At 40.8% G+C, this 288358-nt stretch overlaps 12 protein-coding genes, 2 long non-coding RNA genes and 10 other non-coding genes across 52 annotated transcripts in view; 10 read left to right on the top strand and 14 right to left on the bottom strand.

The window, feature by feature from the left end:
* Window positions 1-4630, bottom strand: part of svilc (supervillin c) — a 27201-nt gene extending 22571 nt beyond the window's left edge. For all 6 annotated transcript variants that reach the window (XM_037791737.1, XM_037791739.1, XM_037791740.1 and 3 more), the window contains exons 1-2: window positions 4474-4630; window positions 1352-1845 (exon numbers count right to left, since the gene is read on the bottom strand). In XM_037791737.1, the coding sequence (XP_037647665.1) occupies window positions 1352-1623 (272 nt within the window). In that variant the 5' untranslated portion in view covers window positions 1624-1845; window positions 4474-4630. The remainder of the gene's footprint in view (window positions 1-1351; window positions 1846-4473) is intronic.
* Window positions 4631-5831: 1201 nt separating this feature from the next.
* cdk21 (cyclin-dependent kinase 21) lies at window positions 5832-11287 on the bottom strand. 2 transcript variants are annotated; one of them, XM_037791744.1, is made up of 8 exons: window positions 11137-11287; window positions 10659-10920; window positions 9531-9663; window positions 8728-8895; window positions 8441-8550; window positions 8238-8288; window positions 7909-8041; window positions 5832-6461 (listed from the first exon to the last, which is right to left on the bottom strand). In XM_037791744.1, the coding sequence occupies exons 2-8, from the start codon at window positions 10898-10900 to the stop codon at window positions 6384-6386; spliced, it is 915 nt and encodes a 304-aa protein (XP_037647672.1). In that variant the 5' UTR covers window positions 10901-10920; window positions 11137-11287; the 3' UTR covers window positions 5832-6383. The 2 variants fall into 2 exon arrangements, with proteins under 2 accessions (XP_037647672.1, XP_037647673.1); XM_037791745.1 differs by having other exon boundaries at window positions 6427-6560.
* Window positions 11288-12967: 1680 nt separating this feature from the next.
* On the bottom strand, window positions 12968-21666 carry retsat (retinol saturase (all-trans-retinol 13,14-reductase)). Its single transcript, XM_037793039.1, has 12 exons — window positions 21532-21666; window positions 21266-21488; window positions 19763-19945; window positions 19319-19560; window positions 17216-17417; window positions 16931-17128; window positions 16718-16837; window positions 16295-16433; window positions 15823-15932; window positions 15008-15177; window positions 14342-14501; window positions 12968-13565 (listed from the first exon to the last, which is right to left on the bottom strand). Exons 2-12 carry the CDS (start codon window positions 21423-21425, stop codon window positions 13417-13419), a joined length of 1833 nt encoding a protein of 610 aa, XP_037648967.1. The 5' UTR covers window positions 21426-21488; window positions 21532-21666; the 3' UTR covers window positions 12968-13416.
* Window positions 21667-24429: 2763 nt separating this feature from the next.
* nmt1a (N-myristoyltransferase 1a) lies at window positions 24430-34246 on the bottom strand. The gene is made up of 12 exons (XM_037792291.1): window positions 34088-34246; window positions 30940-31045; window positions 29836-29980; window positions 29594-29712; window positions 28414-28505; window positions 28144-28260; window positions 27409-27579; window positions 27196-27304; window positions 26929-27099; window positions 26678-26842; window positions 26456-26593; window positions 24430-26090 (listed from the first exon to the last, which is right to left on the bottom strand). Exons 1-12 carry the CDS (start codon window positions 34189-34191, stop codon window positions 26070-26072), a joined length of 1458 nt encoding a protein of 485 aa, XP_037648219.1. The 5' UTR covers window positions 34192-34246; the 3' UTR covers window positions 24430-26069.
* Window positions 34247-36638: 2392 nt separating this feature from the next.
* On the bottom strand, window positions 36639-59776 carry plcd3a (phospholipase C, delta 3a). Its single transcript, XM_037792209.1, has 15 exons — window positions 59215-59776; window positions 48102-48269; window positions 44176-44404; window positions 42595-42724; window positions 41826-42051; window positions 41267-41468; window positions 41025-41169; window positions 40592-40744; window positions 40356-40493; window positions 40126-40276; window positions 39859-39975; window positions 39415-39593; window positions 38477-38612; window positions 38039-38188; window positions 36639-37956 (listed from the first exon to the last, which is right to left on the bottom strand). The coding sequence occupies exons 1-15, from the start codon at window positions 59303-59305 to the stop codon at window positions 37814-37816; spliced, it is 2358 nt and encodes a 785-aa protein (XP_037648137.1). The 5' UTR covers window positions 59306-59776; the 3' UTR covers window positions 36639-37813.
* A 4336-nt stretch (window positions 59777-64112) lies between these two features.
* On the top strand, window positions 64113-65977 carry hexim1 (HEXIM P-TEFb complex subunit 1). The gene has a single exon (XM_037793338.1). The coding sequence runs from the start codon at window positions 64392-64394 to the stop codon at window positions 65478-65480; it is 1089 nt and encodes a 362-aa protein (XP_037649266.1). The 5' UTR covers window positions 64113-64391; the 3' UTR covers window positions 65481-65977.
* A 1530-nt stretch (window positions 65978-67507) lies between these two features.
* Window positions 67508-150595, bottom strand: arhgap23a (Rho GTPase activating protein 23a). 11 transcript variants are annotated; one of them, XM_037793334.1, is made up of 24 exons: window positions 149998-150595; window positions 98644-98847; window positions 94423-94447; window positions 93919-94011; window positions 91962-92040; window positions 90790-90850; window positions 87716-89360; window positions 81866-82021; window positions 80610-80721; window positions 80471-80510; window positions 78337-78474; window positions 77947-78255; window positions 77796-77857; window positions 77592-77710; window positions 77107-77225; window positions 76857-77009; window positions 76615-76693; window positions 76404-76477; window positions 76172-76261; window positions 75953-76078; window positions 75808-75849; window positions 74330-74423; window positions 71571-71602; window positions 67508-71351 (listed from the first exon to the last, which is right to left on the bottom strand). In XM_037793334.1, exons 1-24 carry the CDS (start codon window positions 150004-150006, stop codon window positions 69897-69899), a joined length of 5316 nt encoding a protein of 1771 aa, XP_037649262.1. In that variant the 5' UTR covers window positions 150007-150595; the 3' UTR covers window positions 67508-69896. The 11 variants fall into 11 exon arrangements, with proteins under 11 accessions (XP_037649262.1, XP_037649259.1, XP_037649260.1 ...); XM_037793331.1 differs by lacking the exon at window positions 149998-150595 and adding an exon at window positions 130268-130547; XM_037793332.1 differs by lacking the exon at window positions 149998-150595 and adding an exon at window positions 108602-108687.
* LOC119502382 lies at window positions 93456-116119 on the top strand. The gene is made up of 3 exons (XR_005210055.1): window positions 93456-93466; window positions 109504-109509; window positions 115978-116119. It is a non-coding gene; the product is annotated as an uncharacterized LOC119502382 (long non-coding RNA).
* Window positions 150596-155182: 4587 nt separating the features above from the next.
* On the bottom strand, window positions 155183-157463 carry LOC119501076. Its single transcript, XR_005209753.1, has 2 exons — window positions 156876-157463; window positions 155183-156027 (listed from the first exon to the last, which is right to left on the bottom strand). It is a non-coding gene; the product is annotated as an uncharacterized LOC119501076 (long non-coding RNA).
* A 2962-nt stretch (window positions 157464-160425) lies between these two features.
* Window positions 160426-195913, bottom strand: lasp1 (LIM and SH3 protein 1). 3 transcript variants are annotated; one of them, XM_037791734.1, is made up of 7 exons: window positions 195498-195913; window positions 183228-183322; window positions 176617-176701; window positions 169866-169973; window positions 165560-165689; window positions 164475-164569; window positions 160426-164074 (listed from the first exon to the last, which is right to left on the bottom strand). In XM_037791734.1, exons 1-7 carry the CDS (start codon window positions 195564-195566, stop codon window positions 163895-163897), a joined length of 762 nt encoding a protein of 253 aa, XP_037647662.1. In that variant the 5' UTR covers window positions 195567-195913; the 3' UTR covers window positions 160426-163894. The 3 variants fall into 3 exon arrangements, with proteins under 3 accessions (XP_037647662.1, XP_037647663.1, XP_037647664.1); XM_037791735.1 differs by having other exon boundaries at window positions 165578-165689; window positions 195498-195900; XM_037791736.1 differs by having other exon boundaries at window positions 165596-165689; window positions 195498-195898.
* Window positions 195914-197604: 1691 nt separating this feature from the next.
* Window positions 197605-219821, bottom strand: LOC119502459 (plexin domain-containing protein 1-like). Of its 6 annotated transcripts, none has more exons than XM_037793464.1 (16): window positions 219761-219821; window positions 217435-217500; window positions 216393-216425; window positions 207140-207303; window positions 206731-206874; window positions 200779-200848; window positions 200538-200660; window positions 200338-200456; window positions 200146-200245; window positions 199122-199217; window positions 198943-199024; window positions 198807-198867; window positions 198609-198723; window positions 198424-198459; window positions 198188-198345; window positions 197605-198091 (listed from the first exon to the last, which is right to left on the bottom strand). In XM_037793464.1, the coding sequence occupies exons 2-16, from the start codon at window positions 217439-217441 to the stop codon at window positions 197978-197980; spliced, it is 1422 nt and encodes a 473-aa protein (XP_037649392.1). In that variant the 5' UTR covers window positions 217442-217500; window positions 219761-219821; the 3' UTR covers window positions 197605-197977. The 6 variants fall into 6 exon arrangements, with proteins under 6 accessions (XP_037649392.1, XP_037649389.1, XP_037649391.1 ...); XM_037793461.1 differs by having other exon boundaries at window positions 216393-216460; window positions 219687-219771; XM_037793463.1 differs by having other exon boundaries at window positions 219687-219771.
* trnac-gca lies at window positions 201911-201982 on the bottom strand. The gene has a single exon. It is a non-coding gene; the product is annotated as a tRNA-Cys (tRNA).
* On the top strand, window positions 203357-203428 carry trnac-gca. Its single transcript has one exon. It is a non-coding gene; the product is annotated as a tRNA-Cys (tRNA).
* On the top strand, window positions 203822-203893 carry trnac-gca. The gene has a single exon. It is a non-coding gene; the product is annotated as a tRNA-Cys (tRNA).
* trnac-gca lies at window positions 204570-204641 on the top strand. The gene has a single exon. It is a non-coding gene; the product is annotated as a tRNA-Cys (tRNA).
* trnac-gca lies at window positions 205276-205347 on the top strand. Its single transcript has one exon. It is a non-coding gene; the product is annotated as a tRNA-Cys (tRNA).
* trnac-gca lies at window positions 205854-205925 on the top strand. The gene has a single exon. It is a non-coding gene; the product is annotated as a tRNA-Cys (tRNA).
* Window positions 206194-206265, bottom strand: trnac-gca. Its single transcript has one exon. It is a non-coding gene; the product is annotated as a tRNA-Cys (tRNA).
* trnac-gca lies at window positions 206495-206566 on the bottom strand. Its single transcript has one exon. It is a non-coding gene; the product is annotated as a tRNA-Cys (tRNA).
* An 852-nt stretch (window positions 219822-220673) lies between the features above and the next one.
* On the top strand, window positions 220674-220745 carry trnac-gca. The gene has a single exon. It is a non-coding gene; the product is annotated as a tRNA-Cys (tRNA).
* Window positions 220746-221116: 371 nt separating this feature from the next.
* On the bottom strand, window positions 221117-225593 carry arl5c (ADP-ribosylation factor-like 5C). Its single transcript, XM_037793378.1, has 6 exons — window positions 225384-225593; window positions 224331-224391; window positions 224090-224237; window positions 223573-223656; window positions 222338-222489; window positions 221117-222208 (listed from the first exon to the last, which is right to left on the bottom strand). Exons 1-6 carry the CDS (start codon window positions 225427-225429, stop codon window positions 222160-222162), a joined length of 540 nt encoding a protein of 179 aa, XP_037649306.1. The 5' UTR covers window positions 225430-225593; the 3' UTR covers window positions 221117-222159.
* Window positions 225594-228318: 2725 nt separating this feature from the next.
* Window positions 228319-275947, bottom strand: cacnb1 (calcium channel, voltage-dependent, beta 1 subunit). Of its 6 annotated transcripts, XM_037791498.1 has the most exons (16): window positions 275689-275947; window positions 269375-269461; window positions 252613-252732; window positions 251647-251769; window positions 250276-250412; window positions 249356-249423; window positions 246392-246552; window positions 240973-241059; window positions 237534-237614; window positions 237392-237450; window positions 237180-237289; window positions 235233-235241; window positions 233767-233918; window positions 233480-233575; window positions 231666-231851; window positions 228319-230374 (listed from the first exon to the last, which is right to left on the bottom strand). In XM_037791498.1, exons 1-16 carry the CDS (start codon window positions 275776-275778, stop codon window positions 229835-229837), a joined length of 2106 nt encoding a protein of 701 aa, XP_037647426.1. In that variant the 5' UTR covers window positions 275779-275947; the 3' UTR covers window positions 228319-229834. The 6 variants fall into 6 exon arrangements, with proteins under 6 accessions (XP_037647426.1, XP_037647428.1, XP_037647427.1 ...); XM_037791500.1 differs by lacking the exons at window positions 240973-241059; window positions 246392-246552 and adding an exon at window positions 245960-245988 and having other exon boundaries at window positions 275689-275946; XM_037791499.1 differs by lacking the exon at window positions 240973-241059 and having other exon boundaries at window positions 275689-275945.
* On the top strand, window positions 270091-270162 carry trnac-gca. The gene has a single exon. It is a non-coding gene; the product is annotated as a tRNA-Cys (tRNA).
* An 8746-nt stretch (window positions 275948-284693) lies between the features above and the next one.
* The window catches only part of rpl19 (ribosomal protein L19), a 5091-nt gene continuing 1426 nt past the window's right edge, over window positions 284694-288358 (top strand). The window contains exons 1-4 of the mRNA XM_037793200.1: window positions 284694-284838; window positions 285206-285303; window positions 287539-287661; window positions 287925-288045. Coding sequence (XP_037649128.1) covers window positions 284834-284838; window positions 285206-285303; window positions 287539-287661; window positions 287925-288045 — 347 coding nt within the window. The 5' untranslated portion in view covers window positions 284694-284833. The remainder of the gene's footprint in view (window positions 284839-285205; window positions 285304-287538; window positions 287662-287924; window positions 288046-288358) is intronic.

The following is a 288358-nucleotide window of genomic DNA, read 5'->3' as shown; positions in this document are numbered from 1 at the left end:
AAACCTATTCCCTTCACTAACCTCTTGTACTTACATTCAAGACCTATTTGAGCTCTAAGCTGACCCAGGTCTGTGTGAAGCTGTTCAGCAGCAGTGAACTTAAACAAAGGGAAGTGGCATTGTGTGTCAAACACTTCATTTCCTGCATTCTGGTGAATTTTCTGCATCAAGTTATGGTGGAAATGTATTTATGTCTTGAGGTCAGAGGTCAAGGGAGGGACCCCTTTGAAAATCGCCACGCCAGTTTTCCCTCGCCTCCAGACAAGCTACGCTAGCTAGCTAATGACATGGTTGATACCGATGGATTCCTCAATATCTTCACTGGCTTTAAAACCGAGCCCATTACAGCCTCTTAAAGACAGTAATGTCGGCCGGGGTCACCCGTGATCCTGTGGGTCTCAGAGGGTTTGAAAATTATTTTTTAGGGGTGCAGAGATGAAATTTAGGAGTGCTTGAGCACTGCTAAAAAGTCTATTTGTCAGATTGTTTTAATGCTTCTGAAGAAGAAAGGACACACTCGTGTGCATATTCTGCATAATTTACATAAAATCAATCATGTAGTTTTGTCCCATATACATTTTGTACAACTACATGACTCTGTGGTTACGTTAACCTTCTGCTCAGTGATGATATTAATATAATGCCACCAAAATACTAACCAACTATCTGTTGTGCTATTTCAGGAGAACACCGACAGTTTGTATTGATGTCAAGGTGGAAAAGGTTGAAGCAGGTGACAGGTGTCATCAGGGGTTAGGAAGCGAACACGTTTTATTAGTGTTTGGACAAATTAAGCCCAAAACACCTGCTGCTCTCCTCCACAGACAGACACCTACACTGTGCTGCATCCACACAACACAAAACCTCTTTGGATATTTAGAGATTTTTACAGTTGTGTCCTAAAGTTACAGTTTAAAAAGATGTTCGCACTAGAGCTGCCCCCTCTTAGTCGACTAATCGCTCATTTTGGTCTTAGTCGACTACGATTTTTTATGCCTTTTTCATGCTGAATGACTTACTTCAAAGAAACTCATGAGCACATCTCTGGTAAACACAAGATGTAAAGTGGTGCTTTTTTGTGGAGAAACTGTGGAAAATCTGTCAATCAATTAATCGATTAGTCGACAAAATCAAATGAGTTTCTTTGGTCGAGGACAGCCCTAGGTCACACACAGATTTGTATGTCTCCAGCTTGATGAAGACACTGATCACCGTCAGTAAACAGAGATGAATTCACATACATGACTTTTAATAAAAAACATTATTGGATTTTATGAAAAAACATTAACCCTATAAGTGAAGACTGTGTGATTTCCACATTACTCACTCCTTCACTACAGACATGACTCACCTTCTCAAGTGGTTGGACTCTGCAAGAGGGTCCTCTAATCCATTCGTAACCCCTCTTGTCCTGCCGTTAACTCTTTCACTGAGGCCATCTGAGTTCAAAGTCCCTCCACTGTGGGCTTGGGTCGCTGGGTCTGTCTCATCCCTCCTCACCCACTTGGAAGGTAGCTCCTCCATGTTGCCAAAGCGTTCGGCGAGTTCTCGCCTCCTCTCGGCTTTATAGCGAGCGATCCGCTCCGATCTGGGCTCCAGGACCGGGTTCTCCACTGCATCCATGTTCCCTCAAGAGGATTCGAGTCGATTCTCTGCTCCTCGAATGATTGCAAAGCATTTAGGGAGAGAAAGCAGACGGGTTGTTCTTTTTCCACTTTTCACACAGGAGCCAAACTTTCCTCCGGTAAAATTCAGATTCCATCGGACCTAAAGACTTTCTTAGCTGAGAGTCCACCGATCAGAGGTTGCAGAACAAGCTGGTCCTTGGTGGGTGAGACATTGCTCCTGAAATAAGCAAACAACAAACAGGTCAGAAGCTAACTCAACACATATGCATCACCCATGTGGCCTTCAGTGGTCTGCACACGTCTTCCTAGAAAGGTTCATGACAACATGGATGAGCCTTCATTATACATTAACTCATTTTGCATCCTCTTCTCTCCTCTTGTAAGATGACCTGCACCGGCCTGCAGAGCCAGGCAGGAATCTCCCCTTGCACTGAAACTCAACACCTCAGCAGCTCAGCTCCACTCGGAGTCTGCAGGCTTGTTGGTCTTCTGGATGTAACTTCAGCTGAACAAGTTTTGTTCAAAAGTTATCTAACCAGCCACATAGCCAGTTGTGTGTCAATACAGAGCAGGTTATCTACCAAAAATTTGTTTAAATACCCAAATAATGACTTATCCGAACTATGACATGTTCCCAGGCAACGTGCACACATAGATGAGCCAAAAAAAGTCCCGGTTGGCGACATCATGGTTGCCAGGAGGTGAATAAACAACACTAACAACGCCTAAGGCGGTAAGCCACATATAAATAGTACAGATGATATGACACAATTTGCATTTAAAAACAGCAGCTACTGTAACCATCAGATCAGGTTCACAAATGAGTGACTGTGTGCGCTCACAGATATGTACGAAACCATAAATGTGTGTTTGCATATGTGTCTGTGTGCACTCCAAAACTGTGGATGTCAGCATTCCTGATGTAGGAAGCACAATGGAGCCAGAACAAAGAGACGCGAGCCGCGGACTTAGTGCACCACATATATCTGACTGCAGCGGGGCCAAACGCTTCTGGTGGAGTTTATTTTATCAGGTTTGCAGTTAGACTGTTGGAAAGAAATACAGAGTGATTAAAAATAAATATATTGGAAATATTGTACAAATATAAGTACATGTATCTGACAGCTTTAGTTACTGTCTTCTACCACTGTGCTCAACTACTTGTCAGATGGTCTGCCTCCAATCTGTCAGAAACACCCAAAATAAACAGCTATAATGTCATATTGAATAAACTTAAGGTCACATTTGCAGACAGTGTCAGCAGGAGATTGTAGATCCAAAACAGATCTGACTTCCCAAGATTCAGTGATCCCTACATGAGACAACAAGCTCGAAGATTTGTGTATCTGTGTTGGCACTTCAAAACACGTGTACATGTGTATACTTTGAACAAAAACAGTCAGCCAACCCTGTCCAGACTCAGAGAGGGCAAAACCAGGAGCATCCCCAGCCTCTTTGACGCCACACTCCTTTATGTCTTTGCTGGTAGAACAGGAGCAAGTGGCTCCACGCTGGTTTAAAGAGCAAAAGTCATGTGACAAGTTGGAGGATTGTCGATTGGAGAGGAGAATGCCATGGAGGCTCAACAGGGATCATGGGCTTCTAATCCAGCGACACTAGTTGACACTAAGCCGGTGGATGAGTACAGCTACTCAAACAGGGAAACTTTAACAGTGGTATAATATTCTTTAAACAAAAGCCCATTAGTGCCAAGCTAAGGGTATGAATCCAAATCTTCCACACAGTTTTGGTATCTTTCTATAGGTTGTACTCACAGTGCAGACATGTCAGATGTTACATAACCAGAGGACCTCAGTGTCCAGCAGCAGCAGAGTAAACCTGATTAGCAGGCTAGCCAAGAATAAGCCTCCAGTCAATTACACCTGTCTTGACAAAGGCTAACTGCAGGAAAGCATGGAGCACCATAACTCAAGGGCAGATCCTCAAGAGGGCTTTCCTTCACACTTCCACTGACTGTGTGAGTACCAAATGGCACGCGTAGCAGTATAAATCATACATCTCACATACATTAAAGGCATGTATGCTGTAGGGCAGAGAGTAAGAACAGCTTTTCTCCTCATGTAACCACCATAATCCACTTGGGGCGTAGCACATTAACAGCTGCTTTGATGACAGTTTTTACATTATACACATATACTGTAAAGTTGTTCAACAAAAGTCCCACTCAGAATGTAAAACTCCTAATATTTAAAATGGATAAAAATATATCTTATACTGTATATACTGTATATGTTCTTAATATATATGTTCTTAATATGCCCTTGCACAAAGTATTTCTTCTTTATAATTGTAATGTAAATGTAATATAACTTATTATTTTAATGGAGCTTCCCAGCAATAAGTATTGACAATAAACATCTTGAATATCTTGAATATCTTGGATAAGGAATAGATGGTGAGAACATTTTAATCACAATTGAATGTCCAGACACATAGACATACATACTCAATGTTATTTTAGGCTACCAAAGTACGTTTAAATTTAACTTATTTACAGTAATTCATAGTGAACAGAAGTAAAGTTTTCCACCCAAAGGCAGTTTCATTCGTGCGTAATTCGTGCGTAAATTGCGCGTAAAGCATGTTCTGGCTCCACCGACACATTAATTTAGACCATTTTAGAGATAAAGCTGTCAACACACGAGGCTCACAAAGTGGGTGGACTTCATATAACCTCCATGAAACAACGACCGACCGAACTTCAGCAGGTCAGACAGAACAAAGAGCAACAGTTCCTAAATAAGTGATGAAATATTCAGAAGTTACATTTTTCGACTGTAAATTGGTTATTAGAGAGAGAATGAATGCAGAATGAAATACTTACATGCTGAGCTCCGTGTGAAGTGAGACCGGCGGTCCCTCCCCACCGGACTGTCGCTCCAAATGTAGTCACACCCGCAGCTGTGGAGGCGCTCAGTATTAATAGATGGACGAACCCTGGACGCCCCCTGCCTCCGTCCAGGAAGCAGCGATATGGCAACGAAGAGACGCAGTTCGAGTCCAGCTCGAGCTGTGGTCTCGTGTGTTGTTGTGGCGTTTAAAGAAGCTCCGAAAGTCCCACGTTCACTTCAAGTCATTTTTTTTTTTTTTTTTTTTTTTGGTAATTTGCTTAATTGCAAATTTGTTGGTTAATTTGCACAACTGAAGCACAATATCAACCAATTTTTTTTTTTTTTTTATTCAATTCAATACAACTTTATTAAACCACGAAGGCAATTTGATTTGGGGCAAGTAAATACAGACAAACATGAACAAGCAAAGGAGCTATTTTGACTATGTTGGGCTGGTGGTGCCATTGTTTGTTTTTTTTTATTAAAGGGACTGTTTGTAACTTTCAGAAATGCTTGTTAACAGCGACACCTGTGGCCGTTAAGTCAACAAAAGTCAGCGTGGGGCTCGCGCTTGTGCTCGCTCTGCATAGACATGAACGAGCATCGCTCAAAACAGTGAGGCGACACACGTCAGCTAAAACCACAATATCACTCTGTATTTCACCTGCTGGATCCCGACCCGGTAGATTTATACGTGTACAAAGTTGCAAACAGTCCCTTTAATTGCAAATGTGTTGGTTAATTTGCACAACTGAAGCACCATATCAACCAAAACCTTTTACCTAAAGGTGTGGCCTCATGTCAAAATCTAGTTTGAACGTTTTTTTTTTTTATTCAATTCAATACAACTTTATTAATCCACAAAGGCAATATGATTTGGGGCAAGTAAATATATATATATACATATATATTTAGGATGTAAAGGATGAACGTTTGTGTCTGAAAAAAGTGTCTGCACAGCCAGATACCACCAGAGATGAAAAATGTTTTGTAATTTAGTTGATATGACCGTTTAAGAGGGGAGCAACTGAAGTTGTGGGGCAAAGTGAGGACCCATTATGCTGCTGGTTCTTCCCTTACTGGTTCAGCATCGCCCCCTTCTGTTCATACCATGCAGTTGCATAGAAGAGATATATTCAGTTTATCCATCCATCATCTATACCTGCTAATGGGGCTCTTAAATTAACTGTTCACACAAGCACACAGGACCAGACTACATTACAAAGGGTAGATACAGTAGATGTCTTTGTCTCGCAATCAGTCACAGAGCCAAAGTCTGCAGATCACCTGATCTACCTGAATGCATCAGTTATCATGTTGCATTCAAATGCAGAGACGAGTTTGAGAGACATTTATGGAAATGAGAGTCATTTATGGAAATGCTTCTTAAATGAACAGTGCAACTCATATAGAAAAAATATCTGGTACAATCTGTCAATACAAACATAAATACAATAACAAAAATAAAAGACTTCATCTACAAGTCTAGAACAAAAAAGCTTTGGTGAAACAACATGAACCAGCTCATCAACTTAAAGGTGCTCATAATATTCTCTATTCTTAATAATAACACTCAACAAAAAAGTCGCACTACGTTTTGTGGAAATACATAGCGTGCTATCAAATCAAAAAACCTTTTATCAAGGAACATACTTCTACTCCATTCATATGATGGCTGGTCAAATTATAAGTAAATAAAACTCCTTCAAAAATGTCTCCGTTTTTGTCAGGCATATTGTGTTTTCTATACACTGACGTTCAAAAGGTGTTAAGTTGTTTCCTCATTCCTGACCTCAGTTTCTCATGATGCTGGTGAACTCATGTTTAAAGCTGTCAAAGACTAGTTAGTAATAAGTGACAGTAGAGAAGTAGAGGGAGCTGATGTTTTTCTTCTTCCAAAGCTTCAGTGCTTCATGAAGAAAGGATGAACCAGGGCTTTGGCAGCTGAGATGCGACTGCTCTGTCTGAATGCCAAACATTGCTGCGGGTAAGGAGAGGTCACACCTTACAAACCACTCGGCGAAAAGCACCGTTTAAAGTCTCAGTGCTGCTTCTCACGTCTTACACCTCCCTATTTAGTCTGACCAAGCAGCCAAAAACACAACAAAAACATCTATTTATAAAGCCATGAAACACAGATAAGCATGCAACTCTTTACATTTGTGAAGCTGTAACTAGCAAATGTTTGCTATCTTTAGCATCACGTCTCTAGGGATAGCGACGCTGGTCAGTCCACACTTTGATGCAGACTGAAATATCTCAGCAACTGTTGGACGGATTGCTTTGACATTTTGTACAGACATTCATGGTTCCCAGAGGATGATTCTATAGGGTCAAAAATCTTTTTTTTATCGTGCAACAGATAGAATATGTTTCATCCAGATGGTTAGAAGAGTCTTTGAGGATTCAGGAAATATCTTTAGAACAGCGGTAAGGAGAGCTTGAAGTGGGCCGTTCTCACCGGTAAGCGGTATCAGAACTTCTACATTTTACTTTTTGGCGTACCGTGACTTTTTATTGCGCAGCGGCATTTCTCACAAGTTGCCCGTACTCTTTTCTGTCCTCTCCATATCAGGTTCTCTGGGAGATTCAAAATAAATCAATTTGAATTAATAATACGGCGCAACGCCAGCGTTTTTGATCCGCGCCTCAAAATCCTTATGAACATAAAAACAACGTGGAGAATCTGGACGAGACGACGCACAGGGGATGAGAACGAGGGTGCTATAATTACAATGTTCACGTCCTCTTTGTAAAATAATTGGTGAACTGTTCGTCATAACTTTTCTTTATTTGTGAATAAATATAATTAATTAAATATTATTTAAAAAGGTTCTGAATCTGCTCTTTTGATTTATAGAATATGATCTTACAGAGCAAACATTTCCAGAAGAATGAAATGTTCAAACGAAAGCTGTGATATGTGTAAATAATAAAATAATTATTTAGTTTTGTCTTTAAGCTTTTTCAGTGTTATCGATAGTAATACTAATGGTCAAAAATTAAAAAAAAAATTAAAATTTCTTGTGGGATGAGCCATAAACCCATTAACTCCTAGTATTTTTATTAACTGTGGAAATTCAAAATGTGTGTGTAATGATTGCTGATACCAGCAGATACACATCATGTGAATAAGAGGAGTACCGGCACTTATTTTTCTCCACTTCAAAACACTAGCGGTAAGTGTTTTTAAACGACCTTCTGGGTTCTTCAGATATCACCGGTTAATATCTTTTAGAGAAACCGATGGTTACACCTGTGACACGATAATACATGAGAGGCACAAACTGGGACTACACTGTGCCAGAGTACAGCCTCACAGAGCTGCTGGTTGGAGACTCTTAGTCTTGTTACTTGTTAAAAAGTCTCTACGAGTGTATAACTCCAAGTGTGAAATGTCATGAAAACAGAAAAACAGATGTGCTCACAGATAGTAGGTCGTCGTCGTCTGGGTCCAGGTTGTGCAGCAGCTTGGTGCAGGAGCCTGTTGGTCCCCAGCTGACTGAGTATGAGATGGGGCTGTCGGTGGGCCAGTCCTCCTCGCTGGGCAAACCAATCACCCTGAAAAACATACAGGAAAGCAAAGAACGAATAAGCTGCAAATAACTGAAGTATTTGCAACTTTCAAGCATTAAAGTAAGGCTTGGGTGCAGTATAATCCCTATTTGATTTTAAGGTTTGGGCAATATGGAGCAAACAGGCAAATCCCCATCATTCTAATGTTATTATATATATATAGCGAGAGAAAGAAACTCACTCAAAGATTTTTTGCAGCTGCTGTACCTCTGTGTATCCCTGAAACAGTGGTCTGTGGGAGACAAGTGTTCAATGAACAAGACACAACAAATTTCATACAGCAACTTTATCTCTATCTTGACAGCTGTGGAGAATGTTTTACCTCTTAAATTACACTCTCTAATGCCACATCATATCTCCTCCGGCCAGACACAGGCTCCTTACCTCAAGAGGAAGAGCTCAGCAAAGATGCAGCCAGCGCTCCACATGTCCACTGAGGACATGTAAACAGAGTTCAGCAGCACCTCGGGAGCTCTGTACCACAGCGTCACCACCTGAACGGAGAGAGGAAGAGAGGACGTAAGGAATAAAGACACACAGCCAGGGGTAGGAAGAAGTGACAAAAGAACAGGTTTCACCTCAAGCTAAGGAACAGACAGAATACAGTGCTGCTATATATAGGAAAAACAGGCTTAGGAGAGGATCTTTCCTCTGTGTGTTGCTTCACTTACACCTGGAGTGAGAGCGATATTGAAGGTGTAGATGCGTGCCAGTCCAAAATCAGCGATCTTGACCTCTCCTCGGCTGCTGACCAGGATGTTCTCCGGTTTCAGGTCACGGTGCAGCACCATGTTTGAGTGTAGAAAGTCCAGTCCCTGCAGCAGCTGCTGCATCACATCCTGTACAGACAGACAGGAGCTTAAGAGATGTCTCCAAATCTGTTTCTCCAAACTGGGGGCATGCCGTCCGTCATCTACTGTAGGTAATACACTGACTATGGATAAGTACAACTTATACAACCCCACTTCAAAACACCCACACTATGCCTTTGGTTGTCATCAGTTATTAGTAACACGTCACATGAACTGAAACTATTTAACAATTTGTCAGGTGTTTTAGGACATTATGCTGCAAAACAGGGAATTCCAGCTTTGCAAGTTCACAAGAAACACCCGAACACACCACCAGCTTTGGTCCCTGAGGCAAAAGTTGTGAACTTACAGTTATACTATGGTAGACCATTTCAATGTGAAAAGAGACACAAGTTCAATCCACAGTACACTGGAGAATTTGAGATCGCATGATGGAAGTAACCTTGTGATAAGAGATGTCTGACCAGAGAGATGAGGAGCATGTAAAACCTGCCTCAAATGCTACTAAGCCACTCAAAAGACGAATTAAATGAATCTGTACAGGCTGCCCAAATGTCACATGAGGTAGGAAAATGTAAATCCTGTATTTCTAAGGATACATACATTTAATAAAAAGGTAGAGTATGCAATTGTTGGAGCTATACTATGATAAGTCTGGTAACCTTAATACAGTCACGGCTCAGTCCAGCAGCAGGAGCCTTGGAGAGGTAGGTGGACAGGTCCTGGTCAATGTATTCCAGCACCAGAGTGAGATCCAAGCTCCTGCCCACTGGTACAGCAGACGCATCCAACAGCCTGGATGTTTAAATCAGCATGAGATTAAAAAAACACAACAAGAAAGACAATATGAGCAGCTCTGCTTCGTATCAAATATTACGACATTTTTTCACGTAAAGTTATGACTTTTTTCACGTAGTTATGACTTTATTCTCCTAATATTACGACTTTTTTTCTCATTAAGTTATGACTGTATTCTCGTAATATTACGATTTTTTTTTCTCGTTAAGTTATGACTGTATTCTCGTAATATTCCGACTTTTTTTTCTCGTTAAGTTATGACTTTATTCTCGTAATATTACGACTTTTTTTCCCGTAAAGTTATGAATTTATTCTCGTCATATTACGACTTTTTTCACGTAATATTACGACTTTTTTTCTCGTAATATTACGACTTTTTCCACGTAAAGTTATGACTTTATTCTCGTAATATTACGACTTTTTTTTCTCGCTAAGTTATGACTTTATTCTCGTAATATTACAGCTTTTTTCCCGTAAAGTTATGAATTTATTCTCGTCATATTACGACTTTTTTCACGTAATATTACGACTTTTTTTCTCGTAATATTACGACTTTTTCCACGTAAAGTTATGACTTTATTCTCGTAATATTACGACTTTTTCCACGTAAAGTTATGACTTTATTCTCGTAATATTACGACTTTTTTTTCTCGTTAAGTTAAGAATTTATTCTCGTCATATTACGACTTTTTTCACGTAATATTACGACTTTTTTTCTCGTAACATTACGACTTTTTTTATCGTAAAGTTATGACTTTATTCTGGAAATCTCAGATTTGTATTTCCCTCGATGTGGCCCTAATACTCCGTCGTACATTTGCACTTTGACCCTCACTGCATTATACTTATATACTATACATTTAGACTATAAACTTCATCACAATGCTCAAATGTTTTGCGGCTCCAGACAGATTATAATTCATTTATTTATTGCCTAAAATGTCTCTTTTGATAGTAGAGGTTGCTGACCCCTGATCTAGACATGAACTCACTGGACTATGTTGGGATGGTTGAAGTACTTCATCTTCCTCAGCAGCGCCACCTCTCGGATCATGAAGGGAGGGATGCCGGTCTCTGACGCGTCGCCGCGGATGTTGAACTTCTTGACCGCCAGGAGTCGCTGTCTGCCCTCCACCTCTCTGGCCTTGAACACCTTACCGTAGGAGCCCTCTCCTACTGCCGCCAGCAGCTCGTAGCTCAGCGGCTTAGCGCACACGTCCATGGCCTCCCACATTTACAGCTTAAATTAACTTTCTGCATAAAAACGTGTATTTTAGGATGACAACAATTAAAAAAAGTCATATTTTACCTGCTTTTAACGCGTTTAACCAGACGTAGCTTGCTAACTGAGTGGTTTGCAGGTTAGCTAGCAGGTAATTACTCTCCACACAGCTGCTAACCATGCTGTAATCATGTTTTAATGTTATTAACTAAATGTTGTTAGTACAGTATGTGTTGTTTTTACTTTACCTCACACTGCTGAGCACACTTCCCCCTCCATGCCGCCTGCAGAAGAATGTCGCTGCATATCTGCAAAATTATAAGAAAATCACACCCCTTTTTATCCTTCAACTAATCAGAAAGCTCTAAATCTACATGTTGCTCTCTGTCCACGTGTTGCCCTGCTGCTGTCAGACCTGTCAACACATGCTGCGTTCAGGTGCAGGCAGATCACTGATACACAACATTTATAAACATGCAAGACATGAAAGTGGTGTTTTGGGAAGAGGGTGGTTTCCACACTATTACCTGGATTATCAACAACAGCTTTGAAGTTAATGGGCCACAAAAAGTCTGTTTACAAAAGTTTTTGTTAATATCTTAGTAATTAGCAACAAAGTGAGTGTTTATTTATATTGAGACAGGATATTTTTTTTTATCAGAATAATAAATATTTTATTGATTCAGTTACAGTTGCTCTTATATAAACATAAAGAATTGTAAGAAAATAGAAAATAAAGGTAACATGTAAATTATGTACATAATGCTACAATATATGTAGAGAAATATAAATAATAATAAAAATAAGAAATGAGAAGAAATATGTACCAATATTTGTATTAAAGGGGACATATTATAAAAAAGTGAGATTTTCATTTTGTTTTTTTATTATAAAGCAGGCTTAAGTCCTATATAAATACTGTGAAAGTATCGAAACGCTCAATCCACAGGGAAATACACACAGCCCGTATTCAGAAACTCTGCATTTGAAACAAGCTGTCAGGATTTCTGTCCATTTGTGATGTCACGAATATACAATATTTAGACACTTTACGCCGTTTTAAACAATATGAAATATCTTATTTATATTAATATCTTAGTAATTAGCAACAAAGTGAATGTTTAATTATATTGAGATAGGATTTTTTTTTATCAGAATCATAAATATTTTATTGATCCCATAGACTTAAAGAAATGTAAGAAAATAGAAAAAGCAGTATGTAACATGTAAATGATTTACATAATGCTACAATATATAACAAAATATATGTAGAGAAATATAAATAATAATAAATAATAACAAATGAGAAGAAATATGTACCAATATTTATATTAAAGGTCCCATATTATACTCATTTTCAGGTTCATACTTGTGTTTTGTAGTTTCTACTAGAACATGTTAACATGCTGTAATGTTGAAATTTTTTTTTTATTTTCCTCACACTGTCTGCCTGAATATACCTGTATTTATCCTCTGTTTGAAACGCTCCGTTTTAGTGCATTTCAACGGAATTGCAACGGAATTGCGTTGCTAAGCAACAGTTTGGGTCCATGTTTACTTCCTGTCAGCTGATGTTATTCACATACACTGTAACAGGAAATAAACTGGGACACATTTAGAATGTTTATGTTTAAAACCGTGTAATGATCCAAATATTGTATATTTGTGACATCACAAATAGACAGAAATTCTGACGGCTTGTTTCAAACGCACATTTTCTAAAAACGAGTTGTGCGTATTTCTCCGTATATTGAGCGTTTCCATACTTTAACAGTATTTATAGAGCACACAAACCTGCTTTATAGTATAAAAGATATGAAAATCTGACTTTTTTGGGATGTCCTTAAAGACGGAGCGCTGAGATGGTTTTCCGGGTCACAAGCCGGAGGATCGAGGAGACGAGGAGACGAGGAGAAGAGGAGGCGCAAAAAAAATCGTGAAATGAGAAGCAGCTCAGGTGGTGCGATAAAAAGTAGATAATAAAATAAAATATCAAGTGATTGCAGTTAGAAATTAACCTGTTGACCAAATATTGTGCAAAATGTATACGTGGAACACCAAAGACCAAACCACAACCAATTCAGTGTTTGTACCTTTTAATATTAAAAAGGGAGTAAAGCATGTTACAAACTGCAAACTTCGGTCACAGAGTGAGGTGGTAACTACAAAGGCATCTTAGAATAAAACAGTTCACAACAAGCTGCATATGAATTTCAACATTTGGTTTTAAAAAGGCTTTAGCGTCAACAGTTGAAGTCATTTTAGCTTTTATAAGTGCAAGTAGACTGTTGAAACAAAAATGAGGTATTCCAACATTAATTAATGTAGGTATGCATAGAGTATAGTCACAGCTAAGTGGTAAGAGTTAGTGTGGAAAACTCACTTTTCCACTTTATTCTAACAACTCATTTTTAAATGAAATCTCTCTGTGCTAAGGCGTTTTTAGTCTCCTTACAAAAGTATTTTTTGTGAGTGAGATGTAAGTGCTGATTAATTACAGTATATGACAGCTGAATGTTGTCAGGCAGTTACTCCCCTTTCAATTTGGCATTCACAAATTTAGTTTTCTTTGCCAAGATGATGGCATCCAGGTGGAGGTTGCGGTTGAGAATGGCCGAGCCACAGGAGAGCCCTCCAGCGAGAGCGCCGGCAAAGCCGCACAAAAACACATCCTGACCTGCAACAGAAAATACACGAAATGTAGTGAATTTAGATGAATTCCTGTCAGGAAATAAAGGGATAGTTTGGGTGTTTTGAAGTGGAGTTGTATGAGGTACTTATCCATAATCAGTGTATTACCTACAGTACATGACGGTCGGCATGACCCCAGTTTGGAGAAGCAGACAGGAGTTACCGCACGGAAGCAAAGTGTACTGTACCATGTACTGCTGTGGACAGGGCTGGCAGCAAAACATATTTTACCACCTAAAAGAAAGGCTCACCTAAAAAAAAATCAATATCAGTTTAAGTGTACGCTATCTTTGGTGAATCCGAACTAACCAAAGTCACAAAATAACACAAACAAACTAACCGATCGTGGCAGCGGTAGACCAGCAACCCCTGTGTTGTGTGAGGTAAAATTACTGTTTTTTTTTCCGATGGAGTCTGGTGGCTTTGGTGAGAACATAGATAACGGCTTCAGTTCCTCAGTTCAGTTCCCCGTGAAGGTAAAGCGGTGAAAATATTCTAAATAGAGTGTACACTTAAACTTATATTGATTTTTTTAGGTGAGCCTTTCTTTTAGGTGTCTAAAATACGATTTACTGCCGGCCCCGTCCACAGAAGTACATTACTTTGCTCCTGTGCGGTAACTCCTGTCTGCTTCTCCAAGCTGGGGTCGTGCCGACCGTCATCTACTGTAGATAATACACTGACTATGGATAAGTACCTCATACAACCCCATTACAAAACACCTTTAAAAGCGACCACTGGAAGATATCATGCTGCACAGACCTGTCAGATAGAGGTTCTTCAGTGGAGACTGAGGTCTCACTGTAGCGTTGACTTCAGGGCTGAATCGGGCGATGCCATGATCCGCTCCGTAGATTTCACCCTTGGGGGCTCCGATGTAGTGTGTGTTTGTGATGGGGGTGCCAGCATCAATGAACTCAATCTACACAAAAAAAAAAAGAACAGGCATATATGAATATAAATATTTGTATTAAGCCAGGAAAGCTAGCCTGGTTTCAGACTTCTGTATCACCGCCCACCTTTATTCAGCGATAAGCGTCTTTTTTTCCTGGCTAAGATCAGCAACAATAATAAGTTATAAGCAACATAAAACCATCCAAACCAAATCCCATTCCAAGAATAAGATTTAATTTGTTTCCTTCATTTTAGTCTACATATATGTATTTCATCTTTGATAATTTTACTTGACTTTATTAATTAATTCATTATTTCCTTTATTTTGAAGATTTTTTTCTTTCCCTTCTGTTTACTTATTTTTGATTCTGTTTTCACAATGCAATCCTGTATCTTTTATATTATCCGTTTCATATTTGTGAATGCAAAGGAATGTGGTTCTGTGACTCTTATGTGTAAATGGAAATGAGTATTGATAAAGTGGTGTGCTGAACCTGATGTGCCTAAACCGGCAGACAGATTCAGAAACGTTACCTTGTCTCTGGTTATCTTGGGGAACACATCCATAACCACCTCCAGAATGGAGTCAATGAATATCTGCTTCAGGTCTTTGTAGTCAGGCGCTCTGTTTGTCACTTTGTCGTCCTTCCACTCCTCAAACCACTCGTATTTGGCAAAACTGACCAGACTCAAGGTGGACTTCCCTAATGAAAGAGAATATTTAAGATAGACAAACAAAAAAAGAGGGAAGCACATTGTTCTGGAGTCAGCAGGGTTGTCTTTCCTGACAGTTGTTCTGACTCGTGTATTAACCAACGTTTACATGCACAAAATATTCTGGTTATTGCCCTTATTCCAAAAACGACAATATTCCTACTAAGCTGTTTACATGACTAATGAACATAAATATTCCACTAATATTCCTGTTTACATGCAGCTGTGCATACTCTGATTAACATAACTAGCGGTGGACTTGTTTGACCGTGTGAAAACAGCCTCCCTCTTTCATTCCTTCAACCACCTTCTTGAAAAAGTCAGCGTTACAATATTTGAGCATATCCAAAAAATCTGTTGATATTCAAACTGCTGTAAAAACCCCAAAGACGCATATTCCATATACGCTGCATACAAAGAATGCTCCAAAAACCTGAATAATATCTGCATATCCCACATGTCTTAATAGGAAAATGCTCCATTTGGCATAAGGCCTGATTCAGAATATCCAAACAGAATATGCTGTTTTAATAACCCATATTAAATTCATAATATTGTCATATTCGTAATAATAATAGTGGAATATTAGTGTGCATGTAAACGTAAAAACTGACATCACATCTCAGTTTGTGTACCTGGTGATCTTTCCTCCCAGGTCGGATCTTTAGCCGATGGAGACGCCACAAACAGCAGAGGTACACTTTTAGCAGACTCTTCCCTCTTTCCACGCAAATATGTCTCCACCCTGTAAAAGGAAACAAATAATTCTGGTGAATTAACACAGACACAAAATAGGTGAAGCAGATACATCATGTTCTGAGTAAATGAAGATATCTTCTATTAAAATACTGGACCGAAAGCTCCTCACAACTGCTGTTGTTTAGTGTGTTTTTACAGTGAATATAATGTCCACATCTTCATGTTTTATTCTGACACATTGGGTTATATTAGAGTGAATTTAAGTCCATATAATGTTTAGAACTGAAGAACGCAGGCATTTTGAGATTTACAGGTTGAATAAAAGCTGTTTAGGAGCCAGGTCTGTGTAATTCAAATGTGAATTGTCACAAGCAACAGATAGAAGATAGAAGATGAAAGACAACGTACAGTTCATCAAAATTGTTCTCTGTAAAGATCCAGGAGTTGTCTGCTTTCAGGCCCAGCTCCTCCTTGGTTCCAGTCAGACCCAGAAAAATGCTCAGGCCACCTTCACCGTTCTTCATCATACTCAGCTGCTTCTGGATAGCTGTATGATATGAGTGTCACATCACACAGTACAGCTTTAACAACAGCACACAGATAAAAGTCCCATGAAAACTTAATCTATAAGCGTGAGTTAATGAAAACAAAGAAACAAGTATCGATTTCTTAACCCATCTGTGAAGGAAAAATGCTTAACAATCTCTAGTCGCTCGTGAGCTACTTGTTGGAGACCCTTGTTCTAGACTAAGGGGTTAGCTCATTAATTAAAAATAAATAAATGTTAATCAAAACTGACTATACTGATTAGTCGCAGCACTTCTTCCCTACCTGGCATGGCCTGGAGCTCTTTGGGCAGCAGCTTCTGGTATGTGTTGAAGATGCCAGCGTTAGAGATGACCATAGGGGCACGGATATGTACTTCCTCTTGGCCTTTCATGACGCTCACACCTGAAACCAGAAAACACAAACACAGTGAATCTCCTTTCAGAGGGAGCTGAATGATACGGTTGTGTATAGAAACACTGAGGAGATCACACCCACCATAAGCTTCCTTGGCATCGTTGAAGAGGATGCGGTTGACCGGGGCTCGGACTAGAACAGCACCACCTGCCTTCTCAATGATGGGGATCATGTGGTAGGCGATTTCAGTGGCTCCACCTTTCGGGTACCAGGCACCGTTCAGGTAGTGAGTGACCAGCAAGCTGTGCATAGAAAAACTGGAGTCTTTAGGCATGTTACCTGCAGATCAGAGAAGGAAACAGAAATGATGAGCAGAATACTGAGGAAATAAATTGATTAGACCAACAGGAATGTGGCTCGGCCTACCGTAGGTGCCAAAGATGTAGGTGAAAACAGCCCTGAGGTCCTTGTTCTCCGTCAGCTCATTAACTACTTCTGTCAGGCTGCGGGGCGCCATTTTGAAGAAGAAGGACAGACGGTTGGCCAGACCGGTCCAGATGAGGAACTTGGCCACGGGGACGGGGCAGGTCTTCAGCAGAGCGAGGAGCCAAATGCCCCGGCCGACTTTCTGAAGACAGAACACACAAGACACAGAGACGATTTTGATTTGATCAATTTGACATATCAAAAACATATAAATTAGGGCGGATTAAATAACGCTCCAGACGTACGCTCAATTTTGGTGAGGAAAAACTGGCATGGCCATTTCCAAAGGGGTCCCTTGACCTCTGACCTCAAGATATGTGAATGAAAATGGGTTCTATGGGTACCCACGAGTCTCCCCTTTACAGACATGCCCACTTTATGAGCAGCAGTACAGCATTACAACAAACAAAGCGGCCTCTCCTGTGGCACACCCAACACAGTGTACAGAGAGCACACATACCTACGTGCATAAATGTAGGTACGTGTACCGTCCATTCATAGCATACAAAAACCCACACATATTTCTAAGTCACTCTCATTTTGGTCAGATAAGCATTTCCTACATGCATGATTAAACCTAAGACAGGACTGACTTGACTTGACTTGACGATGACTTGATGGCTATAATAGACTGACGGACACTTGAACGTGAGTGCAATCAAAGTTATTTTGTTTCTGTAATGACCCCAATTAGTGTATATTCCCTAAAGTAGAAATGTGTAAGATTTGATTAGAACACTTGTGACTGGGATCTCCTTATGCAACAACCTGCCCACGCATATTAAACAATTTTTAAAACAAACGTTAAGGCGGAATGTGGGGAATGTTGATGGTTCACTTTTAAGGGAGGGAGTTTGAAGCATGGGCGTGGAGTTGCAAGGGGGACTAGTAGGATCTCTTTGGGAACTTTGGAAAGTGTTTTTAGTGATGCTTTTTAAGTGCTAATGTCTGGGATTTTTGTGTCATAATACTCTTTTGAGTTGTTGTGCTTTTAAATTGCTAATCAAAATCAAATCAAGTACAGTAGATTAACTATTCTTACTTATTAAATATTATTTTGGTAACATTGGCTGTGTGAGGAAAAAGAACAAACATATAAAAGGGAGTATAGAAGAATATTTTAGATTGAAACATTTGACAGAAAATGGCACATTTATTAGAAATAATGTCTTAGGCCCGTGAAACAGAAAAGTGAATGTTAATGTATCATAAAGCATCTCAACTTTAAATGAATTTCTCCTTTTCTGTTTGGTATAATAATAAACAATAAGTTGAAAATAGAATTAGTGCCAATTTACATCAACGGCTGTCCAAAATATCCCCACTTCATCATGTTATCCTGTTAGACATGTGTGGAAAATATTCATAATTAACATATGAACTCTTGAGTTATGGCCAAAAACGTGTTTTATGAGGTCACAGTGATCTTTGACCACCAAAATCTAATCAGTTCATCTTTTGAGTCCAGGTTGGACGTTTGTGCTAGATGTAATACAATTCCCTCCAGGTGTTCCTGAGATATGGTGTTCACTGTTCACTATGGTGTTGACTTTGACCTTTGACACCAAACTCGAATCGGTTCATCCTCGAAGTTAGATTCTGAGTCCAAGTGGACGTTTGTGCCGGCCATGGAGGCATAAAAATGAATAGATGCCCTGAATAGACTCCACAAAGATAAAGAAAGTGATATTCCTTTATCTGTGTGTCAAACGATGTTGCAACTCAGTCTGGTTACAATTATGCAATATTGCAGCTAACAGGAGACATGCTGGTTACTCTAACCTTTGATTTACCAACCCTTGAGCCCTGGAGTGACAACACCAACAGAAATCTGGATAATTATGCCTCTTTGTGTTACAGTACAGTTTACAAACACATAGTTCACTGGGGAAAGGCATTCTGACCATTTAAATATGTAGAGAGAGAAAATAAGTAGCTAGATTATCACTGGAAATAAATTTAACTCCAAACATTGAACGCCAAAACAAGTTTTTGTATTGAATCTGCAGATAGTCAGTATTTAGTAATGTAAAAAGATCTTACCTTGACCAGCCTCAAGTACTCATCGATGGCCTTCTCCTCTCCAGGGAAGCACTTCTTCAGCTCGTTGGGGAAGCGCGTCCTGCCGCTGTAGATGGGATAGCGGCGGCGGTTTTCAGGAGGTCCTATCACTACTTGGTCGAACGGATTGTCCAGAGGCTCCCACTGCAGTTGTCCGTTAGTCATTTGGTCCAGCATGCAGAAGAACGGCTTGTGGTCCTGCAGGTCACCGATGTAGTGGATTCCTAAAGGGAGGAAGGCAGGAAACATGTGGACAAAGCAGGGTGTTATGTGGCCATGTCTTGTATGTTTCTGTCTTGAAATATTCAAAACAGAAAATCATCCCCTCATCAGAACTGAGACAAAGTTGCACTTTTATGCGCCCAAATTAAATGAAACTTTCAATGTGACCTAGTCAGGAAAAGAAACAAGAGCCATCCTTCTCACCAACATCAAACTCAAAGCCCTTCTCAGTGAACGTGTGGCAGCATCCTCCAGCCCGATCATGCTGCTCCAGAACCAGGACTTTCTTCCCAACTTTAGCCAGCAGCACCGCGAGCCCAAGGCCACCGATCCCACTGCCGATGATGATGGCGTCCAGGTCGTCAGGAACTTTACTGGCCAGGAAACCTAAAAGAAAGGGCAACAAAAACATTCAAACAACAGCCTGGCACAATAACAATACATCTGAGGATTCCAGGAGGAGAACGAACGTTAACTGTTGTAATGAAACAGTTAAAACCACAATGTCCCTGGTCCCCACTAAGCATGTTGCAAGACAAGTTGAAGTCGCCTACAGTTACATTCTTCTTCTACAGTTTGCCTTCCAGCGTTGACTATGAAAACAGAGGAGCCATTGTACTTTAAAACTATTACAATTTAAAGTAACTTTGGAGAAATTCACTTTAGGTTGAGATAACTCACCATATCATTATTCCCATGAATTTCACTTAACTTTCACTACCAACCTAAAACCTTTAACAACATAAGAGATTTGATTTAATTTAGTTTTAAAGATATATTTGGATGAAGAAGTGCGTACAATGGGTTTGGGGAGCCACTTACAATTATTTTTACTATATGTTTTTGACTCAATCAGTTTATTTAAATCAATAAAATGTCAGAAAATAGTGAAAGATGCACATTAGAATTGTCCAATAGTCCAAAATCTCAATTATATTCAATTTACAACAATATAGGCTTACAGAAAAGAAAGTGCTAATGAAAAGATAATACAATAAAAAAAGAGATGCAATATAAATATAAAAGATAATACAATATAAAATATAAAAATACAATATGTATATTGATGAGATGACAGTTTTGCCAGATTATTGCACAAAGTGTCGTCAGATAATTATATCATTATTGCACAGAGTGATTAGCATGTTGTGGCACATATCCGTAGACATGTAGATTTACAGTATTTACATTGCAAAAGTGACCAACGTGTTATTGCACAATTACATTGCACGTGTTCAACTCAGACAGAGGAGACGTTTGCTTGCAAAAAGTTTATTTTGAAGTGAAACCTCTGAGGGAAGTAGTAATGCATTAATGATACTTTTTAATGGAAAGCGAAACAAACAATTTGCATCAAGTAAACACTGAATTTCAATGTCTCAAATACTGAAAGACAACTTAGTTTGTCAAGTCAAGTGTACATGATGTCCATGGCCTACAGTAAGCATGTTGCAAGACATTGCTCTTCCACAGTTTGCATTGCAGCAGCGTTGATTATGAAAACACAGCAGCCATTGTACTTTAAAGCTTTACAATTTAAAGTAACATAGCAGTTTCCTTTGGGGAAGTTCACTTTAGGTTGAGATAACTCAACATATCATTATTCCCATGCATTGCACTTAACTTTCACTGCTGTAACAGACTCTCCTACCAACCTGAAACCTTTAATAACATACAGTATATAGCGACCTTGGTATTGTTACTCACCCTGCTTCAGCACTTTATTCTTCTCTTTCCTGTTGTGAACCATCTTCTTCAGCGGTTCACGAGTGTCCCTCTCAAAGGGATTTGGCCCGGAGCTGCCGAAGACATATTTATATATAAATATGCCCAAAGCGACACAAATTAATGCGACACTGAACCACATCGTGCTGGTTTCTCTACGCTTCCCCAGTTCAGTGCGTCGTCTCTGTGGCGCTGCACCCTGCACTGCTTACATAACGGACAGGTGCTGCCGGCCAATCAGAGCCGACCTTTCAGACACGTCAGATGTTTCAACCAATCAACGTCAAGTTCAATCTGACAGTGACCCTCATAGAAATAGAGTTAGGAGTAGAAGCTCAGGCTGGGATAAGATAGAGTGGTGGACAGTTCTATGTGTATTGTTGTCATAGCGACCTTTGTAAACTAAAAGTTATGGACTCACTGGAAAATCTGAGATCTCGAGAATAAAGTCATAATATTACAAGAAAAAAAAGACGTAATATTACGAGAAAAAAGTCATAAATTTAGGAGAAAAAAGTCGTAATATTACGAGAATAAAGTCGCAATATTACGAGAATAAAGTCATAACTTTACGAGAAAAAAGTCGTAATATAACGAGAATAAAGTCACAAATTTAGGAGAAAAAAGTCGTAATATTACGAGAATAAAGTCATAAATTTACGGGGAAAAAAAGTTATAATATTTCGAGAATAAAGTCGCAATATTACGAGAATAAAGTCATAACTTTACGAGAAAAAAAGTTGTAATATAACGAGAATAAAGTCACAAATTTAGGAGAAAAAAAGGCGTTATTTTAAGAGAATAAAGTCATAACTTTACAGGAATTTTTTTTTAATATTACGATAATAAACTTGTAGTATTACGAGAATAAAGTCGTAATTTTACGGGAAAAAAAGTCATAATATTACGAGAATAAAGTCATGATATTTCGAGAATAAAGTCGCAATATTACGAGAATAAAGTCATAACTTTACGAGAAAAAAGTCGTAATATAACAAGAATAAAGTCACAAATTTAGGAGAAAAAAAGTCGTTATATTACGAGAATAAAGTCATAATATTACAAGAAAAAAAAGACGTAATATTACGAGAAAAAAGTCATAAATTTACGGGGAAAAAAAGTTATAATATTTCGAGAATAAAGTCGCAATATTACGAGAATAAAGTCATAACTTTACGAGAAAAAAAGTTGTAATATAACGAGAATAAAGTCACAAATTTAGGAGAAAAAAAGGCGTTATTTTAAGAGAATAAAGTCATAACTTTACAGGAATTTTTTTTTTAATATTACGATAATAAACTTGTAGTATTACGAGAATAAAGTCGTAATTTTACGGGAAAAAAAGTCATAATATTACGAGAATAAAGTCATGATATTTCGAGAATAAAGTCGCAATATTACGAGAATAAAGTCATAACTTTACGAGAAAAAAGTCGTAATATAACGAGAATAAAGTCACAAATTTAGGAGAAAAAAAGTCGTTATATTACGAGAATAAAGTCATAACTTTACGAGAAAAAAGTCGTAATATTACGAGAATAAAGTCATAACTTTACGGGGAAAAAAAGTTATAATATTACGAGAATAAAGTCATAATATTTCGAGAATAAAGTCGCAATATTACGAGAATAAAGTCATAACTTTACGAGAAAAAAGTCGTAATATAACGAGAATAAAGTCACAAATTTAGGAGAAAAAAAGTCGTTATATTACGAGAATAAAGTCATAACTTTACGAGAAAAAAGTCGTAATATAATGAGAATAAAGTCATAAATTTAGGAGAAAAAAAGGCGTTATTTTAAGAGAATAAAGTCATAACTTTACAGGAATTTTTTTTTAATATTACGATAATAAACTTGTAGTATTACGAGAATAAAGTAGAAATTTTACGAGAAAAAAAGTCGTAATATAACGAGAATAAAGTCATAAATTTAGGAGAGAAAAAGGCGTAATTTTATTAAAATAAAGTCATAACTTTACGGGAAAAAAAGTTATAATATTACGAGAATAAAGTCATAATATTTCGAGAATAAAGTCATAATATTTCGAGAATAAAGTCATAACTTTACGAGAAAAAAGTCGTAATATAACGAGAATAAAGTCACAAATTTAGGAGAAAAAAAGGCGTTATTTTAAGAGAATAAAGTCATAACTTTACAGGAATTTTTTTTTAATATTACGATAATAAACTTGTAGTATTACGAGAATAAAGTCGTAATTTTACGAGAAAAAAAGTCGTAATATAACGAGAATAAAGTCATAAATTTAGGAGAGAAAAAGGCGTAATTTTATTAAAATAAAGTCATAACTTTACGGGAAAAAAAGTTGTAATATTACGAGAATAAAGTCGCAATATTACGAGAATAAAGTCGTATCGTCTGTCTGTGGCGTTACACCCATGGAGCACCGCTTACATAACTGACAGGTGCTGCTGGCCAATCAGAGCCGTCCTTTCAGACACGTCAGATGTTTCAACTAAAAAATACGAGAATAAAGTCGGAATTTTATGAGAAAAAAGTCGTAATATTAGGAAAACATATGATATATACTGCATATGTATATACATATATATTTATTTATATAAATATATATGTATATTTATATATGTATATATATATATATTTATATATATAAAATCATTATTACTGCTATTATTATCTATAATGATATATTTTAAAAACAAAGCCTTAAGTTTATCTTTACAAATCGTATATGTTTGAATGAATTAATATGAATGAATTAATAATAATTAAAAATACTTGTTTGATGTGCACTTATTAAATATTGGTTTTAAATCATTAAACCATGCAGCTGATTTAACAATTCCCCACGTTGCACATCTGTTAAACACCTTGTTGAATCCGTAATCTATATTGTCAACAAATATTACAAGTTAAAAATGACAGTTGTCAGTGGAACCAAGAGCACAAGGTGCATGAAAAATTATTTCATGTTTGACAAAAAAGAAAGTCTTAAAACTTAACGTCCACTTTCTAGCTTCTTCCATAGCTTTCCTCAGTAGTAACACCACCCACTGAGGAAAACCCATGAGATCTGGTTTTAATCTCCACAAAAAGCTGGCAAGTGGAAGTTGGTTTTATTTAATAGTCTGGATATTCTGTGTAAACATGAACTTGTCAAAAACCTCACAGCAACTTCTAGATTTTATTTCTTTTTTTTTTGCTCAAAAAAAAAAAAAGAAATCACCTGCATCTTCACATTCTTTTCCTGCATCATAACACCATGAGACCTATTATTCTTGTACATCTGTTTGCAAATAGAACCAACATTTTACATAAGAAACACTTTAAGTGGGGGCAGTTCCCCAGTCATCGTCATCATCATCATCATCATCATCATCACCATCCACTCTGCACAATGTCCTGGAAGTCCAGACTACTCTTCACAGGCCCAGTTCCAACATCCACTCTGACTCCTCACCGACTTTAAACTGACGTCGCCTGCATGACCAGTGTAGAGCTCCAAATGTTGTCTGCAGTGCTCGTACTTCATATTGTTTTTGTTTCACTTTCAAAATAAAGCTCATTAAAGCATAATATTAGTGATGTTATGTCATCAAATGACACAAAAACAAACCATGATCATTCCCCATATACAGCTAAGAACTAAAACACAGTTAGTGCATTCAAACTTGTTGCCAGATCTTTCAGTTTTTCTTGTGGGTGCATTTTATTATATTAATCTTTATGACTATTATTAAGACTTACTGTGTGATTCCCTCAAACAAAGTCTGCCTAATGACTCGAGCACTTTCGATTTCGACCTCTTGCAGACTTTTCGCATGTCAAAAGCCTGAGAGCCGGTATGTGTGGACATTGAAACTGGAGCACAGTTAAATAAAGAGGTGTCATTACAAATCTGATCCCTGCTGATAAATGTGTTGTGTAAACGCCATCAGAATGCCTTCAACCTCTGTGTGGCAGTCCAACCTCAGCCAAAGCAACTCTGATTTATTTCCCTCCCCTCCAACTGAGCTGGTCCACTGTTATCAGTCTGTGTTTCAGGGCTTCTTCTGTTAGTGCAGTAAGCTAGGGAGGAGGGTCATGAAAGTTAATACGGATGAGAAAACCTCCAGAAGGCATAAGCATCTCCATAATGACAGAGGTTTTGATGAGAAAAATTAAAAAAAGACACAGCATGACAAGAGAAATCTTAACAGAAGCCCTTATCTGGTGTCCACTTTTGGTATTTATTACCTCACCTTTTTGAACCTTTTCCTCTTTAAAATATTTTTTGATCATTTTGATTTTTTTTTTTTATCTCTAAAACTTAAAGATGACAGATTTATTTTAATTGCAAAAAGCACTTCCAACATTTAGGAATCAAACAAAACAGTCAGTTCTAGTCTGTATGTGTTAGGGCATAATCCGCAGTAATGTTTGATATTATTTACATGTATTGTTTTTTGTAGGTATGCCAACAGTGAGTGTTTGATATACAGTAATCTGTGCAAACTGTTCTTGTGTGTGTATGCGTGTTTGGTACAATCAAGACAGCTCTCAGATGAAATACAGTTGTTTGGGATGGTAACAATGGCTTAAGGTCCATGTGATTGAGGGAGGAAGAGGAGCAGCGAGGCTCTCCCCGCCTCCCTGCCTGGCAGCGGTAGTGCAGGTCAAAGTTCAAAAGGTCAAAAAAAGTAAAAATGGGCGGTGGGTTTTCCTTTCCTGAAGCAGGAAGTCATCAGTCCATCTGTCAGGTGGTCAGTGCGATGGTGCAGTCTCCTGGCCTGTTGGTGACACTTTGATTATGGCGTAAAGGGATGTCACTGCAGTACCAACCCGACCTGAGAGACAAACAGTGGAGCTGTTAGGAAAGCAGTTACAAACGTATTTTTGGGAAACTTTAAATCACAAAGTATCTGCAGGGTCCCCAGAGTTAAATGTAAGATGTTTTAAGACCTTTTTAACACCACATAGAAAGTACCTGAATACTTCTTTCATGGTCAAACCGGCCAAAGGATGCAAGTATAATGGAAAACTAGTGGGGACGGGCATAGGGCCTAGAATTAAAGGTGCTCAATGCGAGATTGGGAGCAGTTCTATTGCCTCCGCACGGCCCTCAACATGGCGACAGCTGAGTCGGTGGTTTATTTGAGGAAACTAAATTCAGTGAATCTACAGACTTTTCAAATCCCGACAGAAAATGTACCTTTTCTGAACCCATGCTGGGACACTTCCAATTGTACAGATAATACTGTAGATTTCCATCACCGATGCCGAACTTAAGCTTCTCCAAGAAAGTCTTGTTTTCCATTAGATCCAGTGCATTGAAGACATCAAACCCTTTCTGTGATAAAGACAAAGAAAAACAAATCTTTTTAGTTTCCTGAGAGTTAACATTTCAGAGATACAGACTGAAGAGGACACGCACCGATTTGGCCAGGATGAGGGCGTCACACATCAGGTCGAGCAGGGGGGTGGTGGTGTGCACGTTGTAGAAGGAGTACGCTGCTTTTAGACTGCGGTGCACAGGGTGGTTCATAATGGTGGAGGGCAGTGTGTAGAAGCTCAGGAAATCCGTTACCTTGCCATCGTTCTGTCGAGAGAACAACATATTTTATCAGTGTAAAACACACTAGAAGGATGATTATTTAAAGATGTCTCTGGCATATTGTTACTTACATCCACCAGGTAAGTGTCGATAATATTCTCTCGGGGCAGCAGCCAGTGTTCTACCTCTTCCGGGCTCATGGCGGGCACCAGGTTGAACTGGCTCAAGTACTCACGAAGGAGGCGATGCACAAGTGGCACATCTTTCTTGGTCATCGGCCGCAGACCTGAAGTCTTAGGAGCCTGAAGGAGAGAAACCAAGGGAGGAGAAGAATAAAAGGTGTGGCGGGGCAATGTAGTCTGTTTGTGTTTGTTAAATACGTGTGTGTTTTCACTAACATCGGGCAGACGGTACAACTTCATGGTGCGCTGCATCGTCATGTTCCTGCTCAGGTGGGAGAACTTCACCTCGATTAGTTTGCGTGGGTTCAAAGAGCGATGCCAGTACCTGTGCAAACACACATTGGATTTGTTAGTACTCAGTGAAGCAGTAAAAGAAGGAGAAAAGGATGTGTACATACAGTATGTGGAGAGCTGTTTCTTCAGACCCACCTGCATGTGCCCACAGGTTTGGGCAGTACCACTCCAGCAGTGTAAACGGCCTGAAAGATCCCCTGCAGGTTGACCCGTCTGGTGATTTCTCTGATCAGAACCGGAGCGACTCGTTTAGAGCGAAGCTTCTTGTGGACGCAGAGGAAATTGATCTCAACCATTTTCTTTTCTCTAAACATCAAAGAAAAATAATTAATTACATGAGCAACAAAAGCAAACCAGAATAATGAGTGTTTGCATACTGTAATATTTCACCGGAAATAGTATGCATTCACGTACTATTGGTTTTATACTAAGGTTTCGGACATACTAAAATATCTCACATACTGTTTTAGTGTACTAAATAGCATGTTAGTTTGGAATTTCGGACGCAACTAAAGTTTATAATGTGTAATGTCATAGTTAAAGGTGGTGTTGTTCCGGGCTACATGATATTGAGAGGTGTTACATAGACGAGGGGGACAGAACATTACAAACGCTTCTGGATATAATCTAGTACAACACCTTCACTAACGACTAACCTCAATGCTGAGAATATGATTTAAATAACACCTCTATGACAGTTTAAAAAAACGGAAGATAATAGGCATCATAAAAAAAGACCTTGGATTTAGATTAGAGACCTAATAAAGTGATCCCTTTGATATGGAAGTGAGTGAAATAATTTAACAGAACAGTAGATTTCACGTAGCAGGTGATGTAATTGATTCAATCCATTATATTTTTATCACTTACATGTCGTAGATAAAGATAGAAGCAGGAATGGCACTGATGAAGCCAACCAGCTTCTGGTTGGAGTTAACCCTCACCCCACAATGCCATTGGGGCAACCAGCCAGGGGGCCGCAGAGCCCTGAGAAAGACACAAGTCAATCATTAAACGCAACAGATTACCGTCACCTATATTTATATTTTAATGTTTATCCAAGTTCCTTATAAAAAGAAAGTTTTTAACATCCTTGCCAGGTGTTAATTGGAAGACTATATCAAATGTGAAAATAAATACCAGAGCAGAAACTCGGGGGAGTAGTCAAATCGGAACATGTTGTCGTCATCTTCAACATAATTCTCGTTGAGGAGGGTGTAAAGCTCCTTGAGCTGGTTTTACAGAAAATGAAAGAATTAGACATTAAGTCAGGACCTTTACAAACACAGGAGTAATAATGTAAAACAAAAAACATGACTAGAAAACAGACTGAGTTAGAATTGTTAAATTATTTATAATGATACCAAAGGCATACAACTATGGAGTGAAATTGTTCTCAAAATGGTCACAAATGTGAATTACTATACAAACCGTATAGTTACATTTAAAGGCCACTGTGTTGAGTATATACTATATAGCAGGTAAATGTACTGATGTGTTCTAATAGAGAGGCGATGAGCTATTCTGTCCATTCAGAAAACCATCTTTCCCACTTTGACATTACACACAATTTCACCGAAAACCCAGATGTCCCAGTTCTGCACTAGTACTTAAACGCAGTATTTGATTGGAACTTGCATTTGTGAGTACCCCAAATAAAGCACAAATAGTTGTACACATTTGTAAATCTTATTTTTCATTTGTGCATCATGTACAGTAATACACATTTTTGACCATTTTGAGACTAATTTTAATCCATAAACAACATTTCAGTACATACAGTATATAATTTTCTATATGCTTATGTGTCTATTACAAATTCATGAAACATACATGCCAACACTCTGCAAACCTGTTCTGCATCAATTCTGGGGAATTATGTTTTCTGACAATATGCATTATAGATCATACACATACTGTGTATGCACACTTAAAATTCAAAATTGCAAATGAAAAGTATAATTGCAAATTCTGGTATCTTAACCTCTTGCTGACATCTGAGAAAATTAGGCGATACGCTTGTTTTTGTGTACTTAAGTTACACCTTTGTTTACTTTTGCGACTATCGTTTTCATTGTAAAGCAAGTTTGTAGATCTCAGAGTTCAGCTGCACTCTGACAAAACAGATGCACTTTATTACTGTAATCATTCATCAGCTATCACACGACTGAAGAGATGACGACAACAGCTTGGCACTGAAATAAAAGCTGTCTAGCTTTTTATCAAAATAAAGCACTGAGAGTCCAGGAAATTGTTACTAAAAGGTGAATTTCTCATATGCATTCCTGCTATGAGTGTTTGTGCTTATAGGCTCTCTTACCACACCAGGGTTCCCCAAGTCGAGGGTGTCCCAGCTGAAGCCCTGCGGGAGGCTGTAGGGCTCCTCACGGATGTTGTCTTTGTCAGGTTCAATGGAGCCATGTGATGTCACCGTCTCTCCTGAAGGAAAACAAAACAGTTTCTGACATGAAGCACAGAAAACCCACAACACATGACATCCACCTGCTCGTGGGTTTTAAGGTCTTAGAGCAGAACTGACAGCTTTGACAAAATGTCATGTACCTAGCTTGGGCACAGGCTGTGTGTCCCAGAACTGGTAACTCCTGCGAGTTGCCTCCTCCATGGTTTTGGCAGGGCCTTGGCCTACAGAGAACAGTTCAATGGCCTTTTGGATCTCCTGTAGCTTATCAGCTGGCAACGAATTCACCTGTTTGGAAAGCACAGACAGAACTCAGAGTTAAAGGGCCAATCCACCCAAGTAAATCATTCTGTTCTATTTCGTTTGGTCTAAGTTGTGAGGGCCAAGGTAGATGAGACGTTTAATAATGGGAATGGAAGCATGCAGCGTCTAATCACCTGACTGTGAGCTAGTGTATCATGATTTCTAGGTGGTGTAACCATACTTGATCACCACCTTGTAGAACTGTAACTCCAAATGTTGGTAAATCAAACCTGAACTATACTACCTTTGTTTTCCTTTTAAATTTGAGGTGATCTGACCCTTTAAGGCTACATCCACACAAATACATTTTCGTTTTAAAACGCATAACTTTTGCTACGTTTATGCCTAGCGTCCACACTACTCCGGCATTTTCGAGTCCCTAAAACAGAGACGTTCGAAAACGCTGCTGACCACGTTTTAGTTTTAAAACTCAAGGGTTATGTTTTAGTCTGGACGGACAGAAACGGAGATCTTTGAAAACGATGACGCAGACACCCACGTTCGCGTCTTGATTGGGTCTTATCGGTCATGACTGATGTCCTTCCCTGATTCGTCACGCCCAATCACGTGAACTTTTTCCGGAAGAAAACAAACGACATCAGCCTCGACCACAAGTGGCTAATTTCAACATGGGTAACGAGTTACAAGCGTTACTGACCTCGTTGTCTTTGTTAGCAGCTGTTGTACAGTTAAATTCTGCATTTTATAATGCTACTACTGCTTACATGCACAAGAGGCAAGCTATTATTTGAGCGCTTTGCATTAATTCCCGTGTCCAGCGCTAAGTCATGTGATATGCATTTTCAGGCATTGTAGTATGGATGGAAATTAATTCTGAAATGGCCCGAAAACACTCATCTGGACGGAGATCGTATTCGTAACGTATTAGTGTGGATGTAGCCTAAATTTAAACGTTTAACTGCATAAAACTAAGGAATTCATGCCTTGGCAAGGGGGTCCTGAGCAGCTTCTGTGGCACCAGATTTCTTCTTCTTTTTCTGCTTCTTTTTCTTCTTCTTGGCGCCGGTGTCGTCACCCAGACCCCTGTCACTGAAAGGACAGAAAAAGAAAGCATCCGAATTAGTCTACTATCCCCGAGGAAAGCCATGCGCTGGTCAAAATATAGTATTTTAGTAGTATTGTAGTATACAGTATTTTCTATGCCTGGAAAATGCTTACAACACCATAGGACGATTACAGCTGCATTATACACACGTTTGTGTTAAATACTATACATCAGGGATGCAAAACCGAACCATAAAAAAACAAACCATTCAATGACTGAAAAACCGAACCGTGGGCTTGTTGAACCGTTGCAAATTAAATTATTGATTTCTTAAATAAGTAGCCGTGTAATAAGCAGGATAATGTATAGCTAGCGGGTCATTGCTGTGAAATAAACCCCTTCGCGTCGGGGTCCATCGCCCTGTCGGGGTATATAGTATTTCACAATGACTGGGTCGCTGTACATTATTCTTTACACATTACATTATCCCAGAAGAAGACATTTCTCTGGAAAAAAAGTTAAATACAGCGTTTCTAAACCACCCAGGTAAAAACAGAGACCCAACCATACATGTTGGGCTGCATCAACTAATCGTTTCAGCTCTACATACATGAATCCTGGATAATAAAGTTAAATAAAGTTATTGTTATGAAAGTTATTCTCAATGTATCTTATTTCCAACCCGTATCAGCTGTTTGTGCTGATACAGGAGATTCAAATGCAGGACCGTATAAAAATCACTATACACTGGTAGTCCCCTGCATTTCAAACCTGAGGAGCCAAACACCCCCACCCAGCATCTTCTGGCTTGACAAGAGACCGCATACTTACAGAGGATAATCTCATTAGTGTCCAAGAGAGGAGAGAGGCCAAGCGAGCACTGGCCTGTATTTGTAACACCAGCACAGATGGTAAATCACATGACCTCTGGAAGAAGACTGTATGGTATCTGCGCGTGTGTGTACATATGTATGTGGACAATGGACAACAAAACATTCAATAGTTTGTTCGACAGGCTTCCATTTCAACAGAGTAGAGCAGATAACACCCAGAACCAGTCTTTGTTTCTCTGTATGTGTGTGTTGGGTGGAGGGGAGTTGCATGAGTTACTAAGCTCACATTTGCTTCACTTCAGTTAGTCACTTTCCCCTTACAGCAGCAGTGAGTCAGGTTAGTTACACAAAATTATGCTTATTATTTCTCTTTTTTTTTTCTTGTGAAATACTGGATGCTTTCACCTCCTTTAGGCCCCCCAAAAATCCTTCAATTAAAACACTGGCAGCTATAGCCTACACTCCTCTGACCTGTACTTATTATCTGTACCCAAGGTCAGCACAGAACTAGGTAAGATGGCCTTTAGCTATTCCGCTCCCTTTTCCTGGAATACACAGCAAGTTAAGTTGAAACTGGGAAATCTGATTACTTTTGATGAATTTAAAACATTAATGAAAGACCTAGAAGCAGAGTCAATCGGGAGCTGTCTGTGTTTCTGAATATTTTCACTTTAACGTTGGCTTCAAACACTTGATTTTGATTTGATGTGTTTTGTATGATTTTATGCTATGTATTTATTTTGCATTTGTTTTATGTTGTGGCGTCTGAAACTTTAATGTATGTTTAAACGCTGCTGTCTTGGCCAGGTCTCTCTTGCAAAAGAGAGTCTTAATTTCAATGAGTACTACCTGGTTAAATAAAGGTTAAATAATATATATAGATAGATAGATAGATAGATAGATAGATAGATAGATAGATAAAATCATTATTACTGCTATTATTATTATTATCTATAATGATATATTTTAAAAACAAAGCCTTAAGTTTATGTTTACAAATCATATTATATGTTTGAATGAATTAGTGGTACTGTATGTACAGGAAACCAGCAATACTTGTTTGATGTGCACTTATGAAATATTGGTTTTAAATCGTTAAACCATGCAGCTGATTTAAGAATCCACCATGTTGCACACCTGTTAAACACCTTGTTGAATCCATAATCTGCATATTGTCAACAAATATTACAAGTTAAAAATGACAGTTGTCAGTTGTCTTGGCCAGGTCTCTCTTGCAAAAGAGATTCTTAATCTCAATGAGTACTACCTGGTTAAATAAAGGTTAAATAAATAAAAACAATAAAAAAAAACAATCCCAGAAGGAAAATGCATTCAGCTCATTGCCACACTAAAAAGCAGTAACTTGTGATGATGTGTCACAAGCAATTATAGACTGATTTCTCTGCCTTTAGAGCAACACTTTCTTTCTCTCTCTCTCCATAAGCAAGAAAACGCATGAGCAGGACACGCCTTAATATTTGCAAGCTCCTTTTATGTGTGCAACCGCTTGGTAAACATTAACAGAAGCCAAAGAAGCCAGAGCAAAGTAGGATTTCCATCAAAAGCCTGTTTTCAGTAAGAAAGCCAGTCTAGATTTAGGAGATCTTTTATATTTATGTGATTAAAAGAAGGGATTTAAAAGCCTTGTTGACTCTCCAGCTAACAAAGCCAGATGATATGATCAAGTTGCATGCGTAAAAACATGCAGGTTTCTCCTTGTTTCACTTTTAATTCGGCTCCTGTCTGCACCCAGATCCACTTAGCAGACAATAGGGGGTTTGACAGCTATGTTAGCATGCTAAGGCTAACTAGCTAAATGTCAAACTGGGGTTGCCATGAATTGCATCAGTTACAAGCAACAGTATATAAAGCCGAATGATACATCACACTGTCAACTTCATAAAAAACACTGGACTTTTTCTGTAAGTTGCACAAATGACAGTAAATGGTGTTTTTTTCTTTAAATGAGTAGTTTTTCAAGCGTAGTTTGGTTTAGCTAATACTACGCCTTGCTAAGCGACGCTAAAGCCCGCCCACTTCAGGGGACAGAACGCGCTCTCAGCCAATCACATGACAGAACGGGTGAGTGACAGGTGTTTCTAGCCAATAGGGTGAAGGCAAGTGGAACCGGACAACCCCCATCGATGGCTGTCTATCTCCACCAGCTCGTTTAAGGCTTTTTGCTCTCGCTTTGATGAACGCAGCGACGTGACTTATTTTTACACCGCTTTGCCGATAAGCTTGTCTTCTTACCCATCGTCGGAGTGGTGCTCTTCGTTTTCACAGTCGCTGCAGTGTCCGTGGTCCTCTACATCTTCTTTCTCCGGCATCGGTGCTGTCTCATTCTCATCCGCCATCTTCAACCAGGAAGTGAGGAGAACCCACCGCGTGCCTCTCAACGGCTTTAAAGCTCCTCTGCTCCTATTGGCTGAGAGCTGCTGATCGATCTCCACTGCTGTCTTCTCTGTGTGGCTGTTTATTATAAGAACTTATAATAAACACATAGTAATTATAATAAACACATTATAAGAGCTTATAATAAACACATAATAATTATAATAAACACATAATAATTACAATAAACACATAATAATTATAATAAACACATTATAGGATCTTATAATAAACACATAGTAATTATAATAAACACATTATAAGAGCTTATAATAAACACATTATAAGATCTTATAATAAACACATAGTAATTATAATAAACACATTATAAGAGCTTATAATAAACACACTCAAGTACTCACATATTTCACTTAAAAGTTAAAGTAGTAATACCACAGTGTAGAAATACTCTATTACAAGTAACCTGCAATTAAAATGTTACTGAAGTAAAAGCACAAAAGTATCAGCATTAAAAAACATACTTAAAGGTTCCATATTATAAAAAAGTGAGATTTTCATGTTTTTTTTATTATAAAGCAGGCTTAAAGGGACAGTTTGTAACTTCTTACTATCAATACTGTATATACTGCTCCTATTTTTATATTTCCTTCTATTTAAATGGTTCATATTGTTTTATACTTTGTTTAGCTCTTTTTTTTACTGTGTTAGCTGATGCATCTTGTTTTTTGCATTATCCCCTTTGTTGTGGTACACTGCAAAATTTCCCCACTGCAGGACTTATAAAGGAATATCTTATCTCTTATCTTATAAAAGCAGTTTGGTACTACGTTTAAATAAGGCATCCTTTATAAAGTGGTTGTAAGTTGGAACTAAAGGCTGTATTTATGGTTAGGCTAATACTTGTTTTACAAATGCTTTATATATGTTGTACACATTCAAGGGTAAAGCTGGCAATATTCTTTATTTTCCTCGTCAACAGAACCCATGAAAAGACAAACAAATTGTGTTAGTACCTGTCCTTTCCTGTCTGTGGCACCCAGCCCCATATGGTTCCTGCTAAAGACAAAACTGCTTACGAATATATGGTTTCATTTTTTTTAAAAAAGGCTCTAACTTTCTGAAAACAGCTGGGCACAGCTGTTTTAGCAAACGTTTCTCAAACAGGAGTAAATGTGTGTAGACAGTATTTGGTGTATGGTGTGCTAATACGCATTTACAGCTGTAGGACAGTGTATTTCGGATTGACTCAAAACAAACTACAATGAAGTGACATGTCACCCAGTGCAATGGTGTGGCTTAAAGATGAGTAGTTTAGTTTTTGGACAACAATGGAGAGGAATATGATATATCACAGACAGTACTCGTTAGTAGGATCAATTCATTGTGGGTTATGGTGTTTTCATGGGATTTGTTGACAATAAGAGATACTGAATATTTCCTTAAATAAGAACAACTGTTGGGTTGCCACGTTGTGAAAAATCCCTTTGAGTGGTTGGACATTTTGATCACATATATTTTGAAAACGGGCTGCTGGCAATCTGGACCAAAACTATTATATTACTTATTTTTATACATTTTATTTATGGCTGTCAATCTTTAAAATCTTTAATCATGATTAATCGCATGATTGTCCATAGTTAATCACGATTTATTGCAAATTAATCCCACATTTTGTATCTGTTCAAAATGTACCTTAAAGGGAGATTTGTGAATTACTTAATACTCTTATCAACATGGGAGAGCGCAAATACTGTATGCTGCTTTATTCAAATGTATGTATATATTTATTGTTGGAAATCAATTAACAACACAAAACAATAACAAATATTGTCCAGAAACCCTCACAGGTGCTGCATTTAGCATAAAAAATATGCTCAAATCATAACATGGCAAACTGCAGCCCAACAGGCAACAACAGCTGTCAGAGTGTCAGTGTGCTGACTTGACTATGACTTGCCACAAACTGCATGTGATTATCATAAAGTGGGCATGTCTGTAAAGGGGAGACTCGTGGGTACCCATAGAACCCATTTACATTCACATATCTTGAGGTCAGAGGTCAAGGGACCCCTTTAAAATGGCCATGCCAGTTTTTCCTCGCCAAAATTTTGCATAAGTTTGGAGTGTTATTTAACCTCCTTGGCAACAAGTTACTATGACATGGTTGGTACCAATGGATTTCTTGTTTTCTAGTTTCATATGATGCCAGTATCTTCACTCCAGCTTGAAAACTGAGCCCGCTACAACCGCTAAAGACGCAAGTTGCGTTAATGCATTAAATTTAAACAAATTTGTGTTAACACGTTATAATCGCGTAAACTTTCACAGCCCTAATTTTTAGTTTAGCTGTTCAGAAACAAGAGTTAAATGCAAACCAAACCCACCCTTCTATACACACACACATACTGTCTCTCTCTTGATATGCAAAAACAACAACAAAACACAGCAGTGTTATTAGTGCTTTTATGAAAACAGTATTTTCTCTTGCATACATAATACCAACTGACATTCACACAACATAAACTTTAACACTGCAAAGGCACCATTTGTTACATGCTATTGAAATCCACCATGATCATATATGCTGTAATTACAGTAATCTACGTGCAGCACCTTTCATTACTGCACCATTTTATTATCAGTGAAGCTCCTTATAAGAGTATTAAACGATTCACTGTGGCCTTAAGTAATTGGTGGTTGTGTTGCAATTAGTGTTTAACCACAATTTTCAAGATCTGAAATGGCAACAAAAATAATTATGCAGGCAGGCATTGTTAATAGAAACGAGGCAGAGGAGCCTACAAGCAAATATCGCCAACACATAAACACTTATTTTAACAGAACAACTGACATTTTTTAAGAAAGTTAAGTTAAAGTTAATACTGTTTATATTTCAAGTTCATTTGTAAATATATTGTCATACAATTAAAAGTGCCAAGTATCTGGAGTATCAAGTTAGACTAACTGAATAAACGCCTTCATCGTTTGTTCAACCTTTGTGGACAAAACAACCTGTGACAATCACTAAAACATTATTACATCTGTATTAAATCACAGTTAATTCATAAAACAATACTATTTATAATGTTTTAAATCATATGCTTGGATTCCCACCTGGACAGCCTCAGTTAAGTAAGTGTTGTTTCTTGTTAAACTAGCGTAATTCTTTAAGTTTAAGTCAAATACTTAAGTGTAAAAATGTTAAAATATTTCTAAAATACAAAAGGGTTAAATAACACATCTTCACTCAGTCCAACAATTAATGGGATAACCCCCTACACATGAGAGTTAACATCACTAAAATTAATGTTGTAACGAGTCTGATATCGGTGTATTTCATGAACCTTTGTGTCCTGTTTCCAGAGCACTCAGCACTGACAAGACCAGATACTCCCACAGTGTATCATGGATTCATTATCCAGCCTGAGGCAATTCATTTGCTAAGAGCCAGCGCTCTTCTTCATCTCTGATAAACGACATCTTTCCTCCTGCAGTGTAAATTGGACCACTTGAGGTCTGGACTGGGAGACCGGCTGGCAGCACTCTCTCTCTGCTCACATTCAGAGCTCCATCAAAGCCCTTTGTTGTCAGAAAATGCAGCTCTCCATCTAGTTCAGATGCACGTCATGCCTTGCCTTTGGCAATGACAATACGCTCGGACACATTTTTGATGGGAACTCCTCTGCGGGCCACTTTGACATGGATGAAGAGAGTGCCGGGGGACAGACTGGAACCATCTGCCTTCAATAAGTGAACATGTCGATAACCTGAGAAGAAAGACACACATTATAAACCTGTCATAATGGTGGTGAGTGTTTTATAATATGCTCAGGGGATCTTTATGAGCACCTGTTCGTAGGCTTATGAAAGGCAAAGTGAACTGCCCCACAAAGTCATTTTTGGCCGTGTGATCATGGTCCTCCACTACAAACCGCACCAGGGCCAGTTCAGGGACCTGCAGCTGGAAGCTCAGAGTGCAGTCCCATCGTGGGTTGAAGCCTGTAGAGGGCGCACAAGAGCTGTAAATACATCATCCAGCATTGCACCTTTCAAACAAACTAATCATGGACAGGAAAGCCTCCCAAAAAAATATGTCATAGATCTGTGCTGCCTAATGCTGACATCTATTGCCTCCTGCATTTACATCAGTACAACATAAGACAATAATGAAAAACATTATTTCACAGCAATAATAGGTTTGCATAAAACTACAATAGTAGCTCTCTCCTTAAAACATTCATACAGGTAACAATGTAATGTTTTTGATTCATGACGTCTCAGGATTACCATTGTTGTCGATGCGGTGGGTTTTGTTTCTTGCATTATCGATAGACACCCCGTGAATTTCCACCCACACTTGCGGGTCCACGATGCTGCTAGCCTTCTCTGTGTTGATTTTTGGCAGCTGCTGCGCAGATATTATCTGAAAAGCAAAATGTAATTGGTCTGTTTTCACATTGAATTCTGATGGGGTGATTATATTCAAGTCAAGTCAAATTTATTTTATTTACATAGCTAAAAAAAAAATCTGAAATATGCCTCAAAGGGCCTCACAATCTGTGCAGCATACGACACCCTCTATCTTTAGAACCTAATTTCAGACAAAACTTAAAAAAAAGAAAACCCTTTAATGGGGAAAAAGGAAGAGCAACAGAGGAGGCATCCCTCTTGCAGGACGAACAAACATGCAATAGATTTTGTATATACAGAGTAGACAGAAACAAAAAGACAATACTAGGTAAATATAGTGCAAACATATATGAAGAGTACTGGTCTAAATAAACAAAGTATGTCATTTAAAGGTGCAGTGTGTAGGATCTGGCGGCATCTAGTGGTGAGGTTGTAGATTGCAACCAACTGAAACTTCTCCCGTGTGTCAAGCGTGTAGGAGCACTAGGGTGGCCGACGCAAAAACGTGAAAATGCGAATGGTTCTATGTAGAGTGTTTGGTTTGTCCGTTCTGGGCTACTCTAGAAACATGGCGGCCGGCTCCGTGAAGAAGACCCGCTCCGTATGTAGACATAAACGGCTCATTCTAAGGTGATGAAAACACGATTCTTGATCTCAGGTGATGATACACTAAAGAAAACATATTTATTACTATTATTATATTCCATTTCTGCCAATAGATCCACCCTAAATGCTAAACACTGTTCCTTTAAGATGGATTTGATCAAACAATCATAATTAGCTGTAACACTGTTACTCAATAGGTTTCCACTCACTCGTATGGTCAGCTGGGTGGGGGTGTGACCGGGGCCTCCTCCCGTGTTCTCTGGGTTAAAGTCGGAGGTAGGGCTGCACAGGAAGCCCGGTTTAAGAACGTATCCACAGCGACCATTGGGGAGGAAGCGACCTTGGTTCAGGTCCATCTGCTCACCGGGGGTCTGGTAGTTCAGAGCCACTGCAGAGAGAGAAACAGAGAGTTGAGTCAGTAACACGGCAAGCGTGATCGCACACACGTACGTACCAACGGAAAACATTAAAGCATCGGTGAGTACCGTCAGTCAGTTAAAGCCGGTGACATCAATGTGTTGTGGTGTCGCAGCAATTTGCAGAGACGAGAGTCATTCCTTTGGCACTTACTGACCACATAATGTTTTCCAAATGAATTGCCTTAATTTGCTGCCATCAGAACAGCATCCAAGCTTCTAGTCTGGAGTACTAACCCATCTGGCAGCCGCCGTTCCACATTTCCTGAGGATCATAGTTGGATGATTGGAGGCGCTGGCCGGAGGGGTAGATCCGGCTCAGCTGCCTGCTGTTGTGTCTCACAAAAAGCTTTCCTGCAAATGAAAAGAAGAAATCCACATGCCGTGATACACTGGAGGCTGATTATATTTTGTGTAGAATCAGCTGCAGTAGAGCAATGTCAGAAAATCTTTTTGACTTTCTCTCTGTAATGTCAAGACGCAATTATCTCCACTGTGCTGTACCCGAGTCTTTGATGAGCCGGAGGGCATCGCTTTCAGAGAAGGAGGACATTTCATTTGGAGGTTTTTCAGATGCATTTTCAAAGCAACGGAATGGGACACTTCTGCAGTACACCACCAGCTCTGATAGCTCTGGGCTCAGTTTAGAACAGACCTGGGGAAGGGCAAATGTAAACATAAACTGGGAGATTATCGAAAAAGTTCACTTTAACAGCTTCTCAGGCTTAACTGACCTTTGCAGGATCCTTCTTGCTGCCTGCTTGTTCGTCTTCGGAGCTTGAGGAGAAGCTGGCACAGCTGCCATTCTTTCCCAGCTGGCCCAAGTGAGGAATCTGCTTCTTCCCTTTTACCAGAATACGCCCCTTCAGCTCCTGCAACGAAGGTCATTGGAACAAATTACTTCATTAGGAAACCAGACAGCCAGAGGACTTTGAAAAAGGATCCAGCTGTGTGTGTGTGTGTACGGTACATCAGGAGAAGGCAGATCCTTCGGCGGCTGGGAACTGAGGGGCTTGGTGAGCAGTTTGCTGCCCAGGATGGTGCGGAGGTGTTTGGCCATGACGACTTGCTGCTCCACAGAGCAGTGGTTCTCCAAGGACAGGATTAGAGGATACGGGGACGCCTGCAGGGAGAAACACAGGAAAACCACGTATGCTATGCCATTAAAATGCAATTGAATCACATGATAGCGATGTAGGACCTAACACTGTAATGCTATAGTATGTCAAAACCAAAATACCGCACGGTTTCCTCAGAGCCAAGTATGCAACCATAAGAAGCGCAGTGGGCTGTGAAAGCAAGAACTCTGATTAACTACTCACTTATTTCATTAGCAGTAGTGTGAAGCATTAAGCACATTGCCACAGCTGAGGATTTACACCATCAAAACAGGTTCCTCTTACCTTGAAGGCGTACTGGGCGATGGTTTCTATGACCTCCTTGAAAGGCACTTTAGAGGTGAGAGTGTGGCCGTGGTAGATGACAGGCTCACCTTTATCTCCATCCCAGCAGTCCAGCTCCACACAGCGACAGCCCTGATTCAGAGCCCTGTCAGTGAAAGACACTTAATCTCACACCTCAGCAGGATCATACAAATTAAGAGCATTTAAATAGGTTTTGATCATGCTGTTCTCTCTCTGAGTACCTGATGTATGGCTCAGTGCTGCTGGCGCCGGTGACCTGGTCCTTGGTCAGGTAAGTGTTGTGCGACGAGGAGATGAAGTAGTGGGCCAAAGGGCGGCTCATGTCCTGGTAGACTCTGGCGTGGTCAGGGTTAACCACATCATTTTCCCGGGACAGCATGTACATGGTGAAACCGTTCTGGGTCATGAAGAGATTCTTCTGAGCTGCAATAAATAGCAAAGTGTTTAAAGTAAAGTTTTCCTTGGATATTCTGTTAATACAGTTTGAGTTTTTGTGGGTGGCATGTTGTTATTTTTCATTTTGACCATGGCAGCTATTACTATACGTGCTTATGACTGAGTTCTTCCTTAAAACAAACCACTCTCACTGGAAACATAAAGTGCATCCCATTATTGTGCAACAGAGGATTTTGCTTCAGTGTTTAGAAAAGCAAACGCTCTCACAGGTATAATCTAAAATCACTATTTTGTCATTATATCAAACGGGACATTCACAGTGTTTATATGAAAACATTGTGTGCTCTTTCTTTAAAGCCTTTAATGAATGCTTTTAGGACCTACCCCAGTCATTGAGCTCATAGGTGAGTATGAGGCTCTGAGCGTGATTCAGTGAGGCGTCTTCTCCTTGGTCTCCCAGGAAGTCGCGCAGCTCAGCGGTGGCGAGCACGCAACCATTACTTGAATAGTGTCTGAACACGGCGTCCAGCTCGGGCCGCCGCAGCAGCTCCCTGCAGAACTCCTCAATCTCTATATGATCCAGACGATTGTCGCCGGATCGGTCACACCTCTGGGATACAGGGGATAGGGATGAGTTAAAAAAAGATGGAACACACACAGAGACACATATCAAACACATTGTGCTTTTATTGTGGGAGTGCTTCAGATTCCCTGTAGGGAAAGCATCTCCATAATAATTCAACCCAGCTGCGTGTACTTACATTAAAAACACGGCTCTCTGAGGAGGGTCAGTATTGGAAAATTTATCGGGAGGGAGCATGAAAACCAACAATTCAGCTATAATACAGAGCTGAGGGACATAGCAGGCAGTAATGCCACACAATAAAGAAATAACTGGCTCTTGATTTGTTGTGGGAAGACAAGAGGGAGGGGATAAAGATGTGGAGGCGGTTGGTGGTTGGATTACCGCTGGCTTGGTAATTGAACACAGATTCTAGACTCCAGGGTGTCCCAGTAAACCGACACTAGCAAAAATATCACCATCTCTACATGTCTGTGCAGTTAATCCCTCTCTTCTTACATAAAAATCACAATCTACTGAGGATATTTTACAGATGCTAAAAACTCGCAAAATGCACACAACGACCCTGACCTTGAATAAAGCGCGGGCATACTGCTCACTGAGGTCGATGTTGATCATCTGAAGCAGCCGTTTGACCTCGTCGTAGCTCATCTTGCCGTCCTGGTTCTGATCCGCTCGCCTCAGGTAGCGTCGGATCCAAGTGTAGAGGGTTAAGGAATAAAACCAGGCTATAACCTAAAGACTATAGTTCATCAATTAGGGCAGTTTTTGGATTCATAATGTGCAGAGATACACTTAAATCTTACACTTATTTTGCATTATACAGTTTCTGTTATTTAGCCCTCATTACAACTCAACACAAACTGCAGCCCTCAAAATGATCATAAAGTTGAATCAACACAATTAAAGGGATAGTTTGGGTGTTTTGAAGTGGGTTTGTATGAGCTACTTATCCATAGTCAGTGTATTACCTACAGTAGATGACGGTCGGCACGCCCCCAGTTTGGAGAAACAGACAGGAGTTACCGAACGGAAGCAAAGCAACGTACTGCTGTGGACGGGGCCAGCAGCAAAACATATTTTAACAAACTAAAAGACCCACCTAAAAAATCCGTATCAGTTTAAGCGTACGCTATATTTAGAATATTTTCGCTGTTATCTATGCAACAAGACTCCATTGAAAAAAACAGTAATTTTACCTCCCAGAACAAGTGAGGTGCTGGTCTACGGCTGCCTCGATCGGTTAGTTTGTTTGTGTGACTTTGGTGAATCCAGTGGGCAACCTCCAGGTCAGAGAAGTAAAGCCAATGCGGAAGTGCCTTAAACTTGCATTCTTCCTAACAGCCAGCAGGGGGCGACTCCTCTGGTTGCAAAAAAGAAGTCTGATGTATAGAAGTCTATGAGAAAATGAGCCTACTTCTCAATTGATTTATTACCTCAGTAAACATTGTAAACATGAGTTTATGGTCTCAATCGCTAGTTTCAAGACTTCCTCAATAAAGCATGATGTTCATTTAGTCAATTATGGCCCCGTTTAGAGTCAAATAGACAATAAAGCAGGGTACAAATTTTGATGACCTCTAACTTCTACCTGAAAATACATTTTTCAGGTAGAAGCCAATTATTGTAAATCCCATTGGGAAAAATTGTCTGCCAAATGAATGCAATCTAAAGTATAAAAGAGTCGATAGCAACCAGAGACTAATTATAGTGTCTCGTCACCTGAGCGTGCAGTAGTGCAAACTTTAACACAGAAAGCCCACACATATTCATTACACCGTATAAGATAAACATCACCCTGAAAGCTGCTTAATGTCCACAGTATGAAACGTGATAGATAATAGATAACAAGATGGCATAAACAAGATAATTGCCCAGAGGATTTATATGTTCACAAAACTAAAAATATGATCTTAATGTTATACACTACCTGACATCTACAGTCATCTTATCCTCTGGCTATGAGCGATTGTAACTAACAGTGATGGTCGGACTATATTTAGACAAGGCTTTTTTATCTCGTCCTTACTGCTCACCTTAGCTATGCTGTGGACGTGGGGCGGCACATGTGACAGCAAAGTCAGTCGCCATAGCAATGCTGTCTTGGCTAAACTATTTATTCTAGCGTATCGGAAAAATTGGGCAGGATATTGGTCTAGTTTTTGCTTCTGACTCATGTTGGCCGAGTGCTCCTTTAAAGTGCGGAGCCCTCGCACCCAGCGCTGAGCTTCATCCTCGCCGGGGCACAGCAGGTCCAGGCTCTTCCTGGCTCCTCTGAAGACCACTGTGAAGCACTGGCTCTCCGGCACCGACCCGGACAGCCGCCTCAGCGCCTCAGACTGGCAGCCTTCACGCACACACTCCACTTCTGTCACTGCAACTGGGAGAGGAGAGGGACAGAAAAAAAAAAGTTCTTGTGTTGATGAGTAAACACAGCTCTGCCACGAGGAGCGAAGCAGCTAAAGGTCAAACGTCATGTGCTTTCAGGGGTTCGTAAATCCCACTAAGCAGAGCGCCATGGCAACAGGATTGTAAAATATAACATGCTCTTTACATACTTCTCCACAGGATAAATTTAACCTGCAGCTTTATGACTCTTATAGCACACAAACTGACACGCAAGTGAAAGCTGCCCCTTCAGTTTGTGTCTCTCTGCTGACAGTCAAGGAGCAGGCTCTTCTAATGGGGCTATAGTAGTTATTATCTCAACATGGCGGCTGCACAGGATGATTGGGAAGGTGAATTTTAAGGGATATAAACAAAAGTGAGACGACTAAAGAAAGACTAAAGAGACTACAGTCATGTTGTGGGGCTGTGCTAGCTAACATGTAGATCCCTTTAATGACCTCACTAAGAAAAAAGCAATGGAAAAATTATCTTAGCATTTTTATGTAAAATTTTTTATGGGAAATAATAACAGCAATCAAAGTTGTTTTTTGACCACAGTTTTTTAAATGTAGGCCTCTGTACTATTACTACGCTAGTGATGGGTTAATATACCAACATGTCAGTTTGTTACCATGGAACTAGCAGTATTACCAGTACTAGTATTATTTTTATTTTATGTATTCATTCTAAATATTTACATTTTCAGTAGGCTACTTTGAAAACATCTCAGAAATGGTGAAAAATCATATTTATATATATATATATATATATATATATATATATACTGACCCACATCTATGGGGCTCAGGACCACTGATAACACACATTTAATGGCCTGATAACAGTCTAACCGGCTGGTCTGTCTGTCAGTATATATATATATATAGCCGGTTAGACTGTTATCAGGCCATTAAATGTGTGTTATCAGTGGTCCTGAGCCCCATAAATGTGGGTCAGTAGGGCCATGCTACATCCAATAGTAGGTTTTTTCATCTATTCATATGGTCGATCACCAAAAGAAGGAATAAAAGAAGACAACAGCGACCTCTAGCGACCGTAGAAATTATGACAGGAGTAGAAGCGGAAGTCGGGCGCTGTAGTATAGACAACATGAAACCAGTGTGGAGTGTGAAACCAACAAAGTGTAGTTGTCTTCACAAGCGTCAAATTTCACTTTACCTTTTGAAACTGAGTCATTTTACGCCAAAACAAGGTGTGAAAAAAGAAGCTGTTTTGTTTGTGTTCAAGACATAACGTTTCATGCAATTTTACAACGTATTGGTTTTAAGTTTTGCTTTAACTTTTACAACATAGTTTGCTCCTACTGACCCACATCTATGCTGGTTATAGTGAGCGATAACGCACATTTAATGGCCTGGTGCAGCACAGACAGATGTGCCATCCCTACAGACATGCTGCTAGCAGAGCTAAAAACATTCTACTTTTTTTTATCTGGGCATGGTATGTCAGAGGAGTCACGGGCCAAAAAGGTTGAGAGTCACAACCTTATGTGATTTGTTTATCTTGTATTTGCAGAGCTGTGGTGAGTCTGGGCAACACTTTCTGCATAGAGAAGACAGCCAAACACAGACACACACATACTGGCTACTAGCTGATCCTAACACAACAACTTTATTCAGCAGAGGAGCTCGTCTATTTCTGCACTATGTGTGGCAATCACTCAGTTGGGCAATAAGCAGTGTCTGCCATGACAATAGCCTCATTCTCTTGCTGGAGGTCATAAAGCCTCTGCCATCCACCTCTTCAAAATTACTCCACATTCCTCCTTTGTGGTTATCCCAGAGACATGCTAAAAGTGACGTGAATGTGTGTGAGCATGTTTAGAAAGGAACGGCAGAAGTGTTAAGCGTTGTATTCTATGCCAAGTACTTTTAAACATCAGACGCAGCACTGAACTGCAGGCGCCAGATCACACTGGACCCGGAGAACCGCCTGGAGCTCGGAAAAGCGGAACCGAGCCAATCTTTCATCCTGGATTTACACAAACACACTTAAACACACACAGATATGGTCCCCAGCGGCCTGCCAGGGTGGCATTATCAAGTGCCCTCCCACCCCCCTGTTCTCACACAGCTTGTTGTCATCATTGTAAGGAGTGTTACATGCTGCAACACGCTGTGTCTATTTCTGGAGCTGCCAAGGCACAATCAAGACGGCCTTCACCAAACCTGTCCTGTAAAGCTAGTGGGTGGTTAACATTAAACTGCATTCAACATCAGGACGGAGGGCACACACAGAGGAGAGGTGGGAGAGCTAAACAAGAGAGAGACTCATCCCCCACACCCTTATTGCAGTACATTTTCATTCCAAGAGACGATTTAGCTCCAAAAAAGTGAAATGTAAAGGAAATTTAAAATGAAATAAACACCCTGCACTTTGGCGTTCTCTACAGAGTCTAATCTCTTTTGTTTGAATACCTTTTCTGTGTCAATATGAGGCAGGTGAAATGCCTCTGCTGAGGTTAAAAGAGCTATGAGCCACTTGGACACAGTGTGACGTTACAGCTAATACATGACTGGTAGTTTAAAACAGTGGGTGTATTTAAAAATAATGTGTGACCCCTGAGATTATGTTTCATGTGCATCAAGTTCTTCTTTCACTATTTATAGTTTCATTATTAGAGTTTTGTATCGTTTCCCCTTTTTCTTCCCATTTGCAAAGTTCAAAGGGGACTTCACTACCAACGTCAAATCCTTTTGCACAGAAGCAGAGTTCTTTGTAGTAAAGACAGAAATAAAACATTATTTATGTCGTTTAAATGTTCATTGTTCATCAAAGACGTTTCAGGTCTCTATCGAGGAAGTTATAGATTATTGGGTTAGTGCAGTAATTTATGTGTTTTTTGGTAAACTAACATTATTATGGAAAATATGACAGCCAATTTAGTCATAATTTATTATTTGCTAGATGATATCAAGTTATATAAATGAAGAAAATGGCATTTATATAAATTGCATATACTTCTAAAACCGAACCTACTAAAATACCTTCCCACAATTAGAGTAGCCCAATCAAACAGGATAACCACTTCCTGTGCATCGTGGGAACTGGTGACATCAGTGAGCTCACGGCAGCTTCAGGTAACTTCACACGACAGCTAATAGGGAGCCAGTATACTGTACCTGACTATTCACGAGTCCAGGCGTATGAATCTGTACATAAATTGCACATGATTATTGTTTAGCCAGATTGCAGAGCTCATGATTAGTCTCCTCACTCTCCATGGAAACAAACAGCCCCTTTAATAGGGCTAAGTAGAAGAGAGGGCATGAGATAGAGCCAAGATAAAACAGCTCAACAACTCTGAACAATAAGCTGGCTGAAGCCCAGTCTGTACTGGGCTGGTGGAAGGCCTGTCTCTGCATTACTCCCTTGTAGATAAGTTTCCTTCCAGGCAAAGCCCTTTTCCTCTAATCTGATATCGCTCAAGTTTCCTTTCTTAAAAAACAATTTTTATTCATGAGGACTCTGGCTTTCAGAGCTCCTTTTCCTCCTTAACCCTCCTCACTTGTTATAACTTGCTCTTGGTGCTTTGCCTCTTTTCCACCTTAAATCCTCCCTCCTAGCTCAAGCCAGCCCACACACACACACACACACACACACACACACACACACACTGTGCTCTTCTGCTCTCCCTGATCGTAAAACCAAGTTTCAGCAGCACTCACATGTCTGCTGGGCTTTGGCTTTGCGAGAGCTCTTGGTGGATTCACACCACACTGTGAGTCCGTCATCCAGCAGCCGCAGGTTTCGGCTCTTCTGCCACCTCGAGGAGCGAACTTTCACCATGTCGCAGCCCTGCATCATCACACGTACGTCCTCATTGTCCAGCAGCCCTGGAGTGCACACAAACACAAAACACAAAACAAAACAGGAAGTTTTGTTTTAAAAATAAACTGTGACTCAGTTTGATATTGTGTATCCAACAAGTACAGTTTGTCTTGGTTTTGTGCCGTTTAATGTGATGACATACAAGGACTTAATGTTTCTAAAAACTAACATCATTTTTCTTAGGAAGTTTTTAAATCAGGATTTGTGTTGCTGTCTGTATGGTTAACAAGACTAAGAGTCCACAGCCATGGTAGCTGCTCTATGAGGCTGGGATTAGCCACAGTGGTGCTTTGAACTAAATGCTGATACTAAATCAGTATGCTAACATGCTCGCAATGCAAGAATGCACCATGTTCACACGCTAAACTAAGATGTTCACCATCGTATTACCATAGTGTGTTAGCATGCTAACATTTGCTAATTTGCACTAAATATAAATGTCATTGGTGTTGCAGGTATTTTGTCATAAACCAAAGTATATCCTGTCTGTCAGGTTAACAACATCAGGGGTCAGCGAGTGACTTATCTGTCCTCTCTAAGTGCCACTTCACCCAACTTGATGATTATTATTTTTTTTTTTTAAGAGCTTGGAAGTGGATGTTACTTTTAAAAATGACTAACTCTCATACAACAGCAATATTTCCCTGAAAAAAAGAAAAGACTTTGTATTGTATTTGTCAAGCCGACAGTCAACACTTTTCTGCTTATACCCTAAACCAAAGGCTGTGTTTCATATACAAACCTTGGAGAAAATGACCTGTGCTGAAGGTTTCAGTGTGCTGAGTGAAGCTGTCATGAAAAGTGACTTAATGTTTTAACAAAGTCAAAAGAGAAAGATGTTTCTCTGTGTGTTTTCTTCCAGTCTAAACTTTATGAAAATGAACAACGCACTTTAAGAAGAGAAATTGAATGCCGAGATGTGAATCAACCATGATAATTTGTAGATTTATGTCTATCTTGGGGCAGTAGCAAGCCAACAGACAGTATTTTGCCTGGCTGGACCGTTCACAGTAGTTTTCCCTAGCTACTGCCATCATATGGAAATTTAATCAAGATGCTAAAAGAAATGCAGAGCCTCAGAGGCATGTATTATTATTTGTTGTCAGCACTGAAAGGATCGGGGCATGTTATAGGACAAAATAAAAGATGAAAGCATGGTGGACATTCAATACAGGATTAAGTTGAGAGTTGACAGTAAGTTAAAGTCCAGACATGTGGTTTCACTGAAACACAGAGAGGAAAACAAGTAGCTGCTGCAGTTTGGTGCATGTGCTATATATTGTGAAAAATAACAAGAACAGTTTAGTGATCACTCACAAAGCCACAAGATACAATTATTAAGTACAAGGCCATTTTTTATATGAGCTGGTTTTGATTGCATTTTAATTAAATATGGATTAAAGTAGAGCTGACACAATTAGTCAATTAATCTATTAGTCAATCGGCAGAGAATGAATCAGCAACAATTGATAATTGATTAATCATCATGCTTCTCAATTGTGAGTTGTTTTTTTCCTTTTCATTTTTGCTTTTTTTTTATATATTTACATTAGGGCTGTCAATCAATTCAAATATTTAATTGTGATTAATCACATGATTGTCCATGATTAATACCAATTAATCGCACATTTTTTATCTGTTCTAAATGTACCTTAAATGAAGATTTGTCAATTATTTAATACTCTTATCAACATGGGAGTGGGCAAATATACTGCTTTATGCAAATGTAAGTATATATTTGTTCTTGGAAATCAATTAACAACACAAAACAATGACAAATATTGTCCAGAAACCCTCACAGGTACTGCATTTAGCATAAAAGAATATGCTCAAATCATAACATGGTAAACTGAAGCCCAACAGGCAACAACAGCTGTCAGTGTGTCAGTGTGCTGACTTGACTATGACTTGCCCCAAACTGCATGTGATTATCATAAAGTGGGCATGTCTGTAAAGAGGAGACTCGTGGGTACCCATAGAACCCATTTTCATTCACATATCTTGAGGTCAGAGGTCAAGGGACCTCTGACAGTTTTTCCTCACCAACATTTTGTCTAAATTTGGAGCTTTATTTAACCTCCTTCCTGACAAGCTAGTATGACATGGTTGGTACCAATGGATTCCTTAGGTTTCTTGTAGTTTCATAAAATTCCAGTATCTTCACTCTAGCTTTAAAACTGAACCCGCTACAACCTCCGAAAGGTCGAGTGCGTTAATGCGTTAAATAAATTAGTGGCATTAAAACAAATTTTATATTTATTGGGTTTTGACTGTTGGTGGGACAAAACAAGCAGTTTGAAGCTGTCCCAGTGGAGCAATTGTGACAGGCATTTTTTACTTTTATAAACAAAACTGGCAAAATAATTGAGACTTTATAAAATTGTTATCTGCAGCTCGAGGCTAAAGCTTAGGTTGGACTGGCTAAGCTATTTTGGACTGCAGGGTTGAAGTTGAAAGGTCATTCAAGGAGTGTTTACACACTAGTAGTTCAAACATGGCAGATCCAAAGACGACTCAGGGTGCAATCCAATACTGTGGAGTGGACATTTTTGCTTGAGTGAAATGGAAAATTATTAACTTATTATCAATTTCAGTGAATATTTTGACAATTATTAATCTTGTAGTGGTATGGAGTGTTTTTTCCCCTCCAAATTATGTATGACATGAAGTAGCTGTTTAGTATTTAGTTCAATATTTGAATACATTTTAGGTTCTTTAGGACAAATTTACTGATTCATCTTGGTCAAGTTTTTTGGGGGGCATTTTTGCCATTATTTGATACTATCTTAGAGGGAGGAGATGACATGTGTTAAAGGCCCCAAGCCAAATTTCACCCAGGAACAGAGACGAATATTTACAAATACATGAAAGTGTTCAGACATTCAGGCTCAAAACTGGTCCGACGGTTTTCCATAATGCAAATGTACATTTTGCAAAACAGGTGTAAAATTTGACACAAACTTTTACAGCTAAAATCAAATGACAATTTGTTTTTTAAAGTTTTAGTTAAGTACCTGGTCATACCAAACTGTTTTCTAACTTGTCAAGACAAAATCACGCAACTACAGCTTTACTGTACAAGCGTTAATAAAGCACATTCAGCTATGCCTCATTACTTCTTTTGCAGGGATGAATGGGGCCCCTCAAAGAGCATTTTTCTCCTGCAGGGCTTTTCAAAGGACAAGCCTAAGCAAACTCTCACTCTGGTCAAATTATTCCTCAGGATTCAGTCTCTCCTGCTCACCACTAAAGTCCGGACACAGTTGGCACACTTTCTTTAACTTTCTCTTAAATCACAGTCGTCATACTGTCTTTAACAAATGGCTGAAGTTCCTCAGGGGGCCCCCCGAAGCTTCAGCACAACAGAAACTGCTCTCGGCTCCCTCCCCCCGACTAGAAACAAACGCGGTGCATTCGAGGATCTCTCCCCATCAGGGTCGAACACAAAGAAATCCCCCTACCAGCCCTCCATCCATAACAACCCTGTTTTTTCAAGCTGTTACCACATACAAGGCATTCCCACAAGCAGAGTACATGGACCAGATTAACTGCAGGTCATTGACCACGCTAAGCTGCCAAAACAGCCTTAACTGCCTCTGTCTCAACCCACCACGGCCTCACCTTTTATTATTGCCTCTCCAGCCAAATCCACATTCTTGCTTTCCTACCTGCATCGTTTTAATATCTAACAGAACAAGTGAGCACAAGCCTGAAAGGGTTGGCCAACCCACAGTTTGTTTAAACAAAAGCACATTTTGATACACTATACGCTCCTAAAAGCCTCGTTTATAAGGGTTCAAGGGGAGGGATTCTTCAGGCCAGAGAGCTGAATCCTGTTTTCTTTTCATCGTCTGCTGCAGAAAATCTGGTTGACATCCACTTCATCAGATGGTCAAAGCCCTGCATGCCGACTGGCTAGCAACCATGTTAATGTATTTTAATGCAAGCATTTCAACGAAATCAGAAAAGCAACAGAATTAACAGGGTTGGAGAGGAAAGAAAGATAAAAGAGTCTACAACCAAGCACAGCACTGCTTTGAGCTAAATGCATGCTAACTTGCTCTAAATGACAACGCTAACATGCTTGTGTTAAGTTATATTTATCATGTTTACCATCTTAGTTTAGTACAACAATAGCATGGTAACATTTGCAAAGTAGCACTAAACACAAAATACAGTGGAGTCTGATGGGAATGTAATTAGCTTTGAAGGTATTTGGTGGTAAACACATTTTAAAAAGTGACCTGATGAAGTGCTAGATGAAATGTTAGCCAGACTAGCAGCTCTTTGACTTTGCATTGCTGTGCTTTGAGCAAAATGCTAACATCAACATGCTCACAGTGACAATTGTAACATGCTGATGTTTCCCAGTATACCATCTTTACCATCTTAGTTAAGCTTATGTTATCACGCTAGCATTTGCTTATTTGCCATAAACACAAAGTGCAGCTGAGGCTGAGGTGTTTGGTATTTGGTTACAAACAAATTGACCTGATGTTGGTGCTAGATGAAATGTTAACCACACTAGCAGCTCTGTGACTTTGCACAGCCGTGTTTTGAGCAAAATGCTCACAGTGATAAAGTGAACATGCCAATGTTTTCCAGGTCTATGTTTACCATCTTAGTTTAGCATATGTTATCATGCTGATGTTTGCGAATTTGCTATGAACACAAAGTACAGCTGAGGCTGATTAGTTTTGAAGGTATTTGGTCATAAACAAATAAAATATTTGACCTGATGATTGCGCTAGATAACGAATAAAAAGTTTGACCTGATGATGTGCTAGGTGAAATGCTATCTGTTTGACTTTGCACAACCGTGTTTTGAGCAAAATGCCGACATCAACATGCTCACATGCTCACAGTGACAACGTTAACATGCCGATGTTTCCCAGGTCTTATGTGTACCATCTTCACTATCTTAGTTTAGCATATGTTGTCATGCTAACGTTTGCTAATTTGTCATAAACACAAAGTACAGGTTTTGCAGGTATTTGGTCATAAACCAAAGTAGGCCTCTTGGACATATTAAAATGTCCACTCTTATGATGACGCTATATGGAAAGCTAAGGTATACCCAAAGTGATTACAATTCATCCTGTTGAAGACATGAATGTGTGCATCAAATTTCATGACATCGAACTTCTGTCGAACAGTTGTTGAGACATTTTACCTAAAAACACAAATGTGAATCTCATAGTGGTGCTGGAGGAAAGGTCACAGGGATTCATCGTCTGGGAACCTCGAATGTCTGTACAAATGAATTGGTGCCAATCCGTTCTGGTAGATGTTAAGATAATTCACAGGATAAGTGAAAAACTTTGACCTGCTGGCGGAGATCGAGGAAAAGTCACGAGGATTTATACTCTGAGGGGCATGAATGTCTAAATTTCATGGCAAGATCTAGATATTTCTGGACCAAAGTGGTGGACCAGCCGACAGACAGACCAAAAGAGAGCGAAAAACAGTTGAATCACTCAGCAGCTCCATGTGAGAACAATTGGCTATAAGAAACAAGAAACACTGTTGTCTCAGCTGTGAGAAAACAATACACATTCAAATCAATCCCATAAGGAATATTTCTCTGAGGGTGTGTCTGCTGTGAGCAGCAGGAGCTCCTTCAGACTGAGAGGAGGATCAGAAAGAAAATAAGCGTATCAGCTGGTCAGTAATAGATTGTGTCTGCATGAGTCCTCTTCACTCCGGCTCACATACCAGCTCCTCCTGGGACACGGTTCACGTTTCTCTCAGCATCACAACTGTCACGAGAGCCAGCTAGCAAGGATTCTACACTTGCATAAAGATAGACAAGTTAGGGTGTTGCCGACATGATACGGGTGACGAGTCAATTAAATTTTCTTAATTCGGCCCCACAGCTGTCCCCACGAGAGAGCTCGGGCTGCAAGTAGGGCATCTCTTAACGCAAGGTCCAGCCTTTAATGAAAATGATGATATCCAGAAAAAGGCTTGACAAAAAAATGAGTGGAGTTGTGACTCTCAGCGGCTGATCTGAGAACATATTCCCCAGTAAAAGGATTAGAAACGAACTGAGTGTTATTTAGAAATGCAGAATTACTGCCAATGTTTTTTTTGGACGGCTCACAGTTGAACATGAAAGCGATGCCGCCTCTTTGTATACAGCTGAAAATAAGCAGCACTCAGTTTTATCTTTCGTAATGAATTCATTCATTTACTGATTAACAAGCAGGATATGACCACAGGGAAGAGTCCATAAACACAGCGAGGAAGGAATTGTTGCGTGCAGCTAACAGATTGATTCTAATCACAACTTTAATATCTGGATTGTGACTTTAAGCTTCTTTACTCACATTTGAAGAAAAAAAGGTTAATTAACTTGTGAAAACATAAAGTGAGAACATATATTAAACAAAGATATGGTCCTGATTATCACGGCCTGCGTCTCGCTTATCTGGAAGCCAAAGATCTTTGATTGGCGGGATTTCCCCTCCGGCTGCTGAGGTTTGGCAGATTAATAAATATTCAACAGGAAACCAGATTGAGTGAGAAGCGGAGAGTGAGTCCCATTTCTTTTGGATTGCTCGTATCATGATGATTTAAATGTTCTGGTGTAAAGATTATCCCAAAAATTGGAATGGATGTTAAATTTGAATGTGTTTAAAGGAACAGTGTGTCGCATTTAAGGGGATCTATTGGCAGAAATGGAATATAACATTAATAAGTTCTTTCATGTATAGTCACGTGAAAATAAGAATCATTGAGTTTTCATTACCTTAGAATGAGTTGTTTATATCTACATACGGAGCAGGTCCTCTTCATGGAGCCGGCCGCCATGTTTCTAGAGTAGCCCAGAACAGACAAACCAAACACTGGCTCCAGATAGGGCCAACGCAAATTGGTTTTAACCCCACTAATCGATCTTTCTGAGGTTGTAGCGGGCTCCGTTTTAAAGCTTGCCATACTAGCTTGTCAGGAAGGAGGCTACATAGCGCTCCAAACTTACACAAAGTTTTGGCAAGGAAAAACTGGCATGGCCATTATCAAAGGGGTCCCTTGACCTCTGACCTCAAGATATGCGAATGACAATGGGTTCTATGGGTACCCACGAGTCTCCCCTTTACAGACACGCCCACTTTATGATAATCACATGCAGTTTGGGGCAAGTCATAGTCAAGTCAGCACACTGACACACTGACAGCTGTTGTTGCCTGTTGGGCTGCAGTTTGTCATGTTATGATTTGAGCATATTATGTTATGTTAAATGCAGTACCTGTGAGGGTTTCTGGACAATATTTGTCAGTGTTTTCTGTTGTTAATTGATTTCCAATAATAAACATATACATACATTTGCGTAAAGCAAGATAAGAGTATGAAATACTTGAAAATCTTCCTTTAAGGTACATTGCAACAGATCAAAAATGTGTGATTAATTTGCGATTAAATATTTTAATCGATATATACATATACACACGTATCCTTTTCACATAGCCTACTTATGTACATAACAGTCCTTTCTATTCTTTACATTTATCTATCCAGCTTTGTTGTCCTTGTTCTTACTGGTTATGTCTATTTCTGTGTACACTGAGAGCAATGCCAAAAACAGAGTCAAATTCCTTGTTTTTACACATACTTGGCCAATAAAGCTGATTCTGATGTTTTGTTAATGATTTATGAATGTAGCTGTAGTCATGAAGGTCTATAAATCTGTTATTCTACATAGTATATGTTTGGAGTCAATTAGACCCCAGAGAGGTCTAAATCCCTGTCAGACCTCTTATGAACAAACTGTTAGAAAAGTCCAATAACAGTCATCCAGATAGACTTAATCTATGTCCTAGATCCTTTAACTATGTGGTCTCTGACATCCCAGACAGAAGTTATGTAGAATCAAACAATACATCAGTTCAAAATTATGTTTATAAACAGTTTTAATAAAATTGGGAAATGCCACTAATACAGCCAATTGGTTCTCTCAGTCTTTTTGAGTCTTTGTCGTATTGTTTGAAAATGTAGTTATGGATTTTTGTGTAAATCCTATTTGTTCTCACAATAAACTAATTGGAGTGTATCACTATCAGAGCGCCACCGAGCTCCAGACTTAACAACACCGCCAACAACCTCGGACTCTGAAACCAAATCCACAACCCTCCCCCCCATGTAGACGTCTGTGGCAGTGAATATATTTATCCATGTGTGCACTTGTCCGATTTAAACATAGATATCTTAAAACTAACAAACCTCAGGTTCACAGGAAACTTTATCTGTAAGAAAAGGCTTACAGTAAGTGAGAAATCTAGTCTTGTGACACCACATGACTCAAAACCTCTGAACTCACTTCATTCCACTCTTGTATGTCCATCTGAACTAAGTAAGGATTAAAATGCAGCTAAGATGGAGGGTCAGAGGCCAGCTGACTGATTTATGACGACACATGGCGGTAAGGGGTCAGGGGTGGGTGGATGGGTGACCTCACAGGCTTCATTATTCAGTATTAGCAGGACGCTCAAATATAGAGTTGACAGTTGCGTATTACACTTTCAGGCACTGAGATACAGTTTCATAACTCAAACTTCAGTAATACTTTAACATGTGTCTGCATAGTGTCAGAGTTTCCACATAGTCTGATGTGTCAATGCCACCGTCTGGATCTCCGCACACACAACGCTGTGAAAACATGAAGAACCAGGCCCTCAATGTTCAGGGAATAAACAGGATTTGAGTTATCTGACTCTGAAATTAACAAAATAATATGTTACAAGAACATAAATCAGCTATCGTTAAATTATTTTTGATTTTAAAAAGTGATTACTTTTTTGTTTTTTTTTAGAAATTTTGTTGGGTTAAAATCTTGTGTACTGTATTTTATTGTGAAATTATGGATAATCATCGTATTGCATGTATTTAAAATGCCCCAAATACAGTTATATTTTATAAACAAAGGGCTGGACGATAATTCAACATGATAATTTATCATCTTTCAATGAAATCATATAACGAGACATCATGGCTGCACGATTTTGAAAAAAATATCTAATTGCGATTATTTTGACTGATATTACAAGTGCGATATGAATTGAGATATTAGAGGGAATGACAATTTTTACATCATTATTCTCATTTTCATTGAAAAACACATTAAGATGATTATGGTTTGATGTTTTCTTAAGTCTGTAGAATATGATGTGTCGACCAGGACATCTCTACAGCGCCAAAATATTTCATTTAAAATGGTATTTTGACGCATTTAACAAATATTGTGATTTGAAAATAGCAGTAGGCCGTGCAGAACTAATCATGACCTAAATTGATAATAAGCACATACTAACTCAAATTTCTCAGAAAATCTTAAGTGACAAGAATCCTGCCTATGGGAATACCCCAGTGTAGTTAAATCAAACTATTGTCTTAATCTGACTACTCTGTATTTGTGTGCATGCATGTAAACATAGTCAGCATATACCTGGAAATATTTATTCATTTTTTTTAATCTATAACTCCACTTGAAACTGTAAAGTTAATTTTGCACTAAAGTTTTTAATAAGATGAGAAAATACTCAGTACCTTTCATTTGCCAAGTATTTAATTCGCACAAAATAGGCTTTACATTGTGATTATTTCATATAGACTATTTATTAAATTACCAGAAAATGTGCAAAATTGTGATATATATCGTTATCGAGATATGAAATGACCTGTATTGGATAGAAGATTTTGGCCATATTGTCCTGCTGTTAACTTGATGTTGTAAATCTGACATGGAAAAAATACATGTATTTTACACTATTACTGGCTGCAAACACAGTTTACATTTGTATAAATAGGTCAAAACAGTGGTCCAGACATCCAGTGTCTTTTCAGAGAATCTGACAGGTGCTCTGTTGCTGCTCAGCAGGTGTCTATTTTAGGGGTGGCTGTGAGCTGAGGGTTTGAGTGACGGGTACAGCAGCGTATCAGGGGTAGGCTGGGGTGGGAAATATGGGCTGCAACTAACGGTTATTTTCATTGTTGATTATTTTCTTGATTAATCGATTAGTTGTTTGGTCTGTAAAATGTCAGAAAATGGTGAAAAAATGTTTATCAGTGTTTCCTAAATCCCAAGATGACGTCCTCAAATGTCTTGTTTTGTCCAAAACTCATACATTCAGTTTACTGTCAAAGAGAGGTAAAGAAATAAGAAGCTGGAAACAGAAAGTTTAGACTTCTTCAATTTTTTAAAATCAAAATAGTTGGCGATTACTTTAATAGTTGACAACTAATCAATTAATCGTTGCAGCTCTAATGGGAGTGTTGAGGAGCCTGAATCACATCAGTGGGCTATAGTGGGTGAGTTCAGCTCTTCATAAACACATGATCACTTCAACTACTGTACACCCACACTGTCCATTTCAGCTCTGGTTGATGTGTCATTATCTGCTGATTACCAGCAAAAATGTATTACATGTATTACACTGTTTTCTCTAATAAAACCCACTTTATTGCTTGTTTTTAACTTAGGAGTACAACCACACAACTAGGTCACAACCACATGGACAAAAGTAAATACAATGAATGAGCAAACAAAGGTTTAAATTAAGCCAAATAATCCCCAGAAGTAGTCAGTATAGCTACCAAGGAAAGTACCTATCATCCATTTTAAAAGGGTGCAACATACTTAAATAAGTATTATAGCAATTTATATAGAAAATACCATGATTAAAAGTCTCTTTATCACCACTAAAATAAAACAGATATTACTCTAACTCCCCACTGAAATGTTAAAATAAATACAGAAGTATGATTAAAATCACTGCACACTCAGATAAGTTAAGATATGTCAAGAGTTGAAAGAGTTGATGCCACAAGATATCCACATATTTGAGTCTTTATAGTAATATTATGGTGTTTTTGTTTTTCTTACCTCAGGCTGCAGCAGACAGTTAGAACTTTATGGCAACAGAAAGGATCTTAAATGATTGGATGTTTCCTTACCGAGCCTCCTGATGGGGTCCATGGGCTTCTCGGCCCCTTTCCTCCTCTGCTCTCTGGGACTGCTGGCCGCTGATTTACCGCTGCCTAACATTATTACAACTCCGGCGAAAGATAACCGCAGGCTACAGCTTTAATACTCGAGTCTCGGCCAGTTAACTCTGGGAAATAGTATAAGTGAGAGGGTGCAGGTGTCTTCCTGGAAGCGCAGATTTGTGTTTGTCCCAGAAAGACCCCCGAGCACACAGAGAGACCGCTAAGCGCAACAGTTATTCGTTTCCCACATGTGTAAAGTCCCTCCCCGGCGCTGCTCTCCATGCCTGTGCGTAATATGACTCCAAACAAGGCGCGCACTTTACGCACTCCCACCACCTCCACCTCCTGCTCCAACTAACACCGAAGAAAGGAACGAACCAGGGATGGTCAAGTCCCTGCACACGAGAACATCAAGTACTGTACTAAAGCACAATGTTGATGTACTTGTCGCCTACTTTACTTAAAGGTCCAATATTATAAAAAAAGTGAGATTTTCATGTTTTTTTTTATTATAAAGCAGGCTTAAGTCCTATAAATACTGTAAAAATATAGAAACACTCAATCCACAGGGAAATACACACAGCCCGTATTCAGAAACTCTGCATTTGAAACAAGCTGTCAGGATTTCTGCCCATTCGTGATGTCAAAACTATACAATATTTAGACCCTTTACACAATTTTTACCGTAAACATTCTAAATGTGTCCCAATTTATTTCCTGTTGCAGTGTATGTGAATGTCATCAGCTGACATAACATAAACATGGACCCAAGCTGTTGCCTAGCAACGCAATTCTGTTGCAATTCGGTTGCAATTCTGTCAAAATGCGCTAAAACGGAGCGTTTCAGACAGAGGGTAAATACAGGTATATTCAGGCTGAAAGTATGAAGAAAATAAAGGTTTTTTTTAACATTACAGCATGTAAACATGTTCTAGTAGAAACACAAAATACAAGAACCTGAAAATGAGCATAATATGGGACCTTTAAGTATTTTTATTTTCTGCCACTTTCAACTTCTACTTCTACTTCTATTGTATTTTTTTTTTTACCCCACTACATTTATTTTAATACTTTTGTTTAACCTAATAGTTATTCTGCAGATTCAGATTAATAATTCAAAACATAGGTTAAAATAACACTCCCAGCTGCACATAAAGTCATTAAAATTAGCCTCACCTTTACCAGTTGCAGCATTCAACGCACACATTTATGCATCAATAATATATATATACATTATTCTGAAATGGGCCATTCTGCATAATGAGTATACTTTTGCTACTTTAAGTTTGTTTGGATTCTAATACCTTCATAGTTTTACTTAATGCAGGACTTTCACTTGTAACAGAGTATTTCCACACTGTGGTATTGCTAAATACTCCTTCCTCTACTGCATAAGAGGGTTCTACAAGTTAGCACAACAAAATAATACAAACGGGCTGCTTCATGTTTAATTTTCCTCGTTGTAAAGCCATATAAACTTTGTGTGCTAACATTTAATGGGCAGAGAAGTGTTTACTTAACTATTCATACTGAAATATTCCCACCATTTGGGCTTTACATACACTCCTTTGAGGGGAAAGACTAATGAAAACTTGTTAAAATATGATAAATGTGTTGTTACCTGTGTATGGATGGTTGTCTTGAGTATTGATGACCATTGCCTGAAGGCTTTTTTTTGTATGCCACAGCATATCTGGTCGTCTAACAACCTTCATATTTTCCAGGTGAGGTTCATTAGGACAACACATGTCTTTGGGCTGCTGACTGTTTTAAAGTTCTGGGTAATTTGAGAGGAAAAAGACAAATTAGAATATCATGATACATGTTTTCTCACAGTGAGGGAGTAAACAGGCACATAAAGCATAGAAATATTCCCTTTGCAGTGTTTTATACCAATCAGTTAGAGTGCAGTGCCCCCTGCTGGCCAACACAAGAAATTGCAAACATCTCAACAACAACAATCAATTCTGTTTAAAAAAAATTCTCTACGGCCAGATGTATCTATACATGGATTTAAATGGTGATGTGCTGTATAAAGAAAAGAGTCTTTTTAGTGGGTGGGATGGAGACGTGCCCACAGTACCAGAGTAGTGGCTGGAAACTTAATTAAGTCTTTGTAATGGAGTTATAACAGAGAGCAGAAAGGGACAGGAGCTCAGCTGGAAGGTCTGAAACTGGTCCTGTGAGGAAGAGCATAAAATGTGATTTTCCCTGATCCGCAGCCATCCACGAGCTCACACACACACATACATAAACAAGCAGGTTTGGTGAGACGGGTGGGAGGCACTTAAAGTGACATGTTTCTTTCACTCAGTCACTTAATGCAGCTGATGTATCCAGTGTTTGCCTCTCTTTGTCACTCCTGCAAAAAAAAACACAAAAAAACACCAATCTGGATGCTGCCTTCATGAAAATCCAAAAAAAAAACAAAGCCCTGCTGTGATCACATGGATATCAGCCATTGTTTAAATGTTACACTTCAAGGCCTAGTGTGTAGGCCTAAAACAATTTTTATCTCCTCTCAATTGCAGCAACAACCATGTTAGACAGGGTGAGAGATTAAGTCATGCCTGCTAATCCTCACAAGCTGTGATCTATGCAGGAGCAGCTCTGGCTCTGGTAGCTGCACCGCTCCTTAATTCAAGAATATGGGAACCCTTGGTATGATTTCTCAATCTCCATGGTCGTTAGGTTTCATATTAACTGGAACGTCTTCCTCAAAGGATCCCCAGCTCAGCTTGCTTATTTGCCAGAGCTGAAACTCTGCCTGATTCTATTAGTAGAAACAGTAGGCCTGTGTTGTTTGTAGCCACTGGATTCTCAGCCTTTTACCAGCAGTGTTATAGAGACCCACCATAAGAGGTCACACACACTGAATAACCCATTTTCAAAGTAAATTGTTTTGTGGAAACTGTGTGTGTTCATAGTATAGTGACACATGCACAGTTGTAAAATGAAGCCAGTGTATTGACTAGCAATGTTTTTACAGTTAACAGTGAGTCATTGAGTGTGCAAACCTCCTAGTATGTAAAGAATGTGCAATACAAAACCAATATTAAGATATTTATACTCCATAACAAGGTTGTCATATTGTTCTTTAACAAACAATAATTCATTCCAGCAATTTATTTGTACACTAGTTATAAAGAAAAGTTATGGACGTAAATGTATGATTAAACTTATAGTTAAGCATGTAAAAAACACAACTAAAGCTTGCTAACCATCTGCAAACTAGAGAGCTTCCAGTTCTGCCTTGCAAGATCAGGGGCCCGTCTACTTCCTGAAAAATAGTTCCTCGTGACATCAAGATGACGGATTAATACTATAGACTTTAACAAGCGGATGTTTATATATATTTTACAGATTGTGTGGTCTTTATTGATTCGATAGAATATCATAATGCAAATCAATCATAGCATTATGTCTGTTAGTGGGGAGACATGTTCCAGCAATTACTCTGTACCCAGAACAAACACTGGCCTAGTTAGCAGATGGCTAACAATTTCAATAGCTATCTTATTTACTTTGTTAGGTGTTCCCTGTTAGATCCATCGACAAACATGGATAATGAGACATTTTAGTTTGAAACTAGTCCACCACTCATGGTTTAATAGTTAGCATTAGCTAGCTTTATAGCAACAATATGGCAGTTAAGCTAACGTTATTGGTCTACCCGCTTCATTTATGTCGTCGACTACTCGTTTATTATATTATATTACGTTAGTGTGTATGGCTTTACACACTTTATATGAATAGTGTTTAGTTTTTGGGAAGCGACACAACGCAGTTCTGCTAACCAACGTGAAGCTAACGCTAGCTAGCTAGCTTATCCTTAGCGGTTAACACGACACAAACCGTGTGAAATCTAAACATTGCGATATCAGAACATGGAGTTGTTGCGCAGAAATAGTTGAATAAAAAACTGCTCTACACCACTCCGTTAACTGGTATTACTGAGCTAGTGTGAGATCCTAGCCTGACCCACCCTTCAACAACGAGGGGCTCGGAGAGCTGTGCTGGAGCTGCTGCTCGTGGCGGCAGCTTCACAATAAATGTCCGTTTGTTTACGCTGCTTCCAGACTTACCCTCTAGCCTCACACAACGTATCACTCCGCGCAACACACAGAAGATAATCATAGTGAAATATTTAATGCACCAACTGGCAACAAAACGACGCGTTATTATCCCATATAATATTATAAATAATTACATTTTGAAAAAAGGCTGTTTTTGCTTTATTTCCCGTGTGAACATTCAACGCGGACTACTTTCTGTAAGAGGGTTACTTCATTTTGTCTCAAATACGGGAGGGTTCACATTGTGTTACTAATTCGGCTTTAAACCGTGTGGTGTAAGAAATACAAATAAACCCTATGATTTTACATATAAAATATGTTTATTTGTTCAACTTGTAATATAATGTAATCAAAAAGTGTTTTAATGAATTTGTATTTCGTAACTTGTATCCGTGCCCCCTTTATTTGTAGATGGTAGCGTCCACCAAAATGCCCCGGACTGCTTTCTTGGTGTAGATTACGTACTTTTGTTTGACAGTTGAACTGTCCAATCGGAAAATACTTTAAGCTTAGCAACAGCAAAATTATCCTCTCGTCCAATCAGCGAAGAGAAGGCTGGACTTTACCGTGCTCAAGATTCTCCTATTTGATTGGTCGAAACGCTCGTCTGTTATGGTGGAGTTATGGACTATGTAGTTCGGGTGTATACGCTTCAGACAGTGCTTCAATGGAAATTAAAACAACATATCCCACAATGCAACGCGCGTTACAAACAGCTGCATGCGCACGGCTTAGAGGCGGAGCTGCTATATAAACACGGGCTCCCTCTTCTTGAGTAGCACACTGGACACTGTTGTGACGGCGGGACGTCGTCTCCGGGTGAACGGTTACCCTGACAGTAGCGAAACAGTTAACGGTAGTTTAACAGTAACAAGTGTTTTTACTTGTTCACAAAGTTTACTTTTAAATCGCGATAGTTTTGTTTTGAAAACTCTCTTTTAAGAAGCTCATTGTAGTTTTGGTTTAAATTTGAGTTTTTTAACGAACTTTTGAAGCTCAGTTTTTGGTGAGAAAATGATTTAAAATATGTGCTAAAAAAAAAAAGTAGGAGCACAATCGGACATCAGGATGACAGAGCCAGCAGCGGGTCAACACACCCACCATCACCTGAAAACTTCAGGCATCATCAGCCCGTCAGGTGGGAGCAGCAGCGGAGAGGTGTTGGAGCATCTCCCGGCCAGGAGGAGCCGCGGTGGTAGTGGAGGTGGCGGGCCGGAGAACGGCAACAGGGGGCGCCAGAGAGACCAGAAGCCGCAGCAGCAGCAGCACTGTGTGGATGTCAACACAGACAAGTTGTGGCAAATGAAAGGCGGACGTCGGGAGGTGTGCCCAGCCGGAAACGAGCTCTCAAAGTGCCCTCAAAGTGCCCAGAAACCTCACGTCCATAGCGGTGATGATCCCCACAACCCTCAGGGGAAAAACGGTGAAGACAGAAGACCGCTGGAGGTGCACGACGACAGCCACATCGACTCCGACACCGGCTTGGATGCGCGTCTGGGTAAGAAGAGGCACCGGCGCAGGACCTCCAGGAAGAAGCGCAACTGGAAGCCGTACTGCAAGCTGAACTGGGACGAGAGGAAAGCTCTGGAGGAGAAAGAGACAGCCAGAGCGTCCAGGTTGAGAGAGGAGATGTTCGCTAAAGGGCTTCCAGTGGCGCCTTATAACACCACCCAGTTCCTGATGGACGAGCACGACAGAGAGGAGCCGGATCTCAACACCGAGAGCGGCGTCAGGCGCGACAACGACACCGGCAGCGAGGAGGACTACTTCGTGGTGGACAACAACAACGAGGAGGAGGATGATGATGACGGCAGCGATGGGATCGGGAGACCCGGGAACGCAGGCGGGGAGTTTCTCCAGAGAGACTTTTCCGAGACCTACGAGATGTACCACGTCGAGAGCCTGCAGAATATGACCAAGCAGGAGCTGGTGCGGGAGTACCTGGAGCTGGAGAAGTGCATGTCCCGGCTGGAGGAGGAGAACAACCGGCTGAGGCGCGCCGTGGAGCCCGGTGACCGTGGGGGTGTGACCGTGGACGGCTCTCTGGTCCGGCTCCAAGAGCTGGAGAGGGAGCTGGAGAGACTTAAGGCTGAAAACACGGAGCTCCTTCTGCAGAAGCAGCCGAGCAACGACAGGGGACAAGTCGAGACCAATTAAAAGGACAATTCACACCCCTCTTTCTAAAAAAAAAAAAAGGTAAAACATGGGACTCCTGCTTTTTTTTTTTTTTTTTTTTTTAATGTAATTTTCTGTAATCAGTTTGTCATTTTTGGACCATGAGTCCACGCATTGCAATGCAATTTCTTTTTCTATCTGGACTGTAAAGGGTGTCCTGTTTGTTTGTTTTCAAGAAGAAAATGTAAATATTTCAAAAGATTCTTTTTATAAAGAGAATGTATTTGACAAAACGAGGATATTTTTGTTTTTTGGTATATCCATTGACATTATAATGTTCCATTCATTGTTCAATTTAAAAAAAAAAATAAACAGTTACATTTTTTTCCTCCAAAAATGAATCTTAATTGGGTTATAAGCTTATACAAAAGATTGTTTTTCTTTTCTTTTTTTTTCTTTTGCAGAAGTCAATTCCAGAGTGAATATTTTAAAAGTTGTGTGTTAATAAGTTCAAATAAAATTTTGAAATTCTGCTGTCATGTGTTGTAAAAGTCTGCTCTCTCTCTAAAAAAAAAAAACACAGGAAGTGGTTCATAAAAGCTGCAGAGTGAAACTGCGTGGGTTTCTGTCAGCTGCAATACAAATAATCACAAAGCATGAGGATCCTGAAACGGGCCGGCCAGACAGACAGAGGAGACAGAGGAGACAGACAGACAACAGTGGGCTCTCAATAGGAAGACTAGCTGTAGAAGGGGGGATGGGATATGATGGAGGTTCTTTATGAAGGTTAACCCACTCTGACTTTAATCTAGTGAGGATATTCTGCAAGAAGAAATGGGTTTAATGCTGTCTTTTGTGTTCACAAGAGGAGTGCTAAACCAAATAATCTGCTACAGATGGTGTTTATTAAATCTATATTTATAGAATGATAATATTTCAGTAGATTACCAGAATTGCTGCTAATTTTCAGATTGCATAAATATTTAACTATTCATATAAATTAAAATAAAAAGCCTCACTGTCATGTAGGTTCATTTTTAACAGTTCATTAGGACTACTGTTAAACAGTTCATTCAACAGCAGTCCTACTGTAATAAACTTTACAGTATGTTACTGTAATAATACAGCATACAATGTACTCAATTATGATTTTAAAGTAGACACAGACGCACATTACCGTTTATCTAGTTTATTTACTGTAAACTGATTTTACAGTTTTGATTGTTATAATACAATGTACACGTATAGTGCTGTATTTTATTGTATTTTGGGTTAGTGGAGTGGTCAGTACAATGTTTTTTTTTTTTACATCAACAATGAAATTTTGCCATAATCCCAAATACCATGTAGTAATTTTTGTTAATAGAGTACTGGCAGTCAATTACTATGAATTAAGCACTGCCTTTACTTGATTAGTTATTTTAACATGATATTCTAACATACAAATAATTTAGTTTACTAAAATGCTGCAATAAAACATTCTATGGAAAAGAAGACACTTAGAAAATGTAAGATTAATGTTGTAACCCAACATCTATTTAAAAAAAAAAACTTAATTTGATGATACAAGCTGGTTTCTTTTCATTACAGCTGTAAATTTCAGGTTTAGATCAGTGGTTCCCAAACTTTTTCATGTCAAGGATCCCTAAGCTGACACAAATTAATTAATTACAATTAAAATAGATTTTTCCTAGGGTCCCCCATCTGATAGGATTTTTGCTTTTAGATGTTTTATTACAGAAAATTTATGACCAAAGTAGTCATACATTTTCTCATTGTGTTAGTTATGGATGGAATTAGTGAAAGTAAATGATTCCCCTTTTGGCTGGGGACCCCTGGCACCCTCTCAAGGACCCCTGAGGGTCCCCGGACCCCACTTTGAGAACCACTGGTTTGATGAAGTTTCCTTCATGTGCAAAGGAAATCTGTGCCATCTGGCCAGGAGAGACCTTACTCATCTGCAGCCACTAGATGCCGACATTCAGCTCCTATTTTAAGTTTTCTGCTGCTAAACATCCTCCCTGTTCAACTTCTGCAAAAATCTCCAAAAACAAACACACGTGTGAGCATTTTTTTTAAACATAGTTCTGTTTATTTACATCATATAACGTTGCTTTAAAGCACACAGCCATGAGGGAAATGGTTTCAGGCGGACAACCTTTTTTTAAGTCCAGTCATTTTCATATTAGTTATACTCAAAAAGCAATTCCAAATGTACACAATACAATATGTTACATATTAAGATAGTATGTACAAAAAGATTTTTTTAAAATACAACAATGAGACATTAGGTAAAAATCACATTTCAGACGTTGTTTTTCCTTTTTGATGGGCTGTTTTGTTCCTCTGTAAGAAATTGTCTGACATGACCTAATGGCGGTTTGTGGGTAGGGCTTTGTTAGGTGTACCATATTCACACACTGTGGATCACTAGGCAGAGAGAGATGACCTCAGTTTGTTCAGAGAGAGTACTACGCCTCTTCCCTCTTAGCAGCGTCGCTAGTAGCTGTTAATGCCTGTGTTAAAGGCAAAGAGAGTGCATAGACGTGTCCTTGGCTTGAAGTGTGCTTTTTTTCCTTTCTTTAAACAGCCTCTCGCTTGTATTTAATGTACACATCTTTGGGTCAGTGCCTTAGTTATACCATCAACCACAGGAGAGGAGGGCGGAGACCCAGAAACAACAAAAGGAAACGGAAAGATAAGAACCGACCATGGCACCGCAGAACAAAAACACATTCCAGAAATCAGGCACTTTGTAGAAACAAATCTTGAGGTAAGACAAAAACTATAAACTTATCATTTATTATTATTATTATTATTATTTTCCACTGGGTTTATTTGGTCAGATGAAAACAACTCATCACTTTCCTGTTTTGTGATGGAGATGAAAACAATAGTCTGTATTTCCTCTAATGTACCATTTCCCCAGTCAGCGAGGATTAATTAGAGCCTGACCTTATGGAAAACTCCTCCTCATGTAACCCCCGAGGCAATAAACCTGCAGACAGATGAACCCTCAGAGGGGATGTGATGAAAACACAAAGAATCGCCGCCGACTTGAGGTGTAGACGTCTGTATGCGCCACACAATATCTTCAATATCGTCTCTTTTTTACAAGAAGGAAACGTACTTTGTGTTGAGCTCAGTAAATATGAGCAGATCTGTGGAGGCATTCCCAGACACGAGTAACAAAACAAATGAGGTCAGCCATCACAGTGTGGCGCTGAGCTGCCTGCAAACTGCCCAATATCATGTAATAATTACCAGATTTCTTTCTCCTGCTACATGTAGCTGCTAGATGCAACATCGTTGGAAGTAAAGTCACCAGAGAAACTTTATTTATATCTCTAAAGGTTTTCTGCACAGTGCTGAGAATCAGAGAAAGGCCATCTATGAGGAGATAAGGAGCAGGTTTAGTCATCTTGTCTCATGTGAACAGGTACACCCAAGAGGTGAAATCACAATAAAAGTTTTTTTTTTACTTTAATACAAAATATATATAATATATATATTGAATATAAAACAAACAAAAAAAAAAAAAGAATATATTAAGGGAAACATTTCAAGTAACATCTTGAAAGAAAATGACTGTGCACTTGTACGCACTTTTGTAAACCATAAAAAAAAAAAGTAAAAAACAAATAATATTTATATTTACAAAGGTTAACTTAACAAGGCTTTGTACAAATGTTACAAAAATTGTTCAACACAAACACCTGCACGCTCAGACATGATCACAAATGTTGTTGCGCAAAAACACACATGAACATTATTAACAAGAAGAGAGAGAGACGAGTGTATTTTGTGTGTTTGTAACCGACTCTGTTTGGAGAGTGTGAGTGTTACAGTGTGTGTGTGTGTGTGTGGTCTGAGCAGGAACACGTTAGGAAGACTCAGATCCTCTTGAAATGGTTTAAAACTGACCAATAATGTTTGTAATTAGAAGTATGTGTGTGTGAGGCCGACTGTCTCTTATGGCTCACCAGATTTTGTAACCTCACTTTGATAAGAAGCACCATCTCTCAAGAACCAGAGGGACGTTCAGCATCCAGCTCTGGTCACTTAAAGGGATTTTAATTTATGTTGTGTGTGTGAGCAGGAGGGGGTAGAGAAGACGCTCTGTTATTCCTCTAATTCTTGGCTGTAACATTGATTGTGATGAGGTCTGTCTGTGTCTCTATTATTTCTATAAAAAGCACACATATAGAAAAAAAAAAAAAAAAGCTTTGGCAACACTGGAGCGCCCCTTGCCATGCAAATGGAGCTTATTGATAAAGAAAAAGGGTGCTCTTAAAAAGACCTGGTCATTGGTACGCTGTGTTGCACCTGGCAACTGACCACGACCCTGTTTACGCTGCTGCCGGTCTACTGACCTGCAGGGAGTCAGCGGCTCAGCCTGGACCCCCCTACAGGAGCCTCTTTTCCTTGTGAAGTGAAGTGTGGGTCAGCTGGCGGGGCTCACAGGTACTGGTGGAATCTGGAGGTGGGTGCTTGACGTGCAGCTGGTCCTTGGTCGAGCCCGTCCGCGTCCCGAGGCAGCCCTGGTGTTTTGACCTGGTTTTGAGCGATGGGGGACAGGGGGAACTCAGCGAGAGTCAGAGGGGGTCTCTTGTCAAGGACCTCCGTTGGGGAGGCCACCACGGTGTGTCTGCGCCAGGCCCGTCTCTTCCTCCGCGTCTCCGGCGACAGCGGTTTCCGCAGCCCGACGCTGCGCAGGTCGTCGGCCGAGCCCAGCAGACGAGCGCGGACCTGCTCCGCCAGAGACCTGCCGCCGGGGCCGGTCGGGGCGAAGGAGGCGGCCTCGCTGGGGGGCACGGAGGGCTTGGGCCGGGTCAGGCGCAGGCTCTCCTGGCTGCTGCCTGAGGAGGGGTTGGTTCTGGAGGTGTCCCTCCTCACTCTGGGTGCGCCATCGGACCCAGAACCGGCCCTGTCGCCCTCTGCCGCTGCTGCCGCCGCGGACAGCTCCATCAGGTCCAGGGAGCGAGCCTTGCCCTTCTCCGACTTCAGCTTCTTCCTGGCCAGCGTGTCGCACTGGATCAGCTTGTGGGAGTTGAAGGAAGGCCGCGAGTGCAGTCTGTGAGTGGTGGAGGAGGAGGAGAAGGAGGAGGACGAGGGCGTGGTGGACCGCGCCCCTCCCTCGCTCCTGTCCGCAGAGTCCGGTGTGTGTGTGAGCTCCGTGGGCGGGGCCAGCAGGTTTGTGGGCGAGAGAACGGGGGGTTTGTAGTGTGTGTAGAGGAAGCTGCGCTGGGCCGCTGGCGGCTGCGGGCTCACAGGTGTCGTCGGGTGTTTATCGGGTCTCTCCTGGGTGAGGGAGCGCGAGGCGAAACCGCTCTCATTGTCCGTCTCGCTCACCAGCTCGCTGTTCTCGTCATCGGCGTCGTCGCCCCTCCCCACTGACCCCAGGCTGCGCCCTAACGTGGAGAGGGTGGAGTAACCAGAGACAATAGAGCGAGCATCCTCTGGGGCTCTCCACGGCGGCCCCTTCACCTCCGCCCGCGCCTCCTCCCCGTGCAACAACACCACCGCCTGCCTTCCTCCCGCCTCCTCTTCCTCTTTACAGCACGGCCGACTGGGAATAACCACCGCCGCCGCCTCCTCTTCTACCTCTGCCTTTACTCCGCTTTCAACAACTTCCTCGTCTTCCTCTTCCTCTTCTTCCTCCTCTTCTTCTTCATCGTCGTCCTCCTCTCCCTCTGCTCGAGGAGCAGTGTCTCCGACAGGCGACTCTGGCTCCTCTTCCTCCTCCGTCCCTAAATGTCCGGCTTTGATTGGCTCGTGCTCCGAGTCGTCGTCGGTGCTGCTGCCCACGCGGCGGTTATGGCGCTTCCTGCGTTTGCGGCCCGTAACAGCTGACATGATGGACAGAGTCAGGAAGTCCTTGGGTGTGAGGTCTTTCTTTGACCCCCATGACCCCTGAAAAAGGAACAAAAACGTTACTGTGACACTGTCATACATTACACTACTAGTAGATTACCCATCTACTGTAGGTAATACACTGACTATGGATAAGTATCTCATACAATCCCACTTCAAAACACCCAAACTATCCCTTTAACTGCTCTTGTCTGATCATATCTGTGTGTGTGTGTGAGTGCTACAAGAAAAACCTTGTACCATGTAAAGAGATGTTACCTTTGATTTAGCTGAGTCACTGTTGGTTGAGTCTGGGGAAAAGAGCAAAAAAACATCAGCGGGTCAGAACCGTTGAAGGTAACAAAAGGCCAGAACAGTCATGGTGGAGGACACAGAGGCAGCTGGTGTGATCATCACTTTTGTAAAATCACAGAGAAACTGCTACTGCATGTTGCACTTTAAACCCTGATGTCACAGCGGGGGATTTCCATCATCTGTAAAGGAGAAAACACCCGCTGTGACATCACTGATTGGGTTCGTGACTAGAGCACAACAAGCTTGAAAGTTTTTTGTCCTCTTCCTGATTTGAAAGAATATCGATTACAAGACAAATTCCTCGACTAATTTGAAGGAACTCGTCTTCCTCTGTGACCTCTGACCTCTGACCTTGACCTGCACAAAGACACCAATTAACACGTGTGGAGGAGAAACAATGGTTTGGGGGAAGCAGGGTTTGGTGTTGGAGGCATTAGGAAACCACGGCACACACCGATGACATCACGGAAAACACTGATGACATCAACCAGTGAAAGAAGCGTTGGGAGGCGTGAAGGCAGAAATCATTTAGAGTCCAGCGTGAGAAAAGAAACACATTCCCTCACAAACACAAACACACACCGATGACGGATAAAAGCTGCTTTTGTATGAATCCGAATCTGTGGAGAAACCCAGGGGGGCGTAGTCGCGGTGGCGACCGCTTAAGAAGCTCTAGATGTTTCTCATGTACCAACAACAATTATAGTAAATATCAATCCAGGTTATTTTGTGTGCTGCTTCCAGACGGTGGGCCAAACATTCACCCTTCATCTGTGGTCTTCATATCCAACATGCACCACCAGTAGAAGCTGTTAGTTTCCCCCAAAACACAGATTAGCTCAGTTAATTCACTGGTGATGTTGAGGTTACGCTTCCACTCGGCAAATCTGAGTAAATCAATGTACCAATCTGATTTTGGTGCGCTACATCGTCAGCTAGGGGAAAACAAGACTTATTGGTTGATCAAATATTAACAAGGGAGGTGTTTAGACACTATTGACGGACTATACATCTGTCAATTATTAAATAATGTTTATAATAAAGTAATTATTGATAAATATTGAGTTAAATATTGGGGTAATTTGGCAGTAATTCCCAAGAAATTTCAAATAGGTTACTTGCTATTCATCACCAAATTACCATGAAATTTGCAGACCTGTAAAAGGAAGTGTGGCTTTTATTTTCATTCTGAATTAGAAAATGACCGGCGGGCCCTAAATTCAGTATCCCTGAGCTATGGGATCAATTGCAAAACTTTAGTAGTGGAAATATGCCTAAAATGTCTACCCAGATGAAAGAATCTGATCAATAAATTAGTAAATGACAAAATATCATACCTGTTCTTCTTTTGTTTTGCTACATTTTACTTTGAAAGGCCACTTCTGGAGTATTTCCTTATCCGAATGGAGTCTGTAAAACCTTTTGAAGCAAATCTGTGTTTTGGATTTTGGGCTTCTTTGTGTGCAGACATCACCAGTGAGCTCGCTGTAATGTCAGCTTGGACCTCAGCTAAGAGACATTTTGGGAAACGTTTTATTTGGAAGTTCACCAGTGAGGGAAAAACCGTGGAGGGAGTGGGAAAGTTTGGGCCACTACTGATCCTCACACAAATAAATCAGATTAAAAGAAATGTATCTGTGATGTGATCAAGTGGCAGGTCAGAAACGGCACCACCTAGAGTCCCCTTGGAGCTAAGAGAGGGGGTTAGGAGCCTGATGGAACTGCCCGTAGGATGAGTGGAGCGCAGCGTTTGACAACAAGACCACTAGTTAGGGAGCTGTCTCTCAGCGACAGACCACAATTTACACTCCAGTGTCAGATCCAGCAGCTTTAACATCCAGTCAGCCGTTAATTCATTAGTGAAGTGACACGTTCTTACAGAGACCTCCGTGTGACACTGAGAGGGAGACGCCGACTTTAAGGAGGGTAATGGAGACCATGGAGAAACAAACCATCACCAACACGAACAGTCTTCTCTCTCACCCACACAAACACACTTTATTTCACTTTCACAATATGATGCACAGACTCGGTTACACACACACACACACACACACACACACACACACACACGTATTGCCAGGGGAGTTCCCATCCTACCGCAGTGGCTGCTCCACAGGCTCAGCTAAGAGAAGGAGATGCAGAAACGTACAGAGAAAGTGAAAGATGAGCAACGTTGGAGGGAAAAAAGAGGTCAGCAGAAAGGAGAGAAGTGTAGGCACGCTATCAAACACAGAAACACTCCCGAGTGCTAACGGATGTTCATTTCTTATGCTGCGCTCCAGTTCTGCTGGAAAGGAGGGAATTCTGGCCTTAAACTGGGACAAACTTCCGAGATAGGAATCTGACGTCATGCCAACATGTCAACACTTGAGATAATCATGTTTAACAACAAGCTTGTTTAGTTTGATGGATTCTTAGGAATCTATTTTCATCGGGACAGGATTCATTTGTTGACTACTACACTACTACTATAACTTGTTGATCAAGTGTCTTTTTCTTGAGAATTAAGACTCAATTCTGCAAAACACTTTCATTACGTCTGAAAGCTGTTTATTTTTACACTGTAATCATGACACACTAGAGAGGAACTCCCTACTTCCAGCTTTAAATGGAAAGCAGCATTAACTTTGGGTTGCCGATTACAGCTTCCTGAATGCTATTGGTCGGCTTGTTCAGAGCTAGCAGGCGATTGGCTGAGAGCAGTAAAGCGGCGTGCTCACCTGAGGCCTCCCCGAGCAGAGCGGTCCTGCCGATGTTGGAGAGCAGGTGGTCGATGTTGGGGGCGGGCTGTGGGTCCTCCGTGTCCACCGGCGTCTGGATGGACGAGACACAAAAGCAACGACATTCAAAGGCTGTGATTTACTCTGACTTTAGATGTGTTAAAGGGGATTCTATGTTAAGTTTTTACACGTATAATTTTTTTTAAAATTGTTTAGCAGGTTGTAACCTGAAAAATGAGACCAACAGCAACTTTCTGGGTTTCCTGTATCATTATTTTTTTTTTTTTAACCAGGCAATATTGTTTCTTTTTAGATTTAATTTTTCTTATAGAATTAAGTTTTTTATTTAGATTCAGTTTGATAAAAAAATATATATATATATATTTTAAATAATTAATATATTTCATTTAATTTAAGGGGAGAAATGTCTGCTTGTGGACTGAGGTCTGTTACACACGTTTGTTTTGTTTGATAAGAAGTTGTCTGTGTTTCCAGTTTAAAAAAAAAAGAGAGGACAGTGAACGTGTCTTTTGAATGTTATGATATGAGTTATGATAACATCTGTTTTGTTCTGTCGTCCTGTGGTCTCAATCACAAAGATGAAACTACAAGATCACATTTAAAACAAACAACATAGGGACTCATTGGTTTCATGAAACAGCACAGTTGTTCAATAAATCTTTAACTTTAACTGTGAATAGCTGACTTATATAGTCATGATGACTGAGTGCAGGACAGCCAGTCATGATTACTCAGCAACATTGCTGTTTAAAAAAACTTGTGACATCAGATTCAAGATTTATTTCCTTATTTTTGTTTGTTTTGTTTCACTGCTTTTTTGGCTAGAGTTAGGGTAACGCTCTGCTAAGAATTAAGGGTAAGCACAATAAGCTCCAGCTTCACCTTTTTTTCTGTCAGAATATTAAGTTTGATTTTGTATTATTTAATATATAACGATTTAGTACTATTTAACTGCTCTAATAACTGTATGGTCAAATTGTTGCATCGTGAATAAATGACCGAAAAAAAAATCTTTAAATATGAAAAAATAATAATAATTGTGGGTGTTTCAAGAGGATTTTTTTCTTGTTTCAGGGACTTTCTAAGACTTCCTGTTACCATTTTAAAACAAGACAAAATAAAGCAGTTTGCTGCACGAGAATCCACAAAATGACACTTGTGTTCGTGGTTTGTTAATATTACTTCCTGAGGCAAGTTTTTCTTGCATTTGAAAAAGGTGAAGCAACGGCAGAAAATAATATTTTCTAACTTGTCACAGCGTGTTCAAACAGAGCTTTTACTCACGGAGTTATTTCACACCAACTTGTGTTGATTCTCAAATAATGAAGTCACACCCAACATGCTGCACATTACTTGCATGTTTTCAGAGCTACTGTAACGTTAACATTACATATCATTACATAACAACATTCACGTTTTCAATGTGTGAGTCTACATAAACAATAAGGGGAACATACCTTTTCATCCTTGTCTTGCTCTTCAGTGAAAAACCAGTTGCACTACGAGAACGACGTAGAGAAAGAAATATTTAGCATGGAGATTATTATGAGTAACGTGTGTGTGTGTGTGTGTGTGTGTGTGTGTGTGTGTGACATCTCTCACATGTTGGATGAGCGTCTCTACTATCTTGTAGCGGTCAGGCATGTGTGTGACCATATCTTTCATGTTGTCCTCAGACGTTCGGACCAGAGTCGGCCCGAACACCAGAGCCAGGTTACGGGGCTCCATCTACACAGAGACAGAAGGACATTCATATTCAATATCACAGAGATGCATGATTATATATCTTTATTACATTTAGAAAACTCTTCTTTCACACACCTTGTTTTTATCTGAGCTGTCGGCTACAGTCTTCAGGTGAACAACCAGGAACTTGAGAGTGTGGTAATAATAATCTGGGAGGTCTCGGATCTGCGGGAGAGAAACGAGAGGAATGACAATATTGATAAACCTGTTGAACCTGACGGACTTGTTCTACACACACAAACGCAGCACTGTACAGTAGGTAAATTATCCTGTTCAAATTCATTCATGAATACAAACAAATACGTGCCAGTTTCTTCATGGTCTTTAGTCTGTTTGACGCACTGTCGCTCCGGTTGGCGTCGATGAAGTCGTTGTATTTGTCTGTAAAGAGATTAAAAATATTTAAATACATGTAATGGTTTGATATGAATGCACGGCGTGTGAGGTATGTGTGTGTGTGTGTGTGTGTGTGTGTGTGTGTGTGTGATGGTGGCTTGTTGTGACATGTCTGGACTCACCGTTGGTGAAGAGCGGCTCTGGAAGTTTCCTGAAAAAGGATTTGAGTAAACTGCTGACAACATTGAGGTCTTGCCACTTCTGTTGACGGAGAAAAGAGACAGAGAGGAGTCATCGTATTTTACCTTCTGCATCTAATGACACAATTCTGTTGAGTCAGTTAAACGGTTTATTCCCCATCAATCTTGATATATCTCTCTCTCTTTCTGACAGTAAATGCACAGGTGTATTTGCGTTTCCTCACCTCCTCTGCAATGTTGATTTCGCAACCCTTGTTGAGCTGATCCTGAAGCGCCGACACCATGGCGTTGTTCCCGGGGACGCGGTAGATTCCCGTGTACTCCAGACCCATGTCCTCCACTAAACCGCAGCAGATCTCCACGATCAACGGGATGAACTGAGACGGACGCAGACATAGTTTAATAATCACAAATAAAACCTTCTAGTAGTAGTTTTATTGCTTTCAGGTATGACAAGATGATATTGAGGCTGACCTTGTTAATTACACCCGGCTGACAATCCTCCAACCTCACACCGAAACATTTAGGCCCGGACTTCTTTGCCTTCTTCATGATGTTGATTCCCCACGGAGACTTCGGAGGGCCGCTCTCATCTGAAGACAGGTTGGACAAAAACGTAAGACTTAACTGCTTGACACAGAGCATCAGCATTTGCTTCTTGGTTTACCCAGTCTTTACATTAAGGGTGCTTTCACACCTAACCTGTTCGGTTCTTTTAAAACAAACTCAGGTCCGTTTGCCCGGTTAGTACGGTTCATTCATCTGTTCAAGATGCGATCTGTATTCAAGGCCTGTCAGTTCTTTGTTTTTGTAATTGACTCGATGTCATTGTAAATCAAGGCTCTCTCAAGTATAAATAAACGTTGAGAGAATTTAATAAAAAACAATAATATAGTTTTATTTTTGCATAATAAGTCTACACTGCCGGTGTGTTGGACTCGTCTTTCCCTGACACTGACCTTTGCCCTCTGGTTTGGGGGAGCGTGGCGCCCCCGAAGCGTTTTCCGTCTTGTTGAGCAGGAAGGGAGGTTTCATGCGGTGCATCCTGGGAGAGGAGTCGGGCTTGTTGCCTGTTGGACTGCAGGGGGAGACAGAGAGACGTCAGTCATGACAGCAGACGAGTGCAGCTTCATTATCTTCTATTTTACAATCATGTGACTCACCTCTGTTTCCTGTAGTCATTCAGCTTCTTATTGATGAGCGCCTGTCTGGAGAAGCCGAGCTCCTGCAACAAACAAAAACACCTGCGTTAAAACTAAACACTACAGGCTCAGTCACAGCAGAGGATAAAGGTTAAAGGTCATGTCCACTGACCTCGCTGTCCGTCTTGCTGTTCTCCCTGATGACCTTGATCCAGTCCAGCATGTCTTCCCGGTCCTCCGCCTGCAGCAGGTACTCGCAGAAGTCCTGCGTGGTCAACCGCAGGGCGTGCTTCCGTTTGGTCTCGCTGTACGCGATGTCCACCAGGCAGCCCCGGATGCTGAACGGCTCCTCGTCCTCGGCCGAGCCTCCGATCGTGGCCCCGCGCAGCACCGCCTCCCTCTTGTCCTTGTAGAGGAACAGCGAATGGGAGCGAAGCACAGAATAGACTCGCTTCCAGGGACGCATGCCGCTGCCCACCTTCTGCGGAGGAAAGATGAGATGTGAGTCTTTGAATGCTTTTTCTGCCTTCAGTTATTTTCTAATCCAGTCTGGCGTTCCCACCTTGCCCTTCTCTGTTTGGATCTGTTTGAAGTGCAGCCATCCTTCTCGCCGTACGTCGCTGTAAGTGATGTTTCCCAGCTCTGAGGTGGAGTGGCGTTTAGATCGAACCTCCTCTGCTGTCCCGAGGTTGTCCAGAGACTGAAACACAAACAGGGAAACATTCGTTGATGTGTCAGCCTCAAATCAAATGTTCTACTCTTTGCTGTCTTGAGACCTTTTTTCTCTTTTATTTCAATAAGGTAAAGTAATAATAGATAAAAAAAACTCTGTATGCTCATGCCGAAATAATAATATAAATAATATCCATTCTTTTAATGCTCAAATGTTTTTGCTGAGGTGTTGACTTAAGTTTATGTTCATTCAGTCAGTGCTAGTGAGGGTTTAGTTGTGACTATGTGTGTCACGATATACCGGTATTGACGATAACTGTGATATTTAAAAAATTAAATATAGATATCGTGTTAATAATACATATAAGATGATATTGTGTAAAGAAATCCAGCGCCTCTTAAAGCATTTTAATTATACAGTTATGGTTACAGACTCTCTCTCCACCTCCATACACTCGTATGATGAGTGTAATTCATTTGCCAAAAAAAGAGACAAAATACACAATAATCAAACATAAAGATGAATTTGACTGAAGGCCACAGTAATCATGTAGTGAAAATCTGTTATCGTGACAGCCTTCGTTGTTCCCCGCCCTTGTTCCTCAGCGTTTGGCATATTTTGAATTTGAGACTTCTCCTCTACATCACGTTGAAACTGATGCATCAGTAGCTGAGGCAGCAACTATTTTGCCTCTTCGTGCTGCTGTGCTGTAAGTTGCCAAATGCCATCTTTAAAACTCACATAAAAATGATTCCTGACACAGCTTTATTAAAGCTGACACAGACTGAATATGACTCACTTGAACAGCTACATTGTTTTGATTCAAGTTTGAAGCACCTTAACTGCAACAATTAAAATATCTATTACACTTTCTGATGTGCAGAAATGAGACCAAAAGATGAACACAAATGACCAGAGGAGGCAGCTGTTTCACAAATAAAAAGTTGAATTAATAAGCAATAAAACACACCCTGGTTTAATTTAATATACTCAGGAGTTTTGCTGCTACAGCCTCACTTGGTCTGATACGACCGCTAGCTCATGGTGGCTAATGTAAGCAGACTTAAGTCAAACGTACCAGTTTAACTGACATTACTGAGAGTCAGTTGAGTGACTTTAGGACTCTCCAGTGCTGTTGTTACACTAGATTTTAGCATCGCACAGGTAAACATTTCAATGGTTTTATTATGACTAAAGTAAAAGTACTCTCAATATTGAAGATGAGGAGGAAATGAAGGGAAATGCAATGTGCCATCATCTTATAACTGTGGCAACAAGTGGCACAGGCTCACCTTAACGTCACCTGAAACCTCAGGCAGCATTTACATGGATCACTTGTTTCAGGTGCTTTTACAATTGTGATTTAACATGGCTAACGTTTACGTTTGTTAAGCAAACACCAGTTAACTATATCTATAAGTCAATATAAGTTTGTTAAATGTGCCTGGAGGAGCCATTTCTGGAGTTCAGTGTATGTGAGACACAAATGGTCCAGTAGGTGGCACCCTTGTGTTGAGTTTTTCTATAAAGGTAGGAACCTTCATCCAGGTGACAGGTGTTGCTCAACGGAGGAGGAGCACAAATAGTTTTTTTGACCGTCATGCCAGGTGAACGCTGTGGTTGTATTTGGGAAAATGTTGACTGTATGGAGATTTTGGACATCTCCAGTTATGATTGCTTTACGTGTAACTCATTGAAGACACATAACGGTGATAAATAAATATTCCAGCAGAAGCAAGAATGGAAGTTGGACTCTGTTATTTCACAAAAGACAACCAGACACGTCAGTTATAAGCCCGACTATGCAGCCCCTCAGTGGCTTTAAGTTAAGGCTTAGCTGCTACAGTGACTGTTAAGCTGCAAGGCATCAATTTTTGTTTGTAGTTTGTTTCTTTGGTTGGATTTTCTGATAAAATAACATGTGAATGCTAAAGCAGTCACCTTCACCTGCACAACTGAAGTAGTTATAGAAAGAAGGATCTATAAAAATAAGGCTTGGATGATGAAAAGGTGAAGAACTCACCCCATCTGTGAAGAAGCTCTTCACTCTCTTTGGTAGCCTCCTGTGAAGTAAAACAACGTAACAGAGAGTTAACTGCCTGCCTGTGTAATTTAATGGATGCTGTTTTTAATCCCAGCTGTCCCAGTCTGACGGTACTCACGAGAACACTCGGCCTTCCTCTCTGAACGAGTTGAGTCCTTCGTCACACGACTTGGAGCGCTCGGTGGTGATGGCTAGAAGATAGGAGGAACGGCGACCGGATTTAATACTGCCTGCTCGATGAGAGGATGAGTGAGCAGAGAGAGAGAGAAAGGAAGAGACAGAGACAGAGAGAAAGACAGAATGTTGATGTAATGCCAATCACCAGAGTGGACGGTGTTGGATTAGGAGAGGGGATAGCGAGGGAGGAAGCAGGAGGTGGAGGAGGGTTTGAGTGGCGTGGTTAGGATGGGTGGTGGGGAGATGAGCTGGAACGATTTGTTAAATTAAATCAACTCTGGACACTTTTCTCACCACTGGCATGCAGGTGAAGCCTCTGTAAACACACACTGACATGCATTTGTTTTTCATGCAAGACTAAATTTCACTGAACTGGGATTTAAATGAACCTGAAGCTTTTTTGGGCTTCGTGCACAGCTACTAAAACAACCAAACACATTCTGAACAAACATGTTTGTGTGATTATCTTTGTGTCAAACATGCAAATCTACAAATACAGCATGCATTAATGTTACAGCACTGCTAACAAATCTCATCTTTGCTAGGATCTTTCTCTGTTATTGAGCCTCAAAAGTCTTGTTTTGAAGTGCACATAGATTATTTCAACCTGTTTCCAATAAAAATCATCCTAAGAATTAAGAATTTGGTGGAAATTAGTGTCAGTATTATGAAAAAAAAGCAGTATTGGGCAAACTGCTGTACTAGGATCATTAAAAACCGTAGTTCTCCGACATACTTGTGAAACTGCGATAACGTGAGCCGCAGAGTGCAAAACCGCGATACTGGATACTCTGAGAATGGCGTTTGGTTTTGCACTCCTCAAGGAAAGAGTGAGCAGAGGGCTACTCAGTTGGTTGCAATCTGCAAGATGTCACCAAATCTCACACACTGTACCTTTGATTTTGATTTGAATTAAAAATTGGTTCAAATTCTCACATTTTTGCACTTTATTTGAGGAAACAAGACTTTAAATGCTCAATAATAAGTCAAAAATACTCGATAAGATGGAAATTATAGAAGTGAGGAAATCAAACATTCCCTGACACCCACTTGAAATGTATAACTTAATACAACAACCAACCAGGAGGGTTTTAAAAACTCATGCACGATCAATCCCTCTCTGAAGTAATAAGGTACTTCTCAGCTGCATGCAGTGGGGAGGGAGGGAGGGAGGAAAGGGGAGGAGGGCGCACTCACTGCAGTCGTGTGAGAAGAGCCTAGTGAGGGGGAAGGTGAAGGTAGGGGAGGCGGAACTGGCGACCACGGCGGGTGCCGAGTTCATGCCGCTGGACACCACGGAGGACGCCGGCACGTGGCGGGCGTGCAAATCAGCGCCGGGGCTGGTCGGTTCATCTGTTGGAGGTTGGAGGGAAGGAGGGGAGGCAGGAGGAGAGGAGAAAGGAAGATAATATAAGGATAGGGTTAGGTGTTAGAGAAAAAAGGTCAGAAGGGAAGAAGGAAAGTAAAAAGGGGTTAAGATGAGGAGACGAGTGGAAGAGGAGAGGAACGACGAGGAACCGCAGGGTTACCATCAGAGATACTAAACAAGATCATTCATTTCACAGTTTCCGTTTCTTTCACCTTTAACTGCAAAATCAACACAACAATCATATTTCTAGTAGGGCTGCACGATTATGGCCAAAATGATAACAATGATTTGACCATTTATCATGATTATTCATTGATTTTAGAGACTAAATATTCTTATTGCACTTCCACATTTAATGCTTTCACTTTCACATCCTGCTACATTCCCGCTTATGTACAAATCTTTGCATCAAAATAAGACTAGTACTTATTTAATCACAGTGCATCTCCTAGAAGCAAAATCAAACTGTACCAAAACTAAATCAACAGAGCACTACTTTCACTTTGTGTTACATTCCTGCTAATTAACAAATATTTGCATCAAAATAAGACTAAAATGACGGAACTAAATTAATTTTTGCTTTGCCCGACATATATATATCATCGCCCGATCATGTTCATTTCATTGCGGAGGCCAAAATGTGATCGCAGTTGGTATTTGATTAATTGTGCAGCCCTAATTTCTAGATTCCAGTGAGAAGAACACAAAAGACAAACCACAAACCACAAGAATCGACACTCATTTACAAATCCACCAAAGAAGCTAAAGCATCTAAAACCTGTGCAACTGTCTAAAGAAGGAGAAAAATAAGATAACAACCAAAACAAGCAAATAGTTTAAAGATAATGCAGTACCTGCGTCTCCTGTAGCCATAGGAAGAGCTACTCGGTTGCTAACAGAGGTGAGTTTGTGACAGAGATTTACTGGATCCAGGTTTCAGTTCTTTATGAAATCTACAGTTCTGTGTCATCTGATACATGTGAGGTAACATTAAAGAGAAAATGTCACAATCCAACAAGGACAAAACAAGAATAATGTGGATAATTGAATGTAGATATTTAGTGGTTGTTTTAACGCTTCAGTGTTCAGGAAGACAAAAGGCATAAAGTAGTTTTATAGGTCACACAGGCGACAAGTCTTACACAGTTTTGGTTGATGCAAAGGGATATGAAACCACAACACACACACACACACTTCCTGGCTGAGGCCGGCCCAATATTTGCATCAAGTGAGGAGAAGCTGGATCTGCCGGTGACATTTTAAACTGTCAGTGTGTTCTCTGTGGAAACTACAGAGGGCAGCACAGCCTCTGCAGACTGAGATCCACCCCCACAGACCACCACAAAGCCTTTTTTGTAAATTCTTGCTACAGTTTCATCTCTGATTTCCTTTTTTCTTACCTCCCTGTCCCTGCAGCCTCCTCTAATCATCCCCTCACCTTCTCCTCCTTTCTTTCTGAATCTCTTTCCCTCCCTTGCTGCTCTAGTCTTCACTCCGGTGCATACTGGAGTCCGGCATCAGGCGGAAAACATTTCCAATCTGGGATGAGGAATCTGCCTGTTTACAGCTCTGCCCAGAAATAGCCGGGCTGTGGGTTTAACAAAGGCCGTCATTAACAGGCAGCCAGAGAGAGTGAGCTCAGAGCCACGAGACGGAGACGCTACCAGCAGAGGGGAGCAACATACTGCAGCAGGATGTCCTACTGCATGTATGGAGCTCAGCATTCATTCACATGAGGAAGAGAGGTGAAGAATGAAGAGAGAGGAAGAGTGGAAGTAGGAAAATAGTTTAAGAGAAAAAGAATAAAGAAAGAGACAGACGAGGAGCTCAAAATAACCTTAAAAACACACCTACATACAAGTCGTTACTGTGAAAGTGAACCATATCTTCAAGTTTTCAGACAAATTAAACAAAATTAAAGTATTACATGTTACATTAAGGGTTGAATAAATATTCTCCTCATTACCAAACATGTCTGTCTTTACTTACTAGAGTTGGAGTTGTTTTATCAGCACCAAAATCATACTTTTTCCTATACCTTAATATGAGAAATATAAACATTAGGGCTGCCAATCGATTAAAATATTTAATCATGATTAATCACATGATTGTCCACAATAAATCGCGATTAATTGCAAATTAATCACACATTTTTTATCTGTTCAAAATATACCTTAAAGGGAGATGTTTCAAGTATTTAGTACTCTTATCAACATGGGAGTGGGCAAATATGCTGCTTTATGTAAATGGATGTATATATTTATTATTGTAAATCAATTAATAACACAAAACAATGACAAATATTGTCCAGAAACCCTCACAGGTACTGCATTTAGCAAAGAAAATATGCTCAAATCATAACAAATACAAGCCCAACAGGCAACAACAGCTGTCAGTGTGTCAGTGTGCTGACTTGACTATGACTTGCCCCAAACTGCATGTGATTATCATAAAGTGGGCATGTCTGTAAAGGGGAGACTCGTGGGTATCCAGAGGAACCCATTTTCATTCACATAGCGCAAGCTTAGAGCGTTATTTAACCTCCTTCGCGAAAAGCTAGTATGACATGGTTGGTACCAATAGATTCATTAGGTTTTTTAGTTTCATGATGCCAGTATCTTCACTTTAGCTTTAAAACTGAGCCCGCTACAACCTAAAAATCGCAAGTTGCATTAATGCGTTAAAGAAATTAGAGGTTTGTGTTAACATGTTATTATCGCGTTAACTTTGACCGCCCTAATAAACACACAAAAAAGCTTTTGCAGAAAGCAAAAGCTTTTTTTTATTTGCCAAAATAAGCCAAACTACTCAAACGTTAAATGCAGCTGTACAACAACTTTGCCTTAATGAAATAATAAATCTGACCCAGCATTAGATGGGAACGTTTTCTATACTCTGTGCTTCGGTCGCGTTGTGGTCGGTACGAGTTAAACAGAGAGAAGAAAAGCAGGAATGTAGAAAAAGAGACAGAGAGAGAGAGAGGGGACGACAGGCCTGGTGGAAGCAGGACAGAAGCCAGCACAGAAGGTCTTGGTCCTGGTCTGTTGTGTCCAGGGTCCAGCTAGTAAAGACAGTCATAGACTGAACCCCCTCACACCCACACAGACACACAAACCCCTTCATCTCCCAGAGCTGCACAATAGCAGCATTGAGGGCGGGAGCTGGGAGTATATGGGCCCCTACTGTTCCCCACAAGGACCGCCACAAAAACCTCCTGGTAATTTACAGCTTAGATTCATGTTGAAAGACTCCAGAGTAAAATACTGCATCTGTGGACATGCCTCTTCCTGTTTTATTCACACTGTATGAGCTACAAAAATAAAACACAATACTAAATTCTCTATATCTCTGTAGCAGCCGTCATAAAAACAGATTGGGCGTCAGACACAGCCTGTCTTTGTGCTCTCTACCTCACAGACATCCACAACAGCCTATTAAATCACATGTTCCCAAAGAAGGCCTAGATCATATCAGAGAGATAAAGAGATGGAGAAAGACGGAGAGGAGAAAAGCGAAGTTCTTATCTATGGGGAAAAGCTAGCCTAGTTTCAGTTCATGGCCATTAGACTTGTCCCGGCCTGCAGCTCCGACTGCCTGGTTTCGTTTAATTCAGGTGAAGCTACGAGGCAAGAATGTACTCTGACAGACGGACCGAGAGGCAGAGGGATGCCTCCTGGTTTCGCAGATTCCTCTGGATTTTTCTCTCTTTAAATGACCTTTTCTGGCCGAGCGTCGCTCGGCTCAAATATCGATGTTGGGTCAAAGTCAGCTGATTTGAATCTCCTGGGCATTAGGGTAAGCAGCGGTTGTTTTCCTCGGGCTGTGACAGGGCGATGGAGGCACGGCTCGCCTTAGCGACCGACCTCGTTTGCGTATGGTTTGACTTAATGGCATGTCAAGTGATACAAGCCGACATGAAGCCTGCAGACCCTCTTCTCTTTTGAGTCTTTTCTGAGTGGAACAAGCTGGGACACGACCACAACCACCTCCCACTGACACCAACATGTGTAGGCCATAACTGTACAGTTCATGTTCATGAACAACATACTGTATCCTGCATGCACAGAAGCTACTACAGATTATTATTATTATCGCTTTACAGAAAAAATCATTCAGAAGACTCAAATAAGAGTTTTCCTACACATACAATTTCATTTCATTGGATTAATTTAATCCAACTTTCATATCAAAATGATTGTAAAATAGGTGCATTTCTTTCCGCTTGATCCATAAAAAGTAGGAGTGTCAGAAAATATTTTTAAAAAATCAAATATTGCGATGTTATGTTTTGTGATACTGTATCGATGCTCAAAAACACACTATCGATTTTTGATTAATAGTTTACATGCAAAGATTAACTCAGTAAATGCTTTATTTCATTTGCAAAGATATGCACCATCTCAAAGTATTACTATGATGTTACTTTTTAAAACGTTTTTAAACTCAGATATTATGCATATGATGGTGTGTTCTTTATACTATGACAGTTTCCCTAAAATTAGATTTTAAAAAATCGCAATATATCATCTATGTGACCAGTTTCACACATCGCAATATATTGAATCGTAACAGATTCTTGCCAATACACAGCCCTAACAAAAAGCAGATTAAGTATTTTAAGAAAGTATAAGAAGGCAACTTTTCTTTCCTTAGATATATTCTAAAGGCAAATGATCCTAGATTCATAAATCCAAATTTTCAATAGTTGAAGATGAAACACGGCTACGAGTCTACAGCCATGCTGGCCACTCTGTGAGGCTGCACTTTGACACGGTGGTGCTTTAAGCTAAATACTAACGCTAGCATGGCAATAAGCTCCCAGTGACAATGCTAACAGGCTGAAGTTTTGTCTCCAAGAAAGAGGCACTGTTGAATTTTTTATTTTGTGCATTATGTCTTATGTCTTTTACGATTCTCTCTCTCAGGGCATGTGCAAGATTTAACATGTTTTTCTACTGCGTCTTTGGTGTACCACTGTTCTGTTTTAAACCGATTGCAACTGTTTGCAGCACTATTGCCCAAGCAACATTTCCCTTTGGAGGCAATAAAGTATATCTTATCTTATCTGAGATATGTCCACTGTGTTCCATCTTCTTTTAGCGTGCCAGCATGCTAACATTTTCTATAAAACCAAATACGGTAACTGACTAAAAGACCAGAAAAAGAAAAAGATGACAGGCCGACAGGTATTATAGTAGATCTGGAGCGCTGCCCTGCTCACACACAAACAACAACACACACACATTCAGGAAGTCAAGACTCCACCTCATTTCCTCAGCATGGCGAGGTGACCTTAGAGACCAGCGGGATTAGGGAACTCCCATCAGATATGATTCAATCAATCTACTAATACTGTCTGTAAGACTGTGGGAAGTGCCGGTATTACCCAACGCAAACATTCACAGACAAACACACTCTATGAGACAATGGAAACTCCATCTGAGAAGAGCCTGGAGCCTCAATAGACAGACAAGAAGGAAATTAAGGAGACACACGCATCCCCCCCAAACTCATAATTCTGTCTGAATGATAGCTTCTGCGTTTCCTCTCAGTTAAGCTTTCACTAACATCCAATAAACACTCAGTGTGGGTTACAGTTTATAATGGAAGCGATGAGATCTGAAGGTCAGTTGGAGGTTTTTGTGAGGGGATTAAGGTGTCAAACATTCCTTGCTTACCTATGAAGGGGATGGAAGCCAGGGAGTCGTCCTCTATGGGGAGGGGGGCGAGGTTGCCGTTTGGTTTGCGTGGGGCTACGTCTCCCGTGGAACCGGGGGCAGGAGCCGAGTCCTGGGGATCAGGAGAAAACAAAGAGGGTTCTAGCCCGTCCATGGGCAGCGCGTAGTGGGGGTGACGCATGCCGTGGGCGTTCCTCCGCCCGGTGGGAGGTTTCTGCCTCAGCACCACTTCCTGGGTCTGTGCCGCCAGCAACTCCGCCTGCGCCTCCACTGACCCTCGTTCCCTCTCGTGGTTTGTCGGCCTGTACGCTCTGTCCTGGGATTCGGGAGTGGCGGAGGCGAGGGGGGACGAGGCGGAGGCAGTGAGCGGTGCCGTTGTGCCCTCTGGCGGGCTGGTTTTAGGCGTTGGGTTCCAGTTCATGTGAGGGCCAGAGTACGAAGGGTCCCTGAAAGAGTGGGCTTGCTGCATGATGCGGCCAGTTTTGCGGTAAAAAGACGGGCTGTAGCTGCGGTAGCCCACCGGCTGGTCGTCAATGCTCTGCCCGGGGGGAAGCCGCCTGCTCTGGGGGGCTGCTTGCTGGGGCGGAGGCTGGGTGTGGGCCTGGGTGTGAGTCTGGGGGTGGTGTTTAGAATGTGACGGTGTGTGTCGGGACATCTGAGGAGCTTGTGCAGCACCGTAATGGCTCCCCTGTGGCCGTGGGTAGGCGTCAGGCCTGGGGGGCGGCTTGGGAGCCTGCTGGTGCCATGAAGGCCTCTCAAACCGAGGCGAGACCACTCCAGCTGCTGCCCGGTCCAGCATCTCCAACGAGCGCCCGTGGCGATCGTACTGGGCCAGCAGGTTTTCAGAGCGCGTTCGGGTATAGTTAGTGGTAGGGTGGCCCCTATCTGGGCCCCCCTCCCAGTCTCCGTAGGACCAGTAGGGCTCTCCGTGGGGTCCTGGTCCTGACTGCTGTAGTAACATCAGAGTGTCCTGGGAGGCGCTGTGCGGCCAGCCACCTGACCGCTGCTGCTGCCTCCTTGAATCAATGAGCCGGTCCTGAGAGTAGCTGCGGTGGCGGGTCTGCATGCTGCGTCCTGGGCGCTCAGGCTGCTGGTTGTGGAACCAGTCAGAGAGGGCCTGCTGGCAGCGCTCAGTGCGGCCATGGCTGAGCTGGGGCGGGGGAGGGCTGGTCCAGGCTGAGCTGGACTTGCGTGGCTGAGCCTGAGAGGAGCTGGCGGCGTGGTGGTTCGGGTAGTGGACTTGCAGCGGGCTGGACAAAGGGCCTCCTGATGAGGAAGAGGAAGAGTAGGAGCGCCCCCTGGTCTGTCCCTGAGGCTGCTGGCTGGTCATACCGTACTGGATCTCCTCTGTGCGGTGGGCCGGGCTGCTGTGACCCACACCGCCTGGCTCTCCTGCTCGCCCTTCCTGCCAGCTGGCGGGGCTGCCCACACCGGAGCGGTTGTCCAGGGGAGAAGAGGGGCTGGAAGAGCCTGGCCAGCGACTCCAGTTATCCAGCTGGTTCTGGCCCATAGAGCCAGACAGAGGGGCTCCAGCAGGGGGCGTGGCCTTGGTGTGAGGGTAACAGAGGGGAGGCGGCGGCGGGAGGTACTCAGCTCCCCCTGAGTAGGGCTCGTTGCCTGTCAGGTAGGCATCCTGGGAGTAAGCCTGGGAGAGAAAAAGGAGAAGTGAGATAAGACGTGACAGGACGAACGCTCGAGGAAAAGGTGAGTGTGGCTGTGACGACTTTGAATCATGTGCTCTTACGGTAAACAAACACCGAACATAACCGTGACTCTCTAAGACAACTCGATGCCGCTATACATTACACAACGAAGCCTTTAAGTGGAACAGCCTCTCAGCTCAACTCCTTAGCCTCAGGGCCTCAGCTCTCAACACAAACACATGCTATATGGCAAACTTCATGAACCGCCTTCAGCAACGCTCACTGAAACAGCAGCCAGCTGCAAATGTCCCCAGCAATGTTGTGTTTACACACATACACTTCAGGACTAGCCACTGCAAACAACAAGTGTATGACTGACAACTTTATCAATTAGTCACACTGTCGCATTTAAAGCATCACTTACAACTTCATAACACCAGAAGGGAAGAAAAACATACTTGCTTACAATCCCATTTCCACTCTTGCGATTACATTTTTTTAAGGTTTACCTACAGCGGCCAACAGAATCCAGTATCTGTCCTCAGGTTGCGTGTTAGGCTTGTAGTCAAACAGACACAGAGGAGGAAGAGCAGATGACGAAGAAGAAGACTGATTCTCACCAACAGTCCCGCTGCTAAAACCTGCCGCTCTTCTCCCAGACAAGTTCAATCTATTGCTTATTTTTCTCGTAAGTTTTCTATCTGTTGTTCCTTGTTTTCTCCTCTGTCGGATCCCTCCAAACTCCCTCTCTCCTCCCTCTCATTCTCTGCCTTACTCCACCCTGTGGGAGTGTGGAAGGAGGCGCAGCATTGCTGATGTCATGCTAGGAATGCGGCAGATACAGGCGTAGCAGCGAGGGGAGGAGTGTGAAGGACAGAGAAGTGGGTTTATAATATTTAGACATGGCAGTTATACGTAAAGGTTTGGGGGTTCTTTTGGCAGGAACGCCGATGTTTCTGCATGTGTGTGTGAGGAGGAGGACCACTTAAATGTGGTGATATCTGGTTTTGTGCGTTGACATGTTGCTCCGGGTTAGTGGGAGGGGCGAGGGTTGATGCATGTCTGATCATGTGAGCGACCTGTGGAGCGACAAAAATGTGTTGTACAGTACAAGGGTGTGTGAACGAGCACGGAGCTGTTTTTTTTTTTTTTTTACGTATACGCTTCGACAGTCAGGATGGCTTTAATGAATGCGTGTTGTAATCTAAACACAGAGCAGCGAGCCTCTGAGTCACTCTGCAGCCATCTAACTAAATCTCTCACATTCTTCCACAATGATGAATAAATCCAGGTTGAACTCTGCACACAGAATATCCTGCAGTATCCTGAAATAATCAAAATCAAACCTGCCTGTCTCTACGTGTGTGTGATGCTTGATACGTGTGGGGGTTAGTTTGTTTAGAGAAGGTGCGAGAAAAATCCCATACTCACACTTACCAACTGAAGCACGTCTTCATCTTTTGGCATAATGGAGAGCTCCAACACACTTTCACTGTAAGACAGGGCAGGAAGAAGAGGACGGGAGGACAGGACGAATGAAGACAAACAAGACATAGAGGTGAAAAACAGGTTCATGTATGACTAATTTATAGAAAGGCTTAACTGAGCTAAAACATCAACAGCTTCAGTCCTGTCCAAGTGGACACCAGCTGGGGAAGCACAGATTCGATCCGCCGACTCTGTATCAGGCTTCATTGACTTCATTAAGTGGATCATGTGTCGGCCAGATTCAACCGATCCACAAATCAAATACATACAGTCATGGTAAAATTCTGTGTTTCTGCTATCATTTACATTTAATAGTAGTAGTACAAGTAATGGTATTATTTGTATTATTATTGCTGTCGTCATTGTTATTACTGTTTTTTAATTGTTAAATGTATTATTCGAAATATTATTTTCTTCATTATTTATTTATTTTTAATATAAATATATACAATTTTTTCATTTATTTATTATTTATTTATTATTATATTTATTTGTTTATTTTTTGAAGTGTTCTTCTTGTGTTTTTTTGACATTCTTATTATTGTTATCATCATTATTATTACTGTTTTTTCTAATTTATTATTATAATAATTATTGCTTTCATTATTTTTTTTTATTTGTAATATATTATTTTATTTATATTTATTATTTATTTTCTTTATTATTATTATTATCATTATTTATTTATTTTTTGAAAAGTTCTTGTTATGTCTATATATTTATTTTATTTTTATTTATTGGTTATCTATTTTCGTTATTATTATAATTATAATAATTATTATTATTAATAATAATAATAATAATAATAATAATAATAATAATGATGATGGTCAAATGGTCATAAAGATGAATAGTTTCACCACCTTACTGGTGTTAAAACAGAGTCCGGTATCACTTTTTCAAGCCTATAATTACGTCTTTGAGACCTCGTAAAGCACCGTGAGTGTGGAGAGTACGCTGCTTCAGGCTACCAATTTTTTACAAGACAGCGAAAACTAATACCAATGACTACGTGCATGTCATCTCGGTGGTAGGCTCTCATAGAAAAAACAAACAGATGGTTCACTAAATCAACACACCAAAGGCTCAAAGAGCCGACAGGCAGGAGGTCTTACCTGTTCTGAATGAGGGCTATCACCTGCGAGTACGTCTTTCCTAGCACGCTCTCTCCGTTCACTTTCACCAGCCGATCCCCTGCAACACAGACATATTATCAGATTATTATCCAGCACGTTTTACAGGTTATACAGGTCTGTATGGTGACCTCTGACCTCTCAGGCAGGTGCTCCTGGCTAAAGAGACACTAAGCAGGGAGGGACCAAGATGAAAAAAGTTGCATTTTTAATTTTACTACAAAGTCCTTTTATAATATTCTCTTCATTTACGTTCTAATGGTCAAGGTGTGTCTAATTTCAACGAAACATGCAGGCAAAACATTAAGCATATTATCTATATTAAGTGAGGCATACAAAGTACCTCAGCCTAAACCAATTCAAATTCAATCTCACAGTTTATATCATTGTAATAAAAAACAAGACTCCTTATCTCAAAGGAAGCATCTTTTGGTGATCACATCGATCAAATTAAAATATCTTTCAAGTCATCAGTAGTTTGTCCCCAGATTAGCAGTCAGTATAAAGCTGTGGGGATGTCAGCACAGCTTAGCGTTTCGTGAACTGAGGCGTTAGAGAACTATGTGTTCACAGTTCGTATGCATTCATGGCGACTTCATGCAAGCTGAAACACATACAAAGTGCTCAGAGAGTGCATGTGTTTGCATGCTGACATGTGACTTTCTGGATGTGACAGCCTGTGTTAAAGCATGCACACTGGAGTACTAGTTTGGTCTGTCTGAGCTGCTGGGAGTAGACTGCAATATGAACACTTCAATAGCTCTGTCACATTCAGACGGATTTGAACATTTGAGTTGTCATACTGGTATCTGTATTATCTGTAAAACGTCTCAAGGACATTAAGCGTTGGATGTCTTCTTCTTCTGTATTTTCAACCTATTTTCCCATGTTTTTGTGTCTCGCTGACAAATAGGGACAACAATTTCTGTAATTGGTTCAGTATTGAGGGAGAGCGCTGTAGACGGCGGCTGCTCACGGAATGCAATATGTTGCTATCGTGGATATAAATTTGAACGGTCCCTTCTCAAATAAACTAAACTAAACTTAATTGACACTGTGCAAATGCCATTTTAACTTTATCCCTCAATACTGGAGCAAATTCAAAAATAGTTGTTTCCAGTATAGCAACTCTCTCTCTATACCTGCCTCAGTCCAAAATCAATATCAGCTCTCCAGTTTGTTCAAAATGCTGCAGCTAGAACTTTAACTGGCACTAAACATAGAGACCACATTACTCTGGTCTCAGCATTTCTGCACTGGCTACCAGTGAGATTCAGAATTGATTTTAAGATTTTACTGATTATTTTTTATAGCACATAAAGGTCTAGCCCCTCGCTATGTTTGCTGACATTTATGAGCCGCAACACAGCACTAAGATAAACACTTCCTTTTGGTTGTTCCACGGGCTCAAGACTGAATGTGACTGTGCTGCTTTCTCTATTAGGGCGTTTGCACTTTGGAACAAACTGCCTGAGGAAATTAGTCTCGTAAAATGAGTTTAATGTTTTATGTATCTCTTCTAAAAATGTTTATAAAACAGACTTTTATGTGAATCACTTCCTATGAACTGGAATCACTGAGGGGTCTTTGTTTTGATCTGTTTTCCTCATATATTAGCTTTTATTTACAGTTTTATTGTTGCTGCTTTTGGGTTTTATTGTAAGTAAAGCACTGTGTAAACATTGTTTTTTAGAAAAGTGCTATACAAATAAAGTTATTACTATTAATATTATATCACCCAACGATGTTAAAGATTCTTTACATAATCTAGTGCTAATGACAAAAGGTCTGTTTTTATTCTCTGCGACTCCCCCCCTCCTCCTCCTCCTCCTCCTGTGAATCTGCTCATGTCGGCAGCGTCACATGACCGGAGCGCTCCCCAATAGATTTCCAATGCAAATCAGGACGTTCATGCTCCGGCACCATATGTTCACTTTACCTGTGCACAAGCCCGCCTGATGGGCCGGACCTTTTTCTCTCACACTCTTCACAAATATGGTGTCCATCGGCTCCAGTCGACCTTTCTGATACCCTGCATGACAAAAGACAAAGAGGTAGAAAAAGAAAGATCAGAGATGGTGCCCTCTGAATCATAAAAAAAAGCTTAATTCATGTAAACGTTTTAGAAATAAAGCTTTAGGTTGCTTAAGATGAAACCTTTTCAATTAACTGTTTTGAGTGTTTATGACTTTCCTGGACAGGGATCTATTCATACTTAATTAGTATATTCAGTACATATTATTGTTCTTATATGAATATCTAAGTGCAGTTGGACTTGACTACTTTAGACGCAGTGCTGCATAGTGTCCTGTAGGGGGCGCAGACAGGCTGCAGACCAGAGGAGACCGGAGGGAATGAAGGAGATCCCAGTTCATTACATCATCGTTACCCCACTGAACCAGGTTTTAATTTGCTGTCTGATGAGAGAGAGAGAAACACTTACCCTTTCCGTTACCGTTCTCCTCATCCTGCAAACGACAGAAACAGACAGAATTACTGCTCACATTCAAGTCAAATTTATTTATAGAGCACATTGAAAAACAAGCGATGTAGATCAAAGTGTTCTACAGAGAAATATAAAACACAATGAAATCATTCTTAAAAAGTAAATCACTGTATCAGACAAAACTGAAACAATATACATGTTAATAATAATAATTATTGGAACTAGGGCTGGGCAATATATCAATATTATAACGATATGATAAATGTTGAATATGGTAATATGGCTTAAGTGTTGTCTTTTCTTGGTTTTAAAGGCTGCATTACAGTAAAGTGCTGTAATTTCCTAAACTTAACAGACTGTTATAGCTGTTGTATTATTTGTCTTTACTCACTTAGTCATTATATCCACATTACTGATGATTATTTATCAAAAAAACTCATTGTGTAAATATTTAGTGAAAGCACCAATAGTCAACCCTAAAATATCATCGCAATATTGATATCAAGGTATTTGGTAAAAACATATTGTGATATTTTATGTTTTGCATATTGCTCAGCCCTAATGGGAACTCAAACACAATTGTAGAGAGGTGGGATAGATGACGGAGATCTGACAGTGAGGGGAAAACACACGCATCTAAAAGAGTTTCAGTGGTCAAGACTTGAGGTAATGAAAGCACGCACGACGGTTTCCAGATCCCCAAAAAGACAGAAAAGGTTTTGCTTTCAACATGATGTGGAAAAAGCTACTAGTAATGACCGAAGAGTCAAACAAGACACGCAGAAGCCCAAAAAAAATGGACCACAAAAAAAATGTTCAAGATCGATAATAATAATGTGCCAGCTGGAGAACATTTTGGGTCATTCAGTAGTTGATATTTTGGCAAAAAAAAAGTCTGCTTTCACAGGCATGAATATTATTAACACATGCTGATACTGCAGGACGCAATTCAGTACAATTCCTTTTTACTTTATAGCATCGACACAACGAGCAGAAGAGTTTATGCTCCAGGTTTTAACACTGAACTCAACACAATATAATACAGGCTTCTCAACTAATAAAACTATATCACTTTCCTTCTTACCTGCTGTCTGCACTTTTTATTTTTACATAAGAATGCACTGCATCATCATGATGCTGTTACTGAGCCACTTTATGTATATGGTGCTATATTATTTATCTATATACTTATCTCATTCCTCTTTCTCATTACATTTTTGCAATACTGTCGGGGAACTAGCACTTACTTTCACACACAATCCTCATTTTCATATGTATATAGTACTGTATTTCATTTGATTTACATGTATGTCATCACTTTTTTGTCTTACACTTGTAATTTTATCTTATCTTATATATTGCTTTTAGTGCTGAGCTGACCCGTTCTCTCATCCTATACATTTCATTATACCATTGACTCTGTGTTAACCTGCATATGATAAATAAATCTGAAACTTGAACTTGAACTACAGTTTAAACTCTTAACTTTCATGTCAAGAAAAAAGAATTTGAACCAGGTGTCAGTGCTCACAATGCTGAGTGAACTTTGCCTTAGATCAACCCTTTTCATAAACCCAGTTGATCAACAATCAATGTTAATTAACCAGCTTCCTCAGATGCCAATCTCCTGGCATCTTGATCCAAACATCAACAGACAGACCGGTTTGCTTTTATGAGCTCTGAATGTCTTTAATGTCTCCCGACACAGGGACTGACTTTCAGGTTGGACCGTCTGCAGGTACTCGTGACGTCATGTGTCATAAAAACGCAGAGCTGCTGGTGGTGAGATCTGATAACTGCAGTTTGTCTGATCATGTCCCCACACACACACACACACACACAAACACACACTCGCACATATACTGAGCTGAGTGGACAGTTTGGGGTTAGGGGCACGGTGGGCTGACTGCTGCCTGGCTTTATGCTACGCTGAGTGGGCTCATTCCTGGCTCTGCAGACAATGGTGGGGGGTTTAGAAGCAGAGAAAGGAGAGCTGCCGACCCCAGAATGGAGCTCTGAGCTGGGGAGACCCGACGACCGAGCAGCCTCAGTCTGAACGCATCCGGGGCAGAGGAGGAGAGGTGGGGATCTGGGTCACATACTGTACATAGTGGGTCCACACCTGTACAGTCTGAAGCAGCTGGAAGGGACTATTTACATGTATAAAACTACCCATCCCAGATGGTTAATTGTAAGATTTCTTAAATGCATAACGCGAATTTTGCTCGTTGAAAGACGGAGAAGAATGAAAATAGTTCATTATCTGAGCAGTTCACCAAGAATCACATGTTAAAGTCCCCTAAAATCGAATACGAAATATAACTTGGTCAAACTTTGTCAAAGTGACAGTTCTGTATTAAGGCCCAGACACACCAAACATCAAAGAAGTAGCGACGACGAAGGCCGACCAAACCACCAAGACAAATGTACGTATGTTCTGAGCTTGCGTGAGAGGAAATAACTCTCAGCCAATTCTGAATCGGCAAGAAAGCTGCCGACACGTGCGACTAGTGCCAATGATGCGGGACACACCGCAAAAAACTAGGGCGACAGATGCTCACCGACGGCCCAAAAATGACCGTCGGCCCACCATGGCCTGGTGTGTCGGGGCCTTTAACTTAAATGCTACAAAATCGAAATGTTGATTTTGATTCTAGATGTAGAAATGACACGTCTCACAATCAGACAAATATATTTTTTTCTGATAAAGGTTTGTTTATCAGCAATGTAATATTGCTCATGAGACATCTCCCTTTCTGCTGATGCATAAAGCTGTTATATTACATTAGAAACATTCAAATACAAGCACCTTCTCTAGCGCTATGCATGCGGCTGGACTTTAAGGTGCCACCTGTGTGGACTGAGTCTGGAAAAAGGAGTCTATTTTATTATTTCACAACCCTCGTCCCTCATCTCCATAGCCAGTTTTAAACTAAAGTCATCAGAAGTTGTAATCACAAACAGTGCATAACAATTTTGTCACCTCTTGTTGCCTTTTTGCCTTTATGTATCACACACTTTCTGTGTCTATTTTAACCTCTTCTGTTGATGCATGGACTTCAGTTTTTACTCTGTAATATATTGTTTTTGTATGCATGAAATCAACTAGCATTTGACGTTTAACGTTCATACAGCACGGCAAAGGTGCATAGAATATTATTTAATTATTATAGCATGTTCGGTGGATTATGTCAGAAGATGAAGGTCTTCTAGGTATTTTCAAAGTAAGAGAGGAATTCTGCTGGGACCACACAGGAGAAGGATCTAATGTAATTGAAGACCCTTGAAGACTTCCAGGACCTGCAGACACCCTGACATGAGTGCCCAACTGGGTCACGCCCCCGGTAGGCCTCTGTTAATTGGACACTATGAGGGTAATTTGGCAGACTTCCACGACGGCCCTTCAGATAAGAGCAGGCGTCTCTATGGGTCCGATTGTCCCAAAACACCATGTGACCCTGGAGGCAGAGGAGACGAGGACAGAACCGAGGCCAAAGGCCAGCAGTGGGCCCATTGTCTGGGCCCGGCCTGGTACGGCCCGGCTGCCAGAGAGTGGTACCAGGCTAACACAACAGATCTCATTCAATCTGTGTTCCTATCTGCAGCTGCTGGATGGTGGGGTGGTAGAATAATAATAGAGGCCTTGTTTCAGCTGGCTCACCCCACCCCTGCCCTCCACATCCCTCAATTTCACATCTGGAGCCGTTTGCCCCCACACCTCAAAGAGCTAAATAACCACTCGCTCAGAGAGGCTCGTTCCAAAACACCAACAATCCCGAATTCACCAGAGACTCAAAACAAGGCCTGAAAAACAATTCATTTTTCAGTCCCTGGCACTCCAGTGCCTCCAAATCTGGTTCCTCCCTCCTTTAATAATCCTTTAACTGTCTGTTGTCTCCAATCGGCTTGTTTCGTCTGTGAGTTCATTTTGTTCAGCTCAACCTCCCTGACCCTTGACTCCGGTACGATTGGCTTTATCTCCGAGCTCAAATTGGCTCTGTCCCAGGTTCAGCAAGTTAAACGTAAGGCTTTTAAATGCCAGCTCGGATGAAATGGAGACCATGTGTGCTGTAAAAATAAACATGGAAGATGAAAAAAAAAGATACTTAACACTAAATTAAGAGAAAGAGAAACACTAGAGCTGTCCGTAAGACTGTTTGTATTTAACATAATTCAACACCTTGAAACTCAAATCTTTCAAGGACCTGTAGGTCTCACCTTGAGGTTGGTGTGCAGGGCGGACTCTGGAGGGTAGACGATGAAGTGGCGTAGCGTGAAACCAAAACCCTGGGAGTTCTTATGGAGGACCAGCGTCCGGGGACCTTTCCAGCCCACGCCGACCCCCTCCCTTCCCGGCCGGGTCGCCATCGGCGGCCGAGGGTTGTCACCGGCTGAGGAGAGACCATCCCTCCGCCCCTTACCCTGTGGACACAGACAGAGAGATTCAGTGAGATTCAGGACGGTTTATATAATGTAAATGTGTAAATATGTAGTTATTCAGTTTTGAAATTCACATTTAGGATGCCCAGAGTATTCACATGTGTGTTCTTAGCTAAAACTATGCAGACATAAATGATCTAATATCCGTTTGTCCTCAAATCCTGATGAGATTCAACAGTATTTTCCCATAATTAGCACCAACACTGGAGAAATATTGCAGTTTTCCAGATGCAACACACTTTATGATTCCCTGGAGATGCACAAGGCGACTCCAAACGGACAGACTGGTGACTGCTGGGTATTACATTAGCAGTTTCCTCATGGAGTCCTGAATGTACCTCAGAGTCAGATCAGCCTCAGAACAATAGCTCATAAACACATCTGAGGAGTCCACTCTCAAGCAGGGCCACGTCTAGACCGGACAAACCCAGTTCTGACCTCGGCGTTATCACAGGGAGAGACGGTCCAGAGGGAATCTGGACTCCTAGTGGGGGAATAAAGGCAGATTTCCAGCCGCTCTCAAAATATCTCATTCCTGAAGCTGAGTAAATAAGCCCAGCTCGCTCAGCTGACAGACACACGTGAGAACTATCACCCTCATGCTGCCCCGACGACCCACATCTGTCAGTCAAACGCCATCACCTGACCAAACAGGCAGGAGTGAGGAGGAGGAGGAGGAGGAGTTTGGTTTAGTTATCTTGTGCTGCATGTTCACTATCAAACTTTTCTTGCCACTGACTTAAAACGAGGCAGTTCAACAGTCTCCAAACCAACCAACCAACCAACCAATCAATCAATCAATCAATCAATCAATCAATCAATCAATCACTGCACCGTGCTAATGCTTCAGCGTATGTTGAAGCTCACTAGAGCGACGGCATTTTATAAGTCACTTATGAAATCTTATGAGCATGTTATAGTTTTTTAATGTAGAGCTGAAACAATTAGTCAATTGATTGATTAGTCCATTAACTGAATATTAATCTACAACAACTTTGATAATCCATTAATCATTCAAGTTAAGTTTTAAGCAAAAAATACCCAAAATTCACTGGTTCCAGTTTTTAAAATGTAAATATTTGCTGTATTTTTGTAGTTTTCTATTATATATCTTTGTTTTTTAGACTGTTGGTTGGCTGGGAAATTGTGATGAGAGTTTTTCAACATTTTGCTGATGATTAAGTGATTAATTAGCAGATGTATTAGTAAAAAAACTAGTTGCAACCCTAGACTGACATCTGCATGTCAAGTATGAAAATGGGCAAAGTAAACTCATTTCTTGTAAGCTAACTGCCAGAACTGTAGACTATGCAGTATAACTTTATAGTATGGTTATAAAGGGATTGGTGCAGGTTAAGATGCTTCAACGAGGAACAGTAAATAACCTCAGTGTGCAATTAAAGCTGTAGTTAATTTTCTATCATTACCAAATTGTTACACTTTTAATATAAGTTTAGGGCTCCAACAGCTTTTCTAAAAAACAAACCACTCATCTCTGCTCCCAAACAATGCTGTCTGTTTTGGTTTCATCCATCAACAGCTCACGAGGAACGGGTTTAATATGAGTCACACTGGATTTCACCCGACCTTGAAATATGACAAAGAGGATGATGAAAGATGGAAGAAAAAAGTTGCCATGATCAGCAGATAAATCTGAATTCATACGAGTTATAAATCAGCGTCTCAGACCACGAGGACATGGAGACACAGATATGTTTACGGCGCTCTAGGTGCGGTTTGGTGTGATGTTTTTCTTGTCAGCATAAATCAGAACGAAATAAAAACAGAACGCTCCAGGGTTACAAATAAACAAAGACAAATAGGTGCACAAGATATGTGTGAACATGCTCTTAAAGGATACACAAGAAAACAATCTTTTCAACTAATACTATCAGCTGACGCCTAACTCCTTAACTCTTTAGTATTTCTTTAAATGCAGTTTCAAGTGTGAGACTGTGTGTGTTAATGTTAGTGGGCCAGAGGTGAACACGTCTAGACTGCAACCCTCCCAAACATGTGCACCCCACGTTTCCCCACTTCCTGTGCCCCTTCCACACACAAACACACACTGATATATAACAAACACAGGCACACAAACTTGACCTGACGGGCCTGTAACGTGGCCACACAACAACAGGAAGTGGCAGGCTGGGGGCAGGAAGTGTGGTAGCGTTGCGGGGCGGGATAACCAGATGCTCCTATAAATAAAACCGCTGGGAGATCTTATACTCTCCGTCGTGGAGGCACTTCCACTCGGTCACTCCTCTTTATCCTTCCTCCCATGTTCCTTTCACTCGCCTCTCCTCCCTTCCACCTCTTCTTCCTCTCTCACCACATGCTTTCCGACCTTTACCGCACATTTTCCTCCTCCTACTTTACATCCAAGGAAAAAATAAGTTTGGATATTTAGGTTTCTTTATGAAATATGAGCATGCAGATACATGTGGAGGAGAAAACCTCTCTTCCACATGTACACTACTTTCCAAACCATACTCTGACGTATATATGAAGTGTATATTTTGCAGATTAAGATACATAAATCCTTGTGACACTCTGATCTTTAGTCTGGCAGCCTAAACAATGTAAAGTAACCCCTGCTATTTTCTCATCAAGGCCTATTGTGCAGCATGAGAGTAGCATAAAAGAGTGCGTGAGGAAGGAGTGTTTGGGGTGTCAAATAAAAATGATAAAGAAAAAGAAAAGAGGAGAGGAAATGAAAGAGCAGTAGAGGGTTGAAAAGGAGGAAGAGAATTCCTCAGAGGGAGCGGTTTGGCTTGGACAAGTCGGAGCACACACACTGTAACCGGCGGAGGAGGGGAGGGAGCACAGAGAGAGAGAGAGAGAGAGAGAGAGTGAAAGAGAGGAGAAGGATGAGGAAAGGACGAAGAGGAGGAGTATCGGGCCCCAGCGAGGGACAGGCTCCAGCACGCCGGTTTCGACCGCATGGCCCCTCCCGGCGCTGGGAATACCAAACCCTGTGATTACCCAAAACACACAGGGTCTAACTGGGTCTCTGAGCCAGCACTGTTTCCCACTCGGCGGCTCTGGACTGTGTGGGATGTGCCGAGTCTACAGTTCACCATTTCCCCCTGAAGCCAGGAAAAAACCCTCTCTCGTACCTGTCCCCTTGACCAGTTTGTCTTCTACCGGTTTTACCCAAAAGCAAAAAAAAACTTGCTGACATGCTCTAGACTCTCCAGACACTCAGTTTAACCAACACTTGGAAAAAATGTTCTGTGGTTTTTTAAGTCTAAACTTGACTTCCTTCCTATGCAGGCTTAGGGCACCGAAAAGGGAAACCTCGCTCCTGTTATGCAGCGAAAAGAAGACATTTGGTATTTCCTCTTCTTCTACTAGGAATTTCTCCCTTTCACACTCTTTTTTTCCCGACACGTTCTCGCCTCTTGAAGCAAATTAGAATAACAAAATAAACCCTTCAGATAATACGGAGCCCTGAGGGATCCATTACCACCTGAATGATGTCATTACAAACACACACAAAAAAGACGCCCTGAGAAACGATCGCATTTGAATATGCAGAGCAGCTTGTAACGCCACACGACGGCTTCCTGCTTTGAGTGTGTGTTAAGTGGGTAAAGTGGTGTGCGAACACACACACAGAAGCTCTTCCCTGTGGATATATCCCCTCCTGATTTCAATTAGAGAGCATATCATTAAGTGGAGAGCAGAGCTTGTCCTTCTGACAGGATTACAATGAAATTTAATAAAAACTTGTCGTGCCAAAAAGCTTTGTTAAAACATAAAAAATGTTTAAAGAATAAACAGTGTCAGTGATAATCTTTCATAAAATCCTGTATAAATGGATTTTCTGTTCATAAGAGGCTTTTCTAGGACATGAGGATATTGTCATCAGTACGTGTTGGTTAGCTCCTCACTTATCCACTCGCTCCAAAGCAGTACGCAGGAATGCGGCGGCCGTCGGGGAGCCGGGGCTTCTGCTAAAACCCCAGCAGCCCAGAACAATAATGCTCTTTTAAACAGCTGAGAGCTGCAACCTGTTTGAAAAGTGGAGCTTTACGGACGCTACAAATGCTGACGAGCCTTTAATCCTGATAGCTGTCTGCTGCCCACGGCCCCCTGAGCCGGGCTGCCAAGAGGAAACAGGAAAGGGACGGCGATGGTTCCTGGACTCACCGGCCACACAGAGGGCGTGCTGCAGCACCTCTAAATGCATCCTATGTCTGGTGAAGGAGATGCATGATGAGCGTGTGAATATCCCGTCGTGCTCCTGACACTCCAACCAAAGTACTCAACCGGCCTTCTGAACCGAGCATTCAAAATAAAGACTGCACATCGCTCTGTAATTTGCATAACAAGATGTTTTATGAGCCGTGAATGTAAGGCTGTGTGTGCGTTTGCACGCACCTCCGTGTCAATATGGATACAATGTGTGTACTCAAAAACCAGTTCAACCTCATAGTCGGCTCAACTAGGCCGACAGGTGATGATGCAATGTCGGTTAAACAGGGTTTTCTACTTGAACAGCGAAACATATTGTACTTGTCTTTTGTCTAACTGACTCATCGCTGCCAGTGATGGCTGGAATTTTTTTAATATACTGGATGTGATGGTTGTTGTTGTTTGGCTGCTCTGATTTAACTCCTCAGCCCAGGAGGAGGAGGAGGAGGAGGAGGAGGAGGAGGAGGAGGAGGAGGAGGAGGAGGAGCTGCAGGTTGAGAATAACTTTTACAGGATGACTTGGTGAGCTCGGTGGGCAGAGGCTCGTGGCATGTAGTTAGTGTGTAACGACGTGATGTGGGTTTAAATCCGACCGGGGACTTTTTATCCTTCCTTCTACTGTCTGAAAGAGGGGGAAGTGCCACAAAAAGAGTTCATTAAATTATGATTTACATGCAATTAACAATATGGAACTTTTTATTACATGTATCGAGGATGTGGCTAGAACGTAGAAGGCCAAGAGACACACCAACCCAACATCAAAGAACTAGCAGCGATGAAGGCCGACTGTTGCCTCGCCTCACGACGGCCAGTTAGCACGTACGATCTGCGCCTGCGTGAGATGAAAAACTCACCACACCAGCAGGTGTTCATTCCAGATGGCCATGTAGCTGTGAAATATCAGTGTTGGAATGATCAGATGAGATGAAGATGAAAAACAAGAAGAGCCTTCTGTGTTTGTCCTCCTGACTTTACTCGTTGGCTTGCTTTCCTCACTTCAGTTTCTCTTCTCGTGCACTGATTTGTTTAAGCTGAACATCCAGAGTGATTTCTCTCATCGATGGGCTGAATCGGCCGGAAAATCTCCGACACGGGCAGACTAGACGATGCTGTACACACCGCAAAAACTACTCCGACGGACACTCATCGACGGTTCCAAACTGGCCGCCGGCCGACTGTCGGCTTGGTGTGTCAGGGCCTTAACACGCAAATTGCAAAACTCTTGCGAGATGGTTATGGTTACGCATTGACCTTGAATACTTAAGGTTAGGATAGGTCGTTTTGGCACATTTTGGTAATTTGCTTTTAGACACAACCACTTATCGAGGAGATATATAAGGTTTGTCCCATAATACAGAAAAAAATATATCCTGACGATGGACTTATGTTTGCTTTTTTTTACATTTTAGCAACCTTATTGACATGAAATAAGTTTTTGGCATCTGTGGAATCTTTTTGTGCAGGCATGTTTTTCTATATCATGTGAATTCTTATAAATGTGACTTGATGATGGATTTAACTCGTCTTTACACTGTGAGGGGGGTTTTCTGGGTGTGAGTGCTGCTGTAGGTTTTAATAAATGCACACTGGAAAAAAATAAACAACGCTCATGGTACAGAGATGGGAGTCGATCTTGTGATCACCGAGGAAATCTCAACGACACTACAACAAACGAATCTCATAAAGTCATCATGATCTGACGTAGAGATAAAGAAACGGCATGATGCAAAGCTGTGATCATGTCTCTCTCTCCTTTAACCAAACTGTGTACAGTCGGTGTGTGTTTGTCCCAGCTGTGTTCATACACCCTCTCTCTCTCTCTCTCTCTCTCTCTCTCCTCCCCCCACACTCACATTCCTGATTGTGGCATTTCTTAACTGTGTCAACGAGTCATCGGGGGTGGGGGGTTGGGGGGTTGGATGGCAACAACCAGGGAAAAGGGTTAAAAAAAGAGGAGGTAATATTCCACATAAGCGCCCACAGTGAAATGAGATCATGTGGGGAAGTGATGCCCTGAATTCTGAGGGCATTATGGGGGGGTTGGGAGACGTGAGGCGCAAATCACTCAGCTTCTTCCACAACACCTCGCTAAAAGTGGCACTTAGCAGCCCCCCTTCATCTGTCTTTAGCCACTAATTAGAAACCCCTCCGAGGAAGGAAAGGGTCAATATGCCACACGAACAGACGAAAACACCCGTCAGCTGTGGAGGAATAGAAGTGGGGCAGAGATTGTTATGGAGAGGAGGCTTTGTCCATATTTACAGTGACTGAAAGTAGTTTAACTTTAACTTTAATGCATAATTCATAGTATATATCATTGTAAGCGTGTTCACGATAATGTAAGCTACATAATGAAATGGTCATTAAAGAAATAAAATGATGAATAATTTAATATTTTTACATTTTTTAATTAAAATGTATAGCTTCTTTTTGTCCTTGTGGCTATTTGCCTTGTAATGATCACTGTTTACACACCTTTTTACCATTACCTCTCTCCCATCACAAAGAAAACCTGCCAAACACCAAATAATCAGGAAAATCAGAGTAAAATGTGTCACATAAAACCACTCCTGACGGGATAAACAAGCCCATAGGTGAGTAACAGCTGATGGAAATATTTAAAGCAACAGTATATTTCATGTTGAGGACAGTAATAATCTAACTGGGCATCTAAATCCATCAACACAAAGTGTCGCCACATCGTTTCCCGGAAAGTCTAAAACACAAACAGTGAGCGCCTGAAGGCAACACAACTGTCTGCTCAGAGGCACTGAAAGGTTAAAGAAGCTGTCAACAGCTGAGTGGTTAACAGACTTTAAACAATGGGGACAGTTACACGGAGACTTTGTTGACATGCGTGACTGACAACATCCCACACAGCGGTTTCTGGAGAGGATTCTGCTGATATCACGCTGCGTGTGTGTGTGTAAACTTATTTCTGGATGACCACAGAATTCCCCGCCGGCAACAAACAATACATTTGCATAATCATCTTAGTATGTAAAACGCAGAAGGAGCTGCTTACGTGGTCCTCTCATTTATGATTATTAGACGAGTTGACAGTTAACAGCGACAATTTTTAACGATCAATTGATTGTTTTAACTCATAGGTTCCAGCTTCTCCAATGTGAGAATTTGCAGATCTTATATTGCATGAAAACTTGGGCTGCCAATCGATTCAAATATTTAATCGCAAATTAATGACAATTTTTATCTGTTCAAAATGTACCTTAAAGGGAGATTTGTCAAGTATTTAATATTCTTATCAACATGGGAGTGGGCAAATATGCTGCTTTATGGAAATGTATGTATATATTCATTATTGGAAATCAATTAACAACACAAAACAATGACAGATATTGTCCAGAAACCCTCACAGGTACTGCATTTAGCATAAAAAATATGCTCAATGTCAAACTGCAGCCCAACAGGCAACAACAGCTGTCAGTGTGTCAGTGTGCTGACTTGACTATGACTTGCCCCAAACTGCATGTGATTATCATAAAGTGGGCATGTCTGTAAAGGGGAGACTCGTGGGTACCCATAGAACCCATTTTCATTCACATATCTTGAGGTCAGAGGTCAAAGGACCCCTTTGAAAAATGGCCGTGCCAGTTTTTCCTCGCCAAAATTTAGCGCAAGTTTGGAACGTTATTTAGCCTCCTTCACGACATGCTAGTATGACATGGTTGGTACCAATGGATTCATTAGGTTTTATGATACGAGTATCTTCACTCTAGCTTTAAAACTGAGCCTGCTACAACCTCTGGAAGATTGATTGCGTTAATGCGTTAAAGAAATTAGTGGCGTTAAAACAAATTTGCGTTAATGTGTTATTATCACGTTAACTTTGACAGTCCTAATGAAAACCTTTTAAACTGATTTTAAACTAGATGACATGTGGGGTCCTTATTTTCCGACATTTTTAAAGGTTAAATAATTAATCTGAAAAATCACGAAAGAGTCCACCGAGCAGCGAAAGACTTTAAATCAACGACTCCCTGTCCGGCCGCGAGAGGAAGACCCGGTGACCTCTCCTTACCCTGGGTTGGTGAGAGCTCTGGCGTTGCCCAATGGGCATGGCGGGCGTCGCGGGCGGCGGCACTGAACCTGTGGCGCTGCGGAGCACCGCCAGCCAGATGCAGCGAGGCTCAGGGGAGCTGCAGTCCACCCCCACCGGGTTCTGGAAGCTCCAGTCAGACCCGGCCGGCGTAGGGCACGGGAGCATAGCAGCGGGCATCGGGGCGTGGAGTTTCCTCAGATCCGCATCCCTCACCGCCCGCATGGGCTGCACACACACACACTCTGCACAAGCCCCTTAGACAACGTCCAGACGTAGAAGAGACGATCAAGCGAAAGAGAAGATGGGGTGGTTTTCCTCTGGGATCCTCCAGTCAATCAAGAATCTGAGCTTCCCGTCTCCTGGCTCCGATCCATCGCTCCAGAAAGTTTAATCCCACAAGTTCCACATCACAGACCTCCAAGACTCTCACTCACATCCAAACCCTCTCAGAGGAAGCAGAAGGCAGCCTCCTGGGCAGCAGATGGAGGAGTGTGTGTGGCGCTGGGATCAGAGGTAGGTCTGGTTTCACTACAGACACACACACAGAGAACAACTGACAGCGTCCCTCCCGTTGGTGTCCGGTGATGTTCTGCATACAAAGCCACTCTGTCCACCCCCAAAACACACACGGCTGTCCCAGAGGGCTGGATCCTCTGTCTCTCCTCCCTCCCACTGCCCTCTCTCTCTCTCTCTCTTTTCTTCCCTCTCTCTCTAGTGCCAAACAAATCCCTTCATCTAACTGTCATCTCTAACCCAAACACTCTTTATCACCGCGAGCATCAGCTATTTCATCCCTGACTCTCTATTTTGCTTTCTCGTTCTTCCTTGTTCTTGTTACTCAATCCGTATCCAAACGATCCCTCCACATGAACCGGTCCGACGATCACCAGCAAACAAACAACTGTAATGTACAGTTAACTGGAACTCTAATCCAAGACAACTGAACATCACCAGACGTATCTCCTTGTAGGCTAAATCCACTGTAGATCTTTGTAGAGAAAGCCTGGTGGTCGCACGTGTGCTGTATTGTATGTGTGTGTGTGTGTGAGCGACACAAACACAAGTGACAAAGCTGTGATCCCGGCGCTAAACTCCACAAAAGCCAGTCCTGCCTCTGCCGCCTCCCTTCCACCCAGAGGGGAGACAAAAAACAGGGAGAGAGAAAGAGGCCAATTTCCAGCACAAAGAGAAAAGAAAACATTTGTTCACTGATTCACTCCCTTTCTTTTCTGCTTCAGAGGGAAAATACAGAGGACGGAAGATGGTAATGAGAGGAGAAAATGGAAAAGAGGAAAGCAAGGAGCGCTCTCAAAATAAAACGGCCGCTACTGGATGTCAACATGACCTCTTTATCAAACTCCCTCACACACACACGCTCTCCTCTCCACCCATACAGCACAATGACACCTAAACACCACACCACTAAATCAGTCAGAGAGGTGACCTCGCTCGCCCACACAGCACAGTTCTCACCAAACAGCCAGGCGTCCAGGGTCCGTGCGAGAGCGGCAGACAGGTGACCATGTTGTTGCCTCCGACTGACTTTTCATTGCTGTTAACACGCTCCGCACATCCGTTACCGACGAGGTTAGACAGGTTTCACCTGCCGCACAGCGGGGCAAGTACGAACACGACTGGAGAGCGCCGTCATTGTCGGCGCAGAGACTGTACCCTCTGGATACGCTACCACAACACACTCTGCAGGCCTGAATAGTTGGTTAGGATTCATGATGAGGTGATAAATCAAAAGAAACGTAATCTGAGGGCTTAAGAACATCACAATGGAAATATCCACTATTATATAAAGAGAGATCTCTTATAGGATAACTTTAGGATCCTATCCTATGAGTTACTTTATTTACTTCTGTTTTTTTATAGGAATAGTCCAATGCCACATCACAGAAATTAGCTAATTTGCTTTTTTTGTAGATGAGCTTTTATAAAAAGTAATGTTTTGTGCACTGCCAAGAATACATATATGAACCGGGGCTGGGCAATATGACAAAATATATATCGTCAAAATGATATAAAAATGTCTCTATTTTTCTATATTGTTTCTATCACGATCTAGACTAGGCCTACATATATTTATTTATTCTCTATAATTTCACTTAAAACTGTTAATGAGAAAATACTCAGTATTTTTCCTTCGTCAAATCTTAAATTCACTCCTGTGTGAACCACATGGACTATTTCATATAGATGATTTATTTATTGAATTACCAGAAAACGTGCTGTATCGTGATATACATCGGTATCGAGATATGAAATGACCTATATCAGGATATAAAACTTTGGCCATATCGTTCAGCCGTACATATGCAGTTATAGAAAACAAAAACTATAAATAGGAAATGAAACTGAAAACACAAAAGATACAAGTTTTTCCTGATGTGTTGTCAGTTGCTTTAAAAGGTTACTTCAGCACTGGAGTTTTGCTCTTTTACAGTTGAACTGCCACTCTCGAAGGCAGGGTGAGAAGCTCGTCGTTATAGAGAGAGGAGAGATTCTATAATTGTTTGAATAGAGGAATAACAGAGCACATTTTCAGATGGTTTCTCCTGGGAAGCATTTAGAGAGTCGCACCTGGTTCTACAAATGAAAAGTGTAAAAGTGCTTAAAGTGGGTGTGAATGTCCTCTGCTTGTATCAGCCAAGCGCCAAAACCCCCGGATCCTACACTTCCCATAATGCAACTAGATATTTCGTTTAAGACCTCCCTGCCTGGCAAACGCCCATGTCATTAAAACTCCATGAACCCCAGTTTTCCAACACAGACTTTCCATCCAAGACCAACTCCAAATAACCCTAATGATCATATTTACATTATCAAAACTGACTCAGTAACGTCTCAGCATCATCACATCAGCTAATACCATTAAAAGCGACTGGGCATACCAGAACACGTACGGCCGTAGCGGTAAAACCCCAGAGTGTCCTGAACTGAGCAATGGTGCGTTTTACTGTTTACGAATTCCTCTTTTCATCTGCAAGAGGAACATTGTGTCATTTCACTTTTCAAAAGTTACACAGCGTCACTTTAAAGGATCTTTTCCGCAGTAATCACAGACTAGGTTGAGGTGGATCTACACTCCACTTCATCCCTGGTTTAAATAGTTTATAGAGTCAGCACACACTTTCACTAATACACACACGCACACATGCACACACCGTTCACGTGTGAACACAAAGGCTGCGTCTCTCATGCACACACACACACAAAAGCACAGGCCACATGTGCCACTGAGTCACAGCTGAGTATAAATACACCAGACTATGTAATTAGGGTTCCTCATAAAGTCAGAAGGCTGTGGCTGTGGGGGGTTTCTCGTCTCTCTCTCTGGTTCAGACCAGAGGTCTGGGTTCAACGCACCGCCAGGCGGAGCCGCCCTGCGGGGAGACAAGTGGATCACCGGCGGGCGCAAGAGGAGGTCTGATTCTCCTCCAGGAGGGAGAGACGTGAGAGGAGACCACACCCGAGGAAATCACAGACGGCAGCATCATCTCCGGTGGAAAGCCAGACGAGGGTTTAATATCTGATAATACACAAGGGCTCCATTTCACAGTCGCAGCGCAGAGCGGGGATTTCATATCACATTTTTCACAATAACAGTTAGTTTTGGCGAGGAGGGGAGCGGTGCCTAATTTGGAAACAAAAGGTCTCTGTGTGTCCGGCTCCCTCTCTTTCTCTTCCTCCTTCCCGTGAACCATGGAGGCATTTACAAAAAGAGGGAGGATGAGCGTGAAGAGCGGGTTGACAAAAGAGAAATGAACAAAAAGGCGTTGAGTTACAGTTTACATGGAGGACACACATGAAGGGTTGTGACAATAGCACCCCCTCCCACCTGTGTGCCACACTGTTTGGGCTGAAGCGTGCCCGAGCAGGCCACACATCCATCACCTGCATGTGGGCCTGATGTACATCACTGCACCAAACCTCCCTTATCTGACTATCTGATGGCTGGGTAAACACACGCTGCACCCTGGAGACGACACAGACTCTTTTTCACCATAAGCTGGCAGCTCAAAGCTCTTGAAAGTCGGGAAATCAAAGGCCGACACGTGCTGCTAATCTCAGAGGAGCGATGCTTCGTTGCCTCCCGCCCTCGGCCCCCTCTGCTCTCTGATAACAAACAGTGGAAAAGTGAGAGGGGTGAGGAAGGAGGGAGGGAGACGGTTGTCGGTGTAACGGACAGATTAGTTTGGTGATATGTTTTAATCCCCTTCACACTCATAACATGACTGTGGGCCAACAGATTAACACACAGAGGCCTCAATCCTCTCTTTTTTCCACTGCAGGATAAAAACAAAGTCCTCTCCTGTCCACTGCACCGACACATTAAAATGACAGAGGTGTGAGAAGGAGGAATAAGCCGAGGCTCGACGGGAAATACACAGGAAAAGAGAAGAGTGAGCCTTTAGTTGGCGTGTCACAAACAAACCCGGCTGCAGACACAACGATGGGGTGTTTTCTCTAAACACAGGCTGCGACAATTCAGAAAAAGTCCAGGGAGGGTCAGTGAAGGACAGGCTGCGGTTGATCTCACAATGAAAGTCCTAAACATGGACACGACAAAGCCAAGAAAGAGATGAAGGACTTTACAAGAAGGAATTAAAAGTGCAGTAGGCAGAATGTTTTTGGCATCATTGGGCAAAAATGCCATAATAACCTTTCAGCATATTGTAATTAAAGTGTTCTGAGAGAAAACTAGACTTCTGCTCCTCCTCATGGCTCTGTTTACAGGCTTTAGAAAATCTAGCACGTGACAGGAGACTTTGGCCAATCACAGGTCATTTCAGAGAGGGCGTTCCTATTGGCTGTGCTCCGGCTGGTGAGCGGTGTTTGGTATTTCCTCAACTGATCTCAACATTTGATCAACGCTGCCTAGTTTGACCGTTTGATTTGCAAGTGATTGACAGCTGCTCAGAGACGGCAGCTCTGGATGGTTGTTTTCCTCCGGTCTGTGAAACCTTGCAGATGCTATTAGGAGCACCGGAGGACACAGAGGCACATGATTATTTTCAGATTACCTGTCTCATGCCCTACTGTCAGGATATAGTGACCGTTTTATAAAAATATCTTATTTGCTTCATTTCTAGCCACTGCAGCTTTAAGAGAAGCGTCCTCAGCTCAGAGTGTGAACCCTGTCCCCTACTGGTGAGAGAAACACTGTACCGACTCAACATGTGGCATGATGGGAGATTTATGTGTTGATGCAGCAGCCACAATTATCTGTGTCATCACACTGGTGCTATAAATGACAAAAAGCGAACCACAGAACTATGTATGATGCACAGCAGTGGTTTCCAAGCTCTCAAAGGATTTACAAGATAAATGTGAGGGGTCACGATGTGAGGAAGGGGATGGGAGGGAATCAAAAACATACTTTTTCTAATTCTTTCTTCAAAAAACTTCTTGAGAAATACTGGACAGTTTTAGCCTGCTGTAAAAGAATTCAAACTAGGGCTGTCAATCGATTAAAATATTTTATATTGATTATAATATTGCGATTAATCGCACATTTGTTTCTGTTAAAATGTACCTTAAAGGGAGATTTGTCAGGTATTTAATATTCTTATTAACATGGGAGTGGGCAAATATGCTGCTTTATGCAAATGTAAGTATATATTTATTATTGGAAATCAATTAACAACACAAAACAATGACAAATATTGTCCAGAAACCAAGATGACGTCCTCCAATGTCTTGTTTTGTCCACAACTCAAAGATATTCAGTTTATTGTCATAGAGGAGTAAAGAAAGAAACCAGAAAATATTCACAATGAAGAAGCTGGAATCAGAGAATTATGACTTTTTTTTCATAAAAAATGATTAAAAACCAATTAATTAAATATCAAAATAGTTGGCGATTAATTTAATAGCTGACAATTAAACGATAAATTGTTGCAGCTCTACTGCTAATGACTCACTGAACCTGTAACCGACGGGGTCACATGTCAACATCACTCCATTTTAAGGGGACACAATGGTTGAAAACAATTTTTTTTTGAAAGAAAGGACTTTATGTAACTAAAATATAGTCTAAAGTTTGAAACGTTTCCTGGTTTAAAACAGGAAACATCTGATAAAAAAGAACAGGCCAAAAAAACTGACAAGGCATTAGATATTGACACTGATGTACAGTGATGGAGTCGATGTCTCCGTCTAGACAGATCAGTAATCTGGATTCTGCTAAAAAAAAAAAGTGAAAAACGGGACGTAGCTGTTTTAAGCAGATTAATTTTGACTTTAATATCCAGTAAATCCCAGTGCCACTGAACCTAAAGGCCTATTTAGAGTTGTAGTTACCACCCAGCCACCACAAGAGGGCAGCTACAACCCAGCAGTCTAACAGCAGCTGGGTGTGGAAGAGCCCCCTGGGACACATGATGGTACACAGCCCACAGGGTGGGGACTCAACATGCAGCCACATACAAATACACTTTCTTTTTGGCTGCAGCGGCTGGCATAGCGATGTGTGAGTGTGTGTAGTGTGAGTCGACCTATGAGCAGTTATCTGTGCTCTCATGTCGGTTACTAATTAATAACATGAGAGTTGGGGGTGGGAGACGGCGGCTGGAGATCAGAGAGGTCACACCTGTTGTGGGCTTTTGAGGTGGAAACAGTCTCGGGAAGTCCAGAGACGAGAGCAGGTGGACTCGGAGACGTCTCGAGGGTCAGATATCCCATCAAGATCACAGCTGAGGGGAGCTGGGTGGTCCGCCCTGCCCGCCCTGCCCTCACTCCCTCCCTGACCGATACAACAACAACAACATTGAATGCACAGCTTACTCCTGCTGCTGCAGACCGGAGGATTAAAGCAGTTAAAGCAGCCCACCTGACCATGTGCTCCTCCTCAAGCAGCTAACGCATTACGCATGCATTCTTTACATGTTGATGCCATGACGCCATGTGAGTCCTGTCAGCGTGGACACATGAAGCTAGATCCAACAAGTATTCACTCTTAATTCACCTTTACATCACCTCCTCACTCATCCAAATATATAATAGATTATTATGTAGAACATGTTTTTAATAACTGGTGAAAGTTACAGTCCTTCAATCAGTACACACACTGATATTTACACTGCTGAAACAACTACTTCAGGGCATCTCAATTATTATTTTAAACCAGAAAATAGCAAAAAAATGTCCATCACAATTTCCCTAAACACACGGAGATGTCTTCAAATGCCTTATTTTGTGTAAAATCCAAAGATTTTCAGTTTACTATCACAAACTTACTATCAGAAAACGGAGAAAAAACAGCTAATATCTAAATTTGAGAAGCTGAAACCAGTGAATTTCTGGCAGTTTTGCGTCACAATGAATTGATTATTGAAACTGTATTGCTGATTTTCTGTCGTTTGACTAATTGATTAATCTGCGAATCATTTCTGCTCTAAATTATTCAATTAAATAAACTGATAGTTTAAGGAATTTAGAAAGCAAAAATTAGAAATTGAAAATTGTCTGTAAATTCTCTTGCTTCTCAAATGTGAGGATTTACTTGGACTGCTTTTGGACTGTTGGGTAGACAAAACAAAATCATTTAACAATGTCACCTTGGTTTCTGGAAACTTATCATTTTTCTTTTTTTTGTGACTATTTGTACACAATTTTAAATAATTATACTTGTTAAATATTTTTTTCAAATAATCGCTTAATTGCCTGGCCTGTTAAACGTTCGAAAACAGAGAAAACTGTTCCCTGAATCCAAGCTCCTACGTATTTAAATGTCTTTGTTTTCGTCCAACAAACAGCCCAGAAACCAGGTCTGTTCTGATCGGTAGATATATAGATAATGAAAGTAGTCAGCCCTAATTTAGACATGACCAGATATACAGATATGTGTTGGTTAAAGCAAACTGCCAGAAGACTATAAAAACCTTTTTGGGATTATCACACAAAAGCCTGATGTGTCCATCACGCTACATCTGCCACAAGGGAACGTGAGATACGTGAGTCAGCCAGACAAACATCTACGTCGGCAAAAAAAGAAGCCAGATAGAGAGTGGGAAGGAGAGCATGATGGGGGGAGGAGAGGGGGGTAACAGATGTTGGAAAGTGAACACCGGGGGAGAGAATAAAAAATGAGGGCAGAGAGTGATCTAAAGCAGAAACAGGAGTGAGTAAGTTGGAGGGAGCAGATGGCGAAGAGGGAGAGCAATGACACATGCACATATTTACTCACAGATACACTCTAATTACCTCCCATACATCTCGTCTTCATCAGCCTAGACTGAAGGCTAAATGACATTAACACACATTTGCTACCGAGCGTGTCGGTCACATTCAGTGAAATGTTGGTATGTTGATGAATTATTAAATGCTCGTGTTGGTGTATGTGTGCATGTGTACGTTGGGGGAGGATCTGTTGCTTGTGAGCCTTTGACCCGGTTTCATAAAGTGCGGCAACATTTCATAGTGGAGAGATGATCGAAGCGGAGCGTGTGAGAGGCGGTGATATTGACACCGAGAGGCACAGCTAAATAACATACCCATTATGTTTCCCTGCACAGTAAGTGGAGAGATGGTGCTCCACTTTAACCTAATTAGCAGGGAGTGTCTCCTCCTCCAGTGTGTTCAGCTCTTCACGCTCATCATCCTCGGCAACGAAACGACCCAAAAGAAGAGAAAGCTGCATGTTTTACTCAACTCAAGTTCTGTCCACCTCACAAGTCTCTTTTTTCTCTGGACTTCCCACAGTTGAAACTACTTTTATGTGTGTGGTTTTTAAGATATCTGCTTCTGAAACGTCTGCCACTAACTCAATACTGATGGAGGGAAAGACAACTTTGGTAGTAGGGCTCAAAGTAATGAAGCCTGAAACGTAACCTTGCATACAGCGGTTCGTATGACATCTTTCAAAAGTTATTGCTCATTTTTTGTGCGTTTTCCTACGAATGTCCAGCAACACGTGTCAATTTACGCTCGTTACATGCGTGCAGTCTTTTCAAAATAAACTTCAGTCTTCACAGGAAACAACTTGGTAAAAAGAGAGTTAAATGAATTGCATTTATACAGCGCCTCTCTAGTCGTCCGACCTTTCAAAGCGCTTTACACTACATGTCAGAATTCATCCATTCACACACTGATGGCAGAGGGAGTAATTTGGGGTTAAGTATCTTGCTCAAGGACACTTCAACATGTGGACTGGAGAAGCCGGGGAATCGAACCTCCAACCTTCCAATTGGTGGGCGACCCGCTCTACCTGTGAGCTGTCACGAAACCACCAAAACTACTTGGTTAGGTTTAGGAAAAGATGGTGGTTTGGGTTAAAATAACTACGGAAGTGGCGTAACTTAAGTACGGAAGTTATTTTTCATGTGATTTCCTACGAATGTACAGCAACATGTGACACACGCGTCAATTTCTGCTCCAGTCTTTTCAAAATAAACTTCACAGGAATCAACTTGGGTTTAGGCAACACAACTACTTATTTAGGTTTAGGCAAAGGTTATGGTTTTGGTTAAAATAACTCTGGAATATGACAAATAACTAAACATTGACTTCTGGTTTCACACAGGGGCGAAAGTCTGGTGTTTTTTTTATGTCTTTCAAAAATCAACACAAAATCTTGCTATAAACAGTTTCATAGTAACCAATAGTAATTTTTAATAAACTGTAATGGAGACACTGTTTCTAAACTACCTCAAACACAACTTCATATTTACTACAATACCTTTCCGCTGAAATATACGCTGATACAGATATATCTGTAATAAGCTAAAATCAGTCAATAACAACAACTCAGATCCAAACTATCTGCATGAACAGATACCACTAAGTGACAAACATGCTCAGGCTTCCTACTATAAATGCAGCCAATCACCACGTTGTCAGGCTTCACTTTGACACCCGTCTTCAACCTAATCACCGTCACCCATCACCTCTGTGCTGACAGTTGCCATGGGAACCGACAAGGTGCCTCTGTTCCAGCATGAGAGAAAAACCCTGCAGGGAGACAAGTTTGACGGCAGAGATGTTTACGCTCATTACAGGTTCAAAATTGGTTTTCACAGCTGATTTTTCAGAGTGTGATGGTTCAGGACTTAAACCTCCTACGTTTCTACATTCAGGATTATTTGATTTTTACAACTTCAATCTGGAAATCGGTAGCTAGTCAGTAAAACCGTGTTATGAATTTGGCACTTTAACCAGTGAGCACCACAAAAATGAATGAACTACAGATGGTGTTTGCTTTCCTTTCGTGCTGATGAAGAGCTTGTAGAACCAACAAATCTGTTCCAGTTAAAGGTGTGATGTCTTTTCACAGCGCATTCTCACACTTAGCCCCGAAAACATGAACACGGAGACAGACGACAGCTTTCCAGCTGCCACATCCTGCTGTTTCTGAGTGCCATCGTGAAGCAGCGGCTGGGTTTTGTCAGGTAAACTCGCAGCTGTAACTTTCTCTTGAGTAGACACATCTGTCTCCTGATGTGTGTATACCATATATACCATGAAGCCAATGACGACATCTGGCAAAGAGCTGCTCCTCTTGCACTGTACCCCTCCTCATCCTCCTCCTCCTCCTCCTCTCCTGTGTACTGACCACAACCGCTGGGAGCAATCAGAGCGTCACGTCTGAGCTCCGCTGCAATAAGAGCCAACCCCCCCTTCTTCCTTTTTCTTCTTTCTTTCCTGGTTGTTTTCGGGAGCAGGCCTCGGCAGCAGAAAACCACAGGGCTCCAGCAGGCCTCTCGGCTCTTTCCACCCCCCTCGTCTACGTCTGGGTGAAGGATACTCAGAGCGCCCCCCCTTTCTTGGCTGCTCCCCCTCTACAAGCCCAGATATATTTAGCTCATCTCTGCCTCTGTGTCATTAAACAGACGAAAATTATAACTTTGGGGCTGGAGGATGACGTCGTTGTTCTCCTTGGCTAAAGATGGAGCTGGACCCGAAGCGTGCATCTCAGCCTACGGGGGCAGGCCCAAACCCAGGCAGCGGTCCAACATTTGGGGCGTGGTGGAGGCGATGCTGAGCCAGGTTGGGAGGCTATTGGAGGGAGGAGAAAAAAAAAAAAGAGCGAGCAGGACTGCAGAATGGAGTCTGAGTGTTTATTAGAGCAAGCGAGATGGCCTGCCTGGAGTTTCCATTTGAGGTCATCTGGTTTTTACATTCCTGCCATGCACCAGCGCTCACACCACGCCGAGGAAGTCCTCCATCGCTGTGCTCGCACAGGATCGTACAGTCCAGCGATTCTCAAAGTGGAGTCCGGGGGTGTAGAGGAGCCATTTAGGGAGCCCTTAGAGCAGCGAGGAGTCATCTAATTTCATCAAAAATACTCCTAAATGAGGGTCCCACAGACAGAATGTGCTCCTGAGGATTATTGATGTGAGAATATTTGAGAACTGCTGGTATTTACACTGCTCTTAAAGATGTACTCAAGCATGGACACAGCTCTTAAAACAGCTGGACAAATCCACGATCTAAAAGTTCAACGGTTTACTGAGATTTATTTCTCTCAGACCGTCCCAAATCTCAATCTGTTTGCCAACCCTCATGACTCTCCGCGGGCTCACGCTGACCTCTTGAAGCGCCAAACAAACGGTGCCACTGGGCAAGAGACATTTACACACACATAATCAATTACTACATGAATTTTGAGCCCGACAAATCAGATCTTCTCCCCTGTAAAATCTACATTTTCTCTAGTCGAGTCTGAAGCCCGGAGCGAAGCCGATCACATGCCATGCAGAGAAAAACTATATGAAGCGTGATTCTTCATGAGCTTCTTTTCTCACACTGTGTGGACCGATAAACCTGGAGGTGAAATACAAAACATTGCTGGCCTTTGCAATCCTCCTCCTCTCTTTGTCATTCCCCAGTGGCACAAAGATGGTATACAGATACTGCCTGGCATGTTTTGTATGCAGGAGGGTCGGCCCACGCTGTATCGTTTCATCTGCCAGCTCCTTCCTGTTGACACACTGCAGACTGTAAAACCCGGCGACAGAGAAGGACATCTCTAGAGGGGATGCAGGGATGCTGCTGGTGTCTGTGTGTTCACTGATATTGTTTCTGTGTCTTTAGCCTCTGTCACTCTGTATTAGCGGCCTTTTAATGCACGGGTGGCAACAACTCAGAGTCTGAGATTCACCCCGGCAGAAATAAACCGTCCTCTGTGGTTTCATGACTTGTTTCACGCCAGAAAAAAAAAGGTCAGACGTCGAGCTCGAGGGATCATGGGTCTCAGTTGTCTCCCTGTTTTGGCTGCCCGGTGGAAAGACGGCAAAGGACTTTGACTGTTGACATGAGAGTCACGCACACACATATGGTTTCACTCTGTTATTCAGATGAAAGACACGCTGGCACCGCTTAAAGTAAAGAGGAACACTAATAGAAACATACCGTCCCGTTAGTTTTCGTTCTGTAAACTGAGCGGGAGGAGAAGGAGGGAGGGGATGTACAAGAAACATACCGAAACAAACCTTTTAAGGCACAAACTTACACACGAATAACTCACGCTTTAAGGATGGCATTTAGATCAGAGAAGCATCTTTTAAAAAGCACAGCTGAGCCAAAATGAAAAAAAAAAGGTCTACGACCGCACATTCAGACAAAACTTGAGAAATGCGAGCAGGAGTATCCTGAAAGGAGATGACCAAAGAAGGTAACAGAGAGGATCAAAGCAGGACAGCAACCGCTCAAAGTCACGCGGAAACGAAAAAAATGAGAAAGCTGGAATTTGGGAAACGCTATAAAAAAAGAAAAACTAGCTCATCAACGAGGAGGATGACACACAGAGGAGAACAGTGAGAACACAGCTCTGAATACGTAGTATTTTGGTTGAGGTGTTCTCTACATCCCTCCCAGCAAACCCACAAAATAAACTGCTACCTCTTAAACTGCAATTAGCAACATTAACAATTATGCAAGATACACCGACGCAGATTGGAATAACCTTACTGCCAAGGTTTAATCAAACAGACAATGACATGCTACTGATACAGGATTATAGTATGTTTATATGTGTGAGTAACCTGGCTGAAACTGGAGTATCAAAACTATCAGGTTCATTACTGTAAGCTGGATGCAGTATTTACATGCAAAACTCAGAGAAGAAAAACTTAACATAGGAAGGATATTATTACTATTTCTTTACTTTAGTTTGTAGAACAAAACCTGTGCAGCTAGAAGTTAACCGTCCTGGGAAATTAATGTGACAACAGTAAGTTTGTAAAGCAACTTTTCTAAGCGATTGCTTCCTGAGTTTAATATCTAAGCATAAACTGTGATAAAAATACTCTGTTACAAGTAAAAATCCTGAATTAAAATATGTTACTCAATTAAAAGTACAGAAGTATTATCAACGAATCATACTTAAAGTATCAAGAGTAAAAGTACTCATGATGCAGAACGGCTCCTTTCAGTGTTATATTATCCATCCATCCATTATCTGTAACCGCTTATCCCATCCGGGGTCGTGGGCGGGCTGGAGCCGATCCCAGCTGACATTGGGCGAAGGACTATCGCCAGACTATCACAGGGCTTGTTATATTATTATATGATATTATATAACTCTGCTTTTATCACTAATGAAAACATGTAGGAGCATTTCTCTGAAATGTAATAAAGTAGAAGTATAAAGTGGCAGAGAATAAAAATACTCAAGTAAAGTACAAGAATGTCAGCATTGTACTTAAGTACAGTGCTTGAGAAAACGTACTTAGTTACATTCCACTGAACTGATCAAATTTAGATGTTTTGGACAAGGCCAGTTTCCCCCATTTCAAGTCTTAATGCTAAGCTTATATAATCAGGTGTTGGCTCCAGCTTCACATTTAGCGTACAGATATGCACGTATATCGAACTCCTGGCAAGAAAGCAGATATAGTAAACGTATCTTTCAAAATGTCAAAACTATTCCTTTAAAACTACAACTTCTGTAGAATACTGAAGAGAGGCAACATGTTTGACCACTGCTACACACAGAAACAAATAAACCACAGCAGTATTATCCTCTGAGAGAATCTCAGTGAGCATGTAAACATAGGCGGCGTTGTGCTGGACCAGCAGGCATCAGGGAAACCACAGCGCCCTATCTCTTCCCAGCATCCACAGCTCCTCATTAGCTTCCCGATAATCTCTATCCCGTGATTTTGCCGGACTGTCAAAACAACCTTCCTCCCCTCCGAGACTGCTTACAAACTGTTGCCCGCCGGGTTGTTTAGGAAGTACAGATAGAGGTCAGCGTGTCAGCTCGGTGACCCTAATGAAACCGCTCTGATGGACGTCGGCTGGCCGACTGCCATGTAGAGTACAGAGGAAGCGCCCGGAAAGTTACACACAGTGAGCAAACATCATCAGAGCTCTTCTTCTGTTGCTTTATGACTTCCTGGCCGAGCTTCAAAAACCAGAACATGCTGTGATTCTTCAGGAACTAGTTGATTAAATGTTTTATAACTTCACTGCATAACAGAAAACATCACCGGAAAAAAATCCAGTAATAGCTTAGTTAAAGTACTGCTCATATGCCAATGTGAGCACATTGATATTGCATGATATTTATCATATTAGGAGTGTAAATAAATAAATATAATGTATCAGTTTTTGCAATAACTGCATGTATGAAGTATGGAACATACAATAGGCAGGTTAGTCTATTATAAAAATGAATCATACTTTTACACTCATCTATATAATTCAGACAGAAGACTTTACTTTTTCACCAATCACTGGTACAACCAAGAAGAACAGCATGTCAGTGAACGCTCCCTTGTCCTGGTAGCTTATACGAGAGCATGTGTGAAATTTGGCGGCTTTTCTCGCAGGTTATGAGTGGAGGACTGTTTGTCTTCACTTTCCATTGCTTCATTGTGTTTTGGCTGTCACACTGGCATCATTCTCCCCCCCTGACTCATCAGGAGTCACTCTATTTTGTTATCTTCTTCCCTCCTTTTTCCTCCTTACCCCCTCCTTCTCTGTCTCTCTCACATTCCAGTGCAATCCCCGCTGTTCGTAAAGAGCCTGATTGGAGCGAGACGCGGTGCGGCATTCAGCCTTCTGCAAACACTCTTATCGCCGGGCCTCTCTGCAAAAAATGTAAACATGATGAGCACACAAAGCAAAAATGTGCACATTTGATATCGAGATGCGAGAAAGACAAAATAAGATGCAGGATTTTATCATATGAATGTTAAACAGCGGCCCCTGCTTAACCCCCCTGGGCCCCTGACGCACACAGTGACAGGGGTCCCCTCCTGCCTCTTTAGCCCATTTACTGGGGACCAAGAAGTGTGTGACGAGGGAGGCCCCTCACCTCTGAACCTTGACCCTGAGTCAAACCCGGTCTCGCTGCCTTCAGGCCAATCCTGCAGACAGATACAGAGTCAAGTCTGCATTTCAGAACAAGACCTGACCTGTTCCTCATTCCTCCTATGTGCCGAGCATCACCTCGACATGAAGCCCCTCACGTACAGTACTGGATCATATTCTCCTGCACGGGAACACGGCGTCTCGACAGGCACACATACAAAGAGGCACTGACTAGTGCATGCCAGACCATCAACAGGCTTCTGAATCTAATTAGCTCTCATCTGTTTCTGAGAGAGGCTTTGTTTCGCAGCGAACCTCCCAGTGCCTGCGAGTCAGACGCCACATGAAACGCATCCAGCTGGGACACAAGAGAGAGGACGAGTGTGCCCTGCATGCGGAGAAGATGACTGGGTACGAGATCTGACACTTGTCTGGACAGGTAGACTTCACATCCAGCTGATATGTTGACAAGAGGGAAATTAGAGAAATAAGCAAATAAAAGTATAGGGGAACCCCTTAAGCATCAGTTATACTTCCTGTAAGAACAGCTGCACGGACATGAGCTGACAATGAATCGTGACTTGGAAACAAGTCTGACAATGAATCGTGACTTGGCACTCCGTGCGGGTTTCTCCTCACGGTACAACAACATTCTCAAAGCTCCTCAAAGTTCTGCATTTTCTCCGCCCATCCGTGTAGTTTGGATGTGCACGGACAGGCGAAACCTACGGCGAAAGGCCGTGTCTGATGGTGTGACATCATTATGGCTGTCCGGACACTCACAACCATCGCGGATGCAAGCATAAATCACGCTTTAGGGTGCTAGTCAAGTAGACGTTTTGACTAGTATTCAAATAATCAGTAATTCTCTGGTGTTGTCAAATTCTACAACACCTCTAATGAAAGGTGGAAATCAGGCCATCAGGGTGTTGTTATTATAAAGTTCAATTCTACCGGGACGCCACCTCAGTTTACTGCCACACTAATCTCTGGCCTCATCTTGCTTTACATAAAATAATCCCAATTGGTTCTATACTATGAGATAGAAAACAGTGGCATCAGGTCAGTACTCTAAGTTAAGGTATCAGCGGAGAAAAGGTTGGATCGGTGCAGTTTCATATCTGAGAAGTCACTCCCAAGAACATTGGGAAATCTCTTATAAATTGGGGCAAGCTGGCACCGTCATTTACGTCCACTAGAAGTGCTTGTTTTTATCATGACAGGCTCTGATTGTTATTATAAGTGTCTGACATTATGGAAAGAGTCTAGCAAGACAACAGTGGAATAGTGGAGTACATCCATGGTGGAGATGCGAGTGCCAGCCAGGCAGAGTTTGTTGTGTTGGAGTACAGAAAGCGTAGCTTAGTGTTATTTAAAAGATTTTCAATTTCATGGTTGAATATTTAGATGGTTTCGACAATGTGGACGAGGTCTTTGAATTCAATGATCGCCTGTATTTATTTTAGCCAGAGTATACGGATATTCAGATTTCACAACGATACTTCTCCTTGAGCGGGACTTGGACACGATAACAGACGGACTGAATCAAGTGAAAGGCAAGAAAAACATTTAATTTCTCTGTAGGGTCCTTTCCATAATGTTGTCAGACACTTTTAATAACAATCTGAGCCTGTCAATATCAAAAACAAGCACTTCTAGTGAACGTAACGTTACATTGACGCTGCACACTGCCCTCGCAGCTCGTTTTGTGGCTGCTGGTTACAGCCTTATCTTTCAATGCTGGATCAATTTAAAAAAGTGTTCTCTCCATTAGTGTCTTGGACACAAAAAAATGGGAAAATAGGGGCCAGGATGAAAGATACCGAAGTTACCCTTTAACTAGCTGGCATCCTTTCTTCTTTAATCAACCACATTTTTGTGCCCTTCTTGAAGCATGATGCATCTAATCACGTGCACATTCCCAGTAACCTAAACAAAAACTAATTAACCTCTTCAACCGACCACCTGTGTTGCAACGCTTTGATCAAGCTCCAGTGGGCGTCTAAAAGCTTCAAAAGATACCAAATATGCCGGGCTGAATTTCCAGAAAATGTGTAAAAACAAATGATGCACAAAACTATTTTTACCAAAATATTTCCATTTGATGGAATGATGCAGCCATAAAAGACATTGAATCTTCAATAAGGAGTTGGAACAAGCTGATACAGTGTGAAATAAGATGATTTTTTCCAACCTTAAAGCTACTTCAGAAGGAATAAAAGGGGGAAACTGGATTTTAAGGTGTCGAGTATGGTATTACTGAACTTTTCAATAAGCTATTCCCATTAATAATAAACAGAATTGTCATTATAATTAAATTCACAGACCAATACATCAATTTACATGGAAAAACAAAATGAATTCAATCATTTATAGTCAATTCTGACTCTCACAGAGACAGAGACCAACTGACTGACTGACTGACTAGAGGGAGATCAATAAAGAGCCATTAGCAACAGCAACACGCCTGCTTTGCAGCGCTGCACTACAGCAGCCGCTCCCCTCTCACCATAGTAAACAAGGTCATTGATGACTGATGTCCTTCGCCCACCTATACACTCGTTGCACCATGTTTGTACAGCATCAAGGACTTCCTCGTGCAAACATGAGAGGAGAAGGACGAATCAGACGCTCCACGGAGCGAACAGAAAGCATCTGAATGGGACCACGTTTCATGCACCTGCACACAGATTATGAGTTGTGTGTAACTCTGACCCTTAAAGTGTGATGTAAACATGCCGGAGTGCCTATATTTGTGAACACCTGTGCTCGGCCAAGTGTGTGTGTGTGTGTGTGTGTGATTAAAGTGTGTCGACACACACACTCTCCAGGTTAATGATTGTGGATGCGAGGTGTGAGCGGCGGTGCAGCTGTCGTCTCGAGGCCCCAAGCTGAGGAATGCAGCGCGGGGGTGACGGTGTCGAGGTGGGAGGGCGGAGGTGTAAAGGTGTGAGGGATGTTTTAATGGTGTTAACGGACTGCTACAGGGCACTCTGTAACACACATTTTACTGTCCACTATGAGCTCCACCCACGGCACTGACGCAGTTAAAAGTGGTCCAAATACCTGTCATGTTTTGGGAATGTCGCACGTTCAGCCTGGAGGAATGAAAAACTAAGACTGTTTGACTCTTCAGGGTAGTGGACAACCCCGTCCCACAATGCAATGCACAACAAGCCGGCTTTATGTGAACTTCCCAGGACTCAAAATTTGGCAAAAGTGCTCCATAGCAGCAGCATGAGTAACTTGTGCTGTCACAAGACTTCTGCATCACTTTCTGTTTGTACAAAAGGGTACGTTATAGTGATGTCTTACACAATAAAGCAGAATCAAACTGCTATATATGGTGTACTATGAGGGAATGTACAATGTTTATGTGTATTGATATTATTAGTAGGACTGTCAATCGATTAAAATATTTAATCACGATTAATCACATGATTGTCAATAGTTAATCACGATTAATCGTAAATTAATCACATATTTTGAATCTGTTAAAATGTACCTTAAAGGGAGATTTGTCAAGTATTTAATACTCTTATCAACATGCGAGTGGACAAATATGATTGTTTTATGCAAATGTATGAATATATTTATTATTGGAAATCAATTAAGAACGCAAAACAATGACAAATATTGTCCAGAAACCCTCACTGGTACTGCATTTAGCATAAAACATATGCTCAAATCATAACATGTCAAACTGCAGCCCAACAGGCAACAACAGCTGTCAGTGTGTCAGTGTGCTGAGTTGACTATGACTTGCCCCAAACTGCATTTGATCATCATAAAGTGGGCATGTCTGTCCATTTTCATCCCATATCTTGGGGTCAGAGGTCAAGGGTCCCCTTTGAAAATGGCCATGGCAGTTTTTCCTCGCCAAAATTTAGCGTAAGTTTGGAGCGTTATTTATTTAGCCTCCTTTCCAACAAGCTAGTATGACATAGTTGGTACCAATAGATAGATAGTTGCGTTAATGCGTTAAAGAAATTAGTGGCGTTAAAACAAATTATTATCGCGTTAACTTTGACAGCCCTAGTGTATTTATACTATCAATACACTACAGTTTTTGGCTTGTGAGCCCTCAAAATGAAGCAACGTCATCCCAGGTTGCATATGTGGTGATGTCATCGTTTAACCTCAAGAGACTTTCCTTCTCAGATTGTTTTCTTGCATCATTTTTTTGGGTTGAATTCAGTAGAGTAAAGTTAAAGCAGAATATTGTGTTGCAGAAACATGTATTCTGGTCATGTTCATCTTGCGACCCCTCAGGTGCTGACCCCCAGGTTAGAAACCACCAGTAAGTGTACAGCATTGAACTGGGACATGCTGTACGGAGAATCCCATAAATTCCCTGCATTGCATTACAGTATTGTCTGTGCTATGTGCCTACTACGAGCTGAAACCATCTGCTAATGATCACAGAAATGCTTTCCTCGGCAGCATCATACAGCTGCTTTCAGTTAACGTTGCCTAACGGTGACCAGGAGCTGATCCTGGACCTGCTGACTGGATGGGGCCGCTGTGGTCTGAGGTTTGCAACCTTTCTGAGGTCCTGTGATCATCCGAAAAAGACGGTCTGTGGATCAGCCAAAGAAAGCCTCTGTCTGAAGATTTGACAGGAAGCTATTAGCCGTACCTCAAAGAGCAAAGATCATGGATCAGCATCAAATAAAATTCTCTTGTCATCGATAGCAAGTCATGTCTGGACACACTCGGGAGACGGCAGGATAGCGCTGCGTTAGTCTGCAGTGTATCAGAGGCAAACTGGTGGACAAAAAAAGCTGCTTTAACATCGACCGGCTCTGCTCAAGATTTACACAAAAGCGCTCTCATGTTTCCCGTCATCAATACACTCCGACGGCATCACGTGGCACAATGCAGCATTAGACATCATGCTCGTCCTGCCCTCTGCCCCGCCCTGCCGTCCGCTGCCTCCATTGATTTCACCCACAAACCCTGCACTGCTACATTAGAGCCGGCCTGCTAACAACATTGAACTAGTCCCACCGGACATCATCATAAACGCTCCGCACTCTCAAGCCTTCCACTCTCTGTGCTCAGATGCTGAACCAACACACAAAAGCCTGGCAAAGTAAACATTTAAACAGTGTAATTTAGCATCTCATTGTTGGTCTTTATTGCTTCATCTCGGCACATGCCACGCTGTGTTCTGGGCGGTATTCAGCTGCACATCAAGAGGACAATTTGGTCTTCTGTGCAATAAAACAGCCCACATGAAGATAAACTCTTCCCTCTGGTGAGATAACATGCAGAGAAAGAAAGAGAGAGGCCCGGCTAAATGAGAGCAGGGTGTTGGCTGAGATATGCAGGGTCACAGGTCAGATATGAAACAGGTCGGGGACTGAGATTAGACAAGTTCAGGTCAGCGTAGGAGCTTAAATGTAAAAAGAAACAACAGTTTACTGGAGGATATTAGACACTTTGAATGTAGTTTTAATGGCGTCTTATTCATTAAGGCGACAGCTTTGTGGGCACAGCACTACAAAGTGTTTTACTACAACATAACAAGCGTCAAATTGAAAAGATAAAAGTGAATTCAACGTGTTCGGAGGAACATTTACAGCAACCAGAGAGGTTCAATTAAAGTGTGACCACAGAGGAGGAAGCGTTATTCTTTGCTGGAGGGGATAAACTCAACCACAACAGATGAAGAGGGAGTAAAAGGTAGGTGGAAAATTGGGGAAACTCGTCAGCAAAAAAAAAACTCCCACAAATTTCTAAGACTGAGCACACACAGAGTATAGAGTAGTAGAGAGAGGATGATAAGGTAAGAACGATGAGAGACCTCTACACCAGATTCATACTGCAGAGGACCAAAGAAATATCTCAGCAACTCCCCGACACAACCACATCACACACACGGAGCCTCGGGGGTTAAATCAAAGCAGATATATATACACACACACACACATGCCAGGATAGCAAACCATATGCCTACTCCTCCGACAAGCAGACCACCGCCCCAGAGTGACATATCTTACCTCATGACTTCACTGTGACACATCAGAGCTTCAATACACATTCCTGAAGTCAGACCAGGAGGAATTTAATACATGCATGTCTCTTTAACACAATATGACAACACTAACTAATATCTATCTTTTTTTGTGCAGAATATAAGCAGCTGTTTTCATCTATATAAAGCTATAAATGCTTCAAACTATTGTTGTACGACACAGTTATGAAGGAGTTTCTTTCTACTTGTGAAGTCTTGTGATGCTCATTGACTTAAAGGTCATACTTTTCCCATCATATCAACCACTTAAGGAACCTCCACCTATATAGCACTGTATTTGATGGCTTGTTTGTGTGAGTAAAAACACATTAAAAGTGATGGAAGTCCAGTGGATCTCCATATATAAACTGGGAAAAGAAAAAGTTTGGAAACTTGTGTTTGGTGGATTATTTCTCTGTTGTTACAATGCTAATGGTCATTGTATTTTACATGGTTGGAAAGCCTGTTTATTTACCTTCACAATGATGTCCAACTTGTAAGGATCATGTATTTGTGGGATGAGCAGCACAGCTGATTATGTGGGTACAACCCAAGAAAAATTCACCAAAATGCTCCGTCAATGGTAAACAGTGTATTCTCCTGTTGGTGTTGACTCTTGTTTTGAGTTGTTTGGTGGATTGGATGATTGAACTCTCTATCAGTAACAAGGAACAAACAAGACATATTGGCTATTTTACACTTTATTCATTTAATACACCGTCAGGAGCCTCAGTAGCGGGTGGAAGATCCATCCCACAAATGCATGATCCTTACAAGTTGGACATCATAGTGAAGGTAAATAAACAGGCTTTCTTACCATGTAAAATACAATGACCATTAGCATTATAAAAACAGAGAGATAATCCAACAAACACAAGTTTCTGAAGTTTTTTTCCCCAGTTTATATATGGAGATCCACTGGACTTCCATCACTTTTAATGTGTTTACTCACACAAACAAGCCATCAAATATAGTGGTGGAGGTTTCTTAAGTGGTTGATAAGATGGGAAAAGTATGACCTTTAAGTCAATGAGCATCACAAGACTTCACAAGTAGAAAGAAACTCCTTCATAACTGTGTAAGAAAACAATAGTTTGAAGCATTTATAACTTATAAAGATGAAAACAGCTGCTTATATTCTGCACAAGCCAAGTTTTTGTGTTGTCATATTGTGTTAAAGAGACATGTATGTATTAAATTCCTCCTGGTGTGACTTCAGGAATGTGTATCTGATGTGTCACAGTGAAGTCATGAGGTAAGATAGACTTTTTTTCCCCAGTTTATATATGGAGATCCACTGGACTTCCATCACTTTTAATATGTTTACTCACACAAACAAGCCATCAAATACAGTGCTATAGGTGGAGGTTTCTGAAGTGGTTGGTAAGATGGGAAAAAGTACTTTTTTCCCCAGTTTATATAGCTCATTAACTGACTCATTTGCCTTATAATTAGTTACAAAATCAACAGGAAAAAAAAAAAAAAAGCCATCCATCCCTGTTTGGGACGTCCCGACTCTGCTGACAGCCTTACCCGCCTCCTGGTGCATGAGAGGCGGACAAAAGACTGAAGCAACCCCGGTAGTTAAATGCGACTGTGGATCACTTTTGCGCACCATTTGTGGTCAACAATTGTGAACAAAACCTGCAGAAAAACACTGATCAAACACTTGGTTTCTGTACAGTATGTCTCTGAGTGTGTGTGTACACAGTGGCTGTGTAAACTAGTGTTAATCCTCTTAGGAAATCACGCTCTCTGACCAGCAGCAGCACTTCAGCCTGTCCAAACACACTGTAACCACCAGGTATCTACATATATACATACATATATACATAGATAATAAGCAGCTTACTTACGTGGTTCTCAGAGTAGGGTGGTATTCCAACAAGGCAGAAAGCAACTCCATTCATTGGACAAGCAGAAACTGTTCAGCTGCAACAAGGAGGCAGATTTGTTGCTGCACAAAGCGGCAACAGAAGCTGAGTAACAATGAAACTCTTTTATAAACTCATATATATGTATGTATATATATATTCAACGCTTCCTTCCTTCCTCCTAAAAACACCCCTCTCTGTTCCCGTTGTTCACCCCCTCCTCATCCTCTTCTTCTTCTTCTTCTTCTTCCGCCAGACCGCATCAGTTGAACGTAACTAAATCCTCCGTGCTGCTCTGCTGCTGCTCGGCTGCAAACAACAAGTCAACACATGGCGGGAACACCGGAAGTCAGGAGACTCCGCCTTCAAAGTAAGAGCGTGAGAGGGAGTGTGTCTAGATTTCAACAAAAAGTTTTTTTTGTTTTGTGATTACCAGCAGTGATGGAAACACAGGAACTTAAAGGTCACCTATTATGCAAAATGCACTTTTCCATGTCTTTTAAACGTGCTAGAGATAGTACTTTTTATTTTATACACTTGACTTGTTGTAATTTATTTTTTATTTATTGTTATTCTATTAGGCATTTGTGCTAGAAATAGTACTTTTTATTTTATACACTTGACTTGTTGTAATTTATTTTTTATTTATTGTTATTCTATTAGGCATTTGTGCTAGAAATAGTACTTTTTATTTTATACACTTGACTTGTTGTAATTTATTTTTTATTTATTGTTATTCTATTAGGCATTTGTGCTAGAAATAGTACTTTTTATTTTATACACTTGACTTGTAATTTTGAGCAATCTCCGGCGCAAGAATTTCCTTCGGGATTAATAAAGTTCTATCTTATCTTATCTTATCTTATCTTATTTTTTCTAAATTGTGCAGCCCTAGTAAAAAGTAAAATATTTACTTCTTAAATTTAGTGGAGTAAAAGTATAACAGTAGTAGAAAAAAAGTACAGTTCAAGTATCTCAAAATTGTACTTAAGTTACTTTTTTATACACTTGACTTGTTGTAATTTATTTGTTATTTGTTATTTATTGTTATTCTATTAGGCATTGGTGCTAGAAATAGTACTTTTTATTTTATACACTTGACTTGTTGTAATTTTAAACAATCTCCGGCACAAGAATTTCCTTCGGGGTTAATAAAGTTCTATCTTATCTTATCTTATCTTATCTTATTTTTTCTAAATTGTGCAGCCCTAGTAAAAGTAAAATATTTACCTCTGAAATGTAGTGAAGTAGAAGTATAACAGTAGTAGAAAAAAGTACAGTTCAAGTACCTCAATTTTGAGGTACTTGAACTGTATTTTTTTAACTGTACTTTTTTAACTTTTTAACTTAACTGTACAATTTAGAAAAAAATAAGATAAGATAAGATAAGATAGGATAAGATAAGATGAGATAAAATAGGATAAAATAGGATAAGATCGGATAAGATAGGATAAGATAAGATAAGATAAGATAAGATAAAATAGGATCAGATAAAATAGGATAAGATCGGATAAGATAAGATAGAACCTTATTAATCCCGAAGGAAATTCTTGTTCCAGAGATTGCTCAAAATTACAACAAGTCAAGTGTATAAAATAAAAAGTATTATTTCTAGCACCAATGCCTAATAGAATTTAGGATTAAGTCTAAAAGCTTTTATGGTGGATATCTTCACCGGAAGTACTACATGTGTATTGTGGTTAACTTGACACACTGTGGGAATTGAAGGGAGTTAAATTAGAGGAGGGTTTGTTGGGTAAATCTGTGCTCCGCCCTGAAAACCCGCAGCGTGCGGGCTCCCTCTGGCTGCCCCAACACAACGTGTGTGTGCAGGACTGGAGGAGGGAGGGAGGGAGGGCTGACTGATGCCAACAAGACAGCAAGAAGAAGAGAAGTAAGTTTAAGAAAAGAGTTTCAATAAATGTAGGCAGATTCTGGAAATAAATATAGCCTGTAGGCTCAGTTATTAACAATATATTCAAGTATGTAGAACAAATGAATCAAGTTATCTGATGAGCTGTTAAACTACCATTATAATACTAAGTAGAAGTTATGCATTCAAAAGTATTATCAGTATTATTTTGCTCATTACAGTTTTGTTTAATCTGAAAATTAACTGCAGATGTCAAATAAATGTAATGGAGTAAAAAAGTACAATATATTCCTCTGAAATGTAGTGAAATAGAAGTATTACTTAAATAAAGTACCTCAAAGTTGTTCTTGCGTAAAGTACTTGAATAAATGTACTTAGGTACATTCAAAGATTGTGGAATGTCAAACCAAGTTGTGTATATATATATATACATATATATATAAATGGTTATTTTCATTATTCATTCATCTGCAGATTATTTTAAAAATCTTCACTTTACTTTCATAGAGGAACAAATATTCACATTTGAGGAGAAACAACCAGTGAATTTCTGACATTACTTAAAGGTACAGTGTGTACTATTTGGCAGCATACTTGTGTGGTAGCAGATTGCAACCAACTGAGTACCCCTCCGCTCACTCCAGCCGCCGAGTGCAAAACCGTTGTCCATCCTTACCATAATAAAACTACTTTAGGAGGAGCAACGGAAGTCAGACGGCGGCTGGCAGTACCACGGTTTTGCAGTCTGCCGGAGAACTACGGGGGCCTTCAGGTAACGTAAAAATGTGAAAGTGTCTCTCTAGAGCCAGTGTTTGGTTTGCCCGTTCTGGGCTACTGTAGAAACATGACGGACTCCGTGAAGAGGACTCGCTCCCTATGTAGATATGAAGGACTCATTCTAAGCTAACGAAAACACTTAGTTAGATTCTTAGTTTCAGGTGATTATACACTAATGAAAACATAGTAATGAATATTATATTCCATTTCTGCTATAGATCCCCGAAATGTTACGCACTGGCCCTTTAAATGATGAATCGCTTATAAAAATAGATCGACTAATTGATTAACAGACAGCTCTAATCACCTTATAGTGACACTGAAAAGCTACCTCACAAACCTGATGTAACGTAAAAGTAGTAAACCACAGGCTTATGTATAAAAATCTCATTCCTAATCATAAATCAGTGTTACTGCTAACAAAAGGCACAACTGAGAGTGTGAGTCATGATAAACACATGGATACAACAGAGCTAAACAAAGGGTAATGAAAGTGTAACTCATTGAGAGATGTCATATATTCCTTCCACGCCCAGACAGAATAGACTTACATTCTCGGAAAGCTTGTATTTTTAGCCTCTTTGGCTGCAGATGTGAATCAATACAGTACAGTCAGGGGGAAGCTTACTCATGTATAGAACAGGAACTTCACACCGCTGCCAAGAAGTGACACTACTTCACACGGCTGTATATACCCTCTTACGGTAGCAGTCATTATGTGTGGGAGGTGTAAACATTAGTCCAGATGAAGGAAAAACAGTGAAAGAAGATTAAAAAAAAAAAAATGTGGCGCTGGCTCTCAGCCGCTGTGATGGCTCAAAGCTGGAGGCCCATGTGGCTACTATTACTCCGAGGGGTGCAAGTATCAGAGAGCCACTTCAAACGCCTGCCTGCCTATGGGGGAAACAGACTGGAGTCATAGGGGGAAAAAAGCAGCTTACGGGAGGCTTCCCACGCCAAGAGCTGCAGCTGCCAACTCAGCCTCCATCTCAACATGAACCTCTGCCTCTGGCCCGCTCTGAGACACACAATACCCCAGCCAGAGGCTTACACAGGACACTCTCCCAAAGTCCTAGTCATGACCTTCACTCATCTCCCATTTGAGACGGATAATTACCGTATGTGACCCAAATCCCCTTCTCCTCCAGGTTACTCATATAGTGCAGTTAAAGTAGTTTCTGATCTGAAATCCAGCGTGGCAGAGTGAGAGCCCAGAGAGGCTTACAGCAGTATCCTGGTCTTAAGGTGAGGGAGCAGGGCAGATGGTCGATGGCGAGGCAGACAGTGGGGGTCCTGGGGCGTGCTTTTTAGACGGGGGGGGGTCAAGGAGCGTGAGGGCTGTCACAGCTGGACTCTTTCCATCTCTTCTCTGACCTCGAATCTGGATGTATCTCTGCAGCCTCTTACATATGTTTTCTATTACGTTATAAATCTTTTCTGTGGGAAGAATGATCCGATGTTAGTGAACCCCTCCTGTGTTGAGGTTTTGTCCACATCTTATCCCAGATTGCATGCAGATACACGCTCATGCTACATGCATCAATTTGCCTGTCAGGCGAGCAAAATGGGCTTTCTATTATTGATGTTCTGCTGCTGAGACTGAGAGGTGCGGAGAGGACGGAGGAAGATTTGTGTGTCTGAGGTGTCGTGTGTCATATCTGAGCAGGTGGGTAAGCATTTTTCAAAATGCTGATTTTGAAACGCAGAGTATAGAGCTGTAATTCTATCCACATCTAGCCAAAACCAAGTGGTTTTTATCTGACATACTCAGTGCTCAAAGTGGGCACTTCTACATTTGACTCTTTGGGGAACCGTGACTTTTTCTTGTCCACCGGCACTTCTCACAAGCTGCTTTCTGCCCTCTCCATATCAGCTTTTCTGGGAGATTCATAATGGCAATTCAGTCACCAGTGTTTTTGCGCATCTCATAAGCCATATGAACATAAAAGAAGGGGTGAGAACGAGGGTGCTGTAATTTATCAATCCAGTGTTCACGTCCTTTTTGTAAAATAAATAGTGAACTGTTTGTCATAACTTCTTTGTATTTGTAAACAAATATAATTAACGAAACATTCTTTAAATGTTTTCTAAATCTGCTCTTTTAGGGCAAACATTTCCAAAAGAATGAAATGTTCAGACGAAGGCTATGATATGTGTAAAGAATAAAATAATCATTTAATTAGTAATAATAATGATCTAGAATGATGTAAAATTGCCTAGTTTTAAGTAAAAAACCTTCAAATTTTCTTGGGGGAGCCGGGGAGGACCCCCAAACCCAATATCTCCTAGTATCTTTTATTCACTGTAGGAATTGAGTGTGTCTTTATTCTGATGGATAATATGTAGGAGCATCTTGACTGGGAGACTGCTCCTAAAACCTGAATGCTACCCTACTCTAGGCTTCAAATAACACCGGAAAGACCAAACACTCCACCTTAAAGTGGCAGTAGGCAGTATGTTTTTTGGCATCATTGGGCAAAAATTCCTTAATAATCTTTCAGCATATTGTAATTCATGTGTTCTGAGAGAAGACTAGACTTCTGCACCTCCTCATGGCTCTGTTTTCAGACTTTAAAAAATCTAGCACATGACAGGAGACTTTGACCAATCACAGCTCATTTCAGAGAGAGAGCGTTCCTATTGGCTGTACTCCGGTCATGTGACCGGAACTTGGCGTTCCTTCACCAGATTTTACAATGGCGGCCGCGGTAACAAACTTTCTCATTTTACAGCTAAACTGTGCACTACAAGATGATTCTGAGAACATTTGAGGCGAGAAATAGGCATTAACGTAACAGAATATTGATTCATATTTGATCAGCGCAGCCTAGTTTGACCTTTTGGTCGGAGTTTGCGACTGATTGACAGCCGGCTCTCATAGACAGCAGATGGTGAGCAGACCTCAGATCAGCTCTGAATGCTTGTTTTCCTCCCTTCTGTGAAATCTTGCAGATGCCATTAGGAGCACTGTAGGACACCTGAGGACATCGGAGGACACAGAGACACATGATTTTTTTCAGGTTACCTGTTTCATGTACTACTGTCACGATATAGCGACCGTTTTATAAAAATAACTTTTTTTAATCACATTTGCTCCAATCTCGCCTACTTCACCTTTAACACTATAATGGAGTATTATTGGTCTACTATAGAAGATGCATAGCCCAAGTATAAAAGCAATAAAACACAGTTGATTATGACTGACAGTATAACATGCTGAAACAAATGAATAATTAGGAATAAGTCGCAAGAGATTGCCGATACTGGCCGATACACATGCCAACATGTCAATAAGAGAGTACTGGCACTTCATTTTTTTCCACTTCAAGCACTGGACATACTGCACTTCATGTCTCTCTCCTCCTCGTCCTGCGTCTCTGGGTCAGCCTTAGTCACTGACACACAGCCTCAGGCGTCGCCGGGTACATCCCCGTGATTGACTGAGTAAGCGCCGATCTAACGGGGATGTGAGGCGACACGCCCTGATCTCTTTCCCTCCAGGGCCGGCTGGAGACGAGCAGGGAGCACCCCGAGAGTCCCCTCGGTCATTACGTAATCACCGGTGCCTTGTAGGACAAACCCATAAACAACCATCATCCTATTTACTCGCTTGACCGCGCCCCCTCGAGTGGTCCTGCCCTCCCACTCTGCTGCTGAGGCTGTGGAGGCGAGGGAGGGAGTGGTGTGTGGGCATCCCCCTGCCATCCTCTATACTATACTAGGCCAGTTCACAGAGCGTGTGCGCTGGTATGCTACTATTAATTGTGGTCACTCCATTTATTCCAACTTGCCCCCCCCTCTACGCTTCATTCTTTCATATCTCCTCTGTTTCACTCCGCTTCCCTCAAGTTATTGAGTCTGTCCTTTCAGTGACTGTCTGTCAACCCCCTCTGCACACACATACTTTCAGTCTGAGGAGTGTAGTTGCCAGATCTTTTCAACATCATTTACTTTAAGCCTCTCCGGAGCGTGTAACACCGGTCACACTATCCCTCTCTCTTGAAACAGTTGCATTTAATGAAGGTGCTTGGATGGTTTTCCTACTGCTGAGAGCCAAAAGGACACAATGTGCAAGTCCTCTCTCTCAGCTGATTAAAAATAAAGTAGGGTTGTCAATTGATTAAAATATTTGATCCCGATAATCAAGATTAATCGCAAATTAAGCGCACATTTTTTATCTGTTCTAAATGTACGGGAGATTTGTCAAGTATTTAATCCTCTAATCAACATGGGAGTGGACAAATATGCTGCTCTATGCAAATGTTTGTATATATGTATCATTGTAAATCAATTAACAACACAAAACAATGACAAATATAGTTCAGAAACCCTCACAGGTACTGTGTTTAGCATTAAAAATATGCTCAAATCATAACATAGCAAACTCAAACTCAACAGGCAACAACAGCTGTCAGTGTGTCAGTGTGCTGACTTGACTATGACTTGCCCCAAACTGCATGTGATTATCATAAAGTGGGCATGTCTGTAAAGAGGAGACTCGTGGGTACCCATAGAACCCATTTACATTCACATATCTTGAGGTCAGAGGTCAAGGGACCTCTTTGAAAATGGCCATGACAGTTTTTCCTCGCCAAAATTTAGCGTAACTCTGGAGCGTTATTTAGCCTCCTTACCGATGAGCTAGTATGACATGGTTGGTACCAATGGATTCCTTAGGTTTTCTAGTTTCATATGATACCAGTATAAGAGTCTGGTATAACCTCAAAATCACAAGAAATCAGTGGCAAAAAAGAAATTGCATTAACGCGTTATTGTCGTGTTAACTTTGAACGCCCTAACGTAAAGAGAAACCTTCTTCCTGGCCATGTCTCAGATGTAATAAGAAGATTATCGCTGTCTGGGTCTGATAGTGTGAAATGTGTCCGGTGAGCGCTCAGTCAGAGTCAGGAGCCAGAGAAATGTGGACTATGAGCTCACATATGCTCAAGCTTAACAAGTAATTTCCAGCTGCTTATTGCTAAGCATGTATGAACACATACTGAACATGGCCGTGTGATTGAGACGTGGACAATGAGAGGTTTGGATATTTAGATATATGTGAGTGATTCTGCTGTACGTCTCACACGCTGCCTGTTGACACAGAGGCTCCTGTGGCACTCCTTTGAAGGGGGTTGTGGGAAGGTTGGGGGGCGGGGAGGTTAGGGTTAGAGCCGTAAATTCCCCCTTTCTCCGCGACAGGAGGAGTCCTCTTTGTCTGGCCGGACAACTGGCACGAGGGGAGGAAACAGCTGACCGGGCAGCACAGGCAGGCTTTGTCAATGTGCAACACAGGCATGTTGAAACTTGATCGAAATGTTTAGATTTCGACACAAATTAGTGAAGAATTGAGTTTGAACTGCCTTTACATCCATTCTCATTACTCCCTTGTCCTGTTTGAACCAATACGATATTGGTGTTTCCAACAAGAGAATTTTATTTCACCAAACTTTGATTTTTGGCAAGTTGGAAACAACATTTATGCCAGGTGTCTGCAAATCATGTATCATTTTCAGGGCTGCAACTAACGATTATTTCATTGTCGATTCATCTGGTGATTAATTTCTTGATTAGTTGTTTGGTCTATAAAATGTAAAAAAATGGTGAAAAATGAAGCCCAAGATGACGTCCTCAAATGTCTTGTTTTGTCCACAACTCAGAGATATTCAGTTTACTGTCATAGAGGAGTAAAGAAACCAGAAAATATTCACATTTAAGAAGCTGGAATCCTTAAAAAATTACTCAAACCGATTAATCAATAATCAAAATAGTTGCCGATTAATCTAATATTTGACAACTACTAATCGTTCCAGCTCTAATACTTTTTTATCTGAGCTGACCGTGTTCTAACGTGTGCTGTACAGTTTAGATTTTGGATGTATTTTTCCCGCCATTTCAGGTCGCCATTGGTTTCCGTTCATTTCCCCGTGATATGAAAATGAATAAGTAGACTCTGGAAACTTGTTTGAGTTGTGTAATCCATCACAGTCTGCATTCATTACCTCTGAGTGCTAACGCAGTTTAAGTGCAGCTTCATTTAAAAAGTCTGCACTGCATAGCACATATACTATAACGATGACGAAACTGCAATAAGATACACAACTCAAGCAGTCGTCAAGGTTCAAGCAGAAACCAATTAAAGCTGCAACGATTAATAAATTAGTTGTCAACTATTAAATTAATCACCATCTATTTTGAAAATCAATTAATCGGTTTGAGTAATTTTTTAAGAAAGAAAAGGGTAAAAATTCTCTGATTCCAGCTTCTTAAATGTGAATATTTTCTGGTTTCTTTACTCCTCTATGACAGTAAACTGAATATCTTTGAGATGCGTACAAAACAAGACATTTGAGGACGTCATCTTGGGCTTTAGGAATCACTGATCGACATTTTTTCACCATTTTCTGACATTTTATAGACCAAACAACTAATCGATTAATCGAGAAAAATAATCGACAAATTAATCAACAATGAAAACAATCGTTAGTTGCAGCTGTAAAACCAATAGAGGTCACTAGAAATGATAAGCTGTGATGTAAAGAATACATGATTTGAAGTAAACAGGCTGAAAACAAGCAAAGTCACTGACTTCTGATCTGCTCAAGAAATGAAAGACAATAAAAACTCACAACTGATTTTTGTCGTTTTTTAGTAACTATGGTCAAGAGGGAACCTCCATCATACTGTCTAAAGATGACATGTAGTCCAGTTTTGGATATTCAGTAAAAGGCCAGTCTAACCCGTCGTCTCTACTCTTTGTCTTGTGTGTCATCTCTGTTCCTCTGCTGACCTGCTGACCCCTCTTCTCTCCCCGCCTCGTCCCACACTACATTTCATTTTAATCCCCCTTCTCTCTTGCAGCTGCCTCGCTCATTCTCCTGCAGACCGCAGACAGAATACAACTGTGAGCCTGTGGACATGGCTGTCGTACGGTAGCAGAGACAGGTTTAAGTCGGAGCTCTTGGCTATTGGAGAGGACGTTCGGCTGGGTAGGATACTGGAGAGAATGACTCATTGAGGCCAAGAAGAACGCAGACACACACAAGCCAAGGACCACCACCAGCCTGGCTGGACATGCTAAAGAACTTTCTCAACCTTAATTTTAGCCCTGTTTCCACTGTCACCACTGATACAGACATTTGTATCAACACCTCCTTTTACTGGTTTTCATGTACGTAAGCCTATTGTCAAAACTGCTCCAGGGCAGTTTAAGTGCTATCTTCATGTACAAGCTGATACACTATCTCATCCTCAAACATGAAACGCTGAGCCGCCGCTTCATGCAGTTTTCTTTAACATGGCAAGAGCTGATTAGAGCAGCCATGTGGGAGTGTTTGAGATAAAGGAACAAAGAGAAGGAAATACCCAGAGTCTAACGAGGAGAGCAGTGGATGTTCAGGTGTCACCGTTTGCACAAATGACCGCTGATTCAATTCCCCGAAGTCTCCAGTCTGTCTCGATCAATCTGTTGCTCAAAAGCTCCAGACAACAACGAGTGAATCACATCCAGTGTATTCCACTGTCTATTACTATAAATGTTTGGCACACATTCATCAAAGGGCATCCCTGTAGTAGCCCCCCCACCACCTCCACCTCCACCTTTTCTTGTCCTCTTCTGAGAGACAGAGAGGGAAAATAAACAGTAGTTCCAGTAGCAGCGCTGCACGCTTCCTTCCTGCTGCCCGTCACTTCATAGAGCAAACTCTTTACCTTTCACAGCTCCATTTCCTGCCTCTAGCATCACTTCCTGCGGCGCAGCGGGGGAGACAATGGAAATGAGCTCTAAGGATGAAATATGTCTTCAAGTCACATTCGGGAACCCGTTTATCTGATATCAGTATCACAACAGATTTTTCTGCTGGTCACTGATGAGTCAGCAACGTCCTAAAATAACTCGACAGAATGACATATTATTAGAGTAGGTGGCATGTTCCCCGAATATACCAGCCTGAATAACATACAACGGACAATGGACTATTGAAAGATTTGCGGAATTGGAAAAACCCTGCAACCTGATTTCATCACACATCCTGAAACCTGCCTATGTTTGGATGTTTCCAGGTGACTATCTTGCTTTAATTTAGTTAAATAAAGAACTTTGCTTTCATGCTGGCAGTTACTTGAAGCTTCGGCAACTTTTCAGCTGTAATAAACATGTTTTCGTATCGTGCCAAACGGCAGACTTGAGTTTTGGTCCACTAAATGAATCGTCTGCCCTATAAAAGCATTGTTTTTACACAGATAGACTGTGTATAAAGTATTTATTTTATTGATTTCATGCTGCCTTCTTAGCCAAGTGTCTCTCAAAAGTTTTTAATCTAAATAAGACTTTTACCTGTTTGAATCATAGACTGTATAGAAGAAGTGGACGTAGTCGGCGTGACGTCACCCATTGGTTTGTGGACTGACGTTTTGAAACCTCGAGTTCGGTATTTTGGCTGTAACCATCTTGGTGTTTTGCAACCAGAAGTGACACGAGAGGGCGGAGCTAAGCACAACCAAACACTGAATAAGACATTTTTAGGCGACCAAAAAGGTTATAATTAACTTTCATGAGCTGAAAACACAATGTGAAAGGGTTAAAGTTGTAAGACAAAAACACGGACAACTCCCAGACCGGACAACGCCGTGGTACCGTCCTGTCAGTCACAAGGTAGCCACGCCTTAAAGCATCCCCTGCTTTATGGTCTATTTGACTCTAAATAAGACCATAATTTACTAAATGAACATCATGCTGTATTGAAGAAGACTTGAAACTAGAGATTGATACCATAAACTCATGTTTACAATGTTTACTGAGGTAATAAATCAAGTGAGAAGTAGGCTCATTTTCTCATAGACTTCTATACAATCAGACTTCTTTCTGCAACCAGAGGCGTCGCCCCCTGCTGGCTGTTAGAAGGAATGCAAGTTTAATGTACTTCTGCACTGTCTTCACTCTTCAGACCCGGAGGTTGTCCACTGGTTTGAATAAGAACCTAAACTGCAGTCTAAACTTAATTAAACAAATTAAGGCCATCAAAAAAAAGCACAAAAGTAAGTTACAGTAGATTCATTTTCATAATGGAGCACACATTTCTGTTACAGACCTCATTTGAATATTCATGCATCCTCTCGTAAAAAAGATTACCGATTTAAATAAAAGACTCTATGACCAACGTCAGATCTTGTGGTACAACAAAATCTTTAAGCCACACCTCTGACAGTATAAACAGTAAACTGAATAATCCTGCATGTTGGAGGGGGATCATATCCTAATCTGAGCGTTTCCCCAGCCTTAAAACTCAGAGATAAGTTTGTCTAGACATGGTCTTAAAGCAGGGTGTTCTCCTTTTGGAGGACAGAGCGCTTTGACAGATTTTGAACCTTCAGAAAAGTCCCTATTTTCACCCATCAGTGCAAAAACATTGGTTTCACACATCCTAAATGCTGTTGTCAGTCTCATAGAAATGTAATTCTAGCTGCTCGAGTCTAAATCATAGACAGAGATAAGAACAGAGTGAACAAAAGACTGGCATTGCTCACCTCTAAAGCCTTTAAATATATACACACACACACTGAATTTAATCCGAATGCCACTCATAGAAATATGTTTTTAACAAGCAAATGCTAATAAAGATAACAATTTCATTATAATTGAATCACTACAGATTCATATAAAATTCAATAAAGTGTATATCTGTGAGTGAGGACATTGTTTTTTTATGAGTAGACAAGCATTAATATGTTGCTACTGTGATCTACGAGGGTGAGAGGTCACCTAGAGGGGAGGATTATACATTTCCCATGTGGAATTAACATAAATGTGCACTGTCATCAACAGCAAAACAAACTCGAGGTTGAATTCTGCAAAAAGACCACCATCTGCTCCTTTGCAGAGATTTCCCTAAATAGATAATCCTCAATCCCCCTGAAAAGATCATAAAAACTGAGCCACAGTTGCGTTTGGAGGCCACAAGGGGGCGCAGTACAGTACAATACAATATTATACAGTACAGAGCAGTACAGTACTGGCAGGACAAGGCGGGGGTTAATGATGGAGAATGAAAAAGTTGTGGTGAGTTTTTCATTTTATCTCCATCAGTGGGATTTAGCAGGATTTACAGCGATGATTCTGATGAAACCTGAGCCCAAAATATGACAAAATAACACATGGCAGACTGAGCAACATTTAAAGGAACAGTCTGCTCTTTTCTGGAGCCACAACATACAACAAGAGTACTTTAACATGTAATCTGATGCATAATCAGGGTGCTACACAGAGGAATGATGACGCCCAAAACAGGACTAAAGATAGCTCTAAATTAGGGCTGTGAATCATTAATTTTTAATTGTGATTAATCACATGATTGTCCATAGTTAATCACGATTAATCACAAATTAATTAATTTATCTTGTATTTAATACTCTTATCAACATGGGAGTGGGCAAATATGCTGCTTTATGCAAATGTATGTATATATTTATTATTTAAAATCAATTAACAACACAAAACAATGACAAATATAGTCTAGAAACCCTCACAGGTACTGCATTTAGCATAAAAATATGCTCAAATCATAACAAACTGCAGCCCAACAGGCAACAACAGCTGTCAGTGTGTCAGTGTGCTGACTTGACTATGACTTGCCCCAAACTGCATGTGATTATCATTAAGTGGGCATGTCTGTAAAGGGGAGACTCGTGGGTAACCAGAGAACCCATTTTCACTCACATATCTTGAGGTCAGAGGTCAAGGGACCCCTTTGAAAATAGCCATGACAGTTTTTCCTCGCCAAAATTTAGCACAAGTTTGTAGCATTATTTAGCCTCCTTCGCGACAAGCTAGTATGACATGGTTGGTACCGATGGATTCCTTAGGTTTTCTAGTTTCATATGATGCCATCATGTATTTTCACTCAGCTTTAAAACTGAGCCGGCTACAACCTAAATATTGCAAGTTGCATTAATGCGTTAAAGTAATTAGTGGCATTAAAACAAATTTGCGTTAATGTGTTATTATCGCGTTAACTTTGACAGCCCCACTTCAAAATCACAACTCAGATGTAGTTTATCTTCAGTAGTTTGGAAAATAGGCCAAGAGGTCAGCGGCTCGTCATAAGCGTGCAGTTCATTATTGATATGCAGCTGTGGTGCCCACTAACAGTAGGGCATCTCTGTGGCCTGTTTAATTATCAAAGTAATGAAACAGCAGGCATCAGCTGCACAGCTGTTCATTCCAGACTGACGTCCTCACACAAAACCTGGACACTGAAGTCAAGGACGTAAAAGAAGGAGGTCGGAAAACTGATACCAAGAGAGAGAAACAGACTGCCGGGGTCACAAGTTGAAATCAGAAATATGTCAGACGGAGTGCTGCGCATGCCAAACAGGCCCACTAGCTTAAATTGGACCAACTCAGCAGCAAACAGCCTCATAATTGGATGCTATGATAAACCTAATCTCTGTGTTTTGTCCCCCTGCTCATCCTGTGTCATCAGCCTGCAGATCTCTGACATGGGCGGCTGGACTGATGCAAAGTGCTGCTGACAGGAAGGGCTTTAACCGCACGGGCTGACCTCTGACCCCTGAGGGAGAACCCCCACCGCCCCTGCCATCTGCATTCATTCATTGCTCGCCACTCAAGTGCATTGAGGTTGAGATCGTCCAAAGTAGTCGGTCCTGAGCTGAACAGGAGCTGTTTACTTCCTGGAGATGGGTGTCCTAGTTTTCTTTCACGGGACAATTTGCCCATTGTCTGCCTGCAGGCATCTAGCATTTGGTTATTGCCCGCCTGGCGATCCAATAGAGCCTGGATTAAGAACATGGACCCTGTGCTAACATCCTTCACCCACAAAAACATCCTCATCTTACACTTGGCATGATGTACTTTGGGAAAAAAACATAATAAGTTGCCAATTATTTCTAAATAAAAGGCGAGCATGCATAAGCTTCAGGTCGACTACAATGAATGTATGAGGTAGGGCTGACCCGAATGCTTCAAAGCTGCAACCGTTGCCATGGTATTCAACTTCCAAATCACTATTTGAATCCTTAGTTTTAAATTATTTGTATTTATTTTTATATCCCAAAGTAGCCCATGAAATAAGGAATAATCCCACAACATTATTCATTAGATTAGTCATGTCCAACATTAATTATCATTAGTTATTCTGAGACGTATGTCGCTGTTTGTTGTTGGTCCTGAGCACTGAAACAGGGGAGATGGAGTTGGACAGACAGAAAAACATGTCAGCCTGTAGCGCCGCGCTGCTCCGCAAAGCTTCGAATACCTTTGTATATTTCTCACCAGAGCGACGAAGCCCAAAAAATGGTATTTGGAAAAGCCCTAGTATGTGGATATTACTTAAAAAACCCAGGTAGTGTAGTGCAAACGAGTTATTTTGTAATGCAGGAGTCAACACTTTCCAGGCTCTATTCAGAAACCTGATGTACAAATGTATCTGTTGGCTGAATGACTTGTAGAACGCCATTATCATGCTGCTGTCAAATCCTTATTTCAGTGTTGTATGATACCAGTCTCCCCTGTGGAAACATTGATATAACTGTCTTTTATTAAAAAAAAAGTGGCAATATTTCTATTTTAATGTCTGCATTATTGTTTGTGTTGTACGTTTTCTTCTGGAATTTGAGTCTGACAATAAAGAATTGAACTGAACTGAATATATATGTTTCAAAATTGCACAAAAATGTATGTAAATTTGCACAAGATTTGTTTTGAACTCTAGAAATCACTCTCTCTTTATCATATAAAGAAGTCGAAGAAAACGGAGCAGTAAAAAACTATTTTTCATACATATATTTATATTATATATAGACTGCATGCTTCATCTTCTAGTCCTTGCAATAGCTGCCAACAACAACAACTCCCAGAGCTCCATGTCCCAGAAATGTCCCCAGAGTCCTCTGCATGTTTCGCTCCCCACATGCAAAACAAGCTTAAAAACTCTTTTCCTCCTTCAGTGTGGTTAATTTGCATTGTAATCCCTCTCTTTCCTGCACTGCAAAACTGACAAACAGGTCAGAGAAGCCGTAGCAGCTCTCTGCTTGGCTGAGAGGATCAATACATATGCTTATATATGTGTGTTTAATTTCAATTTAGATGCAAATACGCTCACAAAGTTCATTCTTTTAGAGTCTTTCAGTCTCTACCGCTCAGGACAATAGGACAAGAAATTCCTCCAAAGATTGGAGAGCTGTAGGCGGGGGGCTTCGGGGTGCCATGGGTGGGGCGTCAGATTAGACCACCTGTTCCACCATGAGGCTTTTCCTTTATCCTTCCGTCTCTCACACTTGTTGTCTCTCACATTCCCTCTCACTATCTCGTTTGTAACTTAATAAGACCCTTTCTTCTCTCTCTCTCTTCACACACTTTCACTCTCATAAAATATTTCCCTCCGCGGCTGCTTCGCTCTGAGCTAATTTTGACTGCATTCCACTTCAGTCACATCTATGGGAAACAGACAAAACAATTTGAGAGATAAGTCTGGCTGAGAGCCACAGTGACACACACACACACTCGTATACACACACACATAGTACAGTTAGACATATGTCGCCTTGCCGCCTAAACCGAGCCTCCAGGGAGTCATGTTCAGACAGCAGTGTAAACACAGCAGCGTCACCCCTGTCCACATCACTGAAGCTCATCCAGCAGTATCAGGGATTCCCTCCACTGTAGTGAAACACTTGCAGCAGTCAGGAGTTATAAAGTTCATAATCCCTGAATGTTGCTCTTTTCTAGCTCTGTCTTCTATGATCTAACTTCTCCCTTGGCTCGCAGGCTGTTACAGCAAAGAGAACCACTTGTTTTAGTCTGATGGATGTGGTCAGGATACTCCAAACCCAGAGATCACAGGGCAGCAGCAGTCACCGCAGCCCTGCCCAGGTCCGCCTTAATGACTATTGATCGCAAAGCACTAATCACCCAAACTGATTTGTAGAGAGCCTGGCATTTGAATCGTCCTCGGGCAAGTGTTTCTCTAGCAATGAGGATTGTCCTGGTGTCAGTCGGTGTGTTTTATAAACATATTAAACCAGACACCTCCACTGAGGATGAGTTGCATCATGTGCAGAGCATGGAGCGAGGCATTACTCGGGTGCAGAAGAATGCAGCGCAGGCAGACTCTGAGAGAAAGAGGTGTCCCACTGCTGCCCTTGATTCGCTCTCACAGACACTTTATGTAACCAGCCTTCTCCTGTTCCTCACTATCACTGTGTATTTGAACATGTGTGTGTCTGTTCTCGCATAGAACAGAAAAACCTGGACCTCCGTCCTCCAGGGGCTTTAGTCTCTCCACCAATTTAATTGAGTCCAAAGGGGCTTAAGCAACTGTGAACTAAAACCAAAAATCATGTCCTCTCTCTCTTCCATGGTGGAGAGGAGGTCGTGTTGCTCAGGCTCTATCTGTTTGGCGACGCCTAGAAGCTGATGACAACTCCTGGATCCATCTCTTCATGTATGTTTCACATTATATATATAATTTTTATTTTGTCATATGGATTGTATATGTTGTATTTTCATTATGTTGTTACTCTGCACACACGACATCTATTGCACGTCTGTCCGTCCTGGAAGAGGGATCCCTCCTCTGCATACTTGCCAACCCTCCGATTTCCCGGGAGACTCACGCTTGTGATTGTCCTCTCCCGGTTTCCTCCCAGGGTCACAATTCTCCCATATTTTTTTCCTTTTCGTTATCTCAGCCTGTTTCTGGAACTGAACAGTGTGTGTGTAATCCCTACTGTTTCCACCCAGACGACACTAGAGCTACACCAACTGTCATTTCCCGGTGGAAGAGAGCAGTCTATGCTTGCGACGCAGCGCAGTTTGAGCTCATGTTTAAGCTGCGCTTGCCACAGCGTGAAGCGCCCAAAGTTGGGCCTTGCTCGATGCAGCAAAAAGCCGTCGTGGCACGGCGCTTGCCATTGGAAATAATGTGTTTCAGAGCACAGTGGTGGCGTTGTCACGTTGTGTCTGAAAGAACCTTCAGTGAGTGAGAGAAGGAGAGAGAAATGAAGAGTACTAAGAGAAAGAAATGAATAAAAACTGATGAATATTAGTTTATGCCAGATATTCACACGCCATGTTCACACCAGAGGGGCGGATTATTCAGTTTTCTTTCTTTCTTTCTCTGAGAGGGTCGAACTGTAAAGGACAGAGGTCGTCGTATCCTGTACAGATTGTAAAGCCCCCTGAGGCAAATTTGTGATTTGTGAAATTGTGGCTATACAAATAAAATTGACATGACTTGACTTGACAGATACAGCATGATGTCCTGTAGACTTTGCAGCCTTTCCATGACTGTAGTAAACACTACATGCCTCTGTTTACATTCGCACAAGCGCTGTTAGTGCATGTTTACACTGCTAAATGACAGTAGGCCCCAGACATACACTGTATATCCAGAATCATCTTGAAACACCAGGCTATGGCAGGAAATATAAGCAGAGATAAAGCCTCGCAGCCACATCACAAAACAACAATGATACACAGTCACGTGATGAACAGGAAGTGCTATAATCAAATTTGTCAGTTGCGTCACAAAATAGTCCATCTATTAAAATGACACCGACCCACCCTTAGCGCTGCACCAAGGCCACGCCATGTCAGCATTTCGCAGCACTGCGCAGTCTTATAAATAGTTTTTTGTTTCCTGTGAGGTACATTGTGCTGTAAAGCTACACCATTCTTGTTTTTCTTGGTGCAGAAATGAGATAACTGATACTGAAAATGTGTGTGTATGTGTGACACTGAGGCCATGGCCCATCACACACTGTGTGCTCTGTGTTATTATTGCCTGAGGCTTCCCATTTGGGGAAATAAGGTTAAGAGTTAGAAAGAAAACACACAAACAAGTGAACAACATAGTGTGCCTCCTACAAATGTATTCACCCGTACACACCCAAACACACAGTCTAACCAGCAGCAGTGATGACATCATCTCTGCTATTACTGGGGGGCTCACGTCACCCTGACCTGAGCAGAGCGGACACAGACAGGACAGGAGATGTTCCCCTTATGGACCACATGCATTATTCAGCCAGAGGAAGGGTTGGGCTGGGGTGTCTCACCCATACACCCCTCCTAATCTCCCCCTCCTGTCTCCTCCTTAATCACGAACCTGATGAACACTTCCACCTCAGGAGGAGGACAACGCAACAGAGGAGAAGGAGGGGGGATGAGGTAATCAATGACTAGGACACACACGGGCAGTACATTGAAGGCAACGCTCTCTCCTCCTCTAAAACCATTCATCACACGCTCAACTACAAGCAGCTGGCTGCCTCCAGCCTGGATACAACACCTGATAACAGCATCAGCACTCAGCCTCCACACAGAGGCTGTAAAACACACCAAATACTCCAAAAACAGAGTCTGTTTCTGAAGATGTTTGAAGTGGAGGAGGCAAATTCACTCAACAAGCTGTGGATGACAGTCTCTGTAAAGGCTGGTTGACATGAGTACACAGTGTGACAAAGCAGTGGGCACGCTCCTCTGAGCCTCTATGAATGAATAAACAAATGAATGAACGTAGACACACGCAGCTCTGGACCCTGTTGCATGACATCCCATCTCCAGCCTCCGTCCCGACTCCAGCATGACATGTTAAGACGGATCATGACCTCATGAGGATGCCTGTTCACCCACCAAACTGAGCCACACCCCTCTTTTTTTGATGCTCCTCTTTCCTTTCCTCTCCCAAAAGAGTTGCTCTTACGCCCGGTGTCAGAGAAGAGCAGGTGATGTTTTCAGCTGTGTCATCTCTCCAGAGGCCTGGCATTTTGCCGGTGGAGGCACCTCTCCATCCCCCTCCCCCCCAGAGTGAGACCAAGCTCGCCGGGGAGGAAGAATAAAACACATAAGCAACGTGCTGTGCTGTTTGTTTTTCGGGAATGGAAAGGGGGGGATGATGGATGTTATGAATGCCTGCTGCTGCTGCTGTTGCTGCTGTGTGTGTTTTGTGTCAGCAAGGTGTGAATGTGAAGCACACTAAAAAGCTGGTGGTCCCCTTCACTTCCCCTTCAGTCCCCTCCCTTCCTCTCTCCTCTTCTCCATCCTCACCTGGTCCATGATTTCAGCGACTCTCCTCCCTCCTCCTGTTCCCAGTCATGGCACGAGATCGCCGGCTGCCTGTCTTCTTCTTCTTCTTCTTTTCCTTGTTCAGTATTCCCAGCAGCAATCCTGCTCTCCTCTCACACAGGCGAGGCAGCCTGGCAGCCCACTGCTGTGCCTCTCCACAGAGGCATGCTTCAGTCTCTGAGTGTGACAGTCTGATGCATCCAACCAAGCACTCCTCTCGTGTCCTGTCCTCTGTCCTCTCTTATTTCTTCTGCTTCTGCTCAGGGTGGAGGCTGGAGGGCGATCAGGGCGTGCGTATATAGGATCCTCACCTCTCTCCTTGATAGCCACACAGAGGGAAGAGACTCCCGCTCTACGTTTTCGGTTCTCGAGCTCTTTCACTCCTGTGTAAGCTGGCCTCTCGCCTCGCCTCCCCTCCCCTCCCTCTCTGTCTCCACTTCCCTCCTCCCCTCCCCCTTCTGCTGCAAAACCCCAAGCCAGCCGGAGCGAGCAAATGAGAGAGAAGGAGTGAGGGAGAGAGGTAGGGCGCAGGGCTGAGATTGGCTGCCGGGGGGATCATGTGACTCCCAGTAGAGGACTGAGGGACCCTCTACCAGCTGTCCAGCTCATGCTTCCCTGAAAACCTCTGTTGCCATTGACAACAGCTGCCCTGCAACACACCAACCACAGATCCCCAGACAAAAAAGCCATTGGCTGGCATGTTTTAAGCCCCCCGCCTACTTATTGTGGGGGGAGCATGTTGGGAGGTGTAGTCCAATCTGCAGTGAGGGTGGACGGGGTGTTTAAGAGCACACATCCCTGTGCCCCTGGGAGGAATGTTTCCCCCCCTGTGCTCGCCTCTCTGCTGAAATGTTTATGCATCAGCGTAACGTTGGCGGAGCTCCAGAGTGAAAGCAGCTCATATCATTAGCATTGAAAGTAAAACTGTGGCATAAAGTTGGATAAAACACACATGGGTAGAGGAAAGACCTCGGGGTCCGGGCATTCTTGGTTCAGCCAGGAAAAAGACATCCTCTGTCGTTTCCCTCTCGGTCAGCGGTGGAGGGAAACACCCTCCCCTCAATAACAGGAACTCCATCGCTGAAGGCCATGGCTAAGCACATATAACCCCCCATTCATCCCTCCCTCTTTCTCTTTTCTTTCATTGCCTCCTTTTTCTTTATTTGCTCTGTCTCTATCCTCTCCGGCCTCCCTCTCCTCTCCATCTATTGTATTATTACTCTCAATTCCTCGCTGCTCTGTCCCCTCATTGGCATTCCAGAAAAGGTTGCAAGAGGTTACAGGTGCCACAGAGGAGAGATGTTATTACAAACTAGCAGCGTGCGTCAAGAGTTGCATTGTGCAGCATCAATTTAAAAGGAAAAAAATCTACACTGAGATGTTTTTACGGTGTTAAATATCATTGATTTGTGAGATTCGGTGCGTTCCAGGAGTTATTATGAGATGAAGTGTTGTGAGTTATGATTTTGGTTCGTCCAATTCTCCTCAGCCTGCGTTGTCTAGGTCTGTTTCAGTGACTGATTACTTCCCAGGAAGATCCACTGATTGCTTTATCCAGCTATGGGATAGACAAATGGTTGCGGATAGAAATTGCTGTATTTAAAAGAGACAACATGTTTTGTGGATGCAGTGCATTTTGGTCTATTGAGAAATCAGTATCACCGCCTCTTCTATAATGTCACTTTACCTTTATTTACCTTTATAGACTTTACATACTGTTCACATTCAGTTTTCCATCTGAATTGACATTACTATTTTATATCTACTTGTGTTTATATTTAAACTGCACTATTTTATTCCTTAGATTATCATTTTGCTTTTACATTTACTTGCGTGCTTTCCTCTTTTATATATACATATTTTACGAGCATTGTTAAAGGAACCTGAAACCAAAGATTTTCATTGCCAGTGACTGCTTGACAGATAAAGAACCTTGAACCTTGAATCTTGAATCTTGGGTCTCCCCCTGAATGATTATTAAAAAATACAATCTAGAAAAATGCCTTTACATCTGACTTTTAAGGACTGACACAAACCTGATATTTACTGTTTATGTTTTAGATATATGACATTTTTCAGCCATCAAATTCTGCACTGTAAACATCTGGCAGTGGTGTCACATTGTGTATATTTTTCCAGCTATCATGCTATCCAAAGGAGAAAGGAAAATAGAAGAACAACAAAAATGGGCTCAGAAATGCGAGGCACGCTGCCAGCAGCTGCAGCAGTACCAGGGTGCCCTATGGGGGGCGGCTTCTTCCTTTTAAAGTAATCATAAACACTTTAAAATGTCCTGTATTATGACCGCATCATGCTGCTCATGGGGAAACCCAAGGCCCCCTCAGCTGAAAAACAAAAGAGCACCTGTTCTGGCTTATTTTGATTCAATGGATGCATAACATAGCTGTGACATGATCTGATATGGTAGCCAGGAGCAGTGTGACAGGCCAGTGAATGAAGGGGGGCGGGGGGGGTCAGGAATGCAGTTACAACAAGGTCATGCAACATGCGGAGCTGCAAACAACCAAACAAACCCTGCCCTACTTTCTATAGTCTGGTTTCAATGCATCCTTCTCTTTTCTTGAACACCCTCTACTGTAGACTGCTGCAGCGTCATTTGATCTGGTCGAGCCAAAGATGCTGTTTGAAGTGTGTGTGTGTGTGTGTGTGTGTTTGTGCTCTCAGATAGAACAGCGGGTGTATTGTAATGCTGAGAGTGGTAGATTATACTATCAGCAGAGGAATTCCGATTATTTCCCAGAGTAGGTCTGTCTGCACACATGTGGGAGAAACTTTAGCTAAGTGTTTGGAGGAGGAGGGTGACGCTATGAGGCACATACACACAATGACGTTAAAGGAATAGTTCAACATTTTGGGAAATAAGCTTATTTGATTTCTTAGGTTAGTAGGTTTAGTAGGTTGATACCACTCTCATGTCTGTACAGTAAATATGAAGCCAGCAGCCTAGCATAAAGGCTGGAAACAGGGAGAAACATTTAGCTTGGCTCTGTCCAAAGGTGACAAAATCCATCTACTAGCATTTCTACAGCTCATTAATTCACATGCTATATCTTGTTTGTTTAATTTGTACAAAAACTAAGCAAAGTGTAAAGTTGTGGGGCGTTCCTGTGAGACTGTGCAGCCCGTTGTTATTCCCGGGGCGTCAAATACTGACGCTTTGTCATGGCGTTCGATACCGACGCACAAGGCACCCTTTAGCGTTGGTATGAGACGCACTGGGATTTCCATTAACTACAATGCAAACCCATCCACGTCAATATTAAACGCTCAGGGAAAGTGCTGTGGTGACGTAGTTTAAAGAGTGAAAGAGACACACCTGGTGGGCGGGAGGGGAGTTGGATGGGTCCAACAAACACACGGCTTTCATCCAGGAGACCGCTGTTTGTGTCCCGTGCGTTACGTTTCACTTTCACGTTACAATCAGCTGTTCGTTCATGTCCCATGTTCACAACGTTCAGTGTAATTTTAACTGTACAAATAGTGTTTTTCCCTAAACCTAACTATAGTGGTTTTGTTTTGTCTAAACCTAAGCAAGTGGTTTTGTTTAATTCACAACACTAAGCGTGTGTTTACTGCGACAGAAAAGTGACATTGAGGGTTCTGACAAGCCGTCAGTATGTGACCAGTTGGGATGACTGTTTGCAGGCTTTGCACAAAGCTAAACTAAGCTAAGCTAACCAGATGCTACCTGTAGCGATACTCAAGGGGTATCAATCTTCTCATCTAGCACATTTCCCAAAATGTGTAACTTTTTATTTATGGATGTAATGTCGTGGGTTTTCAGAATATATTTAGGGAAAGCACTTATAAATGTATAAAATTCTCAAAATATGTAAATAAAGAAGCTGACCTGTCACCTTGGAGAGTCACTCAAGAGCAAGACGGAAAAGAGGGCAATCCTTCATCTGTTGACGAAATGACAAATTAGAAATGAATCTTGTTTTCAAACCACAATAGAACTGAGTTGAGGTAGATGCAACAATCTCTATGAGAATCAATACCACAAGAACAATAGGGGGAAAGTCCTGAAGGGATGGATTTCACAGTGATTGACTGTCAAAATATAATAATGTATTCCAATACACTAAACATAATATAAAAACAACAACAAAACATTCATATCTCTTGAACATAATGCTCCCGTTTCTGATTTAGTGTGTTCAAAACCGTCGAAACATAATACACCTGCAGATTTCCATCAACTGTGACTGTTAAACTGAAATCACACTGCTGTCATCTTGTCTCATGTCATCTGTTCTTACGCACATCTGGATCTGAATGAGCAAAGTTTATTTACTTCACAGATACACTGCCATCAGCTGATTCTCCACAGCCTACTGTAGGTAAACAGCACCATCTACAGGACAGCATGTAGGGTAATACAGATGATGGCTGCTCACACTACCACGCTAGTGTGCTTTAATTGACAGGAGATATTGAGCAGTGCTTCAATCAAAAAATTACATTGTGAGTCACAAACATGCATCAGACAGAGTTTGATGAAATGATGTCCCATGTAGTAATTAAGTAAGTAAAGCTTTATTTGTGTAGGCATATTTTTGTTGTGATGATTATAGAGGCAACTACATGACAATCTTCTTGGTGGACAGAGAAGACGGAAAAATAGTCCTTATTTGATTGCAGGCCTGCACTCCCTCAAGGTCACAGACTCTAATTTAGATACCAGCAGAATACAGCTCTACACAGCGCAGAATAATAACTATTATAATAGACTTTAGCATGCAGGCACTGGAGCAGTACTTGGCCTCAGAAATCTAATAATCCGTGACTGTAGAGTACAATAGAAATTCTTTTGAACAGGAAATAAAAGCTAATTTCAAAAGCAATATATGCACAGTGTCCCTGGTCGGCCTTGGATCTTTGATGAAAGCCATACGCCGCTCTCTCCCCAAGTATTTCCTGTTTATATCTCTAAAGTCACTCTCCAATGTGGCAAAATGCCAGAAAACTAACACAAAAAAATACATATTTGCACTTAAGATAGATCACACAGACTTTAAGACTCATTATAGCATGAAAGATGAGAAATCTTTTGTGTAGCAAAATGTTTCCTTTGACAGGAGTGAATGATTTATGGTTGTCATTGAAATAAAAACATATTTTGTTGAATTGAAGAGGAAGCAACTGGGTTTACAGAAATCATCTTTATTTGACATATCATGTGAAATACTGTCTTTAACCTCAGTAAATCATCAGTGCATCAGTAAACTTAACATCATTTATATAGTAACACATCATCTATATGAGGTTTGGTGGTAAAACTGAGAAGCACATACAGTGGATATATTTCTGAAATGACACCATTGCTCCTCGTTGATGTCATTTGCAATCAAAGTAATAAACAAAAAACAAACATAACTCTTAAAGTACAGATCAATACAGATACATAACTGACACATTCCCTTTGGCTTTAACCTGACGGGGAATCTTGATTGTAGTGAGGAGAAGAACATAGTTGGCAACATGTGAATAAAGTAATAAATAACACTGATATCGAGGCTGAGCCAACCAAGGCGAAAACATGAGAACAGAAGGGTTGACCTCAAGGTCATAAGGATGATCAAACTGAACATTACACATAATAGATAGAGCAGAAAACTAGCTCACAGTGTTTTTAAAAAGGCAAATTCTACACCCGTATTACGCCCAACCCTAAAAAAACCATCCTGCATCCATGTGATTTATTGGACTTGTGCAGAGGTAACATTTCTCCTCCTTTAAAGAGAAACATGCACAACCCTTGAGTAGCATAGAAAACACACTGGTTAGACTGAAAAGTAAGTGGGAGCTCTTGGAAGTAGTGACATTTTGTTGGAGGAAGAGGAGGAGGAGGAGGAGGAAGGAGGTGGTAGGAGACAAGAAGGAGGCAGTTTGGCTTCCACTTCTTGTCCATTTGTTTTTCCTCTCAGCTGGATTGCTCTTCACCTCCTACATGAGGAGACCATCATGGCAGGACTCCGGCTTTTCTCCCTGAAACAGATGACAGCTGGTATCATTCACAGTTTATCACTGATAAATAATCTTATTCAGGTGCAATAATGTGATAATTTCCCACATATATTAGACACTTTATGCTACTATAGCTGTTATATAGCCTACATGGAAAGCCAGATAACCATTTCTAAGGCTATCCTCTCTGTAGTTTTATAAAAACAAAAGTTTTTCGCTGTATACTATATGCAAAATATCACATTTATGTTGAACCAAGTGGCTTCCAAACCAGAGCTGGTGGCATGGTGAAGGCAGTTGATAGATTTATGAGTGGCCTCAACAAATATAAAAAAAATATGAACCTAAGGTCAAAGTAAAAATGTGTAATCCCTGAAAAAAAGGGTTTTGAATCAAATTTTGAATGTATGTTATTACTAGAAGTGTTTTTACATTATCAAAGATGCATTTGAGGATGTAGAAATGAGTATACGGACACATTATATCAATGTGGAGTAGTTACCTGGCCAGTTTCTCTTACTCTTCTATTTGTTTAAGAGTATCTTGACAAGTAATACATCTGTATGAGTGAGTTACTCACACCTTTTGACTAATTTTGAGTCTCCTTGAGGTTTCATGTATGAAACAAAGTTATTTATTGTGCATTTTATTGTTATTATGCAAGAAAAAAATAATATGTATTATTTTTATGTGATGCTTGAATTTAGTGGGGGTGAGATGTAACATATGCCTCTAGCATGTTACATTAGATACACAATTTAAGCTTTAATAGATTGTTACTCTTGTTACTATTTATTAAAGCTTAAATGATGTATCTAATGTAACATGCAAGAGGCATATGTTACAGATGCAAAGAAACGCTCCCTTACCATTTATCCATGATGGAAACCAGGGATGCAGGAGAGGAAAAACACACATCCTGTGTACGCCTGCTGTCTGTGCACTGGCTGCCTGTGTGCAGGAGGCTTCATCATCATCATCGTCTTCATCATCACAGCAGGTAAATGATGTAGGAGAGGAAGACGAGGCCCATGATGGCGAAAAACATCAACAACAAAATGTCCACCATGATGAAAACAGTGTCGGAGGATGGAGACGGTGTAGACGCTGGAGAAGGACACGCAGCAAAACAGCAGCGCTTCGGCCGCTGCAGGAAGATCGGCAAAGATCGGCCCCGTTCGGAAAGAGAGCGCGAATCAGCTCGACCGCGGTAGTGGCTAGAAGGGAGCCAGCGAACTGGGGGGAACTCTCGCGCGATTATAAAGTTAGGCATTTATCTCGAATAGTTAAGGCAAATAGTTCGTTAAGGCAAAAGTTCGTTCTTTGGTTAAGATCTGAAATTGATCTCATGATTGATCTCGAATAGTTAAGGTTAGGATAGGTCGTCGGGGCAGCGAGTCTCGCGAGTTTTCGCAGATCTCAGATCGGATTTCGCAGTTTGCGGACTCCCTTCTAGACACAACCAAAGCCCCACCCCTCTGCTCCAAAACAGGAAGTGAAGGTACGGGAGAGGGCTTTCTTTTACCTCGTGCTTGGACTCACAGGGAGATTTTCATGAAAAACTGCAAACTGTAATCCCTAATAAACCTCAGAGAATGAAACCAAAATGTTTTATTTGTTGTACCTTAAAGTGTCATTGCTGAGGGCGGTACACAAACCAGGAAACACAAGTATGACCTGACAGGCGAAACTCCGGGGAAAGATATCCCTTTAACTGCAGGGCAATTTCCTCAATTATCCACAATGCCAATTTATCTAATACACTTTCTACTTATTCCAACATAACACAGTACACGTTGTGATTTGCAAATTAACTTACACAAGGACTCTAAAAAAAATCTATACACTTTATACTATAAGTATAAATATATACTTGCCTTATTAGGTACACTCAGCTAAACTCAACCGTCTATAGCAGCACATGCATCCTCCAAAATGGTCATAAAGTTGCATCAACACCTCTGTAAAACAGTTTCAACAAAAAACTGAACATTACCTTCATGGTATGATTTATTGCAGGTGTTACCCTCTAGTCAGTATGGCGGGTTGCACACGGGCAGCAAACACCTTGAATATAATTCAAACAAATATTATTTGGGTTGGCATATCTGGCACAGCTTTAAACTGGTTTCATTCATACTTAACTAACAGATATTTCCATGATTGCATAAATAATCATGCCTCATCAGCCCCTTTGCGGTGTGGAGTCGCTCAGGGGTCGGTTCTTGGACCGATCCTTTTCTCACTGTATATGCTTCCTCTGGGTCATTTGTTCAGCAGCTTTCCTGATGTGTCATATCATTGTTATGCGGATGACACTCAGATCTATTTTGATCAATAACCTCAATCAACTGTCCTCCCTCCATGACTGCTTAGCAGCAACCAAAGACTGGATGTCTCACAACTTTCTCCACTTAAACCATGATTAAACATTCTTGTAATAGTCAGTTCATCAGTTTATTGGCCCACTTCAATCCAATATCAGTCCTACAGCTAAGAATCTTGGTGTGATCTTTGACCGGAATATGACTTTTGACCATCATGTCACTAAACTTGTCCAGACCTGCTTTCTCCAATTAAGAAACATTGCAAAAATCAGATGCATCTTGTCCTCCACGGATCTTGAACTATTAATTCACACTTTAATATTCTTCCGTCTAGAGTCTAGACGGGAGAATATTAAAGTCTAGACTCTAGACTATTGTAATTCCCTCTACACCTGCCTCAGTCAATCTGCTTTAAATCGCCTTCAGGTGATTCAAAATGCAGCGGCCAGGTTATTAACCATTACCATTATTGACCTGTTCTGGCATCCCTTCATTGGCTCCCTGTAAATTCAGAATCAACTTTAAGATCTTGCTAATTACATTTAAGGCACTGCATGACCTCGCCCCCAGTTACATTGCTGATCTCCTTGTTCCATACTCGACCTGTCGAACACTTCGATCCTCTAATCTCTGCCTTTTTTCCATCTCCTGCTCAAACTGCAAAACTGTCTTATAGCCCCAAATCTCTGGAATCACTTCCCCCAATCTATTAGAGCTGCTGAATCTCTGGACTGTTTTAAAAACCCATGTCTATAGGCAAGCCTTTCTATAGGCCTCATCCACATGTGTGTTTGTCTGTTTCTCATTGTTTCTGTGTTTCATATTGTAATTTTTCCTTGTTTTCATCATTGTTTGAAGTTTCATTTGTGTGTGAAGCACTTTGTAACGGTGTGTTTTAAAAGGTGCTATATAAATAAAGCTTTACTTATTTACTTACTTACTAATAATGTAGGTGCCTACTCTGGCTTTCACTTGCTGGTCTTCTTCTCATAATGCTCTTCTTCTGAGAAACTCTACAACAAAGCGTGAATATAATGGAGGTACAGCGCCCCTAGTGGCAGGAGGGCGACATCTGCTGGACGTTTCTAGTATTACATACATTAAAGTCAAATAAAATAAAAACAATGAACAGTGTTCAGCCTAGATTTAGATGAAGTGACATTCTTACCACAAATTAAACATGCATATCTCACACAAGACTTGTACTGCATTAGTTTTAACTGGGTGTACCTAATAAACTGGCAACTGAGTGTAAATAAATGCCTCCCTCTTAGCTGTGCCAAGACCAGTTTCACATAATCTCAATCACACCATTTTGACCCAAATTATCTTCAAAGAAAACAATCCCCTGATATTATTCTTTGAATGATGAAGGTCTTGAATGAATTATATAAATACAAGAGGGGAAAAAGAATAATCTTGTGTCAGGAGGCTGAGACAAGGCTCCATGAGAGCTCCAGTCTCCCAGGGCCCCAAAAAAGCCTCACGTTCATGGTCAGTTTTTTTTCTTCTGTAATTTGATTAATTGCAAATTTATCAGATAATTTGCATTATTAAATAAATTCAACATCAACTCAGGAACTCTGGAACAACATATCTACTGAGATTAGGTCTGCTAAATCTATTACTACTTTTAAAACTCTTCTCAAAACTTTTATCTCTGTGTTTATTTCATTGCATTTTATTTATTATTTATCTTTATGTATTTATTTTGTACTTTATTATTGTATTGTTTCTTTTTTCTTGTTGTGAAGCACTTTGTAACGTTAAGAAAAGTGCTATACAAATAAAATGTATTATTATTATTATTATTATTAGTCCTTGTCTTGTAGAGGGCATCTTTTTTAAAGTTTATATTGTGTTCAAATAAATAATAAATAATAAATTTGTCTTTAATCAAATTACCATAAAACTAATCGATAGACAGAAAACTTGTATGCGACATAGTATTAATACAGCACAAGTGCACATGATAGAAACTTGAGGGTGAAAGGGTACATTCAAAATGCAGAGGGCGGGAGGTTGGAAGGAGGTAGAGAGACATTTTTCCCGCTATGCTGCTGCACAACAAAAGACAAAGTACAAACGACAGTCTGAGAAAAAAATGACATTTTATTGAATCTGCAGAATCATAAGTACAATTTGAAGTTCTGTAACAGGGCAACATGAGATGATATCAGGTCCTTAATTCGGAGTATGTATCCAGAATGAGTTTTGAATACACGCGGATGTCAATGTGCATATGGTATCTTTATTTTTTTTTATTTATAAAATGACAAAATTATACAAAAAACAAAACAATTTAAGATGGAATGCACAAAACCGGATCTGAATGCTAAACCCGATTGTGGATTACATGATTTCACTCTTCGAAGTCTACAGTATATAACCAGTATCATAGAAGCAGGGGGATGATTCATCTGAAGCGCAGGAGCCTACAATGAAGGAAAGAGAGGTCTCAGCAGACGGGTGGACAGGATACGAGACAGAAACTGAATGGAAACGGGGGGTTATGATATGAAGTTACGGTTCAGTAGATGAGTGATGCCAGAGCAGAAGAGCGGTATTTGGCGCAAAGAGGTTAACTCCTGACTAATATCCAGGTCAGACAAACAACTTGCCCTGCCTCACAGCCGGGGAGATTGAGAGCATCAGATCGCCGCCCTCTGTCGCCCCCCCCCCCCGCCGCCAGCCTCGCACACTTACATCACCACACGCTCAAATTTGACTTTGCCTTAACAAATCCATCCTGAGCCACACTTACACAACACTGGCCACTTTTTTTTTTTTTCATTTCATCCAGAACAACCAACTGTCAAAATCAACACCCTCAAGACTAAAGAGAGTTTTGGATTGGATGTAATCTGCAAGAGGCTACATGTGTGAGTAGCTTCGTTATTAAATTAAATTTGAGCAAACATCATCATAAGCCAGGAACAGCAATCATTTCACTTCAAGCCAAACCATCAACTCTTCAGTTTACCCAAGAGAAACACAACCGTGAGCTCTAAAACAGCTTTACCCCAGCTAGCATTTGTTTTGCAAATAAACTTGTCCTGTTGAGGTTAATGCAAAACAGGCGTACATACAGGGTGGTCCTTTTGTTTGGCAACCTATAAACCTGTTTGTTGTTTTTTTTCTGATTCAGTGATCAGCACGGTCACAACTCATCAAAATTTTATCAACACCAACTTGAATCAACTTTTAAAAGTCACATTACGTCCCCTCAGCCACATTCACAAAAAATATGAACCACTTTAATCTGAAGGCAAGCCACTTCCCAGAGCACCATGACCTGTAAAAACATTTTCCCTAACTCACCTTTATGATACATATACAATTGTACAATGTCATCTAGCTACATAGTGAGAGCCATGTTTCTTTTAATAAAGCTAACATTTGTTTTGCCCCCTCCCCTTTCCACCCACCCCACCTTAAAAACCGCCCTGATCGCTCACGTCTGTGACCGTCACAGTGCATCACAGGAGAATGAAACAGCAAGAAAAGAGGGGGGGAAGAGGTGTGTATGGTCAGGGGCCGATGAGATTATTATATATACACCACTGAGAAATGGTCAAATATTATTTTTTTTAAATCATATAAGGTCCTCACAGAAATACAGTATCTACTGAAGGGATGATACAGCATTTCTGTGTAGTAGCCAGCAACTTAAATGCTTGATTTTGTGTTTATGAACCAACCTTCTTTAGTGACCACCACCCACCAAATGCTGCTTAATTCTGGCAGATTAACTGGTCGAATATAAAAAGAATAGTTGACAATTTTGCCAGATTAACATAAAAAAAGAAGCTTCCTGTCTTGCATCAGTGCTCAGCCCTGACATACAGGAAACAGGCCTGGGACCAGAGCCTCAAAATAATTACGGGTAATAATTTCTTGTGTATTTTTAATTGTGTAACATGACTCTTTCTTAGAAGCTCCAGAATATTAAACAGCATAAGAGAGATCAACTGATCAAAAACAGGCTTGAACGTGCATTCAGTTGATTTCTCAATCAAGCCGCCAGCGCCGTTCTGACCTCAAACTGCAGGTTGATTAATCCCACAACCGATCTAATACTGCGGCCGCACGCGTCTAGATAAACACTTTTGTCTTGGTTCATAAATTGTTTTGTTGCTGGTTTATTTATTTAATACACAGATTTTTCTTTTTTTTCTTTTTGAAAATAAGCATCTTACAATAACAAGAAAGGCAAAGGAAGAACAGCATGAGAACAACATTTAACCACAGCCAAGGATTCAACAATTTCTCTCACATTAAATGGAAAACAAAGACTGGAATGATCACTCACAAAAAAAACAGTGGAATGAAATTGAAATAAAAAATAAAAAAAAGATTCACAATATAGAGTTGTGCTTGGCCTTCTCTTTTATGAATGAGTTTTCTTGGGTGATTTTATAGCAAAAGGGGGAAGGACTTGACCTGTTCCCATCTCCTTTCTCCAAACAGTTTAACCTTTTATCACCGTAACTTTGTGATTCTCTCAGGACTGAAGGCATTCAGGCTGCAAGAAACAGGAATAAGGGTGTACACACACTATACGTCCACACCGACTGAGCTGATGTGTTCAGTGTGGCTGCAAGAGATGGACCGATAAATGTCCCCTAACTTGTCCCTGATCCCTCCTGTAGAAAGGCAACGACAGGAGGTGCTCTTCAGTTAGGCTACGATTCCAGTTTCACAACGGTGCCCACAATGCAGTGCCGAACACGAGGGTGCCCGCTCGAGCACACAATGGCGAGATGTGTGTCTGTCAATCTATAAATATATTAAAAACCTCTCTGTTAAGACTGAGAACTGGCTGATTGGTGCAACAGCAACAGGGTTAGAGGTTAAAGGAATGTACACAAGTCAAAAATATTCAAGCTTAGTTCTGATAGACTGAGATTCTACACTGTGTTTCCAGTCTGGCCAAGATCACGCTGCAAAATTAAAGAAAGAAAAACAAAACAAGCCTATGAGAATGCCACACCCACCCACACTTCAAACGTATTTTCTCCACAGAATAATGTCTGCAGCTGTGGTGACTGACTCGTGGGGGGAAAAAGGACTTTTTACATTTTTTTTTCTTCCTAATGTTTACATGATGTCGTGCTAGAATTAAGTGCTATAGCTAGGATGGAGCTGTGTGACACGGCATGACCCCTGACATACTGCGATGAACTGCCAGTTTATCTTTTAAGACTTTCATTCCTCCACTTGTGAAAGCACTTGAGAGTGGAGCCAGGTTTGGGGAAAAAGAGGATGGACATCCAAACAGAGACAGACGTCAGCACAGACGGACAGACAGACAGAGAGGCAGGCAGACGGACAGACAGACAAGAGAGAGAAGGACAGACAGACAGGTAGAGGTGGAACAGTGAGAGTAGAGCAGGGATGCAGAACGGGGGGGGTTCAGGGTCTCACAGGACAGATTAAGGAACAAGAGTAAAATCAAGAAGAAAGCGGCGTTAAGATGAAATGGCACTGGGCTTTTCCTTTCCTTCTTTCCCTCCCTTTCTCTACCTCCTCATTTTTCTCTCCCTACTTTTCTCTCCCTCTCACTCATTGACGGCCTCCACGTAGTTGGCGGGCAGCATGCCCTGCTGGCCGGTGCGCTTCACGCGGCCGTACATCCAGCCCTCGTCGATCTGCTGCACGTCTATGATCACGTCTCCGTCCACAAAGGACACCTCGTCCTCGTCGGCAGCAGCGTAGTCGTACACTGCCCTGTACCGCTTCTGTGGACGACAACAAGTAGTTCAGTTAGTTCTTGAAAACAGCTGCCGCGGGTTCGGTCTGCTAGAAAGGAGCAACAGCAGAAATCATCTATGTAAGACTGCGTTTTTTTTATAAAGATTTGTTACACAGTGAGTGCACAACAGCTGTGTGCAATTTGAGACAATCAACACTACCCTGTCGAAATGAACGCACTACACAAGTAAGTACATAGTGTGCACAGTGTACTACATGGAAGTGTACTAGCAGAAGTAGCCGAATTGAAACACACCATAAGAATTCCTTTGGTCGAGGACAGTCCGACTTTACAGCTACTCAGCTAAACATTCCAGCAACTTCTATATACAATAATATAATACAAATTATGAAGTGTCAATCTCTTCAGATTCTTTCAGGACCTACCCCAGCACTGGGAGGCGGAGCGGCAGCCACCGGTTGCACTGGTGCAGGAGTTGGCTCATAGTGGAAGTTCTGAGACGCTGCAGGCGCCTGGAAAGCTGTTGGTAAAACAGAAAGAACAGTGGAGGGCAGATTAATGAGCTGGACATTGTTTTATTGCTGCTCTGTGTTAGACACCAGACTTACTGGGAACTATACTGAGATTCATTGTTTTTGGGGAGTAGAATTAACATTTCAATCCATATAAAGCAAACACGAGTATTTACTCCTGTCTGTATGTCTGTCGGCAGTGACTCTTCGAGAGAGTGAGGAATTCAAAGACATGGCAAGCCAAGACGTGCATCCAATGGCTCTTGAGTTCCTTGTTACACAATCTACTGAACAATGCCTTTCTGTGTTAAAGTGTAAATTAGGCATGTAAAATACAAACAGCAGGAACATTCAAACACTTAGCTGTAACTTTTCCACTGACCTCCAAATGCTTCAAGTAACTTTCTCACATAACATTGTTCACATTTATGACTTCAAAAGTTGCTAATTTTGAGCTTCAGCTAACAATCTTTTGGCTTGAGGGATGTCCATGGATGTCAGATTACACTTTACTAGAATTACTTTCATGATTTTTGTAAATGCAGCAATTTCTGCAGCAATGGAACTACGTATATCTGAATGGATTGAACGCAGAGGAGGAGGAGGGCAGTGAATAAGTTACAACAAAGATCCTTGAGTGGTGTGATGAGGCAACACCCGGCCTGACGAGCTCTTACAGCCTGTGAGACGGAGCCAAGCACAGACAAGCAAACAGCTTCGAGATAAATGTAGATATTTAGTGTACTTTTTCTCAGACAGCCAAAAAATGCCTAATAAAATGATCAGGGTTAAAGTTTTCCCAAAACACAATAGTATTACTTTTATTAAGGTTTATTTTTTATTATTTTTGGGGGGGATTTGGTTAAAACTAAACCTACTATTTTTCTACTAATTGTACTTTTACTCCTACTGCTGCTTCTGTAACTATAAACTGAGAGATCAGTATAATTGTATATAATTATAAGTTGCCAAGCTTGGGTGTGTGCTGGAAGAAATACCTGGGTTAGAAGGAATACCTGGGCTAGAAGGAATACCTGGGCTAGAAGGAATAGCCGGGCTGGTTTTGCTCGGCTGGTGACGACCATCTCCTCCACTCTTACTCTTCTCAAAATCCTCATGGTACCTAATCTGTATGAGACAAACAGTGTACAGTTAAAGACGGCAATTGCGTACATGTTCACACACAGGCGCTTCAAATCTACAGGTGTGGTTCTCTTTCCAGGAAGCCCTCACAGTGTGCAGTTCCTTTTCTATCCACCAGAGGTCTCCCACTCGCTCTCCAGCACCCGTGTGTTTGTGGCCATAGGTGGGGCGCCCTACGTGTGAGCAAAGCCTCAGGAGGAAGCTTGACGCTGAGAGGAAATGACATCTCGGCGGCCGGAAGTAGTGCGAGCTCAGAGTTGCATAGCAACCCTCGCTGACACATCAGGAAGAGCAGGTGAAGTAAAAAAAAAAAAAAAAGGGAAGCAACTAGAAGCTTGAACGCTTGGGGTGAGAATGAGCCAGCAAGAGGAAACGCTGAGAGGAGGAGGAGGAGGAGGACGAGGAGGAGGAGGAGGAGGATGGTCATATGACTGAGCACGGCAAACTTCAATCATGTATATTACTCTCTCAAGTGTTAATTTTCCTCACAGCTTTTTTTTATATCCTAAAGTTATTAACCTGCACGACCAATTTCAGCTCCAAAGAGTTGATGATCAACCTACATCCTCTCCAGCCACTGTGACAAAGGCGGCAACACGAAACTGAAACTGAGTGACTGCTCTATGACTGCACTAAATAACCCCCTCCCCTTATTACCAGGCCGATAACAGACTGACTCACAGTGCCTCGATCAAGATTTACAACCCTGATTCTGTCCTCGCTCACAGCCGCGCTCAAAGAGCCCACTGTGCCGGCGGCGTTAGCGAGGAGTGTGTTCACAGACTGGGTGGGATGACGGAGTGTTTGTGCAAGGACAGCGAAGCGAGTGACTGAGAGAACAGAGTGACTGTTCTCGAGTGCAATATGCTAAGTGAGAGTGTGTGAGAGAGATTATTTTGGTTTGTTTTGAAGGAGCAGGTCGAACAGATGGTGTGTGTGTGTGTAAAAACAGGAAGTGCTGCTGAACTACAACCCCCATACTACTGTACTTCTCAATCTTTGCTGCTTGACAAGAGAAAGGTGACAGGAAACGGAAGACCTAGAGTGAAGAGTCATGACAAAGCAAAAACAAAAAAAGACCAATACTAAGAATAAGAATGACAGACACATCAGGACAAACATTCTGGGAAGAGTAAGTGCTTCTTAGGGGACTTCCACAAGCCATAGTCCGTTTGGTTAGATTGATACTTTTGGTTTGTTTTCTATCTAGTCTGGTTTGGTTGGACAGTGCACAAATTGAAGTGGACCGAATAAAAAAAAATAAGATGCTGAGGGGCGTGTACGAAGGAGCAAATTTATCTTTTTCATCTCCAGAGCTGCCGCTTCAATACAGGGAATCGCAGACTTTGATATATTGCTGTCAAAGTTTTTTCACTTTGACTCTACACTGATCGACTGCGTACGAATCCCTTCTCCTCCAGTTTATGATTTTATAAATGTCACTATTTTTACAGACTTTATTTAACACATTCTGTGTGTTCTCTTCAGCCCAGATGTCAAGCAAACATCTGACTTCTGCAGAAGTCCAGGTCAGTCCTCTCGCACTCATGGTAACCTGTCGTTTACCTGTGTCCATCTCAACAAATGACCGCACAGGCAGCCTGCGTTTTGGTTCAGCTTGGAAACGGTCCAAAACCACCTCTAGGAAGCGATCTCGGTCCGGTTGTTGTCTGCACCAGAGAACGATTACTGCGTTCACAAAACGAACGCCGAAACGAACGCCGAAACGAACCGCAGCTGAGTTCGATTAAAGCGGACTAAATGTTGGCTTGTGAAAGCTAGGGATGCACCAAACCGGATCGGATATCGGGCCGATACTGACTCAAATAGCTGGATCGGATATTGGTGACAATGCGGACGATTAAATTAAATTCTACGTTTATATACTATATACATTATATACTGGAATTTTAACTCCTGTTTAAGTTTTGATGATTTTTTTGCCAAGTTGCTGGTGTATGATCTATTACTTTAATAATAAATAACAATTCAGTAAATGTTTATCTATGTATTTATTAGTTACAATTTTTTTTTACAAAGTTAGGATAGCGATGATTAAGTCAGGCCTGATGTTGCCTTACACAGAAAAGAATGATCTGAATCACCTCCACACAGTGAGGCATACAGCTTATTAATTAAACACTGGTATTGGATCGGTACTCAGTATCTGCCGATACCCAAAGCCCAGGTATCGGGACTGAAAAAGTTGGATCGGTGCATCCCTAGTGAAAGCGCCCTTAGTGTTCAGGGAAGCGAACAGAAGGAGAGAAGATGTAGCATTCATCTGGGGTGGTTCCCTTATGTTTGGCTGTGAATGACGCACTAACTGCAAGCAGATGTTTTATCAGTTTTGACTGAAAAACACTTCCGGATGCGCCCGAATCCATCCCGCCATTCTTATCTTGATGTGGTTTGTGTGTGCTCGCCCATAAATACATGTGATACATGTGCGTCTTGCAAATTTCCTTGATCTTAGACATCTTTAACCAGATGAAAGCAGTGATTACCCATCACCCTCCACACTAATTATGTCATTAGCAAGGCCAGTGCCGAGCTGGTTGTTTGTACATGTGACATGTGCTTTGTATCCGAGTGTGTTTCACGTGGAAACAAAAGGCCTTTACAGTCGACTTAAGTAGTCCAAGGAAACCAAGTAAACACTGCATGCCTTTCTTCATCACTGTTCTGTATTTACAGAGAAATGGCAAATCAATAATGGGAGCTGAGGGAGAAAGGAGAGGGGAGTGGAGGAGAATCGTCCATGTGGAGAGTGATTCGAGGAGAATTCCATTACTATAAACTAGGAGCGCTGTGAGCGGAGGAAGCCTGACATTTACTGAAGTCAGTGACTAAGTGGGAGGATAAAGATACTTAAAAAAACAACATGCAAAATATGATAAAACTTGAGATCTGATCTGGTGAAGCTCTCTGAGGCCTGAGATGAAGACTCAGCAGCCAAACGATCAAACGTCTGATGGTTTCCACTGGCGAATTTTAGGAAGTCTTCATAACAGAGCTAACATAAGTGTTATGTAAAGTCTTTAACAATGCACCAGATACGCATGACCTGCCTAAAGTTAGCCTGAAGCTGTGATATCAGCAAGGACCCTTTCTACTCGATGTGTTGTGGCTTGTTCTACGTGGGATTTTTATATATATATATATATATATATATATATATATATAAATGACTATATCGCCGAAATTAAGTTCAAATATTAGTTGTCATTTTTTTTTAAGCCGGCAGCATGAATCTCTCCTGGTGTGTGTGGCGTATGAGCATGGATGTGCATATCGGGCGTGTGTTTTTGTGTCTGGAGGGAAGCAGTGAACAGGAAAAGAGCCTGGAGAGAGTGAGAGTGAAAGAGGTCAGAAACGGTGATGGAAGATGCCAGAGTAGCCCCCATGTTGTTTTGCGGTACGTGTATATACTCAGCATTATGGTAAGAGCATGTTAGAACTGGCTTCAATATAAAAGCGACCAAGAACTGGCTTCAAAATATAAGTGATCTTCCGGTGAGTGAGATAGGTAATTTCACATAAATTCAATAAGTCAGTCAGTCCGTCAATAATAAAGAAATAAAACAAAATAAATAAATATGAAATAAAATTAATAATTAAAAAAACTATCGCCTGTAAACTGTATTTTGAAGAAAAATTGAATTTCAATTACGTGAATAATTAGTCAGACTTAATAAGAATACATTTCCAAAGACCAATCTGACTTCAATATGGCAGTACACCACCTCAGATTAGTTTGCTAGAATGATCATGCTGGTATGATCATACGCATCAAAGGGTTAAGTCAAACAGTAAAAATATTGAGATATATATTGTATAATGCCATATATCCTAAAAATATCAAGATATTATTTAGAAAGCATATCACCCAGCCCTACTTTCTAGTGTACTTATATATATATATAGACCAATTATCCTCAGAGCAAATTGTCAGTTCAATATTGGCAAAGAGATTTCAGTGATATAAAGAAACTAAGGTTCTCAGGAGAGGATACAACACTAGCAGAGCTCTAAATATAAAGTCTGTGTCTGAAAACTGAAAACAAATTAGGAGCTCTTCTGTTAGTATTCAGAGCAATAAATAAAACAGGTGGAGTGAGGGCTTATTGTCTTGGTGACAGTGTTGCTGCTGACACTTACATTGCTGATTTGGTCCTGCGTTTTCTTAATTCTCTGCATCTCTGGCGTGTCTGCGACCGCACTGAAACCTTTCCCTTTATTCTTCTCAAACTCCTCCTTGTAGCAAACCTGCAGAACAAACAGGATTCATGTTAGGAACAAAATGAAGGGTTAAAAACATGCAAGGCAAACAAATATGTGACACATTTTTGGCTGAAATGAAAATGCACAGCCAGTTTCAATGCGTTTGTGTGAGTCAACAAGGAAAATCCAACAAATGCCGCGCAAATGATTATTTATAGATGCTCTGACCTAGATTCTTTCAACAAATAGAGATTAAAGAAAAAAAATTGCATAAGACGACTGATGTGTCTTGATATTTTTCTGCCTGTTTGAAATGAATTTATTATTTATGTAACGCTCTTTACCTATGGTATCTGTGGTAGCAGAGTCTAATTTATAAGTACTTGACAAATGGATCAACCCTGAGCTTTAATTTGGACTAATAAAGGCTTTTATTGGCCTAATAAAATATCTTTACAGCAGCGAGGAAAATGGTTTCACTCTTGACTTTATTACAGCTTAACACTGTTAGATGAAAATGCTTAAGTATCACCTCTAGTCATTATGTTAGTATTTTCTTAACTGAGGATTGACAAACATTTTTAAGCCCATACTTCAATAAAAATATGCATGTGCAAATATAAAAAATATCACCTTTTCATTATTTTTAGTTAGTGAAATTTCTCAGTGTAAAGCAGAAGTTTGATGATAATACTACAAAATAAGTAGTGACCTTATAATCCCCATTTTCTTCAAAGAACAGTTTTATTAATGTGCATAAATTATGACTGATGTGAGCATTAGCAGTATGTCTGTGTGTGTTATGAGGGCAAGCAAAGCAAGGTTGGCCCTACCTACACATATTGCCTAGTCTTTTGTGGTGACGTTCACTTCCTGTTTGCTGAGGAGTGAAGGCCTTACATACAAGACGTGGTGGCAACCATATATGGTCATAATGAGAGGTAGTGAGTGACAAACAGTGTGTGTGTGTGTGTTTTTCCAAACTTCCCACCCTATCCTGACCCTGAGGGCAGAGGAGGAAACGTCCAGCCCATGCAGCGTCAGATGAGTATCAGAAATTACAATGCATGGAGGCTGGAGCTCTCCCTCACTGCAGCTATTCTAATCTCTATAAACAGATTCTGTGTTCATACTGTATGTAGAATCTGTAGGCAATGACGGGACAAGATTTTGGCATTGAAACGTTCTGGTTTCCGTTTGTAGTCTGAGTAGTTTTGACCAATCACCATTGACTATATATGAAATGGACCAGAAGTGACTTGTGAGGGTGGAGCTAAGTTTACAACCAAACGCTGAATAAGACATGTTATAACAAATGTTATAACAAATGTTATAATAAACTTTCATGAACTGAAAACACACTGTGAAAGTGTTAAAAGTTCTAAGATGAAAACACGGACAACTCCCCGACCGCACAACGCCGTGGTAGCGACCTGTCAATCACAAGGTAGCCACGCCCTAAAGCATCCCCTGCTTTATGGTCTATCTGACTCTAAATGGGACCATAATTTACTAAATGAACATCATGCTGTATTGAAGAAGACTTGAAACTAGCGATTGAGACCATAAACTCATGTTTACAATGTTTACTGAGGTAATAAATCAATTGAGAAGTAGGCTCATTTTCTCATAGACTTCTATACAATCAGACTTCTTTTTGCAACCAGAGGAGTCGCCCCCTGCTGGCTATTAGAAACAATGCAAGTTTAAGGCACTTCAGCATTGGCTTCACTTTTTAGACCTGGAGGTAGTCCACTGGTTTGAATGCAGGTAAACAGTCCGTGTGGAGAGCAAAACAAGCAGAACGCATTGGCCGAAATGCAATCTCTGAACCCACTGGCTATCGTCTGATGATGATTTTGCTTTTTCTTGATTTAAAATTAGCTTGTAAACTGGCTACTTGTGAATCTGGTGTGTGTCAATCTGGTCGTACACGTCGTCTCCCAACTCCAGCTCCAGCCTCGCATATCAAGTTGCTTATCGGACTATAAACAATGAGCAGTTCATGGAAAAGGAAGTCTTGACCCGGATGTCTGCTGGAACCCCAGAAATATTGCCTCTTGCCCCCAGGGGCTTATCCGTCGTCAGACAGATAGCCGATGGGTTCCAAGACTGACGGTAGTCAAACCCACAACCACACCAATTTACACACCTGTAAGAGGAAGTCAGATACATGTTTCATTTTTAAAGAAACAGCTTCACATTCTGGCTCTTCTCCATCTGATCCCCTCAGCACGTGCCGTGACATTTCAACAATGACAAATCACTTGATTCCACCTCCCTACACCAACTAAACCCTTACTCCTGCCTCCATGGTGACTGCACCAATCTCCTGCACTCCTCCAAGACTGGAGCCTGCCTGCACAGTGCATTACCAGGAAACAAAGCTCCATCCTTCCATGCTCCCCTCCAACCGACCAACGACCACATTATGTCTGACACTGCTGAACAGAGTGCTGACCAATCCTCCCCTCATCTCTATGCCTTTTGATGACATGACATGGCTGTGATTCACAGATGATGTGTGTGTGTGTGTGTGATACGTCCATATGTGCCGTCACCCCTGGCGTGACGTCCACCGAGAAACTGGAGGAAACTATGGCCGATCCTCATTCCACGGGAAATTATACACGGCTCTCAAGCCTGCGCACAAAGATAAGTCACGAAGAAGATTAATGTGGCCTCGACCCAATCTTTGTCCTTCACTCTTGCTCCGCTCCCATCAGTCAACGTATGATCCTCTGCCTATTTCGATTTCTCAGTCTATCTCCTTTGTCTTTTTGAGGTCTATGCAACATCTTCCTCTCCTCCAATCATGCCTCCGCTTTCTTTCCCCACCCACCTTCTCTCTCTGTGCTCCTTTTTCATTCATTCATATTTTACTGCCTCTACAGAGAGTCGTCCCATAGAGCTGGAGCTCTTCCTCATTAGAATCTTTCTCTGTGCTTCTATTTGCATTCCTCTAGCTTTCCTTCCTTTGGGGATTTACTTTTATCTCTTCCTCTTTCACCCTGCACTCCTCCCTCTCTCTCTGTATTGGTGCCTTCCTGTCTCTTCCTTTTTTTGCCTCGCTCATGTGCGCCTCATTGCTCGCTCTCTCTCCTCCTCCCCAATTCCTTCTCTACAGTTTCTTTATCTCTCTCTCTTTCTCTTTCTCTTTCTCCGTCTTGTTTCTTTCTGTTCCCCCCCCCCCGTCTTGTAATGAGGTGTGACAAACCTCTACCCTGCTACCATAGCAATAGGGTTCCCGTAGCAACGCAGCGGCGGTGTTGGTAAGGGGTTAGATGGCCATAGTTCTCCACAAGCACCTTCAACTTCCTTACACTGACACAAACACACTCACAAAGAGTACAGAAAATAATACTGTAGACCACAAGCATCATAATGCAAGACGCTTATTTCATGTCTTCTTAACATGTCTACATTAAAGGGCGGATCCAACTGCATTTCGACGTAGGTTTCCAAGTAAGCTAATCAACAAGGTTGTGAATAATGTGAACGCTAGCACTAGCTGAGTCAAAGTTAGTTGTTTAAGTGAGGTTTTATGTATAAACCTGTATTCTGCGAGGTAAAAGTACTGCTTTTCTGGATGGAGTCTGGTGGCTTTGAAGAGAGCGATATAACGGCTTCAGTTCCCCGTTGGAAAGGGCTGTCTTACGGCGAGGTAAAGCGGCTACTGATGGGAGCAGCAGAAAAACATATTTTAGCCACCTAAAAAAAAAAAATCGACATCAGTTTAAGTGTACACGATATTTAGAAAATAGAATAAGGATGTATATATACTGGACATGTAGCAGTGTCAACAGGCAGAAACCTACGTCAGGTCAAGTGGGAAAAGGATTTTAGAAGGGCTTGGGAAAATGGCATGACGCAAAAACCCACATAATTTAACCAAAATATGACTGTTCGGATTTGAATACATCCACTGGGAAGCTACAGAATAATATAAAAACCTAAAAAACATATAATAATAATGGACCCGCCCTTTAACTATGCATGTATGTGAGTGAATAGTGGGCATTATATTCAGTTTTTATTTTTTAATTATTGGAATTTATTTTAAAATCAAAGACAAGTGAAGTGTGAACAAGTAGGATTCAATTTAAAAATTCCAGTTGAAGCTCAAATATTCTGTAGTTTAACAGGAATTTCTTTAAGACCTTTTCTTTAAGGGAGTTCTTTAAGCACAGTCAGCTATTTATTTTTCAGTTTCTGCACCCAAAAGCACATTTGAGCTGTCCTTGTCAAGAGAGGACTCTTGTTTACTTTAAACTGTGTTCTCTTTCTGAAGGGAACTTTTCATCATGAATCATTTCAGACTAATCCACTTCTGTTAAAAGCTTTGGGTATTTTTTTTTTGTGAAATCAAAATGTCCTGTCCACTATGACAACTCTGCGATAGAGAAGAGAAAGAATGCTCATCATTATTCGTGATAACAAAAATCTGTCACCATCACATACAAACATCTTTTGTGTACTCATAATCTCATTCTTAATATGATAAACCATTAGTACAATGACTGTCTCGTGGTGTATGGTTGTGTGTTTGTGGGGGTCTGTTAGGATGCACAATCCATGTAGAAAAACACCATCTGTCTCTCAATCCCTCAGTTTCCCCCTCCCCACATAACCACTGACCCCACCCCAATACTCTCACATATACACACACACACACACACACACACACACCCCGGTCTCATCTGTAGTGTTTGACACTGACACCCGGATAAGACGAGGGATGTGCTTTCTTTGATAAGCCCTGCCTCCTCTCTGGACAACACTCTCCTCCGCTACATTCTGAGAAAACAAGCCTCTCCTTCAGCTTTTCCCTCTGGATCCTTCCACCGTCCAGATTAATATATCAGTCCCTCCAGCATCTTGCAGAGTCCTTTGTGATTAATGAGGCTCAAAATGACTGAATTTGAAGGGGATTTTCCACTGAATTGTGCTAAAACTTGCATTTAACGGCTTCATGTGGCTTCCAAGGGCTTTTCTGTGGTTACTTTAGTGATCACATTGATAGACAAGTTCCTAGAATACCAAGGAACATGCTCTAGACATCTTTACATGAATAAGAGAAGTGAAACCTCACATGACAGCCTTCAGGGTTGTCGACTGTCTGCCACCATATATAATAACATTTTATAGCCAGTTTATGTGATTTGTTATGCTTTCTTTACCTACACGCATCCTATGTGAGAAAAGTCCGTTGATGAGCACAAATCTCTCTGACTTATCAGAGCCATCTTTATCAAGGCAATAACACATGACCCAGTTCAGATGGATATTTTGGTCTGATGAGGTTTTTTTTATATCATAGAATATATTTGGGTCTTGGTTATTTTAGCTTCTGGAGGAAGAGCCGTAGTAGTTAGTAACAGTAGTAGTTTTCTGTGGTTACAAATCAGACTGGGGAGCTAAGATTGGGGGCTATCTGAAGAAAAATAGGTGCAGAGATAATTTGTGAGGATCTAAGATCAGTACACTGAGGTGGCCCTGCCAAATGTACAGCAAAAAAGATGTTTCCATACTGGGACACAGCAAACATAGTATGGTATAAACACAATTTATTAGGCTATAATCCAGTTTGCAACCATCATAAAAAAAGCATACAAATGCCATACCACATTAACACTGCTGAGAGCAGCAATGTGAAACAAGGCTGTAAATGTACTGGTTAAGCCAGGATTATAACAAAATATTTGGCTTATTTGAGTATGTATGTGTGTATTTGGGTGAGTGAAAAAGCAAAGCCCGCCGTAAAATGTAACCAATCAATCACAGACAGTCTGATAGAGGACCAACACCACGTTCTGTGGACACATCTACCTACTTCTGATGAACACACCCTTGTCTAAACAACGACAAGGACGTACATCTGTGATTTTCAGGAAATTCAGTTTCCGCAAATCGGTTCAAATGTGGTCAAGCTTGGTTACAACTGAAAACATACTATTTCTTCAGACTAACCTGTTTCTTAATAGGCTAAAGAAAATGACAATAGAAAACTTAAAAGCCAGATTCTGACAGTTTTTTTAAACTAAAAGGGTAAATGGGCTTATAACTACAGTTAAGGACATTTATGCTGCAATGCTTTCTTACGTAACAGCATTCTTTGTTCAACTGGCGATAAAAGGAAATGGAAATGTTGCAAAATAGATTTAAGCAAGATCCTATTTGATATTTCCAAACTGCATAATATGATTTAACGGGTGCTAGTATTCCAGATTTAACATTAAAAAGACTGCACCAATAATAGGGGAAGCTGCCTCTTCTTCGGTAACTGAACCAGCATTCTTCCGTTAGGATGTTATGATGAGCAATCCTATGGATCACACTATTACATGATCATGGACCTTCCAGCTCTCTCTTCAAGTCTCTTACTTGTCCATTGTGAATCAATTTCATGCTTGACTTCTCAGGTGTGTCTTCAAGATGTGCGCACACAGCTATCTTAAATGTACAAACTTGATTTAGACTCTGAAAGTTGGCTTTGTGAAAGTACTTACTGTACTCCAAGATCAATTTTTAGGATTAATTCAAGTCAGGCTCTTCAAATTAAGCACGTCTTTTCTATTGCCTCCCATGTGGAACAATGCCAAAATGTGAACAAACTGTGTGTTTCAAAGCTGAAATATGGTTGAACCATGAATCCTATGAGTAGCTATTAGCAGAGAGAGAGAGTTACCTGGCTCTGCATCTTGCTTTGCTGTTTGAGTCGGAGGTTCTCTGGAGTGTCAGCCACCGAGGTGAAAGCTGTCTTGGGGTAGTGTCTGTAAAATAAACAAACAAAACAGCAAAGACTGTCAGTACACAGTAAACACAACACAGGCAGATGCCAGCTTTTACTCAGGCTCCCACTGTGACGCTCACGTCTAGACTCTAAGAGAAAAAAACAGCATAACTCAAGCAGTGTGCAGTCTGTAGCCCCACAGTGGGGGCATTTGTTATTCAAGGTGGTCCTGAGGTTGAGTTAGGAGCCCCTGTAGACAAAAAGCATGTCAGTATAACATACAATGCTCAGTCAGTGGCAGCCAAGGTAGTCTGGAAAAGAGGAAGTGCAGGCAGGGACTGTGTGGGGGGATGAGAGCCCAAAAGGTTGCAGAGTTTTGGAGGCGAGCCATAGCAGGTGTGGAAAAAGCTTTCCATGCTTACAAAACACACACTTATGCGCATACACACACAGGCACAGCCCTATGGGGGATGACAGGAAGAGAAACAGCACGCAACAGACACAGCAACAGGGTCAAAGAGACAGTGGGTGAGTGTGAATGATGTCATGGGCAGCCCCTTTCAGCAGAGCGTGAAGGCGAGTCTCTTTTCTGAATGGATTCTGGGAATTTTCTTGACAAGTCACAGACCCATAACCACCACCCAACCTCCTGGAGAAAAAAAATACTCTGCCTGAAAGAAATATAACAAACATAAATATACACAAGTAAGCAGAAACATGCAACGCGCCAAGCATCCTTCCAAAATCCAGTTATCGCATGCTTACTTATTGATTGCCTAAACCGCTGTCAATGGCTTTGTGTGTGTGAGGCATAAGTCAGTGTTTTTATACACTGGAGGCTTCTGTGCACAAGTAGCCTTCAGGTCCACAAATAATGGTGCCTGCCAGTTCAGTGTGATCCTTAAGGCAGCAAAAACACATGGCTTAGATCCAGTGAGGAGAGGAAGAGCCCTTACAGCTTATCTAACAGCTCATATGGACTGCAGTTCCCAGCATGCCTCAGGGCGCCGGGCGACCTCAAAAATCTCCAACTACTATCCGTGCCTCTGGGTAACCCATTTAGGCAATATGTTTACCGTTTCCTTGACAACATGGTAAACAATGGAATTAGTGTTCGTCCCGATGCGATTATGGGATGTAAAAAAACTTTAACAAAAGGATTGTGGTCGGTGTATTTTACATACAAGTACTGTTAAAAAAAGATATAGGAGCCACTTTAAAGAAACTAACCAAAAGTAATTTCAAAGAGTGGGAAGTGGAACATGAATGTAGTTGGAGAAGTTGATTGAAGTTCAAGCTCTGTGATATACAACAAACTCAGGCTCTTGATCCCTGCTTTCACACACACACACACACACATGCAGGTCTGTGCACGCTCACACCAGGCTTTTACAACTGCTCGCGCTCATTTTCCTGAAAAGGAAGCTATCAACATTCAGATGAGGTGGTTTTGCTACGTGAACCAGCCGAGGCCGGGCGGCACGAACAAGCTGATCAAATGCAGATGAAGCTACTCTTTTATTGTTGTGAGATATCTAACCACAGAAATAAAAAGGTTTTTCCTACTCAAACACACCACTCTGTCTTTTTCATTTGTTCGTCACATAAAGTGCAAATCTCCTAACTATATGTTATGTCTTAAATGAAGAGGCAAAAACATTAGCGAGAAGCTATAGTTAAGCTGCCTAGACCACAATCACTAGTGTCTAATCTTTCATACATCCTTTGTTTTTCAACCATCCCTGATCCAAGCTGTTCTGCAATCACCTGCCACAATCTATCTTTAAATTCCACATCTCTGTATGCTTTTATTTATATATATCATAAAGTGCTTTGTGCTGGGAGATGAAGTGAATGTTTATCATGTCATTTTGGATGATGACGTTTGCACGGACGGTGGCTCTGAGTGGTCAAACAACCCTCTTTTGCCTTTTGACGGATGTGAAAAAACGCAGAAAATCAAACTTAAGAAAACTTTAAAGAGGACAAAAGTCGGTGTGTAAACGTGACAGACATTTATTTATAAACGTGCAACAATTTCAGACGAAAAACTTCAAGCCTCAAGGCTGAAACAAGGCTATATGGCTAAAAAAATCTACATTTCTTGACACTACAAGTGTCAAGAAACTATTTATCTTTATGTTTTTCAGGTTTAGGCAGGGCTCTCTCCTAACGCTCTCAATTTCCATTCCACAATAAGGTCTCAAGAACACACCCTTCATAGCTGTAAGGCAAATAAATACTGACTGGTAGACAGCTTTTTAAGGACATAGCTGTATCTGTATGGAGGCAAATTCCAGCAGTGCATCTGTATTTTTGGGGGCTGTCCCTTGATCAAAGCTAGGTGGCTAATAATAAATGTTCATTTTTTTTTCTCTGGAGTTGGGCGTGTCTGGTTTGTGGTTGAACACACTTCCTCTCCCAGAGCATCACTGTGTTTGAAAGCCCCTGCTTGTCTGAAGCAGACGGGTGTGTGTTGAAGCCACACACCCTCACAACCAGCATCTGTGTTAACAGTGTTCCTGTCATCTTCAATGCCTCTTTAGAAACCGTCGTTGCACGTACGGGTCAGTAAATTGCTACACAAACATACAACCGGGTTGAAGCTATAAGCCTAGTGACTCAGTGGGATCCTGTAATGTGTGTGTGTGTGCAACCACGCTAGCGTTTTCGTGTCTGTTTGAGGCTATGAGTGACTCAAAAGAACACTCATCTATCTGTCAGGTTGTATAACGAGGTAATAAGTCGCAGACGGGAGTGGGTGACACATGCACAAACTCAGTTAGCCCTGTGAACGCTAAAGAGGGAGTGATCAAAATGGAGGTGGGGAGGTAGTGCTGGGGTGGAGGAGTGAGGGTATGTGTTATAACGCACACACACACACACACACACGCGCACACACAGACACACAGACACACACACAAACCGCCTACTGTGCAGGAGGAGAGGCCTGTTTGCATAGTGGAACCAGGAGATGTTGTGGCCGGCTTGACCCTGTGAGACCTGGAAAGGTTGTAATGCATCATTCAGCAGCAACATTTCATCTACATGTCAAATCTGGACAGAAGTCTCATCAAAAACACACATCAGAGTAGAGGGGCTGGAGTTAGTAGAGGCAGATGATGATGAAGGAGAGCTAGAAAGCAACAGGCAGAGGTGTCTGCTGCACAGTGACAGGAAGAAACCATTATACAACGAAGCTCATGTATCTTTCAACGAGAGCCCTTTCCCAGACTAAAACATGGGGCAGAACAACCCAGGAAGCAGCGTCATGCCACAAAAGCTGTGTTTCCATTCAATTGTGGAGCTAATTTTAAGCAAACTTTTGAAATGTTGCAAAAATAGAAATGCCAACAGCGCAAACAGCTGATCAGTCATGTGTGTTAAATCTGGCTATGTCAGAGTTTATTTAGCAGAGGTATTTCCATAACCCATTTATAACATCAACTCTTTTTCGCTTAAGGCAAAAACCACCTCAATCAAGCGTAAAAACTTTGAGGGAGTTTTATTGAATTTTGCCGTTTCCATACAGCTTTTCTAATGCCATACTTAAAAATGCGAATATAAATATGTGAATGGAAACACGGCTATTGTGACAGGGGTTTTAATTTTGAGTGGTTATTTATCAACAACATATCAATGAATGATTCACGATAGTGTTAAATGGAAGAAAACTGTCAGGAACACTAAATCAAGACATTTGTGACACGTTTTAATAACACCACATTGATGTTCAAATTCATTTCTGGACCATCAGCCATTAAGGCGGCGACCCACCAGTGGCTCCCACAGTCTCCTGAGGAAATGAAGAATTTTTATGTCCACTTATCTGCCATCCTAAATCTCCCACAATCCCCCCTGTGACTCTCCAGTATCTAATCAGGGATGGGATTCTCAGGGAAGAGGTGGGTGGGAAGACAGTGAAAACAAACAACGCCTATATCAATTACTGAGGACAAATATAGAGGAGTAATGATAAAGTAGTTATCCCACAGAATAATGACAGAGAACATAGCCTGAATTCCTTTCCTGAAGCGGGAGGCTCATCCGCTGATGATGTTTACTCGAACAAGGCTTGTTTTAAACAAACGGAAAGAGGCATAATAAACAGGCTGTGAGGGGCCTTGCTCCTGCTGGCGCGGGGAGCGGAGGGAACATCAGAGGAAAGGAAAGGGAAAAGAAGTAGCCACTTTAGTCTAAAACGAAGGTGACAGTAGGATGACACCTGCTGTAGGGGCTTAACACCTTAAACCACATGTGAAAGAGATTTTAGTGTCTCATTTTACAGCTAAAAAGTACACTACAAGATGTTTCTGAAAACATTTGAGGCGAGAAATAGGCATTACAGTAACAGAATATTGATTCATATTTGATCAGCCCTGCCTAGATTGACCATTTAATCAGAGTTGGCGAGTGATTGACAGCTGCTCAGAGACGGCAGTCTCCAGCTTGACTCTGATTGGTTGTTTTCCTCCGGTCTGTGAAATCTTGCAGGAACATGATTTTTTTTTCAGATTACTTGTCTCATGCACTACTGTCAGGATATTCCTTGCCAAAATGTAACACGTTTGGAGCATTATTTAGCCTCCTTCGCGACAAGCTAGTATGACATGGTTGGTAACAATGGATTCCTTAGGGTCTCTGGTTTCATATGCCCTGAGCCCGCAACAACCTAAAAATCACAAGTTGTGTTAATGCATTAAAGAAATTGATGGCATTAAAATGAATTTGCATTAATGTGTTATTATCGCGTTAACTTTGACAGCCCTAGTTATCATCTTACATAAGGTTATAGTTAGGCCTGCACACAGGTGTTTGCACTTATTATGACTAATCAAGGTGAGGCTGGGTCACGGTGACACTGTGTCACTGTGGTCTAGGTCCCCCATACAATCAAATGAATCATAAAAGGTGTTTTCCTGACGTCACAGGGGTACAAAAGCCAACAGGAGAGTCAGGGAGATCTCAATTAAATACAGCCAAAACAAGTGAAAACACCTGTGACAGAATAATAACAGGAGGCAATTTTGACATGTCAAAGTAGAAAAAGCACAGGTGTAAATAATAAAAGTAATGAGGGCTGAATTCCATTTAGCTGATTCAGTTTCCTTGTATTGTTCATGCTGCCTCACTGTCACGGCTTCCTGGGACACTTGAATGGAACAGAGCTCTCATTAATGTTATTAATAACATCTGTGCTTTTCCTACTATGAAACTCTGTAAAAAAAAAAAACAGGCCTATTGCATGTTTTTTAAGCTTACATGTGAAGACAGATGCACACATTCACCTGTGAGCTGCTGCTCCAAAAACAGATCAGCTCATTTGGTTAACCTGGAGTAGTATATTTGCATGTATGTCGCTATCCGATCGGGCGAGTAATCTTTTTTCTTTCCCGTTTCATTTTCCCCGATTAAAATGCAACCTTTCACGGAGTTGGAAACGTTTCAACTTGGGAGAAAAATGTACAATTATCCTGAGTGGGTGTAATGAATATAAAGAGCCAGGAGAAAAAAAAGAAGTAAGGGAAAGTTAGGGAAACTGCTGGAGTCCCTGTAAGTTTTCAAATCAGTCACACCCTGTCAGTGCTTGTTGCTAGCTAGCTGCAAACCCCTGTACTTTCTGATGAGGGACATTTTAATGGCTGTTTGTCGCTAATAAATGCAGACAACAAAAAATACTTTAGTCGCCAAATTTAGGACTAAATTATGCTTTGTATTCAATCTGAATGCATCTTTGCAAAAAATAAATCTAGGTCCAGAGATATGGACAACAAATGTTATATAATGATCCTTGAACAGGAGGAGGACAAAATAAAGCGCCATGTTATTTTACTCCAGACTTGGCACAGATGACTTCCCTGGTATTAATCATAAAGGAAGCCAAATCCTATAGAAAACAGCTGACCACGAGCAAAGCTAGTATACTAGTTTAGAGTTTCTTCTGGGGTTGAGAATGACAATACTGGCATGACGTTTTGATTTATTTTATTGGCAATAAAATGACAGTTCAGGAAAGATGCAAAAGAGCTTGTCAGAACATGAAGCAACGCCTTCTCTCTGCATTCCCGCTCAGAACATGCACTCACCCTCCAACTCTCACTGAGAGAGAGAGAGAGGGAGAGAAAACACTTATAAGTAATGGCAGAGGGGGATTCCATGGATTCCTGATGAGCCTTTAGTGTGTGAGTATGTGCTGAAGCGTGAGTGGACATGCTAGTTTGCAGTGTTTCTGCCCATGTCACTGTAGAGGAACTTTAGGAATTTCCTTTGTTGATACCCCCCCCCCCTTCGCCACCGAGGAGGAGGAGGGGGGGAGGCACTTTCCCACACAACACATAGGCCTTTTCTCTGAGGGGGGAGCTGGAATAGTCACTGATCAACCGCAGAGGAGGGAGAGAGGGGCCTTAGTTGGGTTGCAACATGATTACACACACACATTTGGAGAGTCCTATTTCCGTCTGTGGACAGATTAAACACTGCTGTCAGTGTCTTTGCGATGCGGGCTGAACCAGTCGAGTATAAAAACATGACACATGCTCACTGACGTACACAAAATGATGACTTACGCATTGCAGTATGGTCTCTTGTCATAGCCTTTGTAATTCTTCATGTTTAGAGTCATTTTGCAGACCTCGCAGCAGAAGCATCCTTTATGCCAGTACTGTCAGAAACAAAGAGACAAGAGAAGACAACATTTTGAGATTTGAGACTAATTGCAGATCCAAAAAAGGACCACACACACGTATAAAAAAAAAACACCAACTAGCACAGGAAAGCTAATTGAGTGAGTAAGGCCAGAGCTACTTCCTATTCCCTTGAGGTTTCACAGGGACGGGAGCTGGATACAGACAAAAAGAACTGCTAAGACTGTGTGGAGAAAAAAAGGTGAAGCAAAGTGGAAACACAGTCGTATGTGTATGCTGGCACACAAAGAAACCAACGTCCCCTTTTGCTAGCAAGTTGTATACTTACTATTTATAAGTAGATAGGGCTAGCTGCACTAGTGTGAGTGCTAAGGAAGGAGCTGTTTGTGATTGACAAGTATGCATCTGTGTTCTTGCCATCTAATCTGGTGCCACACCTTTATTATTACTCTGAGCTCAGATGCATGTGTGCAAAATGATCAGTTTTTATTTTCTACATACAACAACAGAGGTTGTTTTCAGTTGCAGAGACTGTTTGGTCTGACAGTCAGGAAGCCACCTTTTGACTCCCTTTCTGTCCGTCTGCTCATCTCTGCATGTTTCTGTAGCTCCTCTATCCATCTTCCTCTATCTCCCTCTCACCACTCTTTCTCCCTTCCACCCACCCGCCCTCTCGCCTCCTTTTCCTTTTTCTCTCCTGGCACTGGGCTGATCTGCGGCCTGAGGGTTCAAAGAGGGATCGAGGGAGGGAGGATTGGAGCAAGAAAAAGAACTGGAAGGAGGGAGGAAACATGAAAGGAAGGAGCTGGAGAGAGCAAGAGGAAAGGGAGGGGTGGGCAGGAGAGAGAAAACGCCAGAGAGTGAAGCAATGATCTGGCTGCTCCTGCTATTGTCAAGGGAAGGGAGAAAGAAAGAATGGGAGGGAAAGAAAGAGGGAGTCCTTATTAACATGGCCTCAGGGTGCTCTGTCAACCCTCTCTTTCTTTCTCCCACTCTTTATCACTTTCCACACCAATTGCCCACACACAAAACACTAATCTTCCGAACAAACAGCGGAGAAAGAAGATTCAAAACACAGGATAAAACTGCACATCACTTTCTCAATATTTCACTCACAAACACATGCAAGTTTGATTAGTCTTCTCAGGATAAGACGTGGGTATTACTGACAGAAAAATCCATCATTTCCCGTCGTGCAGTGATACAGTTTGATAATATAGCATGTGTTACAGGATTGATAAACAGCTGGCAATAAATCACCAGGATGTTGACGTTGACTGTGAAAGCTGCAGACGGACAGTAGACACAATCATGGCAGCGCTATGTATGGAAACATGACCAAACACACAGCACAATGGCCATTTCACTTCCCCTCCATTATTGAACAACAATATGGCTTCAGGCTGGTTTTAAGAACAGTCTTGTCTGTTCTATGTAATGGACCACCCAGGGTGGTATGTGATGACAACAGGCAAGTGTATGTGTGTGTTTGACATGTGTGTTTGTAGCTGTGAGCCAGCAATATTGTACTAAAGCATACAAAATGAGGAGGCTCCGAATCTGGACTCTGTTCAGTCGAGCTGTGATCCCCAGCCAAACACATTGGGCCAAGCCTTCGAATACAAACTCCTTATCCCACTACAACCCAATCGTGGCCTGAGGGAGTTGCAGATGGACACATCGTGTTACTCTTTCCACCGCTCTCCCTCGCCATTGTTCTGGCTAGCACTGTTATGGCAAATCCCTTCACAAACAACAGCACAGCGCAGGCAGATTCCATTTCCTCTAGCTTCAGCTGACTTGCAGCTGTGGCGGCTGCCATCTTTGCATGCATACCGTCCGTCTGGTTCATCTACATGTAGTGTAGCAGCAGCCCAGTGAGATATTCTCCACAGACTATACTGTTATGCCCTTCTCATTTCCCCAAATCTGTGATAATGATAAACCAGGGATGAGTGAACACAGTGTAATGCTAATGGAGGAGAGTGTATGCAAATACTGTCGGGAGAAAGGTGAGCAGCTGAGCATGGACTTTGACACTCTTGATATTTCCCTGACTAAATATTGACCATGGGTTCATTCCAGAGAACGAGCCTGTTGAACTAAAACTGTTTAGCAAACTATTTCCAAGGCTAACCCAGCCTGCTTACCCACATTCCTCCAGGACAACCCTCGTCACCTTGGAGAACAAGGCCATCTCAGGTGAACAGAGATCGGGCTCAAACTAAACTGCCTCTTGGATGAAGCCACAAGCGGACAACAGCATGGTGTGAATATTAAACACATTAAAAAGGACCTCAGGTGAACTCTAAGTTTTATTCAGTATGCATCTAACCGCTGCAGGCATCTTCTCTAGCTGCATGGCTGAATACACTTTTATTTTTATGCTCAGCAGTGGTTGGTTTCTCACAGAAAAAATAAAATGTAGAGGGAGGTGAAATATAATTACAAGTGGTCACTGGAGACATATTTGAGACAGGCGTGAACCACCCTCCATCTCATCTAAACCTGGACACAATCTGAGTATACAGTATCTGGTACTTATATTAGGTCTAGGATTAAGACGAATAAATGCCAAAGGGAAAGGAAGGGACAGAGATGTGGGGGTGTGAAACATCCCAAATGTGTGTTCGGGAGGCCATCCAGCACTTAGCCTTGTCCGGCTCCAGGAAAAAACCTGGCTCTTGGGTGCCGAGGCAGGATCTGGCAGTCAGCTGGAAAATGAGGACACTGCAGAGACGGAGCCCTAGAAATAAAACACCCATAAAAAACAGCACTGTCTCCCTGCATCAGCGCAGCTCAAGGGCACATGTGTGTCTACATGTATGTGTAGCGCTGCCTGTATGTAGGTTATATGTCTCAGTACATGATGCATGTGTGTCAGCCGTGGAAGACTCAAGAGCAAAAATGCTCAGTCAGCCTTGCAGCTCCTTCTTGGTGAGAATACAAGTTGGCCAGGACAAAAAGCCTGCAGCTATTTGGGAGGTCAACACAACTTCAGACACTGTGTATGCACATACAGCACACACAGAGGGAGGGTTAGTGAGAGTCTGACCAGGAGCATGCTCTCACATACTAACTACAGACTGATAGGAGGTGATTAAGTTACTTAAGTGGTTTAAGGCATTAAAATGCTGCAGGTCTGTTGTATCAACCACTTCCTTTATCAGTATTAATGTGAAATCTAAACAGGGCAGTCTTCTCACCTCATTTGGCCCGCTAACCACTGCAACACATATACCAAACCATCAACTGTTATTTGATTTAAATAGAAACACTGGCAGGAAACATTTTTTTTAAAGTCAACCCCATCTGCATTCTTTCCCATGTTTTATAAATGTAAACGCCCACTTAGCCGTTACCAAAGTAAGCTAATCAAACAAGGTTATGAATAATCATGTGAACTCTTAACACTAGCTGAGTCAAAGATAGATGTGCTAAGTTTGGAAATAACTGAAAGGGTTATTTTGATTTTTTGTGGCTATGTATACTCTGTGTTCTGGGAGGTAAAATTACATTTTGTCAATGAAGTCTGGAAGTGAGCTATATAACAGCTTCAGTTCTCCATTGGAAAGGGCTGTCTGACGGCGAGGTAAAGCAGCTATGGACCGGAGCAGCAGAAAAACATATCCTAGCCAGTAAAAAAAAAAAAAATCTATATCAGTTTAAGTGTACGCTATATTTAGAATATTTTCACCACTTTACCTCGCCGTCAGTCAGCCCTTTCTGATGGGGAACTGGAGCCATTACATCACTCTCCACAAAGGCACCAGACTTCATTGACAAAAATAGTAATTTAACCTCGCAGAACACAGGAGTTGCTGGTCTACTACATCAGTACATTGCTTAGCTTCCGTGCCGGTACTCCTGCCTGCTTCTCTAAACTGGAAGCGTGCCGACCGCCATCCAAGTTGCTGTATGTAACGTTAATACATTGACTATAAGGATATAGCGTTATGTGTTTATATGTGTAGCAGCAGCATCATGCACAAACCCACGTCACGTCACATGGGAAAAAGGTTTTAAAAGGGCTGGGAAAATAGTATTTTGATGCTAAAACATACATGCTGTACCTCGACCAGAATTGAAATGTGCACATTTGAATACATAAGGAATACCACTTGGAAGCTACAGAATGATATAAAAACCTCAACAAAAATAAATAAATAATGGACCCGCCCTTTAAGGCGACAATATTGTGTTATTTTTAAATGAAAAAAAAAAAAAAGACTTAATCTATAGACCGAGGTCAGTGAATTTTCACGATCCAGTCTCTTGGTAGTCACCGAATTAAGCATCAGAGGAATTTAGCGCCTTATACCGCTGAAAGACATCCCTAGGGACCCTGATGAAATGTTTCATAACTCTTGGTCAAATCAGCAGCAATTCACTTCAGTCTAAACCACTTTGTTTAATGCTTTCAGAGGCTGATTAGGCCTCTAAAGATGCTGTGATGGCTCTTTGACTCAGATGTTTATTTTCAACCAAAAGAGGCTAAATAAATTAAAAGCATCACCATACACACACACACATGGTGGGGCATTACAGCAGCTTACTCCGTGTATGTGTGAAAGATTATTCGTGCGTAAAGACAGTACATGCCTAAAGACAAAGGGCCCACATCTGGCTGGTGCTAATAAAGGAAACTAACTCATTAAAGCACGCTGGTTAATTATTAGCCTACCTGATGCCATTAATTTTTACCCAAGCCACGGGCTTTGTTGCTGGCTAGCAGGCAGACAGTGATTTGAACAGACATACTATGCTACCGTAGAGTATGCACTTAACACACTTTTCCAAACCACTCCAGAACGTGAATGTGCACTTAGTAACAACATACACATCCTGCCGCCCTAGCAGCAAAGGTGAAATGTCAAAACACTTCTGCCATGTCATAAACTATCTGTACAAATTTACATTATAAAAATCAAGTTGTCATGTTGTATGGCTTATATTAGATAAAACTGTCTCTTTGCCTTTACTTCCTATGAATTCTATTTTAAAGCAGATCAAAGACAGTCCAGATGTTATTGTGCCGGTACAAATAAAGCTGTAATAGTTTGGGAGAGCAAACAGAACATGTGCACTAGTTCCTTTTTCTGATAAAAAGAGAAGAGAAGTGCCTTACCGCTAACAGTGGAGTCAACACCTCAGATGATTTTGACTGTAATGTGTGTTTGTGAATGTGATTCATTAAAAAGAGGTGACTGGTGATGGCTGGACAGATTCCTCACCTCTTGGACAACATGAATCAGCTCTCAGAATAATCTGTCTAAATAAAGGCAAGGCGGTAGATATATTCCTCTAAAACTGGAGTCAGAGGAAGTGTGTTCACACTGACTGGACCATCAGAGAGCAAAGGGGTGGGGGAAAAAATCAATACAGCACAGTATCACAATATTTTGCGTGGCAATAATGTATCGATACAAGGACGTCAAGTCTACATTTTTTATTATGTAAACTAATAACCTCTTTAAAATCTGACGACTATTAGAGATGTCCCGATACCTGAACTTGCCGTATCGGCCGATACCGAGTACCGATCTGATAACAGTGTGATAAAAAAAGAAGCTATTATTAATATCATTATTATTATTATTCACCAGCTGTTTACTACACTACTACATTTACCTCACTCTGACTACCGGTACCCTCTCCACTAGCACCGCACTGTTGTTGTTTGCTATCATCACGTTACAAACTTCCTGCAATCAGTTCTTCTTCGCTGCTCTGTAACAGTAGTTGCCAGCAGCAGCCATGATACATCCAGGGTGACAGCACAGTAAAGGCTACTGTTTGGGAGCGGCGAAGAACAATTGATTTCCAGTTAAACAAGTTTTTTTTCCTGGTTAATAAATGATGGTATCGGATCGGTGCTTAGACTGGCGTACTCGCCGATACCCAACACCGAATTTTGGGCAGTATCGGATGTATTTCCTATACTGGTATCGGAACAACTCCAACGGCTTTTCTGTCTTTCAGCGGGTCGTAGCGGGTCTTAAAGTTACAGTAAAGATACTCTACATATGAAACAAGAAAGACTGAGGAATCCATTGGTACCAAACATGTCATACTAGCTTGTCGGGAAGAATGCAAAATAACGCTCCAAATTTACGCTAAATTTTAGCAAGAAAAAAAGCCGGCATGGCCATTTTCAAAGGGGTCCCTTGACCTTTCACCTCAAAATATGCGAAGGAAAACTGAGATGAACAGAGTGAAAACTGTATCTTATTAGATAAAACAGATGTTGACAGTAAGGAACTAAGTGATTGTATGTACCATGCTGTTCTATGAGATAAAAATGATTTAGTGCTTTCTAATAAGATCAATTTTTTCAGTTGATTCCACATGACTAAGCATGATGTAAGCTCCTTCGTGCTGTAAAGACTGTACAGAGCTGTACAACTTGCATGCTGTACTCTTCTGACCTTTAACCCCCATTTTCCAGCAATTTCCTGGGATTGAGAAGCAGCAGTACAATTGAGGCTCACATCTAAACCAGAAAGAAACCCCACACTGAAGCCAAATAACACAGCAGCCAATTTGTTAGTTAAATAATAAAAATGGACCCAAGGCAGTAGTAACTGTGAAAGCTAGAGTACAAAACTGTGTGTGTCAGATACATCAGTGTGAGAAATTTGATTAATACACAAACTTTTGTTATTGCCAACTGTGTCTGAACATTTGAGATCATGTGAACCAAGAAGTGTAGCCACTTTATTTTGCTATGAAACCAACCCAACTGTCTTTGTTTTTGTCTCAGAACTTTAACCCTTTCACAGTGTGTTTTCAGTTCATGAATGTTAATTATAACCTTTTTGGTCGTCTGAAAATGACTGTTTCAGCGTCCGGTTGTACTTAGCTCCACCCTCTCGTATCACTTCCGGTTGCAAAAAAACAACATGGCGAGGGCCAAAATGCCGAACTTGAGGCTTCAAAACCACAGTCCAAAAACCAATGGGTGACATCACGGTGACTACGTCCACTTCTTATAAACAGTCTATGCTAAAAACTCATCTTTTCAAGTTTATACAAACATTGTGATCAAATTCCTTCATTTTATTATGTGAGTATAACACCAGGGAACAAACGCAAGACAGGAGAATCATTAAAATATAGTGATATTTCTTTTCTGTCTGCAATGTAAAAGCCTTCACCGACATGCTGGTAAATATGAAGAAAATAACCTCCCAGCTGGCTTTTGTCCATCCATATTTCTTTCGACTCTCTCCTTCACTAATGGGATTGTTTTGTTTTGAGTGAAGCTGTATCTTATCTATGATACTCGGTGTTATGTGGGAGATCATTTGTTGCATAAAAGCTGTGTCTGAAACAAGCAAGCAGGTCTTGCCTCAGAATAAATCTTGCCAATATTGTGTATAAATGTTTTGACATTGCTAACATATTCAAGAGCCAGTAATGTTTGTGCTTCATACTTATTAAAGGATGAACTGTCAGAACAACTCAGTTTCTCACATTATTTATAGACTTTGGAATACTACATTCACTGAAATAGTAGCTCATCTACTACTCAGGAACCGGTTACAGCGCTTCATAATCTACGGCATAATAGCACAGTTAAATATTAATAAATCTCATGAAGAGATGTATGAGGCTGTATCTCTTCTCCTGCATGTAAGAACAGGCTCTGTGATTCATACGTACAATATGCAGACAGCACATAGAGATAGTAAGTACTAGTGGCGAAAAAAAAAAAAAAATCAATTCACCTATGCATCGCAATTTTTTTTTTTTTTTACGATTTTGAAATTGATTTTATAATGCCAGAATCAATATATTTGCTTCATTTAAGTCTATGCAGAGGTAGAAGGAAGTTACTGTTTTTATTGTTGTAGTCAGAGTAACGTGACGTCGTATCCGTTCTGTATCCGTCACTCAAAACAAACAGTAGCTGGCCGGCCGCAGCGAGCAGAAACCGGCAGATACGACAGAACAGAAAACAACCCAGGGTCCGCGTGGATCCAACTTGAACCATCACATTTTAAATCCAAGGTGGTAAACACTACACATACAGTAAAGTAGGGAAAGCTAGCGACGGACTCGCGAAGTTAGTGGTAGTATACATGTGTGACTATGTCCGGTTTTTAAAATAAGGTGTTCAGAAAGGGAACTGTATATACAAAATACATATATGGAAATAAGATTGATTGGATTATATTCAACAGTAGTTTAAAACATTACATGTCCCTTATAAATTAAAAAGAAAATACAACTAATTTGAGAGGGAAATGTTTGATTTTTGGGTTGCTGGGGAATAAAAAAAAAAGCCTGACAATGACTGGTATATTTGACTTCAGGACATCTCTCTGCATACATGCAGAAAATAAAACATTTTAATGTATCAATTTAGATGTTTTCCAAAGTAAAAGTCCCTAGAAGTGTATAATTAAACTTTATCCCATGGTCTAGTGTTAAAAAGTTAACAAAAATAAATAATTAAATTGTAATATCGAATCACAATACATATCGAATCGGCAACCAAGTATCGTGAAAGTATTGAATCGGGAGATAGTTGTAAGTCCTAGTAAATCATAGACACTCCAGCAGATTTGAGTGTTTCAGTGAGAGATTTAGGCTTCAACCGCTCTCCACAGATCTCTCATTTTATCTTGAAAATACACACTTCCTGTGCCGGAAATGGCCGTTAATCTTAAAATGACACATACAAATCATTTCATGCCTTCAGACATTGCACATTAACCTAAATGTGACCAGTTTTACAGTTAAGGTTTGCATAGTAGGCGCCGGTTAATTCCACTGTTTCACTTCCTTGTTGCAAGTTTTTATTGGCTGAAGCTCAACAGCTACAAAAAGCTAACCTTGATAGATATAAGCCGGATACTTGAGCCAGATAAACAGCTCTAAACCCCTCACAATCAACATGTATTTTAAGGACTGAAGAGAAGCCAAAATAACAAGGCAAAACCGACACGAACAAGAGCCTCAACCCAAATTCACTTCCTGTCTTTACATGTGCTCGGCTGCCCGCTCCCTCTGCCGGGCCCAGCCCCTGCTACACAGGAATGCAGCTGACAGACAAACAAGCCTCTGTGGCTCAGCCTCTCTACAACCACAGAGGGATATTATAGAGGGAGACTGTCAGGTAAAGGTATTCATCGGTGGCTGAGAATACTAATGGAAGAAGAAATGACTTTGACTCCCCTGCCTTCACCTGTGCTAGCCTAGCACACGGAAAAATCCCCAGCCAATGTGGCCTCGGCTGCTTTAAACAAACGAGAAGGGGCAGCGTGTATGTGTGCCACGGAGAAGGGAAAGGGGAGGTTGTTTTGGCGTGTCTGAAGGGGTGAGCGCTGATGCAGAATGGCAGCAAAGACAGACGGCAGGCTACTCTCCTGTGCTTGGTTTCAGAGCAGGGAGATGGCACAGCAGGCCTCTGACAGAGCACGTTTTATGGGAGGGTCTGTCTGCTGGAATGCACTCTGCTTTAGGCCAGATACCAACGCACACTCGGGCTGTACTTGTGGCAATTTGGTTCTCATCAATACCAGCCTCCTAACATGCCAACATGACTCGTATTTGTTTAAGGGGGTTTGGACCGCTTGTGCGCGAAGAGGGGGTACTACTGAGATAAATCAATTCCAGTCCAGGGCACTTTGGGGAAAACATTAGTCATGGTGCATTCAAGAACACATCCATGCAGAGAGCAATAATGCATCCAATCAAGAGCTGATGTTACTTTAGATAATGCCTTTTTGTGTGCTCTTTCCCCGCCTTCCTTGTCAGTCAGCCCCCAACAGATAAGCAAGTCTCAACAGGGATTGATTTTCAATAGCCATTCAGACGTCCATTAGACAAATTATCTACTTGCCCCAAAGCACATTGCTATTCATATGACAAACATTGCAAACCCCACCCACCTAGTAAACTGAGTGTGTTACATGTTGCAAAGTGTATAAATGCAATACATGATCACCTTTACCTCCTTAAAAGCTAAAGGGGTGACAGGAGCAAGATGTGCTTAACCCAAATTGTTGCTCGCATGTGAATTAGTATCCTAGACAGAATCACCGTGGGTACAATTGATGAGATTATCACCTTGGCTGAGATTAGGCTACTGCTTTTGACTGAAAACGAATCGAGGCGGCGGCTCTTCTTAATGGTACCTGACTTGGATTTAACTGGTGAATTGGACACAGACATGTCCATGAAAAGCTTGGTTTTAGGACTGTAATATTCAATATGAAGTCCTGTGTCGTTTAGTGTTTGTAAAGGGGAAAGCACTCAAGCACAAAATACGTGTTTCGAGAAAATGTCTCAACAGAGAGTGATTAGCCATTCAGACGTCCATTAGACAAGTTATCTACCTGCCCCAAGCTCTGCTTTGGTAAAAAATCATTGCTATTCATACGACAAACATTGCAGACCCCACCCACCTAGTAAACCGAGTGTGTTACATGTTGCAAAGTGTACCTGAGTGCAGCAGCATTCAATAAATGCAATGCATGATCACCTTTACCTCCTTAAAAGCTAAAGGGGTGACCCACTGGTAACCCAAATTGTTGCTCACATGTGAATTAGTATCCTAGACAGAGTCACTATGGGTACAATTGATGAGATTAGCACCTTTGGCTGAGATTAGACTACTGCTTTTGACTGAAAACTAATCTAAAGGCGGCGGCTCTTCTTAATGGTCCCTGACTTGGATTTAACTGGTGAATTGGACACAGACATGTCCATGAAAAGCTTGGATTTAGGACTGTAATGTTCAATATGAAGTCCTGTGTCGTTTAGTGTTTGTAAAGGGTAAAACACTGGAGCACAAAATACATGTTTCGAGAAAATGTCTCAACAGAGATTGATTTTCAATAGCTATTCATATGACAAACATTGCAGACCCCACCCACCTAGTAAACTGAGTGTGTTACATGTTGCAAAGTGTACCTGAGTGCAGCAGCATTCAATAAATGCAATACATGATCACATTTACCTCCTTAAAAGCTAAAGGGTTGACCCAATGGTAACCCAAATTGTTGCTCACATGTGAATTAGTGTCCTAGATAAGAGTCACTATGGGTACAATTGATGGATTGAACTGGTGGATTGGACACAGACATGTCCATGAAAAGCTTGGTTTTTAGGACTGTAATGTTCAATATGAAGTCCTGTGTCGTTTAGTGCGTGTAAAGGGTAAAGCACTGAAGCACGAAATACATGTTTCGAGAAAATATCTCAACAGAGATTGATTTTCAATAGCCATGCAAACGTCCTCTGACTTGGATTTAACTGGTGAATTGGACACAGACATGTCCATGAAAAGCTTGGTTTTAGGACTGTAATGTTCAATATGAAGTCCTGTGTCGTTTAGTGCGTGTAAAGGGTAAAGCACTCAAGCACAAAATATGTGTTTTTGCTATTCATATGACAAATATTGCAGACCCCACCCACCTAGTAAACTGAGTGTTACATGTTGCAAAGTGTACCTGAGTGCAGCAACATTCAATAAATGCACTACATGATCACCTTTAAAAGCGAAAGGGGTGACATGAGCAAGCAGTGTTAACCCAAATTGTTGCTCACATGTGAATTAGTATCCTGAACAAGAGTCACTATGGGTACAATTGATGAGATTATAATGGTCCCTGACTTGCATTTAACTGGTGAATTGGACACAGACATATCCAAAAACCAGTCCATGAAAAGCTTGGTTTTTAGGACTATAATGTTACTTATGAAGTCCTGTGTCGTTTAGTGTGTGTAAAGGGTAAAGCACTCGAGCACAAAATAAGGTGTTTCGAGAAAAATGTTAGCCAAGTGGTGCCATCAGCCAGGCCCAAAACCAGGCTGTCTGAAGCACTGTGAGGCGCTGGCTTTTAGGGTGAATCAATAGTGTGGCCTTGAATCATCATCTTAATAACAAAAATGTGAGTTATGTTTTTTGTAAAGTGTCCCATTGTCCTGAAGATAAGGTGTAATGTCGTTGCTAGGTCCGCGCTCTCGTGTCTTCCAGCCGTTGAGCTAGCCGTTAGCATGCCTTTAGCTAGCGACATACCTGTCTCCTGTTGGTGTTCAATTCATTCACAAAAAACACCCCGAAGGTGTCATTATAACAGAGCAGAATTTAGTGCAATCAGTGTACAACAAGAGGACGGTGTGTTAGGAGTATTTTAACAGAATAACACAAAGTAAAACTGGTTTTCTTTCTGTTCTTACCTTGTCCAGACAATTCACTTTTTCCGTGGGGTAAACGACTCGATTACATCTGCCACACAACGGATTCATGTTGGAGGAAATGCTCTTCTAAGCTAGTTTAGTTTAGCACGGAAATACCGCCGATGATCACCGAGTCCTCACTTCAACAACTTAGCTATAAGTGTACGATTGTGATCAGTAGCAGAACACTAAATCTAGTTGTATGGAGCAAAAGAATCCAGGAGGGTTGTTGTTGTCGTTGTAGCCGCACAGCTGGCTGTCAGTCCACTAACCAGACACGGAAAGCGCGCTCCAGCGTCCACCCCGCTCCAATGCGCGTGTCCGAGCACAAAAAGGAAGAGGTAGTGTGGGAGGTTCAATTTTTCACTTTGGAAAAGATTTGATCATTAAGTTTAACTACAGCATTTATACATATTTAACTTGAGACAGAAGTGTATAGCAACACACAACAACCGGTTTTGTGTAACTGTAAAAGAAAATGTCCCAACATGTCTGTTCTTGTCTCCCATCTGTGTTCACATAGCAAACTCATGTGATCATCTTGCAGGTTTTTTGGGGCTTTACCAAATCCAGTGATCTCAATTCAAATTTTTTACACATCTGCCACGTTCACTTCACATGCATGTCCTACTTGATGATCCATGTGATGCATTTGGTTAGGATGACACCTGCTGACAAAAGAGCAGTACTGTCTGTCTGTATCCCCCTTTTACATGGCCTATACACAGGGTCTGAAATTAACCTTTTTCCTCACCTGCCACTGTGGCAGGTCACTGAACATTTCTACCGGCCACTATTTTTTTCTGTCTGCCACTTATGAAATCTAGGTGGAACGCTTTAAAATTGTAAACACTGAGTCAGTGGTACCAGACGGTAGAATTATGGAATACATCATGTAACCTTAATGCATGACTGTATTTGGTAACACTTCATTTTACAGGTCTGCAAATTTCATGGTAATTAGGTGATAATTAATGAGTTGAAATTTCTTTGGAATTACTGCCAAATTACCCCAATATTTACTAAATATTTACCTCCAAAACCAAAACTAATAGGAGACACTTCTGATCAGCACAAATCTCCCCATTGTGTGACTTATTGTCTACACAAATGTAACCTGGTAGCTAATGTCGTTAATGTCATGATTCAGGGAGTTTTTAAAGAAATTTCAAAGAAGTTATTTGCTAATTATTATCTGTATACCAGCAGACATGGAAATAAAGCATATCAATTAACTTTGTATTATTTTCCTGGAAATGTATTAAATAAATTACCAGCTGTTTGGAAATAGTGGAATATAATTATTAAATAATGTTTATGGTAAAGTAATTTTCAATAAATTTGTAGGTAAATATTGGGGTAATTTGGCAGTAATTCCAAAGAAATTTAAAATAGGTTACTTGCTAATTATCACCTAATTACCATGAAATTTGTGGACCTGTAAAATGAAGTGTTACCATATATTTAATTTAGGCTTTAGAAATGCTTTGTAAAAATAATATTTCTGAATATAAGGAGAACCTGTCTGCCATGGTGGCAGGTGACCTGACCTTTTAGTTTTTCAAAAGTCAAACCACTGCAGGTCAGATGCTTTTCTATAATATGGCTTTTATCCAATGGCTGTGAAGAAAGCAGGGAAGGCTGTCATCACGTGGATCAAGTGCAGGTTAACCTGTCTTTGCTATATGGCCAATGGGGAAAAGTCACAAGCTATGCAGATTTAGGCAGAATATGATGGCAACTACCACAAAGAAAAGAAAATGAAGCTACAACAAAGACTGTGAAACTACTTATAACTGGGTGAAGCCAGTAAAAGGTGATTCTCAGTTTCTTTGCAAAATAAGTTATTTTTCAACCAGAGGGCAAAGCATAGATATGTTACAAGCTACGAGGCAGAATACAAATGTTTATATTTGAAGTTATGTAGACATAATATATTATAAATTATAACATTTCACACATTGTCCCACACAAACACACCCACATTGACAAAAACACAAAAGCATAAGCCTTGCACGCTGGATTACTTCAGGAACTGTGCAGTATGTTCGTGCAAAACAAAAGGTGGAACTTAAAAGATCAACTTCACCATCAAAACTAACAGGAATTGAAACTGAAGCACACCCAGATCTTTATTTGTTTGATGTAAAACAACATAGATCATGTTGTCAACCTTGTGTCGCACAATTTATTGCAGTCAAATTAAATCAAGTTTAAAAATAAGGGTGGAATGAAACACATTTTATTACCAGCAGAGATATACATTCCTAATGTAATCACTCAATATCATATAACATTCAGTTATAATCTCCACAAACTGTTGCAACAATTTAATATTTTTGCAATGGAGTCATGGACAGCTTAAAAAACGATCGTAAACTGAATGTAAAAGTTGAACTGGCTTTGGACAAATGTTCATATTTGAATGATTGTAGAAATCAGTTCAATGCAAATATTTATCCACGTTTCCATCCATTATTTCAACACGGCCCAGCTTCAACAATGCTGTCTTTTTCATGACCTTCTCCTTCCACTTCTGTGTAACCAGGTTGATGCTTCTGAAACTTCCAGGACGGCCAGTAGCTCTTGCGTCGCTATAGAAAAAAAAATCAAGCACAGAAAAAAGTATGTTTGATGTAGACATGTGTCATTGAAGCACGTCTGAGGTGCAGGACATATTCAGTGCTCACCTGGATGAGGTAGAGTGGTGATGCAGCAGTAGGATGGTAGTTGATGTAAAGAGCTACCAGTATCATAGCCAAAAGTAACACCAGCGCAGCTGCTATACCGGCTATCACTCCGGTGTTAGCCAACCCGTCACTGTTGGTTGAAGAATCTGTCCTCACATCTGTATTAAAGATGAAGTCCCATAATTATATGCCTTCATAAGGCTTAACTATAATGTCTCTTACAAGTATTAACTCACCGTTGCCAGTCTTAAATATATGATCTTTGGTCTCATCTGAAAAAAGACAGAAAGCAGTCATTTCTATACAGATATCACGTCATTTCTATACAGATTTCATGGCAAGCTCTACTTTTATTGAGCAACAAAATGTGTTGAAATAGTGCATACGTTATACTGTACTGTAAAAAATAGCTAAGCCTCACCGTCACATCCTTTTAGCAGGGGAGTCAATGATGTCACATCCTCGATCTCTGGTGTGATAGACGAACCAGTGGAGCTGTCACCCCTGGAGTAATCCTCACAGGTTGCATTTTTGCTCTATCCATATACAACATCATAGATGCATGAGTCTCAACGAAATGGCATATAAGCAGATATTCATTCTTAACTTGCAGCAATACCTCTTCTGAACAGGCGTAGTCCAACCACTCTTGTCTGTGTCGATCCATACCATCTGAACACCTAAAACACACATTTATAAGGATTAAAACTATATGCACTATATGGACATTTGGGCTATCATTATGTCCCACTCACCTCTGGAGTACATGGCACCAGCTACAACCAGAGGTTTGGTTGGATGAGAGGCAGAGCTCACAGCTGTCATGCTGCAGGCAGGCTGAACACGGAGACAGAGATTTATTGTTTGAGTGCTAATGCAGTCTAAAATATTGAATACACTAATCCTTTAATGATGATGGATATGGATCACTTACTAGGCAGTGGAGTGAACTCAACAGCGGAGTAGCTGGTGATCTTTGTAGTGTCTATCTCAACCCGATGGTACTCATAAATCGTCGGCCCTTGGGCATCTGAATCAAAATCAGGTTTAATGTCATGTTGGTTTTCATATACAAAGAATTTGCCTTTGTATTTGGTGCATAACAATACACATGGTACAGAAAGGTAAAAGGAAAAAACAAGTACTGCAAAAGTCAAGGACCAAAAATATAAAATTTACAATAAAAAATATGAAAAATTTTAAAATATATGTTTTCAAAATAATAAGAGCTGTACAGTGTTTGAAATGAAGAGGATGGAGTGTGAAACATATTGGCCAAGGAGTGTGCAAAAGTTCACAGTATAAAGTATAGAGAATATGTGCTATGTACAGAAATATTAATTCAAAAGATGTGTGTTAAAGGAACAGTGTGTAGTATTTAGGGGCATCTATTGGCAGAAATGGAATATAATATTCATAATTATTCTACATTTTCTATTCTACATAGGGATTGGGTCTTCTTCACGGAGTCCGCCATGTTGCTCCACCATGTTTCTACAGTAGCCCAGAACAGACGAACCAAACACTGGCTCTATCCAGGTAACGTTTTTAACGTTACCTGAAGGCCACCGTAGTTCTCCGACACGTTTGTGAAACTGCGGTAATGTGAGCTGCAGAGTGCAAAACCGTGGTACCACCAGCCGCCGTCTGACTCCTAAAGTAGCGTTATTATGGTATGGATGGTCTCTGAGCAAGGCGAACAACGTTACCATGGTTTTACACTCGGCAGCTCATGTTAGTCTCAGTCTTGGAAAGGGAGGAGTGAGCAGAGGGTCATTCAGTTGGTTGCAATCTGCAATGCTGCCAAATCCTACACACTGTCCCTTTAATGTAACACATTGAGTCAGCTCTGGTGGTAGAGATATCACAGGGTTAAATACCTGAAGGTTTTCACAAGACTCTGTGAAGGCTAATTATGTGTTTTACATGAGTGGATATGCATAAACATTATTGCTGACCTGGTGATTGAGGAGAAGGTGGCGTGACCATGAAGGCATCAGACAAACCGGCCTTCACTGGATGCTCAGCTGTACCGATCACATCTAACGACAGAGGTATCTGATAAACAGACAAAAAGAGGAATCACTTATGCATGCAGCAATAAGGAAGAGAAAGCTATGATAAGAGCACAGAGCGGACGTGTGTCTCACATCTCGGTAGCTGAACGTGATGGTTCCTGTTTTGTAAAGCGCCGCCTGAAACGTAAAACCTCCTTCTGACTCTTTTCCTGGGAGTCTGACCCGCTCCCACTGGACCACAAACACCTCACCTGTAGACAGTGAAGGTCAAACAGGAGTCAGACAAGTAATCAAATGAGCATGTTGAAATATCAGATCAGGTGGTATCTTACCATTATCCAGGTATTGCACAGTGGATTCTTTAGTGTAGCTGGGGTCAAAATTAGCCATTAGAGGGGCGATATACTGTGTTGCGGTCAGCATGCGGTGAGCAATGTCCCCCGTGAAGATAAACCCTGAAAATGGCCAGATGGAAAAATATGTAAGGCTTGTTACCTTGCAGAAACATGTCTCTGCTCTGAACATAATGCAGGAAAGGTCACTTGAACATCTGTTATAAAATCAAAAAAGTACCTCCAGTTGCTATGGTGATCTGCCTCAGGTAATGTCCGTAAAAAGGAAAGTCAAACGACAGGGCAACCCTCTGCAAAGAGAGTAGATAGAAACAGACAGAGAGAGAATTACAGTAGATATGGAGGTTATGTTTTGCTGTTTTGCTTATGAGATGCTGTTCTATGGTTCTGAGAATCCTAATCAGCACTTAAAGGACAAGAATTGAGGAGAAGGAGCCAGTTTGTGTTGCACTGAGATGGAATAAAGAGGCTGCAAAATGCTTACTTGTCTGAGAAAAGCAATGTTTTGTTTCATTTCTGTTTATAGAACATGTCTCTTACTCTTTTAGTAAATCCACTTCCTATCTATGCAGGTTCTGTCCTCCATAAATCACGCATAAATACATACGTTTAAAAATAAATATAAAATAAATGCAAAATAAGTGCAGAAATAAATACATAAATATAAATATAAATAAATAAATGCAAAAATAAAGAAATAAATTTAGAAATCTAATAAAAAATAAATACAGTACACAAATAAATAAAAGTGAAAATTAAACTGAAAAGTATATAAATAAGGGAATTAATACAAAGATAAATAAATAAAGAAGCTAATTAAAACAGAAATATCAATATATGTCACATTTTATCAATTAATTAATGGCTATATGTATTTGTAATATTATTTTAGCTACATTTAATGACATATTTATTTATTTAGAGAGTCATTTATTTATTTATTCATTTATTTTTTATTTTGGCAGGTTCTGTCCTCCATACATTTGAGGACGTCATCTTGGGCTTTGGTAAACACTGATCGACATTTTTCACCATTTTATGACATTTTATAAACCAAATAACTAAGAGAAAATAATCGACAGATCAATCGACAATGAAAACAATTGTCAGTTGCAGCCCTCAGTGTATTTATATTCTCCCAGGAAATGATGCAACATGTAGACCAGTGTTGGTGTTTGTACTATTATCTCATTGACAGCAACTTCGGTGTTTACTGTTCATTATTTTACAGCCCTATCAGAGCACTATTAATACCTACGTGCGTCACCAAATCAACCAGGCATGAAATCGATTCCAAATCCTAGTGATTTTATTTTATCGAACATACATATATTCAGTTTTTAGTGAAAATGAGGGGGCACCCGGATTTGAACCGGGGACCTCTTGATCTGCAGTCAAATGCTCTACCACTGAGCTATACCCCCCTTCCTTAGTGACAGAATTTTATCATAACAGATTGTTTGTACAGGAACAGGACCTTGTGTACACTAGCAGGCTCCACCTCGGCTTTAACAAGCAGCCTATCTGTGATTAACATTTCCCTCAGCATGCAATCTGATGTAACTATACTGCAATGATCTTGTTAAAACTTGGCTGCATAGGAGCGGGTCAATGATGTTACCGAGTGGGTGTGAACTTCTCAAACAGATATTCTGCTAAATAACTGAGATCCACAACACCATGATTCACTCTCAAAATCCACAATATCAGTTTCAAGATCAATAGAGCAAATGGGAAAAACTGACCCTGCTGTAACCGCTGATAAGTATGGTAACTCACGACTGCAGCTTTAGCTGTATAATATTATACTAAAAACACCTGTTTTTTGATTTCCCAAACTGCAAGCACATTTTTCTTCTTAGCTTCATCAATTTATAATCTGCGTAAAAAATTGTTGCATCCCCGCCTATGTAATCTGGATTGGATGTTTCTGTAAAGCCAAAGTACTGTTTCCACTTGAGGAATTTTGGGTTTTGTCCATTAGCTGTTTCAGTGAACAGGAGTTTTCCTTTCCTGTGCCTGATCCATCACATTGTTCCATATTAAAGTGAGCTGTATGTATTACACAGGTGCCAGGTGTTGGACAATAGCAGTCAAAACTGAGCCGGTACTGACAGCGTCTGGCAGACCTGTAGCTCTTGGCCTGTAGCGACATTTCCCAGTCCTGTAGCTCCCCCTAGCAGTGTTACCTTATGTTTCAGACTGAACTCCGTCTGGACATGCTCTCACATAAAGGATTAGCTGTTTGTGTACAGTACTTGTATTTGCTGCAGTGTTGCACTTTTGCACTCCATTTCACCAAGGACATAGAGAAGATGAGATTTGCATATTTCCGTACTGGTGTGTCTGAACATAGAGAACTCCTCGCTTAGCTTCAGTAAACTGATTAGGTTTGATAGAAATCGGCTAAAGTCCCAGTTTGTCTGCATATTCTAGGGATGACTTTAGAAAGTACAAATAACCATTTTACATTTTAAACAGACACAACACTTTAAAATCCAAACACATGTTTTCACAGGTCTGACTGCAGATCAAGAGGTCCATAGTTCAGCTCTGGGTGCCCTCTATAAAGCATACAAAATGTGCCATAATAATATACCTGTATTTAAAGAACTGCGTTTTTGTTGTGACAGTTATTAAGTGTTTACTAGTGAAAGAGCCTTCATTTTATGTGACTGAGAACAAACCAGGGTAAACATATAAGGAGATGCACTCTCTTATTCTATGTGTTAATTATTCATAAACATCTTTATACATATGGTTATTTAGCAGACTATCATTAAACAGTTGATGTGAAAGGGGGTATAGCTCAGCGGTAGAGCATTTGACTGCAGATCAAGAGGTCCCCAGTTCAACTCTGGGTGCCCCCTACCTGTGATAACATGAACCACACCAGTGCAGCTAATTTTAAACTACTTGAAGTTGTTGTAAGAATTTTCTAAAGTCATCACCAAGGTCAACAAGTAGAATGTGGAGACTACTAATTAAATTATTAGAGGTTTTAATGAAGTAGAGCTGGGAATCCTCTCTACTCATACAGCCAGTATTCAAACATGCTGGTTTAATAGCAAAGCTCTTTCCCGTGACCTTGGTGAGATAGGTGCTAAACTACTGCGCTGCAGCAATTACAAGTTCACAGTTACTGACTTAATATTTGTCAAAGGAGAGAAGCCTGAAATCTCTTTGTAAGACATTTATAATTTCTTTTATCCAAATATTTTTTTTACCAGTCAAGCAGTAAGAAGCAAAATGTGGTTATTATAGGGGGTATAGCTCAGTGGTAGAGCATTTGACTGCAGATCAAGAGGTCCCCAGTTCAACTCTGGGTGCCCCCTATATAGAATATGCAGGATGTGTGAGACCAACACATCTATATTAAAAAATCTATGTCCATCTGCTAGTCCTGAATTGTTGCCTACATATTTCATGTGAATGTGAACAAACCAGAATTAACCCACACGTGGATGCACTCTCTTGTTTTATGTTTTAAAGTTATTCATAGACATTTTATCCATATGGTCATTTACCAGAATGTCAAAAGGAAATTGAGTCCTGTGGTTATTTTTTATAGTCCCCTTCAGAGATCAGCCTGCTAACTCAAGTCCTAACACAAGTCCTAACACTTCCTAACACTTCCTACCCGTCCTCCAGCAAGTCCTAACAAAGTCCTAACAATTCCTAACAAAGTCCTAACAATTCCTAACAAGTCCTAACCATAGGTCCTAACATTTTCCGACCAAGTCCTAACAGCCAATAGGGAAGATGGGGCAAAAGGAACCAACAGCCAATAGCGCAGCAGTGGCATGTCACGTGACAAGGACAGCAACGACAACGGATACGCCCCCTTCTCCATCTCTGAAAGAGGCGAACGAAGAAGAAGCAGCAGAACAGTAACGTTATTTACGAGGGAAATTAATGTGTGTAAAATGATTAATTTTCGAATAACTCTTTATTTTATTTTTATAAATACTCTTTATTTCCTAGCAGTCCCTTTTACCCCATTTTTTTGTAGGGGGTATAGCTCAGTGGTAGAGCATTTAACTGCAGATCAAGAGGTCCCCAGTTCAACTCTGGGTGCCCCCTGTATAGAATATGCAGAATGTGTGAGACCAACACATCCATATTAAAAAATCTGTGTCCATCTGCTAGTCCTGAATTTTTGCCTACATATTTCATGTGAATGTGAACAAACCAGAATTAACCCACACGTGGATGCACTCTCTTGTTTTATGTTTTAAAGTTATTAAGACATTTTATCCATATGGTCATTTACTAGAGTGTCAATAGGAAATTGAGTCCTGTAGTTATAGTCCCCTTCAGAGATCAGCCTGCTAACTCAAGTCCTAACACAAGTCCTAACACTTCCTACCCCTCCTCCAGCAAGTCCTAACAAAGTCCTAACAATTCCTAACAAAGTCCTAACAAGTCCTAACAAAGTCCTAACAAGTCCTAATAGCCAATAGGGAAGATGGGGCAAAAGGAACCAACAGCCAATAGCGCAGCAGTGGCATGTCACGTGACAAGCACAGCGGCGACAACGGATACGCCCCCTTCTCCATCTCTGAAAGAGGCGAACGAAGAAGAAGCAGCAGAACAGTAACGTTATTTACGAGGGAAATTAATGTGTGTTGAATGATTCATTTTCCAATTACTCTTTATTTTATTTTTTATAAATACTCTTTATATTCTAGCACTCCCTTTTGCCCCATTTTTTATAGGGGGTATAGCTCAGTGGTAGAGCATTTGACTGCAGATCAAGAGGTCCCCAGTTCAACTCTGGGTGCCCCCTACCTGTGAAAACATTCAGCATGGACCACACCTGTTCCTTTATATATATAGGACCTTATATATAACACACATGCAATGTGAGACTAATATATCAGTATTTAAAAGTCCATTATATTTAAAGAACTGTGTTGTTGTGACCCAGGTAGTTGTTGATTCTTCACTTGACAAAGAAATAATCCTGGATTTTTGCCTTCCTTTGTGATATTTTTTGTGATATTTTTAAAGAAAAAAAAATGTACAAGTTACAATTACAAGTTCACAGTTACTGACTCTTGTCAAAGAGGAGAGAAGTCCAAATTGTTTCCTTCATACTGTATGTAAATGAGAACAAATCTCTCTCTGATTGTCTTTGTAACATATCTATACATTCTTTATTCAAATGGTCATTTACTAGGCCATGAACAAGATATAAGGAGACGCACTCTCTTATTCTGTGTGTTAATTATTCATAAACATCTTTATCCATATGGTCATTTAGCAGACTATCAATAAACAGTTGATGTGATAGGGGGTATAGCTCAGCGGTAGAGCATTTGACTGCAGATCAAGAGGTCCCCAGTTCAACTCTGGGTGCCCCCTACCTGTGAAAACATGCAGCATGAATTACACCAGTTCAGCTGCATTTAAAGTCTATGAGGTATTGTATGAACTTTCTAAAGTCATCACCAAATGTGAACAGGTTTCTCTTCTTCACAGGTAGGGGGCATGTAATAGTTATGGAAAAACATCCAAGTTACTTGCAATGTACCTGTTCACATTGGTGATGACATTAGAAAGTTCATACAATATCTCATAGACTTTAAATGTAGCTGAACTGGTGTAATTCATGCTGCATGTTTTCACAGGTAGGGGGCACCCAGAGTTGAACTGGGGACCTCTTGATCTGCAGTCAAATGCTCTACCACTGAGCTATACCCCCTATAACCACAAGCACTCAATTTCCTATCAAAAGTCTGGTAAATGACCATATGGATAAAATGTCTATGAATAACTTTAAAACATAAAACAAGAGAGTGCAACCAGGTATGGGTTAATTCAGGTTTGTTCACATTCACATGAAATATGTAGGCGAAAATTCAGGACTAGCAGATTGACACAGATTTTTTAATATAGATGTGTTGGTCTCCCACATCCTGGATATTCTACACAGGGGGCATCCGGATTTGAACCGGAGACCTCTTGATCTGCAGTCAAATGCTCTACCACTGAGCTATACCCCCCATGATAACTGATGCTTATTGATAGTCTCATAAACTTATGTTTCAGATTGAATTCCACTCTGGCTTTCAGGCTTCAGTGTTGCCAACTCTTTTCCAGTGAGGGTAGCTAGCTGCCAACAAAGGAAGTTAGATGGTGTATGCATTGTTGTGTGTGTGAGACTCACCACAGCCTGCTTGTATGAATTTGACAGAATGCCGTGGACTCTAACTTGGCCATGCCGGACGTCACTCATGTCCACCCATAGTTCCTCTGTGCGGTGGTCCTCTGGGCCAAAGCTACGCCAAGTGTAATACTTCCCAGAATCCTCCTTCCAGACAAGAAAAACACAGAGGATCAGAGGTTGTAATGGTGTGACAGTGTTTTAGGGAGTGTGCCATACAGAGTTCACTCTACATGGTTAAATCATATGCTGTCATGTACTTCTCCAAGTGAGTGGAAACGAGTAAACTCTATTTCCAAAAGAGGGAATTGTTTAACTCCAACTAAAACAAATAGAACATGTGAGAAGCCAAAAGCATAATAAATGCCACAACCCATTACAGTCATAAGAAACAGTGTGGTGCAGCTCTCACCACTACACGTGTCATGTTGTCTGGCAGGGTGTTGATGGTGAGTCCTCCACCCGGGACCGCCCTGCGTATCCTAGCTTGGCCTGAAGACGACCGCTGGGCTCTGTGAGGATCACTGTCACCTCCTGTTGACTCTTCATGTTGCTGTGAGACACTGTACCAATTGTCTGTCCAAAATAATGAAAATCAGGTTAGTATGTTGTGCTGGTCATGTGATGATATAAGAAGTTTCTTCTATGCCAACTGATGCAATTCAAATTCTAAATCCACCAATTCCCACACTCTTGTTTTAATATGAGAAGAAGAGAAAGCACACCCTGGCAGCAGTACCACACACAGACAGTGTCATTCAGACTGATGTTTACAGCTGTGACTCAGTCATCAGCAACTCAGCCAAATGAGAAATTACTGTTTCTTTTGATATTGTCAGTGTTAACCTTGTCAGTTAAAGCCATTGTTGAATGAAGACGGAAACAATACGTGATGCTCGGAAGGAACTGTCAAATCCTACAAACAAAGTAAACCATATTCAGTAAGCAGACTGGGGTAGGTAGGCTTTGTTTTAAAGTTCTCGGTGTTTTGATTGATGGCTCGTCTTTCTTCAAAGCCACATGTTCCTAGTTGATGTTAGGAGTTTATTTTAGCGTCACACTGTAATTTTCTATGGAGTGTGGAAAATGTCTGCTGGTACACCGAGACTTGGATGTGGACTTATGGACATCTTGGTCCTTGCATAACCTCAGTCACTGATACAGCTGTACATTTGAAGCCAAAATGTCTTGTTGATGGTATACAAAGCAGAGGAAATGTAGGCTTAGAAAGTGTTTTTTTAGGACTTTTCTTTTGCGTTGTGTAGCCTGCAGAAATGTTAAGCTGAGTAGTAGGTCACTAAGTCAGTCAAATCAGCTGGTTGATGTAATAATATATCAAATGTTTAGAAACATTGAGAAACTACTCTATATTTCGCTTAGCACTTTAAAAAAAAAACTGGCGGTGTTGTCTTGTGTAAAAGATAATGATCACAGAATACATTCTTAATAAATTATTCAGGAAGGCTGCAATTTCAGCAAAATTCATACATATATTTGACGTTCACAAAACAAATCTGCTCCACTCTGTGTTACAAATACAACGTTTGCTTTTAGGGGAGGTTTTTGAAAACAGTTCAGTTTGTGTTGAAAGATTGCCATACTTCTTCTATTTATTCAAAGCCAGTGCAACACATGATAAAAAGTTTATGCCTACTCATAAAAAACAGTCAACACTTCATAATGAGAGACACATGTATAATATATACAGCAGCAGCTATTTATTGTTTTAAAGGTTAACAAAAAAAGGCATGTATGGACCGAGGTGACCTTATTTTGGAGATATTTCAAATGATACAACCAATAATGAACAACATTCAGACCTCAGTTGAAGTTGTAAGAAGTATTCAGATCTTTCACTTAAGTAAAGGTTGCAATACCGCAGTGCAGAAATACTCTGTTGCAAGTTAAAGTCCTGCATTCAAAAAGTAAAAGTACGAAAGTATTAGCATCACAAGTAAAAGTCCTCATTATTCAAAACGGACCATTTCAGGATAATATATATTACTGGATTATTATTATTATTATTGAAGCATTAAAATGTAAATATCACAAATGTTGCAGCTGGTAAAAGTGGTTCTACTACTTTATATGCTGCTGAATACCTTAATCAACAATAATATTTTTTATTTAAAAACAAAAAAGCAACTATGTTTATATTTTATATGTTAGTTGTAGTAGTCTGGTATATTTATAGTGTATTCTAATATATTTTCTATATAGTGTATTCTATCTATCTATCTATCTATCTATCTCATCATCATTTATTAGTTTGTTTATATTTTTAATCAGCATTAATAATCTGAATCTGCAAAGTAAGTAATAAATAATGTTATCAAATAAATGTAGTGAATTATAAAGTACCATATTGCCTTCCAAAATGTAGTGGAGTGGAAGTATAAAGTAGCACACAATGGAAATACTCAAGCAGTACCTAAGTAAGTAAGTACAGTACTTGAGTAAATACTTAGTTAGATTCTACTATTGCATTTAGAGGGTACATTTAGCCACATATAACATCCTCGAGGCTGTCTTTATTCAGCTATGGATGTTGAAAAATATAGAAACCAGGACTTAATGACAGAAGCATGCCAGATCATTTATTTAACCTTCCTGTTTTCCTCGGGTCAAATTTGACCCGTTTTCAAACTTCATCATATCACAAATATGGGTTTCTTTCATCTGATTGCCCCAAAATAATATGGATGAAAGTGATTCATAATTTTTGGGGGGTTGTCATACTCAAAAAGGAGGTCTAATTTCATGTAAATTAAGTTTATTGACCATAAATTACAGAAGAAAGGTGTAAAACTTTGTGGTAATGAGTTGGAATGAAGTTATAGCTAAAATGGTGTCATTATGTGCTGCCATTGAAAATGTTTTATATTATAATATTTATAATATTCTGACTAAACTTTGACATACACCCATCTGTGATAATCCATCAATATTATATTCCACTGATACTAACTATAGCCAAAATAATAAAAAACAAATCTGCTTTTTTTACTCAAAAATTAGGTGTAATTTCATGGAAATAATGATTATTAACCATAAATTCCCCCAAAAAGTGTAAAACTTGTGGTAATGAGTTGGAACGAGGTTGGCTAAAAAGGTGTAACACAGAATTAGGTGATAAATTATAGTTTATGCTTTATGAACAGACAAACCAGACCAAAAGTTGCACGGGCGCCGGGAAGACAATAGGAGGTCATTTTAAATAGCATCTATCTGTCTGTCGTCTTTTTTGGAATATTACGGTAATAAGCGTGTTTGTTAGGACAATACGGTACACGGCGGTGACGTCACATAGCAGCCTCTATATAAACCCCGACCCAGCGCTGTCGCCTTTAAGCGGGGTGTCTCCTCTAACCCTAAATCAGGGCGACCTCCTGTACTTAACGTTGCTGTTTTTCTCTTTCTGGCTTTTCAGTGAACTACAGGAGGTGTTTGCAGTGGCGCTGGGAACAAAAAAAAGCCCAGATAATCACTCCGTGGTGCTCAGTGTTCCCGTCAGAAACACCGTGAACGTCTGCCGTGGTCAGCTCGGTGCTGCCGCGAAGAGTCTGTCTCTGCTGCTCCGGTGTCTTCATGTCGGGACTGATGGTAACTAACTGAGCAGAGTAAAACTGAGCAGGGTGAGTCTACCGGATCTAATAGTGGTCCTGTTAGGAAGCCCTGAGCTCAAACACATGTAAACCCTTGATGTAACCGTGTTAGTGGTCACTATTCCGGCGTGTTTGATCCTCAAATCCTGCTAACGTTAGCTTCAATCAACAGCTAACGTTAGCAGCAGCGTCCCGCCCCCCTCAACTGCCTTCAGAGTGTCAGGAAGCACCAACGAAGAAGAGTCTGGGAGGACTGAGTGGAAATTTAGACATGAGTTGCTGAAATATGTGCATTTTAACGTTGATATAACAAAGCAAAACTACCTATCTGCTGCAGTATAAAGTGTAATTCAATTTGAATAATTTAATAATTTATTTGGACTTCCTGTTAGAGCTCTCTCCACCCTATGAGAGCAGCAGATGTTAAGGTCAGCCAGCAGGATCTTACAGGACCCCTCACACGTCCTGTTCCATGCATTTTGAGTGGCTCCCCTCAGGACGCCGGCTTCGCTGCCCAGGCTGCAGGACACAGAGGAGAAGGGCAACCTTTGTCCCCAAGGCTGTCCTGCTCCTCAACTCCCAACCATCCCTGTCCATCTACTCACCCAACTAACCCCCCCACACTCTCCCTCACACACATACACACACACAGACTTGCACATGGCTTCGGCCCTGGACTGCTTTTTCATTCATCCGTTTTTAATATCCATATGTACCGTATACTGCACTATTTTAAGTATTTTAAGTATTTTAAGTATTTTAAGTATTTTAAGTATTTTAAGTATTTTAAGTATTTTAAGTATTTTAAGTATTTTAAGTATTTTAAGTATTTTAAGATCATTATTTTTAACTTTCAAGATGTTTCAAAATGTCCTGTATTGTGTTGTTAATTGTACTACTCTACGAGCCTCTACAATTTCCCCTCAGGGACAAATAAAGTGATTTGAATTGAATTGAATTCAGCCGTACTTCCTGTAACCTATTTTTATAATTTGACACCAGTTGAAACAGGGCGTTTGAGGAGCATTTGACATGGAAAAATTACTTTTACATGATCAGTGCCATGTTCCTCCACTGAGCCACCTGTTGGAAGTGTGTGCTCTTGTCTTACACCCAAGATTCAAATAAACCGTAATGACATCCTACCTAAGTATGTGAAGGAGCGCTATCGCAGGTCCTTCCTTCCTGCAGCTGTCAGACTCCACAACCAGCACTGCTCCCAGTAGACCACTTACACACCAAAGAACTGACAATAACCTGATATTTTCAGGTGGAATTTCATGCATTCATTCTCACTGTGTAGTATCATTTTCCACTTGTGCAATTTTGTTAATAGTCTGTTCATTGTCAATACTGTATATACTGCTCCTATTTTTTATACTTCCTTCTATTTAGCTGGTTCATATTTTGTTACACTTTGTTTAGCTCTTTTTTACTGTGTTAGCTGATGCATCTTGTTTTTTGCACCATCCCCTTTGCTGCTGTACACTGCAAAGTTCCCCACTGCGGGACTAATAAAGGAATATCTTATCTTATATCTTATCTCTCGTGCAGGGAATTATTGCTGTGGCTTAAATAGGCCATGTTATTTTAATTTAAAAAAACAATTTTCTTGTGGCTGAGATACAACATTATGCCTGCACAGATGTTTGTGATGCAAAAGAATACAATATTCCAGCCTGAATAAAGATGGGGTGGGGGGGGAAAGTAATTTAAAGAGTGCAAGTGCACATTCAATAAAATGTTTGTGATAAAGCCAGAAACCCCAAGAGTTTGAAATAGCTTACTGAGGGATGAGGGCGTAGCTCACAGGGGTGTGAAGAACATGGTGTGACGATAAAAGTGAACTCCACATCCAACCAAATCCACATTATAATACAAGGTGTCCGTGTTGTTTTTAAAATGGACATGAAAAATTTATTTTTCAGGTGTTGGACCACAATGTCCTGCCACCTGAATTAGGCAGCTACTTTAAATTTAGCTATTTTATACACGTTTTCAAGCCTCAAAAGACAACAGCGAACTCCTCGCGTGCAAACATACGTCCTACTCCCGCTCCCAATTTTACGAGCCCATGCAAATGAGAACATTAACCAATTACAACTTAATCCTTCTTGTTCGTTGATGTAAAGCAGTCAATTCAGAGCATTTGTCCTAACAAAAAAACTGGATAATCAGCAAGAAAACCCATTTAAGAATATGAAATCTGACATATTTAGCCTCTAAACAGCGTGTTATGGGTGCCAGCACCCAGTGCAGCTCCTCTTATGCCAGCGAATTGCTAGTTGACATTGGTTTGATGCCTGCATTTCTGTCCTCAGTGTGGGAGGGGAACACAGGCCCGTTGGTCCCTCAGCTATGTCCTGTGCCAAACCCCCAGAGTTCAGACTGGGTGATGCCTGCTTTAAACATCACACTGCATTCACGCATTGTAACACTGATGTCTTCCACAGCAGTCAAAACTACAATACATCATTTAACAAGTTGTTGAAGCGACAACCCAAATGTCTCGACCTCATAGGGAGCTTGCTGCATTTGTTCATGAGTGTTTCTCTCCCTCCTTTCATTCAATTAAGTGGTGCGTCAATGCGTTCGTGGCAACTCGTATAGTAAACCTAGATGTGTGATTGTTGAGGGCTGCTGGATCCGCCCTGTTACGACATCTATGAGGTAAGAGGAGAAATGGTGTGCACACTGTTGTTGCAGCAGATAAACATATTCTGGTTCATAAAAGCTGGGAGGGGTGCAGACGCTGAATATGAAGCTCTAATGTCTACTCAGGTCATCATCGGTCTCAGCCAGTAGTATTAAAATCACCGGCGGATAATCAAATCAGTGAGATGGGAGTCATACTTTCTCTGGAGAAACTGACAAAAACTCAGTCTCCACTCGTCTATTTACAATACTCTTGAGCTCTGCTCAGATACTGAGTGTCTTATAACAATTAAAGTCGGTGGAATGACAAAAATGAGACTAGTTTGAAAACTCACCTTTTCAAGCTTACATTTAGCTTTTGATAAAGGAGTGAAAACTCTACTATTCTGGTTTTCTTTATTTGAATTGATCAATTGATTTTCATGGTAAAAATTCTAAACATGAACAACACTATGGTGTCAAAACGGTCTCATAAGTATTCACAAACAAATGTCAAGTCATGTTATGTGTAAAACACAATGCACAAATAAATGCAGAGTGATTTGTATCTGTAAATCTCAATCTGTATTTGTGCCTCTAATTTACAACTTGCATATCATCATTTGTAAATAAACAGTTATAAGCCATACAAATGACACAGTATTTATTTGTGACTTGTGTTTTATGAGAACACAAGTCACGTGGCATTTTACGAGTCACATGCTCACTGTATTTGTGGATTTTGTGTGAAAACAGCACAGTAAAACACTCTCAAAAGTATCCGCACAAGGAGGTGGAGATTCACAAATATATTTCCTTTTAAAAATGCTAAGTTGACGAACAAATGATGATATACGAGTAGCAAATTAGAGGCACAGATACCGATAGAGATATACAAATAGAGATCTACATATACAAATCACTCTGCATTTATTTGTGTTTTAAAGTTGCATAACTTGACATTTGTTTGTGAATACTTATGAGACTGTTTTGACATCATACGACACTTCTAATACACATTAATTCTTTAAACTGGGCCTTGTGATTACATGAAAAATAATATAAAAATAGAAGTATATGTTTTTTCCCCATCATCTATTCCCTCAATAAAAACAAATGCAATGGGAGAGGACTGCAACAGAATACCTAAGTGGTGAATCAATCTCAAGATGGACCTGGATTTGATTTGTATGTCTGCTCTTCTTTTAAGAAAATTACAGGGTGGTGTGCATACACAACAGCCAACCCATGCCTCACCGTGCCAGTGTAGAAATGGTGTTGATGAATCAGAGAGTGAGAAAAGTGTCATTGGTTAAAAACTGGCCCTGGACAAGAACACAGCTGAGGTTTGCGCAATTCAGTGTGTTTGTTTCAGGATGTAAAAGTTCAAAGAAAGAAATTGAGAGCAGCACTGCAGGATGACAAGTATATGTAATAAAGCTGGTGAAGTAAAACAGGAACTGCTTTTTGTCAAATGCAGGCAATGAAAGGGCAGATGTTTTCTGGACAGAAAGCTGACCTCTGCCCGGTCTTTTAGGAGCTACCAAACCACCGACATTTAGCTGCCTTTTTCTGTGAGCGGTCAACTCAGAGCGGTCTGAGCGAACACACCCTTCCTGAGCAGTGGCTGCAGGATTCCTCAACATCACCCACAATAAATATGCACAGTTCATTTCAAGGCGTGTGGTTGAATTGCAGATGTGCAATTCTTTAGTTCCAGTGAATAAGTTTTATCCGCATAAGTCAAACCAGATTCAAAGAGTGTTTTATATTTGAGAAAAGAAGTGTGCATGTTTAACTGAACTCACCACCTCCATTATTAAATAGTTGGGAAGTTGATAATGTGGTACATAGTCTGTATTTTGGCCAGTAAATGAGCTGCTGGCATTCTACACTCACCACGGTAATAATGCTATGAGAGGAGCCTCCTTTAATAAGTAACTGGGAAAAAGGACAACATTTAATTTATGACATCCCTAAGAGGGTGCAACAAAGTGACACGTTTTGGTCAAACCTTGTTAAGAGAACATGTCTGAACTGATTGTCTCACTTTTCTGCTGTTATTGTGAAACCAAATCTCTGCATGGAAAAGCCAAAAATTATATATTTTTGGCTTTTCATTGTCTGATTAGACAAATAAAAGAAAAAGGAGAGAGGCCAAAACTATTTCCCATACAAACACTGCTCCAAAGCTGTTGGCAGATAACAGATTTTGTTCTTGCCACTTTGTTTTTCCTAAAACACAAAGCATGTTTTGCTTATCACAAGTGAAATTGCATGACTTTTATTAAATAGGAGTCAATCTGGGATCCCCAGACAACAACAACCTATCTATGATCCAATCTAACAAAATCCTTTTTCACTTTGTTTCTCTTTTCCCCCCCAAGTTTAGCTCCAACATGTCTGGATCGACTTCAGGCTATTTGTTGAGCAAACTTCTCAGCAGGACAAGAGACGAGAGGCCAAACACTGAGGTCATTGACGGGTACACAATTCATTTTCAGCTTGGTGCTTTGTGTTTTTACAGTCTGGTTCAGATGGCGTGGATGGCTCCCTCAGGACCAAAGTCATTTTTTAAAAGTGAGCAGTATGTAATGCTGAATGACAAGGCAGATAAGAGCAAATTAGGCAAAGGAAAGGGGGATATGTTAGGTCAATACCGACGGCTGACCCCTTATTCTGTAAGCACATACATCTGACCACCTCCTGCACAGTTTCATCTGCAACACGTTGCACTCTGCAAAAGAACATGAGGAGTAGTGGATGATTTAATGAAATGGAGGGAGTTTGTGACCAGTCAAATTCCTCAGAGCTAAAAATAAATTGATATGAGTGTGCACCCGTCCACTTCCTAAAACGTGCCCTATATCAAAACAATATGGTAAGTGATAAATCCATGTCCATTCTCCAACAGCCCAAAAGCCTCCTAACAATTTCTGCCAGTCTAACAGGAAGAAAAACAAAGTCTACATCTAATTTTAAACCTGCAGTCAGGCTGTTTGTGGGTTGTTGTTTAGACTCAGTTGCATACTTGTGGAATAGGGTATTATTATTGTACACTTTATCGTGAACTAGGTCATTCACTGTTGTGCGTAAAATAAAATGGGCATGGAGTGCCCATTTGCTGCTTCATAAAGACTCCTACTGAAGTTCTGCGGTTTACAATGAGGTGAAGTAGCAACAGTAGCACACACAACATTATCATAAAAATTAATAACTAAGAATATTAACTATTCCTTTAACTCAAGAAAAAATGGACAACTACTTAAGAAACTATTTGCATGCAGACTTCAAAACATTGAGTGCCAATTGATAATGTTGCAAGACAGACGTGCCACACCTGTGAACACATCTGTGTGACTTTAAAGAGCAGACAGGTGGTAATATTAACGCAATGATGATGGAGGGAAAATTCACACAGCTCACCTGTTTGCTGTTGAACCCAAACTCTTGCAAGCTCTGTTTGGGAGAGACAGAGGAATAGCATCACCAAACTGAAACACATGTTGGCCAGAAAAAGACAAAAAAAATAAAAGCTTTGTCTCAGCTCCTCTCTTCTACTTTCTCCCTCCTCTTCTTCTCTTTGCAAAAACAAGTTTTCTCTGAATCCCTCTGAATCTCGCTCTCTCTCCACACACCACCCCTGTTTCTAACTACACCCTCTCTCTCCTCCTCAATGCCGTTCATCCGTTGTCATGGCGATTACAAAGACACAAGGCTGATGAGGCTTTGAGGCAGGAAGGAGAAAGTGTATCATCAGCACACTTTAAAGACCTGGATTATTGAGTTATAATCTTTCTATTTTATAAAAGTATACTATGTATTCCTCTGTTTTGGGATACAAACATCCATTCATCCACTGTCTGCAGTGTGAAGGGCGCCTCCCTCTGTCCAAACCGGCTGCGAGGACAGTGAGAAATCCGAAATTAGACATGGTGATCATGATGTTAACAGTTCCAGGGCTAAAATCAGCGCTAGTTATGATATTACGCATTCCATGTCAAGTCTGTTTATGACTTCTCAAAACATTGTGTCTCCACTGTAACAACAAAATCCTTCTGTGGCCCACATGGAATATAAAAGTCTCTTTTCCAGTGGTTATGTAAAAGCCTTGTTTTTTATGGCGTGTAAAACTGACAAAAAGCAAGCTTTACAAGAACTGTGGCTGACTCCGCCACCTCTCCTAGCCACTACTTTCATCATTTCTATCTGCTCTGAGTGCAAACAGGGACTCCTTGGCAAAGAGAATGGCAGCTGAGCGTTTATTGAATGCACAGCTGGAAAGGCAATCAGTACCCCCATCCCATAATACAGACCATAAACACAGCATACAGCGTGCACAGCAGCAGGTGTGGATTTTGTGGAAAGGTCATGCTGACTTTAAACAAACACATAAATACAGAGAGGCTGGAATAACTATATTTTTTTATATTCCCCTGTTTTGTGAAATTTAAGATGTAATACTTACTGAGCATGGGATTATTGTTTTTTCATGAAGTGCACTGATGAGGTGAATCGAGGTAAAAGCCAATATCTGGATAAAAAGAAGCACATTAGTTAGGAAATAAATAAACCCTGAGATATGAATGTGCAAAAAGAGACTACAACTTAAATATGAAGAGGATGTCCCTTAGATTATGTTTGAAACTGGTATTGTTTGATATATCTATTATATAGATATAATCACAATTTATCTACAAACTGAATGACAACACTATAGGTTAACATCTTTCTTAAAACAATACTGACATCCCCACAGAGGAATCATATTTCAGATCACTGGTTCCCAACCTGATGGACCCAACCCCCACTAGGGGTCGCTAAAGCTTCACGGGGGGTTCTTCATTTTAAGGGGTTTAAGATACAATTTTTAGAAATATACAGTTGGCCTATATCTCAGCATTTAATTAATTTCTGTAAAACTAAATGAAATTGTTATTTTTAAAGTTTGGGTTATTATTTAAGATATAAACTTAAAAAACGGGAAAAGTACACAGTTAAAAAGAGCTAAAAGAACAATGGCCAAGCGTCAGGGAGAAGAAAACACTGAATTTGTCAAAGAAGACGCCTCTTATGTATGTATGATTGTTAAAAAATATACATAATACAGAGAATTGTATTAAAAGTTCCAAAGAATAACAGGAAAACTCATCTCTGATGCAATACATCATACAATTAACCCAATATTTGTGTTAATTGTACAGTTTATCAGTTGTTCTGTAGCATTAATGTTATGCATTGAATATAATATAAAATATCCATAAAATATGTCTCTTAGTCAGGGGTTGTCAATTTACTCAATGATAGAAAAGGGTCCCTTAAAAAAAAGGTTGCATGGGAACCTGTTCCAAAAGGTCTTTGAATTGCCTTGTTGAAATGTGCTATACAAATAAAGCTGCCTTGCCTTGCCTTGCCTTGCCTTAAATAATATTTTTCTATTGTTATTCATTTAAATTAGTTCAAGATCTCTTGGGCTCAAATGTGTCTATGAGAATAAACCTTAGTTTTTTTTGGACATGATTTAATCAGACATGTTTTTGCGCTCTAGATCAGCTACACTGTCAAACTAAAAAAATACCACCACCCCTGGGAATTTAGCCGGACATTGATACATACAGGAGGAAACCTTGTGATAACATACAGTACTTTGTCTCAAATTCTTGGAAAGGTTTGTGATTTGAATGTCCAAAAAGCCAGAGAAGGCCAGACCTCATAGTGTAAACATCCAGAGGGGACATCTCTTCAGCTGGAACATGTTAACTTGATTAACCTGCCTGGGAGCAGCAGACATGCTGCTTTACTGTATATCTCACTCTCAAGCCTCATATATTCACATTTAATCTGTATTCACTGTATTATACTACAGTGTGTAACTTGTATGTAAGTTCTCACTGAGATGGCTATATTACTGTGCTGTAGAATTACCCTAACCCTTCATACAGCAACAACCTGACCATGTATATAGATAGTTTGTTGTCCAGCTCTCGCCTGTATATAATAGCTATAGGTTTAATGTGCTTACATTTATTCAACTTGATGTTTTTGTTTACCCAATAAATTTGATTCTGATTTCCCATATTGTCAGTGAAAGGAGACATGCTTGGCTGTACGAGCTATAAAATTATAAAGAAAAAGGCAAATAAAAAAAACCCCAAGCAGCTCTCATTTACACAATTACAGTAAATATCATCATGGCTCTCCCTAAAGAATTACATCTAACAGAGAACCTCAAGAAAATGTTAATTTAATTTAAATTAAAATAAAAATAAATTAAAATACATACCACACTTGTTTCCAATTGCAAATATTTTGAATATTTAGTTGAGTTAGTTTGAATCTGTGGTGGAAAGAGTACTCGAATCTAATCAGTAAATGTTATACTTAAGTAAAAGTATTATTATCAATATGTAATTTATACATACCAAAAGTAAAAGTACTCATTATGCAGAATGGCCAATTTAAGAATTACATTGGCTATTATATTACTGGATTATAAATAGTGATGCATTAATGTGTTCACCACTTTAATGTTGCAGCTGGTAAAGGTGGAGCTAATTTTAATTACTTTATAATATTTCTGGGCCTGGGTTGCTTAACCTGTAATAATAATATGTCATAATGTATTAGCTGATTTTAAATGTGTATTAATAATCTAAATCTGCAAAGCAGCTGGTAACTAGTTGTCATATAAATGTAGTGGAGTAAAAGTACAATATTTACCTCTGAGATGTAGTGGAGTAGAAGTATACAGGAGCATAACATGGAAGTACTCAAGTAGCTAAAGTTTTTTGTACCTAACCAAAACGTTGTCACATCATAAGATTTATAACGGTTGTGGTTGTCAAGGGTTGTCAACAGTTGTCAATTAGTGATGTGTCGTCACGAACGAGCCGGTTCAAAGAGCCGGCTCTTTTAAGTTAACGATAAGAGCCTGCTCCCGTCCGAGAGCCGTTTTTTTAAATTTTTTTAATTTTTAATAATTCAAGGCAGAATGATAGGATGATTTTCTCCTTGCCACGGGCACTCCATGCACTGACTGTGAATGAATGTTGTGTTAATGACAGGTCAGTGCTACCAATCAGGTGATGACAGACAAGGATCATAGCATCAAGCAGTGTGGGGCGGCACGCTGACGGTCTACAGGTACAGAGCAGGAGGAAGAGGAGGAGAGAAATAGAGAGGAGTGCGGTGCGCGAGTAGCAGACAAGATGAGTGACAGTCGGAAACGAAGCAGCATGTAAAATTATGGTATTCAGGAAATTATAGGGTTTAGTATAATTAAATTGAATAATTTAAGTGATATATGTGCACACATATTAATCTGATGTCAAAACAGCGCTAAATTTGGCTGAATTATAAAAGGCAGAAGTGGTAAATTGAAGAGCCGTTTGGGAGCCGAAAGAGCCGGCTCTTCTTGGGGAGCTGAGCCAAATGAGCTGGCTCACTAAAAAGAGCCTGACTTCCCATCACTAATGTCATGTTTTTTGCTTTAAGTTGACTGTAAACTAACAGCTCGGTACATGTAACTGTTCAACACAAATTTAGGCACATTTATCCCCCTAGTGTTCAAAATAACATCGTGCCAGTTAAATACCACGACCATTGAGAAAATCAAAGCGTATACGGCTAAATAATAGATAAGCAATGCTATACAGTTTGTCAGTCATCACAGTCAAATACTGACGACACTACCCGCTGTAGACGCAAGGGGGTATAGCTCAGTGGTAGAGCATTTGACTGCAGATCAAGAGGTCCCCGGTTCAAATCCGGATGCCCCCTGTTTTTACATTTCTGTTTTCTTTAAATCTACTTTCCTAAAAAGAAAGTAGACGTTTTCGAGCCATATAAAATCACGGTAACTGCTGCTGTAAGGTTATTTATTTACTGGATTTAGGCTCCAATCATATGACAGACAGGCAGATAAATTAATATACTAAAGCATATGCTACAGTATCTAGGCTCTATTAAAAAAAACAATAATTTATTCTGTGCTGCTGCCAAACCCGGCTGCTGTGAATAAGAGTGTTGGCACAATACTCACATATTTTTGTCATTACTGTTGCTGCAGGTATAATCCACCCTTCAATAGTACAGTGTATTACTTGTTGAAACAAAGAATATCACACCTTCATGATAGACAACACACCCACTGCATATTTGCAATAATATTTATTTAAAAAAAAAAATACAGAATACAATACACACTTTTAAAATATGACTCATAGTCTTTAGCAGCTAGCTCTTTTTTTCTTATTCAGAAAATTTCTGTTATATACAATAAATAGTTAAAGAGCTTTGTTTTCTTAAAATAAATTACTAAATGTGTTTAGGGCTAATAAAGAGTCCTGTTGTTTCCATGGCATAAAATATAGTTGTATACATCAGGTGCAGACTTGTATATTGCAGAGTTTCTGAGGCCACAGGAGGTTTAATGCTAGGCAGCTACTAACTCGTGAGGTACTGAATTTGTTTGCAGAAGAAGTGGTTCAGGTAAATTAAGAATGAAGGTCATCGGTGACAAGAATCACCAATAAAAGTTAAAAATGAATCCTGATTGTCTTGCTCAAAGCTTAATGTGTAGGCACATGAGGAATGTGAGGGCAGCCTAATAACATTTAAATATGAGGACAAACAATACTTGACCTGGAAAATATGTGCTTTAGTGTCATCAATTATTTGTGTGTACATTGTGACCTATCTGCCTTAAGTGTAGCTTGTAACATCTTTTGTATAACTTGTTCAGTTGTAGTAATTAATGAATGCATGGTACTTAAATTACTAGCCTACTTTACAATTCAGTACAGTAAGATGTTGTCCCTGTTGTAATGAAAGAATCCCAGTGAGACCAGAGGGGAATGTGATATTACTGGTTTGGTAGGATGTCTAACATAAACATGGTTCACTTCTCTACACTTGATAAAAAACGCTCTCGGGCATTTCTTGAACAATGCAAAAGTCAACACCCGGAAGGAATTTACTGATATGTGGTGTATGTCAACGTGAATATCATACAGGTTTCTCTGCTGCTTGTCCACTTTGAGGCCTGTAGGTGTGGCGGGAGCGGCTCTATCACAGACGCCATGTTCACAGGACTTTAACCCAAAACACTGTAAATAACCTTGACACTGTGGCCACTGTGGGGCCTTTCGAGGTTGGCTCAGTTTGAGGAAGTTTGATCCACTGGAGCGTTGTTCTAGCTGGCAACAACCCGTGACTTCATCCAGTCCAGACTTGCAGGGAGACTGGGAGAGAGTGAAGAGAAAGACAGACGCATTTTGAGTAACAAGAAGTGGTCATTACAGCAGGAGTTGATGTTTCTGTTGACTCATAATACATAACGGCAGACAGGAAGAGAGAGTGTTAAGACTCACCCTTCTCCTGTCAGAGCGCAGCAGGCTTGAACATGCCACGAGTGTGATGAGATGTTGTCAAGCGTGAGGCACTGAGAGATCTCCGTCGCCGTCATCGAGCCCTTCACGTCCTGTTTGTTGGCCAAAATGAGAAGCGCTGCATTCTGCAGGTCCTAAAACAAGAGAACAAGGGTTGCTATTATTGGTGTCTGTATCGATTTATATTCAGCTGGAACGTTTTTCATTGGAAACCCCCAAAATGTCCCCACGTCAACTTTAGAGAACAAAGAACGGCAACCTCAGCGGAAAATTTAGACACATGTCAACATGCTGACTCACACAGTCTGAACTGAAACTTCCTCATGGAATCGCATCATGGGTTTGTCTATCTATGGGGCAATAGTCTCAGACATCACATGAATAGCTGACTTGGGCAGTTTCACTGAATAACAAAGGGCATTTACGTCATGAAAATCAACCCAGCTGCAAGTACATTTACACAAGTACAGTATTTAAGTACAATTCTGATGTACTTGTACTTTACTCTAATACTTCTACTTCTCTACAATTCAGAGGGAAATATTACTATTTATTCCACTGCATTTATTTAACAGCTGTAGTTTCTTTGTGGTTTGAGATAAATAACACAAAATATAATCAACAAATACATTATGATGTATTATTATAGCTTAAGATAAGATAAAATGTTATTGATCCTAAAGGGAAATTCACAAGCTACCCAGCAGTGTATAGACCAAATTTGACAACATAAATATTCTAAATAGGCCCCTTTTTATTTCCTGTTGTAATGTTTGTTAATGCAGTAGGTGACAGGAAGTAAAAACTTGGACCAAAGCTGTTACCCTAGCAACAGAATGGCAATGAAAAGGCCTATAAAGTAGATGAAATTAACCCCACCGTTACCAGCTGTTGTTTTAAAGTGATGCACAAATTAATGCATCAACAATTATCATCCAGTAACATATGTTATTCTGAAGAGGAATGGGCCATTCTGCATAATGAGTACTTTTACTTTTAAGTATATTCTGATACCTTTGTACTTTTGAATGTAGGACTTTTACTTGTAGTGGAGTATTTGCTACTTTTACTTAAGTAAAAGCTCTAAATACTTCTTCCACCGCTGTCCTGCTGTACTCTGATCTAATGTAAAGAGTGATTTGTGGTAAAAAATCTGCATCATCATGATTATAACACTTGAACTAACACACATCCTGTCAACACAGCTGGATTTGTACCTCATGTGCGAGCATGCGGTGCAGCTCATCTTTGGTGAGAGTGAGGCGTTCACGGTCAGTACTGTCCACAACCAGGATGACAATCTGAAAGAGACACATAACACATGATTAACTTAGTTATTAGCAACACAATCAACAGATATCTGACATTATCAGAGCCCATGTTATCAGGAGGGGAGCACACAATGTCTGCTACCGACATATGTTATATAGTTTAAAATGATTATGTAACCGTGATAAATAACGTTATCAATACAGGGAGCAGGGCAGAATAATAAGAATATAGGTGCAACAGCTCAGTCAGCACAAGCCTATGAATGCTTTCTGTTTTCTCTTGAATATCTAATTTCACAACTACCAGCGTCAACCATCCTTTATAGCTACATTTTAAATAATCAATTCTTGTAAGCATCAGCAAAACATCATGTTTTTCTGACTTTTACGATTCATTTTTAACCAATGAAACGTGTTTCATGCTGCACACACAGTTGAGCTGAAGACAGAAAGTGATGCGTACCTCTGTGTTGCCGAAGTACGAGTACCAGCTTGCTCGAAGGCTATCCTGTCCACCGATGTCCCAAACCAAGAAGTGTGTTTTTCGTACGGTGATCGCCTCAACGTTGCTGCCGATGGTTGGTGATGTGTGGACTGCTTCCTTTGTCAAACTGTTTATGTGAGGAAAAAAAACATTTTAAATACAGATATCAAGCAGCTTTTATAGTTATGTGACACTATTTTAACCTCAGAAAGTCACTTACAACTGATAGAGGATGGTCGTCTTTCCAGCATTGTCTAAACCCACAATGATGACTTTGTGCTCTGTAGGAGAAACAACAAACAGAAGTTACATTTAACCACAGCAGTGCAAACTGGATTTGTTGTTAACCTCATTTGAACACACTCTAATCTGGAGTTGCATAATTTGTTTCAGGGTACCACAAGACGAAAGTACACACAGATAAGATAAAGAAGGGTACAGGACTGTGATGTACTCAGCAGATTGACATGTGTTATCCAAAGTGAAGTTGTTACATCACTGCAGTGATACAAGGGAATATTAGCGAGAGAAACTATATATTGTGACTATTTGTGATCAGCTACATGAAAGCCATTATTATTTAAATTTGATTTAATCTATTTATATACTTATAGTAAATAAAAAACAACAACTTATGTCACATGAAGGCAACTATTATTTTAATTTGATTTAGTCTATTTACTACATATCATTTTAAAAAATGTATAACCTTAAAGTAAATAAAAAACAACAACTTATGTCACATGATAACAACTATTATTTTAATTTAATTTAGTCTATATAATTTTAAGAAATGTATATGCTAAACTAAATAAAAAACAACAACTTATGTCACATGATAGCAACTTTTATATTAATTTAATTTAGTGTATATACTTTTAGGAAATGTATATCCTTAAAGTAAATAAAAAACAATTTAAGTCACATGATAGCAACTATTATTTTAAATTAATTTAGTCTATTTACAACATATCATTTAAGAAAATGTTTAACCTTAAAGTAAATAAAAAAACAATATATGTCACATGAAAGCAACTATTATTTTAATTTCATTTAGTCTATATAATTTTCTAAATAAAAAATTGTATCCTTAAAGAAAAAACAACAACAAGAACTAATGTTACACATGTACACAGTAGTTATCAGCACATACAGTGACATGTGGCCTCTATATTTAACCCATGCCAGTATTATTAGGGTCAGTATAGCAGCTATTATAATAAATAAATTATGAAAGTGACACAGAAATGGTGTTAAATGAAGTTAATCTCACCTGCGTCGCCGAACACTGCCATCATCTTGGTCAGAAGGAACCCCATGTCCAACAGGTGTGTGAGAGGTGAGAGGTGAGAGATGAAGACAATAGAAATATATATCCAGTAAAAGGTCCTTGAGGAGACAAACTTCAGTGTCTGTTAACTGCTGACTGACTGACGAACTGTGAAGCCTTCACCTGATATCTCTTTCTACTCCTCTTGGCGTTAGATAGTTATTTAGTGGGAGGCGCTTCTAGACAAACTAAAAGCCTCTCTGGTATTTTTCACTCGAATGAGTCACAGACAAAGAGCATAGTGGTGCTGCGTTCATTGCTGTGGGAAATGTCTAAATCAGACACGTGAGAGACCCTCAGGTTGGGTCAGGGGTCTGCAACCTCTCCAATGGATCCCTTTGGCGTTTTGAAAATGGAAATGAATAACTGTTTTTTTGTTTACATTTTTATTTTTCATTTATCATTGTTGTAGGTCGGAGTATTAGGGCCACAATGAAGAAAAAAAATAAATCTGAGATTTCGAGAATAAAGTCACAAGTTTAAGAGAAAAAAGTCGTTGTATTATGAGAATAAAGTCAATATTATAAAGTAGTAATTTTACGTGTTATTTTATTTTTTTCTCGTAAAGTTATGACTTTATTCTCGTAATATTACGACTCTTTTCTCGTAAAATTATGACTTTATTCTCGTAATATTACGATCTTTTGTTCTCGTAAAGTTCTGACTTTATTCTCGTAAAGTTCTGTCTTTATTCTCGTAATATTACGATTTTTTTTCTCGTAAAGTTATGACTTTATTCTCTTGATATTACGACTTTATTCTCGTAATATTACGACTTTTTTCTCTTAAAGTTATGACTTTAATCTCTTGATATTACGACTTTATTCTCATAATATAATAATTTTTTCTCGTAAAATTATGATTTTATTCTCATAATAATACAACTTTTTTCTTGTAATATTACAACTTTATTTTCGTAAAGTTATGACTTTATTCTCATAATATTATAACGTTTTTCTTATACTATTATGACTTTATTCTGGAAATCTCAGATTTTGTTCCCCTCAATGTGGCCCTAATACTCTGTAGTGCATTTGCACTTTGGCCCTCACTGCATTAGACTTATATACTATATACTTAGACTATAAACTGTGTTACCTTCATCACAATGCTCAAATGTTTTGCGGCTCCATACAGATTTTTTTTTAAAATTTTGCCTAAAGTGGCTCTTTTGATAGGTTTGAAAGGTTGCTGACCCCTCACCTAGGTAAAGCTAATGCAGTCTAATACAACAGTCCTGAATTAAATCTTACCTTCAAGAAAGGTATAATTTGAAACTAAGTGTAGTATTTACCAGTTTGGCAACTTAGGCCTGCTACCTATATAATATTTTATATTTCTAAATGGGGTTTGTATATGGACATGTATAGAGAGCATGTATGGTAAAGAAAAGAAAATGTATCAAAAATCTATATCCAAATTCTACTTTAGCCCTCACCACTCATAAGTCGGATTTCATTCAGGAGTACTTGAAGGCAACACACATCACAGCGTTCCTTCTGTCACACCGACGACAGGAGTGGACTGATGACGCAGCTGATGACACACACGTCCAGTCCATATATGGAGTGGGAGGAAACACTGTGTTCCTTCCTCTCTGGACTTTATCATGAAGCAACAGAAAGCAAAACTGGATATAGATAGGAACCTCAAGGGATTTCCAACAGTCTGTCCAGGTATTTTCCAAAGAGGTACTTACCCGAAACACTCAGATTATTATAATAATAATAATATTTTTTCCTTTTAGTTTCCTTTCCCAGCCACATACAGTGTTATAGCCAGTAAATATCATCTACCCCAAACTATAACAATTGTCTGTGTATTATTGGCATTTCAGTTTTAGTTTACATATCAAAAAAGAGCAATAAAAAAAGACAAAACATCTACACACTTATCTCCTTTTCACCAAGTTTGTTATTTAAGCTTTCTGCCACAAAGACCTTCATTTGAACATCTTTATCATCACTTTAAATATCTTAAATGTAACTTTTTACAAGGTTTTACTGTCATGTTTTTGTCCTGTAAAGTTCTCCATAAGTTATAATAATTTGTTTATGGACTGAACTGCCCAACAGTAGATAACATTATAGCTCCACCTGACAAGCTATAACAGGAATATGCTACTAACATGTTAATTCATCTAATAATCCAATAATGAGTCATTTTGATACTTTAAGTAAATGTTGTTGATGTTGTTTTGAGTGCAGAACTGTAACTTGTATTGTGATATTAAGATAAAATATATGAATATTTCTTCCACTGAACTGTAATTTGGTATATTACACTACTCTGTATTCTGGGTTGTTGCTGTCACACCTTGTTCAATAACTCTGATGCAAAGCTCACGTTATGGCTTCATACGGAAACGTTTGTGACATTTCCTCCACGGCAGATGATGAGATAACAAAAACACTGAACACGAGAAATAAAACCACATCCTGGACACAGCTGCACTTTTAACTTGTTTTTTTTCTCATTGTGTTTCCTCCATGTGTTTCCACCAGAAGAGTTGGCAAGCGTGATCAACTGTGCTGTAATTAGAAAGGAGTGTTCAGGACTTAACAGTTCCCTGAATGCAAACGAGGAAACAAAGAGACAAAATGTTCTAGGCACATTTTCTGTGTCATCTCTGTTGACGTGTGTTTGATAGGAAGCCAACAATGTGTTTTTGTTCAGGTGATATCGAAGCATCTTGACATGACAGTTTCTACTGTACTGGCAGGTTGATCATCAGGTGTTATAAGAGATGATGTTCCCTTCGGTGTTAAATGGTTTGCCCTGAACTGTTTGTCCTGGGAGACATAAAGGGCAACACCAATAATGAATATCAAAAATGCAAATCTGTCTTCACATCTCAATTAAGTGACACGATGGCATATTTCTGATTAAATTTTTAATTAAAATACGAATTTATCCACAGATTAAAAATGAAAGGCAGAAAAAGCAAAATGTAGCTACAATCAGGCACCAATGATACATGTCATTTCATATTTTTAACAATTGCGATAACGCAACAATAACATTATTTACTGATCATTATTTAATATTTATTTATTCAACTGAAGACGGGCGGGCTAAAGCAGCCCACCAAAGACATTCATGGATTCTCCATTATAGATAACTGAGTAAAGACCAAAGCTGATCCTACCCTTCTCCCACCCTCCCACACCCCACTTGATACTCCTCTCACTACCTCACAAGAACTGAAGAGTTAAATTAAAAAAATTGCAAATGTCCACAGGAAAAAACAACACTAATTCAGTCAGAAATCAAGAGTAAGAAGAGAGTGGTATTTAATATCAGACAAGCTAGCTGTTTAGGTGGAAGTTGGGAGTGATTTAACCACACACACGAGTACTTTTTATATAACCATTAGCCCTGAAAAACAGACGACGAAGCTGGTGCAAAGAAAAAAACGACGTGCTGGAGCGACAGCGTGGGCTACGGTGCAGAGTAGCCACGAGACACAAAGACACACAAGTATGGTATGAAAACGAGTGTAACAAGAGTTAAGACATCCCACCGTGGCAGTGGTGGACATGGCTTGGCGAGACATTCCGGCACTTGTGATTGGAGTTTTCTTGGGTGTTTTTAGGGTGCGAGTGACTAAGGCAGGACACTTCATTCACACAACTACAACTGCAGTGAATCTCCACCAGGTTAGAACAAATGAATACTGCAGGCGCCCTCACGAGGATGAGGAGAACACAGACGGGAGGACTGGGTCAGACGTGTAGACCAGGTCAGGGAAGAAGTAAACGTCTTTGGAGTGTACTCTTTGTTGTAATCAAGCTGACATGAGTGTAGCAACATCGATAAATTGTTGTGTTAAAATATGGCGACTTCTCCACCAGCTTTTTTTTTTAAGGTCTGGGTGATAAGAACGTGGAGGTGAGAGACTCGTCACTTCTGGATATCAGTATGGGAGGTATCCAAAAGCACTGAGTGAGATTTAAGGTAAAGAGAAACCCTGACACTGTACGTGGGGGGCGGTGACATTAGACCCTGTTTAAGACTGCAGAGGACAGACAGGACAGACTACAGCTCTTCACAACTGAAGGAGAGATCGAGTCACAATCAGAGATTCACAATCAATTACTGTCCTCGTGCTGTCAGTATAGAAATCCATGATATTCATGCAGTAGTAACAAAGGAAACAAAAAAACAGACTAATAATATCTTTTCAAACATAAATAAATTGAATTGCAAGAAGATGAGAATGGCATCTGGCAGTTGATGTTTTTCTTTACATTGTACTGGGATGTAAACAGATTAATTTGTCAGCCTGACTGGCATGGCCCCAAACCCAGTTTCTTCTGAGCCCACAACCTGAACCTTCCACCCCTCCCTTCCCACATCTCTCAGCTTCCTCGCCTCTGTGGTATGAAGCGCGTTCAGCGGATGTAGACATCCCTCCCCCAGTCGTCCTGGTTCTTGTTGCGGCTCATGTTGGCCCCGGTGTCCACAGGGTCCTGGCAGTAGCGCTCCCTCAGCTTGGCGCGTCCATGCGGCTGCGTCTGGCTTGGCATCGGAGGGTGGTTCAGGTTCTCCTGGTCCGGCTCGGCTCCTTCGTCTTCCCAGGACGCCTGTCTGCCGTGATGCTGTGCCAGGTGGAGGCGGCTGCCGCCGCTCCCTCGGTAGGGCTCGGGCTCTTCATAGGGGTCAGTCTCAATGTCCATGCAGGAGTCGCCGGCCTCGGTGTAGGCGGAGTCCCGGCTACCCTGGGTCTCGGAGTCGAAGGTGTCTTGCCGCGACAGCCCCCGGCCGCTGCCTCCCCGTAGCTGGCCGCGAGAGGAGCGCAGGTACGCTTGCTGCTGCTGCTGCTGCTGGGGTTTCCCTCCCAGGTCGGTTTGATAGTCGTGCAGGGTGCCGCTCCCGCCGCACTCTGTCAGAGGCCCTTCTCGCTTCTGCTCACCGTGCACCAGGTACGGCCCCTGCAGCCAGCCACAGACATGCCACACAGCAGCAACCATGCAGAGACACAGACAGCAAAGCAAAGTGTTAGTGGTCAGTCAGCGGGATTAGCATGAGGCAGGACAGACAACACACAACCACTATATCACAGACTGACCTGTGGTTTTAAATGCATTAGTGTTCATGACTGGCATCAATCTATTTATAACACACACAGACTTACACTCAACACAAAACAAATACAGTAATTAGTCAAACTGATTAGTTCTACTAATTTAAAACCATGAGACCTACCTGCAAACACAAACACACACAAGCAGCTATTCAACAAGCAGACTGAGTATTTAACATTACAGCAGTGCCACCTTCTGGCAGATTGACCTCATGGCAGAAATATCAACACAACTATCAGATGATTACGTAATTAACTGAACTCTGCAGCACAGAACTCTGAAATAATTTCACGTAAATTAAGAAAACAAAAGATCTGAAGTGCAACTGGATTATTTGTGTTGTCACTTCTATAAATACAGCCTCAATAATAATGTTAGAAGGAGATATAAAACAGCCATTGTGTGCAATACTTTCGCTCAGAAACCATAAATATCTTTGGCAGTGTGCAACTCATTATAAGTAATGTGCAGCCAGCAGTAACTCACGAGCTGATTAGTACTTTGCTGTTAAAATTATTCAAAAAAAAGTGTTAGCAACAGCCTCCACCAAACTAAGCATTTCTGTCTGAAGAGGCGGACATGACTTGCTGTTTTCAGGGGCGGTACCATGGCAACACGGAGGAGGACGGCGAGCTGGATTCAGCCTCCCAGTGAAGAAAAAGGGTCGGAGAAAGGAGGCCACAGAGCTAAAGAGGGCATGGTCGGAGGGGGCGGCAGATATCATTTTACTCCTGATTACAGCGAAAGGGAGGGGGCCCCCAGCGGCAGAGGTGCCTTATGGGTTACTCCTTTAGTCCAGTGTGGTTTGAGTTGAGATGCTCTCACAGTTTAAACAGCGCAGGGAAGTAAACGCTAACATACAGACTACGTAATCTTTCTTGTGGGTGTTCTGAAAAGCTTGTGTGTCAATTTGGCTCATTTATGTGTTGGTGTGAATGTGTTTCTATATACAGCATAAACAGGGTTTCAATGCACGTTTCCTTTAGCAGGCTGCTGGGTTGAGGTTGAGTTGCCGGAGTGCCCCCACCAGCCCTTCTCTTCAGAGAGCATGTTCTTCCACTTTCCCATCGTTGGCTACAACACCGTCCATGTCAGGCCACAGATATATATTCCTGCGCAGGGAGGTGAGCACCTGTACCTGCAGGTTGGAGACGGGCTCGGGGGAGGCGGCCAGGGCTGCCGTAGCCATGGTACGGTTGAGCAGAGGGTTGGGGGGGTTGCTGCTCGGGGGATGCGTCGCTTTCCAGTACGCCTCCAAGTAGTCGGCCAGGTGTTCGCAGGCGTCTTCCAGCTGGTTCTCGTCCAGGATGATGTCAAACAGTTCCTGAACATAAAGAACATGACTGTTAGTTGATTTTACAGAACCAAAATTAAAGAGGACCTATTATACATTAGGTAATGTACATTACTTATTAGTATTTGTTGGGTATTCTCAGGATTTCTTCCACCTTATGTAAATTATGTATTGATATTATGCTTTTTTTGTATACTTAATACCTCTTTGATATTCTATATGCATGCATGTGGCCCTTGATAACGCTTTAACACCCTCTATTGGTATGCAAAGCCTTATGAATGCCACCCACGGCTGGTATATAACCCTGACTGATTAGTTGTTTGTCAGACCATGATGAAGACCTGGAGTCAGTTTTATTGCCTATGCTCAGAAAATATAATCACTATATTTTTTTCCACCTGAAGACGGAGTGCCTTAGTGTGTTTTTCTATGGTTGTCTTGCACCACTTGAGGACGATTTATCCAGCAAGACTTCCTGCATTCTGTTTCAGAACCTACTATCCTTTTGTGCTTTTCCCCTTTCCTTTAGTGTGTTATATTGTTTTTTGTGAATGTAAAAGGTCTGCAAAGTTACAAAACCCAAAGTCCATGCCAAAGACAGTTACTCTACCCCCACAGAAACACTGCTCCTGAACTGCCTGAAATGCCTTGATTGGAGTCCCACCTTTTCTTCTGTGACGTGGTGATGTCACCAATTAAGACATTTGCATAATACCTGCCTAGCGGCTAGTTTGGCAAACTTTTGGCTAGAGAGTTTGGTTCGGTATGAGAAAAGTAAAGCGTCTTCTGAACATTAAAGCATGTAAACATGTTCTAGTAGAAACTAAATATACAAGTATGAACCTGAAAATGAGCATAACACTTCCCTTTAATTGATTTTTTTTCAGAAGCTCTATGAAGAGTTAGTTCTTTTTAGGGCTGTCAAAGTTGACGCAATAGTAATACGTTAATGCAAATTTGTTTTAATGCGACTAATTTCTTTAACGTATTTACACAGCATGCGATTTTTAGGTTGCAGTGGGCTCACTTTTAAAGCTAGAGTGAAGATACTGGTATCACATGAAACTAGAAAACCTAAGGAATCCATTGGTACCAAAGGATTGTCATACTAGCTTAGTGTTGTGAAGTCATGAAGGAGGTTAAATAACACTCCAAACTTACACTACATTTTGGCATGGCCATTTTCAAAGGGGTCCCTTGACCTCTGACCTCCAGATATGTGAATGTAAATGGGTTCTATGGGTACCCACGAGTCTCCCATTTGCAGACATGCCTACTTTATGATAATCACATGCAGTTTGGGGCAAGTCATAGTCAAGTCAGCTCACTGACACACTGACAGCTGTTGTTGCCTGTTGGGCTGCAGTTTGCCATGTTATGATTTGAGCATATTTTTCATGCTAAATGCAGTACCTGTGAGGGTTTCTGGAAAATATTTGTCATTGTGTTGTGTTAATTGATTTCCAATAATAAATATATACATACATTTGCATAAAGCAAGCATATTTGCCCACTCCCATGTTGACAAGAATATTAAATACTTGACAAATCTCGCTTTAAGGTATATTTTGAACAATTAAACGAGCGATTAGCGATAAACTATGGACAATCATGTGATTAATCGTGATTAATACTTTAATCAAAGCAGAACTCACAGGTGGACACTGGGCCAACTTGTCCGCTGCCACCACCTGCACATTTAGGTGTTTAGCCTGGGACTTCCCCCGAGATTTGATGAGCCTCTGGAGGACCTGCAAAGACACAACAATACAACAATGTCTACTGAAACAGTGTTGTAGGTAAGGGTAGGTAGACCATTTGAATCCAGGGCATGACAATACAGAATACAAGTATATTGAAAGGCTATTGCTAAGAAGATACCAACAATAAATAGCATCAAAAATATTAAAGATTATAACTCTCATGTCATCCGTTGCCATACCTTAGGTGAGGCTATTTTGATATAGACAATGATGGGAGCCAGGGAGGTCTTGGCCAGCTGAGAGGGGTGGTTGATGGTGTCTGCATCCAGAGCGACCAGCTGGAGGGTGCGGGCCAGCTCAAAGATGCGCTCAATCTCACTCTGCACCTCCGCTGAAGGCACCAGGACACAGATAAGACACGTAAATACAACGCTTGTGTAAAGTATCTCTTTCTTTGAGGAGATGCAGCACCGTAAATCAGCCATAAGTACACAACCGACATGTTTGTACTTAATCATGCATGATTAAGATTTTAGAAAAAAAACAACTCCAAGCGTATGAATTAGATTGGATCACAGTTAAAGTTCCATTTATGCACAGCTAAATGGAGCGGTGCAGCATCCTCATTCTGTCGCCACCTCCCAACATTTACAATTTCCTCATGTGATCTTTTATATTTCAAAAGGAAGGAGGCACTTAAGAATGAGATGGCACTTGTAATCACTAATAATAATAGCACAATTTCTCACCATGTAAATAAAAAAAAAAAAACACCCTCTTAAAACAAATTAAGTGGAACATTAGTTGTTGTTAGCGCTAATGGGCACAGCAGTAATTACTCTGTCAGGTGAACCACTCAAATCTGTTGACTGCTTGGGTGTTTTGTTTTCATTGTTCCTCAACAGCAGCCTATAAGAGCTTGTTATTTAGCATTTCGAGCAGTCGAAATGCCCCCCCTCTCCCTTTTCCTTTTTTTTATCAGCCTGTTGACGTGTAAGGAGAGAGATTAAAACCGAGAACCAGACTGTTCCTCGCCTGTCTGGTCAAACCTCAGCGCCTCCGAGGTGTGCACGTTGCCAACCCGGCGGCAGAGGGAGATAACGGGGGCAAGGCATTCTGCAGAGTGACGGGGCCTGCGCACATTTCAGCAGCCTCCAGAGGGCTGGAGGATAAAGAATTAAAGCTGGAAGCAAAATCAGGACCTCCGCAGAATGATAAGAAACGTGAACTTTAACTCATATGAAGAAATAGCTGGCGAGGTTTCCATTAACCTCAACAAAGACTTTTGCAAATTTAGGTTTGACTGCTGAGAGAAACTTGCTCCCCTGCCGTGACTGGACGGAGTGCATGAGGCGAGCTTCTATAGAGGCTATCCTCGGGCATGATTGCACACATACAGTATATGGATAGCATTATACGTAGGTCACAAAAGGGTGAGAGCAGTATGGAAAGCTTCCATCTCTGCTCATAGTTTGAATCAGGCACCAGCCGCCCTCCCACAGATCTCTTCCCGCTTTGTAATTCTTGTCTTTTTGTTCGAGACTACAGGCTGTCACAAAGAAGTATGAGGAACAGAGAAACTGACAGGCAAGCAGACGGGCAGACAAACGATGTATGAGCAGATGATGGATATAGTGAGAAGAAAAGGGGAGGGTGAGGAAGGAGAGAGGCTTCATTGTTTTGTTGCCGAGGAGAGCATACATACCCAGTACGTCTGAATCAATACAGAGTGGAAGAAGAGGATGGGAGGTGGGAGAGAAGGAAGGTTGGGTGGGTGGGTGGGTGAAGGGCAGAAAAGACAGGATGAAGAAGGAGAGAGGAGGCCAGATCAGACTCAGACAGTCAGAGCAGGTATAAAAGGGAAAACACTTTCTTTGGATGATGTACAACGGTACCCACATGGTCTCCAACTTGGAGCTACAGTATGTCAAATTATATTCTATGTCCATAAATCCAGACAGTCCCTCAGATTCATTACATTCAATTTGTAAAGCTAAATCATATGTTATCACAAGTTCAGCTGAGACAGTCCAAAGTACAAAATAACCTTGTGCTTTTCGATATTTTTTAGGGCTACAACTAACAGTTATTTTCATTGTCAATTACTGTAATTATTTTCTCATTAATCGATTAGTTGTTTGGTCTATAAAATGTCAGAAAATTGTCGATCAGTGTTTCCAAAAGCTCAAGATGACGTCCTCAAATATCTTGTTTTGTCCACAACTCAAAGATATTCAGTTTACTGTCATAGAGGAGTAAAGAAAACAGAAAATATTCACATTTAAGAAGATGAAATGAGACAATTTTGACTTTTTTTCCTTTAAAAAAAATACTCAAACAAATTAATCGATTATCAAAATAGTTGGCGATTAATTTAATTAAAAAATGTGATTAAATGTTTTCATTGTCTCAACTCCTGCAGCATCACGAAAACGCCACTTTACTGCTCACCTGCACGTTTTTTTAATGTGTATATATGTTTTGTATGTGTGTGGAATTGTAAATGTCTTTAATTTTAAGATGCAAACCAAGCTGCTTCTAATAGATCTGATGATAGTCTATATATTTGTTCTGTATTGTCTACAAATCCCATGAAATTAATGTATCCTACTAAAAACAGTTATCTTTGTAGTCAAAGACTGATAAAATCGTATTCCTTGAGCTCCATTGTTTGTCCAAAATCTATTAAAAATACATCAATGAGCTGCACAGCGCCATCACAGAGTGACAGGCAGACGCCGTAGTTTGTTTTGAGTCAATCCCACATACAACATCCTGCCGTCCCAAACGCGTTATCATCCCAACTCGTCACATACTGACGCTTTGTCAGACAGCTCGCGCCACTCTTTTCGGTCGCAGTAAACGCGTGCTTAATGTTGTGAAGTAAACAAAAACACTTGCTTAGGTTCAGGCAATAAAAACACCATAAGGTTTAGGAAAAAAACAAGATGGTTTGGCTTAAAACTACGACGTTTGTTCAGCGGAAATGACTCTGAATGTTGTGAACACAGGGCATGAACGTACAGCTGATTGTAACGTAACGCACGGGACATGAACAGCGGTCTCCTGGATGAAAGTCCTGTGTTTGTTGGACCCATCCACCTCCCCTCCCACCCTGTGTGTGTCTTTTGCTCTTTAAACTAAGTCATCACACTCCTGGCGCATTTTCCCATGAGCGTTTCATATTGACATGGACGGGTTTACATTGTAGTTAATGGAACGCCTGGTGGTCATGCAGATGCTAAAGGTGCCTTGTGTGGCGTATCTAACGCTGACGGCGTTGACAAAGACGGCGGTATTTGACACCCTGGGAATGAGAAGAGACTGGCAGTCCCCAACAAATGCACTACATCCTCCTCCGTTTTTAAAAATGACCCAAAAAATAAAAAAAATGAATACTTTATCTATCTATCTATCTATCTATCTATCTATCTGTCTAATACAAAAGAAACACACTCAAAGCACTAACGATATGAAACACAGATAGTGAAACGTATTTAAATGGATGTTTAGCAACATGACGTGATGAAAAGAAATGTTTTTATACTGTACTTTATCATCTGTCAAATAGCAAACTAAGAGTCTAATTATTGTCTTAACTGTGGAGTGAATGTCTTTGTGGTTTGTGTAGATCTGAAGTACGTTGTCTTACCCAGGCTGGAGCGGGTACTGGAGCGCTCGATGATGGTGTGCTTGCTGGGGTTGTTAAGGACTGAACGTTTGGCCAGGGAGATGTCCGCTGTCACCCGTGTGATGGATATCCTGAAACAGATATCCAGTGCACCAGGGTTAGTGAGCATAAATCAGTTAAAGTAGAGCCTACAGTACATGACGGATGTGGATAACAGGTGATCTCATTCTTACCTGCCCTCAAACTTGTGTTTCAGAAAGTCAAAGAGCGCTTTCTGCATCATGTCTGTCACCTGAAAACGAAACAGCCGGCGTAAGACGACAAAATATAGGAGTGAAATTAGACGTAAAACAAGTTGCACATTGTCCTCGTTACCTCGTATCCTTTAAGTGACGGCCCGACTAGGATGATGGGTCTCATGGAGGGAACCACGTCATAGGGGGGGATGTGCTCCATCTGAGCCGGGAAGAGACAGCACCAACATTGAACGTACTCTCAGAACAGTTCTCACACAGACGTACAGTCACGCATAAATCCACATTAACTCAACACAAAAGCCCTCTCTTCCCCTCTGTGAGCGGTCAGATTGATGGATGGCGAGTTTCAGACGCTGGAGTCCATTCGCTTTATTGACCGCCGCTCTATGCATGTTCGGAGGCAGGGATCAATTTCTCACTGAAAGCACTCGCTTCTATTTCTTAGTGTGCAGTCTCACATAATTAAAGAGTCCATAATTAAACCAGACGCCAGGGCGTCAGCTGCTGCTCTGACACATACTTCACACTTTTCTCTCTTTGTTGTGCATCAGCATAAATGATTAATGCCAGTGCTGAATCGTGATTTTTTATGGTAGAAATGCACTTTTTCTTTTAACTTTTGTGCTTCAACTTTTTGTTATTTTAAGAAAGTCCAATTGTATCATTTATACCAGAAAAGTACAATAAATACAAAGTTGTCAATGCCCAAATCTCTGTCACAGCTTTATCTAATCTATATATACTAGAGATGGAAACACAATTCAGAGCGTTTGCCTCCATGCTCCCATTATTCATTTTCTTTGTCCTTTTTACAACTATTTTCAATGATCAAAATAAACACAGATACATTTCTGTGAGAGTCAGCTGCAACTCTCACTTCTTCTAAATCAAAGCTGAAGACGTTTTTGTTTGTCGCTGCTTTTTATTAAAGGGACTGTTTGTAACTTTTTACACATATAAATAGTTTTTTTATTGCCAATGTGTGAACAGGTTGTAACCTAACCTAAAAAATGAAACCTTCTGCGATTTTCTGGGTTTCCTCTATCAACCTGTAGACTGCTTTTAATGTGAAGAACCCAGGTCCGTTTTTCCAGGAAAATCCAACGGATGTGACGTCATGCGTGCTTGTGATTGCCTTAGCCGTAGCTAACATTCTGTATGAAATGGAGTCCGCTAACCAAACCGCTAGCCAACAAACGACCAGCCTCCACCACAACTCGAAGCCAACACAAACGGAAGCACAAAAAACAAAGTTATATCTAGTGACGCCCGTCTTGCAAAACAGGAAAGTGACCGACGTCGGGCGAAAACTAGTGTTGTGGTAGAATAGCAGAGCCAGTGCGAAGACTGTGTGCGAATGGGAAATGAGCGAGAGATAGAGAGCGGCGGCGAGTGTGTGAGAACACGAGCGAGCAGCGGAGCAGAAGAGAGTCAGTTTAACTTTGAGAATATCAAGTAATTGTACAGTGGAAGTTGCAGTTTGTGCAGAAAGAAATGCTGCAGCTCCTCAAGACCAACAGATGTCTGTTTTCCTGGCGGCTGAGTGGAGTGACGGGGGTTAACTCCGGAGCGAGAAATGATATCGACTCCAACCCAGCAGAGCAAAACTACGGTGTCTCCCCTGTGCTTTCTTACCACGGTCGGGAGGCTGAAGCAGGAGAAGTTAACACTAAGATCAACATTAATTCATGAGAGAGACCTTCGTTTGTTAAGCTTACATTACTGCCAAGCATGTGAAATATATAGTGATGTTGTGGTTTTAGCTGCTGATGTTAATCAACATGATGCCTGTCAATCACGTTCAGTCTCGTGTGTGTCGCCTCACTGTTTTAACCGATGCTTGTATGCATCTATGTCGCTGTTAACAAGCAATTTCTGATTCTCCCTTTAAATAATTTCTTACACTGCACTGTAACTTTTATTCTTGTATTTTATATCTGTTTTATTCTATTCAGCTTGTTTTTATCTTCTGTTCTCTTGGCTTTTTAATGACTGTTTTTAATTGTATTTAAAAGTCCTTTTATAATGTGTTTCTTTTGCACTTTGTCTGGATGCTTTTGATGTTTTATGTAAAGCGCTTTTACTGAATGTGCTATATAAATAAACTGTACGTAAAGAGCCCTGTACATACTGTAGTCTGTGGCTTTCCTTAAGCCATTTACACTAAAAAAGGAGAAGCCTATAACCGTCACACAGACTTATATACAACACCCACACAAACACGATCCGTACTGCAGCGCATGAACTTGAGGCTTATTTGTACATTATGAATCATGAAAAGAATGATTCATCTATAAGGACTCCATAAGCATTTGTTCTCTTTAGAAACAGTCTGTTTTTCAATGAGAGCGGGGTGAAAACGGTCACACGTCCTATATACTTTGTGAACACTGAAATTGGATGTATTTCTTTTTTCAGATCTGTATTCAGAGCACGCCCCCTCCTCTCGGTGTGTGCGCTGTGCAGCTCTTCAGGCAGCAGATAGTGCTGGAGTGCACCGCTCCACTACATTATATTACATAAAGTACAACAGTGGAAGCTCATTTCACCTCATTTGTATTCACAGAGGCTAAAAATACATGTTGTAAAAGTTTCCAAATGGCTCTTGTCTCTAAAGGGGCAGAGCTGGAGCGCTGAACATTACAAAAGGGCTCATTGGTTTTGAATAACATGAGCACAATTACACATAGATCCAGTATAAAAGAGGGAAACCAACACACAATAATCATGAAGTCATATATCATTGTAAAGCTTAGACTATAATCTGTCCATCGGTCACATTGTCATGACACTGAGGTCAAGAGAATTTGACCTTTGACCTCTAATGCTGTAATCGGGCAAATTCTGAATGCCACTGCAAATGCCCTTATAACTAACTTCATATTGATCTGATGTGCACATGGATACCATACACAATATCATAAACTGTTCAGGTGAATAGTTAATGGTGAATTCAGTGATTTTGTATGAAGCAAATCACAGTATCTGAGAACCTAGGCTAGACTTTATTATATCATGTCTGTTGCATGTAAAAGCTTAATCCTTTAACCCTGACAATACAGTGACTGTGAAGAGTTTAACAATATTCAATATGACCTTAACAACTGAGCTTAAAAATAATTTATTAAGTACAAATATGTATGAGCTTCTCTAGGCCTTGGAGTATCCACCTGCTGACCAGGATAGATGTTGTAGTGACAGTCAGGTCGTCCATGAATGCTCTTATTGGGGGCTGTCACACTCCAGTCTTGGACAAAGAGTCCCTGCCCTTTACTTAAAAAAATGTATTTTAGAAACCCATGTGCTGTTGAAGAAAAAAGCAGAGTAATCTGCAAACTATGCTCTGCTAAATTGTCAAGAGGAGGAGTGAAAAGAAGCACATTTAGCACAAGCAATTTGATAAAACATCTGAAGAACCAACACAACGCAGCGTTCAAGGAGTTTGCTAATGCTAGCAGTTGGAAACAGCAACAACCAACTTTGCAGCATACGCTGGAGAAGCGAGCGAAAATGTCCGAAGAAAACCCACGGGCGGTAAAAAGAACAGAAGCTCTTACCCCGTCCATTGCTCTTGATGACCAGCCAAGGTTTGAGATTTCCAGCCGTCGCCGCATCACAGAAACCGCATTACCAGAGCTGCTTGACTTTGTGAAAAAGCACATCAACTGTCTGTTACAGGACATTTCGGCCTTCAGTATCACCACTGATATTTGGACTAGCAGTGTCAGCCCAATGTCTCTCATCAGTTTAACTGCACAGTGGATTGATGAGGATTTTACTCTGCAGAGAGTCGTTCTACAAGCAAAGTAGTTTCGGGGGTTTGCACACTGGCCAAGCCATAGCAGATGTGCTTGATGATATGCTACCGACCTGGGGCATTCCAGAAAGTTCTGTCCATGAGTGATGCAGGACTCCCCAGCCTGCCGTGTGTCACTCACACCCTCCAGCTGGCTGTTAACGAGGGTCTTTTGGCACAGAGAAGTACTCGTATCGTTACTCAGTATTGGCGAGTACCCAGATGTAAGTACTTGTACTTGTACTCGAAAATAAGTGGTATCGGGGCATCAGCTGCATGCAGTGGGGCACCAGTACGCAGAAATATTTCTAGCATATAGGACAGCCTATATGGTACTACCTCATGTTTTCTCAATTTTACAGCCACCATAAAGGGCGCTAGTAAAGAGCTCAAGGCTGGCTCCCAAAGGTGGACGAAACAGGCCTGCCAGAGAGGTCTGAGGCCTGGATAAACCAGCGCTCCATACGACCCCAGATCTTGTGGCTTCTGCTGGTGTATGCAGTGCCCATAACGACAGTCAAGTCCCTGGAGAGGAAGATCAGCATTTACTTGCGAAGATGGCTAGGCCTACCCTGCAGTATGAGCAGTGCTGCCTTGTATGACACCAGTAACATCCTGCAGCTCCCGAACAGTGGCCTCGCTGAAGAGTTCATGGTGTCACCGACAGGGGAAGCTCTCTAGTACGGAGAGTCCTGGGATCCAAAAGTGGCATCTGCCGGCATCCAAGTCTGAACAGGCAGGAGCGTCGACAAAGAACTGGAGGTGGCTGAGGCAAAGGTGGGGTCTGTAGCAATGGGGTGTGCAGACATAGGCTTCTTCCCGGTGACCAGGGTCAACAATGTCCAGGGCAAAGAGTCAGCAGGATGGTAGGGATGGGACTGCAAGGAGCATGGACTAGATGGGAAAGTGCACTGCAACGAAAGATCACCTGGTCAAATATCTGGCAAGCAGACTTCCACCAAATCAGGTTCATAATCCAGGCTGTTGACGATGTTCTACCAAGTCCAACAAACCTTAACGCTATCGCTGCCGCCATGACCAAGTGCTTAACACAGTCAATGAGAGTGTACCCACAGCCATCAACACCAGCCAAAGACCATCACGTTCCTCAGAGCCAGAGAAAAGCCCCACCTACAACCAAGAGCAAAGTCTGGTCTCCTCACCACTGCCACTGACTGGCAACTGGAAGTGGACTTGGGCAAGCAGCTGAAGTTCCCAGCCTGGATAACATCAACACGGCTTCAACAAGACATGATCATCATTTCAGAGTCTACCAAGCAACTGATCATGCTGGAACTCACAGTGCCTTGGGAAGAGCGTATTGATGAGGCCAATGAGAGGAAGCGAGACCAAGTACCAGGAACTTGTGGAAGAGTGTAGAAGGCAAGGCTGACGAACTCACTGTGAGCCTGTAGAGGTGGGCCGCCAAGGATTTTCAGGGCATTCACTCTGCAAAGTATTTGGGCACTGGGCATTGGGCATCACCGGGGAGGCCATAGAGGAAGGCCATCAAATCCATTACTGAAGCTGCAGAGAAAGCCACCAGACTGGCTTTGGATCAAGAGGCTAGATAAACTGTTCAAGTTTACCAAGTTTCATGTGGTTGTGAAAAAGTGAACATCATTTTCACATATCACCTGGATTATAACCCACTGCTACTGAATCGGGGCCTCATCAGTTGTAACATGTTTATATTGACAACGGGGTAAGAGTGGGAACACATAAAATAATTGATAAACCTGGTAGAGAATTAATTTCTTAGGAAAGTTTTTAGAGTTTTTGTATTATTTTGTGTTTCTGCTGCTAAGAAAGCCATTTACAAACTGTAACAATAACAATAACAGAATCCAATGCAAGGTTCTGAACATTCTATCAGATACAAACTGCACAAAGTTACGTTTATTCTCATAAGAAATATTGTTATTGTTGTTATTCATGTAATATATCATTTTAAAGCTCTATTTGTATTCGTTATGCTGGAACTATCCATGGGCACATCAGATTAATATGAAGTTAGTTATAAGGGCATTTGCAGTGGCATTCAGAATTTGCCCGATTACAGCATTAGAGGTCAAAGGTCAAATTATCTTGACCTCAGTGTCATGACAATGTGACCGATGGACAGATTATAGTCTAAGCTTTACAATGATATATGACTTCATGATATTGTGTGTTGGTTTCTGGATGATTACAGTTTACTGTCCCTCTGTACAGTCAGATTCTTCTAAAATACTACAACTATGCCATGTTTACAGCAACTGGCAGATATTGTATTTCCTAAAATAGAGCTAAGATACTTCAGAGTGAATAGGGAAAAACATTTAACTAATAGATATCACCATGAAACTTCCCCAGTTGATTACTTACATTAAGACAATTATTTTTTGTATTACAAGTTTTCTGAAATTTCATGTTTAAATACGCAAATGAGGCATTATCTTATCAAATATGCACAAATTTATTATATATATACTGTATGTATATTATTATTCTTATTTATTTAACGCATTAATGCAACTTCCAATTTCTAATTAACCTTTTAAAAATCTGATGGGCCGCTTTTGATCTTTTGGAGGTTGTAGTGGGCTCAGTTTTAAAGCTAAAAACTAGCTTGTCATGAAGGAGGCTGAATAACGCTCAAAACTTGCGCAAAATATTTGTGAGGAAAAACTGGCATAGCCATTTTCAAAGGGGTCCCTTGACCTCTGACCTCAAGATATGTGAATGAAAATGGGTTCTCTGGGTACCCACGAGTCTCCCCTTTACAGACATGTCCACTTTATGATAATCACATGCAGTTTGGGGCAAGTCATAGTTAAGTCAGCACACTGACACACTGACAGCTGTTGTTGCCTGATGGGCTAGAGTTTGCCATGTTATGATTTGAGCCTAATTTTTATGCTAAATGCAGTACCTGTGAGGGTTTCTGGACAATATTTGTAATTGTTTTGTGTTGTTAATTGATTTCCAGTAATAAATATATACATATATTTGCATAAAGCAGCATATTTTCCCACTCCCATGTTGATGAGAGTATTAAATACCTGACAAATCTCCCTTTAAGGTACATTTTGAACAGAGGAAAAGTGTGTTATTAATTTGCGATTAATCATGGACAATCATGCGATTAATCGTGTAGATGTTTTCTTTCCACTAGTCTGAAAGAAGACGTGTTATAGGGAAGAAAAATAACCCAAAATCTCAAAATTGACCAATGTACGAAAATGTTTTTCCCTTTTTGAAAATTATTTTCTTCCAGGTAAACATTCAAAAACATAACTTACATGTGATTTTGAATAAATATTGCTGAGATATCAGTATCTAGATAATGTTGTAAGTATTTTCTCAGTTGAAGTTTTGACCATATCAATGCTACAGTTTGTTGTCCCTCGATACAACCACATTGTTACAAAATGCTAATGTTGAGATGTTGTGATTCGTCATGCAGCCTCAACGTGTGATTCAAATTGTGCTGAAAAGCATAAAAACAGCTGATTGTGGGCCACTGCCACTCAAATTAGCCGTCATGAAAGGAAATTAAAGTGTGTCAGGATGTATTACTGTTACACGCTGACTAACAGGGTCTGGGATGGATCTGCACCTGCATCTGCACACTGGCAGCTGTGATACGAGCTCTGGGGAAATGACAGAGGCGTCACCGTGATTTACAAATTATCCTGTGTGAATAATATTTGTGATATAATGTGTCCTTGGAAGCATGAAACGGGTGCTAGAAATATATTCAGTGGGCTGATTTCTTACCACCACAAAAAGGAACATGTGAGTAGGGATGTCACGATACCAGAAAGTCGATACCAATACTAGTGAAACTCCATGATTCAATACTCAATTTGACGCAAAAAAAAATAAAAAAAATAAATACCATGTAATTCAAAATACACTCCTTTATTTCCGTTTGCATTTTGCGAATTAATAATGAATCCCTGATGATCCGCCTCAAATTTCTCACCAAAAAGTAAATTTTATTAGATTACATATGGACCCATCATGATAACGTTTTAACTTACTTTCACCCAATACAAATTTTTACTGAATTGAGCTTGAACGCACCATAATGTAATGTAATGCAACCTCAGTTAACGTTAACTAGCTCTCGTCCTGCCGATTTCAACACTGATTTGTTGTTCACAATGTAGCATTATGAGGGTTGTGACTAGAGGGTATCCCATAAATTGCAAAAACTTGCAAAGACTTGCTAAAACTCTTGTGAGACGACATGTCCTAACCTTAACTATTAGAGGTCATTGCCTGACCATAAGAGAGTGACCACAGAGAGAGTTTCAAAACTTGTGGGTTACCTTAGACACAATCCATTATCAGGGACATTTCTATCATCCCCGGGACGGCGAGATGCCGTTACGGCCCAGACACACCAACCCGACATCAAAGAACTAGCGGCGATGACGGCCGACTGTCGCCTTTGTCTTGGCAGACAAGTATCATTTGAACACACCGCAGAGACTACAGCTTTAACAAAAAATAGGCCGACAAACGTTCACCAACGGCCCCAAACTGTCGACGTTGGCTTAGTGTGTCAGGGCCTTTAGTCTCGAGCCCTGACCCCCGGTACCTGCAGCACTGCAGAAAAACGAGTACCATCACATTTTCATAATTTTGGCATCGACTTAATACCGAAGTATCGGTATTCTCGTGACATCCCTACATGTGAGACGACAGAGCATGAGGAGTAAGAGGTTGAAATGTTAGAGGTTAGTCTAGACACTCACCGACTTCTGTTTCTGTTTAGCTGGGCCACCTATAGTATCATTCCACACACAAGCCAGAAGAGAAAAGAAAGCACAAAACACAAGAGCACATTTAGTTATTGACAGGTTAGGATTAGTGGGGAGAGGTTCAAACAGACTGCCTCCACTGAGGCTTCATTTTTAAAATGGATTCATATGCAGCAGCAGCAGCCATTTCAGAGTGGATCAGTTAGTTCAAGGCCTCTTCCAGCTGAGCACAGAAACAAACATTCAAACATATGTCAGCGGAACCGTCGTGACCGGAGCCTCTGGGTGTTGGATTCAGGAGCTACAGTAGCGGCAGGGACAGTTCAGTAGTGAGCAGTTAGTGAAAGGAGAGATTAGACCACATCTTGGAGGAGCAGGGGACAAATGTGGCGAGGCAAGCGAGGTATCCTGGGCCCCTAATGTTACCTTCTTAAAGAAGGGCAGTCGGTGGGCGTTGGCCTGAGGGGATGTTACGCTGCCTGACATGCCCTTGGGGGAGCGAGGGTCACCCTGGGACTCAGGGGGCTCCTCAGCATCCAGGTCGAGGGGGTCAACGTCAAAGGCAGGGGTGGACATGTCCACGTGAGCTGATGAGGGGGAGGAGGGCGGGCGTTGCAGAGAGAGAGAGGGACAAGAGAAGAACAGACAAGGAAGAAGAGAAGGAAGAGAAAGAGGAGAAAAGGCAAAGTAAAAGAGGATGAGAGAAAATAATAGAAGAAGAAAAGGGGGAAATAGAAGTAAGAATGTGAGATGCATCCAGAAAAAGAGGCATGGAGGAAATTGCAAGAGATGAAATATACTGAGATCAAAAAAAGGTGGCATAGTATGATTTTAACTGGAAATAACATTGACAAGAGTTTAAAAAAGAACACACCAGATTATCATGAAGAAAGGCACAGATGTGGGGTATAATAACACGAACAGAGAGTGGATAACAAAACTTTAAGTGTAGATGTGTAAAGGAGGGGCTGCAGAGGAAAGTAGGAGATAGGAAAGAAGGAATCAAGCTGAGAGGGAGGCTGGGGGTTGGAGTTAAGTGTGTGTCGGGATTGTTGTTGGTGATGCAGGTGTTGTTGGTATGGAGGGAGGGGGGGGGGGGGGGGGGGGGGGCAGACAAGGCCGGCAGGTGTCTTGTCTTAAAAGAATCATTCAGGATTTGGGGAAATACGCTTTTTCTTGCCTGGCTGGTTGCGAGATAAGAAGATTGATACCACTCTTATAAGGCCGCATTCACACCAGATCCAGAAGTGCAGGGAAAACGGCAGTCTTTCCAGTTCTCTTTGAATGTGAGTTGTGCGTTTGGGCTGCAGCGGTGCTGAAAAAGAGACGCAGCAGCATGCGGCGGAAAAAGTTGGAACGTGATCAACCTTTGGAGATGCGTTAGGGCTGTCCCGAATACCAATTTTTTGGGCTACGAAGCTTCGGTGAGAAATATTCGAAGGTATTCAAAGCTTTGTGTCACGTCGCATCGCGGCTGATCCGTCTGTCTGTCTCCATCTCCCCCGTTTCCGTGCCGCTGCCTCACTACTGTATACACATGCACCTCTACACACAACAATCAGCGATATCTGTCTGGGAATAACTAATAATAATTCATGTTGAATATGAATAATGAATATTTTTGTGGGATTATTCCTTATTTCATGGGCTATTTTGGCATTTATAAGTTATTATTACATACTTATATAATAAAAAACAAATCATTTGAATACTGATTTAGAGGTAAATTACCATGGCAACGGTCGAGACTTCGAAGCATCAAAGCATTCGGGTCAGTCCTACGCAACACAACGTCACGCTGCAGTGACCAATCATGTGACCGGCGATCCAGAGCTGTACAACCCAGCTATGGGGGAACAAAAGACGTTTATCGTCGTGCAGTCAGTGGGTCATTAGTGACACTCCCACACCGCTGCACAACCCTGCGGAGAATCGCCGCAACGCCTGATCTGGTGTGAATGCAGCCTAATACCTGTCTGTTAAATATGACTCTACAGCTGGTTAGCTTAGCTTAGCACAAAGGCTGAAAACAAGGGGAAACAACTAGCCTGGCTCTGCCAAACGGTAACAAAATCCACCTACTGGCACCCCTAAAGCTCATTAATTAACACATTACATCTCATCTGCTTAAGCCGTACAAGGTGGATTTTGTTACCTTTGAACAGAGCCAGGTGTTTCCACCTGTTCGTGCTAAGCTACTTAAGCCCCTAAAAAACCCACTAACACTTATGAACATCTGTTTTTTGCCTTTAGCGGGAAAATCTGCAGTAGTCACAGGTATTTATCGGCTCAAGCGATGTGACGTACGTTGAAGTGAATATATAATTAATAAAATCAAAAGGGATATGGACATTATTATAATTCATTAACGTACAAAACATACAATTAATATGCTCTCCTCAAAGCCACCAGACTGTAATCAAACAAGTCATTTTACCTCGCTGATCATTGTAGAAAACACTTCATTCAAACTCGACAGAAACAAAATAAAACTAAAAACCGTCTTTGTTGGTCTTTCCACTGTTCCAACAATCACCAACTCTGGTTTGAGAGTTTGAAAGACAGACTGAATAAGTAACAGAAGAAACCACCGTAACATTTTCACTGTTTACTAACCCTGCTTCGGGTGCCGTCCGGCGCGAACGTGAAGTCGAACGTGACACAGCAGGAAAAAAACACAGAAATGCCAGTGCAACGGCACGGAATAGTCGCAATGGGAAAGGAGTCTATTGTCTATTTTAAGCGTGTTTTCCCAGGTTTAAAAAACGGGGAAAAGGGTATAAGACAGATACGAGAGTGGTATCAATCGTCTAAATCTCTCTCCAGGAGGCAAATAAGCGTTTTTCCCAAAACGTCAAACTTCTGCTTTAAGTCAGATCGGCCACTTGTGTACCAGGTGTATTAGACAGATGTGGTTTCTATTATAAAGGTATTGAGTTCAGTTCAGTGGCTCTATTTAATAAACAAAAACCCTTAAAGTCCACCAGAGTATTTTCCCCATGTTTGCACTTCCATCTCTCCCGCTGTCTCTCTGGATATCGAGCAGCAGCTTTGTGTCGTCCTGGCGAGTCGGCGATGCACACACACACAAGCCAGACATACTTGTCAAGTTTAATGAGCGCGGTCCATTCTCAGCTCTATTTCAGTCCCGTCCTGTGTGCTAATGACAGACCTCCTAAGACCTCTCTCACTTCACACAGCAACCCACTGAGACGCGCCGTGATTCATCATCATGCCTGACTAACTAGCCAATTAAAATCTTCATCTAAATATCAGACGCCTGTCTCATCACGCTCTCTCTCGCTTTGTCAGGATTGCACACACACGCCCACACAAAACACGCACAAAGGCACTATTTTGCTAGTTGATAGGGAGGCCGCACACACTCACCTGTGCCAGGTGGGGTGGGCCTGCGGGTTCCCGTGGCAACGTCCAGACTGGAGCTTCCTCCAGATTTACTGTAATGGGAAAAACAGGCACGAATGATTGTGTGGTGAAAGAAAGACGATACGGTAGCTTCACAATACTGAGTACATAGTGCTCATCATCTGCATCTTTTTATGGATTTCTACTGAAAAAAATTAAACCAGTTGTCGTTAAACTAATTTTACATCATATTTTATGCCACAAGAAAGCAATTTTCATTATAGTTTACAGTAAACAAGGTGCTGTTGTGTCCCTCTGGTACTAAAATGTGAAGCATTGAGGAAAAACGTGAGTGAGCGGCAAGTAATTAAGAAAATAAATGAAAATAAAACAAACAATAAAAAGCATTAAGAGTGCTTGCACTGCAAATTGTACATTAAAATCTGATCACCCTGATTATTATTGCATTGATATTTTATAATACGTTTAAACGGCACTAATTTCTTTAAGGCATTAACGCGACTTTAAACCTAGAATGAAGATACTGGCATCAAATGAAACTAGAATGTCACATGTCAGTAACTTGTCGGCAAGGAGGCTAAATAACGCTCCAAACTTGCGCTAAATTTTGGTGAGGAAAAACTGGCATGGTCATTTTCAAAAGGGTCCGTTGACCTCTGACCTCAAGATATATGAATGAAAATAAAATGATATTTTAATCGACTGACAGCCCTGAAATAAACAGATACATTCCTGGATTTAAAAATAAACCAAACTATACTATATCTATACTGTAGTAGCATTGTAGAGGAATACAATGACTCACTGCAGTTTTACATTTCCTGGTGGGTGAAGTGTGACTCAGGTCTGACCTGTTTTAAAGAGCGGTGTTGTCCTTTGTGATGCTGATACTGTAGCTGCTGCTGAGGGGTTTTCATTGTTACCTGGAGCTGAGTCGGTTTTGTCTCATCCTCTGCTCCTGCAGCAGGCGGGTGTTCTCCAGTTTGACCGGGCTGGGGATGAAGCCCACCTCACAGCCCTCCTTCACCAGACGTCCGATCCACCAGTCATTGTTGTATTTCTGCATACAGACAGGCAACCAATGATAAACCAGCATTTTCCTGCTCACACACATCACAGACAACATCATGTGTTGAATCAAAACCAGCCCTGTCTCCTAAAAAATATGTTCCCATACAGATAAAATGCCTCGTCAATTACGTTTAGAGGGAAACATATTTTGTCGAGGATTACGTTTGTCTTCGATGTATCACAAATAGTCAGTGGAAGGCCGCAGCAAGTGACGTAGTACAATGAGCGACGCGCAGAGCAGGTGACAAAGTATATCGAGCGACCGTTGATGAACTTTGCGTGGTATAATAATAAGTATAACAGGTGAGAAAGTCCACTAAGGCCGGGTGGATGGGTCAAACTAACATCACACTTTCTCTCAGGAGACCGCTGTTTGTGTTCTCTGTGAAATGTCAACGTTCAATTACGTTTGTTTTGTTTCAATTTACGCTAACCACGTGTTTAAAACTGTTTAAAACTGTGACGATAGCTGGGAGAAAATACCTCTCCCTCAAATCGTAACTGAGAAAGCAGCTTAGTTGTATGGGAACGTAATTTTATAGGAGACAGGGTCGATCAAAACACAGCCTCATCCAAACATAACCAATTGAAATAATACCATATTTACACTTTTAGAAACTGTACAATGCACAGAATTGTATCTTTTATAGTACAAAAGCTTGTTGCTAAAGCATAGCCACATTGTGAACCCAAGCACAAATTTCTGCAAGATATTTTTTATGCCTGATGTTTGTAAGCTAAAAAAAATATTTTATTATGTACCCTAAGCGACCAAAATAAATAAATATATATATATATTCAGAAAGTTAGAGCGCTACTTTTATCAATTTACTTTTTTCTCTCATTCTACCAAATTTGGATCAGTCAGTTCTGCTTGCACTGCAGCTCTCGTTAGTGCTAACTCCGACTCACGGCCTGTAGGGTTTCGACAGAAGGAGACAGTAAGTTGCAATAAAACATGATCCCTCACTGGCTTCCCACCCACAATCACTGCCAATTGTTTAACTTTCCAACTGTTGGTCTTTTTTTTCCTACACCATCCAGGATCCTCAGTCAGTTTTGCTACCCAAAATGATTTACATTTAGTTCCGGCTGAATTGGTACGCATTTGTACTCATCTAAACTACAGAAATTACTAGAAAAATAATCTTTTCAGCACCAAAATGAGCTCTATTTTTTAAGTGTGCATGTCCAAGGGGAGTGGGGTCTGGGGGGGTTCATACCTCTTTAATGTGCAAGAAGTCTTTGGCTTCGAAGGATATGGCCATGCCCTGCACAGGAACGTCATCACTGGGGCCGGGGTTGTAACCGACATTTGTCCGCACAGCAAACGCCACCGGTTTGGTCTGGAGCAGTGACGGGAAAGACAAGATATTAGTATACAGACACAGAGTTCAGTGTCCCATTGACACTGATGATGAGGTTCACTAGTGTCGAAACACTCAACGCTGATGTGAAGATTATGTAGATTATGCGACTATTAAATAGGGCTGTCAAAGTTAACGCAAATTAAGTTTAACGACACTAATTTCTTTAACCTGTTAACGCAACTTGCGATTTTTAGGTTGTAGTGGGCAGTATTAAAGCTCGAGTGAAGATACTGGTACCATATGACACTAGAAAACCAAAGGAATCAATTGGTACCTGGTCCCTTGACCTCTGACCTCAAGATGTGTGAATGAAAATATGTTCTATAGGTGCCCAAGAGTCTCCCCTTTACAGACATGCCCACTTTATGATAATCACATGCAGTTTGGGGCAAGTCATAGTCAAGTCAGCACACTGACACACTGACAGCTGTTGCTGCCTGTTGGGCTGCAGTTTGCCATGTTATGATTTGAGCATATTTTTTATGCTAAATGCAGTACCTGTGAGGGTTTCTGGACAATATCTGTCATTGTTTTGTGTTGTTAAATGATTTCCAATAATAAATATATACATACATTTGCATAAAGCAGCATATTTGCCCACTCCCATGTTGATAAGAGTATTAAATACTTGACAAATCTCCCTTTAAGGTACATTTTGAACAGATAAAAATGTGCGGTTAATTTGAGATTAATCGCGATTAACTATGGACAATCATGTGATTAATCATGATTAAATATCTGAATCGATTGACAGCCCTACTATTAAACTAGCACTGTGCATGACAGATGAAATAACGGATGCAACAGTTGATCTCAGACCTTAGCTTTCTCAAGCGTGGCGAGGGCCTGTCTGTCGGCCTCCTTCCTCAGAGCCTCGGGGTCCTCCTCCAGGGACACGTCTGAGTCCGACGGCCGGCTGGTGTAGGAGTCTGCCGAGCCCTGAAATGAGTTTACATAAAGGTGAGGAGGGGAAAAGTACAACATGTCCATGACTCAACCCTTAGAGAGAAAAAAAAACACAAGTTGTGAATGAACTCAATGCCGTCTGTTTGAATATCCAAACCGACAACCTGTTTATTCATCTTTAAGTTTTCCCGATGTTCTCCTGTTCCTTTTTGTCTTGTTTCAAATTCACTTTTCTTATCCTAAGAAGAACGGTTGCGGCTCTGCCTTTGCAATTTATTTGTGGTCAAAATGTGAAGACCGCCTTGAGAAGCGTAACCGACACAAAAGGGGCCTCGGCCTTCATATTGCGTGAAAGCTGACTCTGTGTAATTTGAGGTGGAGAGGATGCATAACAACGGGCCGACATTTCCACTGCAGCTTCTGCGGGGCCGGTCTTTTTTGCACAGGTACAACAGATTGGGTGTGTGGGTGTGTCAAGTAGAGACAGAGAGAGGTAGAGAGAGAGAAAAAAATGGCCTGAGGACTGTTTATAATATTAGGGGAGGATATAAATTTCTCATGAAGTGGCTACAGTTTCCAACACATCCACCACACATGCACAGTAACTTGACTCTCTCCTGCTGACCCTCATCCAGACACCCATACCACAATAAAAACCGGAGCCTCCTGTACAGTTCAGCAGAGCGGCACAGTGAGGGAGGCAGCCTGAACTTCTGGAGTGTTTGAGTGTGTTCAATTTATATAACAATCCCACTTATTCTCCTTTTGCTGTTTTTTTCAGCTGACAGGCTGCCTGGCGCGTTGTAGGAGGTGCTGACAAGAATGCGGACAGCTGAATGTGCCAGGCAGAAGAAGTGAGTCACTAGGTGTGGGCTTTTAAAATAGAGGTGAGAATGCGCAAAGATGACATACACCATATGTAATGATGATGAAAAATTCCCCACACATGTGTAGCCAGACAACACAAGGAGTAATATCTCTGGACTAGGGCTGCGTAATGTTTGAAATGTTTCGATATCGGTGCCAATATGATAACCGACGCATCGGTGCGGATACCAAAACATGACTATTTTTGATACCTCAGTTTGGATGTGGGTATGTCCTTCACATATTTTGAGAACCATTCATCCGATCTACTTCACACTTGGTGGGTGTATTGCTGGGGACCCAAGGACGCGCAGTGTTGAATGTGGTGCAATTTGGCAAGATGGTGGCGTTATAACAATGAACTTTATGTTTTGGCCTGTAACTTTTGAATCTTAAGTCTCAAAAAATATATATATTTTTCCTGGATTTTGTGGGTCCAGACAAATCTATCTTTATCAGCCACGCCCATTTGCATCTACATGGATTTTCCGTCATTTTGAATTGTGTCCAAGCCATTTTTTTTGTCACCAAAATTGGTACAGAACAACAACAACAACAGACCAAGCCGGGAAAAGTTCCTTTTTTGGATTTCTGATAAGGTTTTGCTATGGACTGCTACAGGAATGAGTCCTAAAACCCAGAAATGAGTTAGCATTTTAGCACTTCCGGTGGAGGTCAATGGGTTTTTTTGAATGGGTTTTTAGTTAGATGCCTGAAATAAGGTCTGTGGTTAACACAAGCTGAAGAAATTTTAACGTTTTTTCCTACGACATAAAATACATCAATAAATACTCCTACTAAACGTCATCACGCCGACTCGTCCGCCTTTACAGCCTCGTTGTGTACACTTGCATTCATGCGACCGTGGTGTAGTTTGTCTATAGCCCAACGTTAGTTTTTTACTTCAGGCGATTGCATTTACACTTCAAAAATAATAAAAGTAATCGTAAAGTATCATAAATGTTTGTTTGCCACATGTTTTCTGCATTAATCCAAAACCCTTTTTGTCGAGGGGAACCAGGGCGTTTCAATACGTCATCCCTGGAGCACTCTATAGCTGGCCCTCAAAGAGAGCTGTAGGGATCAATGGTATATAAAAATCTTAAATAAAACCTTAAATTAGAAAAACTTCCTAATTTAGATCAAGCTATATCTGTTGACAGGATAAGAAAACATTCCTAAGAATCATACCGAGCATTTGATGCCGTACTAAATCAGTGCAGGGGTCTTTTAAGTACTGAGATTTGATACCCAGCCCTACTCTGAACTCTTGGCTTCTGTCTGCCAACTTGCTGTCATTTGAATTGTTTTGTACACTAATGTTTCTTATTTTAAAGATGAAACGAAATGTGAGATGTCTCCCGTGGCCTTGTGGTTAAGATGCATGCCATATAACGGCAACATCCTTGGTTCGATTTTGGTGGGGGACCTTAGTTGCAGGTCATACCGCTCTCTCTCCCGGTCTCTATTTCAACAGCCAACTATCAAAAAAAGGATCAAAAGTAAAATGATGCTCTGGATGAAGGATGAAAAGAAATCACTGAAAGAGTCCTTTGTGGCATTTCTCAAGAGAAACGACAAGTGGACATGGAGGTCTAAATATATCCAGAGAGAAAACCTGCTCATATGTTGCAGAGTGAAGCATCTGTGTGGCGTGTCAGCGTGTTTACATGTGCGTTTATGTGTGATTTATGCTCCTTTGATTACGTCTCTGTATGATTTCAAATGTTGATTCTAGCTCAGCCACCTGTCGCATCGAGGCGCTCTGTGACTTGGCAACAGCACACTAAATGTAGACACTCCCTGTTGCCAAGGCGATGGGTAGCAACTCCTCGCGTCCTCGGGCATCCACAAACCATCCCCACTTCCTGTTTCATTTACTCAAACTCAAATCGCTTGCGGCGGTGCGCCCGCATCCCACTCAGGTAGGAGGAATAATCCAGTGAGTGGCATGCAGCATCTAATGAGGACAATAAAAGCCGCCCCCACTTACCAGCTGTGAGTCATCTTCTAAACCGTACAAGTGCATCCCAACACGGAGCACCGACTAAGTGAAGGTTAACAAACCTTGATGGGGAACCCACGGGAATGTTTTTAGAAAAAAATTACGTCTGAAACAACCTGAGACCAAGCGGCTCACTACAACAGGTCGGTGATGCAGCAAAATGTAGAGCGAGAGAGAGAGTGGGAGGGATTACGCTTTGTGTGTGTGTGAACAAATGCTTGTGTCTGTGAGTCACTCATCCAGTTGATTCACGTCACACACAAGTAGAGGAGGAAAAAATAGACAGTCAGGGAAAGACGAGACGGAGAAGGATTGACGGTGGGAGAGACAAAATAGCGACTGTTCAATAACCTCTCTGCACCTTTTTAGAACGTGTTGATAGCAACATTTTCTTCCACCTTTTCATTTCCTTCTTCTTCTTCTTCTCTCATGTCATCGGGTTGTGTCTCTAATTTAGCTGCTTGCTTCACTTCACATACAGCTCCCGTTCAAAATAGCTACAGGCCACCTGATGGCGGAGCTGCCTTCCTATTGGCAGCGCCAGACTAGAGACCCCAGCAGTGTCATAGTAACCATCTCTGCAGCTTATTATTACAGGCAGCCTGCGAGAGCTGCATCTGGAAGGAGATAGAAAGACGATATAGGGATCAAATCGTAAATAAAATACCCTGAAGGGAAATCAGCGGGGGGGAAATTGCTTAAAAGCTTTTCAACAGGTGATTTTCTCACGGTGCTGTGAGTTACGGCTGTGAGGCCACAGCCTGGAGGATAACACAGCAATAACTACATCAAACAAAACATTATGGGGAGTTTTAAGGAAATATCCGTGGTTTGACCAACCTCCGGGTCTGATAAGTGAAGCCAATGCAGAAGTGCCTTTAACTTGCATTCTTTCCAATACCCAGCAGGGGGCGACTCCTCTGGTTGCAAAAAGAAGTCTGATTGTTGTACTGAGCTCCATCCTCTCATGTCACTTCTGGTTGCAAAAAAAAAAATCTGGTGACGGCCAAAAACTAAAGGCCCTCACACACCAAGTCGATGGTTGGACAGTTTTGGGGTCGTCAGTGAGCGTCTGTCATCAGTGAGCGTCTGTCGGCCTAGATTTTGCAGTGTGTTCTACACCGTCGACTAATCTGCTTGTATCGGAGGCTTTTCAGCCAATCCAGCAGCACCGGTCGGTGGAGGAAATCACTCTGATTGGCTGTTCAGCTTAAACGAATCAGTGCACGAGAAGAGAAACGGATGTGAGGAAAACAAGCCAACAAGTAAAGTCAAGAGGAAAAACACAGAAGGCTCTTCTCATTTTTCATCTTCATCTCATCTGATCGTTCCAATACACGGATATTTTCGCAGCGACATGGCCATCTGGAATGAAGCTAAGTGATGAGTGAGAGTGGTGTGAAAATAGTCGGCAAACGGCGCTTTATTTCATGTACGTATCATAACAACGGCTTGTATTTCCGCGGAGTACAAACTACCACCGCCTGCTGGTGTGGAGAGTTATTTCCTCTCACGCAGGTGCAGAACGTCCGTGCTAACTGGCCGTCGGCTGAAGTCTTTGTGGAGTGCTATAATGCAACTTGTCGGCCAAAACAAAGGCGACATAAGGTGGCATAACAGTCGGCCTTCATCGCCGCTAGTTCTTCGATGTCGGCTTCGTGTGTCTGGGCCTTAAGATGGTGACAGCCAAAAACCAAGATAGCGACGGCCAAAATGACAAACTTGAGTCTTCAAAACAGCAGTCCACAAACCAATGGGTGACGTCGCGCTGACTATGTGCACTTCTTAAATACAGTCTATGGTTTTTACTAACAAAACTACCGAACTGAAACTTTTCTCCATCTAGTTGGTGAAATCCAAACTATACTGCATTGCCACAGACCACAGAAGGTTAAAACAAAAGAAAGGTGCAAGAGGAGAAGCTCAGTAATTATCCTGAAAATTAACCGACTGTGTTTCTTCTCCATTCTCCGCACAGTGGCTGCCACCGTGATGAATTTCCACCTCCTTAGCATTGATATTGAATAAATGGAGGGGGGAAAAGAGAGCAACAGAGCGGAGGGGGGTAATGGAATAAGGAGTGAGGGCGGGCCGGCGAGAGAGAGAGAGAGAGAGAGAGAGAGAGAAGTGCTTTGAATAATGAGGGTTGAAAAGAGTCACCCTGCAGCAGGGAAATTAGTTAACACTGTTTCTTCTGATGCAACGGCACCTTTGTAAACGGGTCCATGAAAAAAGGGAGTTGGATGAAGTAAAGTGGATTTGCTTTTTGTGGTATGCCTCTACATACTGCTTAAACATGATTATTAAAATACTGAACGAGCGTGACAACTGGACTAGTTTCCTCCTCTTTAAGGTCTTTATAAAACAAAGGAAATGCTCACCTACTGTTCTTATGACAGAAAACAGGGCAGAGGTCAAAGTTTTTAATCTGCTGCTGCCGTAAACAACAGGAACGTCGCAGCAGGTGTTGTCACACTTCACAATGTATGACTAAGAAGAGATTCCCATCTGAGAACAAGCACATGCTGCGAACCCCTGCCCTGATAATTAAATAGATAAAAACATATTCATACTTATCAGCTCAGATGATGTGATGATACAAAAAAAAGGAAAGGCGAGAAAATTAAATATAATTTTCCTATTTGCTTTATCTCTGCATCTCCTCGGGTCCCTGTCATCAAATATTTCGGAGAAGAAGAACACAGCATCTCGTCTCAGACAACTGAGCGCCAACCAGAATGCATTATCAGTCCAGCTTCATGTGTATTCACATCAGAGATTAGCTCAGCGAAGACAAGTAAAAGAAATCTGAAATAAAGGGGAAATACGTCTCACTAAACAGACAGATGTACAAGCTGAGGAATCACACAGAGAACAGATTTCCTGTCAGATGCTCATGGCTGGTGGCTGTAAATGATCATACTCCCTTATTTCTGTCACAGTCGAGTCATGGCGACCAGCTGGCCACTGTGGAGATGACTAAAAATATGATGAGTCATGGACTGCAGAAATCCCCATTTTCACAAACAAGCACAAGAGGGACTCCAATAACAAGTTGCTACTTGTATTATATTCAGTCAATCAATTCAAAATACAATTCCGCAACGAAAATTAAGGCTGGGAGATATCACAATATTTTTAGTTTTCAGGTGTCGCTTTAAGTCATGATAAGGGCTGGGTATCATTTGACATAACACCTGAGTTTATTGATACTCATTTCCCAATACCAATACTTCTCAATATCGTATTTGAGGTATACAAACATGTTTTTTCAACAAAACCTCTTTTCCATTCAGTAAAATATGCCAGCCTTCTCAACACATCTCAAATTTACTGTTGTCTTAACACAAGCAGCTGTATAATAACATTATATAAATACAAAATAAAATCAAAAAAGTTATCTCAAAGAGTAGGAATCTGGACAAGTATGCAATAAACACTTTTCCAGACTCGATTGTACGGACTTGTTTAGGTGGATACTCAAAAAGTAGTCAGGTTCAATACTTGTCTTAGTCATGATATAGCTAATACATGCAGAATCACATATAAAGTAGAGCTGAAACAATTAGTCAATCGACTGAAAATTATACAGATTTTGTTTTGATAATTTATTAATAATTTAAGTCCTTTTTTAAGCGCAATTGCCTAAAAGTTGTGGTTCCAGCTCCTTAAATGTGAATATTTGCTGGTTTTCTTGGAAACTTGGAGATGTCACTTTGGGAAACTGTACTGGACACTTTTAGTGACATTTCATAGACTGAACGATTTATCAATAACATAATTGGCAGATTAATCAATAATAAAAGCAATAAATAATAAGTGGCAGGCTGAATATCAAGTGATGATCAATGCAGCAAACTGTGATAAGTTGTTATATATAACTTCAACAACTATTTTTGTTTAATTTGGGGCAACAGCGTTTTATAAAACAACAGCACGATATAATCCTATCATCACTACTGCTGAACTGATTAATCAATATTCAATCAATCAACTCCTCAAAACCTTCCTTTACTGTACTGGTGTTTAGCCGCTTTGTTTTGATTTGTCTCCCTACTTCCATGTAAAGTGTCCTTGGGTTTCTTGAAAGGTGCTATATATATAAAACTATATATATATATAACTATATATATATATATAGTTATATATATATATAGTTTAAGGCAATTTATCAAACAAAAATACAGATGATTACAGCTTCTCAACTGTGAGGATTTGCTGGTTTTATGTCATTATGAAATGAATATCTTTGGGTTTTTAACTGTTAAGTGAGATACAACAAGTAATTTGAAGACATCACCTTGGACTCTGGGAATTTCCCGGTGATGGATATATTTTTAATTATTTTCTAACACTTTATGGATGAAGGGTTAGTCACAAAACAACTGACAGATTAAACTAATCAATAATTTAAACAACTGCTATTTGCGGCTATATTTATCCACTTAAAATAAAATTGAATTAGCCTTAAATTAGGGCTGCAACTAATGATTATTTTCATTGTCGATTAATCTTTTGATTATATTCTCGATTAAGTTGTTTGGTATAAAATGTCCAAAAAGTGGTGAAAAATGTCGATCAGTGTTTCCCAAAGCCCAAGATGACGTATTCAAGTGTCTTGTTTTGTCCACAACTCAAAGATATTCAGTTTGCTGTCATAGAGAAGTAAAGAAACCAGCCATCAGAGAATTACTCAAACGATTGGCGATTAATTTAACAGTTGACAAGTAATGGATTAATCGTTGTAGCTCTACCTTAAATGCAATAATTGTAAAAACAATGGAAATCCAACAACAGATAATATTGTGAAGAAGCACAGTCAAGTGGAACAAGAAGCTAAATGAAGGCATGGTCCTGTTTGGGACAGGGCGGACAGCAGTGACAGAAGCCCCCTGAAATGGCCACGGTGCTGGGCAGCAGAGACAACCGGTGGGACTGGAAGTCTAATTAAAAACACAGCGCCTTTCCAGCAGCTGTGGCCCGGCCCAAAATGGAATCACACTCAGAAGAGCGAAGAAAGCCGCAGACCAGGAGGTTCAGCGCTATCAGGACACAAGTTATATTCTCCTCCTGTCATATCTCAGAGTGTCTGCTGAACTTTCAACACTCAATCCAGATCCACACGCTCGCAGAAAAACTCACACATAACCTGCTTCCAGTTCAGTCAGACGCAGCAAAAAGAAAAAGCTTATCCAGAATCTTCTTACCATGAAGGGCCTTTGAATCCTCTCAGTCCTCTCCATACCTCGTTTGCCACGCTCGCCACACCACGGCAAACCAAGGGGGCAACGCCGGAGTCCACAGACAGAGTTATGTCTATATGTGTGTGTGTGTGTGTGTGTGTGTGAGAGAGAGATAGCAGTAACTAGTGTGAGTCTGATAGCTTGACAAGTGCAGAACTGTACATGTGTGTGTGTGTGTGTGTGTGTATGATAGGAGAGAGAGCCAGAAAAGAGTGCCGTATGTGTGAAACTAAGAGAGCGCTCTCTTAACCTCCAACCCCTTCACACACACACACACACACACACACACACACACACACACACACGCACACACACACACACACACACACACACACACACACACACGCCCCCACCTCCACAACCCAGAGGAACGTGAACCTTGTGTAGAGGAAGGGAGCCGGAGCTGGCCGGGGGTCGGGTTGCAGGACTTGTGCTACATTTGCAAACTGGGGAAATATATTTAGCCCTGGCCGGGGCAGAAACAGGGACATGAACGCAGCGAGACCCAGAAGGAGGCTTGGTATGCAGCCGTCAGCCATTCAATGCCCTGACTGACGTGGGAGAAGGCTGGGGCAGAGCCCAGGGAAACCCCCCTCCCCTCTCTCTCTCTGTTGCTTCAATCCGCTCAGACCTGATCTCATTCTTCCCAGCCCCTCTCTTCTTCTGTCTCTCTCCCGGAAAAAGGGTGTCAGAGGCTACATGTTGGCATTGATCTCCCAATTTGTTTCGATTTAGATTCACAAAGTCCAGAATCAATTCTGTTCTCGATGACTCAGTTAGACATCAGATACCAACGTTGCATAAAACCGCTTCTCAGAATGTATTCTGTGAACTTAAATTTCTTCTACATTCAACAAGTCAGGTGTTATTTATGTCTATAAGGGGCTTTACAATCAGAACAGCACATAGACTATATATAAAGATGGATGATGCGTCTCTACTTCCTCCCACTGTACAGAAGTGAAGCCAAAATATCCCGGACACTGGAGCTGCCATCTTGAGATTGTGACGTCATTTGGAGCGAGAGTCTGCGCGGTAGTGATCGGGCGGTGGAGCTGCGATGTTGAGGTCACACGCCCAAACCAATCGCGAGCCGAGCACGCGGCCGCAGCTGCCAATCATGACGTCTCACCCCCTTTTTATAGCATCAAATAACTAATTAAAACTTATCACAAAAATAAACACTTGAAGATACATCAGCGTGATGAGAACTACCTAAAATGACAGAAACCATCTTTGGGAAAAATGTATTTGATGTGTACTTTGACTTTTTAGTTTGGCCCACGTCCCATCCTCTAACATGAAGAAGACGGGCTTTATGAGCTATACTGCAGCCAGGTGGGCGATCCAGATGTTTTGGCTTCACTTTTGGGGAGCTGTCATGTCACCCATCTTTATATACAGTCTATAGTTCAGCATAGGACACCCTCTATCCTTAGACCCTCGATTCAGATATGGAAAAACTCCCCCTAAATGAAAACTCTTTAACAGGGAAAAAATGGAAGAGACCTCAGGAAGAGCAACAGAAGAGGAATCCGTCTCCCAGGACGGAGTGAACAGTTGTGTAAAGAGCACATCATAGGCTAAACTGTAAACACATTTCCTGGTTATAAAACTGTCTATATCTATATTTCTTTAGGCCTATGTGTCAGCACAAGATGCTTCAACTAAATATTCACTTTAATCATCACTTTGAGCACAAACAGGGCAGAAACTGTCAAACAAGTCTGTTTACTAATTCATCTGCACTGTTTGTGTTGTGATATCTGCAGACAGCTGGCTAGCCAGCGTTAGCTACCCAGCAGGGACAGACTGAATAAAGTACAATCCAATTCACTTCCACGGCTGCATAGCCAGAGATAGTATCTCCTCGACAAACACAAACGGAGAGCTCAGATCAGTCTGTTTTCAGTCTCGTAGATATGATGTCTAAATAGCCAGTCAGCTAACAATCCCAAGTCAAAACAGTCCTGTAAACTGCGGCTGTTCAGTACAGACTGTAACTATTCACAGTTTACGAGACTGTTGAGACTCAAAGCGGTTAATACAGCCAGCTGTCGTCTAAGTTTCAATCTGTTAAAATAACCTTTTTGAAGACTTGATTTCCACAAAGTAGACATTTTACACATCATACAGCCCTAACTGAACCACTTACAACAAGTAACCCCTGTCAGCACATAACATTTAGCGCGGATGTACACACTTTAACTCAGAAATAGAGGTGCAACGATTAGTCGATCTATTTTGATAATCGGTTAATCTTTAAAGTTATTTAGCCTGTTTTCAGCCTCACAAATATGAATATTTCTTGCTTTTCTCTGTTTTATATCATATTAAACTGGGTTTTGGACATACCAAGACATTAAAAGACATCACCTTGGACTTTGAGAAACTGGAAAATGGACATTTTATTGTCAATCGACTAATCTAGAAAATAGTCGGCAGATTAATCGATAATCAAATAATAATCATTAGTCGCAGATGAAATGAAAGATAATGAAAGAAATGCAAAGAACGATCTCAGGATTTTTATATTCAATGTTCAATTCATTCAAATAAAAAGCGTAATTAATCTTTTTTTTTTAATCCAGCCCTACGAGGGATTAACAGGTCTACATATCTACCAACTATATGTTGCACACAATCCAAAATGGTCAGCTACTTTATTACAAACATGCATTTACTTCTTGTATACTGATTGCAAAAAAACGTATTTAAATTAGCATGTTGTCTGGAATTAGGACAAATAAAAAGGCTAAAGGAGAGCGATGTACTGGCAGATAGGTGTGGTTGGTGTTGGGGGCCCAGTGTGTCCACTAGAGGGCGACCTCTGACACAATGAAAGGGGCTTCTCCATGGCTACACACCTGACCGCCTCCTCCTCTCTTATATTAGCAGCTGATGACAACACAGTCAGCATGGGGAAGGTGAATAAATGGAGAGCTGCTGGCAGACCCACCAGTCGGGTCCTCGCGCCGCCAGACGCAGCAGCAACTGGGGGCTCTGCTGGGATTCAGGACTGACAGGAGGACCGCTCGTCTCTCTTCAGCATCTAAACCCTCCAGACATTTCACATATGGCAGCAATGCTGAGACACATCTCGTCTATGGAGCGATGGGGCCGGGGGGAAATTATGTTTCTTAAAACAAGCATTTGAGTTATTCAATTTCTAAAATGTTTAATCTTTACCACAGGGTTTTTACACCTTGTAAATTACACCACTTAGAATCTATTCTATATCTATTTAACTTGAGTGTTTAAGCCTTTAGTAGAGAGATATCAGTATGGAGTGATGGGGAACAACATGCAACAAAGATCTCCAGTCTGATTTGAATTTTTCACAAATGCAATTTGCAAGCACTGCTTACATGCAGATGGCAAATGGTTGCAGTTTCACAAATGATTTCCACTCGCAAATTGCGGTTAAATTTGCAAGGACTGTTGCATGCTTGTGCATGGGTTGCAAGTTGATTAGTCAAGATCGCAGGTTGCATGTTGCAGATCTGGTGAAAAAGGGCACCAGGGACGTTGCAGATTATGGTTGGTAGTTGTCACCTTAATCTCTAGGAAAAGTATTGCACAAACGGGTTTAGATTGATTAACAGTTTTAAATTGAGCTATTATTTGCTGTGTCCGGATTTAGAGGCTCAGTCATCCACATTTTATCCACTTGTCCTGCCTCATTTCAAAGACTTCTCAAACTGTGACAGTGAAACTAAGCATGTATTTTGCTCAAATTAAGAGTGCACACTTTCTTTTTCTACACTCAGTATTAGGGGTGAGAATCACCACGACGAGGCTCCACGATATGATATGATATTATCACGATCTTTAGTCACAATACGATCTTATTGCAGTTTTAAACACTACGATATGATTTATTGCGATTTATTACATTTTTTCAACAGCAAATTATGCAGTTTTATCAAATAAGATCCAGTTTTCACTCTGTTCATCTCAGAGTTTTCATTCACATACCTTGAGGTCAGAGGTCAAGGAACCTTTTTGAAAATGGTCATGCCCGTTTTTCTTCTGCAAAATTTAGCGTAACATAAACGTAAGCGTTATCTAGCGTTTTTCCCGACGAGCTAATATGACATGATCCAATCAACATGACCAATGGATTTCATAGTATTTTTAGTTTCATGATACCAGTACTCTATCTTCACTCTAGCTTTAAGACTGAACCCACTACAACCTCTGAAAGACAGAATAGCGGCAGGCCGTCAGATTGTAAAGGTTAATAGTTTATATATTAAAAGATTGATACTTGACATCTGTGTTGTATTACATTAAGTGGACCACTGCAAAATCTGCTGCAGAGTCTAATTATTGCCCAGCATGAACACTGTTTGTTCATGTTATCAGCCTGAGTATATTGTTGATTACAGGGCAGAACAGAGAAATGGAAGTTACGTTAACGCTGTGTGATTAATATTAAAGTTTGATACATATTCTCTACTTATCCGTTATGTTTTGGTGAAGTGTTGAAGAGAAATGTTGCATCTTGTAATATAAATGTTGGTATCAAAGAGGTTAGGAGATAATAACACGTTCTCTGCAATTTCAAATGACTAGTTTTTGTCTTCATGAGGCCTTCTGTAGGAGCCTCCTCTGTGGTTCTCGGTGAAGCCACTGAACTGGGACACAGCTGTTATGTGTTCGTCATGACAGCCCCTCTGATTTGATTTTATGTCATGATGCTACACTGCGAGCATGTGTGTGCTCTAGCAGTTAATAATAAAACACACTACAGATTCAGTTTATAAGAGGGCAAATATAACATTTGAAGTCAAAATCAATTTGTTCACCACATACTCCTGGAAGCATACATCATGTTACCTATTGTACACAGCAGCAGCAGCAGCAGCAGACAGTCTCTGACGGAAGACGGAGTGTGTTGTTGTTGGACTCAACACACACACACCAGCGCTGCACAAACACGTAGGCTGCACCCACACACACACCACACACACAGAGACGCTCACGCACACAAACACAAACCCATCTAAACATCCTCTCCTTCGTCTCTCCATCCCACTGTGCCTGCACACAGAGGGAGATTCAGTGGCCCGGTTGCCATGGAAACCAGGCTGAGTGTACCAGCCAGCTCTACCGTTGGCTGATTGTGGCTCTCGTGTATTTGTGTGTGTGTGTGTGTGTGGTGAGTGTGAGCCTGCTCTCGCGTAGGTGTGTGTGAGACTGTAAAGCCTATACAGGGCTCTGCTTTGAGTTGTTCAAGGAGGCTAAAAAAAGGCTGCATGGACAAAAACCTATAGGGCGCCCGTGTGCTTCTTTTTCTGTGATTAAAGACGGTTTTAAAAATCTTAACATGGTTTCAGAAATTGCGTTCACGTGTAGAAACACCCAGAATTTTTGGTTTATTTGCAGCGTTTTCCACTCCGCTCCTTCCCCTGCTAGCCTTGATGAGTGAAACGCTGTGCAACAGCATGAGACAGTGGAGAACATTTATCTGAGGAAGCGTTAAGTCATCCTTACTACGGCGGGTAATGAGTTCCTCATACAGTGTGAGCGATTATGAAACCTGCCGAACCTGCAGGCCCCGATGCACGTGGTCCTTCGGCAAGCAGAGTCGCAGTGTTAATGAAGGACAAGGCAGTGGGAAGGGTGATGTGTGTAGGCGAGGATGCAGCTAACCTTTAGAAACCACGGGAGAGTTCAGCTCCCTGTGTTCACCAACAGCGTTTCTTCATTCTTTTTTAAAAGCAACACCGGTACTGAACAGGTAAATGTCATTCAGCACGAGGGCAAATCATTTCCTCTCACAAATGAAGAGGTCAGACGAAAAAGGAGGACTCATTTAGCTGCCACACGGCGTCGCTTTGAGAAATGTCATGTCCAGGGAGGACCGCGGCGCGGGTCACGAGCGTCTGATGCTTTAACCCCGCCTCCTGAAGGAGAGGAAGTGTTCCTGTCTGACGAAGAGAGGGTTCTTGACCCGTTCTTTTAGCCGGACAACTGACAGGTTTCACCAGCTCCTTCTGACAGAGCCGATCAATCTACACCTACGAACCAGGGTGGAGTCAGAGTCAGGGGGTGAGTCTGACACATGAGGACTAATAATTACCATCAGAGCCTCGGAGGAATTTCTGCTGATGTCTCTCAGCTCTTTGACAATGAAGCTGTGTAGCTGTAGTCACAGGGGTTCTACCGTTGTTACCAGAGATGTTATCAAAGTCATTTAAGTGTGTGAGAGACAGTACAGTAAGTGGGATGTGTGTGACAAACAACCAGGTGAAGAGAGGGAGAGATACGCCTTTCAAGAAGAGAATATACAGACAAGAAAATAAAAGGTTTCACGGTGGAGAAATCTGCAAAGGACTGCGACGTAGCAGATGAACTGGGTTGATAACTGACGTGGTAATAACAGGTAACAGCTAACAGTGAGCGGGGCAAATGAAACCCCTTACACTCCACAGTAAGATCAGGTTTAAGTTTATTATTTTTAAAGATTATACTTGTTCCTTCAGCATCTTATGTGCATGCTTCAGACTTTCTGCATTACACTTATGGCTTCATTAGGGCTGCTCTCAACCAAAGAAATTCTTAGTCGACTAACACTCATTTTGTTGACTAATCGATCGGTTGATTTAATCGACAGATCTGTAAAACTGAGTTTCTCCTCAAAGCATCACACAAAAGCACCACATTAAATCTTGTGTTTCCCAGAGATGTGCTCATACGTTTCTTGGAAATGAGTCATTCAGCATGAAAAAGCATAAAAAAAAGGACTAATCAACTGAAGAAATCTTAGTCAACTAAAACCAAAACGACCAATTAGTCGACTAATCGGCTAAGAGAGGGCAACCCTAGAATTATAAACTTCATTATTGTTTGATACTCATTATATTTGCTCTTTGAAGTGAGCTTGGTCATATCACATCAATGACATATAGTTTCTCTTGCAGCAGATTTTTACTGTCGGCACAACTAACAATGCAAATTACACCGTAAAACATTTGCTAATGCTCCAGAAACCAAAAAATGTTAAGAGGCTCAGAATCCAGTTGTTTTGAAATGAAAAAACATTAACATCTGACTTAAGCTACGTTCCAAATTGCATACTTTTTCTTTTTACTTTTATATATATGTACATACTTCATCATAACATTGCGTCTTGAACTTTGACCATCTTGCTCATATATCTGCCGCGTAGAGGATTATAGCCTGAAAAGCACGCTGGCTGCAAAATGCGACCAGATATTTGGCATACTGCATTTGACATACTATGTATTATTTGAACATACTAAATATTTTTCTGGCATACTAAAGAGTATGGTAGTATGGGTGTTGAAACACACAGGTGGATAAATGAGATTTTCAAGACTCTTTTTGGGAAACTTGTTTCTGTAAATGGTCATGGTCATCATATATTGTTATTAGCTTTGATAAAATAAGTGGCTGATGTTTTTTTATGATTAATAGATTACTTGTTTGGTCTAAGAAATTCACAAATTCAAAGAGACAGAGGTTCAAATTGCTTCTACAAATACAGTGGAAACCGCTTACAGTGATCAAAAGCTTGAGACAGAATCATTCCTATACAAATAAATAACTTGCTTATAGTAATCAAGTAGTCCGCTTACCGTGTTCATTTTGGTTCTTCTGCTACTACTACTACTACTATTATTACTACTGGTTTTATACTAGGCATTGATTCGGTTTATTTTTTTTTACACCACCAAGCTGTGGCTTAGTAACCTATTTACATTACTGACATTTCTGTATTTTTAAACAGCACAATGCTGTTTTAGGAAATGGCCTTATTATCATTTGAGCTACTGTATGTTGTATACAGTACTGAACTGTGTTATAGTGCATTTGAATTATACACAGTATGGTAATTTAATTCATACAGTACTGTAATTTGAAAAGCGTTCAAAATAAAATAACAGTGAAATTTAGTAAATAGCAAAGCTGTCTGTTTCATTACTTTATATTCATGTAATAAATGTACTAATGTTAATTTGATGGTAATCTGCATGATAAATAAATAAATAATAAAAAAATTGCTTATAATAGTCATCATAGATCATAGTGATCAGTTTGACCCGGACAGACGTGATCACTTTAAGAGGTTTCTACTGTATATTCTATCTATTTATATATTTTTTCAATGATCTAAAACAGAGAAAAGCAGTAACTCCTCTCACGTTTTGAGAAACTGGAAATAGCAAATGTTTGGCATTTCTTGCTCGATAAATGACTTAAATGATTAATCATTATCAAATCATCAAAGAATACTTTCATGTCGATCGACTCATCGATTAATCATCTAATCGCTTCATCCCTACTGCAAAGATTATTTTTACTTCATGAATGTATAAATTGTAAAAGTTGGATTTGAGAGAAAAATTAAAAAGTCAAAAATAATAATTAACCTACTGTACATATGGAGCCGCTTAATTCCCAGCATTAAGAGACCTCACTTTGACTCCATTAAACTTTCATATGATTCTTCATTAAATAAAATGACGCTGAGGCTCAGTCTAGCTCCTGGATTAGCGGTCTGGAGGAAGGATTAAGTGTGAAATGTTACCTGTCGGACGAAGCTGTTCGAGGTGGTGTCAGAAGAGGTGCTTCCATCTGAGCGCTTAAATCGGCTCTTCCTCTTGCCATACTTTCCCTGGACATGGAGAGGTTGGAGGGCAAAGGAGAGAGAAAAACACAAAAAGTTTAATTGAGTTGCTCCGTAATAACTTATCCTGACATATCTCGTAGAAAACCTTGTTTCCAGGGAGCATGACGGCAGTTAACATTTGTCATATAAAAGCTTCTGAATACGATCAGGCAGTCAGATGGAACCAGAGATAACGCAGCTCGAGTCTCAGACTGAGGAGGAAGTGGACCAGAGAGTAAATGCGTCCAGCGTGTCCACCAACGGCCTTCATTACTTGTCATTTTTCATGTTCTGATGCAAACTGGGACCTTGTAATCTGATTGGCAGACTCCTGGCAAACGGCCTATCCGGGTTGGGCAGAGGCCACACATTACATTATGAGCCCACCCTGCCCACATCGCCATGGTTACACAATGCCGACTAATCACATTTGTTGGAGGCTCATCGGGAGACTGGCTGTGTTGTTCTTTCAGCGTTAAATAAAAAGAGAGCTGCTGGTTGAGATAATTAGAAATAAACATCGAGGATTAACATACAAAATGTGTACATGTTACTGCATTTACAGAACATGTTTAATATACACCATGACCCCATACACACCTGCCTGTTTGTGGCTCACCCACAGGTTAACCACAGGGGGTATAGCTCAGTGGTAGAGCATTTGACTGCAGATCAAGAGGTCCCCGGTTCAAATCCGGATGCCCCCTGCTTTTCTGTCACATCACATGTTTCAAGTATCTATAAACAGCACAGATTTTAAGGACCATATCATGTTAATCATGCTATATATATATATATAGATACTGATTCTTCCTTCCAGACAGCCACTGCTTTTCTTTAGGACTGCAACTAACAATTATTTTCATCAATGATTATTCTGTTGACTTTGTTTTTGAGGAATTGGTTGATTCTTGATGTCAGAAAATAGTAAAAATTAGCCATTACAGTTGACAAAGCTCAAGGTGATGTTTTCACATTGCTTGTTTTGTCCAACAAGCTGTTCAAAACCAAAATATATTCAATTTCTAGCGATGCAAATGAGAAAAGAAGAGCAAAGAAGTGGCAAATTTGAGCCAAAAAGTATTTTATATTTTCTCTTGATAAATGATTTTAAAGAATACTTGATGATTAAAATTGTTGATGATGATGATTTTCTGTCAATCAACTAATCGATTAATTGTTTCAGCCCTGGTTTTCTTTCATCAAGTATCGCGGCTTGGTCAGCGCCTCTTGGCGTCTGATACCAACCCACCGAGGCACCCTTTAGCGTCTGTACGGGATGCACCAGGCTAACTTCAATGTAAACCCATCCATGTCATTATTAGACGGTCAGAACAACTAACAGATTAAGAATAAAGAGAAAGTCCACGCTGGGGATGGACGAGTCAAACAAACACAGGACTTCCACCCAGGAGACCGCTCTTCGGGTCCGTAACTTTCTGACTTTTCTAATGTCAGTTGCGTAACAAGCATAGTTATTCTACGTACTTATTTCAAACCAAATCACAATCTTTTCCTAAGCCTAACCAAGTAGTTTTGTTGCGCAAGTAAACCTAAAAACTCAGTAAACCTACGTTGGAAGTATATTCGGAAAAGTGACTGTATGCATGTAACAAGTGGAAACTTGACACGCCACCACTGAGCCCAAATCAAATGCTGAGGGGTACCTAGATATCTTTGACAAGATATTTTCTGCTCTAACTTTGCTTAAGTAGCTAACACTTTACTTGAACCTCCCCTGTGTGTGGCTGACTGTGTAAAGACAACATGCATAACTGATGCATTGAGAGATTGTGGCATATTTTGGGAACTGAAAAAGACCGGCTTTGCAGAGAAACATGGACGTGGTTTTGAAAAAAGTAGGTTATCTGTAACCAAACTGTATTTCCACCAGTATCAGTCATTTTCAAATGATACCCAGCCCTAATACTGACATGGAGAGAAACCAATGGCTGCCTGAAAGGTAAGAAATAATACCCTAGCATGAACTCTATTCTCTTTGCAGAGATGCTTTAGTAGACATATGAACTGTTTGGTGTCTGTCTCTATCCACAACTGTTAACACACTTTTGGTAAACCAACCAGCCCCCCGTCCTCTCTAACCTGCACACACATCCTGTCCGCCCGAGTAAACACTGAATATTACCGAGCAGCAGCTGCTTCAAACCTGTCCACATGTCTGTATACGGCTGTTCATGGATCAGCAGGAGAGATCCGGTGACAGGTTAACGACCCGTCAACAGTCATCCCTCCTCGACTCAGTATTTTGTTATCACTGTCACATCAACAGGGCAGGCCGAGGCCCTGAGATGACTGACGCCGCCCTGCCTGCTTTCAAACAAGCATTAGCTGTTACACCAGCGCCAACTGGTGTAAACATAAACACACTGCGGGCCAAGAGGTTGGACACCTGTTAACCTGTGTTAACAGATACAAAAGAAAAATCTGTTATACACTCCTCTCCAAAAATGGAATTCGTCTGAATTTATTTTGAAACCCCGTAGCGCAAAAAATAATATCTAGCCCTGTGTGCCATGCTTGATTTCCTGCTGCTGATGGATAGGATGAACACACAGCAGGATGTCCAACAGCAAACTAACTGCGATACACCCAACAACAACTACTGTGCTGCAAACTTCTGCAAGTATAGTTACTGGCTTTTAATGTTAAAGCTGAACTTGAGGCGATGATATAAAAGATGTAACTGAGGTGCTGTTAACATAATTGACTCTCCTCATTCTCCCATGATGAGGAGATCAGCTCCAGGTGTGGGGCTTCACACACCTGCTCACAATGTTGTCATACGGGAGTGGGTGAAGCCACAAGGCAGGAACGTAGAAGCCCCCTATTACCCCGCCCCTCATCCCCTTACAGTCTAGTTGTAGCACATTTTGTTCGATGTAATCCTTCCTCCTGTTCATATTGGTCATCATAAGGTCACCTCCTAATGTGCTTTCAATGCAAGTGATGAGGAACAAAATCCACAGTCCTCCTTCTGAGCAAAAATGTATTAAACCGTTTATCTGAAACTAAAATAAGGTTCCAGTAGTCTGAGCTTGACAAATCAAAAGGGTGTCTTCCAAAGCCACACCCTTTTCCGTACAAAAATCCCTTTTTTTGTAAATGTACTATCTCTCCATTGCAGCTCAACAGGTAAACACAAAGTGTTATAGTAAAATGACTGCTGAAGCCGCATAAAAGCTTCAGATAAACAAAACGACTTTGTGGATTTTGTCCCACATTTCTTATACTGAAAGTGCATTAGGAAGGGATTTAATGGACAGTATGAACACAGCAGTATGATAACAGCAAGCAAAGTCTCTCTTAGTGTTTTTAAAGGCATCTGACTATTGTATTTTTGTTATTATTTTAAGACTTGAAAAATTGTGAAGCTATCCTTTACAGTCAAAATGTAAAGATTACATTTACACCTGATTGAGATCTGATCACGTGTGAACCTCCTCCAGATGTCGGCAGGTCATTCTGATCGCAATCCCTTCTGCAGCAGATACACATACAATGTGTGTTTCACCTCATCCAGATACAAATCTCTGGTGTGAACGAGCTCTTACTCACCATCTTTATTGCTGATATCAGAGAGTGCATCACGACCAAGAAATAAAACAAGTTGTAAACAACCCCCCCAGTTCAGCTAAACAAGCTCATTATTTAGAAGTGAAAACAAAGATGAACACGACGCAGTTACAAAGCTACTATCAACACAGCAGTGTATGGTAAATGAAGGCCGTTAGCTCAAAGTTGAAACCGGAAGTAGCTCTGCAAAACCTGAACGTTGGCAACGGACAGTTTAAGTAATCGTTTTTATGTCCACCTCAGTTTTCATTTGCAAATAAGTGACCTAGATAACATGATTACACGGTGGATGTTTGCCCTGCTGGAGATGTTGCTGTGACACCAGATATCTCGCTGGTATATTAAAATGTTATCGCAGCAGATAAGAGACCATAGCTAAATTACTAAAATAAGACCTATATTGTTAAAAAATTATGTTTCTTTTGAGGATGATATGCTCCGAAGTCGCAAGATAACAATTACATTAACGTGATGTGTGTGTGTGTTTAAAGGGGTCTCTACGATCGGAGCCATGATGGGGCGAGTTCCTGTCAGCAAAGGGCAGGGAAATGCCAGAGGAAGTAGGGAGGAGAGGCTTCCTGTTGGTAAACATCCTCCCAGATTAAGAGTATAATTAAAGGGTGTTGTGTGTGTGTGAGCAGGGGGCTTTAAACTGAGTATCAGGGAGCATGGAGGGTGAAGGGTGGCAGGTTGGAGGGTGCCGGGGTGCACAATAATTTAACAACCCAGAAAAAAATCTTCTTCACTGCTCCCAAACAGAAGCCTTCACTGTGCTGTTGCCCTGGATGTATCATGGCTGCCACTGGCAACTTCTGTTTTAGAGAAGCGAAGAAGAACTGATTGCAGGTCAACACAGTCTCACGGCAGTTTGTGAAATAGTCACGAAATTGAATCTATTTGATTTGTGTACATAGACACAAATTTCCCTTTTTTTCGTGCACTCAGCACGACTTTCAACAACGGATTTTCCATGTGTTTTCCTATAAATGTCCAGCAACAAGTGACGCACGTGTCAATATCCGCTCAAAAAAACTACTTACTTAGGTTTATGAATAGACTGACTTGTTTAGGTTTAGGCAACAAAACTACTTAGTTAGGTTTAGGAATATAGCGCAGTTTGGGTTAAAATAACACCGGAAGTGGCGTAACTTAAGTACGGAAGTTACGTGATAAATAAATCAACTTTGACTTGTGCTTTCACACGGAACACGAACACCGGTCTCCTTGGCAAAACGCCGGTATTTCTTGACCCAACCATCCACCCCGACCTCCTCCCTAAACAGCGTTTGTCGCTCTTTATACTTCCCGGTTCACAATTACGTGGATTACATACAATTCACACATTATTCTGCTCACAGAGATCCTGATCTGTAATCTGGCGGCGGTCAACTGACACAATCTTTAATCTAAGCGACCCTCAGGCGCTGAATTCGGATCAGCTCTCGGCCCCACAGTCAATTTCTTCTTCTGTGGTAGAAAACTCAAACCGTCTCCTTATTCAGGATATTAGAAATGCGGCTCCCTGCGTGTCTCTCCACAGCAGAGTTATAAATACACATAGCAGCATGACCGGCTGCAGGTCTGCATGAACTTTAAATCTAATTGATCAGAGGTGCCACAAAACACACACACCATGCCCCGCCGCCTGGCACAAGGAGGGGGTCCATCTGTTTCTCGCCACAAGATAAAGATTTCTAAAAACAGACAGGACGAGGTGAGATGGTGCGAGCAGGATGGAGATAGTGGGACATTCAAAGTGGATGCAGAAGGAATCTGGAGAGCTGAGGGGGAAGAGAGAGATGAGAAGGAGCTTGGAGGAGTGGGAGGAGAAAGGAGAGTTGGCATGGTTTGAAGCGTTGGTTGTCTGTGGCACAGTATTTTCTTTTTTTTTTCCTTCTCCAGAGAGACAATGACTGAGCTCAGCGTGGGTGTGTTGTTCTAGATATTCTCATCATTTTTTTTTTTTTTTATCCATTTAAACTGTTATGACTAAACATGCCCACAACATCATGTCATTTCCTAACAGTCTATTAGTAGCTGTAAAAAAGAGTGACACCATCGGATAAGGATAAAATTGTAAAAAGAAGTAGAGAAAAAAAAAAAACACTTCACCAAGTTGAGAGAATATTTCCTCTTATTCTCACATTAATTCATGTCAGGTTTTGAAAACTTCACCTCTTTGCATGCATCTCTCTCCTCCAGCTGGTGTATCATCTACTACATTACTAATTAATGATTAATTAAACAAAGGCGTGGTTTTTCATAAAGGACCCAATGAGGAACAGCTATAAAAACAAGCGTTACATCATGTCCTCACATACTGTTTCACATATGGACACTTATTAAAAACCAGCACAACTACATGGGCAAGGATGAAATTATGCATCTAAATCCATAACACCTATAATCCATTTTGCATCCTCTTAAAAATCCAGGCTTGAATCAGTGCAGCAGCATTTTAGACTCCAGAAGAGGCGAATTAAGGCGACTTAATTGCAAGAACAACCTGTTAATCTGCAGAAGTGAAACCGCTTCAGCGTCATCGCATACATTACTATAAATACTATAAATGCACCATATAGTTTACAGTCTATTTATTATATTTACATGACATATTTCTGCTTTTTCCTTCCGTTTACCTGTGTGTGTGGATGATGGTCGAACATGTCCATTTGGATCTCCTGGGTTGAGGTCGAAGGCGTCCTGGACATACTACTTTTCTGTACCATTGATTTAACTTTTTAAAATCTATTTTTCAGTTTCGTGTTTTTTATGATGGTGTCGACGGACTCATCTTCTTCTTCTTTTTTTTTTTTTTTCCCTGGGTTGGGTGAAGCCGCTGATGTGTCTGAGCAAAGGCTGGTAAAATAATGGCAACAGCTGCCTCCCTCCAGCCTATAGCGTTACACACTGGCGCACCAGGCTTTATCATTAGAATAAAGGCTGAGGAATGACGCACACACACATCCGGTTACTTATTTCAAAATAAAATTCTTTAAAAAGGTTAAAATAAATAGTGAAGCAAACTGGGAGGGTCTGATTGATTTTACATGATGAATACGTGGTTAATTGTTTTTCTTAAAATAACCATTTAGAAAACATAAGCCCTTCTATGACTTTCCTACTGTCTATCCAAAGTAAATGTATATGAAAAACTCAGTTTCTATAAATAATAGAAACAATAAATAAAAAATAAATAAAACAAATGTTGGTCTTTAAAAAACAGTCAGCAGACAAACTTCTACTCCTTGCTCGTAAATGCATCCTGCTAAAATGGGTGAAAGACACTCCACCCACAGTAACTTTCTGGTATAGGGAGATCTTCAACGTACTGCCACATGAAAGGATGAGTGCAGTCCTTAGGGGTGTTGAGGGCTCATTTATTAAGATCTGGAACCCCGTCCTGGACTATATACCATCAGAGCTCAAACACACTCTGTTGAAAGGCCAATACCCTTCAGGGTGGAAGCAAATTATGCCTAGTGCCACGTAAAACATAAAATATATTTCTAGGATCACCGTTTATCATTCATGAGAGTCTGAGGACAATATACTTTACTCTATGAGATACTATCTGCTATTTTTATTGTCTTCTTTTTTCTCTCTTTTTTTTTTTTCTTTTATGTATTTATTTTTATGTATGGGTATGTAGGTATATGTGTATGTATATGTAGGTATGTATGTGTATATATATATATATTTATTTTTACGGTCAGTTTAACCACTGTTATTTTATGTAAAATGTCCCTTTTCACCCATTTTTATAATTCATTTATTTTTATTTATTGGTTTTGGGGGAGGGTGGGGTGGTCTGACTGTATAGAATAACTGTTGAACATAACATTGCTGTGAGCCTTCTGTTCTGAAAATAATAAAAATATGTTGGAAAAAAAAAACAGTCAGCCTCAGTCACACATGACGAAGCAATGACAAAAACATTTATCAGAAAGACCTATATCTTAATAAATAATATAATATAACGTTCCCAACATTTACACACATATATTAATACTAGGGCTGTCAAAGTTAAAGGGACTGTTTGTAAGAATCAGAAATTGGTTGTAACAGCGACACATGTGGCCGTTAAGTCAATGAAAGTCAGCGTCCTGTTGCTCGTGCTCGCCCGTGTGCACGCGCTAACTGAATGTGAGCGAGCAGTTATTTCTGCACAAACATCCACTGTACATTCACTAGATATTCTCAGAGCTAAACTATCTCTTCTGCAGTGTGGAGTGTGCGCGCATGCACGTGAGGTGGAGCGAGCTGAGTGAAGGCAGGCAGGCAGGCAGAGGAGCAGAGACTCCGGCCCTGACATTCATTTTTTACAAATAATGTCAACGTTATTTTGTCCTTTGCCTACTGATTTTTCACACGTTTATTATATATAGCCTACACTATTATACGTTATTACTACTATTGGGCTACAACACCTAGTTAATAATGATTTAGCAATAGTGATGGAAATATTAGTCGTTATAGTCGTAATATCAAAAGTAAAAGTAGCCTAACAGGTTACAACACACACGTCTTCAAACACACATGCTTTATCTCCTCATATCTAGATGGCTTCTGGAAATGATCAGCTGCATTCCACTTGAAAAGATCACATATACTCTGAGAAATGAATACAACATCTTTCTGAAGATTTGGCAACCCTATTTAACCTATATGGACTCCTTACCAACACCTATATCGGATTTGATATAACAAAATTGTCAGACTTGATACATCATTGGTCATCTGAATAAGTCAAAACACTGCATCTCGTTATTTATGATTTCTTTATTTGTGTATTTAATTTGTTTTTTTTATATCCTTTTTAATTCAATTGATCGTTAACTAGCCTACTCCTATTGAGTATGGTTCTTTTTCAGTTTGTATGTGGGTGCGATAGGGAGGGAATTTTGAGCCATGTTTGTGTGAGTTTGTGTTTTGTATGTTTTGTATATTTGGTTAACTAAATAATTTGAAAATAAATCACTGCTAGTGGTATCGACTACTAGTTTCCTGGTGGATAGACATCCCTAATTATAAACTGTGAAAGTTGAGTTTAAAAGACATGAGCAGTCATCAGATATGGAGATTCTTATGAAAGACGCTATTTAGTTGTATTTTAAAAAAAAAACTAGGCTGCAGCATATTGTGATGACTATTATCAGTAATATAATAAGTCAGGATATCTTGACTTCTGTTGCTTCAATTTCAACAGGTCTTTTTATATTTGTCTCTCCAGATTCAGGTATGCTATGTCTTAATCAGCTTAAAACAATATACATTAATTGGGTCTCTTAATTGACACTGGATGTGCAATTAATATTGTTTTGTTTGTGTGAGTTTGTATTTCTGTATGTTTTGTATATTTATTTGTATATTGATTTATTTGTATATTTATTTATTTTATATTTTATAACTAAAAAAATATGAAAATAAAATTGGAGCCATGTTTGTGTGAGTTTGTGTTTTGTATGTTTGGTTATCTAAAAAACTTGAAAATAAAATATTCTAAAAAAAACACATGCTTTTATTTTGAAGGCAGACTCCTCTTCTTACCGGTATGTCTCTGTCTTGCTGTCTCCGTCTTGACGTCCTTTCTGTCTCCTGTGAGCGCTCGACAGACTCCAGCTGGGAGCCGAGGTCCACGCCCCACTGAACAGACCCCACCTTCACTCATCGATTGATGGGAGAACAACAGAGCTGATGATGGAGGCTGTGGACAGACCAGACTGTCAGACCTGGTCTCCACACCGGGAATCCAGAGACCAGAGACCAGAGAGGTCCTGGAGGACTGGAATGGGGGGGACAGAGAGTATAGTTCAGTTTCACAGTTAGTTTGTTGCAGCAGCAGCAGTGAGGTTCACTGTCTGAAGGCTCATCTTCATGCTGATGTGGCCTTGTGTAAAAACACACAAAAACTCCAGGGACCAGTTCCAGGGCCCCTGCTCTATAGATATAACTGATATAATGTGGACCCAGGGGGTGGGGGGATTATGTTTAGGCGGGGCAGAGCTTTACTGGGGCCCTGAAACATACCAGGAATTATAGATATGTACAGTTTGAGGCCCCTGGGTGAGTTGTTGTCAGGGGCCCCAGCAGCAAAAATAAATGTTGCCAACTGGGATTACATAACAACATTAAAGGTCCCATATTATGCTCATTTTCAGGTTCATACTTGTATTTTATGTTTCTACTAGAACATGTTAACATGCTGTAATGTTAAAAAAATATATATATTTTCCTCATACTGTCTGCTTGAATATACCTGTATTGACCCTCGTGTCTGAAACGCTCCGTTTTAGTGCATTTCAAGGGAATTGCAACGGAATTGCGTTGCTAGGCAACAGTTTGGGTCCATGTTTACTTCCTGTCAGCTGATGCTATTCACATACACTGCAATTGGAAATAAACTGGGACACATTTAGAATTTATACGTTTAAAACTGTGAAATGGTCTAAATATTGTATATTTGTGACATCACAAATGGACAGAAATCCATCCAAAACAGTTTGTTTCAAATGCACAATTTCTGAATACGGGCTGTGTGTGTTTCTCCGTATATTGAGCATTTTGATAGTTTAACAATATTTATAAACCACTTAAACCTGCTTTATAATGTAAAAGACATGAAAATCTCATTTTTTACAATATGGGACCTTTAACATCAAAAGTTAAATATGGATGAAATCCATAAGGGTGGCTCTGTGCACCTACAACTAAAAAGTAGGCTAAAATATGTATCCCTATAGGTTAAAACTGTGAAAATGGACGTAGAAAATGACCCAATAACCGAACAAAATAAAAAAAAATTCAACCTGCTATCACACTCAAATATGTGGACAGGTCCTTCATGAGTAACAACATACATTACAAATAATACAAAACAAATAAACCATCTTAAGTTGTTAGCATATTAAATTTATGTGGTAAAAAAAAAATGCAGATTCTGCCTTTAAAGGTCCCAAATTGTAAAAAGTGAGATTTTCACATCTTTTATATTATAAAGCAGGTTTAAGTGGTTTATAAATACTGTTAAACTATCAAAACGCTCAATATACGGAGAAATACACACAGCCCGTATTCAGAAACTGTGCATTTGAAACAAGCCGTCTGTCCATTTGTGATGTCACAAATATACAATATTTAGAAAATTACACGGTTTTAAACAAAAACATTCTTAATGTGTCCCAGTTTATTTCCGGTTGCAGTGTATGTAAATAACATCAGCTGACAGGAAGTAAACATGGACCCAAACTGTTGCCCAGCAATGCAATTCCTCTGCAATTCCGTTGAAATGTGCTAAAACGGAGCGTTTCAGACAGAGAGGGTGAATACAGGTATATTCAGGCAGACAGTATGAGGAAAATAAAGAGTTTTTTGAACATTACAGCATGTAAACATGTTCTAGTAGAAACACAAAATACAAGTATGAACCTGAAAATGAGCACGATATGGGACCTTTAAATAGTTAAAGACAATAATAACTATTCATATTTCTTCTCAGCGTACAGTGAATGACGTAAGTTAAAGTGCTGATGCTCACAATTGCTCGGCTATTGAAACACGTCTGTGAAAAAGATGAATTCATCGATGATATCATATCCATTGATTGAGTAAACCTGAAAAAACAAGGGAAGATTCATCCGCCTCCACGTTATCTCCATGCCTGTTAGTCTGTGGCAACAAACTCCTTCTGTGACGTTGTGATCAGAGCTGATGGCGTTGGATTAAACGCCCACAAGATCATCCTTTGTGACTGCAGCTCATACTTCCGGTGAGGTGGTTACCTCAGTGGGAGGAAGCCTTGATGGTTACAACAGAGGAACAGAAGCATGGTGTACTCTCAAAATGATGATCGAGTCACTGTGACTCTCCTCCTGCAGCAGCTGCTCGACATCTGTCTCCAGGAAAAAAACATAATGTGCAGCAGGAGGACACAGAGGTTCAGTTTGTCCTCAGCTGTCAACGTTTTTCATCTTCTGTGCTGTTGCAATAAGTAAATGAGTGGATGGACAGTCATGTTTCACATTTAGCGGATGCTCTTCTTTGCAATTTTTTGCGGTGAATAGGTCAGGATTATATAATAAATACGCCTCGATATCTTATTCATTCTCTCATCTGTCTTGTATGTTTTCTCTCCTTCTGGATAGGCATGATTTGATGAGAGTTGTCTACTTCATAAACACTTTAGTGAAGGACAGCAGTAGAGGTGCACCACCATGAACACCCTGATGAGTTCAGCATTAAAGGACCCTGCAAATGTGATTGCAGTTCCCATCTGACCCCGCCAGAATGTCATCCTGCTGCTACTCCTCTCATCGCCGGACTGAGTCGAGGCTCAAAGTCACTGATGGTAAGGAGAGACTTCAGGCTTAGTGCTGCTTTCAGTGACTTCTATACCATTTACTGTGTCAGCAGAGTGAAGGAAACCAATACATTTTGACAAACAAAATTTGTATTTTTTTAAAGTTAGAGCTGTCAGTTGATGAAAATATTTAATTGTGATGAATTGCAAATTAATCACACATTTATTTTTTTGGTTCAAAATGTACCTTAAAGGGAGATTTGTCAAGAATTTAATACTCTTATCAACATGGGAGTGGGAAAATATGCTTGCTTTATGCAAATGTATGTATACTTGTTATTGGAAATCAATTAACAACACAAAACAATGATAAATATTGTCCAGAAACCCTCACAGGTACTGCATTTACCATACAAAATATGCTCAAATCATAACATGGGAAACTGCAGCCCAACAGACAACAACAGCTGTCAGTGTGTCAGTGTGCTGACTTGACTATGACCTTCTCGAAACTGCATGTGATTATCATAAAGTGGGCATGTCTGTAAAGGGGAGACTCGTGGGTACCCAGAGAACCCATTTTCATTCACATATCTTGAGGTCAGAGGTCAAGGGACACCCTTTGAAAATGGCCATGCCCATTTTTCGTCACCAAAATTTTGCATGAGCGTTATTTTACCTCCTTCCCAACAAGCTGGTATGGCATGGTTGGTACCAATGGATCTCTTAGGTTTTCTTGTTTCATATGATGCCAGTATCTTCACTCTGGCTTCAAGCTAGCTACAACTGAAAAATTTCAAATTGCATTAATGCATTAAAGAAATTAGTGGCGTTTGGGTTTAATTAATCAACAAGTCTGGCTTAAACAGTTCTTATTAATTCATAAAAATATACCCAAAAAAATCTGTATATGAAATGAAGGATTAACTGCACCTACTCTACATCTGCACTGCACACCTTGCACAACACACCTCTGTGCATTCATTCACTAATCAATTTGAAGCTTCATTCCAAATTGAAATAATTGGTTTTTGGCACCCTGACAGTGCTAATCAGCTGTTTGCATTGCAAATAAGCAACGTTAAAAATCTGTGGAGGAGGGACTATTTTTGTTCCTGCCTGCACAGCACAAACTTAGCCAGAATGTGCTGCTGTTTGTACCCAAGGTGACACTGCAGTTTATCCATCATATTGAACAGGTTTCCATGCATGTTTATGAGTATCCTGGTTATGTGTTGCACGTGGAAACATCACATCCTGGTTTTGAGAAACCTGGATATGCTTGCTGGAGTGTTCCAATAGGATACTTTGGCATATAATACCTTTATAGGTTTCTCATTCTCTGTTGGTACTGAAATGAGATGTTTAGGAATCAAGACATAGATGATCAGAAACCTTGATATTGTTCGGGTTATGTATGCATGAATATGAAGAAGTTTCTCATGTTCTGTGTAAACAAGATAAGACAAAACAATCAGGATACTAATGTGTGTGTAAACATATTCAATGTGAGGAAGTTGTATTGGTTTGTAATGGAGTAATTGATTATTACCAAATCACAGAGGTATGAAACAAAAGTATAATATACAATATTTAGAAAAGTACAGTTTAGGACCACAAAAGGCATGCTACTCCAGACACATTAGTGACCCTCCTCCCCAGTAGCCCAACATATAGTCCAACATCCTCAAGGTTTAATCATATTTTTGTGCAGAGAGGAGAGCGGTGTCTCTCGAAGCTGTGGTAGGAGGTGATACAGTACTTTGGGTTATACTTTGCCTGGAGACAATGATTTCAGTTTGTATTTCTGGGTAACCTGAGGTGAAGAAGTCACACAAGTGCTCCTCGTGCACCCACACTGTGAGCGTGCAGCGTTGCCGTGGTGACGGGCTGCTGCAGGAGAGCCAAGGATGCAACAGTGGCAACCTTAATAAGTAGCCATGTCAGATGGTGATGTATCATTTGGCTATTTTTAATACTAAACCACTCATTGTAATCAGCTTTTGTTTTTAATAGAAACAATTAAAGTTTCCTAATCTCTTTATATGTTCTCAAAAGTTTTTTTTATTTTTTTTTATTTCCTGAAGCTGCATATTTAAGACGTCAACTTGTCGCAAAACTTGTTACAGTTAATTTTATACTGTTAATTATTCGTTATGGGTGTCTTTCACACCCTTAATAGGCTGAATTTCACGGTGCGTCACTTACAGTTTAGATTGTATGAAGATGCTTCTTTTTTGTGCAATATTTCTGGAACTCAAACTCTTCTTCTGTCTTGTTAAAGAAAGCAGCATAAGCTTTATGATAGAAATTTTATCAGAGAATAGATAAAAACAACATACTTATTCATATAAATTTAAATAAATACAAAAAATACATTTGCCATCATTTTTTGTCAGTCTAGAAAGCATTTAGCACTCATAGGTTCTATATGATGCAGAATTTAGGTCACACAAACAATCATTTTTGAGAATAATAAAACTGAATATAGTGCAGGGTAACTCCAGAAGCTTAGTCTATGGTCTATTGGTCATCAGTGTACAAATATTACACATAATCAGTGGCGGCTGGTGGACATTTTTCTTGGTTGGGCTGTGTCACATCCAATCAATTTCAGCAAACATCCCGGTATGATTTAATGCAAAAAAAGTGAAGGTATCAAAAACACATTACTACTTTGCAGTTAAACATTTAACAATTATTTTATTGCAACAGGAAGAGTAAATAATTCCTTGAAAAACACAACAGTATAAAATGTACTCAGTGGTGGAATGTAACTAAGTACTTAAATACAATTTTGTGGTACTTCTACTTTACTTGAGTATTTCCATGTTCTGCTACTTTCTACTTCTACTGAACTGAGAAATATTAGACTTTTTACTCCACTATATTTATCTGACAACTTTAGTTACTTTACAGATTCAGATTATTAATACAAAATATAATCACACTACAATCAAATTACACATTACACAATAACACATATTACTGGGTGCATTCCATATTTAAAACACAAATATTGACAATTTGTATAATTTGTATTATTATTATTATTATTAGTAGTAGTAATGTTTTTTGTGTTTAATATATATTTATAACATAATATAAATATCCCTAAACAATGAACATAATCTGGTTAGTTTTTTTACCGGAGTCAACAGCGCCCCCATGTGGTTAAACAGCAGAATGCACCCAACTTCACCCATAATGCATTGCAAAAACACTGATCAGTACCATTATTTTACGAGAGAGGGGGATCAGCGATTTAAACTTTTAAAATAAACTCAAGATAACCTATATCTGTATCAATCTATTAGTTTGATCTTTAAATAAGTGTAAATACGTAATGTCTACGGTGTTAATAATGTCCGGTGTGGTCTGGACAAACAAAGAGTTGTTTCGTGTTTAGAGATGGACTCTCCTCTCATAATGGTATCTTCCAGTCCGTCTCTCCAAGCCTTCCTTTTCCGACTGAAGTAGCAGCCATGAGGTAGGACCGTCGTCTGATAGCTCAATAAAACTCATCATTTAACTGTGAAAACGCACACGTATTAACCCCACATCACTTCAATAAGACACACGAGTTTAATCTCCATCGCTACAAGAAGTTTAAACCTAATTCATACACCATAAACCTCATTTTTACGTGTCTCTGTGTGACACGATGTAGCCAGACTGGAGAAGCCATGTTGCCAACCGGCCAGCTGTGGACCGTTAGCTGTGTAACGGCTGTTTAGTTGCCAACGTTACAGTCATGACACGTGTCCGTAGCAGTACACGCTGGTAGTGTAATTGTGAAGTGTTTGTTTAACCGGGGTTATGTGTGTTTGTGTGTGTGTGTGTGTTTCTTGGAGCAGGCTCCAGAAGAGGTTGGCCTCCAGCGTCCTGCGCTGTGGCAAGAAGAAGGTCTGGTTGGACCCCAACGAGACCAATGAGATCGCCAACGCCAACTCCCGTAAGTAGAGGCACCAAGTCAGTGCTTGTAGACTGAGATAATGATGTGACAGCTCTTAGGAGTTGTGTGTTTCAATGTGTGTTGGTTTGCAGCAGCCTGTCAAAGTGGTGCAGAGAAACATGTTGAATTTTTTCATTGCACATCCAATCAAGCAGTGTCAATGAAGAATACCATTAATGATATACCTGAATCTGGAGAGACAAATTTATAAAGACTGGTTGAAATTGATATCCTGACTTATTATATTACTGATAATGGTCATCAAAATATGCTGCAGCCTACATTTTTTTAAATACAACTAATCTTTCATAAGAATCTCCATATCTGATGAATGCTTGTCTTTTAAACTCAACTTTCACAGTTTGTAAATGCAGGGTTTCTGTTGAACTGTTTAAAGGTCCCATATTGTAAAAAAAGTGAGATTTTCATGTCTTTAATTTTATAAAGCAGGTTTAAGTGCTTCATAAATACTGTTAAACTATCAAAACGCTCAATATATGGAGAAATACACACAGTCCGTATTCAGAAATTGTACGTTTGAAACAAGCCGTTTCATTCCTGTCCATTTGTGATGTCACAAATATACAATATTTAGATCATCACACGGTTTTAAACATAAACATTTTAATGTGTCCCAGTTTATTTCCTGTTGCAGTGTATGTTAATGACATCAGCTGACAGGAATTAAACATGGACCCAAACTGTTGCCTAGCAACGCAATTTGGTTGCAATTCAGTTGAAATGCACTAAAACGGAGCGTTTCAGACAGAGGATAAATACAGGTATATTCAGGCAGACAGTATGAGGAAAAAAACGTTTTTTCTTAACATTACAGCATGTAAACATGTTCTAGTAGAAACACAAAATACAAGTATGAACCTGAAAATGAGCACGATATGGGACCTTTAAGTCATAAGCCCAAGTTTTGCTGACAATTTTAAAATGATACACTCCAGATTGTGTAAAAAAAGAGAAGACAATCCCACAGCAGGCAAAATAAAGAGACGGGCAACATATCGACATCATTTCCCCATGTGATTTTAAAGTAGACACTTGCAATAACTCTTTTTGCAATATTATGAGGTCTTAACTAGGGGTGTAAATCGCAAGTTTCTTCACGATACAATATATTGGACAATGATATATTTGCTGATGTGACCCTTCTTATGGTTGGCCTCTTGTTTATTCTGATAACCACATAGAGAAACAGAACCTCCATGTTAAATCTACTGCCTGCTCCAGTTCCTACACAAATGAATACAGTATAGAAAACTGAATTTAGCTTAGTCTGCTGTAACTTGAAGCTAGCAGCATTTACTCTTAAAAAAACTATTTTAAATGCCAGTTCATTGAAATCAATATATTGTCAGGTTGGGATAGACATTATAACACTGTAGGAAACAAAAATAATAACAAAACAATACAAGAAATAATGGGATGGATTAGGATAATAAATGAGCCAAAAGAAATGACACCCACCTCTCCCACAGGATAATTGTACAAAAAGGGAGAGGGGAAGGGGCGAAAGGGATTTATAGTACCACAGAAGAAGAAATGAAGGAGCGGCTCTGAACTTCTTCACATATTCTGGAGTTTGGAGGTTCTCCCAGTCTAAATAAACTGTAACCAGATCCAATTGTGTAATTAAAACAACCAGAGAACAAGATATAGAGGTACATAATGACCCCGTTACACTGATATCACAAAGTCTGCCACAATACGATTTTGATTAAATTCGGGTTACTGCGATCGATATGAGGTGATGTCATATGCCCCGTTTAACACAATCAGTTACGTTTTTATGAGCTCACAAAAAGCAACGAAAATATGATTTCACAATTTTATTACTGCGCTCTTCCAGACATTTATTTTTTAATAAAAAGAATAGAAATAGACCTCCTGCTGTTCACTATAAAGTGCCACATTTCTCATGTTTAATACGGATATGGTGACAGACGTGTCATGTGAATTTCAAAATAAAGGCGTGTCTTAAAGATGACGATATACCGATGTTTTCAATTTTCATCGATGATATTGTATCATTGAATCAATATACTGATCCATATTGATTTATCGTTACACCCCTAGTCTTAACAGCTCCGTAAAATATAAGTTACACACTTCCTGAACTGCTTGTTTGGTAATAATGTCCACATTGCTGATGATAGTTTCTTGCTTGTTTTTGCTGATGATTCAGTGCATCCCTGTAGCTTACGTGTTTCTTTCTGTCTTCAGGTCAGCAGATCCGTAAACTAGTGAAGGATGGTCTTATCATTCGTAAACCTGTTACGGTCCACTCCCGCGCTCGCTGCCGCAAGAACACGCTGGCACGTCGCAAGGGAAGACACATGGGAACTGGTAAGTTTCAACCGCCACTTTTGACTTCTTAGAGGAAAGCGTGTAAAGATGGCGAAGTTACGGCGCAGATTATGTTTATGAATGAGTAAACTTCTAACAAGTTTTAAATTGATCCATACATGAGTGAAATGAAGTAACAGTGAAATGTTTTCAAATATTTAATCTCGTAGAATGATTGAATCTTACTAGACATTTTACTACCTGGATGATGAAGATCAATGTGTCCAGTAAAGTTAACACACTTTATTAATCCCTTTTCCCAGGTAAGAGAAAGGGTACAGCCAACGCCCGTATGCCAGAGAAGTTGTCCTGGATGCGCCGCATGCGGATCCTGCGTCGTCTTCTGCGTCGCTACAGGGAGTCCAAGAAGATCGACAGGCACATGTAGGTTCAGGACATCTTCACTGGTTGTTTCTGCTCATATTGATGTGGCCACTCTCTCTTGGCATTATTTTATTATCATTATTATTTTCTTAAGGTTTTAGTTGAACATTTCTAGAATTGCTTTTATACTTAAGCCTATGTTTTTAATAGGGCTGCCCCCTCTCAGTCCAGTGGACCAGTCGGTTGTTTTGGTCTCAGTCGACTAAGATTTCTTTGGTCGATTAGTCGTTTTTAATGCTTTTTTCATGCTCAATGACTTATTTCTAAGAAACTAAATGAGTACATCTCTGGTAAACACAAGTTTTAAAGTGAT

The sequence above is a fragment of the Sebastes umbrosus genome, chromosome 14 (genome assembly GCF_015220745.1).
Source record: "Sebastes umbrosus isolate fSebUmb1 chromosome 14, fSebUmb1.pri, whole genome shotgun sequence".
Classification (NCBI taxonomy): Eukaryota; Metazoa; Chordata; class Actinopteri; order Perciformes; family Sebastidae; genus Sebastes; species Sebastes umbrosus.
The sequence above is the reverse complement of the archived record's forward strand: the minus strand, read 5'-3'. Positions and strand labels throughout refer to the sequence as shown.

Bases quoted from the DNA above. Each gene is read 5' to 3' on its own strand.
- cdk21 (XM_037791744.1), bottom strand. From the start codon at position 10,900: ATGTGGGAGGCCATGGACGTGTGCGCTAAGCCGCTGAGCTACGAGCTG. The intron at 8,896-9,530 runs GTTACCAGACTT...CTGTCTGTACAG, and splicing joins TGAGCCGTGACTGTATTAAG to GATGTGATGCAGCAGCTGCT. The intron at 8,042-8,237 runs GTGAGTTTCTTT...TATGTTTTTCAG, and splicing joins CAGCTGCAAAAAATCTTTGA to GGTGATTGGTTTGCCCAGCG.
- retsat (XM_037793039.1), bottom strand. From the start codon at position 21,425: ATGTGGTTCAGTGTCGCATTAATTTGTGTCGCTTTGGGCATATTTATA. The intron at 15,933-16,294 runs GTACGTTGTCTT...TTCCTTTTACAG, and splicing joins GAGAACAATTTTGATGAACT to GGTGGAGACATATTTGCGTG. The intron at 15,178-15,822 runs GTACACAAACTG...CTCTTTCATTAG, and splicing joins CTGGGAGGAAAGATCACCAG to GGAAGTCCACCTTGAGTCTG.
- nmt1a (XM_037792291.1), bottom strand. From the start codon at position 34,191: ATGGCGGATGAGAATGAGACAGCACCGATGCCGGAGAAAGAAGATGTA. The intron at 29,981-30,939 runs GCATGAATTCCT...CTTTCCAAACAG, and splicing joins CTCAGGACCCCCTTGCCAAG to GTGAATTCGTTGCCAGCTGA. The intron at 27,100-27,195 runs GTTAGTGAAAAC...TCTCTCCTTCAG, and splicing joins AGTTGTACCGTCTGCCCGAT to GCTCCTAAGACTTCAGGTCT.
- plcd3a (XM_037792209.1), bottom strand. From the start codon at position 59,305: ATGTTAGGCAGCGGTAAATCAGCGGCCAGCAGTCCCAGAGAGCAGAGG. The intron at 48,270-59,214 runs GTAAGGAAACAT...TGTGCACTCCAG, and splicing joins GGACCCCATCAGGAGGCTCG to GGCTGCTGGACAATGAGGAC. The intron at 39,594-39,858 runs GTTAGTACTCCA...CTCTCTCTGCAG, and splicing joins GAACGGCGGCTGCCAGATGG to TGGCTCTGAACTACCAGACC.
- hexim1 (XM_037793338.1), top strand. From the start codon at position 64,392: ATGACAGAGCCAGCAGCGGGTCAACACACCCACCATCACCTGAAAACT.
- arhgap23a (XM_037793325.1), bottom strand. From the start codon at position 107,350: ATGCGGGCGGTGAGGGATGCGGATCTGAGGAAACTCCACGCCCCGATG. The intron at 92,041-93,918 runs GTAAAGTGAACA...TCTGTGTTGCAG, and splicing joins TCAGGCGGGCTTGTGCACAG to GGGATCGGCTGGTGAAAGTG. The intron at 77,858-77,946 runs GTCAGTGGACAT...TGTTTGTTGCAG, and splicing joins ACAGCAAGACGGACAGCGAG to GAGCTCGGCTTCTCCAGACA.
- lasp1 (XM_037791734.1), bottom strand. From the start codon at position 195,566: ATGAATCCGTTGTGTGGCAGATGTAATCGAGTCGTTTACCCCACGGAA. The intron at 165,690-169,865 runs GTAAGTGTCAGC...TGTCTCATACAG, and splicing joins CGCAGGACCAAATCAGCAAT to ATTAGGTACCATGAGGATTT. The intron at 164,570-165,559 runs GTATTTCTTCCA...TTTTACCAACAG, and splicing joins AGGTATTCCTTCTAACCCAG to CTTTCCAGGCGCCTGCAGCG.
- LOC119502459 (XM_037793467.1), bottom strand. From the start codon at position 216,471: ATGTGTTTCAGTTTGGTGATGCTATTCCTCTGTCTCTCCCAAACAGAG. The intron at 206,875-207,139 runs GTGAGAGCTGCA...CTTGTCTGGAAG, and splicing joins ACAACATGACACGTGTAGTG to GAGGATTCTGGGAAGTATTA. The intron at 198,092-198,187 runs GTGAGCACTGAA...TTTTTTCTATAG, and splicing joins CACCACTCTACCTCATCCAG to CGACGCAAGAGCTACTGGCC.
- arl5c (XM_037793378.1), bottom strand. From the start codon at position 225,429: ATGGGGTTCCTTCTGACCAAGATGATGGCAGTGTTCGGCGACGCAG. The intron at 224,392-225,383 runs GTGAGATTAACT...TTTCTCCTACAG, and splicing joins GGCAGTGTTCGGCGACGCAG to AGCACAAAGTCATCATTGTG. The intron at 222,490-223,572 runs GTACAAATCCAG...CTCTTGTTTTAG, and splicing joins ACCGCATGCTCGCACATGAG to GACCTGCAGAATGCAGCGCT.
- cacnb1 (XM_037791498.1), bottom strand. From the start codon at position 275,778: ATGGTACAGAAAAGTAGTATGTCCAGGACGCCTTCGACCTCAACCCAG. The intron at 252,733-269,374 runs GTAACATTTCAC...AACTCATTTCAG, and splicing joins CGAACAGCTTCGTCCGACAG to GGCTCGGCAGACTCCTACAC. The intron at 233,576-233,766 runs GTATGGCAACGG...GTGTCTTTGCAG, and splicing joins TCAAAATAGCCTCACCTAAG to GTCCTCCAGAGGCTCATCAA.